Source organism: Poecilia mexicana, unplaced genomic scaffold, assembly GCF_051168715.1.
Source record: "Poecilia mexicana isolate PSO_F unplaced genomic scaffold, ASM5116871v1 scaffold_2, whole genome shotgun sequence".
NCBI classification, from domain to species: Eukaryota; Metazoa; Chordata; class Actinopteri; order Cyprinodontiformes; family Poeciliidae; genus Poecilia; species Poecilia mexicana.
In genome coordinates this window covers 23,046,255-23,334,612 of record NW_028263371.1, presented here as the reverse complement: position 1 = coordinate 23,334,612, position 288,358 = coordinate 23,046,255, and the positions used below count along the sequence as shown (strand labels likewise).

The following is a 288,358-nucleotide window of genomic DNA, read 5'->3' as shown; positions in this document are numbered from 1 at the left end:
TGGTGCAGCATGTGACCCGGCATGTGACAGATGTGAGTCTGTTTTTGAGTTCCAGCTGCTGGGAGTCGCAGCTCAGCGTCACCTGATGGAGATCCACAGAAAATACGACTTGTGTCGCAACAAGGAGATTGTGAAAGCTGAAACCTCATCAGCTTCTTTTAATCATCAGAAAACAATAAAAAGCATAAGATGCACCAAAATCTGAACAAATGGAGACACAAGTTTACCACAAAACAACATATTTTTTATGGCTGAAGCGATTAATCGGGATTAGTCGATTACTGAGATAATTGTTAATACATTTAGTTATTGATTAATAATTGACTTGAGTGCATAGATTCAACATAAAAGAACATTTGCTGAAAGAACAACACACCCAGAGCAGTAATTCACTCAAAACTTTACAAAAATATTCTTTGCATTTAAGATTGAGAAACGTAAATATGTTCTAACTGTGTTTTAGGCAATAAAATGCTTATTTTCTTATTTAAAAAAAGGAAAAATCTGATTTAATATATTAATATAAAAAGGCTGAAATAAAAAAAACTGTAAAATATGTCCATTTTTAATCCAATAAATTGCTTAATCGTCAGACATTAATCGTTAGTTGCAGCTCTACATTTTTTTAAAGTTAAGATGCGTTTCCTGCTTTCCCTTTAAGTTTTCTTTTGCACCAACAAACTTGCCAAGAAAATGAAGTTTTTCAACATTTGGGTGCAGCTTTCTGCAACAATGCACAAGATATAACGCATTCATCTTACATTTGAACGCAGGAAAATAAAAAAAAATGCACTTAAAACGGGCTGTAAAGCCTTCATAATTAGCCTGTCTTTGTTTCAAATTCCTCCCTTAACCTCAATGCTCTGTGAAAAAATATTCGCTTCTCTTCGATTGTTCCCGTTTTCTATTGTCTTCCTGCAGCCTTTCAACCCAGCCTCACAAACATGTCCTCTAAACCGATTGTCAGTAATAACAGTTCAGCAGATTCAACCATGAATATGCATAATAATTCCTGCAAGAGTCCAAAAGGAGAGAGAAAAAAAGAAAGTTTTCATCCAATTATACTTCAAAATCAGCAATAATTACAACCCTATACATCATCTGCATATTTCAATTAATATTCAAATCTAGTGTAAGGTTTTGCATGCAGATATATAATATATTCAGGATTAGGTACATTACTGCTAAATCTATCTCTACCTTGCTTCTCCCTAATAAGCTGTGTTCTCCAGTAATGTTCCTGAACTTATTATAATGCAATATGCTCAGGCGTTAGAATCACACGTCCCTAATATTATTTCTGGCAATTAACATAGAGCTGGAAATACGGAGGGCCCCCTTCGTTAATTTGCGCAGGCACTCACATATAATGCAAAACAGAGGGGGAATAAACAGGTCTCTGTCTGCGGGAGTCAGTCAAGTGTTGCAAATCTAATTTAAATATACAACTGTTGTGTCCGTTTGCCTCCGAACTCAGCTGGGCTGCTGCTGAATGGGAAATAATGCTGCTTAGTATTGCTGCCCATCAGTCAGAGGGGATGGCAAGGAAGGCACTCTAAGACATTTGTCAATATCTGCTGCGTCCAATTTATATCTTCTATAGTCCCGAAGCTCGTGGGACTTCAATTAGAGGAGTACCTGTGTTCGCTCTCCTGCTCTACGGCTCCCAGGAGCCCGGCGCGCTTTCATATTGAATCATGGAGAGACGGTTAATATTCCAGCGGAAGGAAGGATCTATAAAGTCGCCACCATAAACCAGACAGGAAGCTTTGCTGCATCTAAATAATAGCTGTAAATAAAGAGCTTACACCTGTACGGCGAGGGCCAGGAGCCTGAGTGGCCCGCAGACAGCAGTAAACGCTCTGTGTAAAGAACAGGGAGCTCTGTTAATGGATGGCTTTATTTTAAAGCATGCCATCTGCCATCACTCACCCAGAAGCATTGCATGGAGGGGAGACGAGTTAGCTTAAAGTCCCCGTCTCGCAGCACCTGATACCGATGGATCCTGGAACCAGGATTCCTGGGAGGATAAGGCATCAAAGCCACTGAGCAGCACCGCTAACAATAATAAAAACGCCCCGGCTTAAAGGTGACATTCCCAATTTACGATTATTTGTGTCTATAAAGCGTGTTGCTCGGCTCCTGGCTCGTTGGCGCTCCCTCCCTTACAGGAACAATGCATTAAGGAGCTGGGTGTCGCGGGCAAATGGAAATTCTATCCGTTTTATTAAACCGACAGGCCCCACTATACCTGAGACTTTCAATTTTGCCAGCGTGACCTCCAAGGAGACATTTCTGTCTACCTTCGGCTCATTCAATTCCCTGTTTGCTCTGGCCGGCCCTCGGAGCACCCGGGGGCCCGCAACGGCGTTATGGATGAGCTCCGAGGCAATTCAGGAATAGAGGAGCAGAGCGTAGATCTCCGCTCCGCTCCGAGATTTACTTCAGGGTGCAAGATGGATGAAATCAGCCTTTGTATCTCTGTTAGTGATTGTTTTTCCTCCCCTTCTCTGGGTCTTTTTTTCTTCTCGGCAAAAGGTGGATGTTGGAGAGGATGGGAAACGTGATGGATTAGGAGGCAGAGATCAGAATAAAACTAGAGGAGGCGGAGATGTGGTGGCTCTTCCCAACACAAAAGCCGCGTCGGACTGTCCGATTTATCTAGTCTGCCGTTGGTGAGGCAGAACAATGGCTGAGGAAGTGGATGGACATTGTTATTTCCTCCTCAACTTTCATTTGTATTTGAGGAAGGAAACAAATCAGAGAGTTTCTGCAGAATCAACAACAAACTGAACCTTTTGAGAAACCTGTTCCCCTCCTCGCCTGTGGGGGCGCTGCACCAAAACCACTGAAGAAAACGATACAAAAACCTGAGTGTAACTTCCTTCTTTATGAAATGTAGACGAAAATGGAGTGGTGTCAGATTTTAGCGGTTCTTTGTCTTTGGTTAAAAAAAAAAGACAACAAGCCATTTTTCCTCCTAGCTAGACTTTCACCTTTGCTTTGGTTGAATTTACCCAGAATGCTCTGCACTGTGAATGGACCTTGAAATTTCATAATGGTCTTAAAAAGCCTTAAATTTGAGCTGGTGAAACATGCAGAAACCCTGTTAAAGTAAATGCACAGCATTATGAAAAGTGACTAAATTATCCTTACAAATCCAAATGTCATCTGCATAATCTTTGATAATTAACTTCAGATGGTTTCAGGAACCACTACTTGTCATTTCAATTGGTAATAATCTGGACTATCAATTTAATGCTGACACTGTCCATCGTTGATTCAAACCTTAAAGGTGATCTGTTTGGCTTTTTTAAGCATAAGTCTAAGGACTATGAAACATATCGATTACATTTTTCCACACAAAATCAGTTTTATAATGGAACTTTTGTCTGATTTATGGCTTCTGTCACTTTACATCCAAATAAACTGCTGCTGGCCAGAACTTTGCTGGGGTTGCTAGGTAACGGTGTGGTGCCTGCTAATTCATAACGTTACATTCTAGTTTTGGAAAACCAAAAAATAATAACTTATTGCCAGAAAACATCTGGGTGGTTCTTTTTAAGCACTAGGGCTGTTCTTAGAAAAACAAATGGAAGAAGAAAAAAAGTATAAAAAGTGAATTCTGCATAATAGGTCCCTTTTAATGCATCAAAGTCAAATGTTCTGCCTTCTGGCAAAACTTCAACCGGACCGTCCAGGAAGATTAACCGTAGCTCACCGACGGCGAACCGAAGCTGTTGGCCTCCTGGACAGGAACCAGACTCTGCTTCTGCTCCAGCGTCCGTTGTACGGGAGGTGATGGGACATAAAATATTTCTGTGAAGGATGAAGGTGGAAAGGAAGCGGCCTGAGCTGCAGCCAAGTTTCTGTTGAGCTGTGGACTTGGAGAGAGCCTTCAAAGAGGCCGAACTCACACTGAACACGGATAATGTAAATGGAGCTGTTGACGCTCGTGTTTCCTCATTCATTTTCCTCCTCTCATGCTAAACGTCTTATTCCCTTTTTATTCCTCCCAGGCTTAAGCACACAGAGTATCCGATGTGTTTCCTGGGGAATATATGGGGGGAAAATGAAGCTCATTTAAGCTTCTGTTATGATTGGAGCTCCGGGATCATAAGAGCATCCCGGTGACAGGCGTGGCGTGATGTAGCAGATGAATTATCCAAGAAAGTCAAGTCATATCAGCAGGAACAGTTCGGCAGCTCGTGTCCAAACTTCACTGCGTCCTTTTTTTGGGGGGAAAAGGGATCAACAATGGCTGGAGATGAGACGCGATGCTGATTCGGACTCGCTTTAACCGTGGCTAATTGTTTGTCTGAGCCCTCTTCGGGATGAGCGGCGCGTCGGGAATAGGAGCAGCTCCGGGTTTTGACAGTGACGGTTCGAGAGATGACAAACAAACGCCACAGAGGATCGATGTGAAGAGGTCCGTCTTCAAAACACAAGAGAGACGCGAGACGGCAAAACTGATCTTCCATGACAAGCGCCCGTGTCTTATCAGGGAATTCAGCAGGGGGCTGTGGAAGTATAAGAAGCGAGGGGATCTAAAATAAATCAAACTTTCTTAGAAAAAAAGAAGCTTTGATTAACTTTTTACGACAAATTTTGACCCAGAAAATCCCTTTTCATGCATTTCTGAAATAAATACGGCACATGTAAAAGCAGCGCATAGTGGATTTGGTGTCACTTTGAGAACAAAAAAGAGCAAAGAAAAACAAAATCCAAAAGTGAAACTGTTACTAAAATCAAATTTAAAGTTGCATTTTTTTGAGATTGATAAGAGATTAGTGGTAAAAACCAGGAAATGGATGAACAAAAGAAAATAAACTTTGGTTAAAATGAAAAAGAGAAATGACAAATAAAAACATGCTGGGCTCTAGACGAGCATAAAAAACTGATTGGGTCCAATAATATCACTGGAAAGTTAAGTGGAAGAAAAAACTGTGGATTAAAAATTTACAAAATGAAGTTTTGTACCAGTTTTCAATCATTGTAAAAATATTTTTCAAAACCAAAAATGTTGTTAAATCCATGTTATGACCTACATAATCCCAAAGACAAACCCGTATGGAAATGGAGTCTGACATTTGACCTCTTAAAAGTTATATTTAAATATCCGGAAGAAATTATTTTATGGATTTTCAAGTTTATTCATCAAAATGAACAGAATTAAACACATATCTACATCAATACATAAATTTGTAACTTTTTAAAATAGATTTCAAATTTAACAATGTTATAATTTAATTTATATAGATAAATTTAGAGAAAATTAAATATAAACTGTTTAAAATTAGATTTTGGTTTTGATTAATTTTTTTATTAATTTTTTGACTGGATTTGAATACATCTTTATTTAATGTTTATGTTAAATATATTTTGCTGAGTTGGGTTAATAAATAAAATGTAACTATATTTACAAGAATTTCTTTGGAACAAATTAGACTAAAATTTAATTTTTGTTGAATTTTGTTAAATTTGAGCCTTCATAGCTATTATTAAATTATCTTGTTTCATTTTTCAATTTAAAGTGAGCCTTTCTTCATAATAAAGTAATTTAAAACAAAGTTGAATTTGTTTTATTTACTGGGTTATTCCTGTTGTTTGGCACCTCTGGGCCTCCGTAGTCCACAGCCACTTCAAACAGACCCAGAAAATCTCCACGACCGCGCCGGATCTCTTTGGAAGTCCAACAACAACGAAAACAGAAGTTGGAAAAACTTTAGACAGAGACTAATTATTGGAGAAATGAGCAGCACGTCCAATCACTGTAAAAAATAACCACTTTGTGCCGTCGACTGATTACATCAACGTGATTCTCCGCGCTTTTGGGCCATCATTACATCAGTTCAAACAGCAATTTTTCCTCATTTATATGGATTTCATAATGTAATATCCCCAGCAAAGTAAACATTTAGATATGTGCACAGAAGAAACAAATGTATGCATATGAAAGTAAAGAAAATATGAATTTTCTCACTGAACCAAATTGGCAATCACCGGCTCCCTTCCCCTCGGTCATAATGAAATTGCGCCAGCAGTGGTTGAAACAAATGACATAATTCTTTGTACACACAATTAAAGGAGAAACCCACAATTGAGTATTCAGCTCAGTTTCTCTGCGATAGCACAAAGCAAAAGCAAACCTATAAATAATGAATATGTCCATAATTATTCCGTCTCAGATTTGCATAATTATTGTGTTGCTTTTTTTATTTTTTCTTGGAAGCATCTGGTAACAGTCCAATGCACTTTTGGTTTCAAAGAGAAGAAACTGCACCTTGCAACACAAGTCTGCACATAAATTGGCTTTATAAGGAGATGCAGCTCATTTATAATTAATAAGTTGGTCACATTTATGAACTAATTTCACTGCAAATGCTCTAATGTTGCCCTAAATCAGACTTCCTGTTCCACGCATAACGTTTCTAACACTCTGGGATTATTTTGATGAAATGGCCTCACTCTTACCTCATAGTTTGGAGGTTATTTTACTTTATAAATAACGGTCAGTTGCTAATAACGTTCCCAAGATAAACTTTTTGCAGTATTGATCAGTTTTTTGCTGTAATTTCTCCTGTTTGTTTTTGTCCAGATTTAGGGCTCCTGGGGTAGAAGCACATGTAAATCCTGACAGACTGGAACAAGAACTCCTTGTTTTTGGCAGATCTCAGACTGACTGTGCGTTCACACCGACTCCGGTTCATTTGGGGAGGCGTGAATACGCAATCGAACTCTGGTCAGGATAGAACCGTAGCTCTCAGTTCGGTTGAAGTGAACTCTGGTGCGGTTTGAATGCGTATGTGAACGCCAAGCGGACAAGAGATGAAAGCAAAAGCATGGAGTGGACTACATCACAAGGCATTCTGGGTAAAAACAATCAAAGGATAGCATTAGCGAGAAAAATTGCTTGTGATCTTTTACCAAATACTAAAGAGAAATCCTACAACTGCTAAAATCTGACTCTTTAGATTTGGTGAAGAACGAAGCGTCTTCTTCAGAGGGTTTTGTGTTGTTTTCCTCAGTGGTTCTTGGTGCAGCGCCCCCATAGGTGAAAGGGGGAACAGCTTTTCAATTAGTTTGGATTGTTTGACTCAGTGCAGTGGGGAAGCTAACCGCACCAGATGAAAATGTAACAAATGTTGCAACTTTGCTCACAGTGGAACCAAACCTACCAGACTGCAAGGCGTGAACACAACCCAAGACCTGATTCCTACTGTTGATGCTGAAAGTAATGGCTAGCAGATGCTCGTTTCCCAAACACTGAGATCCTGACCATGAAGACAACAAACTGTGGACTCTGCATTTTATTTGATCAGACGACGACTGGGTGGTCTTTTGAAGCACCTCTGATAAATGCCTGGGGTGTTTAAAGATCTACTGTTTTAGACCTTTAGCATCATGTTAATTGCGTATTATGTCCATAATTACCCAAAGATTGAATTTTGAATGGTACAACCCCAAGAAGCAAACCACTTCAACTCTACTTGTCCCGTAATAGAACCGAGATCAGCCTCCTCATCAGTCTTCCCTACCTGGTGTTTGGCTCTGGCTCCTGGCCAGTGGCTGCTCTCCGCCGACCCTTGAGCTGCGTATAACCAAAGCAAACATTAACCAGGTGACTTATCATGGAAGTCTGCGGCTGACCTTTTTAATGTGCCTGTCATTGATTGCATAGTGTGGAACACTCTGTCCATCCCAAGGTGATAGATTATTCAATTAACTATTGACCTTTCCCGCAGGCTCATTTGTCGATGGAAATGCTTTTATGACAGCGGTGCATTTAGGAACCAGAGGATGCTGAGTTTTGATTTTAGGATTTACAGTGCTCGTTATGATTTCCCTCTCCCTCGCTGCGCATTTCATTCTCCTGTTTACTTTTTGATTTATGCTGAGATATTATCAAGTTTGGCTCGGGAATGCTTCTATTGAAGCAGGAGAGGAGTTTCATTGAAGGTAAATCCAAAGTAAACGGATTATTTAAGCAGACATGCTCTAGTTTTGTGTCTTCACTAATTGTGTTGCTCCTAATTTAGCATTTTTACCAACTAAATCACCAGAAACTATACGCTGCTGATCTATTTGTCCGTGGGTTGTGATGGTTTGGGGCCAGGAACTTTCTGGGCACGATTCCAGGCCAACACATGTTTCTGCTTCACGCCTAAAACGAGATACTTATCAAACACAACACACCGTCCACAGTAGATGAAACTATTCCAAAGTTTTATTTTTAGCCCCACATTTCCATCACTAAGGTGTCGTCGAATTCACATGTTTTCAAACTTTGTGTGACTTTAGCAGATGATTACAGAGCAACATGACAAACCAATGTTTTCTGTCAGCCTTAAATAGAAAAACTTAGACGACAAATGTACCAAGAAAGCATGAGGTCGCCATGGAAACAGGCATAGAGACATCTGCTGTGGATCCTAAATTATTGCCCTAAAGCTTGACCATGAGGTTACAAATACTTGATATTCGTGAGGAAATTAGAAGCTTTAATATAAATCACTTTTAATAAAATGTAAAAACTTTGTACTCTTTAACTTTATAGCCTTTAAGTTGGTCCTTTGTCTTGTTTTTGGTAACATTTCCCACATTTTTACTTGTGTCAGTAAACGAGAGAAACTTATTAAAAAGTTAGTTGCGCTAACCCTAAAGTACTAATCATAAACAATTACGCTAACGCTAAAGTGCTAAGCTAACATAGTATTTAGCAAAAGCTAAGGCTAAATCACTAACTTTAATTCAGATTGCAACCCTCAAGCACCAGTTTAATTTTGACATTAAATTACACATTCTGTTTAGATATTGTATTTGTGTTTCCATCTACATGTTTTTAAAAGTTATTGGGGGGGAAGAAAGAGGAGAGGGAACAGTCTTTACCCTTCAAAATAAGAGCATAAATAAAGATGTCTAACTAATTGAAGAATTGTTAAGTCGATAACCAAAACTTGAACACAGATCTCAAACTTTATTCAACTGACAGATAAACAGCCAATTAAATAAGTGCTTTAAGAATAAGTGTACAGCATGAATTTACTAATTTAATAAAATTACACATTTACACCACCATGTTTGCTTTTCATAGGACTTGTTGATGTAAGGGTCGGCCATGGAAACCCGTCCATTCAGCCTTCCCAAATCCTCTTTTTCACGCAGTAACTATCTTCATTTTGAAGTTTCCTGCTGCATTATTCAAACTGAGCCCAGTACATTTTGAGTTCAACTCTCTTTTCCTATCAGTAATGATCTCCAGCAGTTTGGCTGAGCTGAAACTGAAAGCTCAGGTTAAAACCAACTGGGTGAGTCGCTGCCTCCTTGCCTCAGGTTAAATACCCAACCGTGATTTGATGCTGCGTGACATGTCTAGCCAACCTCAGTTTAAGAACCCTCCTCCTCCTTTGCCCGTCCTCATTGTTGTTAAAGAGGATGTGACAAAGAGCGATATCGGTACAATGAATATTTAATACCCCTCCCTCCCCCCTGAGTTATTCATGTTCCCCTGTCGAATCCGCGCCGCACATTCCTGCTCTCTACCTGTCACAGTCCCTCTCTGTGAAGAAGCATCACGGTGGAGTAATAACTGTACTTTCAGCCAGAGAGGAAGTGGGGAGGCAGACATCTTGATCAAGCAGTCCACCGTCCGTAATGTGTGCTTGTAGAGAGGTGATGGATATCTGATACCCTGAACACCTCTTAAATATCATCCCCCTGTAACAGTTTTGACAGGAACTTCTTCCCTTCTTGTCAGAGCCAATTGGTTGACGGATCTAGGGACTGAACGTCTACGGGAGGACAGGAATACCGCAATTACGGCCGCAGTAGCGGAGCGGCGGGGGGGGTAACCGTTAGTGATGTTTGATGTGATTTATCCGACAGCGCCGGGAGTGCGTTTAAACGGGGGGCCCCGTGACGCGTGACATTGACGGAGTTGTGTAATCAATCGGACTCGTCCGAGCGCGAGCGGTTGGGAAAGCTGCTGTCAGGGTCTGAGTGACGGTTCATCATAACTACCTCGTTGGACTGTCTCTCCGTCGTCCTGTGATGAGGACGAGGTAGACCTGCAGAGGAAGATGTGCATAAATCATCTTTTGGTGAAGATTTATGCCTCTTCTCTGTGAGTTTCACTTTCTGCTAACACACAATACGTGATTCTCCCACAAAAACAAACATATTTCTTCACTTTAGAAGGCCGTTGTCAGGTATTTCTTAGCTATCAAGATAATCTCATGAATCCCGCATTTGCTCGAACAGAGAAGACATTGTCGCCATCCATCACTTTCTGTACAAATATGTAGATAATTGTGGATTTATTGAGTCATAATTTTTACATTTGTTTGAGGAAATTTGTCTTTTATGTGTTATTTCAGGGATTAGTTTCAAAATATTAGCCTCAGCTCAAACGCTCTTTGGTTTTGTTTGACTCCTGTGTTTCAGGTTTAAGTTTCTTTTCTTTTTATAGTGCAAGAAAATTGATAATGAAGTTCCACTTTTGAATACAGGCATTTATTTTTAGCATTTAATTTAGCATTTTATTGTGGGGTTTTTGCCTTAATTAGCATTTATTTACAACTATACAATAGAAGGGTGAGCAATTACTCTTCGGGTAAATCGCTCAAAGAAATCTACCTTTTTGACCTTTGACAAAACATTCTTTTAGGTCTATATTTTGTTTTCAAACCAATCACTCCTGTAGGAAGTGATTTAAGTTACACTGAAGTCATGCCTTGACTTGGACTCGGTATGAAAGACTCAGGATAAAAGTCTTAAATCAAGGAATCAAGATCCGTGACTTGAGTCTGATTTTGGACAAAACACTCAAAGCTTGTCGGCGATTGAAAAACTCTTGACCTGAACTGAGAAAAGAGACAAAAACTTGGACTAGACATGAAGATTTGACTCATAGACTTTGAGAAACCTTGGAGTTAAAGATTAATGAAGAGTTGTTACTTGGACTTTGACTTGGAGTTAAAACCTTTAGACTTGTGTTGAAATTAAGATAACGAACTAAAGATTTGGGACTTGGATTTATTTGGAGTCAAGCCAAGAGAAAAGAACTTAATGATTTGACAAAGTACTTGTAATTTGATAGAAGAGACAAATAATCCTGAGTTTTAAGGTGACTTACAATAAAGAACTGATTTTAGAGGAACTTTTCTTAAGGTGAACCTCTTAGCTGTTTCTTTTTGTGAGCTTGAACACAAAAAATAAGAAATTTCTTCAATATTTGGCGAACAAAATACGTAAAGGTACAACGGAAACTGCGTCAACTTTCCGCCCCCTCACCTCTCCTGAAACAGATGCGGTAATTCGTTGCGTTCGCTGTGAGGCAGCAGCGGCGCTCGTCAATAATTCACCAACGTGAGTTTTTATTTCAGCGCGAGTTTGGAAAACAGGGATATGTTGCACTTATCCCAACCTGGAGTCATGAGAAGGGCGATGGCGCCGTCAATGATGCATGAGCCGAGCATCCAACCTTCATGCATTTTTCAAGCAGAAATACTTTGCAGGACGCGGGGCGGCTCGCTGTGTTTTGTCTAAAAATAACCCCTCATGTGTGTCTTCACCTCTTAAAACTGACACCGATGTGGGTGAGCTGGGAGTCCCGGACTCTTTCCCCTCCGTGTTTCTGCTCCCTTCACCTCCCCAACATACATGATCAATCTACAGGCGCGTTAGTGTTTTTGTTTAGCTTTCTCTTTCGCAGCTCTGGATCTTATTGTAACGCTGCCAATGCGTGAGTCAACGCTTTTATGACTCTTTCTGAACACAGGCTCATTAACTGCAGGCTTAAAATTGTAATGAAACACAGGATTTCACCAGCATCTTCCAGAATATATGTATTTAGATGTTTGTTTATGCATACATTTTGCAGCAGATATGGGCTGCAGATGACTGTGCATTTTCATCTGATTATACGATGTCAGACGGTGTTTTCCAACCAACCCAAGGCTCGTCTGTTTTGAAATCCATAGCAGCAGCGATATTTTTATACTTTCTATCATTTTACATATCCAGTGAGCGAACGCTGAACCGGGTCTTTATGAAGCCGTCCAATGTCAACGTTGTGCTTGGCAGCAGAGGTGGCTGTATAACCTAATAAGCTAATAATTCTGGCACTTTAGCTGTAAGAAAATACTTGAAATATAATATAAAAGTGAGGTTCTGTGCTTGTGGGACTGTAATAAAGTGATGGGGGAAGAAAGTACACAGATTTTATAAATCAAGACATCATAAAAGTGATCAGTCTTTGATCAGTCGTTTTACTACTTCTGTCTTAAATGTCATGTTCTTGTGAAGTAATAGGGCCTCATCATGCAGAATTCACATTTTACATATTTTTGTTCTTCCATTTGATCCTTGTGCTTCTAAAAACAACCAAAGCTGGGGTTTTTTTTTGTTTTTTTTTGTTCTTTTTGGCAATAGATTCATGTTTTTATGGAAAATGAGTCATTTAAAAAATACCTCCCGGTTGTTAAGTCACATTCCACAGGCAGTGTGCCGTTACCTAGCAACCGCAGCCAAGCCCAGCCCCGTTACCTAGCAACCCCAGCAGAGTTCCAGCAACTTTGGTCATCTGTTTGTGCTGCTTTCAGCTCAAAATACTGAAAATTTTATGATCTAAGAACAATTTTGTAAAAAAAAAAAAAAAGTAATAAACATGTTTTGTGTAACCTATTGACCAATCCTAAGATGTTCAAGGAAGCATGATATTTGCATAAAAAGCAAAACTCAAGCTTTTCTAGAGTTTTTCACACTGATTATAATGACCAGCAACTGAATGCTGCTTATTTCTTAAATCCTGTGGAAGCAGAAAGTTAGTTTTCACGTACATATTCCATTTTAAAGCGTAAAACCTATAATTGAAAAAGGTTGTGCTTTCTTTTTCCCCGTGTAGCTGAAAATTAGGAATAAGAGGGCAACAACATTCTTGCTCCAGAACTTGATGAAGCTGTCCGCCTGGATTTGTTCCAAAACTAACCTCGGGTACATTAGTGGTAATACAAGCTCTACAAGATGTGAGATAAAACACTGGAACACGGCCGCTGTAACAAATAACTCACCAGGGATGCAGTGATGAGTTCCATCGCGCTCAGACTAATCATTTAAAAAGATGTATGCTACAGAAAAAACACAACACAAGCCCTTAATGTGCTTCTTCGTCAGTAATTTAGATTTATTAAACAATATCTCACCACTGTTTGACTCTGCGTCAACTCTGCGAGTTTTTCGGAGGAGCTCGGAAACTGTTACCGTTCCTGGTTTTAATCATTTTTGGCCGCTTTCCACTTCCTGCCCTGCAGAGTGAAACGGCTTCGGGAATGTCATTCTTTGAAAAGAAAACAGAGAAGATCCACAGAGGAAGTCCTCCCACAGTCCTCTACACACACACACACACACACACACACACACACACACACACACACACACACACACACACACACACACACACACACACACACACACACACACAAGTTCTCACACCCACACAACAAAACTCTCCCACACGGTCAAATGGGCAACACAACCAGACTCTCCACACACACTTCTCACTTCCAGACACACACTGATTCACGCTCTTACATGCACATCCACGCTGCAGCGGTGCTTGCTGGGAAACGTCAGACACCCAGGAGGAAGGACGACAGGCTTTTCCCACATTTAGACTCCGTGGATGCTTCAGATGTCGGGCTAAATATAGAGTCCATGTTAACCAAACCGGCTCTGACTCAGGCTCTCTGCTGAACCACACGACACCTCCGCCGCGTCACGTCGGAAATTTAATGTCATGAAAGGATTTGTTTAACATTTATTGACCAAAGTTATCATTTTTTGATACATATCAGAGTAAATATAATCGTTTATTCCTGTTTTAAAAGTCAGAAGTTTGAATAAAGTAAGAATGTTATGTGTTTGTCGCTCTACTTCCTGGTGTGACATCATCGAGGGGGCGGGTCCCGTGTTCCTGATTTGAACGACTTTGGCTGCAAAATGTGACAGTAAATACCAGATAAAAGCAAAACACATGAAAATGTTTTATGAAGTCAGAGACACATGAGCTGAGAGGAAGAATCCATCACTCTGAAAACAACAGATAAATACAGACATGTCCTAAAATATTCAGGAAAAAGAAACGCTTGGGAACCAGAGAAGAAATGTACGGGGGTGGCAGCATCATGCTGTGGGGCTGCTCATAAAACAGGAACAAGTTGAGGAACATTTCTCAAGATGTCACCATAAAATTCACAGCTGGATCATTTAATCTCTGGATTTTCCTGGTGAAATAAATGATCTCAGAATAATAATAATATTTCCTTCTATATATTCTACATCCTGTTTGTTGGACATAATTATGAGAAAACAAGTAAAAGTAGGAGCTACTTACTGTATTTTTGTATCTGAACACCGCTGTGTTACTGCTAAACGTTTCCATATTGGTATTTCTTATTGTACAGCCACCATCACTCTGCATGAAGAAGCTAAAAAGTCAGTGTTAAAGAAGATTCTGAAAGTTTAGTGGAAGAAAAAAGTGCAGCCTATCACAAGCTAACTTGTCTCTACAGAAGTGGAGCCTCATTATGAATAAATCACAGGTTTGTGTTCCCAGATATTGGTCCTGTAATGATCATTTATTTCAGATTGGAGAGCTGCTCTGTTTCTGTGTTTCTCGGCAGTGGAGTAATGTTACGTTCCTTCTATCGACAGGCTGATTGTTAGCAGTGACCTGCTAGCTTTTCCAGGCGTGCAAAGTTTCCCGCCGCCGGCTGCGTCGGCTCTGCAGTCAGCGATAGAGGAGTGTTTTGTCATTTCTCTCTCTTCCCTCTGCAGCCGCTGACCTTCCGCTCTGCCTCTGCGTCTTCCCGCCGCCGCTGCTGCTGCTGCCATTATGCAAAGCGATCCCGTTTCCGCGGCGCCCGGCGCTGCAGCCGCAGCACCGAGTGTCCGGGCGCGTCACCGTCTCCGCGTTGGAACCCGTCTGGCCTTTTTACATGTTCTCCGCGTTGCGTCGCGCCGGCCCCGGCTTGGCACCCAGTCATGTTTAATTTAGCTCAAGTCCCACGAGGGCGAGATCCTGTTCAAACACATGGAGAGCAGATATTCAGATAAGCTGAACACATGCAGCAAAGACGCTTAAAGAGATGCGCCGCATTTAAACTGTGAATCAATATTTGAGTTTAATGAGCAGAAAGACGTTTATTGACACCAACACTGCAACACATCATCAACAAATACACCCAAAACCTCTCGGTAATTAATAAAACCAGGCGGATTTTTAGAGTTAATATTCCATCATAACTTTATTTATTGTTTCCTGTCGTCCGATATTTTAAGGTTTTAAAGTGCTGAGCTGAGAAAAGTCGAGGGAAATCTTTGATCTGCACAAATTTACGATCGGTTCCTTTGAGCTGTTTTTAAAAGTCGTACATGTAATAATTACAAAACGCCGTTTGCCAAAGAAGCATTTTTGAAGTCGCCTCGCAGCACAAATACTTTTCGCTCTTTGATTTTTCTGTTTGATTCTCAAAATTATTAAGCTGGAAAATGGTTTTTATGTTTCCTCTCATCTTTTTGTTAAACATTTTGACATGGCGTTTCTGATGGCTTTCAAGTTTTCAAAGGTTGTAACAAAAAGAATAGAACAAATAAATAGATTTTTAAAAAGTTAAAGTTACGTTCTTCAGTTGTTAATGTGTAAAAAGTGGATAAATGTTCTGTTTCCGTGTCAAAGAATATTTCCAAAAACCTAAAAAAGAAACAACAGTTTTCAAACAATCGCTACATTTGTGAAAAGTAAGTTTGTAGAAAGTAAAAAATTAAATAAAAAATTAAAATTAAGGTAAAAGTTTGGGATGAATAATGCAAAATCACAAAAAGTAACCTCTGCCTTCTGGCTTCTTGATCTCTGGCTAATACTTTTTCATAAGAAAAGTGTTGCATAGTTTACCTTTCGGCTTTGCAAAATAACCTCTCATTTCTTTGAATGTAAACTCAACATTTTGAGAATTAAATTATCAACTTTCAGGAATGCAAATTTAAAGAAATTTAAGTTTAAACTGCAGATAAATTTCCAAAAAGTAAGTTTAAAACCTGTGAAAATATTTTTTAGTGTCTGAAAAATAACCTGTGTTTCAGTAAATAACGTATTAAATTAATACAGATAAAAAATAACTTCAAGTTACTTCACTTTTCAGCACAAGTTTGTTTTTAGTCAATAATTCCTTATTATTTTCATCAATATTAAGGTTTTATTTATGTAAAACAAGCTGCTGTGTTGCTAAAACATTACTTCTAAGTTACTTTGGTCTTATTTTAAATGTACTGAGATATTTGCATTTCACACCTTTTCAAGTTTTGGTTCAACTCATCGCTTTTCTACCAAAACATTTGATTACTTTTATTTAGATGTTGCATGCTTAGCTTATCGTTGAACATGTAAAATAAATTGACATGAATTTTTTTTATGATCAAAAGTTGGTAGTTAGTTTTTAGGATAAATAGCCATCATATTATTTTTGATTTTAAAGAAGTACAGATGTTTCTGTCTCATCTCCTCCTGACCTGATCCAAGCCTTCAAATCAAATTTATTTATCTGCTAGAAGCAAAGAGACGTCAGCAGCGTTAAAACCTCCCTTTAGATATAAACCTGATCATTAGACCTAAATGTTACAGAGAGAAGAAGAAGAAGAAGTGAAGTCTTCACCTGCAGCTCTCTGGTTTCAGCCGCCCATCTGGCTCTGATATCTGCCGCTCTGCGAGCGTTGGCTTGGCGGCGGCGGCGGGGCCCGCGGCTCGATGACGTGACTGAAACGCCTCCGATTATGTGCAGCTCCGTGTCGAGGCGTAACGCCTCACAGATGCTGCAGTAGCTGCTGCAGAGAGCAGAGAGAGAGCAGAGCGGCGTAATCTGCTGATGTGCGCTGACAGGTAGTCTCAAAGCAAAGCCTTTACATGCCGTCTACCTGCAGCGCTGCTCGGTTTGATGGCAGATCAGTGGGCTGTCGACTCCGCTAACAGCCTCGCTGAGCGGCAAATCCAGAGGAAGGCGAACGCAAACCTCACAGGAAGGCACATGAAAGACGGAGGAGTTCAGGGAAACGCGATGTGGGGTTCGCAAACATTAAAACCGCCTGACAAAAGGTTCAAAGAGCCGCAGAGCAGACCTCAACTCAACACAACCCAGTCCTTTAAAATCTCCACATTTGGTTACGTTTGAATCTGACAGCAACGTCAAGACGGGAAAACATCAGCAAGTATCTGAGTGGAAAACCTGCTGCAGATGTGAACAGACATGCAAAGAGGGGAAAGATATCAGCAATAACCTGGGAGGGCAATCAATCTGTGAAGGGTTGTGAGTTCAAATCCATTTATTTCTGTTCTACAGAGAGAAAGAGGATTTAAAACGCTGTCATGTCTCCAGTGGAAACCCTGAAACACCAATCGTAAGCATATGCTAACGCTAAGGTGCTAACATGGAATTTAGCAGAGGCTAATGCTAAAGTGCTAACATGGAATTTAGCAGAGGCTAATGCTAAAGTGCTAACATGGAATTTAGCAGAGGCTAATGCTAAAGTGCTAACATGGAATTTAGCAGAGGCTAATGCTAAAGTGCTAACTTCAGTTCAATAATACATCTGCCAATTTAAATTTAATTTAGTTTAATTTATTTCAAACATGTTTACATTCACAATTCAAATATATTCATAATATGTGATTAAAATTGTTTGAAAAAGAGATTAAAATGATTTGACCCCCTTTCTTTTGTTCGTCTTACTTTACACATTACTCTTTATTTAAAATGAATAATAAAAAACAGAACAATTTGTATTCATGTTTACATCTTGTTCTCTAGTATTTTAATTTGTTCTTTTATGCTTCTTGTTTGAGGAAAGGAAATAAAACTTCTGCGTCGCCTCTTCAAAATAAGAGCATGAATATAAACATTGATAACCAAAACTTTTAACTCAAAGTTTACAAAACAACCAAGAAAATTAATGCTTCAGAATTTTTCTGGAAAAATTAGAAGCTAAATTTGCTAAATATTTTCAAAGTTAGCAAAAAAAGATTTAGCTCCGCGGCACACCCAGACATTCAAACATCAAAATGTTTCAGACAAATTGGCAACATTTTAATTAGCCTGCCAAAGGTCAAAGGTCACAACAGAACAGGAAAACTGAACCTCAAACCTCTGAAGGAAGTGAAACTGATCAAACACGGTGGAGGCAGTGTGGTGATCTGGGAAGATGAAATGGCTGAAAAAGCAGAAAATAAACACACTAGTTGTTTCTGTTGTGTCTTTATGAGGTTTAAAAATCATGTTTTTGTTGACACAAACTAAAGTTTCCTTTAGCTGCAGATGTTTGGCCAGTTTGGAGGAATAATTGTCACTTTGTGTGCGATTCCTCAGATTTGAGCCCCGCTTAATGTCAGATTTCTGGAGGTTACTCTGCATCAGCAGTAGGTGTCATATCACCTCCATCAGCTGAGTCTGTTGTGACACTTTATGTTCCCAATTTGCAACAAGAAGCTCGCAACACCACCTTCTCCTTCTGCTAATAACTTTCCGCTTGGAAATGTCCAAATTAAATCAAGCCGGCGTCGAGGTGCGGTCTCCACCTTGCACCTCTCGCTCTCTGAGGACACGTTTTTCTTTCTTTTATCACCTTCTTCACCTTCCCTCTCCTTCCGGAGAAGCTGTTGACAGGCTTGACAGACTCGCTAAGAAAGCAGAGTTCATTATGGAAGCCATCGTCTGGTCCTCAGAAAGGTTAGCGGCGCTGGACGGCCGTGACAGGACGAGTCGGCGCGAAGAAACGCCGTCACCTCTCGGGTTTGAACCCCCCGCTGAGAGGAGCGTCTTTCTCTTTGAGCTCGCGATTTCGAAAACCTCCAAACACAGAGGGGGGAAACAGGGCGTCCGCTGTGTGGGAGAAGCTTCTCGACTTTCACATGAGAAAAGTGAGAGGACGCGAAACTTCCTGGTAATGAATGGACGCCTCAGATCCACTTTGGGGGAACATCCTTTTCTCATTATCTGGCAATAAATTTCTCTGGATGTGGCCTATATTTAGGCCCACAGATACGCGCCTCCTAACTCATGATTCCACCCTCGTCCTTCTGGCACCGCAGAGACGCAGGACGGAAAGACTCGGCTGCAAAAACACAAAACCTCACCGAGTTTCATCCGTCTAGTTTCTACTGCAAATGTCTTGGTGCGCTTAAAATAAGATATTAGTCACTTTTATGCAAGATGTAGGAGTCAGTAAGTCCTTAATATCAATTTAAAAAGTTCTAGTTAAACAACATGTTAAGAGAAATAATCTGCATGTGAAACTAGCTCTTTATTTCTAATTTTACTCTTTTTGTGTAAATCCATCAAAACGTTTGTTGAAAAGTGAAATAAATTTTGTGTATAAAGACTTTTTATCTAATGTGTTGATGGATTTATACAAAAAAGATTAAAATTAGAAATAAAATATCATATAATTCCTTAATATTGATGAAAAAGTTGCAGATTATTTCTATTATAAAATTAAAAAAAATGTTTTAAGTGAAATAATCTGCCAGTGGCTTTAGTACTTTTTCATCAATATTAAGGAATCTGAGAATTTATTTTTAATTTTATCCATCAAGTTGGTTGAAAAGTCTTCATACAATTAAAAAAAGTGAAATAAATTGTGTGTTTTTGAATTTTATAAAAACTTTTCATCTGACATGTTGATGGATTTATACAAATAAGAGTGAAATCATTTTGCTTTAAGTTACTTTTTTATGAACATTAAGGATTTATTTACCTAAAACAACCTTTTATTTACTGCAGAAAAGTTACTTGTGAGGTAGTTTTATCTCATTTCAAGATGTTTGCAGTAGAAACTAGACAAAAAAATATATTTTGTAAGATTTTGTGTTTTCCAAATGGCAGCATCAGATCGGATCGCGTTCAGGACCTCTGAGGGATTTTACTGCAGAAAAAAATAAAATAATTCCTGAAAGTGAGAGAAAGCTGCAGTGTTTACTCGGAGCGGTGCGTCTGAAATCACTCAGCCTCCCCCCGTCGTCTCAGGAAACCCATGACATCTCCGTCCTCCATGTAAGGTTGCCCCGACCCGAATCCAGCTCTGTTTGAAATGCACTGATGGACCGGAGCCTCAGCAGGACATTTTTCTCCTCATCAGCATCTTGATACGCCGTAAAAAAAGCTTCGTTTTTAAGGGATATTATAAAAAGGTGACAGAAATTATCGTTTCTGGCATCGAGTTCATAAAACTACACATTAAACTCATTTAATAAATATCTGCCTCTGCATTCATAATGCATTTTGACGGAGGCCATTTTTTAGTTTAGCATCAAAGTTGGCAAGATTAAGGAAACACTTCATTCTTTTGGCCCACGCGCCTCCAGTTTGACACTATTTATAAAAGATATGATGATAAATAAACCATAGCAAAAATAAGATGCAGGATAATAAAGATGTAACTTTAGTTTTGAATCATATAAATGGATTAGATGTTTCTATGTACTCAAAAATACAGAATGTGATGTAATACAGGCGTCAAACTAAGGTTGGTGGGCCAAATTTGGTCCACAGTGTCATCATATTTTGTCCAGTAGATAATTCCTGCTAAAGCTGCAGGACATGCGTCACTGATGCTACATATCCCAGAATGCTCTGCTGGCGTGTTTGCTTGTCAATCGGGATGAATATTTGATTTCACAAGTGTGGCGTCAGATTGTTACCATGGTTGTAGAACAAAATTAAGATTTTTTTTAAAATCTTTCTTTAAATGTTAAAATATTTTTAATTAATCACTGATTAATCACTCATTATTTATATGTAGTGTGTATTTAAATTCAACATTTTAATGAATCTATGCAAATTATATGTATCAGTGGTGCCAAAGCTGTGGGCTGGGGGCCATTTGTGGCCCATGGATTCATCGTGAGCGGCCGCTGGCAACGTGAAGTATTCGACTTTTCAAGAAAAATAAGATCAGACCTGATTACATTTTGTTCTTTAGTTGTTTTATTATTTGTTGAATTTCATGTTTAGCTTATTATTAAGTTGGTAAAATAAAACATTTTGCTTCTTTTATAGTCACAGTGGAAATAAAATACTTAAAAATACGGATTTGTTTGAGCAGAACAAGCAGAACAAAGACGTACTGCGACAGTTTCCAGTTTCTACCAACACTTGGGTGAACTCTGTGGATCTGACGGTGTTTACGTCTGATCGGGTCAGAACCCTTTTGACGGCACCACAGACGTAAACACGCGACCGAGTCCAAATAAACGGCAGGCGATGACGGAGCGCGTCGCTCAGAGCCGCCAATGGCTTTTTAACCGGGTTTGGACGCAGCGCCACGCCGATAACCGTCGGCGTTAAGCAGAAACAAATGTGAGAAAGTAAATTAAAACTGGTTTTGTTTGTTATTTGACCTAATTTGAAGCTCCGCGAGGAGCGCAGTCGCTCCGATTGCTGCTTAAATCGAGGCGTGGCCGCTCGACGGGTGACGTCAGCCGAACAGAACCGCTGCGGCGAATATTTGATTGTGATTGAGAAAGGGGTGTTGGCGTAAAGCGAGCGATGTCCCAAACAATCCTCCCAGATGTACCTCCTCAAAGGCCCAGCAAAACAATATTTGGTTCCCACAGCATTTATTCATCCTGTTATACATCAGAAAGTTGTCATCCGCGTTTCCCCGATATAAATCAGTGCCAGGATCACAGAGAAGAGGAGGAGGAGGGTTCCTAAATCTACCAGAATCTAACACTTGAATGGCGGTCGTTCTGGCAGCCTGGGGGCACGGCGGCGGGCTCCAGGCGTCAAGGCGCCACCTCAAATTCTCTGCTGTGGTCGGGTACCGTCTCTCCCCACATGGCACTCATTTCTGGCTGCCTGAGCTCCAGCGTGAGAGCCGCCTGCCTCCTCCAGCGGCAGAGGAGATGCCTGAACAATTACGACGGCAATTAGGGGGGCAGGGAGGGGGGGGGAGAGAGAGAGAGAGAGAGAGAGCGATCCGGTGACGTGGACGGACGGACGGACGGACGGACGGAGCCCCGTGCCGCGGATGGAATGAGTGATTTACAGCTGGCTGCTTCTGCACATCAAACAGCCTGGAAGGGAGGAGAAGAAAAGGAAAGCGTGGCGCCGAAGATCATCAAGAGCGCCGATAGAAGTGACACGACTCACTACCGCCCAAATTCTGGAGATTTGTTTTATTATTTGTTTCACTTTAACCCCTTAAAGCCTGAAACGCCGTGGCCATTGTTCTGTGTTTCAAACTGACAAAATCCTACCAAGAATTTTTATCTAGTTTCTTGTACAAATATCTTAATACACTTGAAATAAGACGACACTAACTTTTCAGAAAGATTTTGTTTCAACTGCTTATTACTTCACTTGTAGCAACACATTTTTCCCCGAGTTATAAGTGACATAATCTGCAAATTACTGGCCTAAATCAAGCCTCTATTTCTTACTCAAAAGTTAGTTTTAAGGTTTTTTTCGTCTTAATTCCAAAATATGAAAATATTTGCACTAAAAACTAGACCAAAAGTAGGATTTTGTGGTCAATTCTAGATAAAGGTCACAATTTCTTTAAAAATGATTAAATTAATTAAAAGAAGGTTTTGGGTTTAATAATGTGATATTTTCTTTTGTAAGATTTTAATTTTTAATAATAGAAAGTTTCCAACCACATCAAACAATTTAACATCATACTGGAACTGAAGTCAAGGGCCACTCATGATCAGTCCAGGGGCCACAAATGGCCCCCGAACCACACTTTGGACACCCAGGCTTATAGAATGCTTTCCATCAAACATATTTGTTCAATTATGCTGCTGTATTTTGGTATTTCATCTGTTTTAATTTAAAATAACATGAATTGATCGACCTCTCACAGGTCATCCCAATGCATCTTAATCAGATTTAAGTTCAGACTTTGACTAGGCCACTTCTAAGCCTTATTTTCTTATGTTTTTGTGCCGTTCAGATGTGCTGTTTTGCATATTGATATTCTATTAGTAAGCAGAAATCATGAGGTCACTGAATTATGTGCGACCCCAGAGCATCACACCGCCTCCACCGTGTCAGTTTATGGTGTAATACTGATTTTATTTGGCATAAAATCAAATGTTACAAATGTGATTTTACAAAAGCAAGCATCAAAAAATGCTGGACGTTTTTCATATATTTTTGTAGAAAACTATAATAAAGTGTAATATAAAATGTAAAACACACATTTTATTTATTTTATTTTAAACTGTAAGTCAACAAATAGAGATAAAACCTTTTTAATGTTACAGATTTTGTCTTTAAAGTTTTGTGGATCACCAGTAAATGTTCTGTAGAATCATGACCTCTGACCTTTAAGGCCTGTTGAGCGTTAGCTGCTCCTCCTGGATGAGTTTCTGATGATCTTTTAGAATCATTTTGGTACCGAAGGTTTCTGTTTTTCTCATCTGTTTAGGGTTTTTTTAACCTTCTTTATGTTCCTCTTGAAGGATTTTTTTTATTCTTTTAATTACTTGATGCTGAATTCAGAAGAAGTGATTGTCTTAAAGTGATGATGTTGGGAGGTTTTTGCAGCTGTGGCTGCAGCAGACAGAGCTCTTCTCTGATAAGCTCCTTCTGATGACGGACTGCCTCTTTATTGTTCGTCATTAGCTCATATTTTCCCTGCAGTTGCACGAAGAAGTAAAATCATAAACCTTCACCCAGACTGGCTGACGGCCTTACAGGCTGCAGAAAAAAAAAAAAAAAAAAAAAACAGAAGAGAGAGACTTCTTGGACGTCCTCCACTCTATCAAAACTTTCCTCGTGTTTATTTTTCCTCCTGCCACTTCCACTCACTTTTAATGTAATATTCCCTCATAAAACAAGAAGCAGGAGCTTTATCCTTCTGTCGAATTAAAGGCGAGGCTTGACGCGACCTGTCAGGCGAGCGCACACAAAAAACGCAACGCCTCTTTGGAGACGAGCAACTTTGATCTTGACCCATTTCCTGCTAACAGCTTCTCCGGCGGCGAGACGTGTCACCCGGCAGACACTTCCAGACGTTTCAAACGTCCGCCGGACAATGCAGCGCGCCGGAGAAGCCTCCAACTGCCCAATTACGTCGGATTTGTTTGTGGTTTCACCTAGAACAAACAAGACACCGACGTCCGCCTCGCTAATGCCTCCTTTTAAAAACATCTGACTGACAGAATAAGCTTCCAGCGCTCATCCAGTGACCTGCAGCGCGGCGCCCTTTGCAGGAAATCTGCTATTTTTCAGATTCGAGCTCAAGAAGAGGGAATTGTGGCCTATTTCTTTGGAGAATAACCTCTTTATTTGCAATTAATCCTCACTCCTCTGAGCTCTGCCTTCAATTTAGTGGAAGAAGACGTAGAAGGTTAGAGTTACTTAACCTCAGGCCTGTGGAAAAAAACCCCAACCCAACCTAGATTCTCTAAACTGACTGACGGAGAGCAATTTTCCAACTTTGATGTAATAAAATGGCACAATTAAGTCATTTATGCTTCCTACATTTTAATGTCTTTGCTAATAATTGTGTCACATATGGATATTTAATCAGCAACTGGGAGAATGTACATTTGATGGGAATCGGAGCGGTGCAGATGAGGTGTGACTCCGTCTACTTCACGCCGCAAAATATCACAGTTTGACACATTTTACTGCTTTTTGCACATGAATCCAGTCAAACTTCCTCTAAATTAGACCTGAAACACACTGAGTTTCATTTAAATGAGCAGGAAAATACTCAAAAGTAACATCATAAACAATTATCTCTGTCATCTGTTGTAATTATTATGTACTTTTAGGTCAGATTATTGTCCAGACGTTTCAATTTAACTGTTACATATAAAATTTTATTGCTTTACAATATTAATTTCCTTTAAATCAAATATTTTGATTTGAAAATGTTTCATTTTTAGGAAAGAAAAGCTGCCTACACATCGTAAAAAAAGAATAATTCAGGAGAAAAACTTTGTTTTAGCCTCAAAATAGGGATTAAAATGCAGTTTATTAACATTTTTAATGTGATTTTATTTAATTTTATTCACTTTCTTCTGCTGTGGGGTTTAGAGGAGTGGTTTCAAGCAGTCAATATGTAACTCTCTGTATGTTTTTTGCTTTTTGAAGTTTGTATCACATCGTAAATCTCAGTCTGCTAAAAAAAAAAAAGATTTTTACTCTAGTTATTTTATTGAGTGTGGTTTAGTAGAGTATGTATGAGTAGTCAGTATCTGTCTCTTTGTTGCTTGAACAGTGAGTCAAGTCTTCCTCTTATGAGGAAAACACAGTCTGTAAATCAGTATTTTTGTTATTCATTTAGTTTTATTTTAAATGGGGATGCAGTGGAGCAGTTTAGTGTAGTCAGTATCTACTGTAGCTCTCTGAATAGCTAAGTTTTAGCTTGAAGCTTTGTAAAAGTTTGGCGTTCTCCACATGTAGATGTTTTCCATCAGTTTTTATGACATCATGGGAATTAATTATCATCTAGTGGGGCTAAAATATTTAGTGAGAAAAACTCAGCAGAACCCCAATCCAAAAAAAAAAAAGAATTCTTTGTAGATTACACAACTGAAGGGAACTAAAAAACGTTTTCAAATGATGATTTTTCACTGTAAAAACTAACAGTGATGGTAACCGTAACAATAAATAATCAATTTTATCATTAATTGGATCATTTTCATGTTTCTTTCTAAAACAAAACCAACTTCTTATAGCTAGAACAGGCTGATATTTGTAAAACAGTGAATGAAAACGTGTTGTTGTGGATTTTTCCAGTGCATGAATGTTTGTGTTTGTTGGATGATGGCTTCTCCCTGGAGATATTAAAATTCCTGAGAGGCTGCAGCAGACTGATGGGTGGCGATGACAGTTTAAACAAGCCGGGCGCTCCTCCAAATTGATTAACATCAGTCCTGTGTGAGAGAGAGAGAGAGAGAGAGAAATGATGTAGGGCTCGCTTAAAAAGCAACTCAAGTAACAAACTATGAATCGTACTCCTATGCGGCGATAATTACAGTAAACTATAAGTTAAATTTAATTGAGTTTGGCTAAAAAAAACTCTTCTGATTGGACACAGGCTGACCAAGAGAGGCTTCAGGCGAAACAAACCTTTTATTTTTTTGCGCATAAACACACTGTTTTCATATAATCTGTGAGGGACCAGCGAGCCGCTTTTGGCAAATAATCACAAAAAGTGAAATGGCGCTCTCCTTCCAAGGCTGTAAAGATAAATGAGGCTGTTTTCCTCCTCGGTTTCTTGAAGGAAACCTCACAAGCGCGCCACATTTTCCTCAGAAAACTCCACTGAAATATTCAAGAGCATCCTCCAGCCGCCATATTTTCATTTTTATTGTCCGTGATATAAAGAGGAGCAATTATTTGATTTCAGAGTTATGAAAACATGTATGCTATGAGGAAACAAGCAAGTTGAGCTTTAATTGGTGCTATTTTTCACGCCGCTGGCAAGGTGCTTACCTCTTTGGCACCTTTTTTCCTCCTCATAAAATTACACATTCATATTCCTGAATGAAGATGGAAATTTCATTTTGCTTTATTCTGCCATAATTGGAATGCATGGTGTGTACCTGCAAACTGCTCCATAAACATCCGCAACTCGTTTATTCAACTCTACACTAATGCAACTATATTGCTTTCAGTAATATGGAAAAATACTTTCAATTAATACAGTAAATTTTGGATTTAATCCACTTTTTTCTGGGTTTCCCGACTTTGGAGGATGCATGGAGCTGCCAGGAAGAGGACATAAACAGAACTTAACGCTAAATATCGCATTACACGTAATCGCTTGGTGTTTTTAATCTTCATTTTTTGGCCCATCTTCACGTCTTTATCATTACTGAGGGAGAACGAGGCGAGTCTGAGACCAGATTCCAGCCAAACTGAGACCACGCTGAGACACAAACCCCACTCCAAATTAAATCATGTCCAACTTTGGCAATCCAGATGTATGTGTTTACCGCACAGCGGAGAATTAATGCCCAAATTAAGGCGAGAGCTCATTTGTCTGTGGTGTTGCAACAAGCGCTTTCCCAACACCGTATTGAACCGTCATGGCAACAATTTAAGGAAACCGATGTGGGATCCATGAATCAAGCTTTATTGATGCTTTGAAGGCTCTAATAACACACTGGAGTTGATTAGCCGTCCAATTTATTGACCCTGGAATTTAAATAAATACATTCTTTGAGAACCACAATGAAGGCATGTCACTGTCTTGAAGATATAGTATTTGAATTATTTTTTTAGTTTCACTTCAAATGAATCTGGGTGTTGGATTTCTAAGACCTGTTGTCATAACGGGCTGAAAGATTTACACAAGATGGAAATTAAAGTAGGATTTAATTACTAATTAATCCTATGTGTGGCAATGGAGGCTCCCTTGTTGTCAATTATAAGTCCTCTTTCAAATATAATGCATCAGAAATTCCTCCGTTTTAATCAGAAACATTTCCATTTTACATCAAGATTAATATTTCAGCTTAAGGTATTTATTGCAATAATTACACGAGGCAGTTTTAAACTTCTTTTATGTTCTTCTTTTGCTTATGAAAAGGCATAAATCATCATTTTTACAACTTTTGATGCAGAAAAGTTACCAAGAGTTGTTTGGAAGTGGTGATAGAAAAAAGTTTGCGACTCTAATTTGATTTTGACGGCTTGAAAAGTGGCAAGTCAGGAGAAAAGCTGGATGAAAGCAGAGACCTAGCAAACAGGCATCATACTCAGGGATTTAAAAGAACAGTCTGGTTAAATGTTTCTTAACTTACTCTAGTCATAGGTAAGCTTACAAGTGTAGGACCTCAACCGTAAAAGGAAGATTTGGCATGTGGCTTTTAGAGCTAAAAATAAATAAAATAGCCAGGTGGAAGCTTTAAATATGAACAATTTAGACCACAGCAGGTATGGAAAGCCTTAAGTGCCACAATTCAATCATTTAACTCTAAAAGTAAGGTTTGGCCCGTGTCTTTTAGAACTAAAAATAAATAAATTGATCAAAATAAATTAATCAAAATTGATATATATACATGTGAATTTTAAATAAAATGCTTGAATCAAATTCATTACTATTATTATTTAAATATTTAGTCATTATTTCATTTATTGTTTGAGTTCACATAAAGAGAACAAAATTAATTAATTTTAACTAGTCTAAGTCACTCAGTGGGACAAAAGACACAACAGAAATGTGATTGGTCCACATTATATACTTTAGTACAGGAAACAAAAATGATTTTATAAAATTAAAATTTATGACTGAATTTTAAATTTATATACCAACTAAATTAATATATTGAATCATAAAATAAGACATTTAGCTACTATATTACCTATTATTCTCCACCGTAATGAAAGACTGAATGTGACCAAATCTGTAAAACTGTAAAATTCTGCCTACATTCAGTGATTTTGCTCCAGTTCTGACCAGCATTATTACTATAATTCCTACATTGTGTCATTATATTACCAGTTAATGCAGTATTTTTTATTTACATCGCTATTCATCCAGTTAGGATGAGAACTTCTTGGAGAAATATTCTCTTAAGAGTGGTAGCTGGGATACCTAGCAAACCGGCACCCTACTCAGGGATTTAAAAGTTTTTTTTAGGTGAGCACAACATATTCCGTCTAGACCAACTTTCTGATTCTTGCTCCAGTTCTGACAAGCATTGCTAACCTGATCTGCACTGACATGTTTCACCACAATAACCAACTTTATTCTGGCATTTTATGCAGTGATTAGAACCAAAACCTCTTGGATACGTTGATAAAACCAGATTTAATTTTTAAGCTTCAATTTTGACCAAAACAACAAAGACTGTAGTCAAAACCACAGTGAGACATGGCGGTGGCTGCATCATGCTGAGGAGTAGCTTCTCTCTACATAGAACTGGGCTGTTTTATGAGATCCACACGCTCAAAAATGCTAGCGAGGCATTTTCTAACAGCTGAAATAGTGACTTAAAAAAGGACCCAAATGTTTTCAGTTTACACCAAATAAAAAATGAAAGGAACAGGACTTTCTCTTCCAGCGTTTTGGAGGATTATACGCTCTTAATAATAGTTGTTTACACAGGGAAACACATTTTTCCAACTATTCAGAAAGAAATCATAAAACCAGCTCCATTTTTCGTGGCAGCTGATGGAATAAAGTTTCTTTTGCTTTGTTTTACTTTCAAAGGAAAAAGTCATTCTGTTCTTTACTTCTGTAGATCCCTTAGTTTTATTGTTTTTGTCCTCAAACCCAGTGAGATACTGACTGCAGAGAAGCAGCACAGATATGCTTTTAGAGGAATAAGCATCGCTGCATGCGGATGATTTTCCACTGGGAGAAATCCCCGAGGAGGCGACTTCATTCCTGCGGGAACGCTGAGTGTTCCCCGGGGATTTGTTGGGTGAAACGCCGATGCTCTGTCCTGGCGTTCCCTCCGGATTCCTGCAAACCAGAAAGTCAGTTTGTGCACGGGGAGTCGTTGCTTGTTTGCATGATTTTAGGCGTGCAAGCAGTCAGCCGTGAACAAACTCATGCGTTCTGGGAGGGAAACACACAGGCTGCTGGATGTGGATGTTTTCAGGAGTTCAGAGAGTTTTCTGTGTCTGTTTTTCCAAAGAGTTGCATGTCGGTTCCCACAACTATCAGATAAAGTCCTGATATACGACGAGGCAGAAAGAAGATGGAGTACGGAGCTCCGTAGGTTTGGTGCGGATTGAGAAAAAACGGCTGGAGATAATGTCCAGAAGCCAAAATTCAGGGAATTTTACTGAGACTTTTTTACTAGATGTCGTTTCTTCAAGTATTTTCTTAGAATTTACTCGGTAGATTTGTTGGCTTCACATCAGTGATGCATGTCTCCATGGTGAGATGATTTGAGCTTTGAGACATGATGGATTACCAGGTGAGAAGTATCGGTCAGAACAATGTGGGTAGACTGGGTTTGATTAGGAACCAAAGCTGCAACATTTGTTACATTTTCAGCTGCTCTGTGTCAAACAAACCAACCATTTGAAAGATATGTTCCCCTCCTCGCCTGTGGGGGCGCTGCAACAACACAAAAACCTCTGAAGAAGAAACTGAGCACAACTTCCTTCTTTTTTACAACAAAAATGGAGTAACGTCAGATTTTAGCTCTTATTTGTCTTTAGTAAAAGACAACAAGCCATTTCTTCTGCTAGCTTTAGACTCTTTCATTTGTTTTGGTTAAATTTACCCAGAATGCTGTGCGTTGTATCATACTTGGTTTTCAATTCTTATTACAAAAAAACTAATTGTTGGAAATCCTAGTTAAAGTTTGCGGACAAGCCATGGTGCTCTGGTCAGACAAAACCAAGATTTAAATATTTGGTCAACTTGTCCACAGCAATCACCCAAAATACAGCAACTCCACAGTGAGACACGGTGGTGAAAGCATCATGCTGTGGGGATGCTTTTCATTAGCAGCTGCAGGAAAGCTGGTCAGAGCTTAGGCCTAGTTAAAGTTCAGATCTGGATCCTTTTGAGAATTTTTTGAGACTTTACAACCAAGAATGGATCAGAATTTTTTTTCACAGTGACCGTTGGTTTTACAGAATATTGTTCAAGTGCATGCCACACTTTTCAGATTTCTTGCTTGCTCCAAAGGGAAAGCACCGTGAGTCTGAGTCCAAACTTCACCAACAGGAGAAACAGGCAGATTATTAAAGACAATGCTCCGGTGCAGACTGTAAATCCGTCTCTGCCGAACAGGGAGACGTTTTTAGCGCTTTATCTCCTGCTTACTTTTTTTTTTTTAAAACATAAAGAAAACCAGAAAAGTCGCCGTTTGTTCTCCGAAACGTCTTCAACAAACACGAGGTGTGTGATGACTCCGAGTCACAACAGTTGAAAGCCCCTCCTGAGCAGCAGAGTAAACCATTTAGGGTAAAATATCTGCGTGCTCTCCGCTTTGATTAGCGACTCTTTGAAATGGTATAACGCTGTGATTATGTGAAAGGCTCAGCGTGCATGTGGTTGGAGCCGAATATTTGCTCTGAGACACTGGGGGAAATGAGGAAAAAGCGAGAGAGGGAGCGAGAGATAAAGTCAGGGAAGACGGAGAAGGAGGAGGACTATTACACGGAGAGAGCAAGCCCTCTCTGTACAGACATTGCGACGCCAGATGGCTTCTTCTAATAAATATTCAACCTTAACTCAGTTCCCATGTAACTTCTCTTTCTCTCTGCGTCTCGTTTTTGTAGCGCTGCCAGCACACCCACACGTTTCTGGGCCAGCAAAATGATTACAGTAAAGCAAACAAAAAGGGAAAAGAGGAGGGGTGTTTGACAGAGGAAACGGGCCGACAGGGTCCTGTATACAGAGAGATAGGGTGGTAGTGCGTGCTGAAAGCTGGCAGTTTTTTTTTTTTTGTCTTTTCTCGTCGGGGAGGGGGTCCGTGTAGCAGGAGAAGAGGCGAGCAGGGGGAAAAGAAGTCCTCTGTGGTCAGAGCTGGTGTGATTGTTGGAGACGGAGCAGAGAAGGAGTCTGTTCTCAGGGCTGATTGTTTACCTAGCTGAGGAGAAGCTTTTCCAACATCCTCTGAAGCGGCCCGCTTCGGAGGAGGAAAAAAAAACCCAAAATCCGGCTCCGCGCGATAAGAGAGCCGGTGACCTCCTGCGTCACTGACACTTTGGATTTTTAGGTTCATATTTTAGGCAGTAGGGATCTATTTTCAGCGACTTTAAAGTTCTCCAAAACGGGTCCTGGGAAAAGAAAACAGAACACAGAAACTTGTGTTAACACTTAGACGGAGACTGAGCTCAGAAAGAACACCATGAAACTGCTTTAATGACCACATCAAGCGGTCATGTTTTCAGAACTGATCTCATTTTTCTATTTCAAAAACATCTACAGTCCTGTGGGAAAGTTTCTTCTTTACTGTTCTAATTCAGTCACACCTCGCATGAACGACCCGTTGGTCACCCATAGCAACAAACAGCCCAGATCACCACACTGCCACCACCATTTATGACTTTCAGTATAATCATAGTTTTACTCCAGATTCAACAAAAAGACTTTCCCAAAAGTCTGGAAACTCATCAGAGGAGGCCACTTTTGCACAGTTTCTCTTTCCTAATGTTGACCTTTGACCTTAACTGAGCCATACGATGTCGCTCAGGCTTCTTTTGTGACCTCCTAAATGAGTTGTTGATGCTCTCTTGGAGCTACTAAGTTCTTCAAATCAATATGTTAATTTAAGCTTTAAAGTTAAAATGACCTATAATGCATATTTTAGCTAAAACTATAATGTTAGCTTGACTAATAATGTGGTAGCAGGCTAACGGCAGCTATAAGCTAAAATTGTTTGCAAATTTGGTAGCACTAGCATGTTCACTAACATTAACTCAATCCATTCAAAATGACAACTTTAGCTTTTAAGTCAAAATGAGCTAAAACTACCTAATTGGGTGACATTAACTCAATACTTTCTGTAATTAACTTTAGAAAGCTAGCGTTAGCTTAAATTCTATCATGTTCACCTTGACGTAGAGTCGCATGTTAGACATTTACCTAATCTATTCAGTAAGTTAACTTTAGCTTTTTTTAAATTTAGTTACAAAGCTAAGGTTAGCTCTACTGTTCGATGGTTTCTCCAGGTGTGCATAATGATCCTCACTGAGGTTTTCTAGACTCTCAAAACTCTGCAAATGGTTTTATATGCCTTTACAAACTGAAAAAAGTCTGTTACGTTGTGTTCAGAGTAACACACAGTAACTTGGGCACATAAATATTTCAGTTATTGACTTGGAGACGCTGAGAAACTTTGTCTAATCCCGATTGCAGGTTGACAATATGCTGTGGATTTTTTTATTTAGTTTCTTTTGAATCATTTTAGGGTGATTTATTGGCCGTTGAAAGCTGTGCTTTCCTAAACTCGGTTATCTCCCTTAGCTCAGTTTTTTTATGTAAAGAAAGAACTGCATTCAGACAGATGATGGCATTAGAAAGGCATCGTTCAGGATAATTACAAGCAGCATTTTTAGTTTCAGAGTGATGGACAACTTCTCCTTATCATGACTTTGTACTCAAGGATTATCTAATCTGAGCCACTGAGAATCTCGCTCCTCTTTTGAGATTGACCTTGAACATTACCTGAAACCCAACCAGAACCGGTGGGTACAGTGACAGGGCTCGGCGGTGGGAGTCTGGATTAACTCACTTCCACATGAACAAAGAGGAAGTCTAGGGGGAAAACACTGGTGGAGTGATAATGCCCACACTGAGCCCCATTAGGATCGAGGTATTATCCCCGGTTGACTTTGGCTATGAGAAAATGTGGACCCGTCCCCTCCGCCTCCCCTCTTCCTTGCTTTGCCATTTCCCACTCATAACAGACCTGTTGGCCGTCGAGGTTTATCAAGCTCACAAATCTAAACAGGACAGGGGCCCTGACCGGGAGAGAGCCCTGTACACAGGAAGGGCCCTAATTCTCTCTGGATTAGAGAGCAACTTGCAATTTGGACAGCTGGTTGCTTACAACGTCACTGTTTGACCGTAGGAAGGAGGAAGCATCGAGATCGGCTACGGTGCTCTGTACAAGGATTCAGACTCCTTCAGGTTACAACCTCTAACTTTTTTACCAGCTTTGACCTTCGACACACTGATCCTTTTTCCCATTCCTGTTTGCAAAGTAGCTCAAGCTCAGTCAGATGGGACGGAAAGCATCTGTGGACATTATCGTCCAGTCTTGCAGCAGATTATCAATCAAATTTAGGTCTGATGGGCCTAATGGCTTGATCCAAACCATAAGAGATGAGAGCGGCGCCGGCGTTGCTGTAGATACATTAATCCAGCTCTGCTAGCTTTTCTTGACTGGAGTGTTTCACTTTTGGAGAATTATTCCCACTGGTTTTGGATGCTATTTTACTTTTGTACAGCTGCTGTGATACTTAACGACGGCACCAATGTGATATTTTAGAAAATGTTTTGCTGATTAGCATCTCAAAAGCTCAAATAAAACTGTAACTGTGATCTTAAGTCCCAGAGGACAGAAGGAGAAAGATCAAACCATCTGTTACATCGATCATAATGGGCGATGGTTGTATCCCCTACTCCAGCATCTCCATACTTTCTCTTCTTTTTGAGAGAAAGTATTTTTGAATTGACTTGAAGAACCAGATTATCTGAAGTTTCCAAACCAGGCAGGTGAACCTTTTCCACAGCATGATGTTGCCACCACCTTGCTTCATCATTGGGATAACGTTTTGTGTGTTAGCAAAGAGTTTCAGTCGTTTGGGAGTTCAATACTGGCTTTCTTCAGCTAATCATTAGGATACACTTTCCAAAAATGTGGAAAAACATGTGGGAAGGTTTCCAATCCAAGCCCAGAAAGCTCTTTGAGAAAACCTGACGAGCACAGACACGGTGTGAGCCGGAAGGTCATGAGCCTGATGGCTCTGAGTGTCCTCCAGCTGAAGGGTCACTTCAACCAGACTCTGATCCACTGCAGCATCATTGTCCGTCTCTTCTGAGGAGAGACGCGCTCCTCTTAGAGTGAAACAGACACCGGATAACTAGAAAGAAAACCCTCGTCTGGCTGGAAAAGAAGCTGTCATTGTAATAATCACCACTTCTGATGGAAATGAGCAGCAGTTGTTTCAACCTGAAAGATTTACCTTCCCGACGCGTTGCAGAGGATTGCAGCAGTCACTTTGTAATTGGCAGGATCAAACAGAAAATGCAAATTCCTTATTTATCAGCGGCTCAGTGGGGAACCGCCACCTTCATCTAAAGGTAAGCAGGCTTTGATACCTGCATTAATTCCTAATCTGTTCATATTTGCGCTGCCAAAATGGACTGAGACGTGTTGTGGGTGGCAAAGGGAGGGAGAGGAGGGGGAGCTACTTCCTTTGACTTCCGAGAGATTTCCTCAAGGCATGCAAAGCACACTTTGGGCTTCTGTTGCTGATCCAAAGCAGCTCCTTTTCTTTCCTCTCAGCCAGGCCACTTTTTTCAATTGATTAATTCTGCCTGAAATTGGTCATAATGTGTGACTATCTCAGAAAACGCACTGGGTGGAGAGGAGTAAAGGGTGCCAGCCACCGCAGTGTGGGCAGGATTCAGCAGCCCTGGCTAGAATTATTTAAAACCGTTTCTTGTTGTGGTTGTTAACTAGTTTTTTGTTGCTTAAACATCAACAATAACAGCAGTTTTGCAATTTGAATTGTTGAAATCCTCCTGATATTGTTTGTTTGATGTACGTTTTCTGCATTTATGGTTTAGGCGAAAAAGGAACTACGAACCAAATCGCTAAACGTTAACAAAGACTTTCAGCGAATTTCCTCAATAATTTTTTACATTTCTCAGTCAAGACAACAAAGAACGTTTGTTACATTTTACGTTGGGTAAAACTGATTTCTGACCTGTAGAATTAGCCAATTGTTGTTTTTAGCCACTATGCTAACTAGCTTTAACAGCAAAAGACAATAACAATCCTTTTCTTTGCACTTAAAACTTTGTTTTTAATGTGATACAAACCATCAGAAGTGCAACTTTAACCAAAAACAGCTATTTAGGTTAGCATAAATATGCTAATAGTAAGATTAGCATGCTGATTTCTGCACTAGCATGCTTAGTTAGCGCAAGCAATGATTAATTTTTTGTGTTAAATTTTGACCTTTGTTGTCAAAGACTGATGAGATTTTTTCTGGGGCAGAATTTCACAAATATGTTGCTCCCTAGGCTAACATTTCTGTGGCTAACTTTGTGGCGCTTGCATGTTTTGGTCCTGCTAGCAGCCACTTCCACGTCCATAACTTTGCCTGTTTGCAATTAGCTACTAATTGGGTGAATACCGGATTGGATTTTATTTTGTGGTATTTTTGTTTGAATTACTGTAACAATGTGCTACTAATTGTTTAATAGTTTAGCTTAAATACTATCAGTGATGTCTGTGTCCCTCTACGAGGCGGAATAACCTTTAAAAGACCCATCATGCATTGCAGAGGTCATGGCTAATGCCACGTTGTTAGCGGTAGCTTGTTAGCAGCCTGATCCAGTTAGAGCTGCGACAAAGCTGCACACATTCTCACAAAGAAGAGGAATTACAACCATAATCGTTTTTGTCATTTGCACAGCAATTTTACTCCTGAATGCCTCGTTTTGGGGAGGAATTAATAATATAAAAATCACATGAGCTTCAGGTGCCGCTGAGTTCACCCTTTTCCCCACTCATCCTTGCCTGCAGCTTTTGCAATGCTCTCCAACTCCCCCATCCCTCCCCTCTCTCTTGGCTTCTTATTATCAGTTAATAATTCTTTCTCATTCAAGCAAATTAGAGAAACTTGACTGTGTTAGAGCGAGTCCAGCATGGGGCTGCAGGCAGAGAGAAGGCTAAATGGCAGAAATTCCCCCCAGAGCAAAGAACGCATGAAGCACAACATTGTGTCCACCACAAAAGCCGCTCTGTAGTTTTGATCCCCTCTAATTTAATTAGCCCAAGAGGTAGTGCATTAATTTGCCAGGAATTCTTCTGATGCAGAAAGCTGCCCCGGGTGCGTGGAGGGAGAAGCAGAAGAAACCTCCTTGCTGCTTCTGTGCAGCTGGAGAACGGGGAAATGTTCTTTTTATTCGGTGCTGGAGTGCAGCAGCTTTGATAGGATTGATCTCCATCAACATCCCCGAGACTCTCACTGCCATTAAAGGCCAAAACTCATAATAATTTAATGTTATTCCGTTTCTAATTCCACTTTCTCCACAAATAAGGACTCTGGTTTTCAGGACAAATTAGAGATGGTCTGTTCGTGTTAGAAGTCTTCAAAATGATCATCGTTTTTAAATCAGAAATTAAAGTAACTGTTCTGTAAATTACTTTTCAATCGTTAACCTATAATCCATCACATTCTTGTTGAACCAGCAGGAATTTTGGGACAAATTGTGCCTCAATTGACAACACATATCCCACAGCATCACCGTTCCTTTACCTTGCTTTTCCTTCTCTACATATTCATGCTAAATATTCAGGGTGTAACCATCAGCAGCATTTTTAATGGTTTAAGTGAAAAGTTTAGTTCTCTGCTGCTGTTCTTCTTGTCTTTTCCATTTTGAGGATTATCATATTATCCCTGGAAGACGGGACCGAACAGACTACTGATTGACTGTCTGAGCAACTTGAAAAGCAATGTTTACATTAAAATAAAGTTTTACTCACATTTATTTTGGAGGACGTATTTGTTTTTCCTCCAATGGTTCTTTACAGTTATGGTTCTGCAGTAGACGGTTAATCTGATTTGAAGACTTTAGACATTTTACTAGCGGGGCCTATAAATATAGAGGACTCTGATTGGACCAGTAATTGGACATTTGCAGACTTTAGCTCATCATTTATCTGCATTGTGGATGTAGAAATGAATAGACTTGAACAACATGGCTGCACCTTTGAAGCCTGATGGCTACTTAATGACTGCGTTGTTTTTCCAGTGACCGCCGGTTCACTGATCAGAGGGAGAAATCAAGCTAATGACTCAATAACGACTTGTGGAAAAAACACACATTGATTGTTTTTCATGAGAAAAAGGTGATGAGCTTAAGAGTAGAAGGACGTGGAACGCCATAAAAAAAGTGTTCGACGCAGAGCGGACTAATTCTGTTTTGACTTAAAGGTCTGAAAGATAAACCGAGAGTAAACAGACCCTCTGATGCTAACAGCTCAATATCCAGGCAGTACAAATATTATTTTACAATAAAATGTCCTGGACGACTCCATCAGGTTTTGGCAGCCACTGCTGATCCACCTCATTTGCTTTTTGCCGCCTTCCTGGTTAGAAAGGCAGGCAGAGGATGTTGGAGTAGGGGATAAGGCCTCTAACGACTAATGGCGGGTTTGAACGTCCTTCTTTACTCTCTGCCTCCATGAAACCTCATTTTAAATTTCTTTGGGATTTGGGGTCAACGTTCAGTTATTATCTGAGCTTTCGAGATGCTAATCAAATAAAGACACATTGTTGCCACGGTAATGCGTCGTTAATGGACTCAAATAGATTTAACAGCATGAAGTAGGTGAAATGATTTCAAAAAGCAGCACATCATGATATTGTTGTAAACAATTATTTTAGTAATCAGGTATTCAGTCAATTATTCTGATGATTAATTGAGTAATCAATTAAAATATTAGTAAATTCTACCATAAAAGCAGTATTAGTATCAGATATCAACATCGGCTCACATTTCCATATTTGTGCTTCCTTAAAATTACTCAAATCTCAAATCATTCGAGGAATCGTTAAAGCCGTAATCCAATCTAAAGAAATTTAAGAGCAGATGGGACTGGAATCGGTTTGAAAACATTCCTGCGGTTAGCTAGTTGATCACCTTGAGCGCCATTTTCTCTGGCTTGTTGGGTACGGATTGGACTCACCAAGATGGTGGTACCCAAATGTCTACTACAACACAGCCATTATGTGCTCATTTCTGTATTATTATTTATTGCAAATGACTGAACATTTTTCCAGCGCTGACTTTGAAGACCTTAAATGCATCGAGCGCGGTCAGAGCCGGAACCGTATCGAAACTTTGATCTTTTTATCACTTTTTATCGCTTCGTTCCACCATTCAGCCCCTTCTTATTACAAAGCAGACTCTATTTCCTGGTAAATCTGAGTCAACCGTCCTTTTATGACCATTTCACGCATCGCATTGATGACTCGTCACTCCTTTGTAGTTATTTTCATTGACGTTCGCAAAGCGGCGCCCACAAATCAATGGACATGGCTTTCATGTGAGGTTTAACGTTTTACTGAGACTGAGAAGCGATTATCGGATCAGAAATTTGAAATTTTACATAATGTACTTTGATTATTTGGTTTGTTTCGTTAGTTTTCCATGTGCGAACAGCTGCAGGTGCTCCAATACAAAGGCTATCTATTCCTCTAATCAACCTTTTCCAAACAGTTTTAAAGTTAAACTCATAAATCTGAGGTTTTCCCCTCCAGTTATCACAGGAGTGGATGTTTCAATTATCTCAATCAAAAAGGACAAAGTGTAAAACTTGCTTCTATTTTTTTGTATTAAATTATCAGGCGTTCGTCTTGATAAGTGAAGATTGATAATAATAATGGCACACAGCTCCTTTTATAATCTTTCATCTCGAGACACTCTCTTATGTGATTACATCAAATTGAAGAGGCCTACACCATAGTCATTAAAGAAGCACTTCTCTTTTTTTAATTAGAGCGAAACCAGAGGTCCAGTGAGAAACACCAGCAAGCTGAGATGTGTGGAAGGAAAATATACAAAGAGCCTGAAAAGGTGGGTTATTCTTTAATTACTAGAAATCTTCCAGAAATGATGCAAAAACACAAAATCTTACCAAGTATTTTTGTTCCGTTTATACTGCAAATATCTCAGTTCACTTGAAATAAGACAAAACTAACTTCCTGGTGACTTTTCAACAAGATGTAGGAGCTTGTTTTCAGTCGATAGCTCCTAAACATTGATTAAAAAGAAGTTATAAGTGAAATAATCTGCCACTTTTTCATCAGTATTAACTGACTTAAATCAAACTCCTGTTTCTTGATGAAAAGTTACTTGTTAGTTTGTTTTGTGTTCTTTAAATAGACAGAAATACTTGCTAAGTTTTGGTGTTTTTGCAGCGTATCAAAGCAAAACTTAATTTCTTTTACCTTAAAAATCTGCTGGTGGAAACTTTGTTTTTTATCAGTATTAAAAAACACACAGACATAAAATACTTTATTGATCACCAAAGGGGAAATTTCTTATTAATTGACAAGATAGTACACATATAACCATAAGCAATAATTTATTACAATGTATCTAAATTTTGTCTGAAAAATGACCAGTTTTTAAATCTCTGTCTGGATATTTTTGCTTATTTTAATTGTATGAAGTTCTTTAAATTTCCTGTGAATAAATATGTTTGCCCATTTCTCCACAACAACTGAAACTTTCAATATCTAGCAGTTATTTTGTAGATTTACAGTCTATTAAAAGTGTTTCATGAGATTGAACAAAAGAAAAACATGCTTCCTGCTACAGGAGTGAAATTACCGAAATGACCCGAGTTTTTCAGATGGTGCAAAGTGTCATGGAGTTACGGTTCCGAAATCCGGCTGGATCGTCGGCGACACGTTCAGTCTGGAAGGGTTGAAATTAGACAAAAAAAGTTAATTCTTCAGCAGGTTACACCGTTATAAATGTTTCTGTGTTGAAAACACACTCACCTGAAACTTTGCACTCGGCTGCATAGAAAGGTGAGCAGCTCCTTCACGCTGACAGAGCAACATGTAGCTCTTCCCCTGATCCTCTCTGAGAGTTTATCTATAATTCACACACAATCACAGCCCTCAGCTCAGAGCTCAGGTTAACCAGCAAGCGCTGCGCTTGTTCTGCCGCAGGCAAACTTGTTTTCTTTCCTCCGAGGCCAAAAAAAAAGAAAGAAAACAGAACCTCCTGCTCTGCCGCGTCGCCTATTCGTCTGCTAAGGTGCACTTCCACGGCGGAGAGGTAAAAGCATGGGTGAGATGTTTAATACTTGCAGTACAAGTGCACAGTGCAGGGGCTCGGCGGGATGAATAATTCAGCTGAGCGTGTTTGAACAGGTACGGAAATAATCCTCTGGCAAAGTGAGAGTGGATACGAACCCCTTCCTCTCCCCTCAGAACAGCTTGGAAGAGCAGAGAGGTCTCTAAACATATCGCCCAGCCTGGATGAAATATTAAAGGATGTTTGTTAGCGTGAGAGCATGCTCCTTGAGTGTCTCCTGTGCTGAGACAAGCAGGTAAACTTAGCTTACCTTGCAGCGCAGGCAGGTTGAGATATCCGACACTGGTAAATATTACATGGAGGAGAGCGCGAGCCGGCAGGCAGGTAGTAAAATCCTTTCAAATTTTATTTCATCAATGCAGACATCCGATGGGTTCATGTTCCTTTTCAGCTTTTCTTCACGTTTATTTAAAGAGACAGTAAATCTGACCTTTTAGAACAACTGAAAGCAAAGAACAAAATCAAACAAGTCATAAAGTGGCTTTTGAGCCGACATTTACCAGAGATCTTCATCTAATGGGGCAGCTTAGGAGCAGCTACAGTGGAGCGATTTAGAGAATAAAAAATGAGGTGAGCGCGACAAAACTTTAAGAAATTAATAAGGAGAGACGAAACAAAGCATAGAAATGGAAGGTTTTAAATTTGATACATGCTCTAAATTTCATATTCTTAAATGATGTTCTCATTTGAAATTATACATCCATAAAAATAGTAGTTAATTTTTAAAAAGTGAGCTTTACAAAAGCTGCTGGAATATCATGGAAAAAAAATAAAAACTCAACTGTAAATGAAAAAAAAAACATGCTAAAGACGCAAATTCAAAACTATATTATTCCAAAGTAAGATTTAAACAAAGATGCAAAACTGAACAAAATAATTTTCTGTTTAATTAAAAAAAAAAGAAATTGTGCAATTTTTGTAAAAAAAAAAAAAATTAAATCCTATTTTTCAACCTATAAACATGTTTTTTTTATTATCTGCTAATTTCCGCTCTTTAGCTGTGGCTGTTGTTGCTATTGTTAGCTTTAGCTGCTGTGGTATCTGTGGTTAGCCCAAGCTATTTCAGTGATGTAGCCATTGTAGCTTTAGCTTTATCTGATGGAGCCGAAGTTGCAGCTGCTGTAAATAAAGTTTAGGTTTATTGTAATTGTTAACTTTAACTGCTGCAGTGTTTACGGTTGTTTGTTAGCATTTTTGGCTAACAAACTAGCCAAAAATGCTAGTTTGTTAGCCAAACTAGCATTTTTGGCTAGTTTGGCTAACTAGCCAAACTAGCCAAAAGTTTGGCTAGTTAGCCAAGCTGTTAGCTATAAAGGAGCTAACAGCTATAAAGGAGCGTTAGCTCCTTTATAGCTGTTGTAGTTTCAGTTATTATAAGTGTAGCTACTACAGCATCTATAGTTTTAGCTATAGTAGCTTGTATAGCTACGATAGCTACTATAGCTAAATCTATAGTAGTACAATGTTACATTACTATAGTTCTAGCTATAGTAGCTTTATCTTTGTGCTAGCTATTGTAGCTTTAGCTGTCATGTTAGCTTTACACCTGGTTGTCCAAAGGTTTTTAGCTTTAGTATTAACTGTTGTGAGGCCTGTTGTAGCTTTAGCTTTTATTATGTTAGCTTTACATCAGCGTACAGCCTTAGCATTAGCTTTTATAGCTTTAGCTTATGTAGTTATTGTAGATTTGGCGTTAGCTTTGGCCTTTTTACTTGTACTTGCTATAGTTGCTTTAGCTGTTGAATATTCTCATTTGTTTAGTACACTTTGTCTACTAATTGTATGTTTTTGAGAATTAAAACCAAATGTTTCCACACTTGGGTTAATGCTAACCCAAGTGTGACGCTCCATGATGTTACAGATGCATGAAAGCATTTTCATTCTGTGCCAGTATAAAGTGCATAGACTCTTCATTGGACAAATTAACATGAGCCTTGAGATCATTTGTCGCTGTGATGAGTAACAGAAGATCCAGAGAAGAAGCTCATTCACCCACTTTAACCTCTTTGTTTTTCGCCCTGAGCTCTGCTACCGACCCCAGGAAAGTAAGGAAGGCAGGCGACGGGGGCAAAGGGGCGACGTGGGGGTTGTGGGCAGCCGCCTCACCGTGGCCTCAGGCTGGAGGGGTGAGGGACGGGTGAGGCTGGGGGAGACGGGATAATTAAGCAAGTACGGTGACAGCTGCAGCAGGTCCTGAGCAAAAAGGGCCCAGCTTCACTGAGCTGGATTAATGGCATCACTGGAGCCTGGCAGCAGCGCCGCCACCGCTGCTAAAATTTGATCATTAATTATTAGCCTCTCTGAGCTGAGCCTCGTGACCTCTCACCTGCCCGTGGGCGAGGCCTCACCTGTGCCCCAAACATCCCAGAAACACTGAACACAAACACCTTAGGATTAACTCAGATGTTCGCTCTGTTACCTGCGTGCTTCCTCTTCATGTCAAAACGTGAATGTTGCCACTTCCTGAACCGTTCCCATCCTGCCAGCTGCATGCTGGGATTTCACCACTCACATGCTGGTATAATTACACAAATGACATAATTGTCTCACATTTTCCCAAAGGGGATGCAAGGCAGACAATCATCGCTCAATAACACATACCTACAAAGGTGACACCGTGAAGAAAATGTCTTTTTTATTGAGTTAACTGAATTATTTTGGGCTGTTTTATCAAAAGGAGAGAGAAACATTAGATTTTTTTAGGCTTAATTGTTTTTTGTTAGACATACAGACTGTTTATTTTAACTTTAATGTGTTGCTAGCAGTCAAAAAACACCTTCTCTATCTCAGATTATTGTTGCTTCTTATTTTTGTGTTTAAGTTATTTTCACTTTGAATTAAAAAAGAGTTTATATTTCAGTCCACAAACCTGAGTGAAGTTGGACCCCTACCTCCTCCAAATCTAACAAAATTGGTCTCAAACGTTTGTGGATCAAAAATGTTCATTTGTGTAATTTTAAAGATGTTAAGAAATGTTTCCAGAGGTCATGAAAGGTCAACCAGCCCTTCTTCAGATCAGACCAGATCGGTGTCAGTCAACTCAATGATGTCTTGTTTGTGCTGCTCTGACTCTGATGATATAAAGCAACCAGCCCCCCCAAACTTTTAAGAAATCAAACACATTTGTTTGATTTTGTAAAAGTGGAGCAGTTCTGGAAACATTTCTCAATATCTTTAAAATTATAGCAGCACAAACAAAACATTTTGCTGCACAAACATCGTCGAGTTGACTGACAGCAATTTTGTCTGATTTGAAGAAGGGCAGGTTGACCTTCCATGACCTCTGGAAACATTTCTTAACGTCTTTAAAATGACACAAACGCAGATTTTTGATGCACAAACATTTGAGACCGATGTCGTAGGCTGTGAAGACGGTGGGGGGCCAACATCACTCAGGTTTGTGGACTGACTCTGTCCTAAAACTGCCTGGTACATAGAAACCAAGTGGTTTAAATCTGGAAAATTGTTGTTAATGTCACAAAAACCTGAGTTAATATTTTTATTACCGCTGATCACATTTTGGTGATGCAATTCCCAAGCAGAGTCTGTGAAACTTTTCATGTTTTTCTCTATTTTTATTGATTTACCAGAATCCAAACTCTCTATAACACCTGATGAGGTGATAAAGAAATATTAGCTGGAGCATTGATCGTTTAAGGTCTCGTTTCATTACTGACGTGTCACCAGGCGGGTTTTATCACTGCAATCAAAGCCATTACTGATGACCCGGGCCGGATAGAAGCGCTTAGTCTGCCTGGTTTACTTTCAGAAGAGACACTCACCCCTTCACTGCATGAGCGCTCGGTTTCATCATTCCCAGGAGACGCTCCTTTCCTCTCCCTGCTTCCTTCCTCCATACCTAGCGCAGATCTGAGCGAACACATGGCGGATGAGGTAACTCAGGGCAATCTCACCACGGAGCCGGTTCAGATCATCTGCCAGATCAAGATTTCTGCTTCGATAATTGACCCAAAAGATTAATTCAAACTTAGATAAAAAAAAAAAGTTCTGATGGAAAACGATGGAGCTTATTTTAACCGATATTATTTCATGGACTTCCTGTACTGTCTGGAAAAGATTTAACTTTATTCCTGTCTGTATTCATGTTGAGTCCGTCCATCAATTTCTTACTCAGAAAAGCCACCGATGTCTTTATCGTTTCATTTAGCACATTTCAAGATACTTTACAAAACATAAAACACAGCTATCAATGAAAACATTACATTTTGTCGTAACTATTTTTACTTATTTTAACTGTTTATTGTTCTTTAAATGTCCTGTGAGTAAATATATTTTTGCCCATTTCTCCACAACTGGAACTTTTAATATCTAGCAGTTATTTACGATCCACTGCCTCCTAAAAGACGGTTTCATCAGAGTAAACCGAAGAAAAACGTGAAATTACCGTAATAACCTGATATTGGCTGGAAAGCTCAACGTCTCCCCTGTCAGAAACCGCTGGGGTTTTTCAGATAAACCAAAGCGTCACAGAGTTACGGTCACTGACATGTTTGGTCTGGAGGGCCGTTTGTGGCGGGATGTGTCGGTAAAACTGCAAATTAAAAAACTGTTAAAATACAAATAAGTAGCTGCTCCTGCATTCGATGAGAACTTCTTGAAATTAAATAGTATTTAGCATATTTTCACCTTTAGTACAGATAAAACTGTCGATTGGATTGGTAAAATAATGTCACCTGGACATGCGGAGGCCCTCTTTCAGCCCCCGGCCCTCAGGTTGGGACCCTCCTCCGTGCTTAACGTGTTCATTTACCTCGACTTATATTTACCCTGATCACAAAGAAGAGTCTCTTAAGACTCCACTTCCACTCTGGCTTTTCACCAGCAGCCTATCTGTGCACAAAGCGAGCGGAGAGCATTGAGTGGAACAAATGGGAAGATGTGTGCGCTGTGTAATGGCTCGCGGGCTCTAATTGTGCCGATTGATTCGAGTTGCCCAGTTGGACCGTAGATTTTTTTTTTTTATTATTATTATCTGAGGAAGCCATCTGAAAGAAGAGGCCAATGATGACGTTTATTTTTCACAGTTAACATCTTTCCCCTCCCTCACCAAGTTTACATTAGAGATGGAGATCACAAGATGAAGTGAGTCCGAGCTGCGCGTGCGTGCCTACCTACTTTCAAAGCACTTTAGATGCTTTTCAGCTGATACGGTCATTAATGCATACAAGGAGGAACCATTTTGGCGTGACTCTTGATGTGTCTGCCATCTTTCTTTCTATAGAAAGCTTTCTCTCTCCCCCTCTGTTCCACAGCGTTAGTAATTATCATGAGGATGCCTGAAGAAAGGAAAAAACTCTGAGAACACAGACGTCAATTTGAGTCCGGCTCACCCTGTTAGCGCGGCGTTCTGAATTAAAAACATCCCTCACAGGTCGTCTCTTTGTCGCGGCACCAGCAGGTTCGAGGGGAACTTCAATTATTTTCCATTAACAGGGATGCAATTGATCTAAACATGCGGTGAGTGGAGCGGCGGCTCCACCTTTACGGAGGGGGAGCGAAGGGAGCGAAGTTTCAGAGGCTGAGCTCCCCTATGGATCGACCCTCTGGATCTATACAATCCACAGGCCCTCCTGCCTCCGCCTGATTGAATCCCACGCAGAGGGCCTGTGGAGAGGCTCTGATAACCGTATGCCATTGTCCAGATGCTCACCTACAGTCACAAAGTGGGGGTAAAGAGACTGCAGAAGGGGGTAGCAGAAGCTTTTGACTTACTGCCAGTTTACAGCTCCTGAGGGGGAGGGTTAGTTTGGCAAAAAAAAAAAAAAAACTGAGATATGCCTGTTAAAATAACCAAAAAATGAAGTTTGGAACATGATTTGTTTAACATTTATTGACATTTATGAAGTTAAAGAGCTGCTTTTTTTTGCAGAAAGACAGACATCTGTTCTTGAAACAGGATGTAAAAAGAGATTATTTTTTTATTGATCAGATTTCAATAACACATTCTGACCAACTGCTTGGAAACAAAACTGAAAGGTGATGTAGGTGACTTTGAACGTGGGATGCTTGGGATCAATAATAATTGAAACTAAACAGGACAAAAATACCCAACATGTTTGGTAAGGCAGAAAGAGTGGAAGCTGCAGTCAAATGACACAAAAAGCTCATTACTGGTGAGTAGAGCAAAGAAAACTAAACAGAAAGAAACTGAACTTGAGCTGAAACAAGGGATACGCAAGGTGGCAAGTAAGATTGATGAAAGAAAAAGACCAAACCAAAATAAAGGTTCTGCAGTGGAGTTCCCAACATCCTGACCTTCATTCATTAGAAAACTTGTGGACTTTGCATAAAAGAATGATTTGAAAATGGGAAATGAACCAATCTGAAATCAATTACTCCTAAAGTCTTAAATCAGCTTGCTTTAACACATGTATGTTGGTTAAAATGTACTTTTTATGCGCCTCCTTCAGTCTCAGAAGAGTCAAAATTACCCAAAGTGGTTTAGCTTCTTTCTCGCACATCACTCAATCATTTCAGGAAGGATGAAGCATCACCTTCATGAATTTTGATGAAAAACAGATGCAGATCCTCCTGAAACCCAAGCAAGGTGTCTGTGCTTACAGCGTGAAGTAGCGCAAATCAAGTCAAACATCGGCCCTCCAGCAGAAAAGAGAGGAAGCATTTCTTCTTGGTGTAAACATATTCATGAAACACCTGATCTTAGACTCTTTTCATGTCACCTATGTCTGAGAGCCGCAAAATACGAGAGGGGAAAGAATCAGACATCAAACGGGGATGAGAGGGGCAGCATCGAAAGTTGACTGTGACAATCCCTAATCGCGGGCGAGAGATGTTGCAGAGGAAACAGGTTTATACCCACACCTTGTCAGAGCCGTGTAATTCCTCACGCCGCCGGATTTCTGGACATCCTACCTTTAAAATGTAAACATGGACCAACGCCAATCGCATTAAGGCCACAAACGGAGCAGACGCCAGGAAAAAGGCTTTAACACACAAAGGCTCATTTTTCAGCCTGAAGCTGTTTGCCAATCTTGCTCTGAATACACCCTTCAGTGGCTCGAGCACCTTGAGGTGTGCTCGTCTCTAATCATCATTTGATGACAGAAATCTGCAGGCAAAAAAAAAAAAAAATCAGAACCAAGGAGGAACACAGTTCCTTAGCAACGGGCGCCGGTAGTCCAAACAATTTCATTAAAGCGTGGCACCTCTTAGCAGGTGGGTGAGTGTTAGAGGAGATAAACATTCATGAGCAGATTGGCTGTGGTATTTGCCAACATCACAATTGATGATATCAATTTGTTTGTGTAGCAGCTCAAATATTGTAAGTGGATTAAGCAAAGGTGTCAGGGATAGTGAAGGAGTGTATCAGGATGTCTTGTTTTATTTAACTGATGAGGGGAAAATTCAGCAGGCGTTTTATTTGTTTTAGAGGATCTGAATCGTTTCAATCTGAAGGATAATTTACATTATTTATGTGAAATACATTCAGAAGAGTTTCAGCAAAAAGGATATACTGTTTCATCTTTTTGTTTCATACAAAATATGCCAATTTTAACTAATCCATAAAATAGCATGTTAACATTAGCATGCTAATATTAGCATGCAAACATTCAACCCTAATTGCATTTAGGTCATTTATCCATTATTTATAACTTATGTGATATAAGCTAGTGAACAAATGTGCTATTTTTAACTGGGGTCTTGGTTTCTAATCTATAAATTAGCATTGTAATGTTAGCATGCTAATGTTAGCATGCAAATATTCACCCCTGATTCTGATTAGCTTATTTATCCAAAAATTAAATTTATGCAATATAAGTTGGTGAAGACAAACACAAACAAAATATGCCAATTAAACTGTGGTCTTGATTCCTAATTCATAAGCTAGCATTATGAAATTAGCATGCTAACATTAGCGTGCAAATATTCACCTGTAATTGTGACTATCTTATTTATCCATAATGTATAATTTGTGTGACATAAGCTGGTGAACAAAGGTTTTTCAAACAAGGAACAAAACAGGCCATACTGAACTTAAACCTTTAGCTGCTTGAGCCTAACATTAGCATGCCAATGTTAGCCTAGCATTAGCATGCTAATGTTAGCCTAGCATTAGCATGCTAATGTTAGTATGCTAACGTGTTAAACTGATTTTTGGGAAACACTTTATTTGAAGGGGGGTGAATAAGACTGTCATGACACCATCATAAACATGACATAACACCTGTCATGAACATGAATAAGCCTTCATGAATATTTATGACTGTTGTCATAAAGCGTCATTCGGTAAATTATGACACTTTTAATACAAAGTTGACATTATTCAAAATGTCTTTATGACAACTTGACATTAACCAAGAAATCATTACTGTTATAAATTTGTTATAAAAGTATTACTGATTGCACTTTAAAAATTAGGTAACTTTATATTATTAAAGATAAAGTTTAAGCAGTGATGATTTCTTGGTTAATGTCAAGTTGTCATAACAAAGACATTTTGAATAATGTCAACTTTGTAATAAAAGTGTCATAATTTACCGAATGACACTTTATGACAACAGTCATAAATATTCATGAAGGCTTATTGATGTTCATGTCAGGTGTTATGTCATGTTTATGATGGTGTCATGACAGTCTTATTCACCCCCCTTCAAATAAAGTGTTACTGATTTTTGTCTAAATATTGCATTCTTTACTCATAAGAAAAATGATTCAGATTAGTTCATGTGACAGGAAACCCAGCAGGATTTGCTAAATGTGAGTTTTACATTTGTTCAGAGTTAAACATTTAAGAGAAAATACATTATTATACATTCAATACAGATAAGGCAACGTATCTGTAAATATTAGAAAGCTGCCATTCTTCTTCCAGTTCAGGCACAAGATTATTGCAGGATTACCTGAGGAACATGTACGAGAATCAAAGTTTTAATTATAATTGTCAGGTTTAAAGATAATGTTTATCACAGTGTGAGCTAAGCTGAATTCAAACCACATAATCAGATTAATATTCTTAACACGTCATTAATCTCTGTCTTCTCTGCACACTCAGATTGGTTTCTATGGAAGCCATTTCTACCTGCTCCGTGTTACTTCAGTTTCTGCTTGGTTTCTGATTTTTTAAAGTTCTGGTCTTTCACCTTCATTTTTCGTTTTTCCATCCATCTAAAAATGACTAATCTACTGATGTTCTCCCTGAACTGTAAAAACAAGGTACAGTTTAACATCTTCACCTGGATTTTAACCCCTCAAAACACAGAACCTGCACTAATAGATAACTTCTTCCTTCCACCAAGGGCTCAGGTATGTTCCACCTGGCCCCACACGCCCAAAAAAAGGTAACTTATCTGTAACTTTGTCCCGGCCGCTAACAGGTAATGTGCAATAATTAACAGGATTTGTTTGGAGGGAAGTCAGGTGTCTCAACCTGTGATTTGCAACTTTTTGACCAAAAACGCGTGTCCTCGTTCTTTTATTTTTCTGCTTTTTCACTTGTCAGAAACAAAAAGCAAAGTGAAAACTGATCTGTTTGATTAGTTTTTGCAAGCTGCAGGTTTTAGTTGGAGTGTTAAAGCAAAACGAAGGTTTTGGCAAAAACTTTCTTTTCCCTTAGAGGTGAAATTCCTGGTTTCCAGCAGCTAAATGACATGAAACGATTCTGATCATTATGAGAAAATACAACAACAAATAGAGTTCATAATTAATACGTAGCTATAATTTAGGAGATATTAGGTCATAAATATGAGTTACAATTATCTAACTGTTGTGGAAAACTTGTTAAATGTGAGTCAAAATAGCGACTTTGTATTATACATGATACAAAGTACAATATATCATATATGATACAAAGTACCATATAAATGACACTTTGTATAGTAACTATACTAAGGATATAGTTACAGTAAGAACTTACAAATTAGGCGTTTTTATTAAAAACCTGACATTATTTCTCATTATGTGATGAGAAATGAGAAACTAATTACAATTTACTATTAGATTAAATGATAAAATATCAAATTTTTAAAGAAATAATTAGTCATAATTAGGTGCAATGGCATTGTTATTACATGCTAAGTCGTGGTTGATAGTGTATCACAAATACAACATGGCGTCTCATAATGACTGAGTACTTGTTTATTATTAATACATAATTGTATTATTTCATAGTTATGAGACACAGAGTCATATTATGAGACACAATGTGAGCTATGCTTGTGATTTTCTAACTTCCATCTCTTAATTGTACGATGCTGGGTAGAAATATCATCATAATTTAACATCCCATAATAATGAGGCTATTATGTGTTTTGTTCTTGACTGTAAGTCTATGTTTGTTGGTCACACGTCATATTTGTGCTACTTTAATTACGTAATACTCCTGCTGTAATAGCAACAGGGAGGGATTTTTTCATATCGTATCACATAATTAACACTTTATTACTCATAATGTTGAGATGCCAGGGGATGATTTTGAGTTAGTAACTCATTATTTTGAGATAAATTTGTATTATAATGACTTAAAGCATCATTTTTATGGCATTTGGAGGAAGTGTCTCCAAGCAAACCTATGAATTTATGAATGCTGTCTGGGTTTAAGACTGACATAAATGAACTGCCAGCCCCCCACCCCCCCTCACGCCGCCACTTTTCCCTTTGTCATCTTCTTGACACCTCCAAAAGATGACATGGAAATACATGTGTAGGCAAGCCTGACAATGAGGAGCCATAAAGCAATAAAGCCAGGAGAAAAAGGGGAGATGGGGACCTTGGAGTGTTTGTCACTGTCATGTTTATTGATTAATGACAGGGGAAACGATTGAGAGGTCCTCGACAGAGGGGCACGGGGAGACAGACAGACACTCTCTCATTTGTTGAGGCGAATATTCAGAAACAAGACGTGCACAGGCATTTTTAGCCTCCCATTTCTCTTATTGTATTACATTAATCAAAGGGCTTCCAGGACGTTTATCCGAACAGTGTGTCACCGTGACGCTCTGCACGTTAGGACAGAAAAACAGCAAAAAAATAAATAAAACGCGTCCTTTAGGGGTGTCTCTTTCCTGACAGCGGTATCAATTGTCTTGTCAGAAGGGATCACAGCCACTGCATTACTTGGAAATTAACACGTAGACTTTATGTGAGTGCCTGTCTCCTCACTTCCTGCCATGCCTGAGTCGCAGAAACAAATAATTGAATTGGTACAAGTACATAAAGCATTCCCAGCGGCTAATGTAACCGGCGTAACTCGGTTAACGAAGGCAAGGCCGCAGACAAGGAGTGGGGTTATAGGAAGAGAGGCCGTGCAGACACGACCCGTCTTTCTCCTTTCGTCCACCATCTGTTGGTGGGTTTCGTCTCTCATCACCTTCCTCCGTGTCACTCTCCATGCCTCCCTCCCTCTTTAATTGGAGGTCTCCGCCTCTGCCGTGCCTCACCTAAGATGCCGGGGAAACCTAAGCTGTCACAAAGTGTGCTTATTAAAATAGACGGGGGAAGATAAAAGCCTAAACTCCCCGATTTTCACAAAGCGGCGATGACTGTCTGAGTGCATCAGTCGTGGCTTAACGAGACACTCCGACCCTGAAGCAGTAAAAAACATGGAGGGAGGGCGGATTGTCTCCTGATAATCATACTCCAAATCACTTAATGCGCCACGTTGTAGAAATGTGAAGGAATTTGTCTTGGAGTCACGTTAAAGAAAACAAGCTGACAGCTTTTGAAGTGTGTTACTGTGTGATCAATGGAGGCTTCCAGTTTTATGACTGTCGGCATAATGAACATTGAACTTAGCCTTCAAAATAAAAGGAAGGATACAGTATTTCCTTTTGAGTAATATTGATTTGTTTAGTGGAGCAGCTGCAAAAACCCATTCACAAAGAGAGAAACCTACGTCTGATTACATAACCTGTAACTTCTGGTAAAGTAAGCAGATTGTGTTTTACGTTACTTTAAATGGGAAATATTAGAAATAAGCAATTATAACAAATGCTTCTGACAAATACAATTTTTAATTTTAGTTAACTTTCTGATGGAGGCCAACAAAATATTTAAAAATGTGCATACTCTATAAATCCAACAGAAGAAACTTACTGTAACTACATGGAAGTCCACTTTAAACTGTTGCTTTTGTCACAAAAGTGAATATAAATGAACATATTTTTTAATGTTTTTACAAGTTTATCTCATTACCAGGTTTGAGAAACATCAGCTGAGGCTGCATAACCTCTCAGCATCAAAGCGGATCGGCAGAGTTACATCAGATGTTTTGCTGTCGATAAGCATGAGAAACGATTTGAATTCATGTGCTGTCATGATGTTCCACCTCTCATCTTGTGTCTAATCAGGAATCAGTACTTCACGCCACCATTTCTCAATACAACAAGAAGCTAACCCTGGAGTTCCCCAAACGCAGCTTATCTTCCTCCAGCTCCGTTTGTTACGCACTTTATTTATTTTTTGCAGAAGCTTTAGCCTCTCATTAAATCAACTGAGCAAACTGCAGGCCTCTATAAACATCAAATCTATAAATTGCGCGGACGGCCTTTACGCTAGGTCTCAGACAGCCGCTACCCTTTGATGAAAACTTCTGGGACGAAAACAGAAAAAAAAATAAAATAACTAGAGATTTTCAGGCAGAGAAGAAGAGAAAAAGTCTTGTTTTGACACCGAGATTAATTTACAAGTTTTTCCCTCACTGGCATAAAAGAAGGGGCTGGGAGAAGGGGGGAGAAGGAGCAGAAAGATGAGAGAAGCTTTTGATATTTATTAGGCCTGGACCTCACCAAAGACCTCTCCCAGGACTGCCGATGTGACAATTAAGCCAGGTTGTGCTTTGACACTGTTTCCATAGGCAAGTGGCCAAAGTATATCTCCAGTCAAAATATCCATGCCAGCTAACAAGCTTGTTCCCTCTCCGTAGAGCCGAGAAGAAAGGGAGGCTGCAGCCTTGAGACATGAACAAAAAGAAAGAAAAAAGAGGCTGAGGGGCTCGGTGGTGATGTCGGGCGTCGGAGGGGAGGAAAGGGGGCATTTCTTCACCAACGAAGCCGCTGGAGTTTGCTGAAGAAAACGGTGTCAGCAGCTCGATGTGATCAAGGTGTTGTGCATTGTGTCCACTGCCAACAAGGGCTGACACAATGCGCAGCCGGATAGAAAGCAGGCCCCTGGGTACGCCAGCACTCGCTTTTGTTGCGCCTTAATGACCCTGCCTTGATTCCACCCATAACGCTCGCGGCCCTCGCTACACCTTTCCTATTTAGCCCTCAGTCATGTCAGCTCGCCTCTATCTTTGCTCAATCTTCTCCCTCATTTCACTCCTCTGTTTTTATTCTCTCTCTCTGTGTGTGTGTGTCTTTGCGCGTGGGTGTGTGTGTGTGTGTGTGTGTGTGTGTGCGCGCGCGTGTGTGTGTGTGTGTGTGTGGAAACGCTCTTGTCTTAGAGGAGCTCCCTGCTACACAATGGCCATCTAAACTCATTAAGAAAATTCAGTAAAGAGCCATTAACAAACGGGATCTCTTTGGCCAGAGATATCAGGTCTAATTAGGTGACCGTTCTTGACAGGGTTGCAAAAACAAAAGGCGCGCTCGCATTTGAAAAGGTTCAGGTCCCGCAAAGGGCCTCACGTTTTTTCTCTTCATCGCAGACTAATGACTGTGGGTTTAACAACAAAAAAAAGAGGGGGAAAAAAAGCACCTTTCTTTCCTGGGAAGGCGACGAGGAAAGGTTCCTCCCAAACAAAAGCCCTTCCACTTCGGGACCTTTCTTCCTCCCCTCGCCAGGTGATTTGCTGTCCTCATTTACCAGACAATGAAGCCCACAGACAGACGTATTGTCAACACTTTGCATGGGCTGCTAAATGGACTGCATGCCAAGCCGGGTATTCCAGCACCCGACCCCCCGCCCCCATCACCAACCTCTTCTCACAGTGTCAAGTACGCCGCTGATTGCTGCTGGTTTTGTTCTGCAGGAATGTGTTGTGGTGGTTGGTGTAGGTGAACTCTGCCAGGAAGGAAGAGTCTTTGGCTTACGAGCCTTTAGTTCATGTGGTTCTGGGCTGTTTGGAGACTAAACCCGATGGGAAATGAGCTGAAGGTTCTGTCACAGGGAAGGAATGTGGTCAGTTTGGTTCATCTACCTCCTTCCAGCCCTTACTTTGGGTCATGAGACTGGAACATCCTGGAAACAATCGATTGAACTGAGTATCCGATGTAGAGCGCCTCTACATCGGACGCGGTTAGAGGTATTATCCAACGACATCTAGAAGTCCAGCCATTGATCTTCCTGTCCAGATTGAAAGTTTTCCATGTTCCTTCCTCTCCCAGATTTACCATGAGCCTTCGTCTCTGGTTAACGCTCTCTTTGTTTGATTGGTCAATATTTGTATGTTTTTGCAGATTTTGTTCCCAGTTTTACTTATTTATTTACTTAACTATCTATTTAAATTAGTTAAATCTTCTGTTTGTCCATTTCTTTCCTTTTTCTTACGCAAATGTTACATAATTATATTTATTTATAAAGCTTTTTAAAAATTTATCTAGTTTTTATATAGAGAGAGTTGGTCATATTTTGTATTCATAAGTTATTTTATGTGATATTTTTTATTTACCTATTTAGATTTGGCACAATTCTTTCATTTATCTATTTATTTATTTATTTATCAGTTTTATGTCTTATTTCTTCTAAATCCTGGTAGGTTTTATTTATTTGTTTATTTGCTTATTTGTGCTCATTTAATTTTTAGATATTGTTGAATTTTTCCCAGTTTTGTTTCAGGTTATTTATTTGTTATTATTTTACAAAAATGCTCTTTTTTTACATGCAGATTTTTGTAGTTTAGATTATTTGTTGACGTTTCGGTTGCTGCTGCAGTTTTCTACAGATGTTGTCTGAACGTTTTGTGCGTTTTCCTCCGTCTTCCTGTCTGACCTGCACAGGCATCAGACGAGTGAATCTCTGTGTCTCTGGATGTGAAGAGTCTTTCCTCTGCCTTGCTTCCCATCACTGTCTCGTTTCATCTTTGAATAATGTCGGACTTCAACTTTGCTTCCTTTTTGTCGTCCACATCTGAATCTATTTATGGTCGGGACCTTTTGCAGAGCGAGCCATCCGTCCACGTTGGAATGAAAAGATCTTTCAGCGTAGTGCATTGTGAAGACAGATGACGCTGACCTTTGTTCAGCTTTATATCGCATGTGGCTGCGTGAAATATACCGCTTCTGTTTCCGGCGAGAAGCTCAGCATAAATAAGACAGAAAAACTTTGACGGGTCTTTATTTACTCAGACATTAATGGGCTTTTTTTCTGCTCTTTGCTATGATATGTTGCGTTCGCCATGGGAAATGGATCCAGCATTCGGATGCTTTTCCAGGAATTGATGCAAACGTTGTAAAGAGAGCTCCGCTAACAGAGGGTTTATCAAGTAAACCACTCTTGGAAATTGCATTTTCTCTGTTACGTTGAGTACTTGTGTAGATGTGTGTGCACTTATCACAGCTCCTCACTGGATTTAGCTCCATGCTGGTTGTGATCGGACACATTCTTGACCTTTTTCTGCAGGTTTCACACCAAACAACCTCAGATTACGATCTCCTGGTTGGCTTTTATTCCCAGACTAAAGAATTTTCCCATGTTTTACCCTCACCGATCCGGTTGCATTGAGGAAAAAAAAAAACCCACCAGCTACAGTAACACAATCAAGCAAATGGCCCGTGGAAAACTCTGATTATCCCCTCGATTTTCCTCTTATCTTAAATAAAGCTACAATCACACCTATAGTTTGTTTTCGTTGGTCCAAACCGGAGTGGAAAATTTGATTTTAGCGTCATACTGCCCAGTAACAGGGCAGCCGTGGCTTGTAAATAAAAGCTGGTGGAGATGTTTTCTCCCAGACTCTCCAAGCTGCCTCCCATTGGCTCCCAGTTGTTGATTTTTATTGTAATTTTTACAGAACGTGGCTCTTTAAGGTGCTAAAAAGGTCAGTTTGTTGGGTACATCCTGCAAACTTTACGACTAAAGCTGTTGAACTTCACTAACTGCGCTCCTGCCTGACAAACTGACCTCACTGTGCATCACCGGTGATATTTCCTAGCATCACCCACTATTTTATGGATTTTTTTTTTTTTTACACTGACAAATCGGCTTTAATCTTTCTCCACATCCCGAGGTGCACTTGATGCTGTCAGCCACCTTTGTTGTGCAAAACCCAATCCAAGTCATACATAAAACATGGGTTCAAGGGCACCACATGTAACAATGGCCTAAGTGTGGAGGAGTGCAGTCTGTATTGTAAATAAAGAGGGTGAAGAAATATTAGTAGTGATAAGGTGTCAGTGATGGCGCACTGCTTGGAATAATAGAAGGGAGCATCAGATGTGTGTCAGTGCTGACGGAGACCCTGAACATCTCCACCAGACAGAGAGGTGATGGAGACGGGAACGACTAATATTTAAAGTGTTCACACAAACAGCAGAGTTCCAACATAAGCATCGGAATAACTCTTTGGAAAAATATCTAGATTATATTTCTGTTCCTGTGACTTATGCTACGCTGTTCCTTCCTTTTAAATCCAGTAACGGGCAGCACTAAGTTAGTGGTGCTAACTGTAAAGCACTGATGATAAATATTAGCTCCACTGAGACTAAAGCACAACACCAAACAATATTTAGGAGAAGCTAATGCTAAAGCTAAACACCAGCATATGTAGCTTTAGCACATGCTAAGGATCTGCACTAACAGGTGTTTACTGGACTCTAACTACGAAGCGTGATATCAATATGGTGTAAGCTAATGCTAAATCGATACACCTGCATGATCTTTAGCCAAAGCTAACGCTAAAGTACTTCACCAACACGGTATTTAGCAGAAGCTAATGCCAAAATGCTAATGTACCAACCTCAACCATGTTGATAACCGATAGATGAATCTGTCCATGATGGATGGATGGATGGATGGATGGATGGATGGATGGATGGATGGATGGATGGATGGATGGATGGATGGATGGATGGATGGATGGATGGATGGATGGATGGATGGATGGATGGATGTGGTTCCAGTGCAATAGTCAGGAGAAAAGTCTCCATGTATCATAAAAGAGCAATAAAATCAGTTTTATTATATTTTCATTTTGAAACCTTCTGGTTCTGGAACTGGTTCGGATCCAGACTGGTGACACTTTTCTCTTTAGTTCTTCCTCTCTCTAACAGCCAGGTCATGAATATTCATCTTTATGCTCCTTTAGAGACCTAACAAGACACGAGCTCAGCCCGTCAGTCAGTTTCAGCTGAATCTGTGTGTGAGCCTGGAAATCCACCCGTCATCTCCTCACACATGAACTCCTGCATTCCTGAAACTCTGTTTGCAATTTGCGGCTGCAAATTAGAAGCACAAGTCATCTGTTTTCCATATTCCTGCTGTCAGACCAGGAGCGGGCCGATACCCCCCATGTACACACCCGGTGCTGCTCAGCACTTGATCTCTGAACTCTCTCCTGCTCCCAGTTAGCCGGGTTGTACTGGAGAAACTCATCGACTTTCAGGTGGAAGAGCAGAACATCTCAAGCACAACCTGCAGATTGCAAACACTTGTGAGTCTTAAAGGTGACCTTCACTCTATGGGCTTTACAAGACATCTTTATTATATTTTTTGGCCATGCTGCAGTGCATACGCTGCAAAAACACAAAATCTTACCAAGTATTTTTGGTCTAGTTTCTAGTGCATATATCTTATTACACTTGAAATAAGTGTAATAATAATAAACTAACTTAAAAGTAACACTTCAGCAAGATATATAGATATATAGAGGCTTATGTAAATAATTCCTTAATATTGCCGAAAAAGCTCATGTTCTATTGGCAGATAAATTAACTTAGTCTGGGAAAATGTCTTGTTATAATTTAAATAATCTGCCAATGGAACAAGTAATTTTTCCACAATATTAAGGAATTATTTTCTTAAACAAGCCTCTATAGGTCTTGCTAAAATAGTTACTTTTAAGTTATATTTGTCTTATTTCAAGTTTCCTAAGATACTTCAACTAGAACCTAGATCAAAGTACTTGGTAAGATATTGTGTTTTTGCAGTGTACAGCTGTAAAACCAGCTGGCCAAGCCTGCTGGGACTCAGCTTGGGTTGCTAGGTAACGGGCGGAACTCTGCCGGGGATACTCAGTGATGAGCATTGCCTGCTTGTTTGTGACGTTACATTCAAAAGGCTTTTGAAACTGCTCGTTTTCCAGACACCAAAAAACATTTTTTCCTCCAAAAAATGGCTGATCATTGTTTTTAAGCACTTGGGCTGTGTTTAGAAGCACTCGAGACCCAAATGGAAGCACAAAACCACGCAAAAAAGTTTGAATTCTGCATTTTACATACACTTTAACACTTACAAGGACTCTTAACCTGTCAGGCCTCCGGTTGTAACACACTGCAGACCTAATCTGTAGAGGTTGTCTGTCTGAATCTGCTTTATTTTCCCGCTTATGTGCATACCTTTCAGAGTGGCTCATTCACAGTGATAATGCAGCGGCTCTGTGAGAAACTCTGGCAGAGGTGACGTGTCCTACATGTTCTCTGACAGCTTTATGGGCTCTGCGGCTCGCGTGGGGAGCCAGATTATGGGAAAGGAAACGCGCACACACTCTTGGAGACACGCTCGCTCTGGCTGTGTTCCCACATGCAACAGTCAGGTGAGGTCCAGGGTTCACTGCTTGTATTATTAACAGGAACAAGCCGGCGGACCTGGAGTAGAAAGCTGAGGGTCAACACACTCTGAAGAGGACGAGTTCACGGTTGTAATTATCTGAGTGGACGTGTGTGTTTGCTCGACTCAGATCCAGTTTTCTGCTCTGTAGAAAAGCAGTTTCCCCATTTTCTGTGTAAAGCTAGTAAAAGTAGACAAAGTTTTGTACTATATGTAAAGCTGCAGTTAAAGCTGTTCAACATTTCTGTTAACAGTTGGAAAAATATTAATCTTGAACCTTTTATTACAGCTAATTTGTGCAATAATACTCTTTAATAAATTGTATTTAAGTTTTCCATATGTTCCATATATTTTCCAAAATATTTGACTTTTTGATCTTTTTTTTTTGTAGAGCTAATCTAAAGTATGGTCAGGAAAACACAGCTAGCTCAAATACTTGTGAGCAAAACTACTTTTGGTGTCATTATAGTGGAACCCCGGCAATTTACCAATTTATCAATTCTTCAAATTATTTGTTAGTTTGTGGATTTTTTCATTAAGCATATCTAAAATATTCTAAATAAAATTCAATTTGGGAACCTAAAATACATTGCAGCTATGCTACTGGACATGCTATTGACTGGCATTTGCAAAGCAGCCAATCCAGAAGCTCCATTCATTTTCCATTATGTGTACTTATGCATATTAAAGCACATTTGGTGTTGTAACTATTAAAATAGTCTCAAGATAGAATAATTTTACCTATTTATGGGCGTCCCAATAATAATAAACTGTCTTTTTTAACTTAGTTTTATTGATTTTTAACAATAAATAGTGACACTTTTACATAGTTCTTCTGTCTCTTACAGCTCTATACGTTTCACCTCATAAGCTGACAAAAGAAAACAAGATAGCAATAACATTGTCAAAAGTTATGACAGATTAACGAATACAATAATAAAGGTAGATAAAAATAAAATAAATTGAATAAAAAAATAAAAACAACAAATTCTAAACCAGTTGGCCAAGCGTGCTGGAACTCAGCTTGGGTTGCTAGGTAACAGGCGGAACTCAGCTTGGGTTGCTAGGTAACAGGTGGACCTCAGCTTGGGTTGCTAGGTAACAGGCGGAACTCAGCTTGGGTTGCTAGGTAACAGGTGGACCTCAGCTTGGGTTGCTAGGTAACAGGCGGAACTCAGCTTGGGTTGCTAGGTAACAGGTGGACCTCAGCTTGGTAAGATTTTGTGTTTTTGCAGTTTAGTTTTTAGCTACATAATTGATCAGAGTTTGAATTATCCAAATGCCAATGAACAGGACCTATAGAATCTCAGCTTCCCTCACTTTGTATGCACATAATTACAAAATTAAATTTCTCCTTCAGTTGCGTCTTTGTTTAATTTAAAGAAGATTACGTCCGGTTTCTTCAGATAAGCAGAAGTTCTGGGTGTTTATCTGTTCGATGCTTAGAAAAATGAATGACCTTGATTTAATGAGTCAAAAAATGAGGAAGGAATTGTCGACGGATGATGAGCAGATGTTTGGAAAAGTTGGAGCTGCCACATGCTTCCCATTTTCTGCTCAGGACTCGGGACACTCAGAGAGGAAGTTTGTCCACGTCCAAAACCTCCGACCAGGTGCTCCAACCGAATGGGAAGACTATTAAATGGACTTAATGTGGATCTTTGCTCCTTGGTGGGTAATTCGGAGACCTCTGGGACTCGGCTGCTCGTCCAACAACACAGCAAAGTAGAAGAACAGGTTTTCCTCGGATTTCTATTGTAATTTTCATGTGGAGTCCCAGATCTGTAGATGTAAATGTAAGCTGATCTGGGGGGATAAAAAGCAAAAAGCCCCACATTATCTGACTAACAACATCCTCACCATCAGCGCGGTAACTCCACACCGCGCCGTTCCATTACCGTAGGACTCGGACATCAGTGATATCTGTCACAGATTCAACATAATGGTTTCAGTCCCTGTCTGGAGGAAATCTACATCTCACCGCCGTTAAAGCCCATAAGAAACAAGAAGAGCATTTGACTGCAGCAGTTGGAACTCCTAATTAGGTTGAAGTAGGTCTCTTTGAAGCGACGGTGTTGGAGAAAAAGCAAAATGTGAAACATTTTGGGCCTCATTATAAGTTATCTAAAAGGCAAGAGGCTCGTGATAATGAGGGCCATGCAGTGGGACGCGACGCGGTGGGAAGAGAGCGCCTAATTGTGTCAAATGGCTGGAAGTATTTCACTTTGATTTACGGGAGAAAATAAAGCAAAGATGCGCAACCCGGGTACGGTGTGCAGCGTCAGGGAGTAAATGAGGAAGAACTTCATTTTCTGGAACAGATTATAGCGGCTGTGCCTCAATCAGAACGTAAGAACGAAAGGTAAAAAAAAAGTTTTCAGTTCGATTAAGTTTATTTAAATAACAATGTCGTCCATCACACATACATTCCAGTTTATCCTAGTTATTAAAACACCTCAATTAATTATTCAAAAAAAGTTTCTGTCACAATTTACAAAACTAGCAGATCGGGCTTTTTTATTTTTAGACTCTTGGATTTAAAATTTATCAGGAAAAAAAAGACGCTAAACTCGTTTTTATGAATTGTAAAATTAAGAAATGCAATCCAAAGCAAAAATAAGACATAAAAATATATCTCAACTTTATTGAAAGTAACAAAAACAAACACATATTAAAATGTGCAAAACAAATAAAAAGTAATAAAATAAAAGTAAAACATTGACATTTTCCTAAAATAACCAAATCAATTGTTTAAACAGCATAACATAAAAAAGCATAGAAAACAATATTAACAAATACTTAAACAAATTAAGGTTAATTATTGTCAATAAAGAAAAATGCTACCGTTCAGAATTGTTCATAGCTAGGACATGTAAAAATAAATAAAAAAGAATATTAAAGGACAAATAATATAATTACCATTGCCATTAAAGGTAACAATCATCTTTTTTGAACACATATTTTCTAAATGCATAATTTTTCCCATTCTCCCATTTAAAAAGTCGACATCTGAGCGCCGCATAAATCGATTTATGTTGAATAAAAACATCCTGAAAACACCTTCAGTTCTGTCCCATTCAGCTGATTGCTCCACAGTTTGTCCTCAGGTTGTATAGAAAACATGGTATGGATGCAATCGGCTGCATCAGTAAACTCTGAACTGTAACTCTAAGTCGAGATAAGAGGTTAAGAGGATGGAGGAGGATGTTTCGTCGCTGAAATAAAGAGAGGAGATGTGGCTTTGACAAAGCATGAATACCTTGTTTTCACTCGCTGACAGCCAGAATGGAGCAATCATCAGCGATCCGCCTCGGCGGCTGATGCCACATCACAATTTACCTCTTGAAAAAAAAAAGCTCATTTCAGCAGCAGGAGTTAAAGTGCTGCGTACAGGTGACACTCGACGGGCCGCGCCATCTGCATTTCAAAGCTTCCCCACCTCGTCAGCACAAGTGCAGACTCTCAGCTTTAGTTTGGAGGCGGCTGATTGTAATAAAGTCAAAAACAGACGGTGAGCGTCTTTTTTACCAACATTTTATTCTGTTTAAAACCTTAATCCAGACAAGAAACAATGCTGGATTACACCTAAAGTAATGTAGGATTACGCACAAGCCACTTGCAATTATCAGCTAAGTACATTTTAAAAAAACTTTCCAAAATTTCAAGTTTTGAAGGTCACCAACTTTGACCTTTTGATTGTGTTAATAGCAATCAAAACTTTTTTAAACTTTTCAGTTTCATTTTTGGCACTTATCATCTTTCATAAATACATTGTAAGTAAACATGTCGCCATAGTGTTTGCGTAAATGCTAAGAAATGCACCATCATCGTGTTTTCCTAATCAGCGGAAATTGTAAACTCTCCTGAATTTCTGACTAAAAAATTCAACATGTTTGAATAAGTAATAATTTCCTAAATTCATGTTCTGTCTTTAAATCCACCAGTTAGCATGTGAAGCCATGTTAGCTTAAAGCTTTATGTTATTGTAAAACTGTGAGCTAACAAGTTGAGTCAAAGTTGGATAAATTTGTTTGAGTGTTTATAATTAGTTTTTTGATAACAGAAACAGAAAAGTATTCAAATGTACCCTTTGTAACTTTGAGAGAAAAAGTAAGAACTTGGAAAATAGAGAAGCTAATGATAGCCTCTAAAAGCTAATGCTTTTAGAAACACAACCTAAAAGTACTGTGTGTGGTACTCAGCTTTGTTCTGGTAGGTTTAATAAATATCTGGGATGTTTTTTCTTGTGGCTACTGTCAAATAAGAGGCAGAAAATATGTTATAGCAGCCAGCTTTTGATTCTGGTTAGGTTTGTTATGCTAACCCGGCTGAATATTTTGTGAATTTGTCATTTGGCTGCAAACACAAACTTTCTATTTGCACTTTTGCTACTTTGTATCTTGTTAAACCCAAAACGGTGTCTAATTTCTGTCAAAGGAAATTTAGCAATTTTAGCAGTTGCTTGGATAGACTCATTGCTAACAGCAGTTAGCCTGATAGCTTTTCAACTCTTTGCAACTGTTTCATTTGGAAAGTGGACAGGAAGTAATTCCCAAATGCAATTTCTGATTTCTGGGACAAATTGAAATTAGAATAAAATTGCCAAAGCTTTAGAAAAAACAATTTATCATTATTTTGCATAAAATAATTGGCAGTAATGGTGGGAATAATGTGGTAAGGAAAAGATACTGACGACATTGTTGGGCATTGCGACCCAAACACTAAAGCAACAGATGATTATGCAAAACATTGTAGCTTTTCTGCAAAAGAAAGTCCGTTCAATGTCCTGAGACCCTTTTTTATGAAAGAATGCGTTAAACAATCAGTCACTTATTGGTATTGATCAAGCAGCCTGATACAAGCAGTAAAATCCTCCTCTAATCATGTCTGTGTTTACATATTTGGCAGCCGGCCCTGTGGTAATAATGCTCAGTGGGAGAACCTTTTTAAAGAAAGGATTTCTGATGGTGCAGATTTGTTCAGATGTGGCTCCACGTTGAGCTGAGTGACTGATCTCTGTCCCAGACCTGTATGTTCCTTTTAGTTTACCATCCATCCAGCTTTATGTAAATATTCATCCGATCCCCTCCTTTATTCTGAGACGTTTTGCTCATGGAACATTTTCTTTTTTTATTATTTGCTATCAGCCCTTAAAGCCTGTGTTAAATCTGAGGTGGCTTTCCGCGGCCAATCCAAACACATTCGCTAACGTCTTTGAAAAAACATGACTTCTCGCAGATATATAGTGTTCCACACCAGCTGGGAATATGGGTAAACATTAAACTGTGTGGCTCTAAGAAGGAGGCGTCTTTGCCAGCGATGCTTGTATGGAGTCATTCCTGGACCCGGCGGCCCGCTGAGGTTTCGGGATGTGAAGCGTGGTGATGCTTTAGATGCACCTAGCCGCAGCTAGATACTTTTTGTTCCAGTTGGTCATCATTTGGAGCTGGTTCCAGAGGACAAAGTGAGGAAAATTACATATTTCAGTGGAATGAGTTAGGAAGCTGACTATAAGTTTTATTATATTTGGAAGCTCATCATTTAATTACGCTGGAAATCCTCACTGCTTCTTTTTATTCTGAAGTGTTTCGCTTATTGAACAGAATAGGAATCTGTGAATCAGAGGCCAGCTTCACTGCCGTGTTTTCCACCTAAAAAAACCTTATATGAGTTTACCTGCTGAATACAAGGTTGAAAATAAGGGTGCATTCACACCAGCGCTAGTTCGTTAGCCTAGAACGTTTCTTAACGTTTGTGGCGAACTCTGATATGGACCAAAAAGCAAACTCTTTTTCCTCCTACAGAGCTAGGCCTCTGTTTGGTTGCAGTGAGTTCTGGCGTTGGACGACAGCGCAGGGCATTCTGGGTAAATACAACCAAAACAAACGCGAGAAGCTAGCGCTAGCGAGAGAAATGCCTCAACGTCTTTTACCAAAGACAGATAAGAAATCTGACCCTGTTCCATTTTTGTTTACATTTGTATAGAAATGTAATATGTCTTATTCATGGTGTTTCCTTCAGTGGTTTTTGGTGCAGCGCCCCCACAGGCGAGGAGGGTAACAGGTAGCTCAAAAGCTGAAAATGTAACAAATTTTTGATCCCCATTTGAACCGAGGTGTGAAAACACCCTAAGTTAATAAAAAAAACTCTCTTAAATATATATTTTTTTCTCCATATTAGGCTCATTTTATAGATAGTTTGCATCATTTTGTTGCCGTAAAAATCCAAAAGTCGTATCATTTTAACTTCCAAGTCATGTGGAGTCGATTAGAGTGAATAGGTGAAATAAATATACATGTCATGGTAAGTATAGGAGCATAATAACACACAGTTGGGTCCATAATAAGTGGTGGACTGAAGCAGGTAGCGGAGCTGGATGTGATGGAGCAGAAGTTGGACCTGTCAAATCCATCCATCCTGTTACTGTTGACATCAAGCAGGAAAGGCTGTGAAATACGACCTAATTTTGATGTCCACATTTTTCCGTCATATGGTTTTATAGCCTTATTTTATTCTAAGATTACACGTTTAAATGAAATAAATCGCTTGTCTCCATCAATAAAGCGAACGTAAATCAGACACGTATGAGGCATTACCTTCCCTTTAAAATCCCCTGGAAACACAAATCATCACATCTTGGAAAGCAGCGCCGGGCTGGGAGCTAACCAAGCGGAAAAGACGCCCAACAACCATGTTAACCTTCAGCAACACAGCGGTCCTGACAGCAGTGAAAACAGCCCGCTGCTCGCTGCGCGCTGGGATGACAGCAAACACATGCATGAAAATAGTCTCCTGGTCCGGGCTCCACCTGCAGCTCGCAGCGCGCTGACCTCATGGATTACCTCACCGTGAGAACACGTCCACCAGGGACGCGTCCTACATGCCGACGCTGGACGGCGTCGCCCTGGATCTGCGATGCATGCGGCCTGTCGCATCCCGGATCGCTGCCTTAAATCACACGGCTGGATTCGGCAACAGCCGCAGCCGGGGGAGCTTTTTACAAGCCCCCTCGTAAATGTAGCGACCCGATGTTTTCAATTAGAGGTGAGCTGATGCATAAGCAGACCTTAACAAGTTTTCAACGAGTCCTACCTCTTGAGCCGCTGCGGAGAAATATGTCCTGCCAGGTGAAAGGCACCGGGGTCGGCCACACAAGAGCAGCCCCAGCTGGGAGAGGAGTTGAAGGTTTGATGTCAGCTCTGGGAGGAAATACTCCTCCACATGTGCAAACAGGAGGCTCTCAGTCAAACACAAGAAGTCTCCTGCTTGTTTAGGGTCACCAGTGATAGGCTTTCTAGCCTTATCTGAAGGAAAAAATGCTAAAAATGTAAAACCAGACCTAGTTATTTAGTCTAAAGGTGGCCTAAATAGACCAGGATTGGTTTATGGGTGAATCAAAACATGTTTTTGCTCAGAATTATTCTTAGATAATGATATTTTAGTCTGAACTCCTTTCAGAATGAGTTGGTTTAGACGGACGGACTACCATACATCTTTGAAAAGCCGAAGTGGAGCCTCCTGCACGTGGTTTCTGAGTGGTACCCCAACACCAAAACTCTTGTCTTTTCCTTTCCAGCAGCCATTTTACAGACCTGAGTGAAGCTGGCCCCCACACCTTCTTCAAATCAGACAAATATGGTTTCAAACGTTTGTGCAGCAAAGATTTTGTGCCACTATCATTTTAGAGATATTAAGAAATGTTTCCAGAGGTCATGAAAGGTCAACCACTCTTCAAATCAGACAAAATTGGTGTCAGTCAACTCAACGACATTTGTGCAACAAACTTTTTTGTTTGTCCTGCTCAGGCTTTAAAGATATTAATTAAAGTTTAAAGGTCAAAAGGTCAACCAGCCCCCTCACTTTTATGAAATCAAGCAGATTTGCAGTCAAACGTTTGACTGCAGCACAAACAAAAATGTTGCTGCACAAACATAGTCGAGTTGGTTGACATCAATTTCGTCTGATTGGAAGAAGGCAGGGGTTCAACTACACTCAGGTATTTTACCGAGGTAAAGCCAGCTGCCCAAAAGTCCTGGAATTCTGCTCGGGTTGCTAGGTAACCGGGTGGAACTCTGCTGGGGTTGCTAGGTAACAACGCAGTGCCCGTGTAATGTGACTCAACAATCGGGAGGTTTTGACTCATTTTCCAGACACCAAAAAACATTCAATTATTGGCAAAAAAAAAACTGGGTGTTTTTTTTAAATACTTGCTTTGTTTTTAAAAGCAGCAGAAACCAAAATGGAAGAACAAAAACATGCAAAATGTGAGTTTTGCATAATAGTTTCCCTTTTAAGTTTTAGGATACGATGGCCAGATGAAGCTTCCTCTGCAGCTCGTCACAGATTCACATGACCTCAGAGTGACTCTCAGAGAGGGAGTGTCTGCTGACAGAACCCGTCTTTGCCTATGAAAAGTTAAAGTTGCTCTCAAATGTGGCGTATTAGACATTCAGGAGGCTATTTCTGTTGTTCTAGCTTGGAGAGTCGGGTTGTTCTGGTTACAGGACGGACAGAAAGGTTATGTGTTTGACAGATTGGTGGCTTAATACAATCACCTAAAGCTTTTGTATTGATAAAATGCTTGAAATAAAACATTTTTTTTAAATAAAAAAATAATTGATTTTTTCGTTAAAATTATTCTACTAGCAATGTTTGGTTAGTTTACATTGTTTACAACTATTAAAAGCTGTTAGTTGTTTTAAAATGGGAAAGACAAAAAAATCCTACAAAAAGTACTAGTTCCACCTCACTTTCATTTCACTTAAAACATGGGAAAGATGTTTGATTTTATAATACATAACCTGTTAGTTGAACTTGTACTATTACTAAAGATTCAGGAGGTTTTGCATCGTGTTACGTTTAGAGAAAACTTTGCAAAAACGCCAAATCTCAGCAAGTATTTCTGTCTAGTCTCTAGTGTAAACATCTTAACTTTTCAGCAAGACAAATCCTTAAATATTGATAAAAATACTCATTCTACAGGCAGATTGTTGTCTTTCTATAAGATGAATAATCTGCCAGTGGAACTAGAACTTTTTAAATAACTATAAAGTAATTACTAACTTAAAACAAGCTTCTATATCTTCTGATATTTGCACTAGAATCCAGACCAAAATCCTTGGTAAGGTTTTCTCCTTCGCTGGTTGTTGCAGCAAATGATCAAATGCTTCTCAGTGCGGTTAGAAAATCCTGTGTTGCAGGAAAACCTTTTAAAAAACCGTCTCTGATTTAACCTGAAAATGAAGAATCGTGCGCCACGAGCAACTTTTCCTGCCTCTGAGGAGCTGACATTTCCCCGATGCCCTGACAGCAAAGGGTGTGTTCACGTTTGATATCCAAACAGGCATCAACACACACAGTCCGTGTGTGTTTGACTGCATTCATCACCCTGAAAGCGTGTCTCCACCATCCTGCAGTCAGCTTTCACCTTTGCAGCCGGAGTCAGGATTGATGTTATTACCTTATCAGAGGTGGAGGTGTCTGCAGAGAGGCCGGGAGAGAGAGGGGCGGCTGGCAGCCGACGGGACAGCGGGCGCATTTATCCCTCGCCGCCGGCTTATCAGCAGGCCTGTAAATCTACCTGACAGGTCTTTACAGGTGCCGTTAATCCCACTGATTCAATTCATTTCGCTAACTGCTCGGATGCGGCCCCTCGCAGCGGGGGAGATCAAACCGCTCGCCGCATTCTCGTTGTGCCGCGTTAGTTTGTGTTGTCCTGGTGATGGAAAGCCAAATCCACTCTCTCTAACGTGGAGATGAAAGGTGTAATGGAGCCGCCGTGGCAGCCAGATTATTCCTGCAAACATGTTTGTGCTGCTTTATTTGCTGCACACAGGCTGAATGTTATTTACTGGGGAGAGATTTGCTCTTCAGGTATGCAGTTTTTCAGCGGCGCGCCGTTACACTCTTGCAATCATTTGTACCTCGGAGGTGTTAAACTCTAATCTTATGCTGCTCAGCTGTAGAGGTGCCGCCGCTTTGATGGATTGATTCGTCAAAACTCCTAAAAGATGTTCTTCTTTGATTTCTCCTGATGTTTTGAGCTAAACCTTTTAAAATTTCGGGAGAAAAAGGCCCAAAACTTCAGTATTCTAGTCTTTTTTTGCTGCTATTTTTGTGTTTAGTGGATAAAAGAACAGTTTGTATTTATCAAATCATATTTTATATCATTTTCAACCATCTGATATAAAAACTAACTCTGGTGTTGCTCCATCTTATGCTGTTCAGTTAGTTGGTTGTTATTATTTTGTCAGTAAATATCTCGCATTTAATCTTTTTTTTCTTTGACTAATTATCTTATATTTTATCAGTCATGGCCAGCACTGCAGTTCCTCTCCAAACCACTTGGGGCAGCAGTGAAATGTGCTTAGAAAGCATAAATCTATAAATATCACCATATATTTATTCACTTTAAGAAAAATTGTGTCTCTAAATGGAGGAAATGTTACTTGACACGCGTTTTCAAAGCAGCCAATCCAGGAGCAGCATTCAGTTTCTAGGTGCTGATTGGAAGATTATAGATGTTAGCTTCTGTGGTATGCGAATACAGTTTCCACTGTGTATTAGTGCAAATTAGTGAACTATTAAAATAGGAAGCAACAAGTGTATCTAAAGAGAATCTGAAATATTCAGAAATGTTGCATATTTGTAGGTGATGTACTCAAATATCGGTGATCCACTGTGTGCTTCTACCTTATTATTGTGCCATATTATATATCATATAGTACATTGAATTTAAATGTCATATTTTACTCTTTTATATCATGTTACTTTGCGTTGCATTCTGTTGCAGCATCTTAAGATTTAGGAGACACATCTTGACTTTCCCTATAAGTTCCTATAAGAACCAACCATGACTTGAGCTTTGGGAAACTCAGTGGGTTTTTTAGTGAAACTTTAAAACATTTCAAGCTGTGGAGAAGAGTGTTTTTCTGGGTCTGGTGAACGTTTCTTTGCAGATGATGTGATTCTGTCGGTTCCTCCCCGAAGAGGCCAAAGAACCTGAATTTATTTAGTTTCTCAAAGGTGAATTAATGGGTTTTTAATTGAGCCTCAAACGGTTTTCCTCCTATCAGTGGTCTGTCAGACGGTGCCCTGCAGATTCTCAGTCTGTGTTCACACTCTGAGCAATAACATCCACCGCTCAGCGATAATCAGGACAAAAAAAAAAAAAAAAAACACGCTGGGGAAAACAGAAAAAACCTTGACGGGGCCGGCTTTGAACTTTTCACCTTTGCCACCTGTCTGTGCTTCCTGATTCCACCAACAGGATCTCCGTCTGTCAAATAAACGTCCTATCTTCAGCCTTTATTTGTTCCCGTGTTCGACAGAGAATTCCCCGTCGTTTTATCCACTTTAAGTCGGGAAGGTTGACGTCCATGTCAGCAGAGCAGCAACCTTGTCTTTGTCAATGATGCCTCAGCAGAAAAGCGCCGCAGAAACATGTCACCTCTCTGTTTTTTAAGGTCTGCTGAGCTCAGGCGTTTTCAGGCAGAGCGTTTTTTTTTTCCTAGCTTTACCCAACAGCCGAATGATAATCACACTTCCTTCCTAAACCCCAGCCCCCCTGTGCTTCTCACCGGTGATTCTCCAAGGCTCTTTTTGTGATCTTAAGAGGACCACTTGTGAGTAAAAACAAGGCCAGATAAAATCTTGGCAGGTTTGCGTGTTTAAACGCGGCGGTCACCTCCGCCCGGTTTCCTGCTGCAGCCATCAAGCAGCGACCTTATCGCTTCCTCGCGGTGATTAGGCGGCTTCCTGGTGAATGCATCACAGGTTCAAGTTCATTTATGCCTCGCCGTGCTCTGGCCGGCCGGCGGACCTTTCGGTGAGTCATAAAGAGATTCCTACTTGGAGCAAAAAGATCAAAACGACGACTTTTAAAAGTAAACAAGACTTTAATTGGCTCTTTCCCTCCAACAGATTTGGATCTGTAGAAAAAGTATCTAAACCTGCAGACTGGAGATTTTAACTCACAGGGAACAAAACATGACAAAGTCTGTTGTAGAACAATCTGAAGCCTCTGGATGGACAATTAGGAGGTAATTATTTCTGACTTCAACACATCATGTGTGCCTTAAACAGAAAATAAGGAGTCAACAGAGAGAGAACCAAAACCTGAACATTAAACCTCACCAACTAACCTCCAAAAATACATTTTGCCAATTAAGGTCCAGTTTTGCGACAAGTCAGAAAGTTTTCTTGTCATCTCTGCTTTGACGGAGCAGGTACAGAAATCCCTGTTGGACATTAAAGAGGCTTTGCCTGTTTGGGAAAAGTTTACCATGCAAACTCAAAATCTTACCAGGTTTGTTTACTACACTTAAAATGAGACCAAACTAAATTACAATAAACTTTTAGCGAGACATAGAAGCAACAACTCCTTAATATTAATGAAAAAGTGCTCATTTCAGTGGCAGATTATTTGAGTTCTAGCATGGAAAAAATTAGATTTTGTGTTTTTGCAGTGGCGTCACAAATACGACATTTTGCCATCAAAGTTGTAGTTTTGCAACCCCGGGTATAGAAATACCTGTTGGAGATTGAAGATCATGAATTAATAGAAAACAAAACTCATTTCAGATTGAGCAGTGATTGATTAGAGAGCCTTCATCGTTGTGTCTTCCTCTGCTGTCCCTCCGTCTCTGATGGGACGTCCTCTCGCCGGCTCAAAGCGGCGCGGGGCGTTTATCTCTGACCCGCAGGTCCGGCCTCGCTGTCCAAGCTGCCAAAACAGTCCCATTCAGCATTGTGCTGAGTTCATCAATGCTCCTCTGATGCTCACACACACAGAGGGAAATGTGTACGCGCTGCAGAAACGGCCTGCTATAAAATCTAATCTGTATGACTTGTGTTGCGCTGCTTGTCAGTCAAATAAATTGGACCGGATTGTTGACTTCTTCAGTTTTGATAACTCTCAAAATGAATTATCAAAACAAGGGGTGATTATTTTCCTGTCAATCACCCGCTCTATTAGCAGAGAAATATTTAATCAGTTATTACACACCAGCATCGGTTTGGTGATGAGAAGAAACGACTGAGAGAAGCTGATTTTTTTCAGTTCCACACAAAGGAAAGAGCAGGTCAACCTCCGTCCCCTCAGGCTGGACGTCTGGGGGCGTCCGTGACAACCTCCATCGCCGGGCGCCCGTCAACTTCCGACAGGTCAGATCCTCCACCGGGGTCCCCCAGCCCGCGACCTCTCCCCTGTCACAACTGTCACTTGACTCCAGTAAGCAGAACGCGGTTTTATCAGAAAACCTGACAGAGGCGAGGAGCTGCCACCGTCTGACCCCGGTGTATATTTAGCAGCAGCTTGGCAGGCGCCCGTCCCGCCCGTCCTCCTCCCCCCGCTGCTTTGATTATGTTCATACAGGCTGTGCTAATTGGTCTGAACCTACATAGGAATGGAGATGTTGGTTATGAACTCATTCATGCACTCTGACCTCCAGGATGAAACCAGACTCTCCTCTCAGGTCCAGGTCAGACACCGAGCGTCTCCTGATGGTCCACGTCAGAAAACTGCTTCACTTGAGTATTTTTACTACACTGTACTCTCAGTAATTTTATTGTGAAGTATTTTTACTCTTATTTGAAAAAAAGTTCTGAATTTGTTTTAACCAAAAATTCACCAGACAGACACACACCTGCAGTTTCTGTTAAGATTTTATTGAAAGAAACTGATTTGGAAAAATGTTCTTTTGTCTCATTTTGTTATTCTGTATTAGTTAAATGAATTATTGTCTTTTATATGAGTAAAAGTATGTTAAAGTACAATTTTTGGGTACTTCGCCCACCATGACAGACATCAAAACAACTTATGCACACATTAAATTGGACCTATTATGCAAATTTGACATTTTGCTTGTTTTTGTGGAAAAAAAAAAACTCACCCAGCCATTTTCTGGAAACAAATTATCCTTTTTTTTTTTTTTTTTTTTTGATGTCTGGAAAATTTGTTGTTTCAAGAACCTTCCGAATGCAACATCAGAAATCAGCAGGCACAGCCCGTTACCTAACAACCCCAGCTGTTACCTAGCAACCCAAGCTGAGTTCCAGCACGTTTGGTCAGCTGGTTTTAGTGCTGGGAAATGGCAAGTGTTTTATTGTTGACCTACCATTCTGAAACCACTTGCTGCATTCTTGTTGGTTGTGCAGGAGGCTCCACTTCTACTTTTTCAAGTCGTACTGTTTTGTAATTGTAGCCATTTTCATTTGCTTCTCATGTTATCGTAAACCGTTTGATGAGGAAAGAAGACGGCGATGGATAGCAGCGGTCAGTCATCAGGACCGGTGGTCTCTGTGTTTTCACAGACTTGCAACAAACAGTTTTTATAAAGTAATTAGATTTACTTTCATGAACTTTATAAAACGTACAGGTTTAAGTGAGACAAACCATGGAGAAAATGCCACCATCATGTTGACTTTTTATTCCTCATTTTGCTCCAGGATAACAGGAAACACGTCTGTGTGAATTCAGACAGATATTATCAAATCAACAAACTCTTAAAAAGGGAGAAGGTATGGATCGGTTTCTAACTTTTGTAAATGAGCCCCAGCTCACTGTGCTGCTTCCACAGACATATTATGTCGACTTGGACAGTAGAAACAATCGCTGTCAGTTCTGGTGACGTTTCTACCTTGCTGTTAATTCAGGGATGGATTTAAAACATGTCAGACACTGGCCTAAAAGTCTCGATCTTTCTGGTGCTGAATTTGAATCTCTGGAAACTTTATAAACTATTTCCACGCCTTCATAAAAAAAAAAACCTGCATGCAAAATTGAAGAATTTTCACGTCTCACACAAAACTTCTTTACTAGTGATAGTTCCCTAAAAGCAGAGCCCATGTCGCCGCTTTTCACACCGCTAGTATCTGAACATTTCATCTTTTATAAGCCCTCCTCCACCCTGCAGTCTTCTGATGAAGTAGGCCAGAGCAGGAATTTAAATGAGACATTTCACCGTCTTTGCAAACTGAACTATGGACCCGGCCCACTCTGAGGCATCAAGAGGAGATGTGCAAAAACTCTGTCAGCACTTTTAGTCGTGGGAAAAAACTCTGCTTTCCACTTCTTCCTGTGTCTCGTCTCCATCGCTAGCGGTACCGGCGTCCTCGCTGCTTAGCAGGGATCTGAGATTGGACCTAATCAGTTCTCCAGTCACCGTGTTTAAACGGTCTTTTTGCCAGGTTAATGGGATTTCCGCTGAAAGGGTCCGCGCTCGACGGCTAAAGTGGTCCAGACAATCGCAATGAGCTCTGAGTCAAGTGTGATTAACCCGCCGACCCGCCTGCAGCCTTCGCACCTCTGCTCCCTGTCAGCTCCGCTGCGACTGCGCTCAAGTCGAGTCGGATTTGCTTATTAGGATGTAAACAAAGGTTCAGTGAAACGAGAAGAAGCTAAGATTTATATTTTGTCCTTAAAATAGCCTTGAAAGACGATTCATTTTCTTCCAATTAGCTTTTTTTGTTGTTTTATTTGTCCATTCAACAACCTATTTTTAGTTTCGATTAATGATTTTCATGGGAGTTCCCACTCTCTAATTGGAGCAGGCCCACAGCACCACTCGGCCTCCACCGTGCTTAACAGTTAGCATGAGTTGCTTTTCTACCGTCTCTGTTGCCAAAAACTTCACATTTAGACTCAAGTTAAAGTCCTGGTACAGTTAGGACAAACTCAACATCTTTGTGATGCTTTGGGTTCTTTGTAGAGTACACAGAAATTGTACTTAAGTAAGAGAAGTACTACTTCAACTTTTGTTGAAGTAGAAAGTCAAAACATCAGTCATTTAATATTTAAAAAATACTTAATCAGCTGGACCAAAATGAAAATATTCATATAAATAACATAATTACACAATAACAAAATCAGGCAAACAATAAAAAAAAAAAAATCAGTTTCTTTCCATCTGAAACTCATGAAACTTTAACAAAAACCGCAGGTTTGTGTTTAGTAAGTTTTTGGTTAAAGTTACTCAAAGTTGGTAAAGAATCCAGAAATTTTACTCAAGTAAAAGTAGCGATACTTCATAATGAAGTTACTCAAGTACTCACAAAGTGCAGCGTAGTGAATATTTTACCAAAAATATAAGTAAATGTAAGTAGTTACTACATAATTGTGGTTCTGCGTCGCCTCAGGGAGACAGGAAGTCATGAATTACAAATTAAAAGCCACTTCAGTTCTCCGTTTCCCTCCATTGTTGATGTTTTTACACATAAAACCACCAACATTTACGCTACTTAACAGCCTGACATCAGTAATGGAGCAGATCGTTCTGCTTGGAATCATCCGTTTGTTTGGGTCAGCGTCTGACCTCTGACCTCTCCGTAGCACAGAAACCTCGGTGTTGTCGCCAGTGAACCGTCTTCCGGCGCGTTAGCCAGGCAGAAATGAGCGGTGTTATCACCTCTGATGAGCGTTCGCTGGCTGGCTCCGTCCTGATCCAGGCCCGTCAGTGAAGCGTAGCAGGATTTTACCTTCATTCATTCAGTGATGACTCACTCGCTGTAACAAGCCTGACAGATTCCTCTGACATTTCAGCTCCACCTGGGCCTTTTGGAGTCACATCCATCTGATTTCTCAGTACAGTAGCGGCAGAAGAAATGGCTGTAATTCCAGTGTTTGTACATCTTATTCATATTTAGTGGACTCATGGTGAACGGGGAAAGAAACCAGGTTCTGCTGCGACTCCATGACGAATCTGTCACCTTCGTTCTTAAAATATGTCACTGCTGACGTGGCTTCCTTCCAGTTAAAATCTGTTTTTTCACCATTTCAACTGCTGAAAGTAGCAACATTAAACTTTTGGTCGTTTTCTGAGGTTAAGACATTGATTTCTACCAGAACTTCTTGAATTTTTCTGTTTCTTTGTCTTTGCTGTCATTAACTTGTTGTTCTTCTGTTGCTTTTTCCTCCCTATATAAAGTACTCCTGGTTCTTTGCTGCTGTGTTTGCTAAGGCTCACTATAATTTTCTAATTTCTGGGTTTAGTTGTCCCATTTCTGGATGAGCACTAGCTCAATATATTCTGACATATTATCCTGTTTCTTCCCATAGAAAGCATTTCTTTGTTTTTCTTTTTCTCTTCCCTGTCTGCACCATGTTTTAGAAAGTGCTACTTCGAGGCTTAATTCTTCCAGATAAACCTGCTTCCTTTAGGTATGTAAATGTTAAACGTTTCAAATCCGTTCTTCCTAAATGTTAACATAATAGCAGGAGGTTAAAATAATGCTCAACGTTTGCATTATTACTGAGCCGGCTTTGAATTTTAATTAACTAATAACCTGGTCTGCATCCATTCCCGCAGGAGTTTAAGATATATAAGGTAATATCTTTGAAGCTCAGAGCCTGTAAAGCGTTTTGTCAGCCACCGTGTAAAGACACACCTACTGTCCGTGGAAAATTGCCATCATTTGTTTTAATTGAGCACTTTTTGATGTCGCTTCAGTTGTCAGAAGATATCTCGTTTGGGAGGAAATCTTCACATGTTCACTTCAAACGCTCCAGGCAAAGGATTTCTCCTCCCTTTTTGTTAAAAGTAGCTTGCTCTGAGAAACGAGGGTTGATTCTGTGACAGCTACAGCACACGTGTGAGAACTAGGTCACTTGGTATTTAAAAAACACACTTATCAGGGCTTAAAGAGGTTACTCATGCCCACCTAGCATGTTTTTCAGAGTGTAGATCAGGATTTAAGTTACTCCACAAGATTTGTTCCAAATCAAGGGTATTATTTTACCTTGTTTGCACAAAAAGTGGCTGGAAATAAGATTTCTACCAAAAACCTTCCCGGGAGCCACAGGGAAAGTTGGAAACAAACCAATCCATCCACTGTCTTCAGCTTGAGGTCAACCTGATATGGCAACCGTCTAAAGCGGGTATTTGAGAGGTCCGTTTCCCCCCTGGAGGATTCTGAGGTGGTCCCAAGACAAATGAGACACATAATCCCTCTGGCGAGTTCACTGTTTACCCTGGGGGGCTCGTATCAGCGTGGCAAGCCCCAAAACCTCTAAACTCAAGAGCCCAAGAGGGTTCTTAATCAGATGAGTGAAAGAACATCAGTTCCTTCCTTTCTACACGGCTTAGCCAGGCCACCAAACCCAGGATCGCTCCCTGTTGTCCACTGCAGGTATTCATGCTATATTTAAAGGAGACCTACTATTCAAAATTCATCTTTTGCTTCTAAAAACATTCACTTTTTGGCAATAAGTTAATGTTTTTCTGGTGTCTTGAAAGCCTCCCAGGCACATAGTGTCGTTTTATATCACAATCAAGTAACTATGTTACCTTAAGTTGCGATAAAATGCTATGCTATGTTATTTAACATCTTGAAATTGGCCTTCAGGAAGTCATCACAACATGGCTCCTCTAGTAACCCTTTTTATTGAGAAGTAGCTCCTATAATGAGCTCAGCAATTCCACCAGGTGTTTGCTAATTGCTGCTGGCTAGTCTGAAGGAGCTGAGTGGGGGAGGAGCTGCGCCTCGAAGGCAGAGCTACATCCACCTAGGCGCTTTGCACAGGTGAATGGTTACCATGGAGATTAAAAGGTTTCTCAAACATGCATGAAAGAATCAAGGCAACACTCCAGGTTTGTTTTTGAAGATGGAATTGGTCAAAAAAGTTGATTTCACATAGTACTATCCCTTTAAGTCACATTTGACAGACACTGTTACCTAGCAACCCAAGCGGAGCTCCAGCATGTGTGGTCAGCTGGTTGTATCGCTATACAATGGCTGCTGGAAAAGACAAGAGTTTAATTGTTGGCCTAACATCCAGAAAACACTTGCTGCATTCTTGTTGATTGTGGAGGAGGCTCCACTTCTGCTTTTCAAAGATGTACGAATGTATAATTGGGCATTTCTTTGCAGCCATTTTCATGTGCGAGTGTAAATGTTGAGTTTTCCCAAAGGGAAACATCCACTTAGGTCAAGACATCAACGTGAAACAGAAACTCCCCAACGAAAGGCAGAAAGGAAAAACCATCATTGTGAAAGACTGGATGGAAATTCTTTTACTGACAAGTCCTGAAGTCTCGTTGGGGGAGAAGACGATGCTGAAAGGCTTTTCTTGGTGCCATGTCAATGAAACGATGAGTAGCCGAAGAAAAGACGCTTCAGATTTAGTGATGATGAAGTCGTTTCTATGGATGACGGTCCGTCTCTCGAGTAAAGAGCGTTCCAGGATTTCGTTAGGAAAGGCTGATCAACTCAGAGACATTCTGCAAAAATGATCAGTCTGAAAAGTAAAGGCAAAGCCATAGGAGGTTTCAACATTACCATTCCTCCAACAATGAGGATTTAAAAGCCTGTCTTGTTGCCTTATTTTGTATAAATTCCTTTCTGCGAACCAGGGTAAGTAATCTACCTAGTGACAGACTCAGATCAGATCAGGAGCCCTTCCTGTAACCCAGAACTTGCTTTTACTGTTTGGACTGTTTGGTTTACATGAACCCTCTAAGTGTTAGTATAAACTCAAAGCACTTGCAGATTGATTGTTGCATTCATTTGTTCCTGGGAACATTCACCATCCACGGCTCCCAAAGCTAAAGTTGCAGCTCCGCTGTGGTTTTGGACTAAACCTGAATAATTCTCTCTGCCGGGCTGCTCACCCGTTGAAGCACTCAAAGGGGGGTTTGAATAAAACTCCAGCGCCAAGCCTGTTGTATTCACTTACTGATGTTTGCGTTAACAGCCGTGGCTCACTGCGGGTGACATAATATTTGACATGAGATGCCAAGTGTGAGTCGGCCTGTGTGTTTTGTTCTCCTTGGGATGTGGAGGTATCGCGCCAGCTGGCCGTTCTGGTTGAGAGGCTGATGACGGACGGGCCAGAACAGATGCACAGGTATACGCACATGAAACTCCACACCAGCTCCAGCGTTCACTCGTTCCAAAGGTGGAGTTTCTCTTGTTTTCCCTCGTTTATTATTCTTTTTTCTTTGAGCTGGAATATCGTAAACCACAAAACCGAGAACGCGCTCAACCGTCCTGCAGACACGCACAATTCCCCCCAACAGGTGCAGAAGAAGATCAAGTTGCAGCACTTTTCTTCTTCCTCCCTCCTCCTCGTCTTGTCCTTCCCGCCTCTCTCAAATTAATGCCGAGGAGAGCGGCTTTAGAGGCGTTTCTGACGCAAATAAGGGGGGTATCGCTAATAGCCAGCCAAGGTACACTAATCTCCGTTAGCAACATTTGGTTTACCTTAAGCTGGAGGGACAGCTGTATTAAAAGCAGGAATAATCCTAATCAGTTCAAACTCCATCCTCCTCAATTCCTTCCTCACCTCTTTGCATATGAAACTTCCACATTAGGCTTAAGAGTACAGCGGCTTAGCTGCTGTTTGCCCTACATCTGTCTTCCCCCCGCAACGACCAATCAGGGACGAAGGGAGGGAGAAGACATGAGGGTAAATAGAGGAAGGTGTGGAGGGAGAAGACGACAATGGTGATGGAAGACTGACGATGAAATAAAAGACACAAAATACGGAGATTCAAACGAGCCCAGACAACAAAAATCACCAAAATGTTTTGCTTTTGTCCAGATGTTTAAATGTTGTTTTCAGATATGAAATGAAAACAAAATGTTCACTTGAAATAAATTATTAGCTCTTTATTTTCTACTCTTCAATATGTAAATGCTAACCAAAATGTTAGCCGTAGCATTGTTGAACATAAAAAAGTAACTAGCCGAAATTAGATAAAAAGTAAGATTTGTTTTAATATACAAATATAATCAAACATGTTGTGAGGGCATAAATGAAAAGCACAGCTGATTGCACATCTCAATTTAATTAACCTTTTTATGTATAAGTTAGCATTAGCCATTAGCATAGCTAGCTGATGGAGGAAATCAGAAAAGTAGCATTAAATCTCCACTTTTTCCAGATCTGTTTGATGAGAAAAGTAGCTTCAAATACTTTTTTATGCTAACAAGCAACTGACATTTTATAGTATTTCTTTATGTATAAGACAGTGTTAGCTTGTAGCCATTGCTAAATGACAGAAAGTAGCCATAGAGATGCTAATAAACTTATTATCTGTAGCACAGGGTAGAAAGGACAAATAAAAATAATAGTTTAATCTTCTTGTTTTTGTCCAAACTAGCAAGGAAATAGTAATTTTTATGTTTTTATGTGAATAATCTCCTCTTGTATTCAGTGTGTACTCAGGGAAACTCCTCTTTTTTTACCTCTTTAGATGCTTTTAATACCATTTAAAACCTTTCAGTCTGTCGGTTGTTTATGTATATCCTCCAGGTGAGTGGAGTACAGAGCGTTGAACGTAGAGGCCGTGTGTTACAGTTTTTCCTTACATGAGGTGTTTCAGACCTGCTCCACTGTGAACAGCTTCTGTCTCGGTGCGGTTTCCCTTTTTCTCCTCCTCTCCTGAGGCCCTCGGCACCATAAATCCGACTGATTACTCCGCACCCCTTTTGCTTGACTGCACCTTCACAATCAGCCGTGGCTGCCAACAATGAGGCCCTGATGAATCAAACATCCATGGCATTAGTTTCACCTTGCTGCCCCTTTCCCATGCGCCGCCGCCTCTTTGTCAGGCCCCGGTTTGATGAGAAGGACTACTGACACTGGCTGCACCTATTGATAGACAATTCTGTAACGACAATCCACAAACAACCACAAACGCTCCTCCTCTTGCACTTCAGTTTGCCCCAGTAATAGGTGGCAAAACTCGAGAGCCTTCATGTCTGCCAGGACGCGATGGCTAGAAAGCGTCTCCATAATCCAAACCAGATATTGTAGTTTATTTGGTCATATTTAGAGAGATTTTTCCATTAATGAATGAAATTATTTCAAAATTACATATTGTATTTATTTGGCTAGTTTTGATGAAAAAGAAAAGAAGAAGCTTTTCTTAATACGCTGAATTTGGTCTATAAATATCAATATTGGGTTGTTTTATTGAAGCTGCAAGATGTAACTTAGCGCTGTCAATCATGATTGTGTATGCGCGTTTGTCACCGGGTCATAATATTTTTAAAACTAGTTAATAAGGTAAATGTGCCTTTGATTTAACACCTTTTGCTTCTTCTGGTGCAGAATTTTGACGCAGATTTCACGTCCAAAAGTTGGATAAAATGTGACATCATTGCCGCTTTGCAAACTAATATTAGAGTGAAACTAATCAGATTTTCCTGCTGTGTGAAGGCAGGTTCAGAGAATTTTCCTGTCTAAGTTGGTGTTGTTTTTTTTTAATGATTTTCCAACTCTTACATTAAAGAAAAGCAGCAGCTCTATATTTTTCTAGATTATTATTATGATGTGATTTCCTGTTTTCCCAATATTAATGGCTTCTTTGGTTCTTTGTTGGGTTCAGAAGGATCTGCTCACTGTTCTTGAGTCTTACGGTAAAAATCAGGTCGAAAAATGTTGCATTTTCCTCAAGGTTACATAATTATTAAAGGTTTTATTGGCCTAAACAGATTCATTCTACCTCTGAATCACAAATGTTGCTCTCAAATGGAAAGACGATCATATTCTATATGTTGTTGTTCTAGACCTGGTTAATTGGTCTTTTAGCTGACCAGTGACAGGCGTAAATGTGGAAGCGGTTTCTGCTGGGAAACGCCACAGGAGGCTTTCAACCAGAGAGAAACTGGGATGTAAACCATCAAACACTCTGAGCAGCAAAAGCGCATCCGATGTGTTACCCACAATGTTTTATTCATCGAAATATATTTGATTATATTTGAATCTAATTGACATTTGGAGGTAACTGACGACTTTCCTTCCAAAATGGCACAACCAAAATTAACACCTCGTCTTAGAAATGGATGTTTTATATCAAAGTAAATAGAATCACATGGAGGCTTCTTGTTAGTTTTTGATATGGTTCAATCCATAAATAAACTGGGAGTTAGACATTGCTGCGTTAAAAAAGGGTCCAAAATGTAATAAAAAAGAGTTTTGAAAGAGTTTTGTTGACACATTGGTTGTGTTTTAGCTTCAGCTGGGACTGGACATCTGTTTGGACAATTAGTTTCTAATTAATTTGCATTTCAACTCCTTGTAATTTAAGAATCTCTGTAATAATTTGATAATTTTTTATTGCTTAACTCAACGGAGTCAGAAAATCATAATTTCTTACCTTCAGGCAGATATTTTCTCATTTTATCATCTCCCATATCGACTAAATGGACAAAAGTAGAGCGACCACAATATGCATCCAAAGTGAAAGAGTCCTGGATTCGATACAATCAGCGTTATTAGGCTGATTAATTAAGTAAAACTGTTGCTACAAGTCAAAGTTCAGACATAAATCTGATTGAGAATTAAAGTTTAGAGACATTTCCCTTCATTCTGACTGAACTTTAGCTGTTTTGGAGAAGAAAATTAGTCTGAATTAATGTGAATAACTAAGGGACTGAACATAAATGCATGCCACACGTTTCAGATTTTCATTGCTAGAATATTTTCTAAATTATTCCCCTTGCATTTCACAATCGTGTTGGTCTGTCAGAGCGTTCTGGGTTTCGGTTTTGATGCCACTAAATGTTGAAAATTCACTTTTAAATTCCCAAATATCGGATCCAAACGAAGGCGGAATGGACGGATGGAAAAGTGTTGCTGCTAAGTTCAGTTTAAAACCCCAAACGCCAGCGTCTAACCTAAAGGAACCACAAATGTTGTGTGTCGAGTTGTTTTTGTTGCACAGAAACATTTGGAGCGCATCCATGGAAAAAAACAAACCCGCTTTGTTCGGGATGAAGGCTTTGCTTCTGTCCCAACATGTGTCTGGTCCAGAGAGGTTTAAATCTGCCCACCTGTCCACACCATAATCCTCCCAGCTTTATTACAAAACTGTGCAATTAATTAAAGGCTCAATCGCTGGGATTAGTAACCGACGTCCAACCTGATTCTCCAAACGTACATTTATTTACGTTTCTCTGTGTTTTTCGTGACTCAAACGCAGGAAAACGTTGAGAGCTCGCCAGGAAACGCAGAGGTGAGCTTAGTGGAACAGCAGCGATGGTCTCGTTTACAGTGGCATTACGGAGATTAGGATTATCTGTGCTGTATGTTTACAGCATAATGAAACAGGCCTGATATAATGACCATCAAATCTGGATTAGGTCATTCACAGGAGAGGAAGGAATTTATCCCGCCGATTATTGTGTTGCACAAAAATCCCTGCGAACGCACCTTCACGCGGAAGTCAGGATCTCCGTGTTTTTCCAGACTTTTTCCCGTGAAACGAAGCGAGCCGGCCGGCTGGCGCTCCGTAAAAAGGTGTTTATGTGTTCGTTGTGTGCATCTGTGTGTGCAGGGCCGTTAGCAAAGCAGCACAGAAATGACACGGTGCAACAGATGATGGGCATTATCCCATCAACCTGCTGTTTCTGCACACACTCTGTACCCTGCATGTTCTACTGAAAGGACAGCAGGAGTGTGTGTGTGTGTGTGTGTGTGTGTGTGTGTGTGTGTGCATGAGAGGGATGGACGGAGGGAGGGAGGCCTTTCACACACACACACACACTCTGCACCTGTCACAAACAGCCTGTCAGAGCAGAAGAAAAGAAAGTTCAGCCATGAGGAAAAGCTGAGGGACGGAGCCTGAGCTGATGATGACTTGATTAAAGTTATTGTTTTATAATTAAATACGTTCAGAACTCCTGAAAATCTCAAATCTGCTTCGTGAGATTGTCTGAAATGTTTTCATTTCTCGTTTTGTAAGGTTTTCTACGTTACTTTGGCCGTTTTTCTAAAAACCACTGCTGTCAATCGTTCATAGAATAAAAGAATAATATTCATTTTACTTGTTGCTACTGAAAGTAACCTTTCAAATAAAATAACCAAGTAAACAAAGATGTAAACAGTGACGTGTATAAAATGGTGAGTAATTATGCTCAAATTTGCATAAATTTTAGCACATATTTCTCAGAAATCTAAGAATCTAATGTTTATTTCTATTAAATGCAAAATCAATTTATTGAAGTAAAAGAAAAAGTACAGAGCAGTAAAACAACTTAAGTACTTTTTTTTCCCAAAAAGTTACCCAAGTAAATGTAACCAATACTACCCACTTTGGAACATAGACAAATAAAACTAGTAGCCTGTTCTTGCTAACAAGCTTAACGTGACATATTGGATCACTTATCCAACATTACCGATTAGTTTGGGGGGAAAACTGTGCAAAGTTTTTTACTTTTTGCTGGTTTGTTGCCGTGATTCTAACACAAACCTGCAGCAGGATGTCTGTCTCTCTCTCCGCTGCACAAGGTGTAAAAACCGGCGTTAGCATGTTAGCGCTAATGTTGCATTTAAAGGCGGCTCGGAAAAAACACGTGCCGACACGTTAGCAACATGCTATATAGTTATAAAGGCTGAAAAAAGAACAGGAGGAAGAAGATACAGATACAGCAAGTGCAGGAGTTGGTCACTCTTTGGTAAAAATATAAAAACAGCTTCCAATCCGTAAAAAAGTTCAGCTTTTCCTGCTAACATTTAACAGACAATACCGTGTCTATATCACGTCGTTGCATCAACTGCAACCGAACACGACGCTCCTCCAGCGTTCGGCATTAGAACGATATCGGACCTAAACATCAGCAAACACGAGTGGATCTGCATACTTCAGGCGTGAGCCGTGTGTGTGTAATGTACCTCAGCAGAAGGTTAACTTCTCCGCCTGCAAATTGCCGCCACCCCCCACCAACACGGCTGGACAAAAGGCTCAGCAGTGGCCTGGTGATTGCCTCTTTTCAAATGGAAATGCCGGTTGCTTCTCTTCTGCCCGTTGCCTTAAGCAGTGTACAAATTACAGTTTACAAGGCATGGAGGAATAAAAAGGGGAGTAGATAGAGAGACGAGGAGGTGGGAGGGGAGGAGGGCAAGGCAGAATATCTTTTCTTGCTATTATTATTATTTTTAATTCGCCAAAGTGACATGTAAATTAGCCTTTAAGTGCTCCACTCAGGGACTGTGATCGTGCCCTAATTGTCACAGTCAATTGTGGCCAACAGTCTCTTCAATCCAGGCGGCTTTTGACAACAAGCACGCCAGGATCAAAAGACGAATCATTGACTCGGCTCCCAACACGTAAGCCAACACACGCACACACACACACACACACACACACTTTTATCTGCGGTTTAGCTAGCTGTGCAGGAAAGCGGTGAGAGTGAAAGCTTTACTCAGTTAGGATGTTATCCTGAACGTGTCAGAGTCATGAGGAAGTCCGGTTCATCTGGTGAATATCTGGGTTCAACATCAAATCTTACCACACTTGAAATAAGAAAAAAGTAACTTGAATGTAGATATAACTTATCTGTTCCACGTGCAGTTTACTTCACGACTAAAATATCTTTTTATAAGTGGCATAATCTACCACTGGACTAGTAATTTTTATTTATTTTAAGGAATTATTGACTTAAACAACCTCCTTTATCTTGCAGAAAAGTTTATTGTAAGTTAGTTTTGTCTAATTTCAGTGTACAAAGATATTTGCACTATAAACTAGACAAAATACTTGGTAACATTCTGTGTCTCTGCAGTGGGAAGTGGATTTCAATGCAAGGCATTCTGGGTAAATGCAACCAAAACAAACGTGTGAGCCTAGCATTAACGGGAGAAATGGTTTATTGTCTTTTACCAAAGACAAATAACTGCTAAAATTTAACGCAACTCCATTTTTGTTTACATTTCTGAGGTTTTTCTGTGGTTTTCTTCACTGGTTCTTGGTGCAGCGCCCCCTCAGGTCAGGAGGGGAACAGCTTTTTCAAAGTCTGGATAATTTAACACAGAGTGGCTGAAAATGTAACAAATGTTGCAACTGTAGTCCCCACGCTTTCTGTGCGACTAGTGGACTGTGAATCAGCAGAGAAAGTCGGAAACTTCATCAGAGGAGAAGTCTGCTGTGTTTGCTAGAAAGACGTAAACAAATAGAGCCACAAATGATGAAACTTATTCAGGAATTTGAGGGTTTGAAGCTGATTTCACCACAAAGTTCATCTGATTTTGGTCGTTTTCATGCCCAACATTTGTACCAAATCAAAGACGTTTAATTAGGTTTAGTTCTTTTTTGGTTGATTATTGACATGTCTGAACCACAGGATGACCTTTTCCTGAACCAGACTTAATGTCTCATCCATCTTACCCTGACTAATCATGCGACACGATTCACAAAGCTCCCTGGTCACAGTCACAAGTTCCCACTCACTGTCTCTCAGTGGACCGGACAATAACACCAAGACACTTTACTAGGTGACAATAAAGGAGGGAAACAACAATGTACTGTGGCTAAAAAAGTATTTTCCTCCTTCACATTTCCAGATCATTAAGCTAATTTTAATATAATCCCCAGCTGTTCTCATTGATTATGTAAAAAAGTTTTCCAAATCAAAATCTTACCAAGTATTTTTGTTTATTTTCTAGCATAAATATCTTAGTAAACTTGAAATAAGGTTAGTGGACAAGCAATTTTTCAGCAAAAGTTGCTTTTAACTTTTTGTTTAAAAGTTACAGTAAAATTTTCAGCAAAATATAGGAGCTTGTTGTAAGTCAATAATTCATTAATATTGATGAAAAAGGTCTAGTTCTACTAGTAACATGGTAACAATGTCATTTTATAAATGAAATATATACATAGTACTTGTTTTAATCAATATTAAGGAATTATTGATTTAAAACAAGCTCCTATATGTTGCTTGTCTTATTTCAAGTCTAATTAAGTAAATTATTCCTTAATGTTGATTAAAACATGTACTAGGTCTATTATTTCACTTATAAAATTAAATTTGTATCATGTTGCTAATGAAACTGGTCATTTTTCATCAACATTAAAGAATTATTGACTTAAATCAAGCTCCTATATCTTGCTGAAAAGCTACTTTTAAGTTAATTTTGTTTTATTTCAAGTATCCTAAGATATTTGCAGTAGGAAGAATAAAAAATATTTGGTAGGATTTTGTGTTTTTATAGTGTGGCTTTGGTTTCCATTAAAAGGTGAAACTGTTTTGTCATAATTGCTGTTTTGTGTTTTACTCCGATTACATAATGTTTAGAATTTCCTCTTTGTAGTCGAGGTTCCTGTGTGCTCAACATATCTTTGGTTAGGCTCGCCTTTTAAATCTCTGAGATGTCACGCTGATATTTTAAGAACAATTACTGAAAACAATACCAGTCCAACTTGAGCTGAGAATACCAGTAAACCACGATGGTTTTGGATGAGTTTGTGTTGCAGTGCCACCACCACGCCCAGCCACACACACACTGGGAATGTTTCTCCCTCGTATAGGAATGATGCTCACCATTAGGTGGACACAGTGTGAATTTATGGGTTTAACTGTGAAATGAACACATTTCAGGCTTCAGTTTTATGTGAGATATGTTTGTACACTGAATACAGAAGAGCTCATTATGTTTGAATCACTAGCTGGATATTATCATGTGATAAATCTTCCAAGTGGTCTAAATTTGAAGTTCTGCAGGCTTTGTGAAAGTATTCAGTGGAGTTTGCTTCAGATTTTCCAAACATTTCAGTCCAGTTCCAGCAAATAAATAATATCTAACAAGTACTGAGGTAAGCTAAACCTAACAGAACAAAGCTAAGCTAAGCTAACCTAGGCCAAACTAGATGGATAAACAAAGACTACATTTAATTTAAATAAGTGAGGGTAACATTAAGTTAGCACAAACTAAGAGAAAGTAAACTGAGCTAAGATAAGGAAAATAAAATAAGCTAGGTTAAGCTACACTAAGCTAAAGAAGGCTAACCACAGGAAAGCTAAGCTAAAGTAAAGCAATTAGGTTGAACTAAGATTATCTTGATTAATTCAAAGTCAGAGAAACATAGATAAGACAAATTAAGCAAAACTAGACTAAGCTATGCTAAGTTAGGCTAAACAAGTTAAGCTACTCTAAGCTAATGAAGGCTAACCACAGGAAAGCTAAACTAAGAAGTCAAAATAAACTAAGATTATCTAGATTAATTCACAGTAAGAGAAATTTAGGCAAGATAAATTAAGATAATCTAGATTAAGCTACGCTAAGTTATACTAAACTAAGTTAAGCTACACTAAGCTAGGTTAGGCTAAGCTGAGGCAAGGATGATACATTAAACTAAGCTAAAATAGGCTAAAATAAGGTAAATTAATCCAGGATGTGCAAAGGTATTTAAGGTGCACTATGCTAACGTAGCTAAACTGTAATAAATTAAGATAAACTAAGATAAGGTAAAATTAGATTAACTAAGTGAAATTTTACTTAGTTGTTCCTTGTGTCCAGGAAATTAGACGTAAGATATTCTCTAACTTAAGTTAATGAAAGATTGGCTAAGATAATTTGGCTAAAATGAGTGAAATTAGTGCAAAGCTATACTTTTGTGAAAAGGTTGACAAGGTTGCACATTTCAGCAATAAAGGAATTCTAAGTACTGAAAATATGAAATATTAAAGAAAAAACAACTTACATTACATTTGAAAAATAAATGAGTTTTTAGCCTTGATTTAAAGGAGATAAAAACTGAATGCTGCTTCTCCATGTTTGGTTCTGAATCTGGAGATGCTAGGCTAAAGCTAAGCTAAAGCTAGCTAAAATAATGTCTTCTGTCTCCTAAACGTTAGTGCAGTTGTGTATAGTTACTTTAATGATGTAAAAATTAATTTTCCAAGCATTTTTGGATCTAATTTGACTCATCGGTCTACCTTATTTGACGAAGTTTCAGCTTTAAAAGTTTTGGTTGTCTATTTTGGACTCAAGATACATAATTTAACTTCATATTCTGACTCTGTAACAGAGAACAGAGCTGTGTTTTCATCCACATTAGCAAGTGAAATAATTATCCTCCTGTAAGTTTACATATTCCTTTGAGTGTTTGGTTTCCAGGTTTTGCAGTATGATTGCAAATCTTGTTTTTCCAACCTTATCGATACCAGTTTGGTAAACAAATTTCTCTCCCTCTGTTAGCAGCGTATTATTTGAGCTGATCTGGTTCATGTGGACAGCTCTGGCTGAGTGGGTCAAGGTTTGTGCATATGAATGCTCAATCTTTTAATTCTATCTCCGTGTCCTGGGAGGATGTAACCTCATATACACAGGCAGATATTAAGAGCACGCAGATATGCAAATGTCTGTCGAGATTAGAGCTACAACAATTATTCAAATGTTTGATTAATTATTCATCGGAGACGCCGTCAATTATTCATTTCAGTGAGCGATAAGGCGCCTTTTTTCATCTTGGAGTAAAAAGTTTTCTTGAGGGATCTATCAGCATCCCAATCAGAACCATTTTATTTGTGGAGTACAGTAAATGTGCTGGATTTGTTTTGGTGACACTTATGCAGAGACTGTGACGGGATCAGACAGTTAGACGGCGCGCATTATGTATTCTGTATGTGCAAACGCCTCTTTGTGTCTGCTTCCAACATGACGGGATCTTTCCTGTGATTGTTTAGCCAAAGAACCAGCCACTTACTCTGATTCAAGCTCAGCCCGGCAGATGATGTTCAGTCTTATCAGTTATTGTTTTTATTGTTTTTAGATCACAGAGTAACGAAGCAGCAACCTCCAGTGCTCTGGTCATCTTCTGCAACAGGAAACTAAAACTTTAACTTCAGGTTTGTACAAGTAGACCTTTTTGTCCACTCCAGCTGATCTGAATGAACTCATGTTTTTTGGAAACTTAATCCACAAATAAGTTCTTTTGTAATATATTTATTGAGTTTTTGCATAGAGGATAAACGTTCAAACACCCCCAAAAACAATCAACACTCAGTATAAAGTAAAATAACATTCAGTTAAAAATAAAGAAAAAAACAATAAAATATCAAATCAGAAATCAAATTAAAAAGAGGGAAAAAAGATAAATACTTGTGTAAATATAAAAGTCACATCTTTTAGTAGTATTCAATTCTTAAATAGGTAAAAATATATTGCTACTACTACTACTACTACTACTACTAATAATAATAATAATGTTAAATGGACGCCCGTCTATTTGCAGATTCACCTGTTCTGGATTTTTTGTTTTATTTTGGAACATAAATCCAAATTATTTTTGGAAAATCTGCTTTTTCTCTGATTTTTTTATTTAAATTTTTTTTTAATGTAAAACATGTGAAAGAAAAAGCCGTTTGGGAAGCTGAAATAATTATTTAATCTTCCTGAACAAGATGAAATAATTATTTCCACTGTCGTATTAATGTATTTTAAAGTATATTTGGAGTTTGAACGATTTGAATAAGCAGTTATCATTTCTGGACAGGTTGTCAAATACTCATAAATTTTTGTTTTTTGCAGGCAGCTAATTTTTACTGCTAGTTTCTGTCTTCGCTGAATTTTTGGCGTATTTTTATTGTAATTTTGACAAATATTGATATTCATTATATTATCTTTTCCAGATTGTTTCATAACTAAAACATTCTTATCTTCTTATTAATTTGATAAAACTGCACATTTTTAATAGTTGTCATTGATCCAGCTCACTGTCGCTTCAGTCCTACTTGCTAGTGACTAAAATGACTTACAGACCAAATTACAAAAGGATTAAAGGGAACCAATTATGCAAAATTAATTCATTTTGCACTTTTTTGCTTTTCCCTCTGGGTTTTTACTGCTAATAAAAAGAACCCCAGGTGTTAAAAAATAAGTCAGTGTTTTTTGGGGGGGTTTTGGTGTCTGGAAAATGAGTCGTTTCCAAAATGTCCAGAAAGGATTGTCAAAAATCAGCTGACACAACCCATTACCTAGCAACCCCAGAAGAGTTCCGCCCGTTACCTAGCAACCCACGCTGGGCTCCAACACATTTGATTAACTGGTTTTACTGCTGTACAATGGCTGCTGGAAAAAGTGGAAAAGTGTTTCGTTGTTGACTTAGAATCCAGAAACCACTTGCTGCATACTTGTCGGTTGTGCAGGAGGCTCCACTTCTGCTTTTCACCTTTAAGTAATCGTGAAATAAAAGCCAGAGAATAATGAATGACAAAAATAACTCAGACATTTGGATCTGAGGTACTCACAATGAAAGAAGTAAAAAAAAAAAGTGAGTTTTATCCAGTCGAGTTTCCCACCCTGGTGCTTTTAGAAACCACAAACCATCTGACCTCTTTTTACAGGAAAGAAAAAACATCGTATGTTTGTCTGTTTTACAAGAGCCTCAGTTGGATAAGTGGTCATTTGTAGAAGCCTCAGCTCAGTTTTCAGCTAACAAGAACAACATGAAAATCAATACTTTTTTTGCAGTGATCATTTGTTTCTGCAGCGTTCTTGTTCTCCTGGCGAGCTTTCTTCCCCAACTGAGTGAGATCAAAACTGCTCAGAGAAGAGCGCCTCTTTCCACTGCCTCTCTCTCTCTCTCGCTCGCTCGTGGCGAATGTAAACCAGATTCATTTTGCATGTTTTCACAGAGTCCAGCCTTCGCCTCTCGCTCTTTAATTGTCCGTCATTCTCTGGTGTTTTTGTGGCGTGGCCATCACAGAGCCGAGCCCCGCCGAGAGACGCCGAGTTTTGATGTCGAGGAGTTGCAAACAAGAGCGAGGAGGAGATGCGATCCGTCTGAACAACAACCGTTACTTTAATTAAAAAAAAAAGAGGAGAAAAGTTGCTTTCAGGGCTGAAACACACAAACTGTTTGCTGAGGGTTTAACACTCGAGAGGCTGAGCTGCAGCCGCTTGACAGCTGCTTTGAATCGTAGGAGTAGATTTTCAAACTGTCCCTCCCTGCCGGTTTCATCTGCGGTCAGATCGGCTGCGTTTGGCTTCTACATCACAAAAAGTCGTGATAATTGGTATTTACTCCGTGAAAACTTTCAGTCCTTATAACTTCTCGTGTTCCCAGAACCAAATGATAAAGTGTAGAGACTGCAATGTCTGGCGTTCTGTGATCTTAAAAGTAAACGAATGCACGTGATTGAAATAGGCCGATGTTTAATTTCCCTTAAAGCTTTTTTAATTTAAATTTGATTTGCAAATTAAATCATAATTTGACTTTTTGCAAATGTCTTCAATTAACTGCTACTCAGGCTTGATTTGATTTTTGTTTTTAAATATTGTATATTCTTAATTACAGGCTTAGGCATTTATCGTTTATCATTTATCGTGATACGTTTCTTGTCATGATAGGAATTTTGATTAATCATTGTGATAAATTGAAATGATTGACTTTTAAACTATCTGTATTGTTAGGATTGTTAGTTTTACTGTCTTCTCCACAATTGGTTCCATGTTTTATATTGTTAATGATAGGGGTGATTATTTATCATTTATCGCGATAAAATTTTGCCATGATAGGAATTTTGATTTATCATCGTCACAATAAATTCAAATTAATGACGCTTAAACTATCCATATTGTCCAGATTGTTAGTTTTACTATTTTCTCCACTGTTGGTTCAATGTTTTATATTAATTATAAGACTGGTCATTTATCGTATCGTTTATCATGATAAATTCCTTGCCATTTGATGAATTCTAATTAATGATGTTTAAACTGTTCATATTGTCTGGATTATTAGTTTTGCTATTTTCTGCACAGTTTGTTTAATGAGAGTATCGATAAATATCAATAAAATAGAAAAAAATGATTAAAATAAGTTACTGTGTGCAGTTTAGATACATAAATCACATTTTTTATGTGACCTAAAGAATCATATTACAACTGGAAATGTTTCTATTTGTGCTTATTGGCAGACACATCCACACACTTACCTAAATAAATAAGTAATAAATTGTTTTTATGATCATTTTTATTGTTGTCACAATACTACTACAGAATATCATGATAAAACTTCAAGTTCATATCGCCCACCCCTAGTTAAATAATATATGTTTGTTTTTCTTTTAATAAGTTAAATAGTTTATGATTCATTTTGTTGCTGATTTATTGATCTCATACCTTTTAAAGTTCTTGATGTAGCAAGAAATGAGCTTTGACTTTATATTTGTCTTACTGAGATTCTGATTCATTTTGCTTAAAAACTAACATTTTTACTTTTAATATCAACTTGTAAAGAAATCTGAGCAGTGTTCAGGAGAACCGGAGTGTAAAAACAACAAATCAAACTAAATATTTAATTTCTTTCTCAGTTTAGTGCTAAATAAATTTAAACATGATGATATTGATTGGTTGATTGATTGACATTGACTTGTTTTGTTTTTGTTCATGGTGAATTCAACATCTTTTAATATTAGTTAAGAAAAGGGGGCTAATACGTCACAAATGATCCTTTAAATCGATTATTTTGTTGTTTAATCGCAGATGAAACAAGAACTGAACTGTAAAGTTACAGAGAAACTGAAGTTTCTCTGCAGTTTTCAGTTTTATTTTGAAACTCTGCAATCATTTCCTGTAATGTTTTATAAAATGTATCAATAATTACGCTTTATTCTGGCTTCTTGTTGTAGATTAGAACCACAAATTCACTCACCTTTAAGTGGTTTGCAGTAAATTATGCAACTTCCTGTATGAGTTGAGCGTAAAGCTGCAGGAATGTATTCTCAATTTTTACGTTTCCATTTTGGCTCCATAATGCAGATTAATGTAAAAGTCTGTAAAAGTTTAATGTACTTCATGTAAAGTGATAACTGTACGTACTGACTGTTTCTGACTTCATATTCTAGAATATAATCAGAACTTATTGACTGTAAAGTTGTTACAAGAATTAAAGAGAGGAATTTGCAGCATTCGGTTGAGACAATTTCCTGTAATATTCGGTTTTTATTGGTTTTATAGTTCACCGTTTGTTAGAATTTACTAACTTTATGGTGACATCAAGATGTTAAGAACTGGTTTGCAGCAAATGAAGGAAGTCAGAGTTGTTTCAACACATTATGTGGTAAATGACGAGTTTTACCGCCAGATTCTCCTCTATATTTACTTATAAAGTTGCTCAAAATGAGTTTGCATTTATCTGCAGAGTTACTGAAAATGTATAATCAATTCAATGGTTTTAATTATGCTTCATAAAAACTAAATCCAGGATTTACAAACTGTAACTTGAGGAAATAATTTGTTACTTCAGTTTTATTCTTTTGTGCAAATCAAAAATAATTCACTTGGTGTGGAATCGTTTATTTTAGGGTTTTGTTGTAAATACCTGTAAATTTACCTGAAATGTCTTCATATTGTTGACTGTACTCACTGTAAAGTCTCTTTAGGAAGAGAAAAAGGTGAATTAAGTGTCATTTTTAGTTGATGTCCTGACCCAAAAGGTCCTGACCTCAGCTGACCGTCTCATCAGATCCGATCTGGGCTGAAGCTCTGACTCGGTTCTGTGACTCTGGAGAAGCTGAATCATTGTTTTTGCTTGGAATCGGATCAGACTGGAGAGCGAAGCGTTGGCTCATGTTTGTTTAAACGACTCTGGAAGCCAGAAACGTTTTCCCGTCGAAATCCTCATCCAGGATTGAACGCTGACGCTCCGCCTCAGGTGAGCGCAAATATTTTACATTTCTGAGGAAATTTTTTTTAAATTCAAAAACCTCTCCTCCGTCTCGCAACAGGTTTGGGAGAAGCGTCTGATTCCTCCTGACAGGACGGAGCCTGAATTCATGGCTGGATGCTCTGCGTCGTCACGTGACTCTCAGATCTAAATTAGGCCAATAATCAGGGACGCCTGGCGGCTGAGCTGCTGGATGCACGGCGTGTAGAACCCAGCTCAGACGCCGAGGCTCTGCATGCATCGGCATCCTCTCTCTGGGTCCGAATCCAGAGCCGTTCCGACTCGAACCGCAGCAAGAAATGGGTGAAATGCGACGAATCCAGGCTGCTTGCAGCAGGTGCTGACCTCCGGCTCGTCGCTTAAATCCTGAAGCTGCGTCTTGTTCTGAGTTTCTGCTGCCGACTCGCTCCGTCACGGAGCAGCAGCTGCGTAACCCGAGCCCGCAGACAGAAGCTGCAACCCCACCGAAAAGACAGCGAAGCATCCCTGCTGCCTCTCTGCAGCGCCGCCTGGAAGGTTCAACGCTGCGGAGAAGAAAAAAAACAAAACGCAAGAGGCAGAAACACACAGAGGACATTTACAGGATCCAAGTAAAAAAAAAAAAAAAAGCCTTTTTTTTTAAGGTTTCAGGTTTTATTCAGAGGAATAAGACAAGAAATCATCAATTTTTTTTGCAGAATAAAACAAAATGTGAATGTTTTATTAAAAAAGAACAGAGTCAACAAATCCCCTGATTTAAAGCCATATATTCATTAAGAACAAGGTCCCCCTATAGGTCACACAGCCACTGTAATCCGTTTTCACGGTGAATATGTGGCCCCACAGAGGAGGCCACTCCAGCCTGTGTGTGTGTGTGTGTGTGTGTGTGTGTGTGTGTGTGCTTGGTTTACATGCGCGCTCCGTGGCAGTAAATTACGCATGACGATAATTCAGCCAGGACTGCATCCAGCACCAGGACAGACGCTCCTCCTCTTCATCCTCTTTGTTTTGGATGAAAACATTTAAAAAGAAAAAAGAAGAAAATAAATAAAATAAAATCCACACTTACCCAAAGGACGCAAATCCTTCTGAGTCTCCTGCTGCAGAGGAAACATTAAAATGATGCATTCAGGGTATTTTTTGTTTGGTGAAATTGAACCCCAGCAGGAAAAAAAAAATACATCCAAGTAAATAAATAAATGTTGCAGCTTGCTAATCGCTCTGAATGACAAAATAAAACATAAATTATAATTACTAATAAATAAATGTCACATCTCATCTTTGCTTTTTAAAAACATTTAAAAAGAAGTCAACTTCACTGACACCACTCCTCTAAAAGACAAAATAAAAACAAAAGTTGCAGAATTGATTTTCCTCTTTTAAATCCAAATATAATTTATTTCTGGTTGAGGGGCAGAAGGTGGCCACTGCTGCCCCGTCGCCCCCTCCCCTTATTTGAGCCTCTGCTCACACCTACAGACAAAGGGGGAAAAAGGCAGAAACGCATTAAAACTAATTCATCAATTCATTTAATCAATAAAATAATCTAAATGAAGCTTCTTTATCCCCCCTCCTTGTGGAGACACTTCCTCTTAAGTGTAAAATATTTTTAAAAAGTTAAATCAGAATAAATTCTCTCTCTTTTTTTTAGTTTCCAGGGTTGCGAGGCGTCGATCTGCTTGGTTCCCCCTTTTGATTGATGATTTAATTAGCCATACAGTGGCGAGCTGCAGGAGGACAGGACACAATAACGCTTTATTTACATAACCAATCAGGACGCCGCAAAGGTGGAGCCTGCGCCGCGCGCTGCGCCGCTCCGCTCTGCGCGTTATTCACTCACAGCAGCACCAACACGCTCCACTTCCACATTTCACCCACTTTTTTCCGCAGTTTCTTGAATTCCTCCGCATTAACTGCGTCAGGAAATCAATAAAGTTTGCACAGATTCTGGTTGAATTTCTGCATGCGGAAAAATACCTGGAGGCGCACCTGGACGCACCTGGCATCCAGGTGACGCAACGCAGGTGCGCTGGTACGCAAATAAACATTTTTAAATAAAATACACAGAATGCATATTTGTAATGGGGGGGAAAAAAAAGATCCTTACGCGAGTCCAGCCGCTTCCCGTCTGATTCTGCAAAAATAAAGAGCCGCATTTCTTCTGCCGAAGCCGAGAAAACAAGAAAGAACGGATAGGAGGAGAAAGAGAGAGAGAGAGAGAGAGTGAGAGAGAGAAGGAAAAAAAAACAACAACTTCAACCCAGAAGATGCTCACGTTTGACTCTCCTCAATTATCCCCTCCCGTGAAGATAGGTGGCGTGCGTTTCAGGGGGCTTCTCCTTCTTCCTCCTCTGTGTTCCGCACGGCAGAGAAAAGGAGGTGGAAGGAGAGGAGAGAGAAAAAAATGTCATTAGAAGAGGCGTAACACGTCAGTCCCTACCCAGGTTTGTTTCCTGGAGTGGGTGTAAGACATCAGTTGTAAACCTGCCCTAGCAGGAATAGCGGTCCCTCCCTCCTCCCAACTATTTCTGAGGCTTTTATTTCTAAGGCTTTATTATTATCACCGGTGGAAAAGGATCCGCTCGCCATCATCCCTCCTCGGCAGCTCCCATCTGAGAGTCGCGTCTTTAACGCCTCCATTTAATAAAAAAAAACCAAGCAGGTAGGTGCGACTTTCTTTCTTGTCTTTTTTTTTTTTTTTTTTTTTTTTTTTTTAGTTTTATTCCAGTTTTTTTCCCCCAGATTTTCTTTGGATTTGAACTTTGCGCGCGTCCGCGTAAAACTTGGAGCTGAACTTCGGCTTACCTGCGCAGGTGGAAGGAAGGGAAGGTGCGCTGCTGGTTCACCTTTCCTTATTTATTCCAACAAAGGAAGAGAATGAAGAGGAGGATGAAGAGGAGGCGTCCCGGCTCGGATCTGACAGTCCGGGGAAGCGAGCTCTCTCTCCGGACACGGAGCCGCTCTCGACCCCGTTTCTTCCAGCCTCGCGTTCTCATCGGAACCAGCATCATGTGTGAATATCCGGGCGAACCGAGCCGACAGAAATCCCACTCAGCTTTTATTTCTGTTTTATTGCTTTGATTGGAACAAACGTCGAAAATGTCCAAAGACGCCCAGCGCGAAATCCAGAAACCAGCGGCTCAGATTTGGTGTTAAAAAGAAAGTTTGGATCAGAACTAAAATTAGTTGGGTTTTTTCTTTTAGCTTTATTGTGTTCCGATCCGGGTTCGAGGTCGGGACATTTGGACCTGACATAGAGCAGCGTTTTTCCTCTCAGTTTGGTCTCATTTCTGCTGTTTTCGCGTTAATTGTGAGCGCGCCGAGGCTCAGGTCCGGTTTTTTAGCGTCTTTATTTCTGTATTTTTGTCTTGTCTGAACATTTATTCCCGGTGTTTTAATTACCAGCAGGAGTTTGAATTCACTTCATTTGTATTTTCCCAGGTTTGTGTTACTTTTTAAAATAAAATAAAATAAAAATCTAAGAATGAAGAGGACTGTAGGTTATTATTATTAATATTATTTGATTAAATTTCCTGCTTATAAAAAAAGTTAAGTTGGATGAAAGTGGAGATTTCCGTTTTTCAATTTTCCCCAGAAATGTCCCTTCTGACGCTCCGTGTCTCTGTTGTTTCCCTGCAGATATCACGCAGAAAAATCAAGGGATCGAGTCCATGCGAGCTGCCATCTGATCCCCCCTACCTCCTCCACCACTTTCCACACACACACACACACACACGCACACACACACACACACCTATCAATGAAGCAGGAGATCATGGCGGATGGCCCCAGGTGTAAGAGGCGAAAACAAGCCAATCCGAGGCGGAAAAACGGTAAGGAGATCCCGGGGAGAGCGTGTGTTGTCCGTGGGGTGTGGGGTGGAGGGGAGCCCGAGCTGTGGACGTTGTGGCCGGGGTTGGAGGCGTCCGCGGCGGCTCCGGGTGGAGCGGGAGTCCGCTGCGGGCTGCTGGAGGTTCCCATGAAGGGCTCCGTTATCCGGGCTGCTGTCCCGCTGCTGTCTGGAGCATGAAAAATAAAAAAGAATTAGAAAAGTGACATTTTATTACTTTTTCCTTTTTTTTTCGAAATTGTGTTAGAGTTTTAATAATCCATAAAGCGTTACTTTATTTTAATTAATATTATAGTTTTTATTTTCCACATTTTTAAGCGTTTTTCCGTTTGAAATGTGCAGGAATAAACGCTGACATTCCCAGTCCCGTTCCCCCTCATCGTCCCACAATTTATTATTAGTATTAGTATTATTATTTTATTTAATTGAATTCCTGCCCGCACTGGTTATTTATCCAGATCAGATTTCATCTATTGATTTCAAACAATCAATAGCAGAGAAGCATTTTGCTCCACAGCTGATTTATTGGATTTATTCATATATTTATGTGCTGGATTTAAATGCTTTATCACCTTTTTTCTTTCTCTCTTTCTTTCTCTCTTTCTTTCTTTCTTTCTTTCTTTCTTTCATTCTTTCTTTCTTTTTTGCTCATTATAATTATTATTGAAATGCAAATTTTAAAATTCCCAAACTGAAGAAGCTGTAGAGATGCGGCTCAGTGTGTCAGGAGTTTTTTTAATCCAAGGATTTCTTTTAAAAAAAAAAAAAAAGAAAGCAGTTTTGTCCTCCTCCTTCTTCCCCCCTTTTGGGAATGCAGCAGCTCACTGAGGCTTGGCCCCTCTCTCCTGTCCCCCCTCTCTTCCTGCCTGGATGGAGGGACGGCTGAGCCCCTCGCTGCTTCATTTCTAATCTGAAATCCACAAACCAAATCACCTAATTTCACCAAATCCCTCTCAGATCATTTGAGTCAAATAAACCGTCCAGTCCGGTGCTGAACATCCCAGATTATTTGATTTCTCCAAACCTCGCCACACGTTCAAACTCTTGTTTTGTTGCTCGAAAACAAAAAGACGAAAAAGAGGAAGAAGAAGAGGCTCTTCGCCTTTTCCTGGTGCGAAACTTGATCCGAGCAGCGTGAAGTTGTTTGAGAGTTTGGCCCCCGCCAGGTGTTGCCTGTCACATCCAGCTGTGAGCGGCCAACGGGAACACACACACACACACACACGCACACACACACACACAAACACCTGGGATTGTTGTTTTTTTTCTCGCTCGAGCAGCACGAGCATCAAACAGCAACATTTAAGGAGGAAAATGACAGAATATCTGCGTTGGTGTGTTTCTCCCGTGACTCCGGAGCGTTGGGAACGCTCACCGATTACATAACCCGAAGCAGCGGGAATCTGCAGGAATATTTAGAAACCCGTCGCTTTTTTAAAAAAGTTTGCACCTTTCCTTTAAACTCCTGCCTCCATCACGCAGGGAGGAAAAGAGGAGAAAATAGCAGGAGAAGGAGGAGGAGGGCTGCGTTTCGCAGGGCGCTCGCGGACAATTGATTGTCAGCGGTAATGTGTTTCATTTACATGTTTATGCCGTCGATGGTGGCGGGGGGTTGTCCGGGCTGCCATTCCCACACGGGGCTGCACCCCAGCAGGAAGCTGCTGGATTCCTGTGGAAGGAAATCTGGGATTATTTACTCTGAGGAAGACATGAGACTTGTTGTAGAGAAGTCACATTCAGGGAGGTTTTATCCTGTGACGGGTAAAAACGTGAGGGTTCAGGTTTCAGAATCGCTCTGTGTGTTTGTGCTGTTCAGAGCGGAGCGGACTGTGGGGCTGATTGTTGGCGGTTCGGACCTGGTTTCTCTCGTTTCTTGACACGTTTTTCTCGTTGCCATCGGTGCGTTGTGATGGCTGCCCGTCCTCCTGCCTGTGTGCAGATATTTGTGTGCCTGCCGGCCTCTGAACACACACTCGCAGGAGGCACCGGCGGCCCCGGACCCCCTGACACCGCGGCTCTCTTTGGAATGCCTTAGGTACGATTTCACTTTCGCTCACATCAATGCTGACCTGAATGCCTTTCATATCTGATCCGCCGTGTCTCTCCTGGTAAACATCCCCCCGGGGGGAGAACAAAGAAGAAGAGAGAAAAAAAAAGGAGCCTCCTCTTCTTCTTCTTCTTCTCCTTCTTCCTTCTTCTTCTTCTTCTTCTCCTTAATCACAATTCAGCCCCTCTCGCCGCCAGCAGCAGGGCTACACATTTGCATTCAGCATCAGAAAAGGGCCCGAGATGAAAAGAGGAGGGGGAGGAGGGAAGAAGAAGAAGAAGAGGAAGAGAAAAATGGAGGCAGAAAGTGGTGGGTGGGTGCTGGAGAGGAATAACCAGGGTGTTTGTGGTTGTTTGTTGCTCGTCCCCTGGTTACGAGCCTTTTATAGCCTCCGTACTCCAGCAGGGACCCCCGGCCCCTCCTGACACGCAGATAGTGTTACGAGATGGCATGCCCACACTATTCACGGACACTCAGGAAAAAGAGAAAAAAAAAAAAAAAAAGAAAAAATCAAAAGAAATCCTGGATTGAGCAGATAAGGAGAGCAGGTGTCTTGTCTGGACGGACATTGAGACGTCCCCAGCCGTCATGTGACTCCGTTTCTCACCCACAACTTTCTTTTTAGGGATTATTGGAACACCTTCCCTCCCCTCCTGGCAGGATTTAGGCAGATTTACTTCAGCAAACACCTTTGGACACTGTGGGGTGGAGGAAAAAAAAAAAAAGCAGGAGTCTGTTTGCAAAAGGGGCCTTTTGTTCGGAGCGGTTCGGGATAAAGCCTTACCAGGCAGCCGTGATGTTAACCCCTGCTTTGGTTGTGTGGAGGCAGAGCGACGCGGCGGCGGCGTTTTCCTCCTGAACTTGTGTGAGACTCCAGACTCTGCAGGATGAGTCGGAGAAAAGGCCCACATCTCGTCTCTCTTCATGCCTTCTCGCTTCTCTTGTGTTTTATCCCCAGAAAAACAAGCAAACACAGAAATTGAAACTTCACTGGTCTGGCAAATAACTGCATGCATTCAGAGGTTTTTTTTCCTCTCCACTCCCTACCCCTAAGCCAGCATGTTTTATGCATTGCGTAGGAGGAGGATGCATTTTTAAAATATATATATATATATATATATATATATATATATATATATTTCTAAAAAAATGCCTCATTTGAGTCGTTCTGGAGTGAAAATGTAAAGTCTTTATTTGGCCTCGTCCTGCTGTTTGCACTTATTCCGCCGCGTCTCGCCAGTTTTTTTTTTCTTCTTCTTCTTTTCCGACATTTTCCTCGACTTTCCTCGAGTCTGGGCGCGACAGGCGACAGGTTGCTGAGCAGGTGTAAACTAACGTTCAGATTTCATAATTAAATGTTGATGACGGTGAGAAACAACTTTACAAACACCTTCTTGTTCCCAACAATGCTACATGTGCGCTCGCTCGGATAGCAGCTGTTCCGCCAAAACCCAGCGCTTGTATTTGTGTTTCGTTTGGAGAACTGCTCCGATTCGTCTCCGAAGCATCGATCCCAACCTGTCAGGTCCAGCTTTTTAACAAGCCGGATTATGGAGCAACAAAAGCCTAAATGTAGATTAAATGAAAAGAACAAACACATCACAGCTGGTCCATGCTTGTGTGAACGCTTTTTGTGTGTAAAAGTGTGTGTGTGTGTGCGTGTGTGTGTGTGTGTGTGTGTGTGTGTGTGTGTGTGTGTGTGTGTGTGTGTGTGTGTGTGTGTCGTGTTGGCCATTAAAATAATTTTCCCATTTTTCTCCGTTTCTGTGCGGCAGCTGCTTTCGGAGATGACACCTTTGTGCAAACAAGTGTTGAAAGCAGCCTCCAGTTTTTCCTTGCTCTGATGTTCTCTCCCTCTCTCTCTCTCTCTCTCTCTCTCTCTCTCTCTCTCTCTCTTACACACACACACACATTTAGGGAAATTCACACACTCCTTGATGTACGCCGGATTGTCAGAAGAGCTCTCCTGGCAAGGTCAGGGCCGCGTGGAGGAATCAATGGCAGATCGGCAGATTAAGGCTGGGTGACATGTGGAAATCTGGGCCGACTCGCCCACCGTTCCCACCTTTAATTCCACATAATAGAACATGCTATTTGATCAGCGCTCACTTTCCAACTGCGCTTCATTATTCAGGAGGTTTCCTGCCTCCTGTACCACCTAAGTGACTCCTCTTTGCTCCTTTCTTCCCCGTCTTTAACGAGGACTCGTCTGGCTCTCCCCGGTGCTCCCAAATTCAGACGCGTTATCTCGATTTAATTGCAGCCGATCGCCAGGCGAGATTAGAACCCAAAATTAGGTCGTTTTGCGGTTGCACGGATTTCGCTCGCTTCCCGCTTTCATCTCGCCGCTGATCAAGCACCTTCGTAAGCAGAGGCTGCAGCCGAGCGAGGGGAGCGGTCAGCGCCCTGCTTGTTATTCCGACGTTCTGTTTAACCTTTTGGCAAGAGTGAGTCAAGGAGAGCTGAGACATCTTCCCCTTTAAATGTCATCCTGCTGCAGTCGGTGGACATGTGTAGCCCAAGTCGAGCCCCTGTTAATGGGTTCTGACTGCAGAGGGGACCCCCCCTCCTCTCCTGAACGCTTCATGTCCCGCCGCTTGTCAGACGGGAATGTCAAACAAACACCTCTTCAGGTAGCAGGGGATAATCACACCGACAGCGCTGTCCTCTGCCTTTCCGACACGCACAAGGTTGGAGTCTGACAGAGTTTGGGTTTGTGTGGCCGGCGGATAGCCAACGCCGCCGCCGCCGAGCTTGTTCTTCGCCGGGTATTTCCTGACCTAGAAAAGGTTTCAGGAAGCAGAAGACATGAGTTGAAGCTTGTGACTCAGCCCTGACACGCAGCTCTGTCTCCGGTTAGGTCATGGCTTTACGACTTTGTATCACTTTCCTCTCCTTTTTGCTCAAACTGCAGCGGCTGAAGCCTTTTCTGCTGCCGTCCTGCCAGCCAGGCCAGTCATCTAACAAGTCGGCCCAGCCTAATTACTTCTCCCCCACCCAGGGGAAGCTACTTCCTTATCGCTCGGCTGTCTTGCTCCAGCATTCCTGAGATAAATTCCCCTCCACTTTGTTATTCTTACTACTTAGGGGTATTGGAATTAGCATGGCCATCAAAGCAGACCTTGTACTCGGCCGTTTTTTTCTCACGGCCTTATCGGCGGTCATACATTACAGCGGGTGCGTGGGGACGCGCCCGCGGGCCGCAGAGGTGAGCCACGACATGAAAAGGCTGCGGCGTGACGGATTGGTCAGGTAGCATTCAGAAATCAGCCACTTCCTTCCTTCCTTCCTTCCTGAATGTTACCCAACACAGTTTCTACCTCAGCGCCAAGCTTATAAACTGGCAATCACGGTATCCCTAATGTTATTACGCTTCATAATTAGTTACAGCAACACTCATTCGGCGACTGGTGGAAAGGAGTATTCCTTAGTAATTAAGGTAATGAAATATTCATTTGTGCTACCTTTTCAGCAGTCTCACAAATGAGCCAGTCGTGCTTAATGTCCGCCCTGCCTCTGATTTTATTATGATGGCAGACTGGCACATCTGCAATTAGCAGGCGCGCTGACAGCCAGGCGGCGAGCTTTTCCTCCTCTTCGCCCCGTTTCTTGTTACCTTTATCTCACCGTCTCCTCCCCGACGGAGAGGTTACCTTTCCCCGGCGGCGCAGAATCGACCTGACATCGCCGATCGGCGCGCCGCCCTCCTGGTCGCTCGCATCAAGTCAGAGCTTCAGTCGAGAGGAGAGAGGAGGGCGGGGAAGGGAACCACAGACGCAAAAACAACAAACTCCTTAACAAGTATTTTAGTCTGGTTCCTCCTGCAACACCTGAAATAAGACAAAACTAACTTACAGGAAAGATGCAGGAGCCAATAATTCCTTAATGTTGATTAAAACAACTACTAGGCAGATTATTTCATCAAAATTAAGGATTTATTGACTCAAACCAAGCTCCTATATCTTACAATAAAAGTTACTTGTAAGCTAGTTTTCTTATTTAAAGAACACAAAGACATTTGCACCAGAAATTAGACCAAAAGTACGTGGAAATGTTCTCGATATTCACGCTGAAAGCCGTTGTTTCGATGTTATCTCCTCCAAATCAGGATGAAGTGACCTGGCAGCTGAGGTTTCCTGTTCATTCTTGTCACAATCTCGTAAAAACTAAGTTGTTTCCAAGTGCTGGTGGTTCAGATTGTTCCCTCCATCCCTCCGTCCGTCCAGGAAGCAAACTGCTGCCATAACGTTGAGCCAGCCTGAGCAGAAGCAGCTCCCTCCCAGCCCAGGATCATCTGAGGTCAGCCTTTTTGGGGTTAAGTGGTGATAAATCCCCTTTAATTAACTCAACATGTTGTTTTTTCACCAGGTAATTGAAACATGTAAGAGGACATAGTTTAGATTTTATCACCTCCCACCAAGCTTCCCTCAAGGACAAGAAACTCAACCTTTAAAAAAAAAAGAAAAAAAAGAAAATATTATTTATGAACTAGTTATTTTGTAAATCTCGATGCTCTGGGTTGTGGAGACTAATTGGTTAATATTCTGCAGGTCTTGTTGCCCTATTGAGATTTTCCTGAATGGTTGCTGCTGATTGGGTCCAGATTGGCGCTGAGGGGAACACATCGGCCCTTTCTGTGATGAAACTTTTAGTGGCTGCTCCAGTTCTGCTGTTTTACGTCATGAGCCCCTTCCTCACCGCCGCTGTGCGTTCTTATAAAAAAACACAAGTGTTTTTATGGTGCTTTCATCCATTCCTTGTCACTTTTACATCTCTTTTGTGTCTCAGCCTTCCTCCCTCCCCACCTTTGTGGTCTCTCCTGGTTTGTGGCGGCGCTGAGGTAAAAACGGTGCGACGGCGGCGTTTTCGTTAAGCCGAGAACAAAGGCTCGGAGACGCCGGGGCCAAACTCATTGTCCCGCGCCCGTTTTGGCCCCCGCCGCAGGATTTAATGCTCTGTTTACCTCCAGCTAATATCCAAACGAGGAGCTTCTTCCTCTCAGATGCACGTCAGGTTGAGGTAGAAGAACATGACTGAGGTGCAGAGCCGCACAAGTGAGTGTCCATGTGACGAAACGGAGCAAACAGGGAGTGTGTGGTTGTGTGTGTGAGTGTGGGCCGTTGGAGTCGTCCTGCATGGTCTCTGGGCAAACTGAAAGCAGCGCTCAGTGGGATTAGGGGCTGAGTGCTGCTGGGGGTGGTGGAGGGCGGAGGGACGTGAACACAAGGGGATTCTGGGAGCTGTTTTTGTGCCTTGCAGCAAGCTTCTTCGCAGTGGCGCTTTTACAACCTCAACTTTTTGCAGCAGAGTCGAAGGAAATCCCGCCTCCGTCGGCGAACGCCGCGACTCGCGTTTAAGTAAAAGCAAAGTTTGAGAGAGCGAGGAGCAATAAACGCCGTCGAAAGCGCCTTCATTGAACGCAATGATATTTTCACGAGCGCATAAAGATTATGAGTCCGTCCCGGTAGCACCCATCTGTGCTTTCACTCGCAACTATACGCTGTGTAGTTAAAATGGAGGCTGAGTAAAGACACTAGATGACTTTCATTTGGTTTATTAGTTTGTTAAGGTCAAACAATCGACGCCTCCATGCTTTTGTGTCAAAAACTGCGCCTGCGTCTTTGGCGATTAACTGGTTAACTAAATGAAACAATTTGTCAGAAAGCAAACTCTGTTAAAAAAAAAACCCTTTCTGCTGCTTTCTCTCTCTCTCTCTCTTTTTCTTTCGTGCAAAACAATTACAAAAAATTACAGTAGATAAAAAGTGAACGGCGCCAGTATTTATGCAATCAACATAACGAAGAAACAAAACAATTTAATGTGGAAAAATCATCATTCATCTGCATTATAATTGCTTCTCTTTCACATCTACGGGGACGGTTAATTAAAATTGTGATTAAATGCGCCTGCACTGCCTAAGATGTCTTCCCCCTAAACAGGTGCTACAGAATTTAAAAGTAAAGAGAGAAAGCTAATTAGCATTGGAAATTGAGAAATTGCCTGCAAGAATCGGTGTTAATTTCACTCACTGATGAGGTAATTTATAAAAGGAGGGGTTGGGGGGGGAGACGGTGCAATGCGAGAGATTGCAACCCCCCCGTCTCCACCTCCGCAGCTCTGCTTTGCCAGCATGCAGGTGAAGATGTTGGCGAAACATCGAGGCTGTTTTGTATTCTGCAGGAGTTAGCATCGCTTTGAGATGCTAAATAATGACACGAATTTACTCGTTTTAATCAAGAGGCGAAAACGGAGAGCGCGGCTTCAAACTTCACAGAAAAAGTTTGACGCTATGGTTGCAGTCTCGTTGTTCGTGTTTTACTCTCAACAGGGTGAAACTCCTCCCCAACAGTGAGTGGGTTTTTATTCAGGTGTGCCGACAGCAGCTGGATTTGTCTTGAATCATGTCTGAGGGACATATTGTCCGATTGGCGACCACCGTTGCAACATTTGTTCCATTTTCATCTGCTGTGGTAAAAACAGTTCCCCTCCTCCCCTGTGGGGGCGCTGCACCAAGAACCACTGGAGGAAATGACACAAAAAAATCTGAAGAACTTCCTCCTTCACAAAAATGAAAACAAAAATGTAGTAGCGTCAGATTTTAGTAAAACTATTTCTCCTGGTAACGTTAGACTCACGTGTTTGTTTTGGCTGTATTTACCCAGAATGCCCTGCTTTTTCTGAGCGGTTTCTGGTCTGTTCCTTTCAGCCAAACAGAGACTTTAGTGTGTAGGTGGACCAGAGTCCGATTGCTCGTTCACACCTCCCCAGATGAACCAGTTGTAGGCAAACGAACTGGAGTTTGATTAAACAGAACTGGTGTGAATCAGCCTTTGTTGGTGTCTGGGGACCAAACGTTTCCCCAGAAAGTGGGCCCAAGAGGAGGTGGGCCGGGCGTGGACAGGTGGGAGGGAGGGAGAGAGAGGGAGCCACCGGGCCGGAGATCATTAGGTTCTGCTGCAGTAGAGCTGAAGCATCAGTCGGCATGAAAAAGGCAGAAAGAAAAGCCAATTTGCTGAGACGTACTCTGTCGACCTTTCATCATAACTGGGGCCTTTTCCTCCCAGTTTAAGTCCAGTGAGCACAAACCTCCTCTTCACTTTTTAACAATCACCTCAAAGCTCAGGGACGTTTCCTCAGCCGCTGCGTGACACATGCTGCTCCTCTGAACCCCTTCAGGCAGATCCTCGCTGCAGACATTCATGGAAGGAAAAACCTGCATTTGATTATTTTATTTGGTTTTCAGTTGTTGTAGCTGAGCTGCTTGTTGCTCAGCGAAGTGTGAAGATCTCAGATTGATTCTTTGCTCCTTCAGCTCTTCATGTCTCCTTGTTGGTTTTACAATCCAGTGGAAATGAAAGAAAGACGTCCAGCCAGGAATCGTTCCCCAACATTCCTGTTTGACCCACTTAAAGATGCATCTGTTCTGATTCTTACGGAAGACAATTAGGGCCACTTTTTTCTCTCTCAGAATTTTGACATTAGTCTCGAAATTTGCACTTTTTTTCTTCAAATTTTGATTTTAATCACAGAATTTTGACTTTAATCTCATACATTTGAGCTTAATTTAAAAATTTTATTATAATTGCAGAATTTTGGCTTTTTCCTTGGAATTTTGTCTTCAGAATTTTCATTGTTTGTTTTTCTCAGAAGATTTAAATTTTTCTCAGAATTCAAACTTTAATCTCAGAGATTGGACTTTAATTGTAAAATTCTGACTTCAATTAGAATTTTCATACTTTTTCTCAGAATTTTTGCTTTAATCTCAGAATTATGAGTTTAATCTCATATGTTTGAGCTTAATCTCAAAATGTAGATTATAATTGCAGAATTTTGACTTTTTCCTTAGAATTTTTACTTCAGAAATTTCATCCTTTATCTCAGAATGTTTATATTTTTCATAGAATTTTGACTTTTATCGCAGAATTCTCTTTTTTTTCCAGAGAATCAGAATAGTGTCAATTGTTTATTTGGATTTTAATAGGCAGAATTTGAATTCTGAGATTAAAGAGAATTTATTCAGTGGCTCTAATCTTCTGCAGATTATTTAATTGACTTCAAATGGTCACCAGCTATGAAAGTTTGTTTAAATGTGAAACTATTTGCATTGACACAAACTCCCTGACGTTTCTGTCTCGAGGCTCAGAAGGTGTGTTTATCAGAAGAACAAAAATTCGTCCTCTTTTCTTGTTCCTCCTTGTGTGTTTTAAAGAAAGAGTTGATTTTTTCCCCCCTCCTGATGGAAATGAAATCTGTGTTTATCCGCCTTTCAGAGAGGGTTGTTTATGGTGATGTCAAGGTGGCAGGGGTAGCGGGGATTTCTACGACTTCAAAAACAAGAAACAAGAAGGGAAAAAAGCTTCCCTAAAGCCCTTCGGGAGAGACTCACACGACAACCCCGAGGGAGGGGGGAGAAAACAATTGCTAATATTAGGAAAAGGAGAGAGGGGGGTGGAGAACACACACACTCTGACACACACAAACAAACAAAAACCTTGAGTTTGTTTATGTGCTCATAATGCGAGTCTGTGCGCCCCGGTGAAGCGGCGCAAATGGGAGAAGTATGCGTGGGTTCCTCAGGTAACAGGATTACGTGGGCACATAATTGATCCATTTGGGGGAAAAATGACAGGGCTCTAAAGAGGCCCCGGCTTTGGAAATGGGAGTTTATGAAACAGGCATTCGTAAATTCAAAGGAATCAATATGTCAATTTTATTACATCTCCGGGGCCAGATGGGCATTAAAGGCACGGCTCATCCCTCTGCCTCCACCTCGCTCTCCCTGCTCTGTCATCCCGTCCTTCCTCTTTTTCTTCTTCTGCTGCTATTTCTCTTCCTCTGTCTGCAAATATGGAGCAAAGGTTTATTGCCCCTTTCTCTTCCTCTGTGTTTTATTGTCTCGCTTGTCGACGAGCGGCACAAACAACTCCTCTCTGGGTCAAACAGAACTTTATTTCCACCCAGAATCTTTTCAGCTTGGCTCCATATTGACTCTCAGCTGCATTTAGACACGCCAAGTTAAACCTACTTGTATCAGTCGGGATTTCATGAATATTTTGTGAGTTTTTTGCTACCTTAGAAATATTTGCAGCATTTTTTTCCTTCTAAAATCAAAGGAAGAGTTGTGAAAAAGAAATTGGAAACATTGGAACTAGAGCAGCTCCTTTTTATTACTCACCATATCAATCACGCAGTACAACTTGTCATCAGGTAAAACTGAGGCTGCAGTCGCTTAAACTCAACGTTTCAACATTTTTTCTGCAAAGAATTTGCGAAAATTTATGTGGAAATGTGTTGGTTTTGCGTCAATTTATTCCAGGGACTGACTAGTGCAAAAATAGTGAGTTTAAAAGTTTAAAACGTAAAAAGGAAACAAGCCAAACTTTTAAATATTCAAAGCAGAAGTCGGGTATGATTTGGAGCTAAGCTAACCGGTTAGCTTTTTTCAACCAGAAATGGAAACGTAAACCGGATAAAACCATAAAAACAACAAAATCAGTTCTGTAACCATTTCTGTTGGTCACATGTAAGAAATTATCATTCAGTTACGTTTTTTTAAAGATAATTGGAGTAAATGAATTTAGTTTTTGGGGTGGATTTGAAAAAAAAAACCAAACTAAATATTTTGAGTTTTGGAAGAGACAGATGAGGTATAGATGGTAAAACAACGCCTCTGAAGTAACTATTATTAATAATAACTATTAATAATATGAAAACTTAATATTTCATAATGAGTTAGTGCTGTAGTATTTCATTTGAGATGTAAAAACAAAGTAGTCACATTTTTACTTCTTTTATTTACCCAAAACTCAAAGAAAATGTGGATTTTGATTGTGGAAAACATTCATTATGAGTTATTCTGTTGGTATTTTCTGTGAGCTTTACAAACTAAATATTGGATTTTTTTACGTGCCTGTTTATAAACTAAACATTTTGGATAATAGCTTCTGCATAATTAATATTTTTTTAACTGAAACCTGCAAAAAATGTTTATTTTGAGGATTATTATGAGCAGATGAAGGTTAAAACTTAATCTTTTCATCATGAGTTTGAGATTCGGACACAGAATAGTCTCAGTTTTTTTTTTATTTTAACTTTTTTGGCGATGGCTTTTTCATAATTCCTACTCTTTTTAACCCAAACTGGCAGAAAATGTTGATTTTGATGATTGAAATCTCCGGATAATTGTGTTTTATCAGAAAACGTTCATTACGAGTCACTGTTTTAGTATTTCATTTCAGTTCTCTGTCGCTGTGGTTGTGTTTAGGAGCGTGTTTTATCAGCTTTCCTCCCTTCTTGCCTCAGTCTTACAATCCACCGGCTGAGAGTTTGTCATCAAGGTCTCCTCTGTCGGCCAGAGGTCCTTGGTGGCCATTTTGTTGGCGAGATTTTGTATCTGTTTGCGTCTCCACGTGGGTGTGTGCAGAAAAGGAAGCAGTGTGTGTGTGTGTGTGAGGTATCAAATATCCCTGCCCGGCGAAGGCATCAGCTGAAATACGTTCATCAATGCAGTTGTTGACTCAACAGTATTATTCTTTAAGAAAAAAGCCGTTCAGAAAGCGGCGGGCTCAATAAACAATCGGAAAAGCCCACAGACTCTAGCAGACAGGGGAACGGAGAGTGGGTGTGTTTGTGTGAATGTGGGGGGGCAGATTAGGCATTCTGCGTTCCCCCCCACCCCCCCTGCTAAAATATTCACTTTCCATTTAAATACAACAGCATCCCAGGCAAGATTTAATTACCACCCCGCACTATAATGCAAATGAATAATGCAGCACAGACTGATGCAAACGGATAGAAATATGAAAAAGCAGCTCGGTACGTTGAGAGGGAAAAGGTTAGAAAAAAAAATAAAAACGGCAGCTTGATGCTCAGTAGTTAGCTGGATTTAAGGGAGAAGAAGAAGAAAAAAGGAGGGAGGCACAATTACGAGGCCCAGCTTCCAGCCGCTCGCCAGGATTTTCCTTCTCCCATTCCACTAGTTCATTTCGGAGTAAGTAAATAATAAGAAGTTGGTGATGCTTGCATTTTTAATTCCACCCCCTCCTCCCTCTTTCTCTATTTTTCCTCCTTGTTCAGTTCACTGACTGACATCTGCTATCAATGCTAAGCAGGTGTTCCCGTGCAAACAGACGTGCCCCTGTTTGTGTTTCGCCGTCCCCGCCACCGTGCGCCCAAATGAGCAACGTGATTAAGAATCCTGTAAATTTTTGAAAGGAAACGGATGGCTGCCCGGCTAGAACGTAATTACACCGCCGCCGACATCCGCAGCTCACCGCTGCAGCAGCCAGAGCCAAAGCAACAGCAGAGAATTAATAATATATAATGGCATCTTCCCTTGTAATTCATAAATGAAATAAAACGAAGGAGCTGCTGATCAGCTTTTTTTTTTCCTTCCTCTAGACGATCAAACTCCACAAATCTGCAGCTTTTTCAGCTCATTTAGGAAACCTGTGTTTTTACTCATTATCTGATTTCACTCACATTTGCAATGGACTGTTAGCTCTCAAGTGGCTGCAAACTTCCTCCCTTTGAACTTCAAAGGCGCTTTAAGTTTTGGGTTTTATTTTATCTGGAGAGGTGGATCCTAGAGGTGCTCGCAGTTTTATTATTTTTAAGGGAAACGTGTGAACGCTGTGGAGGGCAGAGTGTGTGCAGACGGAAACCTCTGGGGATCTGAAATGAGGTGGAGGGAGCGCAGCGTGACACGGAGGCCAAACTAAAAACGCTCAGACGAGAACGACTCTGACAGGATCTTCTCCGTTATTTCCTCATGTGAGGGATCAGAGCAGCAGGTACGACATAATCTGGACCTGACAGAGCCGTCCGCACGCGGAAACGTTTTCAGACCTGAGCCACTTCTCACCCAATTTATACCCAGTCCAAGCACCTTGGCGCGGTTTCCCTCCCACAGCAGCTATTGATAGCGGCTGACAGACATTGTTTGGCCAGTGAAAGGTGCGCCTCCCCCTAAACGCTGGCTTGCAGAAGGGAGGCAACGCTCCTCTCCTGTCCCCTTTAATCAGAGCCAGAGTTGGTTGCATCCTCCCATTCGGGATACACGATAATTACCCTTCTCCGTGAACGCCGGGACTTCACTTTGAGCCGGGGGAGGGATGAACGCTGACAATTATATTAGGCATGTGTGTGTTTGCTTCCTCCTGCCTCGTAGCTACCTTTCCCCCCTTCCTCTCTCTCCTCCGTGGACTTTTGCAGCTCATGATGATGCGAAATAATAAGGTGCAGTTATGAGCGCGGCTCCCGGCTGCAGCAGGACAAACATTGGTTCTGTCTGTTTGCCGTTGCTGTGAAGAAGCGCTCGGGCCCGACATCAGTGGGCTGCTTTATTTTATTTATTTTTTCCCTGCGTGTGGCGCTCAGTGGGAAGAACAAGGCTCTGACACAGCCGGGGTGACGGAGTTCAGGTTTGTTTGGGAGAACAATGTGAACATTTTTACATAAATGCTCCGACCCTGACGGTACGCAGTTGTGTCAGACAGTCAAGCACAAGGTCATACATGAGCTTTTATCATCAAATCGTCTGGTCTACATGGCGCGAACGCAGTGCAGACAGAAAACTAACCTGAGTTTGATTGATTTTTGACACATTTCAGGTGATAATTGGCAAAAACAAAATCTTACCAAGTATTTTTGCTCTAATTTCTAGTGCAAATATCTTGAAATAAGACAAAACTAACTTTCAATTAACTTTTCAGTAAGATACAGTTTGATTTCTTTAATATTGATTTTAGGAAAAGTACAAGTTCCACCAACAGCTTTTTCACTGTTCTCTACCAGCTAACAGTGATTTTTTAAAATCAATATTCAATAATTATTGGCTTAAAACAAGCTACTATATCTTACTTCTACGTTGTTTTTGTCCTTAGGAAGTCTGGAAAACCTTTCATTGTTAAAAGGTTAACACATTCTGGCTCGTTGGATTAAAGTTTTTATGAAATTGTAGCTGGTCTGAAACTTTTGTACGTAAAGAATCAACAGTTTAAGTTTTACAATCACATTTGATGCTCAGTTGAGCCAAAATGTAACTGCAAACCTGTCAAAAGGGAAATCTGGACCTATTCTGCTAAAACTGAGCGGGAAACATGTTTGCCCTCCATCTGGTTAAAAATCTAAAACATATATTTAAAAATATAAAAAACATTTTGTTTATTTCTAAATGTACCAAAAACACAAGGCTGATCAGCAAGGCTTCACTCTTTACTAGGAAAATACGCCTGTTGTAAACGATTAGCAGAAGCTAATGCTAACACGCTAGCTTCGGTTCAGCTAATATCTATTTATATAAGTTGATCACCAATTTAATTTTGATATTATGATCTGCATGTTCCATAATTCCCTTAGATTATTGTAGGTAAATAAATTTACTGGGGAAGAAAAGAGAGAATGTGTGGACAGGAAACAGAACTGCTGTCTTCACACACTTCAAAATAAAAGCATATTTACAAAACTTCAACAGGGATGTCAAACTTTAAACAGCTAAGTAAATTAGAGATTTAGAATTGATCCATAAAAATTATTTTAGGAGAAGCTAAGTGCACTAAACGTTTTCAGAGTTAGCAATGGTGCTAAGTGGCTAAACAAAACATTAGCTCCAGTATTAATCAACAATATTTCAGTTAGGAAAAACGTCCTGAAAGTTGGCCGTCAAGTAAAATTTAAAGACTTGAATCTGGTCTAGAAATATAAACAGCAAACCAGAAAGACAAAAAATGGTCAAATTTTCCAAATAAAATGACAATAATTAAAACATTTTTCTGGAAAATGTCAACTTTTAAGCTAAATTTCTCATCTCCACTTATATTTTATTCTGAATTTCTGGTCCTCAAACGTTAATTTCTCAAGTATCAGACTTTTGAGAAAACCTGCACTGCAAAAACCCAAAACCTTACCAAGTATTTTATCGTAATACACTTGATTTAAGACAAAACTAACTTACAAGTAAGTTTTCAGCGGAGCTCGTTTTAAGTCATTAATTCCTTAATATTGATTTTAAAAAGTTCCAGTTCCACTGGCAGATATAAGACATGTTTCCCATGTTAAAGATGAAACAATCTGCCAATAGAACTAGAAGTTTTGTCTTATTTTGAAATGTCTTGGTAAGGTTTTTGAATCTGGGGTTACATTTTAAGCAGAAACCCTGAATAAAACAGCAGATTAAACTGCGTCTTGGTGGAGGTAAGAGACAGAACATTAAGGTTTTACGGCGTAGTTTGGTATCATGGATGTTTTGCTTTGTATCGTGTGATAAATGTGCCGTAGAATAGTGCCTGCTTCCTGCGGTGCACGTACTGTAGAAGCCATTAGTGCACTTTATGGCTGTGTTGTAGCCTGTAGTGCTCACGCTGTTGACTGTTGAGTCTGGTTAACGTGTGCGACAGCTGTGTTAATGAATGAATAGGACACGCTGCTGCCTCTCGCCGCGCCGGGACTCATACAGTAGCGCACAGAGAGCTGTTGTAGCCTATAGAAACGGCGGCATAATAGTCTGAGCTGTGCTCCAGGAGGAGGAAGACAGCGCAACTCTGTAGTGTTCGTCATCTCGCGCAGACGAGGCCGTCCTCCTCCAGCTGCTGCTGGGAGATGATTCGGGTCAGCGCGGGCCGCTCGGAGGGGAGGGTGGCGAATCAAGGGGGCGATTGTGTCTGGTGCCAGTCAGTCGTAATTAAGAGCAGGATCAGGACACGCACACACCAGGACTCACGAATAATAAAAAAAAAAAAAACACGTCACGTAAACACACACATTCACGTAGACATAAACAGGGACGACCACGCTTAAGCCTCCATAGAGAGCAGCTCACCTGAAAATAATGGCTGCGAGGGGCAGCAGGGGATGCAAATGAGGCCGGAGGTTAGCGTGGGAAAAATGGAGCGGGGTAGCCTGGGACTAGGTGATCCTGCGGGCAGGGGGCCGGCCTCAGGAGGGGCCTTTGTTTCCAGCCTCCGTTTAAAAATACCCAACCTACACCTCCTCCTCCTCCTCCTTCATCCCCCTCTCCTCTATCACCTCCCCTGCCCTCCCAGCCCAGGCCAAGCCGCAGAGAAAAGCAGAGATATATGGTTTGTTTAACAAAGAGAGAGGTGTGTGTGTTCGCTTTGTTTTGTTTTTTTTTGCCATCTGAAGAGACAAATCTGGTTTAAGAGAGCTTTATCTCAGTCTTTGCTAATTCTTAGCAGGTTTCAAATTGGCAAAAAATTAGAAAATTTAGCTTTGAATTTTGACAAAGTACAGATTGAGTTCAGTATGTCCATACTGGGAACTATTAAATGTTTCTTAAATTGAGTTTAATTTTACCAAACCTTTATGATCAGTGTCGGGGTCCAAGCACTCAGCCTTGAGGATCTCCTTGTGATCAAAAATGCAAAATGTTCTGTTTTACCTTTTTGGAGCTGAACCATTTTGAAAAACAAGGGGTTTTTTTTTGTCTCACATAGTTAACACCTAACCTGATATCCTCATATTGTATATTAAATGTGGTACTTTGTAATATAGATGATTAGAAAATGAGTGTTAATAATCTGTTGATAATGTGGATCTACAAGAAGGTCTAACATCTAAACAAATCAATAATATTCATAACAATCATTAGTGATAATCGTTTGTCCTTCTGGTTTCCAGTTCCACCAAGACAAAATTATCGACTGTACTTGTTGCCAAAGCTTTAACTGAAATATCTAGAGCTTCTTGAATGATTAGATTGGCTCGATTATTAAAATTCCTCGAGGCAAAATAAATTAAATTAAATTAAATGTTTTATTATTTTGTGCTCCGTGTTCCAGCAGGAAGATTATTTATGTTGCACAGCACTCCCACTTCCGGTTTCGAATGCTAACAGCTAGCCGCATATCGTCCAGTTTTGAAGTTCAAACCGGGGGCATTTTATTGATTACTGATCATGTTTGGGGTTTTATCGTTTTTCGGGGATCAGTAAACACATCGCGGCAGGCGGAGCGGATCGACCGGCTGCACCTGCTGCTTAGCCTAAGTGTAGCTTCACGGACGAACAGGAAAAATACATTTAATACCGGCGGTAACGTTTCTACGTCTCTACGTTACTGTGGAAACGATTACGAGTCTTACGTAATCAGAAGTAGCAGAATTTCACTGGATAATTCGTAGTTTTTTGCTCATCTAAATTTCTCTTTTCGGTTATAGAAGATGTTTTTGTGACGAAGAAACCAAAAACTATAGATGACGGGGAAAAGTTAAATTAGTTGACAGTAGATGAAAACACAAACTCAAAAGTGAAGTAAAGACATTTTTTTAGAAGTGTCTATGTTAGCCTACTACTTTATTATTAAATTGAATATATTTTCATATTTTTGTACAGTTTTTGTCCAGGTTGACTTAAAAATTGAGCTGTTAATGTTACGGCTACCATTTTTTAAATTTAATTACTAGTTGGAATAATCAATACGTTACTTGATTACTAAAGTAATAGTTTACCGTTTCCCTTCTTCTTTTCAGAAATTGCGTATTCCTGTAGCTAATTACTAAATATGTAGATAACGTTGTTATATTTTAATCGTCCAAACTTCTTCTACTAATCTGGTTTTACCAGGTGAAAAATCACAGCAATAAAAATGTGTTAATTTTAATGAATATTATTTTTCACTCCAATTCAAAGGTCTTAATACTTTTTCTCTTTTTGTTTTCATGAATTATGTTTTTATCCAAATTTGCTGATGCTGATGATATTTGTTGAAAGTGTGTCACTGAAACTCGTGTGGATAATCTGCTGGTCAGTCACTTCTCCGACCTGAATGTCTTAAATGAAGCTCTTCATGTTCTAATTGGGTTCTTTTCTTCTTTTTTCCCGGTTCCTCTCCTCCGCCTGCCTCTTCACTCCAAAGCAGGTAAGCACTTAACCTCCGCCTCCGCCTGCATGCTGCAGTGTGTAAACATCACCTGCGTTGCCTCCTTACATGCACAGCTCATCTTTTCGTGTAACGCGTGCAGCGGGGTGGCGCACATTCAAACCTGATGAAAGCCACAAACGTTGCTTTGTGAACAACACATTCTCATAAATATTCAGGGAGTTGGAGCTGTAAAAGTGCGTGTGAGGGGGAGAAACCCGCCGATCGAGATGTTGAGAGGCGGTGTAAGTGTTGCAACCTGTTTCTGATTCCCCACCGCTGCAGTACCTCTTTCTTAATTATTATTTATCAGCATTACCTCCAGTCTGCCTCGCCTCTTCAGATGAGGCGCTTTTCCTCAGCTTTCACTCATCAAAGTTTAATCCAAGCCCATGTTTTAGTTTTTTTCAAATAAAGCACACTTAAAAAATTTAGATGCAAATTATTTTGCATTATTCATGCCTCCTCCCAGTCCTTGTAGATTTAAACATTTCCGAGGCCACCTTGATTCGAGTAATTACCTAGGCTACAGCCAGCTCTGTCATGAATAAGGTATTTCCTACAAGCAGGAGTACGCGCCTGATGAGCTTTTAAAGTGGCTGTACACCGGACTTGTGTATTGCTTCTTACGCATGAGTGACTGGAACATGCACCGCAATCGCTCTCAGGTGGGGTGGAGCGGAGCGGAGGCAGAGGGAGTGACAGGCAGGCAGCACTCTCACTTCATGAACTGAAGGCCTGCAGGTCTCTGCTGTCTGTCTGCTCGGTCAGCTCCCCTCAGGCTGCAGCTTCAGGTCTGCAGGAGGAGCTAACTGGGTGGAAATAAGTAAATACTGACGTTTAGGTTACATTAAGCTTCTCCTTTTGGATTTGTTGCGTCGCCACAACTGGCTAGCCCAGAAAATTGATCAGATTGAAAATGTAAAACCCTTCATGACGTGTTTATCGGTGAAAACAGGAGCTTGTTGTTTTCTGTTTTGTTAGGGGCCGATCAGAATCATTTCAAGGGCCATGAATGGCCCCCGAGCCGCACTTTGGGCACCTCAGGCTTAAACTAATGAATGTTCTTGTAGAGAAAATACAGAAAAATTTATATAAAATACAGATGATTATTGCAGAAATTTGTTAAAATATTATCTTCTTATTTTTTTTTATACGTTTCATATAACAAATGTTATGCATCTTGGACATTTCTCTATATTTTACATTTATTTACTTACATTCATAGTGTTTTGTGTCGTAAATCTATATCTATTACCTAGTTTTAAAAAAGGAACTCCAAACATTTAAGTGGTTCAAAAATCAAAATATCTTGTATCAAACTGATCTAATTCAAGTCAAATCTTTTCAGTTTTTACGTGAATCTGTACTTCAGTGTGAATTCCTTTCTTAGGTGAAAATAGTCGCACTGATTTGCTGAACTACCTGAGTCTCACCTTCTTGTTTCTCCTCCTTCAGCGTTTTGAGTCTTTATCCTCTTCACTTCTCCAAAGCGTTTCAGATTTGAGCAGCTTAATGCTCACCTTTAAGCCGGCGGCTTTGAAATCTTTCTCTTTTCATCCGCACTTTACCTTGAAAATCCTTGTGAATCGCACCTGGCTTTGTTGGGCAAACAGCCGCTCTCCTTCGCTCCTCCTGTCGGCTCTGAGCGAGGAGCGTTTTCATTCAGCCGCGTTTCGCTAAGCGACGTCTGCATGGAGCAGGGAAATGAGCATCAGGTGATAATTAGATTCTCAAATTTATTCATAGCGTTTTAGGAGCGAAACTTCCTCCTGTCCACTCTGCTACCTTCGCAGAAAAAGCTCGTTTCTGCGTCTTGTTGTACCTCTTAAGTGCCGACTCACCTTCAGTCGGGACAAAGACGAGGAGCATCGATTCCCCAGATCAAAGCTGCCACATTTCACCCTCCACGTCCTTCCAGTTATACCACATGTTTTGTTTAAACATCAGAAATTATCTGGAGAGCGACCCTGAGTGCAAGGAGGGGAGTGTTTTTCTGCAGGAACGGGGAACAAAGCGAGGTTCAGATGAGAGCGAAATAATGCAGCTGTGGCCTACAAGCAGGGGGAGGAAAAACAAAGTAGTTGACTCGGCGACTCCATCATCTTTACTACCCAGCAGAAGAATTAATATTTAAACATTCTAATAATGTAGCTCGCCTTGCATGCACTTTTAAGCAAAGCAACAATATTTTTCACCTGGGGTAACACAATGATTTTTCTTCCTGCTGTGCACAATTTCCCTTTCTGATGATCTCCTCCAAGCCTCCCACCTCCACGCTGCAGCCCGGCGCCGTGCGTTCCCCCCCAAACCCGTTTTGTGATTTCCACCTTATTTTTCACCCCACAAGAAAAGAAAAGAAGAACAAAATATTCATGGAGATAAATATTGAAATGAATTATCCCTGTATATGAGCAGAGGCCACGGCTGTAGGAATGCACAATGTGTTCCCTCGAGGAGCAAGCAGTGATTCATAAAATCGAACCTGTTTGAAGGAGGTGTGAGGGGAGGAGAGGGAGGCAGCAGAGGACAAACTTCACGTTTTTTCAGATGCTTTGTTTATTTCACCGCATCTGCTGCGGAGACACTGCAACCTTTTCCCATTTTCATTCCATAAACTTGTTTTATTCTGTCACTACATGGTAATTTAGCGCAGAGAAGCGACTCCCGTCGTTTATTTTCCTTCCCCTGCCATACCTTTACGTTTCAGTTTAGGTGGAACAAAATATTTTTGACAGTTTATATTCTTACTAATCCTTCTGTCACAAAAGCGAATGCAATACATAGTTGATTTCATCAGTCAGGATGTAAATTATTAATAAAAATATTGTTTCTTTTACTCGTTCTGATGCGTTGCAGCACTTTTAAGCAGTTTTAGCTGTTTCACTTGACGTAGATATTCATCTCGATTTGCTTGAATCATCAAAATGAAACTCAAATGAATAAATCAAGCAGCATTTTTGTGTTAAAAACTTATCTTACACATTAAAATATCTGCTTAACAAAACAGGTTTGACTCAATTCTGTAAAATTTTACCCAATTAATAGAGTTTGTACAAACATAAAACGCTTTAGATAGTTGGAAGCTAACAGTTAGCTTAGCTTATTTTTGATTGCTGTGTTTTAGTCAAATAATCCAACTCAAGTTTTTACCTCAATTTGTTGTTTTAATTTTAGTTATGTAGAAATTAAAATATATTTTAACATACTTGATAATTTTAGCTTAGCTATTTGACTCACGTTAGCTTAGCATGCTAGCTACGTTAGCTTAGCTAGTTTTAGCTCGATTAGCTTGACTGACTTGAGTTAAATACTCAAAGTAAATCTCAGTACTATTAAAAAAAACTTTTTTTATTAAATAGTTTTATTATTTAGCTGAAATGTACTAGAATATTTTGTTGCTTTCTAAATGTAGAAAGTAGAAAATCAATATTTTAAAGTTGACTAAAATACTAAAAAACAGTTTAAATGATAAAATTGTATAAAATACTGTTCTGTTAAATCTGAGAAGAGTTTTTTAGATCAAATAATAAATTAAAATGGTCTAATTTAGCCAATAAGCTTTGTTAAAAGGTAATTTTATCTGTAATTTATGATCAAAAATGGTGAAAAATTTTTTTTTTGTTTGATTCATTAATGATCTCAGTGTAAAAAAAAAAACCCGCTCTTCTCTGCTCACATTACATTTTTCCATCCTGTTATTCATCTGCAGATGTGCGAGAAAACAACAATAAAAAGGAAAAAAAAAACAACAACTCTTGCTATTAGCCTCAAAGGTGTAGGTAACTGCTGGCTCCCAGGGGGAAAATCCCCACAAATACGCTTTGAAAAGCAGGAGAATTATCCAACCTGTTCTTCCAGGCGCTCGGGTTAGTTTACAGTGTGTGTGTTTGTTCAGCGAGCGTCTGTGAATTCACCCTGTCAAAGCAAATGCATTACAGATGCCTAAAGGTTTTGTAATTGATCATGAAAATGAATTGCCAAGTGAGCAGGGCTAAATTGAATGACATAAATAAGAGTTATGCATCAGGCCTCGCCGCCTGGTTTTGTTTATGTGTATCTGAGCGCTGAAGGCTGCAATACGGAGGTGAGGTGGATGCTCATCTTTTAGCAGATCACAATGCCACTCAGTTATAAACCTGCACACAAGAGCGGGCTTTCTTAAAAGATCATGTCGTAAGCTGATTTCGGCATCTTATGCAAGGTGCCTTGCTGGGGAAAGAATAGTTTGTCTGGTGCCTCGGGGCAAAGATTAAAGTCGACGCTAAGGTGTAGAGGCACCTTTGTGTGTGTTAAGACTCCTTTCCTTTGATACATGCTGTAACTGAGTGAAATCCAACAAGCTCACCGCTAAACGTTGCAGAACGAGGATAAAGCCCTTCCCAGCCGTTCTCACAGGTTTCAGGGTTTTGGTGGCGGATGATAGCGCGGTATCAGATCTGAGTTTTAATGAACAAGCGGACCGAACCAGAGGGTGAGAACAGCTAAAAGCAAAGTGAAACAAAGTTCATCAGGAATTAGAGGAGAAGTGAATAGGAGATTTGAATTATCTCCGGCTTCAGAATGAGTTTGTGTCGCCTCCTGGAGCCACTGTGTCCTTTAAAAAAAAGCCCAAATCAGCTCCAGACAGATGGAGAGATGAGTTTGGGAATGATTCTTTCAACAGGTTCTAAGAGTGAGTCAGCTGTAAAACAACCGTGTAAACTTTTAAATCAGGTAATTTGCCCTTATGCGGTTTCTCAGGACAATGGTGCCATTGAGGTGTGGGATTATATGAGTGTGGGTGTTTTTTACGTAAACCCCGTGGGACCACCCCTCGCTTCTTTTCCCCTCTCTCCCTGGAATAACGGCGGCCAGGAATCACCTTTTTAAACCGTAATTGATTTCCCCAAACAGAGGCCTGCGCTGCCATCCGGCATTAAAACCCCGGAGACGGGCCTGCTGTCGGATTGGCCTGCCGCTCTGAATTTGTCTCCCTTTTGCCGTCGTCCCAGGACATTAGCGCAGGACTGTCAAGAATTCAGTCTAGACTGGGGTCAGGGGATTTAGCATGGTGAAGGTTGGACCAGATGACTTTCACCAATTAGCTTAAATCCCCGGCTAATTTAAGGTACCGCTCTGGTCATATCAGCTCCTGCAGTGCTAAGTAATTTGTTATTTTGGTGCACATGCTCAGTAGAGACCCCAACCATTGATTGTTTTGGCATTCATGCCCCTCTTTCAGTATAATATTTACCTTTCAGCTTCATATAGCACTGATAAGTTCACATAAATAACTACTGAGCTGATTAAAAATGACTGGAAATATGTTTTCTCAATTAGTGGATTTGGGTTTTTGAAGCAAACTTTCAGGCTAATTCAGTTTTTGGGACATTGTTGAGTTAAAATTTGTGATTTTACTAGTAAATTTGGACAAAATATAGGGCAGCATTTAGTTTGTAAAAACTTATATCTTCTTGGGTTGATTGGTTCAGTTGTTTTTGGTAAAAATCAGGGGAAATCTCTCGTTTTAGCATTTGAATTTGCCAGCTGGAATAATGGGTTAATGTTGGTCTAAAATTTTTAATTCAGTTTTAAATTTGGACAAAATACAAGACTGCATTACTTTTTAAAAACTTACTGGGCTAAGACGAAATGTGTTGGTGAAAATCAGGGGAAATCTCTCGTCTTAGCGCTTCAGTTTGGCTAATGTTTTAGCTAATGACCCAAATTTAACCTAAAATTGGTGGATTTGCCAAAACATTTACATTCAGTAAGAGATTAGGTTTGTTTTGATAACTTTGTGAACTATTGGGCCAATCTTAACCAATACCTTTGCAAAAAAACAAAAAAAAAGAGTAAAAACAGCTTTAAATTGCTTAATTTGCTGTATTGCAAACATGAATGTTTTTAGCTAACTGGGCTCACTGATTAAACAAGTTTAAACAAAATAAGCATTATAGTTTGGTCAACCAAATGGAAAAATGAAGCTAGCATTATCTGGCCTTTGTGGTTTTGAACTCATGTATAATCTAATGTGCTAGAGCTGCAGTTGGCATACTGTGAGCATGTTTCATGGCATCGAGTTGCATTTTGATTCCTTTAAGTCAAAGTAGTTAAAGAGCGTGCACAATGTGTTCCCGAGGAATGCAGCGAGACGGCGCGCAGCTATTTCAGTCGCCGCGCTGCAAACGTGTCCGGACGCCCATCTGGTCCGAATCAATCAGATCCCGTCCCCATGCCAGAGGTCTCCACAGGTCCCCCAGCTGTAATAATACGTCCCAGCTTCATCAAGAGCTCACCTCGGACTTCGGGTCACTCCCGACATAGATGACCCGACACCTGGGGGAAAAGCGGACCCAGACGAGAACTTGAGTTAAAGGACGAATCCAGTCCTCTCCTAACCAGTTGAACAAGCAAACCCCGACAGTTCGGTCTCGCTCGGTTTGCCAGGAAGCTAAAAATAAAACCCGTTTGATGTTGAAACTAGATCAATGCATCAGCTGGCCTCAAGAAACTGCAATCTCCTCCTCAGTCTGGCTCCCCGTCTTGAGCCATGATAGTGAGGCTGTGGCTCTTTTTCTTAGAATAACACAAACCAGAATCTTCGGATTTATTTTGGCTCCGAAACCGGCCGCATTTTATGCACAAAAATATCGACCCAAACTACCACCTTTGCAGACTTGGCTTTGAAAGTCCAAATTCTGCATCCAGGGTTGTTTCGAATCTGGCTTCACCTCTTGTGACCAGAAGGTTGGCTTGCTCTTTTGGCCGTCAGCGGTCTCAACCACAGGGCAGCGACCCGGTTGCTCTTTTTTAGAGGTGTTGGAGGCGCAAGTGCAGGTTGTTGGGTCTTTTTTTTTTTTTTCCTCCTCTATGAGTGCAGAAGGAGACGAAGGAGGAGGAGGGAGGGAACATTCTGCATGACAATACCTACATCTGTCTGCCGTTTTGTTCTTTGTCATATCGGGGGCTGTCTTTGTGGCAGAGCGCTGTCGTGGTAACAGGAGGTTAGAGGTACGGGGTGGCAGAGGAGGGAGACTTGTGACTCAAACGCCCCTGTGACACGGCTTTTGTTGTGCTTCGATATTTGATCCTCTTAGCAGTTTGCCATGCCTCCGCCCCTTCACTGCCCTCCACCACCACTCTTACTACTATTAGCACACTTTCACTCACTGTTTGTCCACCTTTGGGCCTTCATCCTGCCAAGACCAGGAGACTCACTTCAACTTTCACCTTCAATGCCTTCAAACTGGGTAAGACGCAGGGAAAGTTTTGCCTTTTCCCTCATTCCTGCCCTCTTCTCACACTTTCAGGAGAAACAAAGTTGAGGCAGCCGGCCTCTGGAGAGACCATTACAGGCACTTTATTGTTTCAAAGCTGAGGTCATCCTTCTGCTCGGTGTAGTCGAAACAAAGGCCAAGGGTTTATTGCGGGCTCAACTGTGTGAAAGGAAACACACTTCAACATTGTTTGATTATACGGAGATAGTGGTACAGTCCACAGGACCGTTTACCATAAAATGTGGAAAAGTATAACATTTGATTCTGGATATTCCAAGGTTTTATTCTCAAACTTTATTGTCCCAAAGTTTCAACCATCCTTAAAAATTGCTCCAAAAAGATCTGAAAATAAGTAGGGGCCCTGTCATTTTTTTGCACAATGCCCGCCAGTGCCTCATCCGAGGTGTCGAGCGTGACAGTTTGCTCGTACAGGGATGTCATTCCCTGTTTTTCCCAACATGTTGATGGGCGTCGGAGGCAGCGAGGAGGAAAAAAGGAGGGTGAAGGGCAGCGGTTGTCAAAAAATCAGGCAGGAGTTCTCGTCAAGGTTTCAATCTCTGTTTATTTGTAGGTTCTGACGTGAAAACTCGTGACCTCCATCAAAACCTTTATCCGCTCCCACCACCGTAAAATGTAACGGTACCAGGATCGGTAATAAAGGCTCGTCAGACTCCATCACAGTGGTCACAATGTCAGCCCCTTTTGTTTTTGATGTGGTGACCTTGATAATTGTGACGGTAATTACAATAAGTGGCCATTATATTTCAAGGTGCAGCGACCTTCATTATCCAAATCAATTTGAGTCACTATCAATTTGATAATACTCTAAATGCGTGGCTGCATGGAAGATGCACACTCGGCACGGCTGTCGTCTGCCGTATAATGGAATGCTATTATTGAGATTGAGCCGCCCTCCTCCCTCAGCCGCGGCAGCAATCAATATTAACAGCTTGTAAAAAGTACGGCAAAAGATTGGCCCCCTCCCCTCGATAAATGGGAAGAGAGGCTTAAACAAAGTGCAGCCGGCAGGACGACAAGCTCCAGGTGGATATTTCAAGTTGTACTCTTTGCTTTGAGTTGTTTACGGTGGAAAATGGAGCATAGAGTCTAAAACGTTTAAATTGGCACTTGTTTTAGAACAACTAGACTAACGGCTTGTCCAAGAGCGGTGAAGGCCAAAGCAGGTTTGGACGCGGTGCGTCTAATAATCTTCCTGTGTGAAACTTTTCTACTTTCATTTCTATGCTAATGTTCGTCAGCCTCTTGAGAACGACGGCCCAAAGCTAAGAGGATGACGGCTAATGAGACGGCGTTCGCATAAACTGGTGCAATATTTTAGAGATCTGAAGTTGTTTGACGACGGGGGACGTTCAGTTTGGTGGTGACTGCAGAGGAATGTGGTTCTCGATTTGGTTCAAGTGAACTCTGGTGCCTTTGGCAACACCAAAAGCAGGAAGGGGACTGCAGCGCAGGGCATTCTGGGTACAAACAAACGCAAGAGTCTAGCGGTTAGTCATTGACTAACTACCCCATTTTCATCTACGTTTTCTGAAGAAGGAAGTTGCGCTTTTGCGTCGTTTCCTTCAGAGACTCTTTGGTCTCCAATCGTAAGAAGTCTAAACGGATTCCTGCTCCAACACAACTGAATCAAATGACTGGATTACATCTGAATGGCAAAAGTCACTGACATGAGACCTTGAGGACAAGCGTTGCAGATGCAGATGCTTCAGTCAGCAGTCGTCACTGAGTTGTTCAGATCCTTCAATCAGCTGCCAGACTTTGATATTGTGACGTTGCATCCTGCAGTGACCTGTATAAACACAAACCGTCAGTCAACTGAGAAACTACTGCTCTACTTTGTGAACACGTGTAGCTGCTTTTCCTACACTTGCACGTTTGTTCACCTTCTCCCAGACAAGAGGCGTCTCCCGGGAGTAAATGTTAGGGAGAAGTGAGTTGCTGAGATGGGAAATGCTCACTTCAGCTTCACTCTGGAGGTTTGCCAGGCCTTGCAGGGCTTGGGGAGATCTGTATTCATGGGTTTAACTCCGTCGGGGGAATAAAAGCAGCTGGGGGGAAGGAGGGGGACTTGGCTCGTGTTGGCGATCCACCTGGATTTTTGTGACCTCGGCTTGAAAAGGAGCAGGCGCCCTGGCGAAGGCGTATCTCCTGTCTGTGTAGAGCCAAGCCATGGCGCAGCCCTGACAGATTAGGGTGCTTTACAAGCCTCTTTATGCTGCAGGAAAACACACACCGAGTGAGGGGCTGTTAAATCGTGCACCTGTATTGCACTGCAGGAAAAAAAAAAAAAAGTGCAAACCCGGCACTTCTCCTGGCCTTGTCCGGCAGCAACGTTCGGAGCTTCTTAATAAAAACCAGACAATTGTTTGGCAGGTCTTTTGATGTATGTGCCTATTAATTGTGTATCCTCCCTGCTATCTGACAATACATGGGAGAGATTGTTTTCTTGAAACAGACCTCCCTGTTCCCTACATCTTCCAGCTGAAGGATGATTCTTGAGGCCTGATTTACCGTCCGGGTATCGAGTGAGCTGCAGATATAATTAATGACGACCCTGATTGTCCGTCTAAAGGATCTGGTTGCAAAGCAGGTTAGCGGGTGAAGCATTTCAGCATGCAGCCAGTTTGTTTTGGTGTGCATTATTTAGGATTACACGCAGCAGAGCAGCTCATAAAAAAAACAACAATTATTTCAGTGACCTCATTGTCATCCGCTGGAGAAAAAAAAAAGTGTAATTAGCGCATGTTTACAAGCCTGGCACACCTGCAGCTCATCTTTCGCTGTAATGTTTGCCTTCAAGAAGCCAGGCGGCTGCCAGCCACTGTCACCGGCTGCCACTGAGAGAAAACGGGAAAACAGAGCGAGGGGTGAAGTAGAAGAAGAACTGTGTGTGCCATTCTTCCAGAAATCTGACTGGCTTAATGTGCATGTGAAGAAATGGGCTTTTACATGGGTGTACAATAGAGACTACATTACTGACACAGTAGCCTCATTATATCCCCGACGCCTACCTTCTGCCCCGCACTGGTTTACTCACTCCTAGCTCTTATTGTTGGGGTATAATGGCGCTCGGGCATTTCTGAAATTCCCTCATTATTCAGCTTATTAAGGCTGCACCAACTCGATAATCGCGCCGCGTTACGTGTCAAAGGGGGCGGCGGGCGCAGGGGGGGCCAGCGAGGGTGCTGATTTGCCGCATTTTGTAAGGCAAAGACGAGGCTGCGAGCTCAATCCTGCACGCGTGCGGCGCAGGCGGGGAGGGAACCGTAAACACGGGCGAGACGGAGCACACCTGAGAGGACAGACACGCTGTGCAGGCGGCAGGAATGTTTGATTTTACCGTTTATGACCTGAAAACATGCAGAACGTTTCTCACTACACAAACCTCAGGTGGTCAGAGCTTGTTGCTCTACATTTCTTTTACAAATTGTACTGTGAAAACGACAAATTTCACCAAGGATTACTGGTCTGTTGCTTGCTTTAAATAAGTTTCACTGAGATATGTGAGCTTTTCTAAGCCAATAATTCCCTAATATTGAATAAAATAAACTGCTAGGCAGATTATTTCACTTATATCAACACATTTTTACTGTTCCCTTCAATATTAATTAATTATTGATTTACCAAAGCTCCTTTATCTTGCAGAAAACTTACTTGTAATTTAGTTTTGTCTTATTTTATGTGTGTTAATTTATTCGCACTAGAAATTAGACCAGAAATACTTGGTCAGATTTAAAGGTTTTCACCACTTTTTGTTTATCAGCAAACTTTATGCTCCAAAAAGCTGTGCTGAACGTATGGAGAGCTGCTAATCGCATAAAATATGTTTGTTTACATCTTAAAATCTAAAAACTGTGGGTGCACTGATTGCAGTTTTCTGATTTTGGTCAATTTTATGGTCTAAAAGTCCCTAAATGTTGCATCAAAGTCACTAAGTTTGCACCTGCAGACGCCTGTCAGTCAGTTTCTCCCTCACAGCTGATTTAAGATCAATTTCTCCTGAGTTTCAGCCGATCGCCCAAAATTAAAGGAATCAGAGCCGATTTATAGGAGCACAAAGAGCCACAGGTTACGCAGCAGTACAATCTGAACAGACGTCTTAAAGTTGTTGGTTTCTGCTGTGAATAGTTGCACCAGGCTCAGCGAATGTCTCTGTAGGATAGAATAGACACCCACCATCACTGTTTACCCAGAAGCTTTTCCAGCTTTTGAGGCCTCCGAATCAGAAAATGGGTCACAAAGAAACAATCGCAAGCCGTCACACAAAGAATATTTCCTCCCTCTCCTCCTCGCTCTCTCTTTCTGTCTTTAATTATTGCACATAAGCTCTCTCTCTTTTTATTTTTTTGAAGAATATTCAGGGATGCCAGGAAAACGTGGCCGCCCAGGGCTGGTCGAAGCTGCATTTTGCTCTGACATGTTGTCACATAGAGAAGGAGGGGGAGGGGTGCAGAGAAATCAATTGGCAATTAAATGATACACCTTGTGTGGATGACAAGAAGCATTTGGTTGCACAGGAAGAAGTGGGTAGCGAGGGGCTTTGTAATGAAGGCCTAATGACTATTCATAAGCGATTTTCAGTCCGCCGATCCACTCGACTGGGAAGCTTCTGCCCCGGAGAGTCGGCGCTGTCACTTTCCCTCACCTCACAACGGCGCCGCGATCGACGGTGTGGGATGCGAGCGAGAAATTACCCGGAAATGTGCCGCCGGCCCGTCTCGGGTCACATGCAGGCGGAGGATGATGGGTGTCGCGGATCGGGGCGACACGCATCTGGCGCAGTGGGGGAAAGAGACATCCAAAAAACTCACGTTTCCGTGTTTTTGTTCTTGGTTTGAATCCTGCAGATTTTGAGTGACACAAAGGCAAAGTTCAAATTGCTGTGAAGGCTGATGTGGAAAGAATAAGGATTAGCACACATAAATGTTTTCTAGATAAATTTGTATCTGTAAGTTTTTGTTTTTCAGTGGATACAAATTTATCTTTTTCTTCTTAGCAGTGAAAATCTGCCATCTTTTAATCTAAAAGAAAAATGAGGGAAATAAAAATTTAATCTGCCTGCAGCTAACTATATTTTAAATTAAAAACCATTTAAATGAAACAATAATAATTCTGGCATTGAAAGCTTTACAGTAACAACTTTTTGTCTCGATGCAGTGTTTCTCAAAGTGGGGGGCGCGGCCTACTGGGGGGCCACAAGAAAATCCTAAAAGGGCCTTGGAAAGAGAGAAAAAAAACAACTATTTTTTAAATCCCAATGTTTGAATTATGTGATTTAAAAAATAATGTATTGAAATTCTCATATTTCTGATTTATCAAGCTTTTCTACCTAGCTTAGCAAGCGCATAATTGAAAAGTTTTTGACAATAAACCAGCCAAAAAAACTAAAATAAGAAGTTGTGAGGCAGCATTTATGCTAAACAAATGTAGTAATTACTAAATATGGAATAAAAGTTTGGAGAAAGTTCTGAAAGGCCACCAAATGCGCCCACATTTGAGTCACGTAGCGTTAGCTAAAAGCGCTACATATAGAGAAATGAATAATAGACAGAGAAGAAATTGTGAGCAAAAGACATTAAAAATAAAAGAGTATTAAGTTTTAAAGTCTAAGTCCAGGTACTTCCAGACTTATGAACTCAATATGGGACAAATTTAAGGAGCTAGCTCACGACCTTTAGCTCAGTCACTTCCTGCTAACCAGGATCCTGATTTGTAGCTTCATCCGCTATGCAAACACGCTGCTGTCTGTCTCTTATCGCCTCTGACTCTCACCTTATCTAAGGTAAATACAATAATGTGCTTATTAGGCTCTGCTTCATGGCTACTTGGCAGCGTGTTTGCTCAGTAATGAGAGCTTGTCAGAGCAGAGAGGGGGAGCCTGTGTGCGAGGCGAAGACCCAGATACTCCTGCAGCTCTGCAGTGCAGTAATTGAATAAATCCTCGCTACCTGAGCAAGTCCGCGTGTCTCCCCTTCCTTCATCCGGCGTCTGCTGCACGTGGCGCGCCGCCAAGCAGCTATTACATAATTAATCTGCATTGATCATCTGAATGTGGCCGGAGCTGATTGATGCACGGCTTCGCCAGACAATGAGGTGGCTTTTCGAACTCGGGTTACGAGTTGAGCGCCTAAATCGGGGGAAGCTCAGAAGAATCGGCGCGGTCCCGGCTGGACTCCTCTGTAGGGAATTGTGAAAAGAAAAATGCAGCTTTTCTGCATCTATTTTCTTCTTATAAATTGTCTCAAGACCTAAAACTAGGCCAGGTTTCCTCTCTTTATTTCCAGCTTTCACCACGTGCAGTAAAAGCTCAAAAATGGCAACGTATATTGTCTCGTAACCTTTTATCGCTCTTTTATTAGAATAATTTACTGGTTCGGGGGAGTTGGACGTTTCCTCTCGGTGTCAACCTGGATGGCGTGTTACTGAGTGAATCACAGCTCAAATTCTGCTTGGCAAAGCAAATCCAGCGCGAGGCAAGGAGACTCCATCAGCAGAAACGAGTCTGAGCTGCGTTCACCGCTGCAAAGTTTAAGCAGCTACCTAAACGAGACATTGGTGGAAGAAACAAAAAAAAAATGAAGCAAAACTTCTAGATTTAAGATTTTAGGTGAATTGGACGTGTTATTTGTCCCAAACCTTCTTTTCTTTTATTGTTTTCAGAAGCAGTAAAGCACAATTTAACTTTTTTGACTTAACTAAAAGAAGATAGAACCGACTATTCTTTAAAAACGCATCGCTTTCTGCACACCAGCTCGCTTTAAAACCATTTAGAGAACCTTTTGTAAACTGAACCTATGACTTAAAATGAAGAAAAATCCGTCTAAATGTCATAATTCGGTCAATAATTGAAATGTGACACTTTTCATAGCTTAATTCTTAGCTTATTTTACTAGGATTGACTGAAATAGTTTTATTTTTTGTGCAAATCTATAATCTGGAGCACAATTGTGTCAAATTATCTTTTCAGCAGGTAGGGAAGCATCAGAATCGGGCCGTATTAGCTGATGATCCAAATTCCTGCTAGCAGGAAGTTGGAAACAGTTTCTTTTTAAAGCAACACAGACAGAAGGGACTGTTACAATTTGAGAAGTCGAGTAAAATGAGACTTCTCGCTGATCGGCGTGTAAAACTGGAAGAGGGAAAGCGGGACCCTAACAACGATCTAACGAGGCTGTTTTTGCATTTTAATGAGCTCCAAAGCGTTAAAACTCAGCTTGTTAAACAAGAAGGGGGATCTTTGGCGACCTGGACCCTCAACTTGACCCCTGACCTTCTGGAGGTTTTTTGAAAACATTATCCACTATTTTTACTCAAGAGGTTTCTGAAAATAAAGACGAATTTGGGTATTTTTGAAAATCTGCACATTTTGCACAAGTTTTTAGCCTAAACTCATCATTTACTAACTAAATGCAATGAATTACGGATGTTCAAAGTGGGGAGAGAGGGCCATTTGTGGACCCTAGTGTGATTTTCTGCGGCCCTGACCACAATTCAAGAATAAACGAGGGAAGAATCTATGTAAAAGTGTTGAATGCAGTAGGAAGTGATCGTCTTTTCCAAGCTTTCTAGTTCATTTATTCTGAATTATTTAAAATACACTTTGGTTAAAAATGAAAACTATAGTTTTCTTCAATTAAGTTTTTGATCTACAATCAAAAATCTGATAATTTGTTCAATTGAAATCATTTTTGTTTTGTTTATTGTCGAGTAGGTAAAAAATTATTATTATTTTGCCTGTTTTTCTCCTAAAACCTAAAATTGAATAAAAACAAAACACTTTTGGGTTACGGTTTTTAAAACAGCTGCGACTGAAACGAGCTTTTCAGCAGGTATAATAGCATTAGTATGCGGCTAAATTGGCCTCTTTATCCGGCTCTTCTTGCAGGACGTTGATATTCTCACTTGGTTTAACAAAATTAGCCCCAGCCTCAGTCCAAACTGACCTGATAAAAGGCGGATTTTCCTGCCGGAGAGGGAGTCGGCTTACCTCTCCACTCTCACGGGCTGAGCCGGGGTCAGCGCGTCGCCAGCCGCCGTCGTAGCTGAGTACTTTTAATTGAAGTAGCAGCGCCGTCATTAACATTGCTATCATTATTACAGAGCGAGTGCTTCGGATGATACTTTTGTCCCCAGCCGCCGCTGCCCCCACCCCCAGACACCCGCACATCATTATGCAGTGGCATCTATCAGATACAGGCTTAATTAGGGCCTGTACAGCACATTAAGCAAGGGGAGTAGCCAAGCTCAAATATTTATAAGGTTGAGTATATTTATGATCTGTGTCATAATCCCTTATTGGAAGATTTTTACAAAGCAGACCCATTTCTCGTCACTGAGCCCCTCCCTTCCCCTTCGTCTTTCATACAATTAACAGCTGAATGCATTTACGGCACGGTGAGAACCCCGTACACCAGAAAATAACTCAACTCCTTGAACCAAACTAAATAGTTACGTTTTTACAAAACAAAACTTTTCAGAGGATTTTATTTAAAATTTGTCCGCCTGGTTACACCTTTAAATAAATTTACCTGTTGGCTTTAAAAAAACGAGTTCAGAGGCTTTTATTTTCTTAATTTCTCCCCCTCCTGTGAGTCAGGAGGTTAACACTCGTACTATTTTTAGATCCAAGTGGCGGTGAATGGCGCTCCTCCTCATGATAACTCCTCTCGCCTCTTTTTGTTCAGGCAAAAGTATCGTCGCTGTCGTCAAGAGCCCTTCCCTTTTTACTCTCCCGCTCTCAGGCGTCGCTTCCCTTTTCTTAACTCTCGCCTTGGGAGAAACCACAAGGGTCATGTTTATTTCAAACACAAAAAACACACGCCTGTCCTTGTCCTCTCCCCCCTCGTGGAGGGAGGAGGGGAGGCAGGTAAGAGCGGGTTGCAATTAGAGGGTCTCTGCTCGACTTGTTTCCTCTCTTCAGTGGCTGCTGGTGGGGGGTGAAGATGGTTTAATGAGCTAAGATTTCACAGAAATGTGTTTTTCTTAATTAATCCTCAACAATCTAAATGCAGGATGTTCTTAAATCTGAGGGGGAAAAAATGGCTTCCACTCTTTTGTTTTGAAAGCTGAGATTCTTGAAATTTCAAAGATTTAAAAATAAATCTTACATCCACAATTCAACATAATCTGCTGCTGAAAATCTCAGAAAATTGTCACCGTTCTTTCTGCTATTTTCTGTAAAAACGTGAAGTCACTTTGTTTAAATGTAGGTTAAAAAAAAACACTCAACTTTGATTTTGGCAGAAACTGGAGATTCTGATTACTTTAAACCTCCAACATCTGGTTTGTTGCAACTGAACCAAAATGGCAACTTCAGTCCAAAACGTCCCACTTCCTGGTTGCTGCAACGTTCAGCTGCCTGAGTTTGTTGTAAGTCTCTTGGAGAAAGATGTTTGGATCAAAAGCTGTTGTTCTATTTCTGAAACGGCTCTTACATATAACTTCTCACGACAAACTTTTAAAGTACGTCTTGTGCATGGATTTTGGTCTAATTAAAGTTTGTAGCAGTGATATAACGGTGACGTATTCACCACCAAGCCTTCGAGTTTGTACATAGGACTCCTGCTTTTTAATGAGGGAAAGGAACCACAAAATTTCATTACTCCTTTCTGCTGCTCCAGTACTCTTAGTTCTTACTGCTCATTGAAATGAAGGGTCAAACGTTCGTACCTCTGTGTGCAGCGGAGTTCGGGTCATGTTGTGTGGGCTGCAGAGTCGTAGTTGGAGTACGTTAGGAGGGGGAGTTTTATGTTGTTTTGCCATATGTTTGCCAGAAAAATGTGTCAGAGTGAGAACGATGGAGGAAGGGAGGCGAGTGTTGAGTCATGTTTTGATTTCAGCTGATGTTGGGACCTTGAGAATGATGTCAGGCTGCAGAAGCTTCTGAAGGAGGAAACACTGACGAACCAAAAAGGGACCTCGGTAGAAAAGTTCACGTTTTGCACATTTTTGTGCTTCCATTTGGGTCTAAAAACAGCCCAGACATTTTTTTAAAATTTTGTCAATAAGTCAATGTTTCTTGAGCCCGTTACCTAGCAACCCCAGCAGAGCCCCGCCCGTCACCTAGCAACCCAAGCAGAATTCCAAAATGTTTGGTCAGCTGGTTTTACTGCTGTACAATGGCTGCTGGAAAAGACAATTGTTTTGTTGTCGACTTCCCATCCAGAAACCACTTGCTGCGTTCTTGTTGGTTGTGTAGGAGGCTCCACTTGTGCTATTCAAAGACATTCGGTTGAATAATTGCACGTATGTTTTTAGCTGTTTTCATGTGCAAGTGTAAAAATCGAGTGGAGAGCTTTTTTGAATTTAAAGTGACAGTGCACTCTGAAAGAAGCTCAAAAGAGGCAAGTTGATTATCTAAAATATGTTTTATTTATTTAGCCTATAGACCTAGCATAACCTGTTCAAGGAAGCATAATAGGATCCCTAAGTTTATTACTGTAGTGCTGCATGAAGAAATATTTGTCAGTAATCTAAAAAACAATGTTAAATGAAAACTTTAGACTCAAACTTTTATGCAAGCTGATCAAATGCGATAAAATCTATTTTTCAGAAATGTTTTCATGCAAAACATCCAAAAAAAAAGCAGTTTTAAATTATTTTGTGACTCAAACTTTGTCCGCTTTGGTCAAACACAGTTGATCTCAGAAACAATCTGATCTTTTCCAAACTAGAAACAGAATTTAAATGCCTTCCTGAATCCCAGGATGTGAAAATTGTTGCGAAATGTGGTCAAATCAAACTTTGAGCGCCTCAGTTCTCGCCGCAGGTCGGAGTAATGAAGTCCGATTATTTTCCGGACTCCACATTAAGGCGGACAGCCTACAGGCATCACTGTGGGAGAGGCCCAGCTGCTCCTCCGGCCTCCTCCTCCTCCTCCTTGTGAGCGTAGGAAGGAAAACAGCGCGGCGAGCCTTTGGCCAGGTGGTTGGTGGTGGGGTCCTGCCTTTTATTGATTTTTGTTACTTTTCTGACAAACATCCTCGTCTCTGTTTGGCCACCGAGCCGCGTGGGGTGTGTGGAGTTTCAAGGAAAGAAGCGTAGCCTGGCCTGGAAAACCTTTGCCTCCTCTCTGTTCTCGGTGCTCCCGCTGGAAAGCTAACACATTATTATGCGTTTTGCTTTATTTTACTGCATCGATCTGAGGTAATTTAAAGGTTCTGCAGGGACTTGTACCTGTTTTTCTCCCTCAGACAGCTCAGTCTGTGTCTGTGTGTTAAAACAGCAGGGCCTCTGCTACATTCAGGGTCTATTTATCCCAGAGGGAAATTTAAGTGTCAGCAAGAAGGAGGGACGCAATAAATACATGTTATGTTGCTGAAATGGAGAAGATCCGAGCTGTAAGTTTCCCCGTTAAGGCTCATTTGCTTCGGTATGAACTTTTTTTAAAACACGGTTTGTCAGGTAGCGGCGGCGGACGGGGTGGGGGCTGCAGGGATTTCTGCTCCCAGTGTCACATCCGCTCAGGAGCCGCCGCTTCAGGAAAAGCCACCAAGGTGTCCGATCGCTCACGGTTCCAGCCCTTCAACCTGTCAGACACACTTTTGTGACGCCAAATCCCTCTATTCAATTTTTCTCCTCTTCGCCACAAATATATTTTCCCCCGCCTTTTATCAAGGACGAACCTGAACACACACACATCCAGGAGTGAGAGGAATCTCCAGGGCCTGTCATTTTCCATTTACGTTTTTGCCATTTAGCTGCCGCTCTTATCCGGGGTGACTCGCAAAGAGCGGAGCGGCGGCGGCAGCGGCGGGCTGAACCCGAGGATGTAGGTGAGGAAATGTGAGGATATTTTCCTGCGTTTCAGCTTCCATAAAGGTGTCAGGAAGTACAACTCACCTCCTGTCCTCACACCTGTTTTAATCTTTCATGAGGCCGTTCGGATTAGCTTGCCAGAAAAAGGGAGACGAGCAGGGAGCAGACTAAGACTCTCCACCTGGCAGTTTGAATTATTCAGGCGTGCAGGAAGCGGATCGCAGGTTTAAAGGCCAGAACGGCTTCATCCGTTATTTTCCTCTACCTGACAGAGATTTGTTTTCAAAATGCCCAAGATTCCCCTCTTTGACCCTACAAAAAAATTCAATCTGGTGTGTTTTAGCAGGATTTTATGAGACGTACAACACAGATGAAGAATAATTGTGAAGAGAAAGACATTTTTCACGTTTTAATCCTTGAACCTACATATAAAACAGCGTGTGGAGAAATCACACCATGCTAAATGTGAAACATGGTATCAAGATGGACAAACAAGCTGGTCAGAGTTGATGGGAAGCTAGTTTGAGGTAAATCCAGAACAATTTTGCAGTAAAATCTGTTTGCACCATAAAAGTCAGATTTCTGCCTCTTCCATATGTGATGCTAAATTGGATTCAGTCGCCTTCAATCAGAACATTAATTGTGCTTCCATCAACTTTTTACAGGCATTTTGTTTTAGAAAATGCTGATGAAGAGGGCAAACTTTGAAATAACATCCCGAATCACACTCAGTTGAGGTATTTTTTGTTTTTCTAACAAGTCATTAACATTCCCAACCACTGGTCTGTGCCTTACCAGAGGCACAGCACCCAGAAAACCTCAGATTTTCTGAGATGTGTGGTTCATGCTCGTTTGCTACTTCTAGCAAACTTCTGGTTTATTACACCATGCGTAATGTCAACATCTGGCAAAATCACGCCTTGGTTGTTTCGCTCCAAACCAGTAGATGAAAAAACAGCTAATTTGCATTTTCAAAATTTGCTGAAATGTAGCTGTTGGCATGAGATATTCCAGAAAAATCCACGTAGTAAATCCTGACATACAAAGTACTTTGTCTTGCTTTGAGCTTGTGCTGATGCCATTCTCTCCTGTTGCTCAAAAACTTTAAAATCGATCCGGTGTGTCCAAGAAAACTTCCAAAAGTTGCAGGACACCAACCTCCAGGGCCTGAAATTTTAATCAGAGCATATTCTTGAGTTAAAACGACCCAGTCAAAGTCCTGAAAGCTGATGTTCACAGACAATCTGGATCACATAAAATACATTGAAGTTTCTGTGAAATCTAAAGTCTTTACCTGCAAAATCTTCAGTTTTATTGGAGCTCTAATTGTCTCCATCTTCTATTGACTGCTTTATTCATCTACTGTTCCACATAATGAGAGATAAGTCGCTCCACACCGTCGAGCACCTTCCTCGTTTGTCTTGTATGCTAACACACATGCACCCTCCTCCTCCTCCTCCTCGTTTTCCTGCAACACAAACAGCTTTGGGCCTTGGGCCTACTGTATGAGCACTCTTATCTGCAACGCGCAGACTTTGCATTATGCCTTCAACAAGCCGGTGTCTCCAAGACGCCGCCGCCACCGCGCCGCCGCTCTCAGGTTCCTAAACTGACGTTAATTTAGCATCGCTAATCAAATAGGATGGTGTCTTTTTCTAAATAAATCACCAAATTCGCTCGGTGTCAGAGGTCCTTTTCCACACTGGCAATATTGTCTGTGTTTTTTTTGCCTTTTAATTTGATTCTCATGTATACTATGAATATCCCCACACTGTGCATAATGTAATTAAGCATGACCAATGCTATGTGGGCAGCAGTCCCAGAACCAGTCAGTTAACTAACCCTACACATAAAACCTGAAGAAACGCCCCAACAAGCTTGGAAAATTCAACTGAAAAGGTAGCGCTGCGGCTTGGATTTCTGGCAAACATATTTATTCACATCTAACCTCAGTTTGTTCTTTCTCTGTTTAGCTAGAAAGGAACATAGAGTTCAAAGATTACAGGAGAAATGTCTCCTCTTGCTCAAGACAAGGAAAGGGAACAAAGCTAAAGTTCAGCCTAAGAGTAGCAGTGTGTGTTTCCGTCTGTCTGGGGGAAAAGTGAAGTCCTGACAACTGCTTCCTGTTGCAAACATGTGATGAGCAGAGATCCTCGATCCTCTGTCTGTGTGGTGTGGTAATATCTTGGAAGTCATGGCTGTAAGTTTAATTATGTGTTCAAGCTCCTGGAGAATTTAAATCTGCAGGGTTTGGTCTTTTTTCCAAATGGTTTTCTAACTGGGAGAACCATGAGAGTCACTGAGTAGCAACTCCAGGAATCCCAGAAGGAAACAGCTGCATGGACAGCCTGTTTGTGTGCATGTGTGTGTGTGTGTGTGTGTGTGTGTGTGTGTGTGTGTGTGTGTGTGTGCGTACATATTTCCAGCATGTGTTTTCCCAAAGCTTCTGTGTGATTATGTGTTCTTATGTTTCTGGGCCACATGTGCTTGGAAAAAAATAAAATATCCCAGGCATCTAAGTGTTTAAGACCCAGGTGTTTGGGCTCGTTTGGGATGGGAGTGCAGGAAATGCGGGCAGGTGTAGAGGTGGCGGGAATCCGGCAATACTTCATGTCGAAATTCCTTTCTTTTCCAAACTCAAATTCCCAGAGTTCTCAGTTCATTCTAGCCTATTATAAATTATACAAAAGTACTTATGCATGGATCAGTGGATGGATGTCAAAAAGGAATAAAGTCTGGAAATATAAATATATTTCCAAACTCTTCTTCTCTTTTTCTGTCCTGATCCAGACCTGGAAAACATTCCCTACTTTCCCAGACCTCTCAGCGTCGGGTCAGAACCCTGTGATGGGAACATGTGTCTAGCGTTAGGAGGACAATCTTCCTCTTCCTCCTCCTCACCCGCTCATCCTTGTCAGCTGTTGTTCTGTCATTCCAAACGGGAATCTCGGCAGAGTGTAATTTCTCGGCCGTTCTGACAGCAGCTCAGGATAAAGCGCCGCTCTCTTCCCGGGTGATTGGAGGGAATTGCTTCTCCGGGTGACAAATGATTAGCTGTTATCTGGGACGGGATTTGATTCCTGCGAGGAAGTCAGCCGGCCGCGCTCGGCTTGAGCTGACTCAGGTAGGGTGTGTTTGCAGGAAATGAAGTCGTTACGATACCTAATCCGCTCAGTCAGGCCCAGATTACGGCATTGTTTGGTTGGAGATGTCGCGCAGGGACAGGTGTCCGGAACCATCAAGGATATGGTTCCTAATAAAGAGAAGTGACTCAGGAGGATTTTGACACATTAACCGCTGGGTTGACTTCAAGCCCTTGTCCGTCTAATGGCTCCTTGGCATCCAGGGTTGCAGCTGGAGGCCAATTTGTGGCACTGACAGCAAGGTGGGTGAAGCAACTCGGGGAGAGAGGAGTAAAGGTGTTGAAGTCTGATTGGTTGGCCTCTGCGGTGCGACGGGCCGCTGATTGTCACACAGGGAACACATGTTTCCCAAATGGGAAAATGTGTAGACATTGGCCGTCCCTTTGGACCTCGTCATGCCCTGAACAGATAAGAGAATTTGAGAGTTAGAGTTGCATTAGAGGAGCGAGAAAAATGTCTGTCGTGGGGGTAAATAAGTTCTCCCCATGCCAACGGATCCCCACGGGATCAATTAGCTGCCCATTACCATAGATACAGAGAGTTTCTTACGCAACGGCTTTGCTTCGAAATTCGAGCAAAGGGAGGACGGAGACTACAGGAGGGAGAGAATGTTTAAGGATCTTGTCAAACTTCACCTCTGGCCTGAACGAGCGTTAGCTCGCAGGAGGCTCGGGCAAGTCGTCCAGGGTCAGGAAAACAACATGAAAACGTCTCTGTCAGCCACTCTGTTTTCATTACCTGAAACAACAAACAGCGCAGGGGAAAAGAAGGGGTGAGGAAGGAAAGAGAGAGTGCTCCCCTGGGGCGCCATTTATGTCCTGTGCAGATGAGAAGATCCTGAGGTTGGGTCGTCCCTTTCTCTCACACTTAGTCATCTCTGCTGTGACATTTCAGCAGTGCAAGGCGGCATCCTTAATCTCTTTACCTCGGCGCTAACGGTTGCTTTGAAGTGCTTGCTCTGGAGATCAACTCCACCAAGGTTAGAGGTTCAACTCCCCCTTCCAGAGCTCCTGTCAGGCTGGTCCAACTCCTGCTGAGTTCAGCCAAGCTAGAAATGTATGCAGTGAGAGGTCTTTGGATAAAAATGCCCACCAACTGGCTCATGCTATGTTAACTACACTTGAGGGAATTGTCCTGCAATAACATCCACCCACTGAGGTTCTGCTTGAGTCCCTCTTTCCTCCAACCACAAGGAAGAGGGCATTGTTCGTCAGCCCCGCCCTGCCCGGCCTGAGCCGCTGATATTTTAACTAAGGTGATGATAGCCTTGGTTGTTTTCCTCTGAAGGGGGCGTTCTCCTTTCCCACCCCCCACCCTGTCTTCTGCTACGTCTCAAGTCTGTGGGAGCTCGACTTTTTCAACTTCTTCCTCATGATTTACGACCTCTCCATCAGATACATCCCATGGGTCCCTCTCCGGCTCTGCCACAGCAACTCCTGACTAAAATGGATTAGGTGCAGTTATCCGCAAATGGATCCTTCACCACCTCTGCCCTAGTGAAGGTCTGATTGCAAAAGGTGGAGTGGGCCTAAGTGCCTCGCTCTGATCCGCCGCGTCTCTGTTTGCCAGCCGTAATTACCTGTTTTGAATAAGTTAATAGCCATAGGAAACCCGTTTGCCGGGGATAAAAGGGACAGTATCTGGTGTTCAAAGCGATCAGAGGGTTTTAACCACACCAGGGTGGGTGCATATGTGTGTGGGAGGGGGGTACTTTCCTTCATGCACTCTCAGAAGAGAAGGGAAAAAAAGTTTCCTTATCAGGTATGTACTTAAAAGAATCCCACCGCTGGAAGCGGACTGTCTTGAGGGGGGAAAGCGGAGAGAAAGATGAAAGGCTTTTGTTAAAAGTGACGCTTGGCCCAGGTTTCCTGTGCCTTTGCCTAGACTCCCCTGTCCCTCCCCGCCTGACCGCTCGGCTCTCTTCCTCCCACTTTTGCCTTCTCTGACTCGCAAAGCTGTCTTTGAGGGGGAAAAGTAAACCCTTCTTGCCGCCTGCCGGTGTTAGATTAAATACCGAGATGGCGACAGGAAAAAGGCAGGGAGGAAAAACAAAAAAAGAAAAAAGAAAGTGCCTGCCTGCTTAGTGGGCTGGCGGACTGACTGACCGACCGACTGGCTGGCTGGCTCACCGGTCTGGGATGAGGGATGTTGGAGCAGAGCTATCAGGTTGGCGACGGGAACTGCCAGTTAGTCAGCAAGACTCCCGAACATGCCGCCGCAGGTTTTCTGATGACACGTCAATCTGTCTCAGGGTTGATCTAAAGCAGAAAACTCATCTCTTTTCCTCCTTATCTGTGTTGTATTGAGTGCATTTCTCACGACTGTCTCTTCGTTACACTTTACAAGAAAAATACAAACGATAGGACTTCTGGGGACGGTGAGAATTGCAGACACAAGAGATCCATCCAACAGGATGGGGACGAAACTTTTTTTTTTCTTTTTGTCAGTCATAAACTCAAACATTAGTGTATTTTATTAGGAGGTTTGAATCATGCATTTCTGCTGATCACTCCTTCATAAAGCCAGTATTTGCTTTACCTCTATGCATTCATCCCCCTTTTCTCTGATATGTTCAGTAAAATTCAGTGATCACAGACCACCAGCGAGTGATTTAATCTCACCAAGACAAACGTTTCTTCTGCTAGTACTGACCCATTGGGTTGAATGGAAATCGGCAAACATTTGCACAGATCGCAGTTGATATGTTGTAAATTCCATGAAATAAACTTGGAAAAATCAGCGGGTCTCCATGTTTTTACGAGGCATTGTTTCAGGAAGCCACCCTGTAAAATGTCTTGGCTTTCCCTGGCCTATCTCTCTGTTTTCCTGCTCTGTCTCTGCCCTGCCAGCCTGACTAATCAGGACTGCAAGAAAAATGCTAATGGCTTTCAAGCAGTGACAGTGCCCTGGCAGGTTTGTAAGCGCTCCACGAGGGAGAGGGAAGAAAAAAAAAAAAAACAAGAAGCAGCCGCGGCTATGCATCCTAGAAATGAGACTCAATAAACACAATAATGTGTTTAACTTGTAAACTAGCGCGGGTGACAGATTACGGGCGGTCCAGCAGTGTGGCGAAGCGCCGACATCTCAGCCGTTCACCTTTTGCCTCTACATCTGTCCTGCTAATGGGCTCCACTTCTCTGCCAGCGCAATGGAAACCCAGCGCCGCACAAAAAAAAAAAAAAAAAAAATCCTCAGGCGAAGCTCTCATTCTATTTCCCAATTAGACGAGAGGGCATGATTAGTTTATTAGCAGTAGCAAAAGCTCCGGCGAACGTGTTTGTGGATTCTTAGCCGTTAATGAGCAAATTCAAACCCTATTGAACGGACGCCTGTGGGAGAGGGGGGAGGTTATTCGCGTGCGTACTCGGCTAATAATAGCATCCCAAAGACAAAAGATGGAGGAAATAGCATTATAGGAAGGGGGGGTCAGAACAATGAAAGCCTACCGGCACTCTTAATGGCATGCTCTTTCATTTTGAAAATTGTTTCCCTTTTGGAATTGCTTGGCATCCTCTCCTTAAGGGTTTGGCAGAGTGGATATATACACATACTCAATTTTCACAACCAGTCATAGTAACACCAGGGTGCAGACGCAGGTTCCACCTGTGGGAAGTGAACTCCAGTGCAACCCCGTCTTTGTTTTCCCTCTGCCTTGGCAGGCTTAACCACCTCCTTTACAAGCCAGGTAAATTGTTCATTAGGGCCGAGGTAAACTGGCAGTGGGAGTTGTTTTTTTCCTTCTCCTTCCTAGAAGAAGTGCGAAGAACAAACAAGTCAGAGCATTTGTTCAACGGTGTAATCTACACATCAATTATCCTGCTGAGCTAATTAGCACCTCTGCATACCCCAGGTACCTGAGCACTCACACATGCTCCACTCTTTCAAGCCACTGATCAAAAAAAGGAAGGGGAGAGGATTGACAGAAACACGGGGAGGCAGAACCCAAGGGTAGGTAGGGGGAAAGCCTTAGATCAAAATTTCCTTTTTACTTACAGTACGAGGCGGAGTGTGTGTGTCGGTGTGTGTGTTCGTGCTCATGTAGAGCTGAGCGGCTCAATTATGTAAGCCTGTGTATACAGTCTACTGCAAGAGCGTTTTGTTTAGATTTTACGTGATTTGTCAAAATCGTACACTTCATAGACCCAAATTACGCAACGACAGCTCCATGTCTGTTGGGTTTCCTCTCCAGTTCTTCTCTGCAACATAGCCTGATTGTCAAGCTTTGCCTCAGTTTAATTAGATTGAGTTATGGACTTCAACTAGGCCACTCTGTCTAAGGTCTTTGATTGTATCTTGCTATATTTTTAGAGTCAGAAAGAAAGGTTGAGAGGAATTTCTTCCAGGAATGCTCTGTACTTCAGCTTCCCTGTCCCTGCTCATGCAGCCGCCGCCATGTTTTACCATGACAACGGTTCTTTTGGGGGCTTGTTTTGGAATAGAGCGCCTTTTCCCACATGTTGATGTGTCTCCTACGGACGTCTTGCAAATTTCTGCCATTCCTCCACGAAGGCCATGATCACAGAGATCATTTTGCTTCCTGTTGTGGAAAGTATAATGTTATAGGGTGATTTTAAGTAGCAAAAGTGTTGTCAGTTAGGATGTTAAAGGCTAAACTACAATTTGAACCACTGAGGTTGCTCTGTTGGACTTTAAAGTGAAGGTCTTAGCGTGCTTATTAAGGTGTAGAGGGTGCGTAAAAAGCCCCAGGTATCCTCATCCTCCACCTCCACTCCTGCTCTGACTCTCAACTCCCTCCATGTAATTAAAAGTGTAGCATCTCCCACCTGCGGCGACACAAGAAAGACAGGTACGACGTGAAAGAAATAAAAAATAAAAAGCGAAAGGCAACGGGAACAAAAAGAGAATCGGAACGCCTCGGTCTGCTCCTGTTTACTCCCTCCCACGTCATGTATAAGTCATGGGCTCTGGGGCCTCCGACTGCAGAGCTGCCTGTTCCTGCCGTTTACCGAGATCGAGAAAGAGGTTAAGTTGTGTCATCTTGCTGCTGTCTTACACCTGGCGTACCTTGCCGCTGGCTGGGTCTAACGTGCACACACACACACACGCGCACACACACACACACACACACACACACACACACACACACACACACACACACACACACTGATGTTTTTGTAAATAAGAAGTTGTACACAAGCTCATTCAGCAACCAGCTGGACATAAGAACAGGGTGCATTCACACCAAACGGTTTAATCAAACTCTGGAGAGTTTGGTGTGAATGCATAACTGAACTATGATCTGGACCAGAAAAGCTGACCTGCAAACCGAGGGGTCAGTTCGGATGACGAAAAGGATTTGGTTTGTTTGAGTGCAGTGTGAAAGTGAACCAAACCAAATAAAAATGTAACAAATGTTGCAACTGTGGTCTCCAGCTGTGGTCTATCAGGAGTGAAACATGAAACGCTTTTATTTCTGTAGCTTCTTGTATTGTTAAAAGAACAACACAAGGACGCTTCATCAATCAGTATTCCCAAGTCTTGTTCTTAAATTGATCAATCTACCACTTGTGACTTCTTTAAGGACTAAGAGAGGATGTACAAACCTAACATGCAACCTTTGTTACTAAAAAGGAGAGTTGCCGTATCAGTGGGAGCGCTAAAGGGGGAATGCTACACAGTGCATATTGTTTCATAATTGGTGGTTTTGATGTAGCTTTGGCTCAGTGTTGAGCATGTTTGAAAAGGACAGCACCAGATACCACTTTGTGGTTTGGCCTTAACACCAAAAGTAAGAAGAGTCAGTGGCTGAATACCCACCCACTCAACCCTGGTTGTTTGGCACAAACAGACAAGGTATCACTTTGGGTTCAAGAGGGCTTTTGGTACTAAAAAGCAACCAAGGTGGATTTGTTAGATCATTCTCCAAGAGAGGGAAATTAAGGAGCTTCCAAAAGATGGTTTGAGGCACTTGGGGCGTTGCTGTGACAATAAGCTTTGCCCTCTCTGTCTTCCAGCCTCCAGACTCCCCCTCCTCTGGTTGGCTGGTGGCTAATTGGGAAGTTGGTAACAGTGTCAGGGAGAGTTGCCTCTCTCCAGAGGGCTCTCCCTCTTCATCTCCTGAGTGTGTGTCTTTGTGTGTGTGTGATTTGTAGACCGGGAAGGCCGGTTAGCTGGTTCCCTGCTGGTGATGAGCTACACAAAGACACACACACACACAATTCCCCATTTCCTGGTGCCTGTTTGGTACCTGGTGGGGATGCCATTCAGGTGACAAAGATCCGCTGTGTGTGTGTGTGTCTGCAGGGGTAACAGATGTGATTTTACAATCTCATTAACATGTGAATGAGGCCCCGGGCCCCCAGATTGGCTCAGACCACAGAAGAAGGATTCAGCTCTTCTCATCACCCTCCTGTGGCCCCTCACCTGGACCCCCCACCCTTCCTGTTCATCCTGTCTGATCTCTTTAGTCCATCTGAGGTCCTGGGCTGGCTCCCCCTCCTTAAAGCACACAGATCGACCTTTAAACAGCTGGTGACCGGCAGACTTTCTAACAGCACCAGGACCCATTCTCTGGTGCTTTTGTTGTCATTCAGTATTTCTCTTCACTCTTGGACTCTGCTGTTGAGGAGTTTTGAGTGTGAGAAGTGGTTGTTTTAGCTCTCAGGTGCTGTTTTGCTGAGACAAACGTGGCCATGGCCCCGTCACTGTGGACAAGAATGCAAAACAACCTTGGCCAGATCAAACCGGTTGTTTTCTCAGCTATCTGGCGTCCCACTCAATAGTTTGTGCCTCTTGGAACATAAAGAAAGGTTAAAGAGCTCGGGATGACTGCTTGTAACCTCCATGACGTGTTTTTACCAGCTGCAAACGGTGTTCAAAGTGTATTTTGTTGGATCTTTTTCTGCAGCCACTGAGGAGCTTTTTTGTTTCCCAAATAGATGCATTACGTCTTATTCTCTCCCCTCCCCGCCAAGGAAATCGGCATCAAAAGCTTCTGTTAGCTGGTAATTACAGCTCAGGTTCTGCTTAGCCGTTATTAGCAAAAAAAAGTACAGTAATCTGGCCTGGCAGTGCAATATGTTACCGTCGCTTTTTTAATTAATCTTACAGGCAGCGTAATAAATTTACAATATCAGATTGGGGGAATACTGTATATAGATTTATTAAAGCTTTTAATCAGTTCTGGCAAAATTAATTTTGCAATGATTGCTTACATTTGAATTTGCATATACTTAGTGCGAGTAATTTATTTTTATAGATTCCTTTTTTATTAAATCGAGGCACATGGGGGCCGTCAGAGATGAAAAATTGCTAGATTTTGCTTCTCTTTGCTGGAAGGGAGACAATTTTTCTTATCGGTACAAGCTAAGGTGTTTCACCACCTGGCTGCAAAGTTTGTTTCTGGTTCTGTGGTGTTTAGCCGGATTACAACTTCTGGGATTGGTTTGTGGTCGTTTTGACTGCCCAGTGCCACTTAGCAAATGATTACAACTTTGGGCTGGCTGTCCTAATTTAACATCAGTTCCTTTTCCTTTTTTTCCTGAAAGTCTCTGTACAATCCAATGCATTGTTCCCAGCACTGGATCGCCACTTTTCAGTATTAAGCTCTGAAACTTTTGATTCGCCTGTTTGATTAGAAAAAGAATAATTAAAAAGTCATAAAAATAACTTTAAATACAACTAGATCCAGTGCAAAAAGTAACATATTCTGTAACAGTTAGTTATGTAGCACAACCTTGAAGCTAATGTTAGCATGCTAGCAGTTATTTAACTTGCCTAAAGTTATTATAACGTGCTAACTGAAATATTATCACTCTGAGTTATTTGAGTGTTGTTTCCTAACAGTAATTTTAGTATATTAACATTTTTAAGATATGATTTTACCATTCTAATGTGTTTATTTTAGCACTTTAACATGCTCACACATTTTTTTTTTTACAAAGCCAATGGTGTTTTTTATCATGCTAATGCTGATTTGAACAGATCTTTACCATTTACACAGTGATTATAGTGTTTTAAAAATAATTCTTGGCATGCTAGCTAAATTTAGCACTTTGCAAAAAATGTTTTGATCATCTTGTTATGCTAACAGGAACTTGTTTTAATATATCAAGAATGATTCGTGCAGCAACAGCCTATTTGGGTTTATTAAGAGTAATTTTACATTCTATCTAAAATTATTAGACCTTTTACAGTAAGTTTGACATGCTAACTGTAACTTTAGCATGCTAACACGTTAACATTTTGACTCTTGAGACATTTCTTTAGACTCAAGGGGATCAGATTTTGAAAACAGTAAGAATGTGTTATGAAATGCAACAAAACATATTATAGAAATGTATTAGTTCTCCATGAATTATTCATTTGTGAAGATTAACATCGCTACAGATTAAATGGAAAAAATGTCATTAGCAAATTTGTATTCAGCTCATAAAATTTTATGCAGGTGCTAAAAACAAAGTATATTTATTAGAGTGTGTTTTAGCCCAAAACAACCCAGCACTTCCTATTACCTAATTAAAAGATGAAGTACTGCTTCGTGTTTGAAACGCAGAGAGCTAAGCCTGTCTAATACTATTGAATCGCGTGATTAAAGCGTAAAGAACGTAATAATTTCTGTACCTTTTACCGACGTACCAGCCTCGTTTCTAAAACCATCAGAGCTACAAGCTGATTTTATATCATTTTGGTTGTTATTAGCTCCCATCTTTTCCTGTGATCAAAGCAGATCTTCCCCTGCACCACCTTCCTTTTTATCTGTGTGCTCTCCTCCCTTGTAAACACACAGTTAGGTTAGGCACAACACATCACAGACAGAGACAGACATCCACTCCCACTCACACCGGATCGGTGTAGCACTTCCAAGGCAGATAGGAGTGATTCATAAACAGATGAACCCGAAGCAGATGTGTTATCGCGGTGGCTCTCAGGGCTCACAGGGCCGCCACACTCACACACACAAAGTGGGGTTTCTATAATAGTCCGAGCTGATAATACCCCACCTCAAAACCTGACTACAAGTCAGCAGATTCCACCACCTGAGTGTGTGCTCCTATTAATAAAAATCCTCCACATGCCATGTTATCATGTTGCTGCTGTCGGTGTGGGGCGTGGACGCCGTGGCATTGAGCCACCGTGTCCCTCTGAGACAGAGGAGGAGATGAGGAGAAGCGATTTAGATAACACACAAACACACACTGTTCCTTATTATTGGAGAGAGCCGACCACAGGAGAGCGCCGGGTCGTCCGCAGACAGGCCTGGATATTTTTCCCTCGTCTCCAGGGACGAATCCATGAACCAAGTCAGACATCTTGATGAAAATATTCAACGATACAAACATAAAACGGGTTGAATTTGTGACTTGAGGCTTGTATTTGGTCCTAAAATTAATTATGTAACGTTTTATTTTTAAAACCTTTCATCTTAATATATTTTGTATTTATAAGTAAGTAATTTGCTGCCATTTTAGCATGCTAAAACAGAATTTATTATTTCTATTTTTGCCTCTTAGTTCTTATTTCTAACATACCAACAGGACTTTTACATTGTTAAACTATCAAATTCTAATGTTTGAGCCTTAAAAGTATTTTTTTATTATTATTTAAAGATGCTAACAGTAATTTTTAGGATTTGAATTGATTAAATTAACATTAACTGTAAAATGGTAATATTTGTTTTATTATCCAGATTGTAATTTTTAATTTTTAGAGCCGTAACAGTAATTTTAGCACGTTGATTATAATTTTAAAATATTAGCAGTGATGTTAGCATGCTAATTGTAATTTTAGAGCAGTTTTCTGCTTTAATTTTAACAAGCTAGCTGTATATTTTAAGAAATTTTAACACACTTATTACATTTTACAGCCCTGACAGATACTTTTTCATTTTAAATTAAATTGTATTATTTAGCATTGTGACAGTAACATTAGCATGCTAACAGTCACCTCACTTGCTAATGCCAATTTTAGCTTATGCTGATTTTAACAGTATTTGTGAAGTCCAGCAGCAAATATTATACATTTTAGAAAGAAAAACATAAAAAATAAGCAGTAAGTTTTACACTAAATTAGCGGCACAGCTTTAGCTGACAGTACATACTAATGCTGCTTCTAGGATGATGTTTCATTTTAGTGTAAACAGTCATTTTATGTGTGCTAAAAACGGTCCACAGCTAAAGCTTGTTGAAAATATTCAAAGCCTAATCACTTCCCTGATTATAGCTCACCTGATCAGTTACTTAAGATGCTAATTACGACACTAAAAGCAGTCATGCAATGTTTTATTTTGAAAATCTTGCCTTTTAATGCTTTCATATTCAGCTTTAACACATAAACACGTGTCTTGACTGGAAATCGATTGCACACATCTGTTTTATTAGCCGTGTTTCTACACCATTAACCTGCAGGTGCCTCTTCTCCCCTTACAGTCTCCGTTTACACGCACATTGAGAAACAAAGTCCCGCAGATTTCACGTACTTTAAAGCACTTGCTGCTCTCATTCGCAGCAGGAAAAATGGGGCTTTTTTATAAAGGAGGGGAAATTAGTGATGGTCTCCCTTTTATGTGCACGTGAAGAAGCCCCCACTTCGCCTGGCGACGACTCCAAAACTGGAAGCGGTTCATCCAGCAAACGTTTCTTTTTAATTCTTTCCGTGTGTGTGTGTGTGTGTGTGTGTGTGTGTGTGTGTGTTTGGTTAGTTACAGTAATTACGGCCCAATAACTGACAGCCAAAACCAGGCAGGAGAAAGTAGAAGGGGGCTGTATTTTCCTCAGCCTCACTGCTGAACATCTGCTGAGAGATTTGCATATTAATTAACCCATATTAACTCTAATTATTCTGGGAAATTATCAAATAAATTAAATTTTCTAATTTTAACCAGTTTTTTTTCCTCCCCCTTCTTCCCGTTGCTTGACATGTGCAACATCCGGAAGCTCACCTGAGTCGGGATAAAAGATATAAGCTCTGTAAGCCTTTCTGTTCTCCTTCCTCCCACTCTCCTCTCCTGGCCTGGGAGTCCTGAGGGCAGCCAGGGGAAGCTTTTGTGTGTCTTTTTTATTCTTCTTCTTTGGCTTGTGTGACAGGGGCGGTGGGAGGAGGGTCTACTTGGAACATTTGTTGGAGGGAGGAACATGTGTGAACTGGGAGGAGGAGGCGGAGGGGACGGGGCACAGATGGTGAATCCGTGCAGGACCCGGCAAAGGTGGGACCTCTGAGCTTCCCCTCCCCTCCCCAGCCTGTTGCCTGGGCCTCCTCTGCAAATAAATGGCACATTAATTGAATTAGTCAGTGCTGCAGCGAAGGTCTCCTTATGGGCGAGAAGCAGGAGAAACTGGACAGGATGATGCAAAACAGGAAATGGATGTGGTTTTTATTTACAAAAAAACTCCTGCTGAGACACAGTTTTTCTTTTTAAATGACCCAAATGTCCCAAAACCGAAGCGTTTATGTAAGTTTGCAACCATAAGGATTTAAATGTAATGTATTATAACCTGGGAGAAAAATAAAATAAAATTAAGAGACTTTAAAAAATGAAGTTTCTCTCTACTGAAACCAAATAATGTAAAAAAAATTATATGAAAAGATAAAGACGTTAAACATGAAAAATATTACAAAATAAAAAAAAAAATACAATATGAAAATATATAAGAACAAATAAAATATGAGTCTGTAAATTAATGGAAAATTAAATAAAATATTACAGGAAAAATATTAGAAATATTAAGTTGTAGTAAAAAAAGAAAAACTATATGAGTAAAAAAATTTAATGAATATTAAAAGTAAATGAAAATGGACAGAAAACACTTCAAAAATAAGAAAAATATTCTTTAGAAAGTTATGAAAGTATAAAAAAAAAGCTTGGGTTTCCCTGAACATTTATATTTCTGAATTAAAAATATGTTTTCATTATTTTCCTCCAAGATTTCCAGAACGTAATTCAACTTTGTTTTTTGTGTTTTTCTCCTTCCAACAAGCTTTAAAATCCTTTATTCTCTAAATGAACGTTTTGGTGAATGAAAACTTTGTTTTTCCTGAAGGAAAGTGAAATCGTTTGCTTGTTCTGGGTGCAATAAAGGTTAAACACATCTGTTAAACACCCAAATTGTAAGAAACTTCTATCTGTCAAACAAACACTTACTCACTTCACTCCCCCGTCTCTGCAGACACACACTCACACACACACACTCACACACACACACGCACCCAGGTTGCGTTTACACTTCACTGAGTTTTCACCATTCATCGTCTCCCTCATGTCGCCCCCTCCCCGCCGCCTCCCCTCACTCTCGCTGTCTCTTTTCAGAGCTTTTGTTTGCCCTCTGCCACCGTCCTTTCACCGACTTGGCCCCGATTTGCCCCTTGTGCTCGATCACGCCATTATACTGAGACAAGATAGCACAAAATATCCAAACATGTCTGCTTTTCTTTTGTCTGGACTCGGCTCTCGTCACCGGGCAGCTTTTTTTTTTTTTCTTTTTTTTTCTTACATTATTCTTACCGGTTTGGCCAGCTTAGAAAAAAAAAAAACCCAGGATGAAGGTTGTCTGAAAGTGTAAAAATGTGGAGGAAAGCTGCTGCCCTCGGTCGGTGTGAGGTTTCTATCAGAGTTACCCGAGGAAGTGCCTAAACTGTTGCAGACGCGAACAATGGCAGACAAAAGGTCATCGTGAGAATCCGCTACCGCCGGCCGTAGCCACGAGGCAGCGACCCCGCTTCCACCTTAATGCCCTCCCACACACACACACACACACACTCGGCTCCGCATCCCCGTCTCTCCCTCGCAGCCATCCAGGTGATCCGCTTGGCTCACATTCATGAGACAGGGAGCGAGCGCGAGCAGTTATCGTCCAATAGGGAGAATGTCCCGGCTCATTATCGGCGTAGGAGGCCGAGCGTGTCACCTGGAGCTAAGCCTCGACACTTGACTTTAAAAAAGAGGGAAAAAAGTCAGCCGGGGTGAGCGCGAGAGCGCCAACGTGGGTGTTAGTCATTCTCCCTGCAGCGATCACCTCCACAGAGCTGCTTCTCTCTGGCTCTGACACTCGAGCAGGAAGGCCTTTTAACACAGCCTCCTGTGGGCTCTGGTTTAGCTACTTGGGGATTGTTAAATAAATGTGATTATACCTGTTAGTTTGCTGAAATGATTTTCCCCAGCACCTGCAGGTAAAACACAGCTGAGCTGAGGTTTTTAAGGCTGAAATCTGTTTTATTTCAAGTGTTGGCTGGTGCAACACGTCCATTCCTCCTGCTGCCGAAAGATTTAGGAGTAAAGCAGCAGCAAATCAAAAGCCTTGTAGTGACTAATCATCATCAAGTGGGCAAACGTATGGATACCAAGAGTTTGTGCTGCTCTACAGTTTAATGTAAATGTGAAAAAAGCTTTCTGGATCAGATATTAAGGACGTTTCAAAGCCAGTTGTAAACAACTTGATTGGACATTGCAGCTAAAACACCCCGATATCAAAATGCATGATGCTCAAAAACCACCATCCTGGACTCCATTGGCCTAAATTAGCAGGTTAAATATTACAGGACAATCAGAGAAAGATGTGGAAGGCTGTTCTTGAGGAAACCTCATCCCTACTGTGTTGCAACTACCGTGTTGTTTTGTAGTGATTCAGTTGACCATGAATACCTCTGGCCAAGGTATTGGTCAGGCAAATCTGAGTCCATCGTGTTGCATCAAGGTGTTGCAATGGCCTAATCAAAGTCCAGACCTCAGAGTGATTGAAATGCTGTTGGGGGACCTGAAGAGGTATTTGCATCAGTTGGAGTTACTCCTGCTAATGGTGGATTGTTGGGTGTCCAGTCCTGGATTGACAGTCGTAGAAACCTTGATGCCAAACCTTCAGATGGAAACGCGAGAAGTGCCAGAATTGGTCACTGTTTATTCCTTTGAATTACTTTTTCTCTGAATGCTTCCAACCATTTAGCCGCAGTTGATTATAACTCCACCATTGACAGCATGTTTTTTTGCTGTCAAGCCCTTCATAAACACAATTATTTTAGACCTGAGGTTTGTTACTTTAATTCCCCCTGCGTCTTTGTCATATCTGAACTGTCTGTGCCTTCTACCAAGTCGCTCCAGTCAGATTCCCTTCCAACCACCCTAATCGATACACAATATCAGCCCTGGCTCTGCTCCTTTTCTCCACTAAATGACAGAATAATACCACGTTATGTCAGATACTGTAAAAGCATGTGTCATTTTAATTATCTGCAAAGCTCAACTCGAAGGGAAGAAACAGGTAGCAGAAGAAAAAAACGAGCGTCATCCATAATTTGCTTTTGTCAAGGATGACACTTAAGGTAAGAAAAGGACAGAAGAGGCATTTTGAGGAGTAAACATTATCTCCTTTTTGTCTTCTTCTCTCCCAAAAGACACAAAAGCCTGATTAAGACCGATGTTCGGGGGAGATGAAAAAGCTGCCTGCGAAATATTAGTAGGTTAGAATTACTTTGTTGCGTGACACAATACCAATAGATGCTTGGCGCTCGCAGAGGGAGCGGCTCCTGTCAGCAGTGGCACCTCAACAATGGGCAGCTTTCTCCGTGTTAAGACTGCGCGTTTGACTTGACGAGCGCCCCGCTGTCATTTTGCCTTCTTGGAGGTGCGTGTTGACAGCTGACGTTCGGAGATGATTTTGCGTTCAGACAGTTCAGCGCCTCCCCCGTTTTGCTCGGAAGCAGCAGAAAACGCTCCAAACTTGGGACAAAAATAACCGAAAGTCCCGAGAAGTTAGCTGGATCGGCAAGGGCAGCGTTCCCCTCATTCCCTATGTGGGAAGTCAGGAACGGTGCGCTTTGCTGTGCCTGGATGTGTGCGGAAACAAAAAGAAGCTCCCTCACTCCTTTTATTGGGGAAGAATGGGCCCTTTAAAACCTGTCCAGCCTTAGATAATTTCATTCAGCCGGCCCCTGCTCCGCCGTCATTGAATCTGCATCCAGGGATCAGGTTCACAGGGATGGGTTGATAGCTTCCCAAGCCTCTCCGCCTTTTGTTCTAGCAGCAACCCCCCTCTTTCCTCTGGAAGCTGGGAGGGAGGGACACAGAGCTGATGGGACAGACATGGCTGAGAATGGTTTGGAAATGTGCAAGGATGCAAAACTTTAAAATAACAGGAGAAAACTTTTGATGAAAAATCCAAACAGGTACAGAGCTGTTTGGTGGATGTGGACCACCCAGGAACTCCCAGCATCTCCAGCCTGCGTTGCCTTTTTTGTCATCCGCAAGGAGCATTACTGAGTCTGAACTTGCCTAAACCCTTGTGATCACACCTCTTGAAAAGGTTTTGTTTCCTCCGCCGATTGGTATTCGAGGCAGGTCACCGCTCTCCCACCCTCCTGCTCCTCCTCCTCCCTCCTCGCTCCCCCGTCTGAAAGCCCCGTTTTCATTTTAATTTGCACCTGTTGTGCAGTTGTTCGCTGGAGGCAAGTGCAGACCGGTCAGTCGCAGGGAGACGTGTTAGGAGGAGCGGCGGGGAGGCTTATCTTTTCATATGCATGATGTTTTCAGAAATGTCATGCGTGGACATCGTTTGGTTGGCACTCTTGTTTCGAAACGGTCCAAGAGCTCCTACTTTTGCATAAAGACACTTTAATTAGGCTTGTTGTCCTAAAAGGGCCACAAAGTTCACTGTCCTGCCTCGTTATTCTGTAGTATTAACTCTATCTGAACGTATTGATTGCAGCAGAAGTTTGAAGCTCTGCCAATGAGGTGTGTCTCCACGCGATGCCATGCGCTCCTGGCTCGCCTCGTGCTGCATCTGCGCCGCCCCAATAAGCCCACCGACGTCCGTTTTCTGCAGTGGTTTACGCCGAGGCGTGTATGCGCTGAAGAACAGCCGTTGGCGGTGACAAATTTGCGCGAGAGCCACCTTTGATTGAGTTCACAGCCCTTATTTACAGGCTGTCTATTTTAAGAAAGCCAGGCATATGTCAGGGACCTGTGTGCTGAGGAAGCAGCCGTGTGTGTGTGTGTGTGTGTGCTGCGTTTATGATCAAAAAGCATTTAGATTTACAGTATCATATGAAATAATCGAAATGACTATAAGTTAAGCCTGTTGCGGTACCGTATCTGCTATGTGGAGCATCTAAAGCCCGGGTGGCATGTTTCAGAGCCGAGCCGTTCTGAAAGGTGCAGCTCAGCGGCATCTGAGGCATGTGAGCAGGACTGAAAATTAGCGGCTATTTTGGCCCGCATCTCCTGGACAGCTGTCTGCCCACCGCTGCGGTTCAGCTACAAATTCCAGTCGCAGATGCTGTAATTGGGTTGTAAACCCCCCAGCCGAAGTCCAAATAAGTTCCCAGTACTGACCGGCTTTTCTCTGTCCACTCTCTCTTTCTTGTTTGCAGCTCTTAACTATGAGAATGTGGTGGAGACGGGCTCAGAGACGGAGGAGGAGGACAAGCTGCCCGTGTCCGAGGAGGACCCCCTGATCAACGGCACGGGCAGCCCGGCGAGCCTCACCAACCCCGAGGCGTCGCCGCGCGCCGAGAGCCACGGCCTGCTGACCAAGGACGAAGAGGACGACGAGATGCGGGACAGCGGCGTGGAGCACATCTGGCCTGACAACGACATCCTGAGTGCCTCGGTCGACGGTACTGGTGAGTGTCCGAAGCCTCAACCCTGAAGTCTGCAACGCATTTTGCACATAGTTTCATCTATACCACATATGTTTGTGTGAAAACCAATTTTAAGAGCCTGGTTGATGGCAGATGGTAAAAAAGGTGGATTTGATGAAGGAAACCGGTGCAGAAGGGCTGGGAAGTTTCATCCTGAGTTACCTTGAATCCCTTCTTGGGGTGGAGGAAGGATTTGATTCAAGTTGACTTTACATAATCAATAAAATCAATCGTAAAGGACGGTGAGCTTCTATAGAGTCCGTTATGCGGTGCACAGTCCCTGACGAGACAGGTGGAGTGTCTACGATATTCCACTAAACTAATTCTTTCTTTTGCTTTTCTCAGTCTCACCAGATGTTTGAGGTTCAGGTGAGCTTCCAATCCCCAAAAACTACCCCTTAAGCTGAATCCCGGGCGCTTTGTGTGCACATCCTGCCACTTGTGGAACTTATCTTATGCCATAAACCCCACCCATCTGGTGCTGGTGTAGACTCAAGCAAACGGCACGGAGCGTTTTGCAAACAGCGATCAAAGCCAGGTCTGACGGCGATGCCCCCCCTCCATCTCGGCAGACAGACGTGATAAACAGTTTCTCCACGAGCGGCGGTGGACCATTTGGTTAGCGCTTAGAGAAAAGACCCGCTCTGAGCCAAACAGCGGAAAATATTTACAGTAATGTAGGAAAAAACAATGCAGGAAGGAGGCAAAGCTGCAGATTGTGCAGGAGATGCAAGACATTAAAGGATGGCAGGTGATACCTCCCCAAACCTGACTGAGTGATGGTCTTTTGTTGAGCAGCTCCCATTTCAGGGGGTGCCAGTCACGGATGCTTGAAAGATAAATACTTTTAATTAGGGGGCAGGGTATAATCATTAAAGGAAGGCAGACTGCTGCAAAAAAAGGTCATTAACAATCTTAAATGAAATTTTTATTTTTATGATAGCCATTTACATGTATAATAAGAGTCAATGATTCTTGGAAGCATGTGACAGGAACAGAGTATGGCGAGAAGTCATGTAAGACAGCCCATCTAAATGAGCCGGGCCTCGCTATTCATTTCTGCTAATGAACTGGCTGTGCACGGCGCCGAAAGAACGGGGGAACATTCAGCAGTCTTAAATTTTAATACGGAGGGTGTGGGAGGGGGTGGAGTTGCGCATTTATTAGGGACGGAAGAAAGAAAAAAACTTCTTCTAAATAACGCTTCGTGTTGGCTGCTTAAGGGGTGGAAGAAAGAGGAGACGGTTTGGTAAATAAATCAAGATAAAGGATAAACAAGCTGTCATTGCATACGGTAATTGTTTATTTGATAAAGACCTGCGGTGCCATAATGTCTGTAATTCAACTATGTTGCAATTTCCAGATAATCTGCTTCTTGTGTGATAAACTGGCTGACATATTTCGGAGAGCAAGTCAAGTTCATTAGAGCGTTTGGGAGTCTCTTTCCCAATCTTGCGGCTGCTGTGTTTCCCAGCCGGACTTTTTTCCTTTTTTTCTTCCTCCACGGTGCCTTAGTGTCTACAGTGATACCTCAGCACATAGCTCGGGCCTGAGATAAGTCGGCACCCTCCCTCCTTGCTTCACGATTCTGCTGTCACTCCCCTATCAGGAGTTGTTATACAGGTCTCCGAATGAGACAGAGTGTAGAGGACAGAGACGTTTGTTGGGTCTCTGGGGGTCTGCGTTCAGGTGAAACCTTCATGGGACGTATTCTTTGAGCTTCTGGTGAAAGAAGACGATAAAGACAGTAAAGTAAAGTTTATCAGGGATCTCTCTCTGATTCCAGGGTACAATCTTGCGCCTGGCGTTGTCCTTGACATTCCTCAATCCCACAGCGAAGCTGGACGCAATGTGCTGGAAAGCATGACATCATTATCACTGACAGACGTTCTCAAATAAATCACCTGCTCTTTTCTAGCTGTTCTCCAGAAGGTCGGGAAGATTTCTGCCTGTTTGGCTGGTTGTTTTCTGGAAGAGGGCATGTTCTGTTCCCCCAGAAGGTGCATCCCTTCCTGATTCAACAGAAATATTCCTGCTCCCAGCTTTTCTCCTCATTTTCTCCTGTTGCAACTCGCGGGGAAGCTGATTGAAACAGACGTACGATTCTGGAAGAAAGATGTGTTGAATGGCTCGGTTACTACATTTCGGTGTCTAAATGTGAAATACTGTCAGCTGTTTATATGCAAAAAAAACACCAATAGAAATAGAAACTGTGTCCTTTTCCCTTAAGTAATCATTACAGTTTGTGGTGGTCTGTAAAATTGTACAGAAATCTACCTAAATTTGAGTTGGCAACGTGACAAGACCTGGACAGTAAAGTGATATGGATTCCTTTGTAAGCCGTTCCACAATAGACGTACTGTTTCAGACGTCAATCCAGCCGGCCAAGACTTAGATTCCCTGTTATTTGCTTCTTAAAACACAGAATATAACCTGCAGTTCAACAACCGTTTACTCAGACCTGACAGATTCAGGATACCCAAGGCTAAAACGCACTAAAGTCGGGGGGGTAGACTTTAAAAGATCCTGCGACTGCGGTGACTGGCCGTAAAAATAGGAATGTTTTGAAAATAAACACCATCAGAGCGGCTATGAAAATAGGTGGAATTACAGTCGGGCCCCACTGAGGTAGTCTGGGCTCCTCCTGAGCCCCTTCAGACCCCAACATCACTCTTCAAGGAGGTGTCTGGAGTCGCCTGTGATTTACTGCTGACAAAATACCACCAAAAATGCTTCCCAGGGACACAACATGCGCATATATTTGGCATAGATGTGGAAATTCTGGCTTCTTTTTGCAGTTTCTGGTGATTCCGCCACAATGACACTGAATCTAGCCCACAGATCTGTGCCTGTGTGTGTGTGTGTGTGTGTGTGTGTGTGTGTGTGTGTGTGTGTGTGTGTGTGTGTGTGTGTGTGTGTGTGTGTACGCCACAGCCTGAGAGGTGTGCGCGGTGTTAGCCTACCTCCTACTGGAAGCAGCCGCTCTCAGACAACCGCAGATAACCAAAAGTTTTCCAAGGTAAACAGAGGGAGAGTGAAGGGCCAGTTAATCCCACCGGTCATCCCTCCACGTCAGCCCGAAAGCATGCAGGCAAATTTGATTACCCAAAGCAAACACGGTGCCTACGAGGACGCGGAAATGCGGGGGAGTTCTTGCCCCTGTTGGGAGGTTTTTGTACATGCAGATATCTGATACCTGTGGGGTTATTTTAATCTGTTTTGACTGCCTTTATTTATGTATTTAGTTTCCCATACATGTACAGGAAGGGAAGAAAGACAGCAAGACGTTACCCTACCCATCTGAAGAGTCTGTCATTATTCTGTAAACCCTTTGACCGGGATATTTATCATCCCACCGCCGAAGCCATGCCTCTAATTCCGAGCAAACCCTGGAATTGCGAGCTCCACAAACTGTCGAGCCCCATTGTTTTCGGCTGAAAATAAAAATTCCTGCTGCTTCTGGCCTTTGTGTGCAGTAATGTAAGCAGGACGACATTATTATCAACATGCACTCCCACAACCCTTTCCTGTATTATCCCCGTCAGGTTCCTCCGATCTCCAGAAACGGATGCATTAGTATGGATATGAAACTTGCCCTTGTGCACGAGCGGCACATGTTCTCGGAAGCACCTTGATTTGATTTGCACCAGCAGGGCGGGAAGGAGGGACCGGCGACTTCTTAGGCTGATTGTCCGCCCGGTGTCCTCGTGTGGAGGAAAAATTTGTCAAGAGAGGGTTTGTTTATGAGCCTCTCTCAATCCGCTGTTTATTTACAGCTGCCTCACCTGTGCCAGGACAATATGAGTCTGTCTGCACGGGCACGCTGCCATTACCCTGATTAGGCCTGCTCCGTGTGGCCTCACAGGCACAAAAACACAGATTTCTAGAGGTTTGCTCTTTAATTATGACCTAGCGATGGATCAAAAAGGTTGTCTGGATGTCTTTCTGTCTCTTTATGGTCAAAAACTCACGTCCTCCTTCAGTATCATGCATGTAAAAGTTAGAATTAAAGGCCTCGCCTGCCCATTTTGTTGCTTGAAAACACTGGCTCCTTCGCCCCGCCCACTTGAGGTCTACCCTGGACCGATGAGGTTATTTCTGCCGCCGAGAAATGTTCCTGCAGCTACAACTGCTCATTTGTGGTCGAGGGTTTGTATTCTTTTTAGTTCCAGGAGCGAGGCACCGACTCTCTGCCGGGGCTTTGCGGCGAATCACAAAAATGCGAGCGCTTTTCACAATGGCTCGGCTAGAGAGGCATCCACCACGTGACGTGCGATAAAGCAGGCGTGATCGCGCATGCAGAGGACTGCAGCGGCGTCACAGCCGGGGAGTAATAAGCTCAGCCTGCGTGTTGGCTGGAGCTCTGTGATTGCTCAGGTGGATGTGCTCCGTGTTGTATTTAATCGCCGTGTTTGGCGACTGAAGCTTCCTTCGCCTCCCCTGCCGCTTGTTGTCATGTTAAAGGTAAATAAGTCACTGTCTGGCCCCGATGATAGCATTCATTAGGCATGCTGAACAAAGCAGCGGCACGCTGCGATGCACAGCGGTGCTTTTATTGCTTTCTCCATACCTTCTTCTTCTTCCTAAAGGCCTCGTTGTCAGCATCGCTCACCCTCCCTACCTATTCTGTCTCTTCTGTGTTTGCAGATGAAATAAAAGATGATTTTGATGCCCTGGGGCCTGAAGCCACCTTGCAGGCAGTTGGAAACGGTACAGGTGAGTCAAGACCTCCCGTCTTTACCTTCTAATCTGCTCTCACTGATGTGTTGGATCAATCAGGACTAATCAAACATCAATACCATGAAAAACAATGAAGTTTTGCTGCACAAAAGTGTTTTTTTTTGTAGCAGAAAAATTCAGAAGAAATCTTTTCTGCTTAAATTGAAGCATGAAATGTTGAATTTCTACAATCTTTTGATACATTTTCTGAAATCAACATTCACACCGGTCCTGTTTAGTCCAGTTTGTTTGGCTAGAAAGTTGGGGAGGCAAGAACTCTGGTCCGCCTTCAAACCTCTGTCTTGGTTCAGTTGAAGTGAACTCTGTTGTGTTTTGAATGCATATGTGAACCGGAGACCGCTCCAAAAGCAGGAAGCATACTACAGTGCAGGGAATTCTGGGTAAATTCAACCAAAACAAACATGTTAGCCTAGCGCTAACAAGAGAAATGCCGGTTGTAGAAGTCGTTGAACCGCTACAATCTGACGCTACTCCATTTTTGTTTCCGTTTTATGAAGAAGGAAGTTGCGCTCAGTGTTTTGTGTTGTTTCCTTTGGTAGTTCTTGGTGCAGCGCCTCCACAGGCAAGGAGGGGAAGATGTTTTTCAACTAGTTTGCATCGTTTAACAGTGCAGTGTGAAAGTGAACCACACCATAGCAAATGTTGCAACTTTAGTAGACAGTTGAACTGAGTCTACTGGACTGTCAGGTGTGAACACACCCAAAGTCTGACGTTAGGTTAAATTTGGACAAGTCAAACAAAGAAAAGACAAGCAAAAGCAAGATTGTGTCAACCAATCAGAACTAAAAAGTACTTGGTAAACGATAGTCGCAGAGCTGTAGCGCAGCAGAGAGGGACGCAGCCAAACGTCACCGTCCTGTCAGACGTTGTGCCACCCGTAGGCGGGTCATGTCTCAACGCTGGCACCTGAAAAACAGAAAAAACAAACCACAAATTAAACAGTGTTTGTCCTGGTGAAGCTGAACCCGAGCTGCCATGTCGCGTTCCGAGGTGTGGGGCTGATTTGCCGCCACACGCCCCTCCGTTCCATGATTTCATCCGGGCCACCTCAACAGTTGGCCTGGGCCGCTGCTCTGGTGAACCGAATTCACCCCACAGAACGCCACGCAGGCCCGCCTCAAAGCCTTCACTTCAGCTTTGATTACTCTCCGCTCGTTGTGGTGTTTTCTCTTCTCTCTCCCGCTCCAAATGCTGCAACTGTTTTCCATTTCAACCGCTTAAAAGGAGTTTTTCTTTTCTGGAAACGATGCAGTCGGAGCTCTCCGCCACTGGATCACATGTGATTCTGTTTAAAGGCATGAGCAGTTCGATCACGTCGCAGTGCCAAAGCACACTCTGATCCAGGTGATTTCCTGCGCTGCTGGAATAAAGGTTTCTCCCCTTATGCTTTCCACCCAAACGCGATACGTGGCGTTTGCTCTGTAGATTGGATTGAATGACCAATCGTCAATGCAACAATCTCAATTAGCTCAGCAGAATGCTGTAAATTCTGCCGTCACCCGTCTCCAAAGTGATCCATTGGCACCGGTGACATTTCAGTGCCATTTTTGACATCCAAATATCTACTACCTTGACCTTTTGCAAATTGGCTGCCGAACAAACCGCTCTTTAAACCTCACCTTGGCTCGTGGTTTAAAAGCCTCATTAACAGGGGAGGACGCCTGATGAGACGCCAAAACCGGCAAAAAGAAAGTCTGCAGGTTGCAAACGTCGAATGTTTGTGTGTTTCTGAAAGTCAGCTCGACTAATGAAGGCTGCCGTTTCCCTTTCTGCTCAGGTTTTTGGGGGTTTTTGTTTGTTTGCAGCTATCTCCAGGCTGCAGCTTAAGAGTTTCCCTGAAGAGAGGGGACTGGGAAATAATTTCACATTGTGTGGCCTCAGCACTTTGGCTGGCTTAAGACACGTTGGGCTCAGCCATGGCAGAGCGTGTCTCTTTTCTTCTCCTTTCGTGCTCCGGCTTGTGGTTTGGCCTCGGTAATCTGTTCGACACAGAACCAACAAAAGCCACGGCCTCTTGATTGACCTTTTATGTGAAAGCTGATAGAAAGAAACGTGGCGCTGCTGCTGATTAAGCCGTGATTGTGTATATATGTGGGGTTGTACGTGAATGAGGGTGCTGTTTTTTTATTTTCCTGACATGAAAATCAGATTGTCTGTCTGAGGTAAATTAGGTCAGTGAAGTTTTCTCCTCAGCAGCTCATAGTGGCACATTTATCTCTGATTTTTGTCCGGATTAAGTTACAGTTCTTGTTTTAGCAGACATGGCATGACAAGCAAACCCGGTAATTTAGATGTATCCCCCCCAAAGCACTGCTGCAATGTTTCAGGGTGGTCATCTTCATCGCATTTCCTCCCCAATGTTCCCAATATTCTCCTGTAAGACATTTCTCTGGGGAGAAAAAAAAAAGTGAATTGAATTTATCTCACTGCCTCTCCTTCTTCTTCTTCTTCCTCCTCCTTCCTGTCTGCAGTCAAAAGCATGGATTGCACTTCAGAGCTGGAGGACTTCTTCGCCAAGCGAAAGCTGGACGACGGCGACAGCCACGTGGTGAGCATCGCCGAGTACCTGCAGCGCGGCGACACCGCCATCATTTACCCAGAAGCCCCGGAGGAGCTGAGCCGGCTGGGAACGCCGGAGGCAACAGGACCCGAGGAAAACGGTACGACTCCGGACAAACAGGGTTATTTCTGCATCACTTTGGACATTTAAACTCTAAAAATGTCATGGAAAAAATATTTCTGAACGTATTCATCCGTTTTATTTTTATATTTAAGTCGATAACTTTATAAAACTCTTTCAGAACAATTTGGAGTATTTTTACTAATGTTTATTACAAAAAATATTTAAAAAAATGTTTTTCTTTTGTAAAACACGTTTACATTCATGTGAATCATTTAATAATCTGAATTCATATCAAGTTGGAAGATTTACTGGATTGTTGAAGGTTTTAATTGAAAAAACTTATATTTTTGTCCAAAAACAGTAAATTTCTTCAAATTTGATATTTAAAAGTAGGTACATTTAACATGTTTTATACTTTAGCAGTTTGCAATGCTCGTCCTTAGATGTGTCTTTCATTAAAACTCCTATCTAGAGTTAAATGCAGTTATTCCAGGTGAAAATAACAATCTTTAAGCAGGTAATAAAAAATTAAGCTCATGTTTCTGTATTACAATGTGCTTTTTAATGGATCTAATGTAATATTGTAGTTTTAAAAGTAGAAAATTGACATATTTCACAGAAATAAAGGCTTTAAAACATGTAAATTATCTAACGTTTTAGTAATATAAGTGTAAATGTATAACACGTCTAAAATATAGTCAAGTCTTTCAAGCTTCAACATTTCCGTATTTACTCGATTTTGTTTTGAAAAGCTGCAGCTGCGAAACCCCCAAAACCAGCGTTTTACCATCTAAAACCTCCCGAAACGAAGCGTTTCGGTAATCCGTGAGAAAGCGTGAATCCCGCGGTAACAGCTTGTCCGGCTGGAATCTGTGGAAAAGTGAGCAGCGGCTCTTCCCGCTGACAGGAGCGGGCAGCTGTTGGTCCCACAGATTCGCTGGATGCCTGGGTGTTTACCTACAGCCTCACAGCAACAGCTGGGCAGCCTCTTGAAATCAGATAGCAGCACCTCCGAGGCGGGATTTGAACGGCTCGGTGATTCATGCGGCAGACATCTTGTGGCAGGAGGGGTGGATGGAGAATGTCAGTTTACAGGCGGGTTGGTCATAAAGGGGAGGAGGGTGAAGTCCAGCCGACGCAGGGCCGATCTGAGACTTTTTGGGGGCAGATTCTCATTTGTGGGCCCCCAAACCGACAGGTCAACGCCAAACGCCTCATCGTTCCTGTTCTGCTCAAAGTCTGTAACAAACCGTCATTTGTAACTAACTGACATCTTACTGGTGTTGGTATGAATGTTGGTTTTAACCTCTCAAATGTAGCAAACAAAAAAATTAGATTTTGAAATGTGCCTTATTAGGTTCAGTATTTGTTTTAGTTGTAATATATTTCTCCAACAGTGTAGCAATTATAAAAATGACTAACATTTATATTATTCAATGTTGCTTAAAAAAATTAAATTACGTCACGTTACATTGTTGACAAAAAAACCCTGCTTCCCAACGATGACTACCTTTGGTTGTAGCTGTCGCATTGTCAACATGATGCGCTAAACATTAAATGTACAAATGACATGTAAAAGAAAAAGCGACAGTGTTTTGGTATTATTTGTCAACATTAAGACAACTAGAAAACAAGATCCAAGGCATCACATGTTACAGTCAGTAAAGTTTTAATCAAAAACAAAAATATAGCGAGGGGAGGGATGTTGGTCAGGTATGCTAGCTTGACTTTGACAAACTCAACACGTGCCTGTGCTGCAGGATAATCTCAAAATAAATGTCAAGCCTGAAAACATAGCACTAAAAGGCTAAATGTTCTGTTCTTTGTGTGTTAATTTGAACATAATTTCTGCTCTGGCGGCTGGCGGAGCTGTTGTCAGTCAGTTGCTATGGCAACGGGTCTGTGTGTAGCATAAGAGAGCGAGAGAGAAAATGGTTTTGAGTCGTTCCTCACCGTTTTTTCTGTGTTTTTCTGCAAAGGTTTTGACTTTAAAACGAGACATGTTGTTTTTTGTGGCGTTTTGTTTCATTAAACCATGAAGTTTGATCAGGCAGCGACTTTTAATCACATTCAACTGATTCTAGACATTTCAAAAAAGTTTTATTAAGTAAAATGAGCATTTCTACAAGTTTTGAGCGTTTCTAACATCTAGTTTGATACAATTTTCCTAAAAACTCACCAAATGTTGTGAAACGAAGCCCAGGTTTTAACAACCCGTTCAAAAGAAACGCATTGCTTTTGTCTATAAGTCTAGATTTTTGCCCCCTGGTGGTGTGGGGGCGCCAAGCAGCCGCGTAGCTCGTATATTCCTTGGTCCAGCTCTGAGCGGATGCCGTCCTTGGACCAGATAGCACTCTGGGCACGCTGCCCGCTAGCTGCCATTGATCCTCTGACCTTTTGGCCTGCCTCACCCCCCCTGCTGTCTCTCGCACAGACCTGCCACCTGGAACGCCAGATGCCTTCGCCCAACTGTTGACCTGCCCCTACTGCGACCGGGGCTACAAGCGTTTGACTTCGCTCAAGGAGCACATCAAGTACCGCCATGAGAAGAACGAGGAGAACTTCGCCTGCCCCCTGTGCAACTACACGTTTGCCTACCGCACTCAGCTGGAGCGGCATATGGCTACACACAAGCCCGCCAGGGATCAGGTGAGGCGGAGCTTCCTCCATTTTCCCAGTTTCATTTCATCCCCATCGCGCCCCGATCATTTTTTTTCTGATTGGCAATCATTATTAATTTTTCATGGCATTTTGAAGATGCAGATCCTTTAATGGTAATAACTTTAATTGAGGCCCTAAATGGTTTTTTGATGGCCCTCTCTGATATGATTTTCCAGCCTCGTGTTCACGATCGAATGATTGTGTTAATTTCCAATTTGGAAATTTTTATCAGCTCCTTAACTTCGCTCCACTCCTGGCCTTTAATGCTGCTGTGCTGCGGGGCGGCGGGGTTTTGGGGGGGCTCTCCATCACTCAGCCCCCTCCCTCCACTTCTAATTTCATGCACCGCATAAACATCTGTGTATGCTCGGATCTTCTGCCGCGATTTATGTCGAGCGCGGCCGAGATGTGACGCGGATCTGCTGGAAGTTAGCATGAATCACCTTAAAGTCGAGCATCCGGCAGCCACGGATGTTTAACTCCACTTTCTGCACATTGGCAGTAATTATAAGTTTGGAAATTAGAGCCGTAAATCTGAGAGCAGATGAAGACTGGAGGAAAGAGAGAGAGAGAGGGAGAGAGAGAGAGAGGGAGGAAGAGGGTTATCAATCTATCAGTCCAACCAGTCATTTATCCATCCATCCATCCATCTATCCATCCACCCATCCATCTATCCATCCACCCATCCATCCATCCACCCACCCATCCATCCATCCATCCATCCATCCATCCATCCATCCATCCATCCACCTCAGAAATATTTTCTTCAGCTTCATTCCAATCATTTGTTTTTATAAATTGCATAAACTCCTGCCGTCTCTGTAAAAATGAGTGAAAGTTAAAAACATTTATAAACTCTGTCCACGCTCATCCCTCTCCAAACCAATCAGAGAGTCCGTCCTCTGGGCTGATTTTCCCCTGAGCGCGGTCTGCCAGGCAGGAAGCAGTGCTCTTGCTCTACCAGATCATATGGCGTACCGCGGTGCGCTGCGGTCGTCATGGCGCCCTCTGAAGCGAGTATGACGTGCTCAGGCTGTTTGATCCGAGCGCTTTCACCTGACCCGCCAGCTGGGTGTGAGCAGATGGGCCGGGCCGCGCTCCGGTCAGCGGCCTGAACAAAACCCAACCATTATTTATCTGCCAGACGATTTCACAATGATGTCTTCTTTAGGTCCTTTCTTCCTGCTGCTGCTCGTTCTCATTACCAGCTGATTAGTCAAGACACAAGCAACACACATGTGTATTAAATGTACATTTGGTAATTAACAGCAAAACTGAGGAGGAGTGATTCAGATTAACATAAAGAATTACGTCCTGATAGGTAAACACGCGCTGCGACGCGCCGTCTTCTGTGTTTACAAGCGCTAATACTCCTCCTTCTCTTAACCAATTAGCTAGAATATGACTAATTAGAGCTTATACATATGCAAACATCCAGTCTCCGCCCACCAGCAGCCTGACGGTGCAATTGTGTCCTATTAGCAGCAGACGAAACTTTAGCGGGCAGGGCTCCTCTGGGGGGGCCAAGCAGCTGTTGCTGTTTGTTTATGCGGCTCAGCAACGCGCGCCCCCACCCTGTTTTTCCCTCGGCTGGATCTCTGAAGGTTTGGACCCACCAGGTCCTCCCAGTGTCCTGCCATCTGTCTCCCCAGGAATGTGGGCAGAGTCAGCGCCGTCATCCCACTCGGAAATTAATCCTGTTTGATTCTGTAAAGCTTTACCTTTGAATCAAGTTCCCACTAGCCGACCCAATTACTGCGTGCGTACAGGTGATACTTTCTGAGCTGATTAGGCCAAAATTAATGAAAAACTAGATCAGATCGGCGCTCCTAATGAAGGCTCTAAAAAAGCCTCTTTTCATTTATTCTGTTTTCTGGGCTGCCAGATTGTAAAGGCAGTCCTCCTTTTGGCCGAGCGTCCAGGAAATTAAAAGGTATGCGATTCTCTCCACTATCGCCGAGGTGGGAACAGGAAGCCAAGACGCCTCGTTGGCCGGTTGTCATGCCGACCAATTGTGAATATTTGCTGAACTCTCACCCTCGCCATGTTTGTGCATCTTCTTTTCTTTAAATAAATAAAATATTGTGTTTAAAATCGTTCCTCTGTCTGTGTTTCCTCGCAGCACCAACTGCTCAACCAAGCAGCCGGAAACCGCAAGTTTAAATGCACCGAGTGCGGCAAGGCCTTCAAGTACAAACACCACCTGAAGGAGCACCTCCGGATTCACAGCGGTGAGTTTACACACTTTAGGTCCGATTGATTTGATCATCTTAAGAATTGGGACTAAATACCGAAAGAAAATCTGACAGAAAATGTCCATTTTATTGAAGATATTTAGGGAAAACAGCTTCTAGTAGCAGCAAGAATTTGTGTTACTGTGCAATTTTTGACAGGATATTAAGTATGTTCTCAAAAACCAAAATATCTCCAATTTTTATTGGAAAAAAACTGAAGCAAAACCATAAGGTGAGATTTTAAAGATGCATCAACTTCCAGCACGCAGCTCTGTTAAGATTTCTGCCATGAACAAAAATATAAAAGTCCAACAGGAAGTCATAATTATGAGCCTTCAAGACACAATTACAAGAATAAAAGTCAGAAGTAGGACTTTAGAATTTGTAAATAGGACTTTTATTCTAGCAATTATAACTAAAACTCATAATTAAAGCTCAAATTTATGACTTCCTGTTTTGTTTTTATTTTTTCTTTAATGGCAGAAATGGACTTCCATAGGTACTTAATTGAAACGGAGTGAAAAAGCTGCCACAGTCCAAATAAAATCTTTAAAAACCTACAGGTCACTTGTTAATTTTTAATTCATTGGTCAACTATTGGGATCAAATATCCAAAGAAAATCTAAATCACTCTCTTGGATATTTAGGCAAAAAAAACAAAGGACACCAATGCCTTTTTATTAAAAAAAGTATTGACCAAACTTTATTTGTTTAGCACTTTAGCATTTTTGCTAACTTTGAGAACATTTAGTCTTCCCTAGATTAAATTTTCCAGATAAAAAGCTGCCAAAATCTAAAGAAAACCTTAAGACGTGATCAAACGTCTGTTGTTCTGAAGGAAAAGTCTCCTCTAAATGTGCCTGTTTGTCGTTTCAGGTGAAAAGCCCTACGAGTGTCCCAACTGCAAGAAGCGCTTCTCTCACTCGGGCTCTTACAGCTCCCACATCAGCAGCAAGAAGTGCATCGGCCTGATCGCCGTCAACGGCCGCATGCGCACCAACCTGAAGCCGGGCTCCTCCCCCACCTCCGCCTCCGCCTCGCCCACCAACACTGCCATCACCCAGCTGCGCCAGAAGATCGAGAACGGCAAGTCGCTGGGCCTCGCCGATCACGGGAACCACATGAGCATCAAAACAGAGCCGCTCGACTTCAACGACTACAAGCTGATGATGGCTTCCCACGGGTTTGGCGCTCCCGTTCCGTTTATGAACGGAGGGATGGGAGGGACCAGTCCGCTGGGCGTCAACCACCACAACTCGACGGCGCAGAGCCCTCTGCAGCACCTGAGCATGGCCAGCCTGGAGTCGCAGTTCGGCGGCTACCCAGGTCCGTTGGCGAACAACCTTAGTGAGGTGCAGAAGGTCCTCCAGATCGTGGACAACACTGTGTGCAGGCAGAAAATGGACTGCAAGCCGGAGGAGCTCTCCAAGCTCAAGGCCTACATGAAGGAGCTGGGAAACCAGATGGAGGAGCAGAAGCAGGGCTTGACGTCGCCAGGGGGGCCTCAGGTTGGTCTTCCATTGGTCAATCACAACGGCGCCACCAAAAGCATCATCGACTACACGTTGGAGAAAGTGAACGAAGCCAAAGCCTGCCTCCAGAGCTTGACGACAGACTCAAAGAGACAGATTAGCAATATCAAACGAGAGAAATCCAACCACATGCTCGAAGGAGGTGTGGAGGAGAAGGTGCCCGAAAACATGTTTACACCGTACGCTTGTCAGTATTGCAAAGAAACCTTCCCAGGGCCAATACCTTTGCACCAACATGAACGCTACCTGTGCAAAATGAACGAGGAGATCAAAGCTGTGCTGCAGCCCAGTGAAAATCTGATGGCTAACAAACCAGGGATATTCATGGAGAAGAACTCCCACTCCTCCATTTTGTCTGAGAAGGGACTCACAGGCCCCCTCAACCCCTACAGGGACCACATGTCTGTGCTGAAAGCTTACTTTGCCATGAACATGGAGCCCAACTCGGAGGAGCTGCTCAAAATTTCCATAGCGGTCGGCCTTCCTCAGGAATTTGTCAAGGAATGGTTTGAGCAGCGAAAGATGTACGAGTATAGCACTACCAGGACCCCACCACTAGAGCACAGGAACAACACGGAAATGGTTGTCGGAACAAATAACCACCAAACTCCTCCAAAAGACTCTTTGGCAGCTAGGTCGCCCGTGTCTCTCATCAAGCCCTCCGACCGCATCACGTCCCCCTCCATCGCGGAGCTCCACAACAATGTCAACAACTGTGACAACGCGCTTAGACATTTGAAGAACCACCAGTTCGGCAGCAATGGCAAGTCCGCCGGCGAGAAGCTGGACCACTCCCGCAGCAACACCCCGTCGCCTCTGAACCTGTCGTCCACATCTTCCAAAAACTCCCACAGCAGCTCCTACACTCCAAACAGCCTGACGTCGGAGGACCTGCAGGCCGAGCCGCTCGACCTCTCTCTGCCCAGACTCATGAAGGAGCCCAAGCACGCACTGACCGTCAAGAGCAGGCCGAAGGTCAACAGCATCACCATCGACCACAGCAGCATCCCGTCTCCCCGAGAGCACTTCGAAGAGCCGCTGAACTTGGCCTATCTCAAGAAGGATTTCTCAGGCTCAACCAACAATGGGAACCTTGAAAAAAGCACTAGCCCCATCTTTGGCATTAACCCGTTTGCTGCCAAACCTTTGTACACGTCGCTTCCACCGCAGAGCGCTTTCCCCCCGGCCACTTTCATGCCCCCCATGCAGGCCAGCATACCGGGTCTCAGGCCGTACCCGGGCATGGATCAAATGGGCTTCCTACCGCACATGGCCTACACTTACGCAGCAGGGGCGGCTACCTTTGCCGAGATGCAGCAGAGGAGAAAGTACCAGCGAAAACCGGGTTTCCAGGTAAATGAGCCACCTGTGATTTTCGTGAAAAGCCCCAGGCTCTCTTAGACTCTCTGAAATGTGCTGAACTAATTTCTGTGCTAATTAAAAGAGTCAGGAGAGAGAAACGCTCACCTGAGGTAGGATGAACTGGCAGAGGCAACGGAGATAAACAGCTGGGACACCACCCTGAGGTGGGACAAAACCGAGATGTCATTAGCAGTGCAAAGGTTTATGATAATGACACGAGCAGGAGATTCTCTCTGAATCGTAGCGGTATTCTCCTTGCAGCCTGGAAAGAAAGGAGCATCAAATTTTACCGTCCAGAGCTGGGATATTTGTTATTAAATATGGGTGAAAGGCCTTTGTAAAAATGACAAAGGTGAAGCCCGGAGCAGTGCACTTCTCTAAAATTTCCTGCTGCGGGTTTCGCCTGCATTTTAAAGCGAGCCGACGCCAAAATGAGCTTCTTCACTACATGTGGATTAATAATGCACCGTCTCCGTGTTCATTACCAGCGAATGCTGAAGGCTGTTTAACATAGAGGGAACCATTTTGATGAAAAAAAAAGTATTAATAATGTTTCCTATTCTAAGTTATTAAATTAGATTTTAAAAATACAGCTACAGGCGTTTAGTTCAAATTGATTGCAGAGTGATAGTGGTCCGTTCTTAAAACACGGTCCTCACATTATCACACACATATTCATTAAAGCAGGCTTTGGTGACTCAATATTGGCCATTAAGGTGCACCTTCTGATTATAATCATTATATGAGCTTGCAATTTCAAGAATGGCTCACCGCGTCTCCTCTAATGTTGTAATATTGTTCTCCATTAATTTGAATTTAAGAGTAATCTTCATTATAAAAGGGGACGGTTTTAAAGGAATGTGCAGAATTAACACGAGTTCAAAATTAGCCCGGGCTAGCTGCGCTTCATAATGAGGAAGCTGTCAGTTATAAATGGGAGATATTATTCCAGAGCTGAAAGTTTTATAAGAAATAAACGCTGCTGGGTGCTGTAATCAAAATGCATGAACATGCTAATATTCTAACTGCTAACATTACACGAAAATGAAAAAATACCACTTTAGAGCTAAATTATTTTATTGCAAATTGATTGCAAATTTTAAATCTAAGGTTGGTAAGGTTAGGTAGGTTTTTTTTTTTTGGTTGTCTTTTCGGCAGCTTTAAGGGGATTGGGTCGTTTAGCCGTGTATTTGAGCTCCAGTGTCAAATCGACAAATTTAAAGCTGCCGAAAAAGACAACAAAAAAAAAAACTCCACTTACCTTAGATTTAAAATTTGAATCAATTTGCAATAAAATAATTTAGCTCCTAAAGTTGGTATTTATTTCATTTTCAGAATTGTAAGATAGTACATGTTTAGCAGTTAGCATATTAGCATGTTAGCATGTCTTTTTATTCAAATCAACAGGCTGCCCCTTTTTTGTTATGTATTTATTTCATTTTAGTATTTAGCAGCACATTTTATGACATTATCTGTATATATATGTATGCTGATGGATAATTTTTAGTGGATTCATAAATTAGCAATCGATAGTTAGCAGTTAGCATGTTAGCAAAGATGTGTTTCTGTTTAACTTCTCAAACAAGATATTGTGTAATTATGTAAATAATATTCAGTAGTATATTGCATTATTTATATATAGATAGTATAATATGTTAGCTATAATAATACTTTCTAAAAATAAAAAACTTTACAGTTTTGGTTGTTTTAACTTATTTTGGGAGTCGAGCATTGTCACAGATAACTTTAACTTAAATAAATTATAGTTCCTAAAATCCATAGTTTCTGCTTTTGAAATAGAACTACATTGTACATTAAAACTTAATGTATATTTTCTTTTTTTGTTTTTGTTAATAATACAAGTAAAGCAGCCAGAACTTTGTCAAATATGTGTTTATGTTAAACTGGTCAAATCTTCTGCTCCTAAAATGTAATAAAAACTCACATTTTTATTCCATTTAACATTCATTATATTCATTTTAAATCATGTCTTTGCAAAAGTCCAGTAAAACAATTTGTCTTTGTAAACATGAGGCATTCATCTGTACATTGTACTATATTAGCTTCCATTTTAGAAAATTAGTTGCAAGAATATATTTAACAGTTTAACTTCTCAAATTTGAAATAAAAATATATTTATTCCGAAAAATGTTCTGGCACCATAAGCATTTCTAGTCTTTAATATAAATGTTTTATTATTTTATAGGTTGTCAGATTAGCATAAAACAGCTAACTAAAACTTCCTGATAAAATAATTATTTCAACTGTTTATTTAAAAACAATTATAATCATGACGTTTTGGTGTTTATTTAAATTAGCAACAGCATTATGTTTAAAAATTATAATTTCTTCAGCTCTTTTCCAAGATATCTTTTAAGACTTTGCATTATTTAAAAAGATATTTTTTTTTTTTTTTTACCATTGATCAAATTAGTAGCTTTTGCAGTTAGTATCAATTAGCAAATATTGCTATTTACTTAGCACAAGAAATTCACAGTAACTAAACTAGATGGATAATTAGCTAAATTCAACATTGTTGCATTTAAAATTTACCAGTTCATGGTATCATAACATGTTCACTTCTAAAATTTGCTTTGGCATTCCCAGCTTTATGTTGTTGAACATTTGTGAATTTAGCAAATTAGCATTAGCATTTGTTCGAGCTTAGTTGAGTTCTAAAACTATGGGAAAACCACCTACATGTAACTTGTCTTTAACTTTCAGCATCATAAAAATGTTGATTTTTCTTTAACCTTGAACTTTTAAAAGCTTTTTTTTAAAGATGCTTTATCAGATTAGCAAAGCTAACAGTTAGCATATTAGTAAAATATTTCTTTTACTCTGAAAATCTATAGTCTATAAAATAATTGGAAAATTTGATTACATTCAACATTTTCATATTCATAATTTAGAAGCACAAAAATAAAATGTCTAATATATAAATCCTGATCATATTAGCATGATTAGCAGTTAGCTTTTTTCAGTTAAACATCAGCATCACATTTATTTTTAATACAATTACTTGCTTAGTTAAGATTGTTGGAGTGATTTTTGACTGGTGTTTTGTCACATTTAGCACTTAGCTCATTAGCACGTATGTTTTGTTGTTTGGTTTAGCTACATTGTATAATTTAAATTTTAGCACATTTACATTCCAGCTACACATTACAATTGAGTACATTTTGACAAAACAAACATTTAGCATGTAAACAGCTCAATTTTTGTAGCTACAGCTCCTGAAATAAACGAAAAGCAGACAGCTCCAGTTTTCTCACTTATAGTCTGAACCGTCTTTAAGCCTCTGCGGGTTTGTGCGGTGCCGCGTTGCTTATTATTTCTCGCCTCTTGTCTCTCTGTTCTTGTCTCTAAGGGGGACCTGCTTGACGGTACACCAGATTACTTGTCAGGGCTGGACGACATGACAGACCCCGACTCCTGTCTGTCGCGGAAGAAGATTAAGAAGACCGAAAGTGGTATGTACGCGTGTGACTTGTGCGACAAAACATTCCAGAAGAGCAGTTCCCTTCTAAGACACAAATATGAACACACAGGTATATACTGTTCTAGACCCTTATTTTAAACCCCATGCTTTTTTATTTTATGTTTTAAATGTTTGTGTTGCCAATTCCTACAAGTATATATTTATATATTTTTGTTTTATTTCCCTTTTTCCTCCCTTTTTTCCTTCTCTGTTCAATCCTTAAGTTGTATTTGTAACCCAACACCTAACTTGCTTCTTCATTGACAGGGATGTGATGCCTTTAAAACTTTGTGTGTTCCTTTCTTGCAATTAAATTAATGCAGGTAGCCAAAGAAGAGGGAGCTATGCTCTTTTATTTTCAAATCATATCATGTTGTGATCTTAAAAGACATTAATTTACCTAGATATATAATTATTTTTTGGTATTAAATCATATCAGCCAAACTACAGGAGCTTCCTGATGAGAAGTCCTTACACAGAGACCTCAAAGCTTTATGGAGCCGTCTAGTTATCGGCTCATGAAAAGGCAGGAATATTTGTGTCGCTTTTTAGGTTCCTGTTGAACCGGCAGCTAGAAATGCAGCAGCTAGTGGAAGCAAAGGGTTTAATTACATGTGGTGTTCCTCAAGGCTGTGATCTCGGGACTATTCTATTCAATTTATCTTGATGTTGAAATCATGGAACATCTCCTGTGTACATGTGGTGTTCCTCAAGGCCGTGTTCTTGGGACACTTTTATTGGATTTGTCTATATAACGTGAATAGTACAATATAAAAACAGAATAGAATAGAAATATCATATATTGTGGGAAAAATCATGCATAACAGCATCAGCTATGTATGTAGGTCCCAGAAAACAAAATCAAAAAGTGTTAAAAACATATATAGAAAAACAATAGTAATTAACAAAAATATAGCATACAAGATAAAGTAATATATATAATTTTTTTCTGGACTTTTAATTTAAAAAAAATAAAACTAAAAGGACTTTTCTTGTAATATCAGAAAACAGCTGTTAGTAACAGAAAAATAACTGTAATCTTGGTGTTTATTATTATTTATACTGTAACTTTATGACCTTGTACAGAGATTTTATATAGAATATATGGAACCTATTCATATATTCTTCCATAAAAGTGCAAAACAGCTGAAACACTGAGTTCCTCTAAACCAAGCCTGTTTAGATTTGCCTTTGTTTAATAATAAGTGGAACATTGACCAACATATTTGATGTGTGTTGCTGATTTTAACAATGTCACTTTACAAAATGTACAAATATTTGTTACAGGTTTTCACAGTTGTTGACTTTCTGATGTTTTTATGTTTTATGATGATGGAAAGCAGTTCAAGCTAAATGAAGCATCTGTTATTGATGAGCTAAGAGAATGAAAAAGACATTTACTATTAGGAAGGATCTCTTGTAATGCTTCTTTGTGCACCCAGGATGCTGCAGTTTGTTAGCTTAAATAAATTCGTTTTTTTTTGTTGTTTGTTTTTTGCTTTGTTGTGATTTGAGTTGTGTTTTTGTGATTCCGGCGCCTCACTCACGTCCCGTCCCGCTTTCTGTTTCTGTGTCTCTGCAGGCAAGCGGCCGCACCAGTGCCAGATCTGCAAGAAAGCCTTCAAACACAAACACCATCTCATCGAGCACTCGCGGCTGCACTCCGGAGAGAAGCCGTACCAGTGCGACAAATGCGGCAAGCGCTTCTCCCACTCGGGCTCCTACTCGCAGCACATGAACCACCGCTACTCCTACTGCAAGCGGGAGGCCGAGGAGCGGGAGGCGGCGGAGCGGGAGGCCCGGGAGAAGGGCCACCTGGAGCCCACCGAGCTGCTGATGAGCAGGGCGTACTTGCAGGGCATGACTCCTCAAGGCTACCCGGCGGAGCTGGCGGAGCGCGAGGCCATCCTGAGGCACGACGGCGTGAACGGAGGGATCAGGGCAGAGGGGCGGAAGGAGGTGGACGGAACGTACGCGAAGATAGGACGGAGGGACGAGTTCGAGGAGGAGGAAGAGGAAGAGAGCAAGAGCATGGACACGGACCCGGACACGTTGAGGGACGAGGAGGAGAACGGGGAGCACTCGATGGACGACAGCTCGCTGGACGGCAAAACGGAAACCAAATCGGATCACGAGGATGCCATGGAGGACGGCATGTAACGGACGGTTTTCAGGGAGCTTCCCATCTTACAGTTTTCAGTTTGTCTCTTTCGGTTCGGCATTCTCACCTGCTCGGTTTAAAACGCCGCCGCCGCGTTTTAAGCTGCACGTGCCTGAAGCTTCCGGGAAGCTCTCTTTGGGACGACGTCTGCCGAAGCGGGACGCGATGGACTCAGAAATCAGTGGCGGGTTTGTGAAATAAGCTGCATTATGCAAACCGAACAACGAATAAATGAATAAAAATGTACAGTACTAAGGCCTAAAACAACGTGTGGTGCTAACCTCCTGTGTTCCATAGTATTTATAGCACAACTAGTGACTTGTACAAATTGCACTCCGCTTCTATAATCATGAACAAAAATAATAAAAAGTATTGCCTATGTATATATTTATACAGTGTTGGAAAAGAGCAGTATTACCTGCACTGCAGTCCTTCAGTATTACCACCTACCTGCGTTTTTCGGTGTCGTCTTTATTTCTCCAAACATCTCCAGCCGCACTGTTTTAGGCCTCTTGAATCGAATCAAATGAAGGAATTTAAACTGTGTTTTGTTTTTGTTTTTTAAAGAAGTTTTAAAGAGACTTTCGTTTTAAGGGAAAATTACAGTTTATGGACGGGATAAAAAGAAGAAAACGATGAAGGACGAAGCCTTTGTAAGGTGTTTTTTGATAAGAAAAAAGAAGCCTTATATGCAAACCTTTTAACCTGTGTGTTTTTCTGCAAGTGCCACCCTCGTATTGTGTAAAAGGACGGTTCGGTTTCTTATGTTTTGTTTTGTTCTTCTTCACCAGCTTCAGTATTATGATGAGATGGTTCACCGTTGTTCTCCGAAGCACCGTGTCAGTATTACAGACGTATAGGCAGCCGTTTTCCTTTAGTTTACATTATGTTGTGCAATGTTTTCTCAGCTCTTTTCTTTTTAAACTCTCTCAGTATTACAACCAAACCGTTATTTTTTTTCTCTTATTTTGATTATTTATGTGGCCCATTTTATATTTCCTAATTTTATTTATTTCATACTGTTGTGTACAGTACTATAGTTCTTCAATATATAGATATATTTTAGTAAAAAGGAACATGTTGTCGATCATAGGGGCAAATTTTACGTAAAAAAAAAAGAGCATTTATTGTGTTTTGAAACATTGTGAAGTTTTAATCTTATTTTACTTTTTTTTCTTTTACTTTCCAGTTACTGGAAGAAAAAATCCAAAATTTGGGAACTTTTATACAATTGTGAAAACACTGTATTTTCGACTGAAAAAAAATTCCACTTTCTTCATCTTTGTTTTCTTTTTTTAAGCTGAAAAAACAATGAAGAGGGACTGTTAAATACTATGTATGATATGATGACTGAAGAAGAAATCTTTCCTGAAATGTCTTTGTAAAAGTATTATGGATTCTTAATTTGTAATTTTCTCTTGAAGATGACCCTGCTCGAATAAAAAGTAGCCAAATTACAGAGTACTGAACCCTTCAGCGCTTAATTTTTCCTCCCATGCAGCATCTTCCTGCTCTCACATCCACATTATTCCAGAGCTGCAGTGGATAAAGCGTCTGCTGCTCATTATTATGCTAATTAGATACAGTTTCGGTGCTCATTTTCAGGCGGATCAAAGCGAATTGACCTCGGCGCTGCGGCTTACGTCTCATTTAGATAAAGCTAAACATAGATTCCACATTTTTCCACCTGTTTATGCCTTAAACAATAATAATCAACAAGTTTTTAATAATTTATATGCTTCCCACTGTCAGTGGGACACTGCAGAGACGCAATGAACGCAAACGTCTTAATCCGCCACAGAAAATAGTGCCTCTTAAAATCTTCTGTTTCCAGAGCACTTTACGTTCCAGGTGTTTTGGTGGAAAAATGGGATTTATATTGCAAAATTAGTTTTTAGTTTGTGATTCATAATTTGCTTTAAACAATAAAAAGGGAGTAGCTTATTTTTTGTTTTTTCATATTTTAAAAATAACTATTACAAAATTTCTACTTAGTGAAAATGTTATTGTTGGTCCCAAGAATCTTTTAATCTGTTTTTTTATGTGGGGGTGGGTAGACAAACAACCATGCAAATGCACTCTCACACCTAGGGGCAATTTGGAGAGGCCAATTAACCTGACATGTTTTTGGACTGTGGGAGGAAACCGGAGTACCCGGAGAAAACCCACGCATGCACAGGGAGAACATGCAAACTCCATGCAGAAAGACTGGGGCTGGGAATCGAACCCAGAACCTTCTTGCTGCAAGGCAACAGCTCTACCAACTGCACCACTGTGCAGCCCTTCAGTACAATTAACTAATAATAATTAAATAATAATAATATAGAATATTTATCTATCCATCCGACGGACGGATAGATAAATATTATTTAATTATACTCATATATATATATATATATATATATATATATAGAGAGAGAGAGAGAGAGAGAGAGAGAGAGAGACATTGTCTCCCGCTGCTCTTCTGCCTCCCTGTGCTCTGTCCGAGGCTCCGCTTTCCAGTGTTAACCCCAGTGCTCACCCCAGCAAGAGACTGGGCCCAAAAGGCCCAGTCTCTTGCTGGGGGACTTTGCCCCCTGCACCGGCGCCGCCCGCCGGACCCGCCTCCACGGGTCCACCTCTGCCTACTGGATCATTTCAGTGGAGATTTCAAACTGTGGCAGGAAGCCGGAGTGCCCGGAGAGAAACCTGCAAACAGGAAACCTGTCAAATCTTTTTACCTTTTGCCCCTTAAATTTAAATCAGACATGTTTGGTCCCAGTCACATTTCTCCAGCCTCAAAATGGTTACTAATTAGGTCTTCTAGGATGTTTTTCTTCTTCCGATGTTAATATTTTTAGCTCCTGTTGAGAAAATAAATTTAAAATAAGCTAGTTTTAAAACCTAACATGTCTTGATTCAAATGGCCTAATTGTAGTTTTAAAATCAGTAACGTATTCTGGTTTTTTGACCTTTATTTTACCTGTAGTTACTGCAGATGGTTTGCTAGGATCGTTTGAACTGCCTTTTGTCTGTGTGGAAAACAATACAGGAGAAGTTGTAGCTTTTCATACTCATCTGTGAAAAGCCGTAAACACAGCAGGAGTTCCTGGCTTCAGACAAAGGGTCAGAGATAGCTCCTGGATTGGATGAGCAAAGATACGCCTTATTTGAATAAATTAAAGAAAAGAAGATAAAACTTTCCAATACAGAGTAACAGATCAGATTTGCTCTTGCAATTCTCCAAAGATGTCTTTGGACCTCTTTGCTTTTCTTTCTTTCTTTCTTTCTTTCTTTCTTTCTTTCTTTCTTTCTTTCTTTCTTTCTTTCTTTCTTTCTTTCTTTCTTTCTTTCTTTCTTTCTTTCTTTCTTTCTTTCTTTCTTTCTTTCTTTCTTTCTTTCTTTCTTTCTTTCTTTCTTCCTTTCTTTCTTCCTTTCTTTCCTTCTTCTTCTTTCCATTTCTGTCAGGTAAACGAATGTATGTCTCTGTTGTTCTGCAGTTTCTGTTGTAATTTTATGCGTTTTCTATTGGATTAAACTGCAATTCTGTGACGTCAACACGCATTGCTGTTTTCTTCTGAGTGACTACACGTGGCCGTCGCGAGAGGACCCGGGATCTAAGAGGAAGAGAGAGAGCCAAACTTTTTCCAAAATTAATTAATTCATAAAAATCTTCCTTAACACTCCTCTCCAAAGGGCCCTTCGCCATCTTCCAGAGGAGGGGCTGGAGAAACTAACCTCTGGTGTTCTCAGTTCTTTTCATAAATGTAAATGAAGCCGTTGTTGTACATGTCTTCACTGCAGTCACTGTCTGCAGTGAAGACATGCTCATTTTCTGCCTTCATGGTTCGTTCCCCCTTATTTAAGTAGCAATAGAACTCCGTCATCTTTGGATCCCCACAGATGACGGAGGACAGGTGGTACGTCTCCGTCCCACATTCTGCAGGGACCTCGATGGTCTGAGTGGCTCTTGTTTGGTACCTCCTGGTCACCCTGTGCAGAAAAAACACCAGGACCTTGTTATCGGTCAGACAGTGTTTTTTCTGCCAGGGTGACCCGCAGCCTGAACAACGGCGCTTGCATGCTAAGTCCAACCAGTACTCCAGCAGTATGGATATACTGGTTGAAAATAGTATAGGTGGAAGAGCAATCATGGCGCCGTTGTTCAGGAGCCTGAGGGAAGTGGCTCCACAGTTAGAGCAGAAGTCGTTGTCATACATCTGTCTATCTGTGTCGCCGCCAAACGAGTCCAACCAGACCAGAACAGACTCCAGCAAACTTTTGATGTCATAGTCCTTCCCCACATCTGACGGTAGCTTCCTCTCCGTCAGCTCCATCAGAACAGGGGAAAGGTCTTGTTGACAAAAATGTTTGCCGGGCTGACGGACAGCTGAGTGTATGAGACTCCCACAGCTGGGGATGGACGATGCCTCCAGAAAAATCCTTTCCTGAGCGAGACACCGCTTGGTGACGCTCAGGTTCAGGATGCTCTGGAAAGCAACGTTCACCCAGCTGTTCTGGAGCTCATTGGAGAACTTGAAAAAGTTCTCCTCAGCTTGTCCGGGTCCTGCAGATTCTGTCCTCCCTACAACTGGGAGATCCGAGCCAATGCCATCTACTGAAATAGGGGAACTTGAAACCTCGACACCAACGGAAATCTTTAAATTCAGACTTGTTTTTCTTGGCAAAGGAGCAGCTCTGTTGTCATCAACAATACAAAGTTCCCCATCCGGGGAACTTTGTATTTCAAGGGTCCCTGTGAACGTCCCCTTCAGAGGACTCTTCTTTAAGGATGGGACCAGGGAAACCAAAGCTTTGGCTGTCTCTTTACCCAGAGCTTTGGCTGCGAGATCAGCCGCAGACAAATCTTCCCCAGCCGGGTCAGATTTTTCTGCGACTGTTGTCTCACCTCCATGGTGTACCATCGTCTCTGGACAAACCTCCCCAGCCGGGTCGGTTTGTCCAGAGACAGTACAGTCATCCTCTGTACTGTCTTGTACAGAGGACGAGATGGAGTCCGCGGTCCCATCGTCCAAAGCCTTTTCAGAACAAACCTCCCCAGCCGGGTCGGTTTGTTTTGTTGACCTGGATGGAAATCCTGTCCAAAATAGATCTTCCTCTTCAGTCTGATTCTTTTCTTCTTTGCCATCCTTCCCAGGAAAGAAACGATCACATACCTTCTTCATCCCGGTGGTCACGGCATATCCAATGCCCCAACCAACCGGGAATATCAGGGGAACAATCGCCGTCGCAAAACCGAACATTGTTGCTGTAAACAAATCTGAAAGTCCAAGAAATGTCTGGATCCTGACTGATGCTTAGAGATTCCAGAATTCAAGCATTAGAACTTCTTTGATCTACTGTGATGTACGTCTATGACCTCATCAGTGAGCTCACTGGACTTCTGGAGCAACGTCTTGCTTCTGATTGTTGCTATGGAAATGATCAGCTCAGCTCTGCATGACTCAAGCTGACATAAATATTTAAATAAAACGTTATACTTTTTATTTATTTAACATGAAGAGATTAATACATTTGTATATGATTTAATTTTTGCTTTTGTGGTTTTCCATACCTGCTGTGGTATAAATGTTCTGAAGCCTTTTATCCACTATTATTTTAATTACTATTAATTCATTAGGATTATTCATGTATTAATCATTGCACAGTGCTAGAAACAGTCTGTGACTTATATTTATTTTTTATTAATTTTCGCAGACAATTTAATGCTGTGACTATTTTACCAAACATAAGAAACCCAGAACCCAGAAGTTCTTGTCTTGCTTCATTCAGGAGCCTTGGGGATTAAAGGGCTTCATGATTGTATTTCAAAGGCAGATTTCAAAAACAACTCGGACAAGAGTTTGGGTCAGGTGCTATTCCAGGATGTAGACGTGTGAAGGAATCTCCACGATGCCTTAGTAACTGTGTGTGTGTGTGTGTGTGTGTGTGTGCGCGCGCACAGGTGAAATGCTCGCTTCCTTTCTTCTGTATGTAATGTCTGCGTGTGTGTGTGTGGGTTTTTAAATTCTTGGGGTACTATAATTAATAAAAAACAATTTATATATATATATATATATTAATTATAGTACCCCAAGAATTTAAAACTACTTTTACCCCTGAGTATATATGTATGTACTTTGAGGCTAAAATTACCATTATGTCAAGGTGGAACCATCAAACGTTCTCAGGTACTTTAAAAGATTATTCCTCAATCTTTGTTTTTGGAATCATTTAAAACTCTTGTTATGTTTTTAAATTTAATTAGAAAGAACTTTTGTATTTGCTCCGCCTTTTCCACTTGCTTGGCGGCCGACCGGAAGTGGCTTCATGGCGAACCGGAAGTGATTGTATTCTGCCGTCAGCTGAAGCAAGAGAACTAAATTAGCTTTAGTACTACTTCTTGCTTGCTTGTGTGAGTATTTCCCAACGTCATGAGTTGACTTTGAATGTCATAAGCTATGAAAAGATTCGTTTGGTTAGTTCCACATCCAAATTAGCTTTTATCTTATAAAAATGCTTGTAGTTTTGTGGGTTAATTTGTACATTAGTAGGTAATTAGCACAATGCTAGCTCTTGTTTTTCGCACAGTGGTTGTTCATACTTTTGTTTCTTATACTGTAAAGTTGTCAAGGAGTAAGCTATTTGCTTTGTTGGTTAAATCAATCATAATTGGTGAGGACATCTTAGAGGTTTAAATATGTAAATACACTAAATATAGCAATTTAGTTTTTACTTTGTTTACAGTTATGCACCAGGCAATAACATAACAATAAAAAAAACAAACAACTAACTTATGTTCTTTTTAGAAGCAAAACCAGGTGAGTTTTTCCAGTTTGGTTGGCAAATATAAAGGTTTCCTTATCTTTGATTTTACATCAACCTAAACAGAACATCTGTTGTTAAATTTTTGTGTGAATCCAACAAAACAGGAGATTTTATGGATTATTTTTTAGCTTTTATTGTTTGTAATTGGTTCTAAACAGTCAGAGGTGATAATTCAGGTATCTGATTCTACAGAGGAGTGCCTCGTTTTGTGAATCTCCTCCTGAAACGCTCCCCTGCCGATGGCAGGTGGATTCCAGCTGAGAGGACCTCTCCGGTGGAGGAGATGCCCGTCTCCATCAGCCACTCAAGCCGCGCTCAGCGCAGCGAAAGCAACTTCAAAAGGCAGAGATGAAAGCGCCAAAGGTTGCGCGATGCCAAAAGACCAGAACACGCTCTGCATATTCTGATTTTCCTATCGATCGGCCTACCGTTGGATCATTTGTGATAAAAGACGGGAAGGGGGTGTCTTAAATGATTAGCTGATGAATTTGATGATGTGCTGTGAACAATTAGAAATGCAAAGAAAAAGAAGAGAGAGTGAGAGCTCGTGTAGAGATGGGCAAAGAGGGAATCCTCTGGAGTACATCGCTATCATTAGGGGAGAAATTTCAACCTTCCTCTGCTTTTACATTTTACATCTGTTAGATTCCGACTCTCCGACTTCACAGGCAACTAATAGGGAGGTCAAAGGTGGGAGATGGATGTGATGAAACATTCCTGCAACCCCAGAGTGGTGGAGAGGCTGAATTAGGAAACGGAGAGAGGAAATTTACATTCATTAGAGCGCCCTTCGTAGAGGGAGACGTGGAAAAAAAAGGTGTGGAAGAAAGAGACTTTTTCATGCAAAACATTTCTGAAGGTTCTCAGATGGAGAAAGGTGGAGCGGTCCCTCTGGGTTTGGAGGGGGGAAGGTGCCGTCTCAAGTGGACGGTTAAAGAATCCCAGCATCTTGGACTGGAGATGGAAAGACGAATAATGACTTGAACTGCAGTGATGGTGGTGATGCTTCACTCTGGGAAAGTTTTCATTACTGTCAATACAGACATGGAGAAGGAAACCATACGGATGGATGGAAAGATGGATGGTTTAATGGTTGGATGTGAGTTGAGTCCAGTCTTGTGTTTCTGTCTCAGACTGAGTCTTCAGAGGACATCTTGACGTCCTGCAAGGTGTCTCCGCTGCTCCATCAGCTGCTTGGCTCCGCCCTCTCTCCTCCCTGAGCTACTTGGCTCCGCCCCTTCTCCTCTCTCATCCTCCATCTAGCTCGGCCCTCTCTGATGCTGACTGGCCGTGATGTGTGGCGGCGCTGGGAGCTCGTAGAACATGTAAAAGGCAGGAAAAACAACAAGCAGGCGTGTAGTAGTAATTCATACCAGAGTCATGCCGCCATATGCCCCGTCCAGATTGGTGGTGTGTTTTGGACAGCTGAGCTCTGATGATTCACTGCCCGGCCGCGCTTAGACCAAAGCTAAGTGTACGTTTTGCCTCAGGCTACTCTGCTGCCTCCACTGATTATCTAAGCAGTGAAACCGACCCTCTTTAAAAACACTCATCTGTCATTTTCTTACTCATCTTCTCCAGCTTTGGTGTTTCACCTGCATCCCTTCGTCCTCGAAAGGAGAAAAATCCACATTTCTGCTAATTTGTTGGGAAAATGAGAAGTGTTGCAGAATGGAAAAATGGAGGAAGTTCAGCTACAGAATGAAAAAAGAAGGGAAAGTAAGAGTGATAGAGAATGACAGAACACGGCGGAGGCCAGCAGATGAAAATAGGTTTGAGGTTTTGTTGAAAAAAAAAGACACTTTTTTTCCATCTTAAACTCAGGCTGGGCTCTGCTGGAGAACAGATTAGTGCCTGAAATAAACCAACGGCTTTGAATCCGATGAAGAAAGAACCAGGCGGCACAGAAAAGAAAGGAAACCAGGTGCCTTCAACCAATAAAGCTCAAATTCCCTCCATAAGTTGTTCAGTTTTGGAGTAGCTTCTTTAGCTGGAAGCTCAAATAACACCTGACCTTTGACCCCAGGTCTCAGAGGAGTTGAAAAGGAGGAATGATGGATGCAGATCGGTACCAATCAGGAAATATAAACCACCTCTTCCATCAATCATAACAGGCAAAGATCTTATCCCCTACTCCAACATCTTTCTGCTACACAGAGTGGCAAAAGCAAATGAGGTGGATTTGATTAGCTTCTCAAAAGTTAAAATAACATCTGAACTTTGACCCCAAATCCAAGAGTAGTTAAAAGGAGAAATCAGGGAAGCAGAGAGAGGAGGAGAGAGTTTAAACCATCTCTTCCAGCAATCATAACGGGCAACGGATTATATCCCCTACTCCAACATCTTTCTGCCAGAGTGGCAAAAGCAAGTTAAATGGATTTGATTCACATCTCAAAAGTTCAAATAACATCTGAACTTTTACCCGGAATAGTTGGAAAAGGAGGAATCTTGGATGTAGAACAGGACCAGCCAGAAAGTTCAACCCATCTCTTCCATCAGTCATGATGGGTGAGGATAATGTACCCTACTCCAACATCTCTCTGCGAGACAAATATTTAAACAGCAGTAGCAAAAGCAAATGAGGTGGATTAGCAGTTTTCACCAACTACTGCCCAGATTTTGAGTGGGTAGCATGTCATACAGAATCATACAGCAATTATCTTCAGTCAGAAGCATCTTCAGCTTTGTTGCAAGACTGACTGCTACAGGAAAGTGTCACCATTCACTGAAGTTGTGACATTTTATTTCCCTTTTACAGCCATGTGGGTCAGTTAGTAGTTGAATAAAGAAGAAGGAATCCATGATGGACAAAAGAAGATCTTCATGAAAGCTGGTTCCTGATTAAAGCATTAAAGCTAAGAGCTTTTAGGTGCTAGCATCAGGTTTATGTGGGGTCTTTGTTTCTCCATCTGATGGGTGTGAACAAGGAGAAAGCAGAGGAGACTCTCACATTCGACCTCATTAAATTATTCACGTGTGCAGGCCGGTCCGTTGGCGGGGGGGCTGGTGAAGGACGAGGCTGGGTGAAGAGTGGAGGAGGCAGAGATCGCTCTTGTCTGACCTGGCACTGGCTGGGAGAAAGTTCAATGACACGCAAGGAGGAAGAAAGTGCAACTGACCAGCAGGGATTAGCCAATCAGAGCGTCAGAAGAGCAGCCAGCTGTTGGGTCTGGCTGGACTGGAAAGAGGCTCGGAGCAGGTGGTGCAGCCCGGTGCCAGCGGTGCTACGAGGGCAAGGAGAACACCATAAAATACACTTAATGTGGGTGTTTTACTGCTGCACTCAAGCATTGTTTCTCAATTTTTAGCGTATTTTATAGAGATTTGAGGTGCTTAATGGTGAAGAGGAACAAAAAGAGCCGGCGTCGTCGACCCTCAAGGTTCTGTAAAGGCCTCAGAGGATTGTTGAGAACGTTGGACAACATGGAGGTCAAGGAGCGATGCAGATGGGTCAGGGAGGAAGTTGTAGCTGCAGCGATCCCAGTGGTGGGCACCGCTAGCTAAAATGTTAACCTTGCTAACCCTTAAGCACCAGTCATAAACATTAGTTCTGCGAAAAGTAACACTCTAGACTAACGTGGTATGTAGAAGCTAAGGTTAAATCGCTACACCAACACAATAATTAGCAGTCATTAATGTTAAAGTGCTATATTAACATAGTATTTATCAGAAGATAATGCTAAATTGCTACACCAATGCAGTATTTAGCAAGAGGCATTACTAAAGTGCTACACCAACATGGTATTTAGCAGAAGCTAATGCTAAAGAACAATACCAACAAGGTATTTAGTGGGAGCTAATGCTAAAGTGCTATACCAAGAGCTTGAAACTTTAATCTGCAAAGATTTTTCTCAAAGCACTGAAAACCATGAATTATTTTCCTCCTTCCTCTCAGTTTTGTGCCACTTCTCTCACATGAAGTCCTAATTAAAACCTTGCAGTTTGTGTTTGTAACGTTTTACTGCGCGCCTTGCCAGGGAACATCTCTAAAGAAAGTACCTGCTGCTTCTCCAACATGGCTCAGGCCTCTTTCACAGATTGTTTCCTACATTTTCCCTGTAAGCAGGATTTCTGGAGGCGAGACGGTGTGAGAAACGTCTCCGTCTCCTCCCGGGAATACGGCAGCTGCACAGCACCACAAAGACAACAATGCGCTCCCTGTCGATGGGGGAACGAAGGCGGGGGCTTGCTACACCTTGGTGGTGTTGGACAGCTCTGTAAGCACCCCCGCGTGGATTTTTATTAATTTACATTTATGGTTTTATGAGCTTGCTGTCACTGAAACACCCCGTTTGGCAACAGCTAACCGGACTCCTGCTGGGATCTGGGACTCTGCTGCTGGAAATATCCTCCCAAAGGGAAGTTTAGCTGTTCACTGAGAAAAGTGACAAACAGGAAGCTAGAAAAAAGGTCAAAGAGAGGCTGGTTTTCCTTTAAAACAAGATGCTTTCCTAGAAAAAGGAAGAAGAAGAAGAAGCCACCTGCTAGCCTCTTTGTCAACACTAATCATCTCAAAAAAGGTTTCTTATTCATGTTGTGAACTTGGAGGCACCTCCATGTGGTTCAGTCCAGGGGAAACGAGTAAAAGGAACAGACTGAATATACCACTCCATACCAGTAGGTGGCGGTAATGGTTAACTATCTTCCCCCCTTTCTCCTTCAAGCTGAAGAAGATAAAGAGGAAGAAGGAGAGTGGATTTACTTTCCCGCGTTGAATTTTTGTGTTTCTGGTGAGAACATAAAGTTTGAAATCATAAAGTTTTGCTCTGAAGTGATCGTTAAACTGCCTTTAAATACCGAAAACCTCGGTACTTCACTAAAGCTAGCGAACAGCTAGCGGAATGTGTAAAGCACATGCTGTAAAGCGGCAGGCTTCAAAATGAGAGCTTTTTCGTTCTCCTCAAAATAACTCCGTCTGGCCCTGTAATCATCCATTCTGTAAGCAGTAAATTAATAATTAGTTATTTTGCAGTAGTTTATGAAGGTGGTTCAGTGTAACGTTCCTTCACAAGCACCGGTATATTGTTTTAATAAAGTAGCATGGCAGACTTCCGGTATGCTAAAATGGCATCTGCTCAGCAGTGAACTCAGCTGCTCGAACAAGATCCTCGTTTGACTCTTCAATTTTTTCTATACTTTGGAAGTCCTACCATGGATAAATACACTACTTTTGTGTGAGTAAAAGATTTTAGTTCCTATTATTTTACTCCTAAAACAGGAAGTGTTTGCCAACGTGGCCCACTTCGTAGTTTTCATCGGGTCGATCTTTGTAATTTTTGTTAAAATATTTCTAAAATTGTATTTATTTTTCTTTAATTGGTTTTTTTATTATTTACTCGTTATTTTTTTTATTTTTCAAATTTAATTAAAATATTGAAATAATTTTTGTAATTTTTTATTTTTTCTATAAAACAATTTCAGTTTTCAAAATTGTTTTTCTATTTTTATTCAATTTTTTAAAATTACCTTTCTAAATATTTAGTTTATTTGTTTTTTAATGTATCCTTGTCATATTTTTAAAAAGCAGAGATTCATTATAATTTTGTCCTTTCAGAGGTGAGACTAGCGGCCTGTTGTCTGTCTTCAGTGTCAAGAGATCCAGCTGAGTCGGGTAAGAAGAAATCTTCCACTGTTACTTCCAGCTCAGATCAGATGTTTAGATACCCTGAATTAATAATAATAATAATAATAATAATAATAATAGATTTTATTTATAATGCCCTTTGTATCTCGAGATCTCAAAGGGCTACAAAACCAAAATGATTAAATAAGAGGATATTTTAATACCTTTTTTAAATTAAAGGATATTAAACTCTTTTCATCCCAGAAGTTGAAATCAAATCTTTCCTAGTTTTTAGATCAGGTGGTGTTACTACAATTATTTCTACTTACTAAATACCAGAATAATAGTTCAGAAGTTTACATACACTGCCTCTGTATTTGGTTTAACTTTGGTCAAATGTTTCTACATGTTTCTTGGATCTGTTTCGTGAAGCGCACCAGTCCCTCCTGCAGCATGTGTGTAAATGTCACCCATGTCTATAAATATGAAAGTTTTTCTCTCTAGCTGCATTTGCAGACTGTTTATGCTGCTTTTGGAGGAACATCTTGTTCCTTTGATTGGCTATCGGATCAGAAGTTTCTGGAATTGTTCGATTAAAGCGGCAGCCGGCACGTCACGTGTCCCACAGCACTCAAAGGAAATGATCTGTCCGTCTGTCCGGCGCTCGTCTCCCCTTCAAGGGAAGAGTGATTATGTGTTTTGCCAACGCGTTTGTGGAAATCTTTTGATATGCACAAACACAGATCCTGATGCAGCGGCGGCAGCGGCTTTTTCCTGGCTGACGGCTGATTAGGATGCCGGATCATGGCTGGATATGCGAGGCCCCAGCTGGGTGCAGGGAACATCGCTCATTACACGTTTTCTAGAGAGAGTGGAGGGCTGACTCAGAGCTGCTCAGCATGCCGGTGAAGGTGTAATCATATCATTCTGAATCAGCGGTCAGTTAGCCGACTGGAGTCTGATTAAAGCCCGGCCAAAGACGGATCGACACGTCGAGAAAAGCAGCGCTAACCATCAAGGTGCGACGCTCAGAGACCCTCAGAAACCCTCAGAGAGCCGCAGCTCCTGCTAAATGAGCGCTTTCTTCTGCATGCATGTTTTATGAAGCTGGTGGATGGCTGCCTGGGCGTTCCCATTGCTGAGATCGCCACTGTCCTCTTGATTTAATTAGACGTTGGCCCCCACGATTTTCGACAAGGAAATATCTGCTCTAATTAAGCGGCGTACTTCACCAGAGGAAGAACAGGCTGGCTTTAATGTGCTCATAAAAAATCCATGATGTCTTGCCCTTTGCCCCTCTTCTCTGGGGCGTTTTTGCTGCTACAGTCAGAAACCAAAACCAGTTTTATTCTGCCTCAGTGAAGGAAAGTTTGAAGAAACATGGCCGCTGTTAGAAAGACTCCTGGTGAAGAGGTGGAGAAATCCAGCATTTACTCTGAGAATATTTATTTAGATGAGAAAAAATTCAACTTTATTCAATAAGAAAAACCGTAAACCCTAAATTACTCATTCAAAAGCAACAGAACTGAATATTTCTAGTCATTTTTAGGTAATTCGTTACTTTCTCTTTGGTTCAGGTAAAAATACTTGACACCTGAATCAACTTGTGCTATCTAACCTTTCCTGTCCTACCATCACAAACGTAACAGAACTCAGACTTTAATGCAACATTTCACTGAGCTGTTTGTTTCTGTCACAGCAAGAATCGTCACAAAATCAGAGCAAGATGAATAAATCATAGGGTGCTGAACACTGAGGTGTATGGAAGGCCAAAAGGGACAACATTAAATAAATGTCTTGAAATAAATAAATATCACATTAAATAGTATATCTTTTAATCATTTTTGTCAAAGAAAATAATTTAAAAATGCATAAAATTATTGGACTCTGTATTTAGTTTGAAATGTATGGAAGAATATTAGGGCCACTAAAGGAAAAGAAAAGAAATTCTGACTGTTTTCCTCAGAATCAGAAATGTTTAAATTGTTTGTGCACCATCAGGCAAATTTAGTGCTAAATTAAATTTGTGACAGGCTTTCAGAGGGAATGAAGTTAAGATTTACGAATCTTATAACAAGAAAGAAACGGTTATCTGATTATTTATATACGGTAACAAAAAAAATTGACATATCTAAGAATGTTTGACTATTAGGATTTTGACATAATTGATACAAAATTAGAACTCTGCAAAAAATGTTAGAATTTGCAGATTAGAGTCAAAATTTTGAGAAAAAACAGTTAAAATTCAGAGGAAAAACTTAGGAATTCTGAGATCATAATCAAAATTTTGAGTAAAAAAATGTTAGAATCCCACAAAAAAAAAGTAAGAATTTGGAGATTAGAATCAAAATTCTGAGATTATAGTTGAAATTCAGAGTAAAAAGTAAAAATTCAGAGAAAAGATAGTTTTTTTTCTTTCTTTTTGTTGTTGTCCTAATTTTCTTCCGTAGAAATCAGGAGGAGGAAATGATTATGTATTTTTTCCTCTGTTTTGTGGATCTCAGGCTGAAAAGTTTGTGAACCCCTGATGCAGCTCAGTGTCTCACCTACTTAAATACATCTGTGATGCTATGAGTCTATTTCGCTATATGATTTTAGCTTTTTCTTCCACTAAACCTTCCAGGAATAATGTTTAGCTACAATCTGATCTTCAAGATTCCTTACCAGTGATTTATTTCACCTGGATCGGTGTGTTCTGTTAGAACCGGGCCTTTCTGTGGTTTTCTGCAGAGCTAATAACGGCCCGTTTCCCCTGGAAACGGATAATTACTCCACCTCTGCAGTCCAACAGGAACTGAACGTATGTAATTTCTTAAAGGAAGCATTTCCCTCTGTAGCCTGCAGGGATTAGGCCCTAATGACACAAGTTAATTATATTAAGAGTAATTTTCAAAAACAGTTCATGAACTGCAAATTATACTTAAATTTGCTCCTTAATGCTCTTAACTGTAATTAAATTGCCTAATATCTTAAGAAAATGAACATGTGGGACAGGAGTAATGGTGGACGGGAACTTTTAGGGGTTTTGTGGGTAATGGCGGATAAAATTGGGAATATTCAGTTGCAGATAGATGTCGGGTTCGGACGTCTGGGTTGCAGAAACACTTCGCTGAGCGCCGCCTGTCTGCCGCCATTTTGTCTCAGAGTTTGTAGCGTTTTGCTCTGTAATCAGGCGAATTTATAACTTATTCACCGGCTTTCAGAGCGAAGGCCAGCAGGTTTTCACTGGAAGGTGGAGAAAATCTGCAGAGTTTAGGTTGGTGTTGTATTTCTGCAGATCAAAAAGTATTATTCAATCAGCGCCGCTATGTTGTTGGCCCACTTACAGCAGCTTTTTTTTTTTTTTTTTTTTACCTCTGAAAGACTTTTGGAGGCTTTCCGAGTCATGCCATTTGTGCAACTCTGCATATTAAATCTTGTTGGAATTTCACATTTCTGGGACTGTCGGCACAAGGAAAAAAAACACACACACTCACACACACATGGATGGTCTCTGCATCCTCCATCTCTGCCGTGAAGCCAGACCCCCCTCGGCTTTTCTCACTCGGAACCGAGTCCAAGTTTGCACAGGAAGGCAGGGGGAAGGGGAGCGCCGTGTCAACCCGTGTGGGTGTTTTTCTTCTCTTCCTCGTACAAAAAGCCGACTCCTGATTACCCAGATCCAAACCACCTTCTGACGCCGAGCTCTGATTGGCTTTGGGAACCAGGAAGACCGGCTGCCAAGTACCAATTTAAAGGATGCACAGAGTCTGAAGACTTCAGTGTGAACTACGGCAGCCCGGAAGGGGAAACTTCAAAATGAGAAGGAGTCAGAGTTTTAAAAAAAACTACATGACGGTGCAGAAAAAATGATCTGAAAACGGATTTAAAATAAACATCAACAATGACTGAGAAAACGGCAAGAAAAATCACAGTAAGGAAAAAATTACATTAGAGGCAAAAAATCGGTTTTTCACAAGGTGGGAAAATATTTTTGTTTCCAGATTTTAAATTTCTGAATTATATTTTTCTTTCTGTCCATGAATCCGTCCTTCCTTCCTTCCTTCTTTCTTCTTTGTGAACTCTACTGATGAAACTTGAATTTGGACCAAAACTTCAGAGAAAACTTAAATTTTGAAAATGGACGCATGTGGGACGCTGTGGACAGAAAAGATAACATCATGATGATAACATCATCAGGATAACGGGACCTGCGCCCGCAGTTTGAACCTCCCTCTTACTGAAGCAGCTTCTCAAGTTTGATGGGTGGAGATAAAACTTGATGTTAAACAATAATCAGTTAAAACCGATCGCTATGGCGTCTAATTAAATCCCAAATTAAGTGAGAAATGTCCAGATTTAATGATTAAACTGTTCACTGCAGTAAAATCTGCTGGTATTTCAGAAGACGTCTCATCTTCCTCATAAACCTCCTGGCCAGAATAAAACCACGCAGACAAACTCCTGCGTCTTCCTCTCTACCTCCACTCTTCAGTCACGTCCAGTTCCTGTGAGGACCGGCGTGTTCTTGGCGTCGTCCTGCACGTCTCATTCAGGCCCGCGTGTTGTTTGGGCAGCTTGGAGCAGTTTGCAGCTTGCTGGTGTAAATGCGTGTGTGTTGCAGCAGCCGCAGCAATCAGGGGGGCCCAGCCGGCCTGCGAGATGTGAGAGCGCGGCGTCCCCAGGGCGAAGCGAGGTGCCACCTTCCAGGAGAGAGGCCATGTTGGAGCGCAGCAGGCTGTAAAAAGTGTGGATACATCCAGAAAAAATTGTATTGTTTGTGTATTTACTATTGGATTTCCTACTTGAATATCAGGATTGCTGCCCGTTTTCAAGATGGCTGCCATTTTTGAGTATTTTAAGCAAATTTGTTTAATCCAACTTTAAAGTTATGTTGCAAAATCAGAAACTGAAGGACACAAAGAGAAGTCTCAGTCTGGCAGAGTTCTCTTTGTTCAGCGGTTTCAAAATTGCTTCTGCTTTTTTCTTTGTGCTCAATGTTAATATTATTTATCAGTTTAGTGTTAGCTTTTGCTAATTTTTGTTTAGGTTTTCTTAGTTTTTGTGCTTAGTGGTTTAGGATTAGCTTCTGCTAAGTTAAGCAGTTTAACATTATGCTTGTTTCGTATGTAGTGGTTAGTGGATCTAACTTGAGACACTCATCTTAATTGTTAGCATTAAATTCTGCTAATTTTTTACTGTGTTTAGTGTTATCTTCTGCTTATTTTAGGCGCTTAATATTAGTGTCTGCTAATATTTAAATGTGCTTTGTGGTTTAATGTCACCTTCCACTAATCCTTTTTTATGAGCCTTGCGGTTTAATGTTTTTAGCGCTAACATTCAGTTATTGAACCCAACTTTTTGGTTAGCTGTGGCTAATAATCATAGCCAATTTTACTGCAAATATATATTCTCCATTACAACCAAAGGAAACACAAGAGCAAATGATTTCTATGGTTGAAAATATTTATGATTTGACACCAAACTTGTTTAACTGGCAATTTTAGTGCAAAAATAATTTTCCATGACGATCATGGCGGCCATCTTGAAAATCTAAGATTATGGGTAAACATGGTCCCCATCGGTTCAGTTGTGTATGATTTGACACCAAAAGTAAATATTGACAGATGCAATGCGAAAATAATTCTTTCCCTGACGACCATCTTGAAAAATGGTCACCATTTTGAATTTTTCAGTGGCTAGCAGGTTTTTTCAAAAGAAGCCAGCTCCTGTGAACATTTAAATCTGCATATGAAAGATTTAGCGGAAATATTCTGTGATCTGTTGCGGTCCGGGGAAGTTTGTGGGAGAAGTTGCCTCGGCCTCATTTGCATGATGTCACCAAGCGTCAATCTGCTGTCGGTGGCGATGAGTGTAATGGCACGAAGGCTTTAATTAGACTTCAGCGTCAGGGTCTGGGGACGAGGTGGGTCACTCGCTGAAGTGGGTCAGGTCCGAAGCGAGTGATGCGACCCGATAGTGGACTCGTCCAGGACGGCGGTCGCCACGGGGCAAACATCACAGGAAGTCAGAGTGACGGCGGCTGAAGGAACTGAGCTGCTGCTTGTAGCTCCTGTTGAGTCAGAGGTAAGCTGGTTCCTCTGCAGTGTCCAAACATGGACGCAGACGGAGACATGTTGGACCAGAGCTGTTGGGTTTTTTTGGTTAAAATCTCTATTAAAAATGTTTCAGAGGGGTCCCAAAGCATTGCACATCTTCCACTGTGCTTAGCAACAGGGTCCTTGGCGTTTGAGGTGTTTCCTGGTTTGATGCTCCTGAACTGAATGAACCTCATGGCCTCCTGGACCTGAGACACATCAGAACCCTGCAGGACAGACAAACACACATCAGCCTCAGTACAACGCGATGTTTTCTTGTCTTTCCTGGTTTGAGGAGGCGTTTTTATTCTAATGCTAGATTAAGAAAAACAAACTTTGGTTGCTTTCTATGTTGTGGAGTCGGACAAATCCATCAAACCGTCCGTCTGTCGATCAATTCGTCCATCAATCTGTCCTTCTTTTTGCTTTTTATTTTCTAAAAATGTCCAGGGTGCCAGTCACTGTGGCATCTGTTTGTTTTTGGTGTATTCAGATGCAGCAATACGTGGAGGAGGGGTCATCTCTGCTGTAAGAGATCCAGGTTGTTTGTAGTTTCCTGAAAACCTTCTTCATCGCTTTTGGTGACGAGTTCAAGAGGACAAACTTTTTCTGCGAGTTGAGTCCAAACTGCAGCGCTGCAAGTTTAACTGCATGATGCAAGTCGCTGCTGCGTCTCCTCGGATTAAACGGGGCATGTGTCGCCACGGGGCAGCAGCCAATCAGAGGAGATCAGCGTGACGCACGGCTGAGATGAGGAAGTTTTCGCCTACACTTTGCTTCTCCTTTTGGAAAAACTTTCCTGAAGCTTAACAGAGTAAATAGAAGGTGTGTAAGAATAATCTTAAAAATAGGCGTCATGCTTCTCCTTCTTTTCATCCTTTTTATTGTGCTCCATCAGCGGAGTCGTCAGAAACACAAAGAGCAACCAACAACAGCAACTTGAAAAGCTTTTGGCTCATCCTGCCGTCTCTGAAGGCCGAAGCCAGAAAGAGTTTAGGATTCCAGTCAGAGTTGAGTGATGATTAAACTGCTGCGCCTGATTCTTCTATCATCCGTCTCCCGGCGCCTTTAATATGCAAATCGTAGGTATGCAAAGCTCTGATGCTTTTATTTAAAAGACATGTCCTCGGGCGATAGCAGTGGGCTTCCAGGGAGAGCCGTGTTTTGGTATGAAATAAATAGTTGTTAAGGAGATCACACAAGTTTGTATCTTGAAAGATGAAAAGCTAATTGACATGAATAATTTATTTGTATTGCAGTATCTTAAATATCGGGAATAACGCTTGATAAATATAAGTTGAGTTCAAACACGGGGCCCTTCCAACCGTTCAGAGGGAATAAAATCTCCGAAAAGCAGTCATCTCTTAAACTCATAATGGCGTTTGTCCTAAGGTCACTCCAGTGCAATTATCAGATATTAGCAGAATACTCAGAGGTATTAAGAATAATGATCCGAATGTGAATCATTATGTTGCTCCTGAGGTCGGCGATCAAGGGATTGGGGAGGAGAGCAAAGAGATGAAACTCTGACTTCGGATGTCGTCAGGTACAAAAACCAGAAAGGAAAACATCCAACGCTGAAAGGAACAATTTGTCAGGCTTTCCTGATTTAAGGATGCTAAACATCTCACCTAATGATACTGAGCTAAAGAAAAAGAATGGATAAACTCGTTAACCAATGATTGATCATGAATTTCTGGTCATGTTTTAATCAAATTTGGTTCTTCTGATATTATTATCACAAAATCAATTATTATTCAGCAAAATGTTATCAAATGTTCTTGATCGGCTAAAGATGAGCTAACGAGTGCTTCATCGTTGCCTAGTATTGGTTATGTTCCACAAATGTAATGTGTTCAGTGTTTGGGACAGGGTTTGAAATCAAAATAAATCAATCAAAATAGTTTTAAGTTTCTTATTAGCTGTGCTAAACGCAAAGTTAAAGTTAATTCACTACCCCTACACCAACACAATATTTAGCGAATGCTAAAGATGATGCTAAAGCTAAAGCGTTTACATGTTCCACAATGCTTTTAGATATTGCATTATCTAAAATAATTGTCCTATTCTCTTCTTTTAATTTGTTGTTGTATATTTTTTGTTTTAAATAGTTTAAGAGAACACAAGAGGAAGTGGAACTGCTGCATAAACAATTTTCCCCTTTTCAAAATTAAAGCATGACTAAATAGCGTCGATAAGCAAAACTTTACCACAGATGTTGTGTTTTATTCAACGGAAAGTTTACAAAACATCCAAGCAAAACTACATCTTTGTAATATATTTGGAAAATGTTTTTTTTTTTTTTTTTCCACAAAATCTTATCAAAAATTCTTAGTTAGCTAAATATGAGCTAAGGAGTGTTTCATCATTGTCTAATATTGGTTATATTGCACAAATGTGGGTAACAGTTTCAAATCAAAGTAGTGCTAAGTTTGTAATTAGCAGTGGTGACCGCTAACTACAAATTTAGTTGTGCTAGCAATAACACTAATGATAATCACCAGTTTTGCTAATGCTAAATTGCTAAGAATAAAGTGGGATTTAGCAGAAGCTAATTCTAAAGCGCTAACTTCACTTAAATTGATATCTTCCCTTGGAGGATTACAGCCCTCAAGCACCATCCTTCATAACCCCATTAGACATTGCATTTATGTCTCTGTATTGTTTTCAATTGTGTCTCTATGTTAATAAAAGTTATTGGGAAAAGGGAACCAATCTGCTTCTCCTTTTCAAAATAAAAGCATGAATAGAAACGTTGATAACCAAAACTTCAAAAGAAATTTATAACTTTGTTCAACTGAAAGTTTACAAAACAATCTAGCAAAATTAGCACTTTAGACTTTATCTGGAAAAGTTACTTTTAAGGGAGGCTAAGTGCGCTAAATGTTAGATACAGTCTTTGTGTTTTTTAGTCCATCCTTAACTAATAACACCTAATCGTAACTCAAAACCTAATCGTAACTCTCTATGTATAAAGTTTTATACAGCAGTAAGCCCTCCAGATTTAACATTTCTTGACATCAAAGTTACTTCTGTGTTTTCTAAAGGTGGGCAAAAGGCAACAAATTCCCAATTTAAATGCTCGTTTTGCATGTTTTTCATTTCTCAAGACAAAAAGGGCATATATCAAGTTGTACTGTGACTTTAAATGTAGCAGAAGAGTCATGGCATTTATTTTCCATCTCGGCTGAAACCGGAGAAGCCGTCTGATCCTGTTTTTATTTTTCCAGCTCTGCTGTGGTCAGCTTTTGTTTGCCTCTGTGGTTTTGTATATTTTAACTCATGTCTGAAAATGAATATGTTGATGGTTTCTTTGGTGTCAAAAGGAGCATCAGACACTTTAAATCATGCTCAGTGTGAAAGCACCTTTTCTTCGGCACTAACACTTCTAGGTTTTGGCTTCAGAGATGTTTTATGTTTTACAAACAAAGCAGCAGAATGTGTTGAGTCGATCCAATCACTCCCTTCTCTGTGACCGACTGACATTTTTCCCTAAACGACGAAGCCCGCCCACAGGGTCCTCCGCCCAGGCTGAAAGGGAGCGCTCAAAGGGTTTTAAAATTGCAGTTTGACCCCAGCATGCACACTCCGAGTTCAATCCTACTGCATATCTCAGCTGGCATAGTTAGCATTCACAAGTGCTCTGATTGGAGAGAACCCACAATGCCCTCTGTTGTTGTTGTGAACTTTTGACTGCGTGGGCCGGGCCTCCACGGCAGCGGGCCGCGCTGAGGAGTCGGCAGCGAGGTGGAATACTTGACATTTCTCCGTGATGACAGCCTCGTTACTACTCCTGATGCCGGAGCGCGCGCATCTTCCACCGCCCCGATCTCCTGTGGCAACGCAGAATCCGATTTGGATGACGAATCCTTTCCGGCGCCGTCTGTTTCCTGCAGACTCCACCCTGTGTTCTCAAATTAAAGCTGGAGATGAACCGTTTGACACAAGATGGGTGTGAATCTAAAGTTTTTCTTTTAAGTTTCTGCAAGTGGTGCATGAGTAGAACCCTTCATGTTCCTGATGTCATGATTAGTGACCTGGATTCCTTCCTCAGATGAACCCGGAGTCCAAAGCAGGCCAACAAAGCTCTTATTCAGAGTGCCTGACATTTAGCAGAAATCATCTGAAAGTAAAATTCAGCCGATGAGATTCCTGCTAATGTGTGGAAACAGCTGCACCTGCTAATAGCTGCTGTTTCTTTTAATAAAACAACTACGAAATATATCGGCTAATGCAAAAGTATTCAAACTCCTTTAATTTTTCACATTAAAGCCACAAAAATTATTAGACCAGTTTGCCTCAAACACACCTTTTCAGCTCTGCTCACATAAAGGACAGCACATTTAACAATAGTACATGTTAAAACCAGAGCAACCATTGTTTTGTTTTATAGCCACAGACTAATTTGCAAACTTAGTTCTTTGTTGGACCTTTTTGAAAAGACAGAGAAGTTAAATGAAGATTCCCCTCTTTTGAATTTATCTGACAATAAACAGAAAAACATGAAAATGCATATTGGAGAAAACTAATTCTCCACTTGATGGTGTAGAGTTTTGGTTAGCCATCGTTTCACATCTCTGCTTCATGACAAGCCATCAAAAACAAACCTCATTGTCCTGTGTCGGCCATTTTGTATCCAACAGTTGAGGTATGAAATGCTGCATTTCAGTTACATTGGAAGTGGGAACTCTGACCAAACATTCTAGAGCTCTGCTTCAGTTGCTAGGTAACGGGCGGAACTCCCCTGGGGTTGCTAGGTAACACCGCAGAGCCTGTCGAATGTGACTTAATATTTGGGAGGTTTTTGAAACTTTTTAGATACCAAAATATATGAATTAATTCATTAATTATTTTTTGTAAATGCTTGGACTGTTTTTAGAAGCAGTAGAGACTGAAATGGAAATATATAAATGTACAAAATGTTAATTTTGCATAATATTTCGCCTTTAAGCTTTACTTTCATAAGCAAAAATTTTTAATTTGTTCAGATTAGACGTGCTACACATAACATTTATTTTAGTTGCACTCTTACATGTGTATCCAGCACATCTTACTACTTTTGTTGCGGAGAGCGGCCATATTGAAACACAAAGTTGGTTTTACACTGCAAAAACACAAAATCTTAAGTCTTTAGCAAATATCTTGGTACATTTGAAAAAAGACAAAACTAACATACAAGTAACTTTTCAGAAACTTTTAGGAGTTTTTCAGTAAAAAATTCTTCGTACATTAAAAGTTCTATTTCACTGATAAGAATTTCCATCAATTTTAAAGAATTATTGACTCAAAACAAGCTTGTATATCTTACCAAAACATCACTTGTTAGTTTTGTCTTTTTCCAAGTGTTATTTGCACAGAAAATAGACCAAAATATTTGGTAGGATTTTGTGTTTTTGCAGTGTACAGTCATACATGGGAGAAGTGGGAGTTTCTCCCAGTTTCTCAGTGGCCATTCCAATTTATTTTTCTGATTTTCCAGTTCTGAGTTTAATTTATTGTCCATTTGTGCAAAACTTTTAACTTTCTGGTAGATTTCTTGGGATGCCATCAGTTTTGTTAAGTGCACCAGTCCCTCCTGAAGCAAAACCGTAAGGTCCGTTTATCAGTTCACCATCAAAATAATTGGATGCGACTTTCTTATCCAGGAAAACATCCCACTGCTGATCATAAAACCTGATGCTACAGAGGTGTCCCAGTTAAAGCCTCACATGTAATATGAAGCAGCATATGTAACCTCACATCTGCTCTGGACCAAGCAGCAAGTATTAAAGGAGACGAGGCTTTGAATAGAGAAATACATTCTTATTGTTGAACTGAAGCGCTGACAATGAGCCCCCTCGCTCCTCGTTGAGCCGCGCAGAGGCCGACTTGTTCATCCCTTGTTATGCCGCTAATGTGCATGATTTAAGGGGGAATTATGCACATCTCAATGTGCCTATAAATGACATTATTCATGCACAGGTGCTGCACTAAGCAGCTCCTGAATGATAATTAAGATAATCTTTCTTTCTTTCTTTCCGCTCGCTGGATCTCTTTTTCTCACGGATCCACTTTGTTGGAGCGGTATCTCCTGTGTCAATACCTCGCCAGACTGCAGCCCCCTTCTCCCCTCAGCCATTGTCTGATCCTTATTCAGCACTAAAACCCGCACTAACAAGTGAGACCACGTCTATGTTCCTCCCCGGAGCCTGACGGTATTTCTGAGAAATAACGTGCCAAGTTGAATTAAAGTGAGAGAATTAAAATAAAAAGAATTAAAAAAAAAGTTTAAGCGAGGCAGAAACTTGGCAGCGGCGTTCCCGAGGGAATTCACCGCGCAATGAATTTCTCAAACGAGGATATGAAGACATTGATGTTGAGCACTTTGCATATGATAAGCTCTTCCTCCATAAAGAGGAATGATTAGTTTAGTAAATGTTGCTGAGGAAAATGTGTCCTGGATAATAAAAAGTGGATGAATTTCGCCGTCGTTGGGAGGAAGTTGTGATTTCTCGTTGAAGAATCCAGCGAAGCCAAACTTTTCTTGTGTCTCCGCAGTAAGAGGACACATGATTCCCATTTCTCCTGATGTGTTTGGACAGTAGCAGGTCGCGGCGTGCCAAGTCGCAGTCTCTAAATGCATCAACACAGAGCCGGACTTAGTGAATCCAGCTTGGTTTGTGTTATTGAGGAACCTGAGGCTGTTTGGGGCCGGAGCCTCTCTCCTCTGCGGTAAACAGTGAGCGATGAATATCAAGAGGAGACCCAGCTGTATTGTTTTAGCACGGCCGCTTGTTTACACCAGCCCTTCTTTTTTTGTGTGCGAATGACTCGTTTTGTTTGTGTTTTCTGATTTTCGTGTTGTGTTACATGTCGGAGAACTCCCCCCAACCTTCGGCTCGCTCTGGCGGAGGAAGCCGCTCGGTGTCTCCGCGGCGGACAGCTGGGTTTCATTTACCCGACTCTTGCCACACCCTTTCACTTCAAATAAACACACTGAGGATGTAGGACAGCAAACACAGAGGAGGGAAAGCTGTAAATAATTTACGTCCCTCTTTCTGTCATCAAGGAGGCTTCTTGCTTTAAGTGGCCGCGAAAGTGATCAAAGGAAGAGTGGAAAAACATTTAAAATGCCTTGAAATAATATAATCAAATGAATAAAGTAGAAATACCTTTTTCCTAAAGTTTTTCTACAGGACTCTGGTTGTAGCAAGTTCTGCCACAATAACAGATTTTTCTGGATGATAAATCGTCCCAGAGGTTATTGTGATAAATTATAATATAGTTGTTTTAATGCAAAATTCAAGTAATATAATGGCATATTAATGAATGAATGAATGAATAAACTTTAAATTCATATAACACTGGAACTGGAAGACATCTTAAACAAACAAAATAAATAAACAAAACAACAAAAACCACAAGTAAAATGGATTATGAAGTCCAAAGCACGAAACTGAAGACTTTTATCATTCAGTTGTTTGTAGGAAAAGAGACAAATGGAAATTATTGAGCTGTTTTAATTTGTCATGCAGTTAATTGATTCATTGTTTATTGCAACAGATCTGGTTCACCTTTTCTGTACTGATTTGGTCTCACACAGATTCCTTCTGTTTTTGTTTAGTTTTTTTCACAGCTACGCTAACTTTGATCCTCAAACTTCAAATTCCTCTGTAGGTTAAAAATGCAGAATCAGGAAATTACTCAAACTGGAACCCAACTGACAACAGGAAGTAGACAAAAAGTTATCAATCACCAACTAATCTAAAGAAACTCAGCAGCAGATAAAAAACAAAGTTAGCTAAAACGTTAGTTGTGCGAACCGTAAACGTTGGAGCTACTCCAACATGGTATGTAGCTGAATATAAACATCTAACTTCTTCTTATTATTATTAACGGTCAATAACCAAAACTTCAACACAGAGCTTTATTCAGTTGAAACTGAAAACTATTCTGCAAAGTAGAGTGGGTCAAAATTTCTGCCACTTTTTTTTAAAATTTGGGTGGCAAATGTTTACAACTAATCAAAAAAGCGTCTAAAGAAACCCATTATATTTAGTTTGGACGTCTTTTAACCAGATTAACCTCACATATAAGCAATAATTTGAGGTGGAGACTATAATTTGATAATTCATCATTTTTGTGTTGCAGCGTTTAGTAAAGGAGGAAAGTTTCTCTCCTCCAACCACTAAAGAGAGGGAAAAAAATCACATTTTGAGAAGTGAAGTGAGAGACACTCCACCCCTTTGATTCTCTCAGAAGTTTAAATTATGAGGCTTTTGCAAGCGAGGCCCGGCCACAGATGGATGTTCGCCAGTTGTGTGCAAAAAACTCAGGACATAAATTAGAAAGACGCGCTTTGCTGTGGAGCCGACCATCACTGCGACAGTCGGCGTGTCCTCCCAGAATAAATGACAAAATAGGTTGCCTGACGCCTGTATTGGCAGGAGAACCGTATTTTTCACTACCTTCTCATGTGACAGTGTTGCTGGTTGTTTTCTTTAATTGCTCTGGAAGGTTTTTTATGCATAATAAGAAAATATTGCTGCGCTGCAGTCAGAAACAGCAGAATAAGCCTGCTGTAAAACCCAGATTTCCCCTGCAAATGACACTGAATCATATATATCAGAGCCGTGCCTCCTGGCTACGGCGCGTCCTCGAATGTCTTTAATAAGGATGAGGATGTAAAGGGAGGGTGCAGCTCCAGTTTTAAAGTAGAAATAACCCGCTTGACTCCCAGAAAAGGTTAGCTTTAAACACATCGCATTAATCTCTGCTGCACGTTTATGGAGCTGAGTGAGTTATGTGAGGCGTTATGAAGCAAAATATGAAAAAGCAATTAGAGAAATGGAGAAAAGTCCACCGATATAAAACAATCTTCACCCAGTGTTTTCATAGATTGATGACAATCAGCTTAATCTAAATGTGATAAAGGAATGACGTAAATCAGTAATAAACTGCTGATTTCACCCCGCTGTGCATGTATGATTACAGTGATGGCGGATGCAGAAATTGCAGCTTTTTACCGATGACAGGCAATCCGAAAGCGCCGGCGCTGAATAGTCACAGGTGCTACGTTGTTTGAATGGAGCAGAAATACCCAGAGTGGTTTTTATTTTTATTTTTTGATCCCCAGCGTGCAGAAGGAGAGCGAACTCAAGCCTCTGTTAGATTGAAACGCCGTTTTATGGGTCCATTAGCGGATTGGAGATTTAGTTACACCAACATTTTACGCAGGGAGATGCAATCTGATTGGCTGAGACGGAGGTGAAGATCTGTGCTGCGACTGTTGTTTGGGAACATCACTGGTGCTGTAGGCCAGTAAAACACAGGGCCATTTTAACAAAGGTTCTCACAAACGTAGCTTTCAAGTAATGTCATGTTGAACAAAGTGGAATTAAGGTTATAATAGGTGTGCAAAATATAAAAGAGGGGAGAAGCATTTACTGGTGATTTTATCTCCTAATCAGCACATTGTGAAAAGCAAGTCAGATCTACATTACTCAGTTCTGCAACACAAAGGACGATATGCTACCTTTTTGTGTGCTTTATACCGAAAAGTCTGTTGGAAAAATCTAAATTTATTTAGGAACATTGATAATAATGTAGAATCTGATGTAATCTTGGTTTAATTGCAACATTTAGATTGTTTTGAAAGCAGGATAATGTTTAGAAAATGTCATACAGAACAATAATTCCATCTAAATCATCTACTGCGATTATTATACTATAGAGGTACAGATTTGAAGTAAATACCAGGATAAAATGACCCAGATTTGTGACTTGACTTGAACTTTAACACCAGTGTCTTAGGAATTCAATCTGTTTTCTTGAAAGGACTTGATATTTTACCCCAAATCTCAAGTTTAAAAAGTGAACTCTTGCATTTTTGGCTGAATGTTTATGCCGAAAAATTATAGTTTAAGTTTTACCCTGTTGATATCCTAATAAGTATCCCAAAAGTAGTCTTATTGGTACCCTGAATTACTTCCATTGGTACTCTTCAATTACCCTGATAGTACCCCTTTAGTACCATGTGATTTTACTTAAAGGTATTTAAGTGCCAAGGTGTCACCTTGACACTTTACAAGGTGGCAAGTTTGTAAGTACTGAGACACCTTTGGTACTTAAAAACTAATATTTGGGTTATGGCGTCTAGTTCTGTCCAATTGTAGTGTTGCTCCAAGAATTGTACCGTCTTCTCTGGGTGTAATTTAATCAGCTGTACCATAAAGGCCTCAACATCCCCACAGCATGACACTTCCACTACCATGTTTGACCTTAAAGACGGTGTTGGTCGTTGCTTTGGTCTGGTCTGACCAATGCCCCATGGTTGTCCTTGTATGTTTTTGGTACTAAAACAGCTGAAATTAGATGTACAAACTCATTTAGAGGATTTTTCCTCTTGCTGTTTAGTTGCACACAGCTGCATCTCTGCCTTTTGTCTTTCACCATGTTGTAAAGCTTTGATGCCACATGGAGAGTCGAAGTGTCTCGTACCTGGCTCTACACCCAGAGAGGCGTATTCATCTGAGTATGTTCATATCACTTTCAATATCCCCCTCTCTAAGATCATACACAACAGGATCAGGCAAACACTGGAAGGGAAGACGTGTCTTGGGGGGGGTTGAACATCTTTCTTCCTTCTGCTCTTTGGAAAGTGTACAGGATGTGCCTGATGTTTCCTTGGCAAAGGAAAAGGTAAAAATAGAGAAGATTCATCTGGTTTGAGTTCAGCAGCACCACATTACTTTAGGGGTGGTTTCTTCCCTGATCTCTCTCTTTCCTTTTTTTTATTTTATGCTGAGCCATCCCGACTTCTTTTGTGATTTGATGCTCAAACGGACCAGGAAATGCAAATAATCCCGGTTCTGAAGGCGTCCAGTGACGTGATTGTTGGGACGGTGCGGGGGAGGCCGGCTGGCTCGCCACATTAAAGGCAGGAGTTTGAGCGAGAGATGAGTGGAGACTGGGTTAAGTTAAGTGAAAGGGTAGGACTTCAAAGGCCGTTAGGTTTTCCTGCCATATTAAGAGTGACGAGACGTGTCTTTTATTAATAGCATTCGCCAGAGTTTTTGCTCTCAGCCGGTTTCATTGTTCCACAATCACGGCAGTGTGCAGACGGGATGAGAGGAGTCTTCAAAGCTGCACAGCAAATTACACCTTGATTACAAGAGAAAGGAGTCCGCTGAAGGATTTACTGCCTGTGGTTGTTTGACATCTTTTGTTTTAATCTAATTTAAAGCTCTTTACCACCTTGATAAAAGCGTCATGCTCATATTTTCCACTACATCTGGCATTCTTAAAAAGAATAAAAAATCATTGGCTTAGAGAGGTCTGCATTTTAGCCCAAACTGTTTTTCTTTCTCAAAATTTAACTGGTGGTCTGGAAAGTACGGGATTTGATTAAAGTGTGTTCCAGGTCTGGATCAGGGTTGAAAAATGTTGTTTCCAGAATTAAACCTGTTCTGATGTTTTAATGGTCCGTCCTTCATCGGCCTGTCCATCCATTGATCGTACGTCTGTCCAACCAACTGTTCATCCAACCAATCGATCGTCCGTCTGTCCAACCAACTGTTCATCCAACATATTGATGATCTATTTGTTCAACCAACTGTTCATCCAACCAATCGATCGTCCGTCTGTCCAACCAACTGTTCATCCAACATATTGATGATCTATTTGTTCAACCAACTGTTCATCCAACCAATCGATCGTACGTCTGTCCAACCAACAGTTCATCCAATCAACAGTCTCTCTGTTCATCCATCCATCCTCAGTCTATCTTTAATCCTCCGCCCATTCAGATTTCCATCTCTCTACCCGTCCATCAATCCAGTCTGGTTTTCTTGTAAATCCTGACCTGAAATATCTTCCATTAGTTTGCAGTGGCTCTTCATGGGCAATGCTTATTTGATACATAGATACTGCATGATATAATAAAAACGAGTTTCTTTTATTCTTAGAAGTGAATGAATATACCACATCCATCTATCCTGGGTCTCCACCTTTGCGAAGAAGAAGAAGTTGTTTGGACTGGACATTTTGAAGTGACTTGGAGAAAAGCAAGTTCACCTCCGACTGTACTTTTACTCTGGAAAACCTAAAACATCAGTACCGTCTGCTCAACCCTCGGTTTATTCTAAATGATTTTCTATCAGTGTGGAGGGATCTTCTTGGCACAAGTTTGACTGCGCCTCCTGAAACTCAATTACCGCCGCGGTTTTCTGGCCTCATTCATATCGGCTGTGGTACAGAACTCCATCAGACACTATTTCTGATTTGCATATTACAATGCGAGCACTGCCCATCATCCCTTCTCCTCATTAAACGTCGGGCATCTCGTCGTCTTTTTGTCTGTTTTCATAAAAAAAATGAAAAAGAAATCTTGATTTAGCCGCTTTAATTCTCCTGCGCGGACTTGTTTACATGATTGGCTTTTTCTCCCCCTTCCCCATAAATCCTTGTCAATCTAAAGCCGCTCTCGCACGTTATCAAGCGAAGAGAAACAAAAAGACGCCACAGTAAACATTCTATAATTGACTGTTTATGAGCGCGATCATCAGTTAGGGTGGGATTTTAGGGCCGTAATCTGCTTTTTCCTCCTTCTTCTTTCTTTGCCATTCAACCAAAAATGGACACGAGAGTTAATGCATCCCTCCAACCTCTGAGCCATTTACACTCGCTGAATGTACTTGTAATGATTAAGTTTGAAAAGAGACATTTTTTATCATCGGCCAACACAAGAGTTGGCAATCTTAAGACCTTCAACTAGAAATAATTAGGATCTATTTGAATGCTGAGTGCGCCGAGACAAGAGTTAAGCTTGTTAACGAATGTGGTGGCAATTAAATGCGTCGTCCAGCCTCAATTCTGCTGTTTATTTTTCTCTTTTTTTATCACCTGAAAATTGATTATAATTCTGACCGTAAAGTTTGAAATTCCACGCCAGCGGATAATTGAAAATGCAAGCGACGGAGTATTGTGTTTGTAAGGGTTTTAGTTCCCACGTGAAACCGGAGCTGGTTAAAATTAGTCCATGTGGCTCCTCTGTTTTAATTTCTCCACAATTTAATGGTAAAAATCAGGTCAACCTTTAAGATTTATGAGCAGTGGAGGGGAAAAAATGAATTAATGGTATGCTATTTTTATTCAGTCAGCCGTCTGTTAATTTGATATGACCTTAGTCAAAGGCGGCGGAATAACAAACTCTACTTACTTCTTCTTAAGAGCAAACCCCTGGTCTCCCATGTTGCTTTGCTGAGGATCTGAGAAGCGAAGGCCCCGCTGCCAGCCGCCGTTTCTTTAACTCTTATCTGCAAAACTCAACAAACGGGCTTCTTTTAGGACATCAGTGGCGCCGGGAAACGAACACCCTTTCATCTAATTACACAGCGTATTGTTTCAATTAGGCGTTTTCTTTATTAATTCAACTTTGAAATGAGGAAAAATGAGTTGTTCAAGTGGCATTTAAGCGCGTTCAGAAAATAAATCCTGACAGCCGAACGCGGCGGCTCATCATCCGATGGAGGACATAAAGTTTGCGGCGTCGCCTCCGGGCGTCTTTGTCCTCGAGTCAAAGCAGAGGTGCGTCACCTCTCTTTTTTTCCCACCTTTCTTCCTCACTCATGAGATCTCAGTGTGACTCGCCTCATGACAGCGTCTAAAACTCCACTGCCATGAGGGGACGGGGACTCGCAGGCCCCCATTGAAGCATCCCTGCAGGGGTTTTCTTCACACAGGGGCTAAAGGGGAGGGGGTGAAGGTGAAAGTTTGGCACCGAGCGACGGATCCCCCAACAAGAGGAGGCCTTTGTTGCCAGGTTGCTCTTGCTCAGCAACGTGGAGGAGCCAGGTGGCCTCTGACCTGACCTCTACTCCGAGAGGACCGGTGGGCAGAGAGGCTGAAATAAAATAAAAAATGAAAGGAACAGGCAACTTTGGCTGGAGGGGGCGCGTGTGAAACAAAGTGCTCAGAAATAGGTCAACCAGTATCTCATTTTTCTTGTGAGGCCTGTAATCACCCGTGACGAGCTCACAGAGGAACAGGCTATTCAGTGAGGATTGAGGACTCATGACGCTGACTGACAGATCCCAGCCACCTGCCTCATGACGGGAGAGGCAAGATCTCAACTCTTTGTTGTTCGCTTTTATTTGCTTGACTTACCTGAGTTGGCGTGTTAGCTCACAAAGTTTTTGTTTCTGAATTATGTGAATGTTTTGCCTTGAGAGAAGACAAAAAGGTCGTTCACTGATCCAAACATCAACCACATGAAGACGGTACAAAGCAGAAATCCGGCTTCCCAAACAGACAGCTTTCAGTTTTTATGTTTTTAAATTTACTAAAAGGTCATCCTATATTGAGTAAAAAGATGTACCAAATATCACTGGAAGAAATAAGAACTGAAATGTCTTTCTGATGGGTTGCTAGTACCAGAGTGCCTAAAAAAACATTTAAAATGGACCTCAATGTGTATAGCAGGTAAATTTAAAAATAAAAATGGTGCAGATGCAAGTTAACCTAACGTTCCTGATCTTAGTTTAGCTAATGAAGGGCTAACTAACATTACCTACGCTATAACACAGTAGGGGCATGTAGGTTAGCATTAGCTAAACTAAGATATGCTAAGATAAGGCTAAGCTAAGGTTAGCTACATTACAAAAAATGCTTACTTAATCTAGGGTAAAGCGAAGAAATCTATAAATGTAGCTTTAGGAAACTAAATTAGCATTGCTTCTTCAAAATAGGCTTCAAGTATGCTAACCTAGCATAAATTCAGCTTGAAACTAAGGTATGTCATGTGTGCCAAGAACTCAAAAATTGACTGAGCCAAAAATATAAATAAAAATACAATAATAAAAGTAACAGTAATACACCCTCAGTTGTTTTTTGTTTCATTTATAGTTTAATATTTGACACTAATTCTGCACTGGAAGTATCCCGTTTGGATTTTCACAATAAGAGTTCAGTTTCCGGATCGTTACCAGAAGTGTTTACAATAATATTGTTGGTAAATTTTTACGTGAAAGAAATATGAAAGATTGTAATGTCCAATTAACAACCCTATTTATCTTTGTTTAAAACAAAACGGTAACAGATGGAGGTTGGAGTTCATGCAAAGATATTTAACTAACATCTTAGCTTAACGATGTTAAGATCTTTATGCTAAGATGTTTAATCAACATCTTACTCTGACTTTAACTATAAATCAATCAGCTTTGTTACAGACTAGGATTCAGCAGTGTTTAATCAGTGAAGGAAAATGTTCGGCAAGATATTCATAGATCTAATTTTGTGTGTATTTTTTTTTACCACAGAAGAAGAGTTGGAGTCAGGATTTGCCCTAATCCTCCATTTCCGTGTTAAAAAGGTGAGCAACACTGTTTAACGACATGCTAGTTAGCTTTAGCTCCCTTTCTGACTCTTTTTAACATTATACAGCAAAACTGAAATATTTATCACTGTCAGAAATTCAAACAAGCTTAATAATAATAATAATAATAATAATAATAAAAACATGTATTTTAATCTTTTAAGATGGACTAAACTGACCTTCTAGTAGCAGTTTTTGTTTTATATTTTTGTCACATTGTGGCACAGTTAGAGATCTGTCATCCTTTAGTTGATCATCTATTAAAAGTATTCAACCTTAATAAAAAAAATATTTTCTCCCAAACTGGAAACTTTTATTGGTTTCCAAAATGACAAAACTCATTTCCAATGGGAGAAGATTGGACTAAAAGTGTAGAAAATCTTTCACCTAAGTCTAAAAAGGTATGAAGGAAGTCTTGGCTACTTGGAAGAAAAGTAGACAGAAATAATCGCTGTTGTGCCGAGTTGTTCCTCCTGATTAAACTTTGTAAAATGTGCTCTGATCCTCATGGAGATCTCAAAACCCCAACGTTGCTGTGAAGAAACGATGATGAGTCTTCATCAGGAAGCCGCTCCAGATCTCGCTGCAGATTTAAACCTGATCTCGTTAAGCCACCAAAGAGTCTGAATCTCGCCCATCGGTGGCCAAAGCATCCCCTGCTGCTAATGAGGCGCGCACGGCCCCTTGGGTAACGGCGGCGTCACGACGAACATACACTACGACCTAGACCTCCGACAATGAACCGTGTGGACCATAAAACCCCGTTTGCATTGGTGGTTTTGATCCCTTCCACTCTAAATGCCCATTTTAATATGCATTTTAGCCATTATGTCACTGCTAATAAGAAGCCTCTTTGAGAATGTGCCCATTGTTGAGCGAGTCTGTTAATTATGACGGCTCAAAGTGCTGCTGTATTCCACTGACTCTTCCTCATAAGAAGCCTGATTATTCATCACCATGATAAGAATTAATTTGCAGGAAATATTGCGCCTTTTTTCCCCTCTCATGCTCCAAATTTAAATGCTCCAAATTACACATTCAATCCATCTTTGTTTGTGAGTTCAACGCCGTTAAACAAGGCAGCACTTGGTGACTTTTATTGGACTGGAGCGACAAGTCGGTGTTAAATAAACACTTAATGTATCGAGGGACGTAAACAAATGAGCCAGTAATTCATGCACCTTTTTTTATAAACAGTTTTTGTTTGATTTTTTTTTATAGGAACCATTTATACATTCATTATGTTATTAATACAGGAAATACAAGTTTGTATGGATTCCAATTAAACAAGAAAAGAAAAAACAGGTATAAGACAAACAAATAACATTATTTATGTATTTAATTTTCTTCACATGTAAGTTTTGCATCTTTAGCAAACATAAAATGAAGCTTTTGTTTGTTATTCTTTTAAGTTGCTAACATTTGCCACACTTGGATCATCCAAGATGAATGCAAGCGACACATATCTATCAAAATACCATTTAGACGTCTTGTGGTGGAAGTGGTCAGGTTGTGGTTCTGATGATCCAACAGGAAGCGGGTCAGGAGGAGAAGCATCACAATGAGGGAAGCTACAATGGCGAAGGGGCTCAGAAACCCCTGCTGCTTGTATCCAGAGCATTTAATCAAACTGGCATTAGTTTGGAAACTGTATGGCTTAAACTTTCAATCCTGTCCGCAAACTTAATATTGTTGACAGTAGCTCCAAATTCGACTATAGACTCAGCAAGTAAAAGGATAAGCTGAGCTTTACGGGCTTTTTATAACCTTTCTATTCAGCCCAGAAGACAGTGTGAGTCACGCACCTGGCTGAAAATCTGAGGAGCTTTCAGGGAAGCATTTCGAATGAATTACCTTGCAGGTTTATTCCCTGTTATTGGCTGCATTATGGCGTTTAAGTGTGCGCTGACGATGTGAATAACATGGGTGTCAGGTGATTGAAATAAAAACGCAGCAGGAAGGCTTTTGTCACTCAGACGCTACAGTTAAGAAACATTAAAGAATAAGATGAACCAGTATTTCTGTCCTACACTGTAAAACTCACTGGCTGACATCAGTAACGGCTTAAATTTTTAATTATTTTTTTTTTTTTTACAAAAATGGTTAGTTTCTCTGTTCTGCAAATCAGATGCAGATTTTTTGATAAAATGTCAAAATTTGACTTCAAATTTGGATAAAAAAGTAATTTATGTTCTGTTAATTTCTTAACATGATGGTGTTTTATTACTTTCATTATTTTTGGTAATTCATTTTTATACTAAGGTGATTTTATTTCTTGGTAAATATAAGAGGCCACCTCAAAATATCCTCACTCAGAAAAAAATTTGACAATTTTAATTTAGATTTCAGCTACTTAATCCCAGATTTCAACATCTTAACACGGATACAGAAATTAATTTAAAGAAAAAAGTAGATGATAACTTGAAGTATAATTTAATTTCACTAAATTCAGAAAATAAATGGTTGGAAACAAACATTGTTCTCTGATTTTCCTCAGTTCGTCTTAGCTTAGCTTAGCTTTGTTTAGTTTGACCAAAACTGCCCCACTTAAGTAATTTTGCTAAATTTAGCTTAACTTGCTGTAGTTTAGCGTATGTTAGCATACATTAACTCAGATTAGCTACACAAGCTTAGTTTAGCGTACTTGAGCTAAGATCAGCATAACTTGCTTTAGTTTAGCCAACATTAGGTAATCTCAGATTAGCATTTGCTCAGTTTAGCAAACTTTAGTTTAGCTTCTTTTAATTTAGCCTTGATTAGTTCATCTTATGTTAGCATAGCCTAGTTAAACATGCCTGAAACTAGTTTAGTTTGGCTTCTAAGTTAGCTTACATTAAATAAGTGTTTAGCCCTTTAGCTTTTAGTTTAGCCTGCACTAGCTCTTCTCAGATTAGCTTGCACTAGCTTAGTTTAGCATACTTGAGCTAAATTCAGCACAACTTGCTGTAGATTAATTTAGTTTAGCCATCATTAGGTAATATTAGGTTAGCATTAGCTCAGTTTAGAAATCTTTAGCTTGGCTTTGTTTAATTTATCCTTCATTAGCTCAACTTATGTTATCATAGCCTAGTTAAACATGCCTGAAACTAGTTTAGTTTAGCTTTAAAGTTAGCATACATTCAATAAGTTTAGCATACTTTAGCTTTTAGTTTAGCCTATATTAGCTCTTCTTGTATTAGCTTGCACTAGTTCAGTTTAGTTCAACCTACATAATCTTAATTTCTTACCTTAGCTTATTGCAGTTTAGCATACCTTAGCTTTTAGTTTAGCTTTCTTTAACATATCTTGGTTTACCTTATCTGATGCTAATTTATCCCTAAAATGGAAAATGTAGAATATATCATCAGAAATGAAAATGAAAAAACTCAAGTAGATTTAATAATTGTTTTTTTTACCCAACATTTAATTGAATTCTATGTTAAGTCAGGTTAAGCTAATTATAAACAACTTGTAAACTTAACTTTAGAATCAGTTTGGAAATGGGTTTCTAGAAATGTTTAATGTTTTGTTTCCCATTGTCTTAATTCTGTTCCATTATTAAAAACAGGCAAAGTAGAAAAATCTTGAATATTCACAAGGACTTAACTATTGATTAAAACCTCCTTTAAGTGATTAGAAGAAAATATCTGCTTGGAAGAAAAACAAGTGAAATATTGTCAGTCATCCAATTTATCAAACATTAGAAATTCTAAAAACTGATCAGTTTTTGTAAAGTTTCTTTTCTAAAGAGCGTCACGCTGTTTCATTTTAGTGTCTTTCTGTATTTTAATTTAAAGACAGTAGGTCAGTAGTCCAAGTAAATCATTATTGACGTAATTTCTATTTTTTATTCCTGCAGAAACATTGAAGATGTGGAACAAGAGGAAGGGCAAAGTTTGACAGAGAAGCAGTAAGGTATGAGCGTTTATTTCTGCTAGCTGCAGTGTTTCTGAAGCACGTTTGTTTGCATGTATGTGTGCGTTTGTGTGTGCGCGGTTGCGTTTCCGCGGTAATACAACTGAGAATCATGTTGCAAGCTTTTTGCCCAGAGTGTTTCTGAGCTCATTTTCAAATGGTAATTTGCCTTATCCGAAGCAAACTCACTGACTGTAAGTAAGTGATTATTTGCATGACTGACAATCATTCGGCTTGCCTACGGTCTTTTTCCAAACTGCTCCAGTTCGTCCAGTCTTTTGAAAGAAATAAAAAACTCAGGGTGGGCCGGTTCTCTTTGAAACATCGTTTCATTTACCTTATCATTAGACACAAATATGGCATGGCTTAATAGCGGCAAAAAAAAAAAAAAAGGAAACAGCAGTTTTGATGAGGGCTTTGCAGGCAATAAAAAGCCTTCTTTGTGATTGCTGGATAAAGAAGATGATTTTCAGCTGCTGCTTGGTCGTATTTTGGTTGAACTTCTCGGTTTTTGGGTCCGATCACCTCAGGTTTTGGGTTTTCATCAAAGCGCCAAGTTCCTGTGGTCCTGTTTAATTGGTAATTATCCAATTTGAGGCATCTCGACTGTTGGTAAAGTGCAGCAATGACACGGACCCACAGACAGCAGAACAATGTAGTGATTTAGTAGCCGCACTCCCCCTCAATCATGCTCAAATGTCAGCCACAGACTCATCAATGCCCCGAACCCTGAGCACCCCCCGGAGACGCACACTCAGCCCGCGTTGCTACACACCAGCGCCGTGTCAGAAGACGGAACAGGACCGTGGCGACTGGAGATGGGTTTTCCAGAACCACTTCACTCCGTTTCTGTCAAAATGAGGCAAAAATACAGACTTGATCCCACTCTGTTTGTATTAGTCAATGGAGTTGGAGTCATTTTTTTATTTTATCTTCACCTGAACTCTAATTTTAGCAACCAAAATAGATTCCCAGACATGAATTTGTTTTAAAAAGTGAGTCTTGGTTGAGTTTTTCTAGATCTTAGTATACAAGTTGTGTTTTATGCAGTTTTATGTCCTAGTTTATACTAAAAGAATAACATTTTTACCACATGTGCAACTATTCTGCTTTACAGTGATCCACAAAATGTGTGTGTATATAGCTAACATTGTAAAAGTTAAAATTAACACCCATCTATTCACCCAGACACCTAATTAAGTAACCAACCTTATACTAGAGCGTAGTTCAGCTTAAGTTAGCTCACCTAATCACATATTAGGTTTGTTTGTTTATTTTAGCCCACGTTACTTTCTTAGGTTAGCATACTACAGTTTAACTTTCTTAACTATCTGCATTTTCATCATAATGCAGCTAAACTTAGTTTGGCTCACTTTGACACTCCAAGGTTTCCTCCAGGAAACTTGCTAAGCCTGGTGGTTGGGGCGCTCAGCAGTCATGTCCCGTCGTGTTTTTGAGTTAAAAAATGTTTAAAATTGACAGGAAATTTGAAAATGTCATTTGATAGTTATGTGTCATTGTAATATTAGGAGATTAATATCTGAATACCAACTATAAAGTCTTTAAAAAATGCAAACATAAAAAAAAAAAACTTGAATAAATAAGCAACGCTAAGCCTGGTGGCCCGCCAGGCTTATAATACACCGAGGGAAACCTTAGCTTTGTTGATCTGAACTTGATTTAATTTACTGAAGTTTATCTTTTTTATCTGAACTTAGTTACATCTAATGTGTATTACATGAACATTAGCTTAGCTCACTTTACTGTATTAGCATAGTTTAGCGTACTTTTGCTTAGTTTAACATAACATTTTGGTTTAGTCTACAAAGTAACCTTAGCTTTTTGGTCTTGGTTTAATTTTAATTTACCATAGTTTGTTTTTGTTTATCTTAACTTAGTTAATCCTGTTTAGTGAACATTAGCTTAGCTTACTTTACTGTGTTGTGGCTTAGCATTTTTTTTCTTAGCTTAACATTTTGGTTTAACTTGTCTTAACTTAGCATGCTATGTTTAACCTTAGACTGGTTGATTTAATTTTAGTTTAAATTTGTTTAATTTACAATAGTTTCCTTGTTTACCTTTACTTATTACTTTACTTTTACCTTTACTTTAATGGATTGTAGCTTATTGTCTTTTTGCTTAGTTTAACTCAATAGTTTGGATTAGCCTACATTAGCATAGCATGCTAAATTTAACCTGCTTTAACATTTTATAGCTTAGCTTAGCTAGCTTAGGTTAGCTTACCTCAGCCTAGTTTGGTTAATTTGTAATAGTATCTTTATCTAGTTTAGCCCACATTAGCTTACTTTAGCATGATAGCTCAACTTATATTGGCTTAGTTTTGCTTAAATTAGCCTAATTTAGCTTAATTTAGCATACATTAGGCAACTTTATCTTAGCCTAATGCAACTTTTCGTTAATTAATACATTAGCTTGTCTTTGTCAAATGTAAAATTTTACATCAGTGATATTAAATTTATGAAAGTGACTGAAATCTTCTCTAAACCCAACTAATGTGCTTTTCTGTTACTTATACAGAAAATAGAAGAAATATATGCTTCCTGATTAAAAGAAATTAGCTTTTAATTGTTAATTTCATATCAATTCTTACAACAAATTACCTTTAAAACAACTAAACATTTGCCCTTCTTGAAGAAGCTAAAATGAAAGATTAATGAAAGATTATTTCAGGAGGAAAGCCAGCAGTGGCGGTTCAATACTCGTCAATAACAATCCGGTAAAGGTTTCGCTTCGCTCCGACAAAACTGGGAGGGAGAGGAACAAAAGTCATGGAAGTCCTTCATTTGCCATGATCATCCATCAATCAGTATTTAGGACATTGACAAGTGGTAATTTAATAAGCAGTGACCTGGGCAGGCAGGAAGCCGCTCTGACAGACAATACAAACTCATTTATCACGGTGGAGCGACGGCGCTGCTGCGCTGCGTTTGTCTCTGCGTTGGCTGAGGAGCAACACGCTAGCAGACAGCTTTGGGCTGAAACCAGGAGCCATTTTCAACCCGACCTTTCACCTTTTAATGCCTCCTGAAATTACAGAAACACTGTTTTTATTTCTTAATAATCTGCCCCAACAGTTCAAGATAAATTTGATCAGATGAGACACAGATTAAGCTTTTTCACCGCAATAATCACTTTCAAACACAGTGTTGGCAGCATCATGCTGCGGGGTTGTTTTGCTGTTAACGGGTATATTTGCTTTGGAAAGTTGAGTCTAGAAACTTAATGTTGGTCTCCGAACAAGAAGAAATGATCTGAGTCTTTGAAACCGAAGAACAAAATGCTTACTGTCAAAAACAGTGTTGGCAGCATCATGCTGCGGGGTTGTCTTATTGTCAGCAGTTCTGAGATTTTTTTTAATTTTGTTTTTCTTTTGCAAAGTCATCCCAGAAGCTTAATTATTCTGGTAATTAATGTCCTGCAAACAGGAAAACGCTATTGCTACTGAAAAGGACGATAGTGGCAGTATCATGCTGTAGGGCGTTTCAACCATCTAGCTGTTGATATGAGGTGAATTAATACATTTGGAGCGGCTCATCCTTTATTATTTCACCCACTTGGTGCCACTCACCAATAACAGAGGGTGTAGCAGCCCCACAGCATGATGCTGCCACCACCATTTGCTTACAGGAGCCATTTTCAACATTTAAACGTGACTCTCCTGCTTGGAGGTTAAATTTAAGCTTCTAAATACTTGAACCTTGATTGTTTGTGGACCATTTAGCACTCTTCATGCCTCTATGAACTAATTTAAAGCACAAATTTAGTGTAATCATGTTTATTTTTTAGAGTTTTCTAAATGTGAAGACCTTAAACCCAGCGCCGTCGACTGGTGGTTGCTCTGATGTCTCCATCTTTGTTGCAAGCTAATTCAGGAAGCACGCCTCGCCCCTCACGTTTTGGCTCGGTTTCATCAGCTTGAGCCGTGTTTGCCCACATGCGGTAACGTCATGTACCTCGCTGAGCCTCTCCTCGTCTCGCTGCCAAATTGCAATCAGTGGGCAGGCGTCCATTAGGCCGCGCCGCAGCGTGCCGGCGCTGACTCACCGCGGCATTCGGCTCCTGATGTGGATTTTAATGCGCGCTAATGATCTTTGTGTTTGTCTTCGTTGCTGCGCGTCGCTTTAAAGCGGCAGTGTCCACTTCCAGTAGCGTCACCTGTGGAAGTGAGCGCGCTAATGAGGGCAGCGATGCTGCACAGGGATGAAATCACCAACCTGGCAACCCGGTCCATCCACACCACCACAACAGAGATCAAGATACAGAGAAGTTAAAATCCCTTTAAATCTGTTCCTCGGCCTTTTCAGGTAGTTTAAGCAGTCTGTTTTCTAGTTTTTATGAGTTAAATATTGCTAGTTTTTATCAGTTTTTATAGTTTTAGTGTTTTCATAGTTTGGTTCATTTTCATCTGATGAATTAAAAAGAACTCAATTATTTCCATTTGGATTATTTATTGTTTTTCTTTTTTTTTTACCAAAAACTGGATGATTAAAGTCTCCAGTTTGGTGTTTTCATCTCAACTGGAGGACAATTTTGTTTACAAATACTTTATATAGGATTTTATTTGTTGTTTTGTTTATTTGTTTTGGATATTTAATAAAATGTCTTCCAGTTCCAGTATTAAATGTTCATCAGAATTTAAACTTCATTGATCTTTTGAGAAATTATTATTTTTTATTTATTTTAGTTAATAAAAATGTTTCCTTAGTGTCAATTTATTTAATTTTTCTGAAATATTAAAATGGTAAATACACCTGAAGAGTATTATTATATCAAATTTGTTCATTTATTTACTTTTTTTTTCTTTAAGTCAATTAATCGTGATTAATTGATTATTGAAAGAATTGTCAACTAAATTAGTAAGTGATTATTAAGTTATTTGGAGTATAAAAGATAGTTTGCTGAAAAAAAATAACATATTCAGAGCAGTAATTAAACCAAAAATGTTACAAAATAAATATAATTTTGTCTTTCAATATGTTTTATGCAAAACTTAGAAGTGGGATTTTTTAAAATAAATATTTACCTGCTTTTAATTTTTTAATTAAATTTAATTATTTCCATCTTTTAATGAATTGCTAATATTGTATAGAAAAAACCTGAGTAGTTTAAGACATTTTTTTGCAATGGTTGAAAAAAATGTAATACAATAAACAAAATACATTTAATCAAGTTCAATACACTTAAAAAAATAATTATTCAAATTCAAAAATACTTACAGTAATTTATTAAATTTAAGTTAAATTAATTAAATTAAAATTGTTTATGCTGAAATAAGTAAGACATCAATGTAACAAAATAAAATGTAACAGTTACATCTTTACTTCATGTAATATCATTGTTTTTAGAGGAATTTGCACTGTAAAACTTGACAGATGTGTCTCTATTTTACTGTTTTATTTTCAGAGTTGACATGTTTCCTACTAGGAAATATTAAACAGTTCAGATATTCATAAAAACGCAACAATCTCATAAATAAACCAGGCTTTGGAGATGCCGGCTCTTTTCTCGGTGACGTTTATCATAGTTTTAAAAAAAAAAGCGAAGCGGCCATTTTTATGAGCAGCTTTTTCATGATGAACAGTGAAGCTTGAGGCCACTTTATCGCCGCCCTGCAGTCCAGTGGAAATCAATGAGCGTCTGATTAGAGCAGGCCAAAGAGGGACTCACCATTATTACCAATAAAGGGAATTAGATAAATGATTTTCTTTTTTGTTAGGGGACTTCAAAACCTGCAGCTTGATCAAATTTAAGATGGAGTCATCAGTGAAATTGCTGTTGATTTATAAATAAGCTAATTGGTCCTTCCCTGCGCCGCCGCCTCGGTCTTCTGTCCTTCTGCGTTTTATTGCTTAGTCAAACCAACTGCTTCCATTTTTAAATTGCATATTGAGTGGGGATCTCAGCGGACCTGCCAGCGTCTCCTCCATGTACTTTCTGCTCTTTAATCTGTAAGGAACTCGCAGTAAAGCACCTGAATCTTTGTCTTTAGCTGCTGTTGATTCCTTACAATCAATGCAAATTAATTTGAGAAAATGAGGCATTATAATACCTAATCAGGTGGCTTTATTATTGGTGTGGAAAAACATCATCTGTGTCTAATTTAAAACAAAAAGTGTTGTCAGTTCTACATTTGATTTTAAAAAGTGGGAGAATACCTTTCAACACCTGTCAGTCAACGCAGCAGCCATTATGCAGTTTGTTATTCGTACCGTGGCGTTTTTCTCACCACAGCGCGTCTCCACGCAGGTGATAATTTCATCTCCTTCACTCTGCTTCTTGATGTCGGTGTTGAATGAAACAGCATTTAAGAATCGAGTCCTTTTGTTCTCAGAAAGTTTAATCTCTCTCCATAAACGCCTCAGTTGTTAAAAGAAGTGAGAAGAACCTGGTTTCTATTAGTCAGCTGCATGTTGTTTCTATTTTATACGAGCCAGGGTGGCGATAAACGTGAACCTTTTCATGAAAATACAAGAGCTGCACCCAGATCTGATGCTGGTCTGACCAAGAAGTCCCTTAAAGAAGAACCTGTCTGGCAACACGAAGTAGGCAAGTTGGAGAAAGAATGGAAGAGTTTGGCCCCAACAGGTCGTCATCCAATGGTCCACAGGCCTCGATTAAGGTCAGAGTTCATGATTCAACGGTAAAACAATGAGTAGGAATGGTAGATCTTTTCCACCAATGGCTGTTCTGGTTTCTAAACATGATTTTTGAACCATTGTTGTGCGTTTCCACCAGAAGAGTAAGGTTCCCAATCAACAAATCTGGTACTTTGGCACAAACCGCAGCGTCACCGATAGGCTGGACAAATTAACAACGAAGAAACAAGCAAGGGGCGTCCGCCATCTTGCTACAACGATCTGTGTTGCGTGATGCATGCTTGGTTCCCAAAACGGATGGAAGCAGGTGTAGTTTCTCAACAAAACACCAACGTTCAATAGCATGCGAATCTTGTTGAAGTAGATATTTTGGTTTCTTTATTACTTAGAAAATGTTTTTTCAGTTTTGTATAAATACTCTGAACTTTCACGGTCTGATTTTGAACAGAACTAACTGTGAGAATCATTAGTTTTCCTGTTAAATTTCTTTTCTAGGCACCATTTTTTTGTTAATGTTAGCAAAATATTCTTGAAGACTTCCATCTTTACAATCCTAAGAGTCATTTTTGACCCCAATCCAGCTGAATAAAATGTGTTTAGAGCCACAAATATTAGATGATGTCTTAGAAAAATTATAATTTCTATTTTTTTAAATAAATACCTTGAGTGGGGCAATAAATCAGTAACTATATATATATATATATATATATATGTATATATATATATATATATATATATATATATATATATATATATATAATACATCTGATAGAATATTCACTGAACTTCAATTCAGAACCGCACAGCATTCTGGGAGATGTAGGCAGAGGAAAGGCTTTAGCAGCTAAACCTCTTGCAGTTAGCTAAGCAAGGTGAGTGGAATCGACTAACTTGCTCATTCTATTGTTACCTAGCAACTCACTCATTCTGTGGTTACCTAGCAACAACCTGTTGAGTAACTTGCACAGCAGCAGTTTCATGTTTCGCCTCAAAACTGCTTAAAAACAAAACAAGTTCAGAGAAAACTTTGGGGTCACACCGCAAGTTTGGAAGTATTTTAGACATTTAAAACTAATCAATAATTATTGATATCAACAGATATGAAATGGTTTCACTTTATTTATAGTTCTAGGGTTTAATATAATGAAAAACAAAAATTTTATTTCCAGTTTCCAGCCTAATATGAAAACATAGATGATATAAAAATGATTGTTGTGGAAATTAAATGTAATTATTCCATGAAAAAAAAAACAAAACCTAAAATCTGCATTTTATTATAATTAATTTTAAAACTTTACTTTGACGGGCTAAAATCCTTAAATTGAGCCAGTTAAAGTTCATGATTACAGCAGCAGCAGCGTGTTTAATTGACATGAGGTAACTGTGTTCCAGTTTAGCAGCAGAAAAGCGACGTGACTGGACAGATTTCAGTGGCTGCTCAGTGAGCCGAGCCAATCAGGACGTCATCCAGGCCTGATGCACAACTTGGATTTAGTTCCTGAAACGCCTGGAAACAAAGCAAACGTTCAATTGACCTTTTCAAACACAATCAGATTTAACAAAGCTTCGATTAGGCCGCTGTTATTGAGCGTCTAAAGGGAAATGCGCTGCTGTTGGGGAGAATCTGAGCACGAAACCTGGTTCTACTGTTATTTTTATAGTAAAATTCAAACTACTTTATGTTTTAAGTTGTTAATCTGCGTTAAATAGGTTTGAAAATAGGTCTACTATTAAAAATAAATGCAATTTTACAGCATTTCCAAGCTAACAGCTAAATTATATTGTAATGTGAGAACTTTGTTATATAGAGTCACATTTAAATGAAAGATATTGTGAAAACGTGAAGTTGTTTTATTTTCTAGATTTTTCTGAGTTTTTTAAGGAAAATATTCTAAAGAAAATGCAGCTTAGGAAGCTGAAATAACTGTGATTTTAAAAAGTAAAGAATATGCCAACATTTATTTTATTTTTGTTTATACTAACATTATTCTATTGAACATTATTAAACCTTAGACATTTTCCAGTTTCAACAAACTTTAAAATAATTTTTGACAGTAAAAATGGGTAAAACATGAAACATAATTATATAAAACATCTTCTCAATGCTGCAGTTAAACTGTTAGAAAACTGTTGCTTTCTCCCTAAGTTTTTCCTTCCACTGAACCTTCCATTTCAAAGCTTGGATACAGCTTTCTGGATGAAAAATAATGTTTTTACTAGTTATCAAATAGTTTGAAAATAAAATAAGTGTTTTTATTTTATTGTCAGTCCTTTTAAAGCTGGACTCCTGTTTATTGTAGACTTTTTAAAAACAGTTTTTCCTTCCACTCAACTTACCATGAATTTGCAAAAGTTTAAAATCTTTTCACACTGAAAGCTGCAATAATTTAAATTACATTAAAGACTTGAAATGTATCACGATTTTTTCACCTGTTTTTCCTTCCACTCAACTTTCCGTGAATATGCAAAAGTTTAAAAATCTTTGTTTTAAGATGTGAGATCTATCACTCTATTACTGTAAATTAGCAAAGGTATGCTAATTTACTGAGCTTCGCATGCAGATTTAAGAGAAAATACAAATTTTATTTTGCCATTTTTTCAGATTTACAGGCATAAAAATTGCATTATTGAACTAAACTATGAATTCCTGAATAAAGCTGGCAGTGGGAAGAGTCGGCTGCCTCTTTACAGCTTTGTGAGGTGGAATAAATTGCCAGCAGGGCTGCTACCTGCTCCCTCTCGCTCGGTGTGTGTCTCTAGCAGCTGAGACCCCCTGCTGGTGTCGGTGTGTGTAAGTCACCTGGAAAGCCGTGTCGCGGCGGCAGCAGTGGGGCGCAGGCTGCAGGCGGAGGGGGAGCTGCAGACCCGCTCACATGGGATTACAGGTCGCTAACACCTGATGACACAAGCTGTTCCCACATCTCACACACCTGGTTTGCTGAAGACTCAACTTCACACACACACACACACATTTCCTCCTGGAGGCTTACATGCACCTAAACTATGACTGTAACGATAATTTGAGTAAAAAGCAACTAATTTAATAATTGATTAATAGTTAAATGAAGTAAACGCTGAATAAAGAAAATTTGCTGAAAAACACAAGACATTCAGAGCAAACATTATTCTACTGAATTTATTTTCTGTTTATTAAACATCGGAGGTTTTCCAGTTTTAACAGATGTTTTCTGACATCAAATGTCATTTGCATGAGTCAAACTGAAATAATGACTAAATACTTAAATAATAAGTAATATTTTTATTTATTTAACATGAAGAGATTAACAATAGATTTCTATATGATTTAATTTTTACATTTGTGGTTTTCCGTACCTGCTGTGGTATAAATGGTCTTAAGCCATTTATCCACTACTATTTTTAAACCCAGTGTTTGGTAAGCTAACTGTAGCGTCGCACTTTGAGCTCACATCACATTTTAAATATTTATATAGAATATATTCACATATATATTATATATTTACAGTATTTTGCAAGCAATATATCTACACTTCAATTACTCGTTTGCTCTTAGTTTGAAAATGAACCACAACAAAACTTCTCTGAAGCGGTTCAGAAAGTCTAATTGTACATATTTTACGACACAGATGTAAACAAACTATTTTGAATAAAGCAGACTAAATAAAAGCTAACTTTAAGGTCCTTGTTTAATCTGGAGTCCGTTTTGTTTTAGCTCAGATTTCCATTTGGCTGTAGAAACTCGTGGGAAAAAAATTTAACAATACAAATTCAAAAATGATAAGATTTCTGAAGGAAAATAAATTATAGGATTTAAAAACGCTAACGGCAGGAAGTGACCTTGACGTACAGGTGTCGGTTGCGGGATAAATTGATTTTCTCCTCTGTTTCTAAAGTTATTTAACATCCACTCGGACTCAGAGTGGTTATTACCTGCCAGCCCGGCCCCCTGCAGACACGGCGTTTGAAAGACCACCGTGTCTCCAAGGCCTAATTAGAACCGAGAGTCGTTTAGAATCGCCACCTCAAGCCCAAACCGGTTCAAACGCGCCCATAACGCTTAATGGTGTGAGATATTGTGCCGGGTATAACTTTGCATTGACCTTAGGTAAATGAACATTATTGCAGGGGAAGACCAGATTATGTGCGCTGAGTAAACTATTAAAAACGTGGGATTAGAGGATTTGTGTTATCTGCTCCGGTGTGCTTGTCGTGTTTCCCTAACTCAGCATGTGGCCTGTAAACATCTCCATCCATCAGACGGAGAGGCTTTTTGTCGGGAAGACGGTTTGTTTTCATGTTTAAGGAAGACATGAAACACTGTCCTTAACTTAATCACCACCTTGTTTCACTACATTTGCATATATTTACATATTAATTGGACCACCGATTAAAATTGGTTTTGTAATTTTAATTAAGTGTCCACAAAGGTATATGATTAGCACTGTTTAAAATACAGACTGACATAACTAGAAGCAAAAAAAGAAGGAGGATCTTGGCTGCAGATTTTTTTTCCTACCAAAGAGAAGAGGATTACTTTCAGGGAAAGGCTGATAGCCTTTAAAAAATAATAAAATCTGCCACATTAGGCCTCAGAAAAGGACTGATGGAAAGGATTCAGGATTATATTTTAATTTTCTTTCTGGAATACTTAGTTATAATTATTTTATCTTCATTTTATAATAAATCAACTAATTTTTACTCCTGTTTTTGTTCAGTTGGGATTACAAACATTTTCATTTGATAAATACAGGAATATTGAGATTTTCTGGCAGTTTCTACAACACATCTGTAAATACTAAGGATCTGAAAACTACAAAAGAGTCATAAACATTGAAACGGATATGAACTAAAGGGCCACTCTGCGACGAAGAAGCTATCAGTCCAAAAGCGACACAAAAAGTCAGATTATAGTTTGGAAATTTCACTTAGTTCAGTTTAATTAGCAGAGTTTGGTTTATTTCACCTGAAATTAGCTTCTTAGTTTTGTCTAAAGTGGTCCCACCTAGCATAGTTAGCTTAGATTTATTTAGCCTAAATAATTTTTAGATTCTCTATCCTAGCTTAGTTGGTTAGCTTGGTTTATCTTTCTGTATCTTAGCTCATCTTAACTTTTATTCAAGCCTACCTTAGTTTTGTTTTGTGATACTGTGCTCAGCTTGGTTTACATTAGCTTAATTTAGTTTTGTCAACCTTTAGCATGTGTTAGCTTAAAGTAATTTGTTTTACTAGTTTTAGTTTGTGTATCTTTCAGCTTTTTAAAGTTTTATTGTTTTATTGAACTATTATAGTTTATCTGTGGCTGACTACTTTAGCTTAGCTCGTTTTAGTTTATGCCATCTTGGTGGAACTGCCTGGTTTGAGTTAAGTTAGCTTAGCCTACCTTAGCTTATCGATAGATTTTACCACTGTTTACCACCAGCTTTTTAAAGGCTTAATTTATGTTGAATTATTATAGTTTAAATGTGTCTTGATTATTTTTAGCTTATCTTGTTTTAGCTTATACCATCTTGGAGAAACTGCTTGCTTTGACTGCGTTAAGCTAGCTTAGTCTACTTTAGCTTATCATTGGGTTTTACCTCCGTTAAATTGTTTCCTTGCACCAGCTTCACAATAACGGCTTATAGTGTGTGCTGAATAGAGCACGAATAATGGGATAAAAGGTGTGGAATTCAGTATTTACCTGTTACTCCTCCATCTTGATTTATTTATTTTCTTTTTTACATCCCACATGCAGAAAAGCATCCTAGAAACTAAAGCTGTTGAGCAAAACTGCAAAGATTCTCAGAAACTTCTTAAACTTTTCTTTTTTTTCTTTGCCCATTAAATATTAAGCCCCAACATGAAGCGGCTAATAAACTGTTAATCCTTTCGGAAAATTAATTTAGGAGCACACCACAGAGGATAGTTCGGCTCCTATTAAAACAACTCCAAGCTCACCTTGCCTGCATGTGTTTCCTGCATTCATGTGGCTTGATTTGACTGTGACTGCTCCTGCAGATGCCTGTGTGTGTGTCATTATGTAAAAAGTCCCACGTATGTGTGCGTTTTAAGTGTTTTTTTTTTTTTTTTTTGGGTTGTTGGAGGGGGATGGGGGGTGTGCTCGCACATAAAACACTGAGGTTGGAAACATTCTGATGTCAACAGCGAAGCAAGAAATAGAAAACACATTGAAATCTTTGGCACCCGTCAGGATAGCGCTCAGGAGCCAGCCGAAATCACCCCAGCATCGCGTGTGACAGGGTGCATTGTGGGATATCTCTTGATCCTCTGCATGAAAAAAAGCAATTCAGAGAGGTAAGATCCCGTCTTTGGACACCCATTCGGTGCAGGTTGTACCTATTAGGGCAGCTTAGTAACTCAAGAATCTGCAATATAGGAGAAGAAGAAGAAGAAGAGGGGGGAAAGTTACCCAAATTACTTTTTGTGACATTTGGCAACTTGATTTTACCTCTGGATTTAAAGCAAAAAGCAGAACGTTTGTACCAACCGAACGTCGAGAACAAAACCCAGGAAACTGTATCCTATCACTTAAATGGTTAAGTATTTTATGAGTAAAATGCTTCCAAATGCCTCCCAAAAACGCTGTCCAGACCACACCAAAGACGAAATGAGGTAATATTACGTTTCTGAAAAGTCCCCAGTATGATACCCCAACGCTGCAGCAGTAATTGCATCAGAAAAACGGTGCTGCCGTCTCTCTGTTACATGTCAGGCCGCTTGACTTGGCAAAAAGCGGCCCTCATTAAGAGAGTGGGAGAGAAAAGCTCTCAAATGTTTCCCAGCTGAAGCTTTGTGTACATGCAGGGGAGGAGAAAACATGGCGGCCGGGCCGGATCTTCAGAGACTATCTGGGTTCCTAGAGGTTCTGGAAACGGTGGAGAGTGGAAAAACAAGATGGAGGATTTCCAGCCGCTTTGTCCTAACTAATGTCCACAGTGATTACTTTATTCACGTGAGAAAACATCTTTAAAATAAGAGAGAGAAATTCTCAGTTTGGATGTAACACCTGAGTGGTTTTCACATCTAAAACTTTTCCTTCCACTAAACTTTCCGGTATTAATGTGGCGACAGCGTCCTGTGAACTCCTAGGTTCTATCATAGTGGGCTTTTGTGGTTTTTGTTTTTCTGAAAAGCAATCCACTGTTGCCAAAGTTATTCCAGTTGTTTTTGTTACCATAGTTTTTCCTTCCACTTAACTTTCTGGTATTAGTTTGGCTACAGCATCGTATGCTCTGCTGGTTTCTGTTGCTATGACTTTTTGTTGTGATGACATTTTGTGATTAATTTTGGTCTTATGTGAAATCATTTACTGTCGTCTCCTCAGTGGCTTTTGTTACCACATTTTCCTTCCACTAAACTTTCCTGCTTTAGTTTATACATTTACAAATGCTACAGTTTTTTCTTCCACCCAACTTTCTATTAACATGGTGAATTTTGAAATTTAATTTTGAGATTTCTTTGCTTGACAGTAAAATTTGTAAACTCTCTCTTTGTGCCACAGCTTTTCCTTCCACCCAACTTTCCATTAACATGCTGGATTTTGGAAAATGTTTTGGTTTTAACCATAATCTTCAAAATTAAATTTTTAATTTAATTCTTCAGTGTTTTAATTTGTGAACTAAATTACTCAAAATAAAATTTAAATGCAGATATTCAAAGTCAGATTTTATCTTTACTAATTACTTTTTCATGTAAATATTATTAAATCAACTTTGTAATTGTTAATTGCTCTTTAAATCATTCAGGAAAAGTTTCTAAACTTTGGAGAAAATGTAAATCTTATCGCTTCACACTGTAGGTTTAAAAATACAAAAAAAAAAAAGCAGGAAAACAAACTAATAAAACCAGAATCCCATCCTCCAGATTTGGCCGTCCCTCATCTTCATCCGTTCTTGTCCAGGCAGGAAATTCACGACGCCCTCGTCGTACAGGATGCCACCCGTTGCCGTGGAAGCAACGCACAAATCAGACATCGCCACGCGCCGTCTGGCCGCATCGGTGATGAACGCCGCCCTGTGAATCCGTTTTATCCGTTTTTATCGTAAATAAAACGGAGCGCAAACAGCAGCTTTTGCACATTAATGGAAGTTGTCAACATGAAGGAAGTGTTATGGAGCTGCTGCTGCTGCCGCCTCTCCCTCCTTTCTCGTTCTCTTTGCTGATGCCTCGCCAAATACTGATCCGCTCTCTGGTGAGCGTTTAGCGTTAACTCGCGGCAGCTCCTGGGAATCGCACGGGGCGTAATGAAATTACCTCGGCACAAACAAATAGGGTCAAACTCTCAAGGAGACAAGCATTTAGGGCCGCTTCCTGCTAATTGCAGTGGATCTCTAAAGTGCGCTCTCCTTTCCTTCCTGAGACGTTTCTAAAGTTTTCCCACCATTTTGTTTTTAGAAAGAAACAAGCTGGTTGCACGAGTTTAGACCACATGCATGTAACTTTAATAAAAATGTTTTTACATGTTTAATATGTGGAACAATTTAAATGCTCCACCTTATTGGCATCTGAAAAATGCACTGAGCAACCAATCAGAGCCAGGAGGAGGGGCTTAGCGCTGTCAATCAATCTCATGTACTCGCTGCTCAATGTGAGAAACAACATAACGGGATATTAAGCCGTGTTTTGGCTAAATATATATTATAGATTATAAATATAACTGAGTGAAGCTAAGGCTTTACTACTTGAGGAATTTTGGGTAAAATATATTTACAAATGTTTTTGTTTTTCATTTTAAATGTATATATGTATATGTATATATATAACTGTTTAAGCTTATTTTCCCACAATATTAGAAGTACATTCAAAAATACAAATAATAAAATTTTGAAAATAGGAAAATGAACATTTTATTTCCTAAAATGCGATAACGTAGCATTCCTTTCATAAATCTGAACCGTGTGAACCTGAACCGACGCAACCTGAAGAATTTTGGATAAGATTTACTAACAGATAAAGTTTATTTTTTAATATTAAATGCTAGATGTACATGTTTTACACAGTTTTGTCTTGATTACTGCTCTGATTATGTCTTTGAGCAAATGGTTGTTTTGATTTTGAGTCTATACTCCAGTTAACGATTAATCAGATTAAAAATGGCTCATTCTGGAGATTTTTTTATTAAGCCATTTAATTCTTTTTTAGACACTATTAGAAATATATTACCAGATACAAATAATTCAGATTTTTCAATAAGAAAAAATCATTTTATTTTCTAAAATGGAATAAAATTATTTTGGAAAATCTGACCTGTGTGAAGCTAAACCTAAAAAACTGGAAGAATTTATATTAAACATATTTACAGACGAGTTTTTTCACCTTAAATGCAAAATATATCTATTTTTTAGCAGTTTTGGATTAATTACTGCTCTGATTATGTTGTACTTTTTGAGTTTGTACTCCTGTTAATGATTAATCGATCACTAAATTAGTTTATTTGATTAATCGCTGTTAATACGATTAATCGTATCCTGTAGGATTTGTTTTATTAATATTAGCAGTTTTGCCTCCATATCTAGAGAAAGGAGCGAGTAAATCATCCCAAACAAGCAGAATCACAGTAAACAACCTTTAATATTGGGCTGATAATTAGAGCGATTTCACGCCGGTTTGACATGAAAGTTGGGCTGCATGGTTTTGTACCTGTAGAGAGCGAACAGACGAGTCAATAATCCCCCCAGGCTGCGGCGCCGGCCTTCATCATAATGACATTCCTTTACCATAACAATGCTATCAGATGCATTTTCTCCGATTCGTCTCACCTGTGTTATCGCTGCCAGCAGAGCAAGAGATGCCATTACCTGCACAGCGCTTTGTAATTACGGAGCGTGCTCCTGTGGTAATTACTCCAGTTTACTGAATTATGAAGGCTGGGATGGAGGACAGAAATATTCCTCTGAAGAGCTGAGGCTGTTCCTTGGCAGCGGTATTATCACATACGCTCATCTGCCAGAGATTGTTGACAGAAAATATGCCCTATCAGCAGAAATAACCACTTTTCCCCGCTGCAGCCTCCCCCTCCTCTCCGCTCCGACCGTCTGACGAAAGACAAAAGCTCCCCAGTGAGAAATATCAATAAATCAGGCGAACCAACAAGAGCGGAGACCACCTATCTCGCCTGGTGTTTTCCTGTTTCCTCCGGCGGAAACCAACGCGAGCTAATCTCCCTTTCAAGCAAACGGAGGCCGGATTACGGCTGCGAACGCGCTCATAAATTTGGGATTTAGTCGGAGGTAAATTGGGATTGACGGAGGACGGGCCCTCGTGTTTGGTAATCCCCTCTACACTGAAGAGGCTGCAGGAACGTCCAACAAGCCGGATCGAGGCGCTTATCTCCAGATTTTCGGCGCTGATTCACATCCCACTGCGTGTTCTTCAAATGAGATGCAAGGAATGCTGGTTGTTTTCTTCTTTTTTATGGGGAAGAATCCAAAATTTTACTTACATTTACATAACTGTGGTTTAGAAAGGAGGCGCTGAAAGCTGTTCAAGAAAGAGCAGTGATAGAAAACTGATTTTTGCGCAAATCTTACCAAGTATTTTGTCTAGTTTCTATTGCAAATATCTCATTACATTTGAAATGAGACAAAACTAACTTACAAGTAAGTTTACAGCTCAAGATAGTATCTTATTTTAAGTCGGTATTGACAAAGTACTTGTTCTGTTGGCGAATTATTGAATTTATAGCAAAAATGTCTTCTTAAAAGATAAATAATCAACTCATACTTTATCATCAAAACTAATTATGGTCATCTTATGAGATTCTACTTTTCTTTTTGCAAACGTCAACAAAAACTGCAGGTGTGTGTCTTTGTTTTTCATTCAGTAGGCAGAAATTTAACTCATTTAAGAGTAGAAATACTTCATAATAAAATTACTCAAGTAAAAGTACCCAACTCTGACCTTAACTACTAAAAAATAGACAATATTTAACAAATAATAACTGGTAAAAACTTGCAAACACACCATAAAAACTAGGTAAACTACGATAAAAGCCCGTTTTGGTTTCCTGCGTTTGGACAGTGGACAGATTTGAACCTCCCTGTCCTCCTCGTGTTATCCCCTCCTGAGCCCGGCTCTCAGGCCGACTTTATCCTCCAGATTGCAGGTTTTTCTCCAGGCTTTCGGCCTCCTGGATCACCATGAGCTCCGCTTCCTGTTGGAAACGTCTCCGGGTCTCAAACTGGCCACCGTCCAGGCAGCCAACTGTCCGGTTTCCCTCTGCTTGCTAACAGGTATCGACGCCGCCGATTGGGCAGATTAGGGCTGTTTGATTCCCTCCGCTGCCGTGGGGAATTTCCAGAAATAACCTCCGCCTAACAAAATAAAAACCCTCACCAAGCGACACGGAGAAGAAAAGAACATGGACTAACTGGCAGTGAAGGCAATTTGTCGCTGGAGCTTGCTCCCCCTTCACTTCAGCACCATCCAGATTTCCCATAAGGAATATGCTCCGGTGTAATTCATCACCGGGCCCATACGGCAAACCGCTCGTTGTGGCGGTGAAATATGAGTCAGTGAGGAGAGGCATTTTCACACGGTAGCTCCGCTGAATGGGGTATTATTTTGGCAAGCTCCCACTAGATACTCCAACACCTTTTTCTTTTTTTTTAATTTCCTTTCCTTCGCAACACGCTGTTCATCAAACGTCTCCAGACACAGGAGGCGCACAATAAACATCAACCGCCGAATTACAAGCTTTGATTTCCGGCGCATTACAGTGTCCCATAAAGAATAAAAATAAAAAAAAACAAATGCTGGGAGGAAAGCACAGCACTCCATCTTGTTATAATAACATGCCTGTTTATGAAGATGGAGGGTGACAAGAGCGTACCTGCCTGTGAGCGTGGGGCTGAGTGATAGGATTCATGCTCAGAAACGGGTTTAAACTCCTAATTAGCTGCGTCATCTGGAAAACTGCAAATATTTAAATTATTTCAGCTGAGCTCCTCAAAGGAGGCCTCGCTTACTTTAATTAAACCTTCTCTGATTATAGTTTTTCCTTGCAGTTTTGAAGGTAAATGATCAGTTCTTCAGGTATAAAATAGAGTTTAAATAGATCTACTTACAATTCACTTCAGAGATATTTAACTAATCCCAAAGGGGAATTGAATGCTGTACCTAATTTCAAAGTGTTGTTTTCCAAAAATAACGACCATAAACAGGAACAATGTGCTGTAGAGGTCAGTATTACAGCGGTTCTAAAGAAACATCTGATTGAAGATACGTTTTCTTTGTCATGAGTGAGATTTTTTGTTTTAAGTTTCTTAAAGGTGTAGCCTAAAAATCATTCAGGCTTAAAAAGACGCAAACTTCTCAACACAAAACCGGCATTAAAACAAAATTAAGTATGAAATTTAGGCGATTTGCTATTAGCATCCTGTCACAAAAACAATGTTTGTTCCTGTGTCTTTAGCTGAATCAGTGAAACCGAAGATTAAACTATTTGACGGCTTGGTATTCTAGTTTAGTTTAATTTAACTTGATTTACAATTTAGCATTGCAATTCCACTGTAGATTTCTTTAATATAGCTTAATTTATCTTAGTTTAGCAAAGCTTAGTTTAAATAGTTTAGTCTTTCTTAGCTTAGCATAATGTGGTTTTGTTATGGTTGTCTAAGCTAAGTTTATCTTAGCATGCTTAAGCTAGGTTCTTTCCTCTTTAACTTACCATGACTCAGCTTTACGTAATTTTAGATTCACTTCCTTAGTTTAGTTTTCAAACTCAGTTTAGACTTTTTGTGTTTTTCTAGCTCAGTGTAGCTTTGTTCAGCTAACTTTAGGTTTTTAGTTTAGTCTTCTTTAGCCTTTCATGGCTTTTTATACTTTAACTGCAGCTTATTTTGACTGAGTTTAGTCGTGTTATGTTTTGTCCTCTGTTTAGTCCACCTCAGGTGAGCCGCAGCTTTAGCCTGTCTTGGTTTGGCTTTTGTTTTAATTTATTTTAGTCTAGCTCAGTTTGACCTAAGCTCAGTTTGGTTAGCCTTTTCTTGATGTAGCTTAGCAAGCCTTGCTTGAGATTGGTTTAATATATTTTCTGTCGACTAGCTTAGCTTGGTTTGTCCCAGTTATGTTAGAGTAACTTAGTTTAGGCTACATTAGCTTAGCGCAGCTCGGTTTAGCTGACCTAAAGCTTGGACTGGTTTGGCTTGGTTTTGGCCATTTTAGTTTAAAATGCCTGAGTTTACTTCAGTTTAGTTTACCCACTGACATATTTTCTTTTGATATGTGTTGTTTTTCATTGAGTCAATAAATAATTGAAAGTTTAACCAAGAATGAACGAAATATTTTGAATCTATATTCTTTATTTGGATATAAACTGAAAGCCTGGTTTGTTTTGTCATTGTTGTAACCTCAGGAGAATCCAGGTTGGAAACCGTAGTTGGAATCTCAGCGCCAGAATAATGCAGCATTGCTATTTTGCACCAATAAAACCAAAAATATACGACTCACTTACTACTTACTTGGGAGCAGGTGTCCATTTCTCCACGCCTGCCCTCTCGACTTCATCAGAGGGAATTAAAATCAAACACCTCCCTGTGATGAGAAGGCTCTCCTCTTCCTCCGCTGAGCCATTTTTCTCTTAACGCTGCGAAGTTTAGGGGGTGGCGGTGGCCAAAGGGGGGGGCGTTTAATGCACAGTAAACAACTAAAGCACTTCAAGCCTTTAAATCCCGACAGGAGAAGTGAAAGTCGGATAGAGTGAGCTGCAGAGCCAAGGGAGACTCTCTTCTCCCAGTGGGAGATGACAAATGCCATATGTCCTGAGCACAGCGCTTGTGTTAATCCTCTGCAGGTCCCGGCAGGCCCACATCCGACTCCGCGACCTCTGCACCCCTCCTTCACTCTCTCTGCTTGCACCACCGATCAGTAGGAAACAAACTCGGCCTTCAGATAAAACCAGAAAATGAATTGATGTTTGGTTAAATGAATGAGTAATTAACCGTTTTCTGGAAACACCATTATTTATATTGTCTTTATAAGAAAGATATTTCTATTTACGTTGTGTAAATCCGTCTTCCTTTAAACGTCCTTTGAAGTTTTCATCAGACCTATTTCCAAAGAGCTTCACTTCTTTGGTTTTTAGAGATACTTTGGTGTTTAATTGGTTCTTCTTAAGAGTTGCAAGTAAATTGGACGATTTCTAATGTACCTCGGATGTTTTTGCTTAACTTATGATTGGAAAACGGTGAATTTGGCCTCCAGATAAAGAAAAGTACATGACTTGACATTATAACGTACAGCAATGTGCTGCCATAGCGTTGCTTGTGTCAGATGGTTTCAGTTGTTTCTGTGGGATTTGGGGAGAAAAGTTCTCAGATTGAAGTGGAGTGGGAGGGAAGAAATGAGACTTGACTTGTATTTGGGGGTAAAGACTTGAGTCTTGACTTGAACCTGCCCCTCAAACACTTGAGTCTTGCCTCACAAACTGCTTGTTCCTTCAGAAACTAATGAATGATTCTGGTGTTCATGGTTTAGCCTCTGCAGATGTGGTGATACGTTGCTCAAACAATGGCTTCCTGGAAGGTGGGAGATCCGTCTTCACGATGTAAACGTTGGAACGGGATCAGTGGTGTTGTTGAGTTTACGCGACCTGACGAGGTCGTTGAGCGTGAAATCCAAACGTCATTTCTTTGTTTCTCCCTGTGCGGTTTACTGTCATCACCTTCCAGGGAGCTACAACAGTTTGCTTCTCCGTCACCTGAAGAGGTTTTAAATGGGCCCACCGCTTAGTTAGGATAAACTCCAGATCCGCAGGGTTGGACCTGACGGACAGATTGATGGCTCCGGCGTGTTTGCTCGTCCTGTTGCAGTGATTATGACCCCGTTCTGCTCCCTCTCTGAAACCTGGAGGCCGTTGAGCCGTAATGATGCGGTTAAGGAATGAGTTTTCCTCAGTCGCCAGCTGAATCAGCGCCTTGCCTCCATCAGCGGACCGACTCTGCTTGCCGCAGCTCGTGATCACGTTGGATAAACTGAATTAGTGACTTCATTTCGCTGCTTTTCCATCTGCGATTTTACAGTTTGTTACTGGGCTAAATTAACAAACCTAATGGATATTTACTCCACATCAGGTGAGACAGCTGAAAAAAGAGGGTCGTATTTTACTTTCCCAGGCGTGTCGCCGTCTCCTTTGTGAAACCTGAATGGTAGAAATACAAAATGAGGTGAAAAATTTGTAATTAATCCGCTCTGGGTGACATCGGCGAGGCATTACCCAGCTCCGTTTGTCTGGCCAACATTAAGGGGCTAATTTTGAAAATCTAGCATGCAGTCAATTTCCCAGGATGCCTGGAGGTGTGAGGGAGGGGGGTGAAAGGTAGGGGATGACAGGCGCAGGAGGGGCTAATTTCCCCCACCTTATTTACCCCTATGCATCATCCGGCTGCTCTCTCGCCTGACGCCAGTGACGGTGGGATTGAAATTAGAGCGACTGCGGCTGGCGTTGGGGGAATTTATGGTATTTGTGTGCAAGAATGCAGGGAAAACCTGGGGAAATACATCTTTTTAATAACAGTCAGTGAGGTTAATGCAGCTTACCTTGGAGTGCCGACAGGGAGGGTTATTTGACAGACGATGCAAAGCGGAGTTTACCTTCGCAGGAGCTCAGAAGAGGAGGGGAAAAAGGAAAGAGAGTGCTAATGCTATTGTACGCCTATAACCATCTGTCACAGCTAGCCTGGAGATGAGACCGAGATTAGGAGGAATAAACGTCGGGGCCTATAGAGCATCGGTGAAGCCTTCAGGGCAACAAGAGCAAAAACATGCCAAAAAAAAAAAAAGGTGGATAAACGATCCGACAACTAAAACTCACAGGGGACGTTCTGATTCTGAGGCGATTACAAGTCGTCACCCGACACGGGCGAAAAATGACGGGTAATATCCCCGCAACACTTGGAGGGGTCGCCATGATGATGATGATGATAGCATCAGCGATGATGACGGCCTTCGCTTGGCTTCTTCCAACAGAAATGGAAAGGAAATGCTGTCTTCTTCTTCTTCTTCCTCCCCCTCTAAATGCTGAAGGCTTAAGGAAAGGCTCCTGAGGCGTCCACGGATCTGCCCTCCTCAAATTTACCGTGAAGGTTCTTACAGTCCCCGTTCAGGCAGGATATTCTCCTTTATTGCTTTTAGAAGACAAACCTCACTAAAGTACAGTGGCGTTGCTTCTGGAAGGACACTGAAAAGGCCACACCGAAAACCGCGTTGAGTTTAGGTGTTACAAACACAAATTTAAGACATTTTAAGACCATTATGAATGTAATTTAAGACCTTATCTCCCAACAGCAATGTACAAAAGAAAACCACAAATAAATAAATCGTCGGGGTTAGAAACAGAAGTAAGAATATGATGGTAAATCTACACTTACCCATAAATGAGGTGAAAAGCTAGCTAGCTTCACCCAAGCAAAGATATATTAGCAGCTAGATACTGATAGCCGCAAAACTCACATTTAATTCAACACTTTAAGGCTTCTGCAGGTTTTTAAAGACTTTTTAAGACCATTATGAATGGATTTTAAGCCACAAAAATGTGCAAAATAAAATCGCAAATAAATAAATAATAAATGAATTTACTTTATTAAACCCAGAGGGAAATTCAAGTATTTCTTCTAATTCATTATTAGTTTTTTTGGACAATCAGAACTGTGTAGGGTTTTAAAGTGTATAAAAGTAGAATTGGGTGACAAAATAAATATTTGTTTTGATCGACACCAAACAAGACTGGTGTCGATTCTGATTTAAAGTAGGTGGGGGTGCTGGTTGACCTTTCATGACCTTTGGAAACATTTATTAATATATTTAAACAAACGTTTGACACAAAAAGTGGGCGGAAACTTCACTCAGGTTGAATTAATTGGTGAAAAAACGAAATCCAGATTTTTCCCCCCCAAAATTTGACGAATTGATTTATTGCCAGGCTGTATTTTTATGTAAAACTTGACTTTCTGAACGTCTTTGCTCTCTGTCTGAAGACATTCGGCCGACCAACCTGACTCTGACCCTCCACCAGATGACGCATCCAGTCCTTTGGCTTCCACTGAGTCAGATTTGCGTCGGCCGCCTGCAGGCTGGAGAAGTAAAAAACTTTAACACGCAGCAAAGTGCATCAGCAGACAGCCAGGTGTTTGACATACATCACTTCCTGCGCGCTATTCTTCATTTTCAGGTCGATCTTTGGAGATTTCCTGCTGCTCTAAGACTGAATCTTTGCGAACCTTTTAGTATCAACCTTTGTGCGTACGACAGCACTGCCCTTCCTGTTGCCCTTGTCATACTGGTCCCAGTGCTGCAGGGCTGGATGCTGGTTGGACAGCTCGGGTCAAGGTCTCCCCTCCCCATCATCTGACCAACGGCGCTGTCACGGCAACAACCGGACCGCCGGCCGAGTCTGCGGGCTCCTCGTTTGAATTAAACACACACGCGCACACATGCACACACACATGCATACACACACGCACACGCACACACACACACACGCACACACACGCGGTGGGGTCTCCACCCTGCTGCAGATTGACAGTAAGGTTTATTGCTGCTAATACTCCCAGCTGTAAAGGCAGAGCAGCGGCAGCATCCTAATGGGAAATGGACTCATTTCCTGACATGATGAGGGTGCGGCACACGCCCATATTTGGTCAACGGGGGCGGATAATCTGACCAGCTTCCTCCCTGTTGAACCAGGCGATACAGTTCTCCAGCTTAAGCATTTTATGTGGTTTTCCTTCCAGTTTTGTAGCTTTTTATTATCCAAACAGGCTGTTAACATTTTATTTAACTAGGAATTGAGTTGATAAATTGGCTTGAAGTTGATTTTTTTTCAACTTTTTTTTTTATGTTTGGTTTCAGTGTTTTACAATAAAACGGTAAGAATCACAACTTGTTACAGTTTCAGCTGGAAACCCTCAGTCTGATTGGATGGAGAGCATCTGTGGACATCAAGTTTAAGTTTTGCAACTTGATTTAAAACTGGACTTTGACTAGGCCGTTGTGCAGCAATGCACTTTAATGGGCTGTCATTGTCTGGATAATGAGATTCACTGAGACAAGGTCAGAGATGATGCTCACATTTTTAAAATATTTGTTTAGTTACTTCTGCAACAAGTTGAAAATATTTGCACCAGGTGGTCAGATGTGAGTTTTAATCTGTCAGAATAACAAATATTGTTCTGAGTTTTCCATCACCTTTTAATAAAAAACTAAACGGTAAAAGACAGAAAGTATTTCATGGCGTCACTGTGTTGCGCTGAAACAATTAATCAGATCAGTAGTGATTTATCAATTAATAAAATAATCATCAACTAATATAGTAAATGATTCATTGTTAACTGGAGTATTCAGACTCTAAAAATGCATTTGCTGAAAAAAACATTCAGAACAAATTTTGCTGGACGATAAATTGTTCCAGTAGTTATTGTGATAAATGATAGTATTGCTGTTTTAAGATAATTTTCAGCTAATATAACGGTAATAAAGCAATAACACATTCTCAATAAACTTTAAATTTTAATGAACATTTGACACTGGAACTGGAAGACATTTTAAATAAAACAAAAACAACAAATAAATGAGTTATAAAGTCTTAAATGCTGAACTTCGCACATGTTTCATGTATTTTTTAGCTGCAGATGCATCGAATGTGAGAAATGATCAAGTTCTCACAAAAGAAAGGCTGCTGTGGTATTTTAGTCAATAAAATGTTTTTTATTACTGAAATAATTTATGTATCAAAGAGGCTTGGATGAAAAATATGCAAACTTTTTTATCCGATTAATCATCAGAATAATTGATTAATCGCTGAGTTGCAGCAGTTTTATTTCCAGTCAACTCTTGAGTTATGTCTCTCTGCAGCTCCTCCAGAGCCTCTTCTATTCGATCAGAACTGAGACTACTCATGGTTCCTGTATTGGATTTTATTTAGAGGCATCAAAGTAAAAGTAAATGCTCCACTCTGAGTTGATTTATCACATCAAATCCCAATAAAAGCGATTTAAAATCTCCTTTTGTGTTGACAGAAAGTTGTGTAAATTTCATTCAGAGGTCTCAGATTCCCTTTCTTTCATCTCTGTGTATTCAGTCGCGTGAGATTCGCTGCTTCTGAGCGAATCTCCTGCTATTTTGGACTTTTTCTTCATTAAAGCCATTAGCTTTTCATGAGGCAGCCGCGCGGCGTCCTCGTGCTAATTAGGTGTCTATATTTCTATATCTCGTTATTGGATTTATTTTATATTGTGCTTAATAGTAAATAGTGTTTGAATTTTAAAACCCACCTCTTGGGGAGCGACATAAAGGGGAATTTTTAATCAGGGTTTCTGTAAATGAAAGGACTCAGTTTTTTTTTTTTTTGCGAATGTGTCCTAATGAGTTTGCAGGTTTCTTAAGCAGATACACACTCTGATTATATTTTGATATATTTTTGTGCACGCTGCGTCTCCTCCTCACTCCGGTCGCAGCAGGAGACGGGTGAAGGGGGTTTACCATCATCATCATCATCATGATTGTGTAGGGGGAAAGAAAACCAAGTTTTATTTTTTCTTTATTTTTTAAAATAATTTCTTCCCGAGGCCCCGGTGATGAGGCGTGTTAATGTCTACCTGCTGACGGGCGAGGGACTCCTGCGTCTCCTGCGTTTCAGCCTGGCTTGACAATTAAGACCTGGGCGACTGTAGCCAGGGGTTAATACCGCTCATTAAAAGAACTAGGTCATTAGCGAAGAATCAAGGCTCTTAGGGCGGCGGGGGATGCGGGGGGGATTGATGGAGAGGAGGAGGCAGCGGCGGCGGCGTGCTAAACTCTGCATCTCGGTGAACATGCAGCCCCTTACATTAATTAACCTCCCTTTTCCTTGTTGGGGAGGTGGGAGAAAAAAAATCCGCTGTTATCATATATGCACACGGCTGTACACCAATTAACTGCAAAGAAGAAGAAAGCTGGTCCGCTCCTGTGTGAGCAGAGTTACATTATTTTGGGGGGTGTCTAATGTCTGCGTGATGAGTAAAAAAGGAATTAAAATCATGGCAGAAATCAGCCGGTGCTTCACCACAAGGGAGACGAAGCAAATAAAACCTGTGGAAATTAAAATAAATAAGCTTTGCTAATGCCTCACCTTAAGGAATGTGTTTGTTATGAATCAGTTTGACCTTCAGGAACAGATTACAGGAGTTAGATCAGTTTCAGAAATGTCGGGTGTAAACGCAGGAAGTGATGTAATAATGCAGGAATCGCCCCTGTATTTATGTAAAAGTCATTTTTATCGACTAAATTATGGAAAATTACAGCCAGGATTTTAGTAAAATGTTAGTAAAAGTGAAAGAAATTACTTTGTACGTGCATTTTCTTATTGTTTGAGGAACTGAAGTGTCCAGAGCAGTGGCGCCCCCAAAAGGGGGGAAAAAGGGGCCCATGACCCAACAGACATAAATGTAAAACACAATAAAGAAATACATGAAAATAATGTGCATATGTATATCTGCTCATATATATGAATATATGTAAAATATTTTAAATATAAAAGAATACATCCAAGACCAGAAATTAAATTGATTATGATGTCTCTGTAAACAGAATTGTCCTTTAGAAAATAATAATCAGAATAGAAATAATGGAGCTAATTTTAATTTATCACAAGTAATTAATTGCTTATTGAAACATTATTGATTTGGACAACCAAAATAAAAGTGTTGGAGTGGCCTAGTCAAAGTCTGGACTAGACATACAGTGTTATGACCTTTTAGCAAAGCTGCTAATGTTTGAAAGCTCTTCACTGTAGTGCAAATAAAGCAATTCTGCAAAGAAAAGTGGTTCCAACGTTCTCCACAGTGACTTAAGACTGTCAGCCGTCGCTTCCAAACAAGATACAACCAATTATGACACATAGCGGCCAATTATTTTTACTTTTTATAAGAAACCACATCAATGAGTCGATGCTAAATAGGACCTCAGGTTGTCAAAGTGAGCTAGCTTTAGCTCAGTCTTAGAGTTAGCCAAAAATTGTCCTCAAGTAAAAGTAAAACGTAGTCATCCAAGAAATTACTCAAGAAAGTAGTAAAATGTACTCAAGTACTGAATAACTGATTAAATTATAATTTAATATTCAAAAATTACATCATCAGATGGACCAAAATCGAAAGTTAAGTGGAAATTTTAGTATTTCATGAATGAAAATGACAAAAAAAAAAAAAGATTTTTTTCAATAAAAAAACTTCTGAAAATGTAACAAAAATGCAGCAGTGTGTTTGTGCCTGGCAAAGTTTTCGTTAAAACATGTTTGTTTTTCATTCAGTGGGCAGAAAATCCAGAAATTTTACTCAAGTAAGAGTAGAAATTACTCAAAGTACACAGCAGTAAAAATACTCCTAAAAGTAACTAAAAAAGTAACTCAAGTAAATGTAACTAGTTACTACCAAACTCTGAGTCTTATGAACTTTGACTGCTTTCCTTGTCGGTTTGGATTTGGGGGAAACAAATAATCTCAAACTGCACCAAAGTATTGGTGTAACTTTGATCACTTTTTTGTCATTTCTGTTGAAAATAAATACTTCAAATGCAAAAATAGTTGCTTCTTAAAGAAAAAAAATGCACAGAATCCCACCTAGCGCTCCACACCGATGGCCTCCTGCTCTGCCTCTTCTTGTTTTCCCTGATCTGAAGAGGCCAACTTCATCTCTTTGCTCCCGTTGGGGGGGAAATGTCAAACATTATCTGGGTTCTGGATGAAACCGGCGAGTTCGTGTCCGGTGATGAGGGAAAGCCAGGAGACCTGCTGCGTGGCGTCTTTTGAAGACGAGACACAAAGGTCTTCAGACTGAACAGCCTCTGAAATATTCTCCTCAGGGTCTTTGCTTTGAAGTTTAATTTGGGAGAAGAAGGTGGGGTGATTTTTCAAAAGGTGGACAGCTCAATTTTGTACAACTCTAATATCAGGCAGCTTTGATAGGTAGCTCTTCTTCATTTTCTACAATAAAGTGTGAAAGAGGAATTCAAGGGGGGTTAAATTAGCCTTAATATCAGGCCCGTGTGGCAGTGTTTTTATCTGCTAATTTCTCAAGCATCGTAATGAGACGGTGCCGAGCGATGGAGCGATTTGAATTTAAATGATATAATACTTGAGATAGCCCTAATTCACCCATACATATTTAATCTGACGTATTATCTCGCTCCTGCAACGACCAGATCTGATATGACGGCTCGGCCGCAGGAAGGAGCGAGGCGCGCCGCCGTACGACGGGAAGAAAAGGTGGTGGAGAATCGGCTCGGTGCAATCAGAGCCACTTTAGAGCGCCGAGTGGGCCCGTCGTCTGGCGGAGGAGGGGAAAAAAACCTGCAGTGATCCAGTGGAGGGAACACGTGACGGGAGCTGGAACAGCTCGCAGCGAAAAAGTGACTACCTCCATCAGATGTGTCACACACGTTCACATCTGGGTCCTCCTCGACGTGTCAGACTGCCCTTTGTGTCCTTGCTTACTCGCGTCTGAGATGCTCATTTCCACCACGTTGTCTCACACGTATGTGGCATTCAGAACTGGGAAAAAGTTTGTGCTCCCTTACAGATTTCTAAGTAAAAATTATTTATTCATTTAATAATGAAGGGAAAAATCAACCCAGGACAACCTGACCTTTATCTGCAGTGGACTGACGGCTGGTTTAGTCATAATTCTTAACTTAGCACTTTGGCTAACTTTGAAAATGTTTAGCTTTCCCTTAGTTCATTTTTCTGGATAAATACTTAAGTGCTAATTTACTTGGCTTCCTTGTAAAGTTTCAGTTAGATGAAGTTCAACATCCGAGTTGAAATTTTGGTTGTTGCTTGTTAAGAATTTTTGAAGTAGTCAGACATTTATATCCATGCTCTTATTTTGAAATGCATGAAGTCTGTTCTGTTTCCTCTCGTCAAATTCTATGTTTTTTAAATTGTACTCCAGGTTGTAGTCTTTCAAGATTAGATGTAATTTGAATTGAAGCTAGTGTTTTAGCATTAGCTTCTGCTAAATACCATGCTAGCATAGTGCTTTTTCATTAGCTTCCAGTAAATACCACATTGGTGTAGCACTTCAGCATTGGCTTCTTCTAAATGTCATATTACTACAGCACTTTAGCATGAACTTCCACTAAATATCATGTTGGTGAGGTGCTTTAGCATTAGCTTCTGCTAAATATCATGTTGGTGAGGTGCTTTAGCATTAGCTTCTGCTAAATATCATGTTGGTGAGGTGCTTTAGCATTAGCTTCCACTAAATATCATGTTGGTGAGGTGCTTTAGCATTAGCTTCCACTAAATATCATGTTGGTGAGGTGCTTTAGCATTAGCTTCCACTAAATATCATGTTGGTGAGGTGCTTTAGCATTAGCTTCTGCTAAATATCATGTTGGTGAGGTGCTTTAGCATTAGCTTCCACTAAATATCATGTTGGTGAGGTGCTTTAGCATTAGCTTCCACTAAATATCATGTTGGTGAGGTGCTTTAGCATTAGCTTCCACTAAATATCATGTTGGTGAGGTGCTTTAGCATTAGCTTCTGCTAAATATCATGTTGGTGAGGTGCTTTAGCATTATCCTCTGCTAAAAAACGAAACTGGGCACAGCACCCAAGCTGTTTGCGGTCCAGAGTGAAGTTTCGCTTCCCTCTGCTAACAACCTTTTTGCAGATGCTAATTTGTACCAAAGATGCCAATCAGTGACCGTGGTTTCCCCATTAGCTGATCCCCTCCATTCCATGCTGCATTGATTAATTTATGCAAAAGTATTACAAAACATGCAGATACCGTACAGTACAAAGACATCTGTATCCTTAAAATTTTCTTTGGTTTTTATCCAGTATTCTGAGCAACTGAATTATGGGTTTTTTATTTGGGATAAGACTCTAAAGAAACCACTAAACAAAACACTTTCATGCCTCTGATGAGCAATAACTTTTCTGCAGATGTGACTTTACTCCATTTTCCTCCATGTGTTGAGCTGCCAAAGTGGCTCCTGGAGTATTAATGATCCTCACGGACAGGAAGTTAGTTTTGTCTAGTTAGGGGATTTTCTGTTTGTACAGAGAGAATAATAATCCCAGAAGTTCAGCATCTCTCACCTAGAACATCATAAGCACCCAGCTGTTTCTGTGCGAGGGCAAAGCTGCAGCTATAGGAGGGTTAGAAATGAGAGATTTGCTCAATTAAGCAATATAGCCCAGCTGAGGACGGCACCTGTGCACATTGGAGTCCTGCTTTCTTTCTGCAGATAACATGGCCGATTACCCTCTGAAGCGTTCAGCCACTGAAAGCTGGTGCATCTCCTACCTGGTGCAGCTTCTCACGCAGCCACATTGTGCTTAATTGCTCTCAGGGTGTTAATGTGCACTTGTGTTTGGAGTGTTTAATTTTCGCCCGCCTGGTGTAACGACGAGCGGCTCGCACTCTGCCGGTTTCTAACAGTTGGACGAAATCACAGACGCGGTGGAAAACTGCGAGCGCAGGGAAGCGGCTCCTGCTGTTTGCGGTACGAGACGGCGGGTTAAATTACCTGTTTACATGCAGCAGTGTGTTAACCAGCAGGCCTGAAACTGCTGGGAATACTCCGGATTTGTCTTCTGTTGTTTGTAGAGGAGGTTTGGACCAGTTTCATGAATCCCTCTTGAAGCGAATGATGCATTTAACTGCAGCAGCATTAGAATCCAGAGGCCAACAGGAATGTCTGGACTGAATCTTTAGGGTAGAAGCTACAAAATCTCCCAAGTAGTAGAAGAAGTCCTTGTTTCTACTCTGAAAGGTTGTTTTCAGAAGGTGTTTGGGGCTGTTATGCCTCATGTCCGCTGAGGGTTTTATGGTCCAGCCTACTCCACCGACAGCTGGACTCTCATTGGTCAAACACCCTAACGTTGTGTTATACTGGTACAGCAAATATGACTTACTAGTTTGTCTCATGAGACTTTTTGTTTAGCAATGAATCAAGGTTGAGTGATGCCATAAGCTACACACATATGAGTGTATTTCACCATGAGTTGGACTCTCACTGGGCAGATAGGGTTAAACCCAAATGCATATTGTTGTGTCTTACCAGCATGATGACAAATGTGATGTATTAGTATGTCTTGGTTTTTTTTCTGTTGCCCAACCAATGGACAGTGTTGTGTAAAGCCATCAGCTTGCCATACCATTGTCCATTTGGTGGACCTGGCGCAGGAATGGTGCCGTTTGGGTTGGTCTGGTACCCGACTTTATGGTTCAGCATTTACGCTAACTGTTGGTCAGTCGCTGGGCAGAAAGGCTTAAAATCAAACGCCTGGTACTAGTGTGAAGACAAATGTGACATACTGATATGGCTTGGGACATTTTTATGTCTTTCCCCCAATCCAACACAACAGTATCCAATCAGTGGACTGTGTTGTGTGACGCCTTTAACTACACCCTCACTGCGCCGTTGTTCATATCGACCTACAACTGAAGGTCGGCCCTGGAATGGTGCATCAAGCACCTACACCAACTCTAACTTTGTGTCACACTAGTGCCATGACATTGAACTGATGTCCCCAGCTTTTCTTTTGAGCCTTTTTTCCTCTACTGGGGTTGTTGAGTCTGGAACTAGTTTGGAAAAGTGTTCATATTTTCTCCAGTTTTCCCCAGTTCAATTAGTAAAAGTCTTTCCTTAGCATGTCCAGCCACCAGTTCCTCTATCCAGCTTCCCATCAGTATGTTATCAATCAATCCATCTGTCCATTTATCTGTCCGTCTATCAATCTATATCAATCTATGTCCATCAATGTGTCTGACTGTCTGTCAGTCCATCTGTCATCCTGTAATGTCTACTGATCACTTGGTCCATCTGTCTGGTTGTTCCTAGATGGACAGAGCAACTAATGAATGGACATGCTGTCTGTCCATTTGTTTTGTCCAGCTACCAGTCTCTCTCTGTCCATCACTAAGTCCAGTTGTCCGTTTTTCCATCAGTATATCAAATTGTCAATCTACCAACCCTTCTATCAGTATGTCCATTCAGCTCATTGAACTTTGTATGAATCTGTAGTTTATGATTGGACAGAAATCAGATTCCTGTAGTTTTAAAACAAATTATCAAACACATCATGAAATATTTCATTCCACTGTTTAGGTCCATCTACATTCAGTTTCTGCTAATTTGACATAAGATTTATTTGTGGCTATGATCAAAAGGTTGAGGATGACATTTTGGAGAAACAGAAGTTCATTCTGTCCCAAACGTTGCTTTTTAAGACGCATTATAATTAAAAATCCATTGTTTCAAATGAAAAACGTGAAACATAAAGGCCTACTTCTTCTGCACGTTCATCTGTCGTTTCTACAGTATGTTTTCGGCTCAGATGGTGGAAAGCACTGATCTTTCTCTGCAGCATGGTTGGGATCTACTCCCCAACAAATAAAAACAGACAATTTCAACTGGCAACATTGCCCTAAGACGGAGGGAGAAAAGTTGCTGAGCAGATGTCGGTTGTTGTGTTCCTCTCTGCGGTTTTCCTTTGCCCATGCGTGGATCTTCTATCAAAGAGGGCTTATCCGAATAAAGTGCTTAAAAGCTTTTCTGACGCCTGGTGATGTGAACGCTCCTTGGCTTGATCTGCAGACTAAACAAACCGTAATGATGCAAGCTTGTGGAAAGATGCACGCAGCAGTCGAACAACAAATGCCCTCGCTTGATGTTTTTATTAATGTTTTCTCTTCGTCTTTTCATCACGCTTTTTCATCTCTCCTCTCCGCTGCACTGGATTCGACTTTGTGTTTGTTCCTGCGGAGGTGCAGAGGAACACCACGGTTTTTAAATTCATGCAGGAAAACGGAGAAGAACGTGTCATCCGCCGCCTTGCCCCGCAAATTTCCCTCGGGACGGCGGAGACATAATCAAAAATATTCAAATACTCTCCAGTCAGTGTGAGGAGAAACAACAATCCTGCCGGAAAAGGTGTATTTTCCAGCTTAATAATAAGCCGAGGCGGCAGCAGCATTAAGTTTTTAACACTCTCTGTTTTGTAACAAGGTTGAATTTGGGGAGAAAGTTCGGCGCCGTACTCCTAAGACCTGCCGGTCTCATTTCAATGCCGAGAAGAAGGAGCGTCTGAAGTCGCGACTTCTGGCTCGCGAGGAAGACGTGGAGAGATCCGCTCGCTGAAGCCAATCAAAAGACCTGAATTCTATTTGTTTTGTTTCAAGGGAAGACGACAAAGGGGGCCTCAAGGTCTTCTTCAAGATGGCTCTGAAGCCTGAGACGGGCGGTAGTGGTGGGGGGGGAGACGGCGGGAGGACCAAAGCTTTCAAGTGTCCGTCCTTGGTGGGACCTTTGCCGTGGTGCCAGGTACACAGCTTTTAGGACGAGGGATTGCGGAGGCGGCGGCTGGTGTTTCATGTCGGTGCGTGGTTGGGAGTTATTAATATTCTCAAAGACGGGAGTTTTCTCCCCCGGATTGAAATAATGGATCATACTTAAAAGGGGAAGAACTCATTTCAGGTTTTAATACGGTAAGCCTGTTGGAACCAATTATTGGAGGTGCTTTGCCATTGTCATCTTGCATTTCTCCTTGAGGAGATTAACTGGCAGCGCTGAAAAGGCCCCACAGTATCCGGGATTTCTCTCATTCCCAGAATCTGCCTGAACAGAAATCATTTTTTTGATTTCTTCATGAGAGCGAGCGGCTGTGTGTGTGTGTGTGTGTGTGTGTCAACTTCCAACATGTTTCACGTATTTTGGCTTCATGTTCTACCTAATTATTGCAACTTGATCCTAAAGCAGGAGTGTCCTAATCCTCTGCTGTACAGCAGAAAGCCTGCTTCAGAAAGTTTTGGTGGGGAATTTGGCCTGTTTTTAATAGACCGGGAGAGGAACTGTGTGACGGCAGAAGGACGGGCCTCTCTGGGAGCCTCCTCTTTGTTTCTTCATATGCTAATTCTTGCGCTGAGACGGCGGAGGAAACTCAGAGAAAGTTGGAGGAAGTTGTGTGATGAGAAGGAAAGCAGAGGAGTCTTGTTTCCTGACTGGTCCCTGAACGAGTAGAAAAGAGGAACTGGAGCTCCAACTGTACAGTTTTTACTCCAGAAACATAACTTTAACACACCAATTAAACTCAGAAATGTGAAATTTGGTCATTATGTTTTGGTTGATGCCCTAAAAAGATACAACATTTTAGGGCATTTTTCACATTAGTTATGTCCATCTATCCATCTGTAACAGATCCAGAAGGGAAACCCTGACATTCCCCTGGATGAACACAGTCTCCAACTCATGCTGAGGGTTCCCAAGGTGTGAATAGTTCCTCCAGGAGGTTCTGGGGTCTCCTACATAAGGGCTGTACCCAGAAAACATCACAAGGAACTCATTCAGGGTGCGTCCTGTTCATCCATCCACCTCCTGCTTCATCCAACCATCACTCCTGAACAAGACACCAAGATATTTGAACGCCTCGAGGAAGAAATCTACTTCAGTCTGGTGACGAACCGTGGAAACAACAACCCTTACTAACCAAAGACCTTCCTCTCAACGACGACGCATGGAGATCATGACCAAATGAGATTGTTACTGAGTGGCTGGTGGAGTTCAACCCAAACTGGGAACATTTAGCTTTGGACACACAATGACCAAATTGTCCTTAACAGCAACCCAAGTGTCCCAACTGTAAGAAACACAGTCACAAGTCTTCTCTAGTGCCACACAACACATTTGGACCAAAGCTATCAACTCCTTTTGACCAATTGTTCCTACATTTTTTTAAAATTTAGTTTTAGAAATAATGGTTAAAATAATGAAATAATGGTTAAAATCAGTCATATTTGCCCCAGTCTGTTTGATATGGATCAAATTAAAACCAATATGATCTTGTGTTGACGTCTTTGGTTGGATATCAATAAAGTTTTTGTGAGTGAAACTGATTTAAACTCTTTTTAACCACATTTAGAGATTGAATGACGTCTTCCTATAATCAGGAAGTAAACATCTTTTCCACATGTTGAATCGGCTCTTACTTCCTGTTTAGAAATCTTTATTAGAGTAATATTCATATTTGTATTGACTTGGTGGAGTTGTGGTGTTCCACAGGGATGAGTTCTCGGTCCCTTTCTTTTTTACGTTTAGATATTCTCCTATTCAAAACCAAAACATATTTCACTGTTTCTTGACAAATTGATCAATTGACTCTTTATCTACGCAACTTTAAAAAGTCATTTGAACTTTAAAACAATGTATATAATCTAAGCAATTTTCTATAAAAGTCTTCCTTTTTTATGCTTTTGTAATGCACTCAGTAGGTTAAAAAGTGCTCTGCTGACAATATTTCATGTTTATTAACTCAGCTGACATGTTATTCCCTTGGACAGAACAGCCTGAACCTCCCTGCAGAACCTGCCTCTTTTGTTATCTCCCGATTCCTTACCTCCCTCCCTCCACCCCACCAGTACCAGGAGTGAGCAGCATTCTCGGATCATTACTCCTCAAAGAAATTTAAGCGAGGGACGCCATTTAATTTTTTTCTCCTGCCCAAATGCAGTCAGTCATTAGAAATCCTAGCTGTCATGGCGGTGCCATTTTTGGTGCGGGGTGTGTTTGTTGCCTCATTTCTTTTAATTTTATCTCCATTAGCTTAATTCTTTTTTAATATTTCCATCTAACGAACTTTACAGTCCATTTTGTCTCAGTGTCTTGCTAAGCGAGTTTTATGAAGCAGGCAGTTGGCTTTTCCATTTGAGAGCGGCTGAGGAGGAGGGGGAGAGGAGGGGAAGGGGTGCCCCGGTGCCTTTGTCAGCTTATTTTTGGCACCTTAGCAAGCAGTTCTGCTTCTTCGCCTTGATTATACAAGCAAACAACTGCATGAAGTTCATTAACAATAAAGCACAGGCTAATTAAGCCGAGCCCCTTAGACAAACCAGAGCTGTCATCCCGCATGTGTTCGGAGCCGATTGAGCTGTTAAAGATTTACCTTCACTTGTCTTTTACTCCTCCGTTTCCTCACAAAGGCCCTCGCTGATTCGTCTCGGAGGGCTTTTAACCTCAGCTGCTGCTATTTGGGAGTGGTTTACGTCAAGTTACAGCAGCCTGACAAGGATAAAGCAACATTTACTTTCTCTTCGTTCACTTTGTGCAGCGTATATCTGTCCTCTTAACACCGTTAAAACACAATGATCTTGTTGAACCACAGGCCACGACGTGGCGCCATAAATTACATGTGAATCAGTCCGCCCAGAGGTTGTGAGCTGTGCCATTAGCAAAATGGCCCTCCAACCCTTTGTTAATGTAATTTGCTTAATTGCTCCCTATCGGTACACAGATGAAACGGTTGTCTGCAGAGAGCGTTCAGGACATATTAGGTTTAATATTAGTTTTTTTTCTAAGGGTTTTATTTTATTAGAACCCAAACAAAACGTTCTGAAACGTCTCTGTAAGCTGACTTTGGTGAAAACTGAAGAGTTCTTGATAAAGTGGAAAAGCTCAGTGTGCTGTAACCTTCAGGCTTCCCCTTAGCTGCAGTTTCCTCCTCCTCTTCATCTCTGAAGGCGCCGTTCTACCCCCTCCGGGGTTACGAAAAGCCGCGGTTCCCCACTGCGACGGCTCCTCTTCGGTGTTTAATTACAGGGGAGGTGGAGTGTGCTGTGTCTCCGCCGAGAGGCAGTGAAGAGGTGACCTTAACCTCTGGGATGCATGAGATCAGCGCCTACAGACTGGCTCCGTCTTTGGATGACTCTACCTGCATCACCAGGTGGATTTATCATGGTCCCACGCAGACAGTATGAAAAAATACTTGTATTTACAAACTTTATTCACTGTTTTATGATCTGGTGTATTTTAAGAGTGGATAAAACATTGGGAAAAGCAGCCAAAGTCCAAAGAAACACTTGAAAAGACCTTCAAAATGTGTAAATTACCAATCAAGACTTTGAATATTCAGAATGGAGAATTGAGGGATGACTGAGAACTTGCTTAACTTAAAAGGAACATTTAGTATTTTGTCAGAGTTTAAAAAAACGGTTCAATCTGGACATTTTAATCAGGAAACTGTCATTTAGAAAACATGGTGATTTTACAGTATCAATTACCTTTCACATCTCTTTCCACTCTTCATCGTCTGGCAAATCAACTTTAAAATCATTACTTCCACCGTTGTTTTTTTGGATAAACATTGACTAAAACTCAAAATTCCCAAATCTGGGGATAGTTTGTAGATTCGTTGAAGCTTTCAGAGGATTTAATGTTATTATATTTTTGGCTCTTTAAATCCTGGGTGATGAATTCAAAGAATCATGGAGCAATTTATTATTGACTACCAATTGGTACCTTCTTTCGTGATGATTAGCGCTCCCTGGGAGTCTATTTGTACCTCCATGTGGAATATATTGCACCCCAGACTTTTGGACCAACCATGAGTTTGGGGTTTCCAGCCATACATGAGCTCCTGCCTTCCTTTGGGATAGTTTGTATCAACCATACATCCAGCTGTACCAGGCTTTGCGATGGTTTGCACCAAACATGAACCATATGTGTAATGGATGTCTTTACTAATAATGTAAAAAAAGCCAGTTGGTCTTTTTTAACATCGTTGGGGTCACATCATACCAGCCACATGTCATCCGTTTGTGTTTCTGGCGTATTTTATAGTAACCGTCCGTCAAGACGTTCTGGCTTTGGGAAAGTTTTATACTGAAAATGCTTCAGGTCATATTTGCCTTCAGGAAGTTTTATACTAACAACTTCTCAGTTTGTAATTACCTTGGGGTGTTTCCAACGGACTGGCACACAATTTGTACCCGTCTAGAGAATAGTTCGTATCGGCCAGGAGGGTTTTGTACCAATGGGTTTGTATCTATCGTTGGGGTATTCCCAACCAACCGGGGTGGCTTGTGTCAGCAATTCTCAAGTTCCTATATTTGGTGCATTCTGTACCAACCAGGCATCAGTACTGCCAGGAATACATTTTTATTTACTTTGGGATGTTTTATATTAACAACTTCTCAGTTTGTACCTACCTTTGGGCTTTTTTAACCAAATGGGCCAAAGGTCTAAGGGAAACTTCATATCGACCAAGAGGGTTTTGTATCGACCATGCGTCAGTAAAGGTAAGAGTACATTTTTATTTACTTTAGGAACTACTTTGGGGCATTTTGTACCAATAACATCTCAATTTATACCTACCTTTTACGTCTTTCCTTCCATTAAGTTGTACCTGTCTGGTTGATGTTTCCTATCAACCTTTGATATGACATTAGTGAACTGGACCAAATGGGGATTAGAACCAAAAACTTATGAAAATAATATTAAACTGAATCAACCAGATATTTGTGCATTAAGATGGACTGTTGTATCATTAATCTATCAAGTAAACAACCAAGGACTATTCAGATGAATCTTACAAACACTTGACACTCATTGGCCAAATGTTTGAGGCAGCAACTGGACAACCTGGTAGATTCATTCTTTGTTTAAAAAGAAATGGGTGCACTTTCTTAAAATGTAAAGAGAGCTCAAACCTTGAGGGTCCAATCTACTCTGGAGTGGTTTTATTTATGTCAAACGTACCACAGGAAGCTGAGCTGATCAAACCCAGAAGTCTCTTTCCAACAAGTGATCCAACCTGAACGGATGCGCCGCTCGCCGGGGGCACGACGTACGAGCCGTCAAACGGAGCGATATGAATCTGCGCCGTAATTCACAGAAAAAGAGATTAGAAGAAGATAATAGTGTCATATCTCAAAAGTTAACAGTGAGGCCCGTGTGAACTGTGAATAATCTTATAATTACTGATCTAATGCCATTAAGGCCTGACAGAAATAGAGAAAGCAACGCTTGGATGAGACGCAGTTAATCAACTGTGCGCTCGTCGTTGGATCATCAGCCGGGGCCGCGACTGATGATAGGTATAAGTTTAAATGACAGCTTAAAGGAACATTACGCCGCTCTCGTATTTGGTTAACTTTCCCTTCCAAATGGTGGAAAAACGTGACATCCTTTTAATGTGCCTCTTCTTTATCGCCCCCTCCATTTGTGAGGATTGTCTCTCCTCCCCTTTTCGGCCCGGGGCGATTCTTCTTCAGGGGATATCCCGCGTCTCCTCACCTTGCACGCTCCTCGTTTGATCGCCTTCCTCCTGCGATCCAGGTTGTTCCTGCAAAACGAGAGTCAGACGAGACAAAACCGCGGCGCTGGAGGCTCCCGTCTCTGATTCACGTTGTCGTCTTTCATTGCTCTTTGTGTGGGAGAGAGCGCTGCGACAGAGTGCACACCCAGAGTTTGACAGTTTCAAAGAAAAGATCCACCCTCGGCTTGTCAGCCGCTGTTTGATCTCATCAGTCGCTGATGTTCGGTTTGATGGGGAAGTGTTCTGGTGGAGCCAAGTTTTGTTTTCTTGTTATTCTAGCAGTGATTGTTGGAAGTGTTGTCTATATTTAACCAGTCATGTAGGAAGAGAGGCAGCTAGAAAAGAAATGCAACAGCTGTTTGTGTGTCTTCATCCTGCTTTTCCATTTAGATGAAACTTACATTTAACGTACTAAGAACTCAGTTTACAGGGTTCTAATGTAAATGTTTTTGTTGAAAATGTGTGTTGTGGTCAGTTTTGTCAAATTATAGCTTTCAAGTAATAATGAAAACAAACATTTCATTCTTAAAAGTTGTGTTAAGTTTAGATTTGCCAAATTAAATCTCACTTTTTCCAACTAACGTTAGTTAACTCTATAGGAATCATTAATACTTTCTACATTTCACTTCTGGTATCTTACCTGAAATATCCTTGTTTTTTACACTGTTTAAATATGACATTTAATGTCATGGGACAAGATAAAAACTTCTGCTAATGCGCTAATAGCAGAGCTAAGTTTTAATTTAGCGCTTTAGCTAACATTAAAAATGTTTAGAGCACATAGCTTCCCCTAAATTAATCTTTCCAGGTGAATCTGAAGGGCTAATTTGCAAGATCTGTGAAGTTTTAAGATTTTTTCAATTAGTCACATGTTTATATTCATGCTTTTATTTTGAAGTTGGTGAAGAAGAAACAAGAAACATAAAGAAAGAATTTACAACTTACTATTTTATTAAATTTTAGCCCTTTAGTGGTTAGCGCTAGCTTGTGTTAAATGCTAAATGTTGGTGTAGTACTGTTAAACATTTTCAGAACTAATGTTTTGATTAGTTGTTTAATTAAAGCGTAGCACAAGTGATGCTAAAGCTACTCCTTTAGCCACTCTGTTAGCTTTAGCCTCTGAACCAGTTGGATCCCAGAGCAAATCAGACTTTTTCTTTTCCTCATAGAAACATTGTGTGATGATTTACTGCCAGATTCAAAAACATACTTTTTCTTAGTGATATTTTTTAAAACAAATTAAAGTAAAAATAATTTTAGACACATTAAAAATGGGATAATTAAGCAACTATTCATCTTTTCTTAACTAAATTTTTTCTTTCAATTTAATTTGACTCGGCACCACATACACCAGAATTAGAATTGGGTGCACCCGTTTTTTTAAAGTAGAATAAAACTAAAAAGATTTAAATATTGTGAATTTTAGTTGTTTTTGCAATAGAAATTGTGATTGGACACCACGTTCCAGGTGTTTATTTGCAAGAAATGTTGTTTCTCTCACTCTCTAGTGGAAGCTTGTATCTAAACAGAGGTAAGTATCTTTCCTTGAATTATTTTCTTTCTGGTTGAAAGAGACTCTTGAGTTGCAACTTCCTCTCACCCAGAAACTGACAGCCTTCTGTGAGCGACACGTTTGATGGTAAAACCCTGCGACGTGTTTGCGTGTCGCCGTTTGCATTCGGGCCGCCGTAGTCGCACGCTAACAACTTTGCAGGCTGGTTGGTGTCGTCGAAGGTGTGTGTGAGTGTGGAAACGTGACGGCAGAGAGCGATCCCACGAGGGCCTCCATGTCATGTCGAAAATACCATAACATGTGCATTACACTTAAGTGATTCTTCTTCCATCTGCTAAGTATGACAGCATTAGCATACACGTTTAATTAAATCGTTCCCCGCTTGTTTTAATCACCTCGTTTCAGGAGAGCTCCAAAAAAGCATCTTTTTCCTCTGTTTTGCTTGGAAACATCATAAAAAAGTCGAATTTGCTGCATTTAAAAAGATAATCCACCTCTTCATGGTGGCAGAGGTACGGAGGGAGGGAGACTGAAAAATTGCGCGCCTCTCTGAATGGGCCACATTTACATTAATGAACCCGATTTGAATGGGGGTTCATATCAAGCCTCATAGATTCTGCGCCGTGATTTTATTAATTGCAACAGAGGCGTCATTGTTTGTCGTTTTGACGCCAATTCAATTAAAATCCCATTTAGGGGGTAATAGATTAGACAGTGTAAAGTTTATGTGGAGGACGCCTCATGACTAATATGTGACTAACAAGCTGCCGTGTGCTTTCATGCACACGCGTTCACACGCTCTACACGTGTACCGCGCTCATGTCGGTCTGTGTTTTGGCGTTTATGTCGTCGGGTTAAACTCTAACTGAACGGATCCAGTCGATGATTCATAACTCCGGAGTAGATTTAATCTCTGGACTTCCAGTTTAAATGGCTTAAAAAGAAAATCTGATACGATTTCCAGTTTTGTCTGCTTTCTTTCTTTTATAATAACATAAATTTGCAAATCACAAAAGTAGTTTTATTTCACTCATCCTTTCTCTGAGTTTAGTGACAGGCTATGAGAGTTTTTGTTTAATTACAAGAAAATTGTGATGATATTATCAGGATAAAATCACAATTTTACAATTTTTAAAAAACATCTTCAATTTCTCAATCATTTTCAACCAAAAAATGTGATATTTTCCCAATCATTTCAAAGTCTTGCTACAGATCTTAATATAACAATAAATTCTTAAAATTCCTACTTCAGTCTCCTAATATTAAGACTTTTATTTTTTTAAATCAAGAGAGTAAAGTCTTCCATCATAGAGTTGACCTGAGTTAAAAGTCTACAGAAATGGAGGTTGTGTTCTAGTTGTACAAGATGGCCGCCTTGTGCATTGGTGAAAAAAGATCTAGATTTTCATAAGTTAAATTGTCAAAAACCAAAAATGGAATCAATAAAATTAATTGATCGCCCTGAACCAGCTTTTACCCAGTGTGTGTTTTCGTGAATATGCAGACTTTGTAGATGTTGTTCAGTGTTCAATCATTTTATTTCCTAAAAAAAGAAATCATAAATCACAGAAAGCATTTTCAAAAAGTGTCTCATTTCAGTCTATTAGAATTATTTCTTTAAATTGAGAATATTAGTAGAAAAAAAACGTCTTATTGCGCAGAGTCTTTACTTTTTCTCAAGACAGACCAGATTGCTTACATTCATCATTTAGACAATGCTTTTTGTATTTTCTCACATTGTTTTTGCCTGTTATTAAAAAACTTGATGGTTTAAAGCATTAAAATGCTGTAAAAATGAAATTTTTACAGCCTTTGTTGCATATTTTCATTTTCCCAATCACCTCTCTGCTGTAATAATCCGTCCTCTGTCATTTCCTCTTCCGTGTTCGACTGTCTGCGCCTTTCGCCTCCAACAAATGTGATTTTCTGTAATTACGGCGCTCCTGTCTGAGGCACCTGCGCAGGAACGGCTGCCAATACAAACTCACCGTTGTTCTCCTCATGTCTGCTAATTCACCCGGAGGAGCCGAGCGATTCGCTCGCAGCCACTCCAAGGGAGTGTTTCGCATTAAAAATCCTTTTGAGCCGATGTAAGTTTGAGAACAAGAAGAGAAAAAAAAAATCTGTCTTTAATAATGCACAACGTGAGACGGCACAGCGCAATATACATTTTTAATTACTAAAGTGACTAATATCTAGGTTCTGCTTTGAGGTTTTTGTTCCATGAAATATGCATCTGTATTTAGCTCCCTGCAGCGGCGCTGGAGACGCACCTGAGGTGAGGAAGTTCAGGAACACGATGCGTTCAGGTACTACATGCAAATAAGTGCATGTGAATTTCATGAAGGCGGCTGGAAAAGGAAGCCGTGCATGAATAAGTAACCATCAAATAACCTCAATAACGGCGCGTTTCATGAGCCAATCGAACCTGACATCTGGAGATGTGGCTTTAAAAAAAGATATTTGATGACCTGAATGTTATTTTTGAAGTGGCGTCTGGATGGGAGAACATGTGGCCACAAGGAGGTGAGGTGGTATTTCCTGTTCGGATGATGATAGGGACTTCAAGCGGCTTCACGTTTTTGGTTTTCAACCTTTAAATAGTTCCTGAAAAGTGCCAAAACCGTGGATTGAGCCATCATTTTCTGCTTTTACTGCCTGTTTTTCACACTTTGAGGCTTTTCTCTTTGGAGGCACTGCATTATTTATGACGCTCATCCAGCCTGAGATGTTTCCTCTGAGCGATCCGATCCGGCTTTACCTTAAAGAATTAAAGTTAAATGAACAAAAAGAAGCTGCGGTCTTTAAGCGAGATGCAGCGTCTGTGTGTGTTGGGGGGTTATTAATCAGTCATGCGCCTCGCCACTCCACCCACACTTCGTTTTTAAAAACCAATGTCCAAGGGAGAGACGAGTTTTCTCATCTTTTATTCCATTAATGCCGTTTAGATTCTGTCTCTTTCACACTCAAAACACAAATTCAGAACCTGCAGCGACGGTGGAGGTCCGCGGTTCGTTTTTCAGAGTTCAGCTCGACACAATGTGATGTCAATTAAAGGTGACAAAAAGTTTAATGCTTCCATATGCGGCGGCGGCACTTGAAAACCACACAGCTATTAAGAAGGGTGCCAAGGAGCATGCCAAGTGTCCATATGCTTCAGAAGGTGCTCTTTTTCTGATTCAGTTTGAGATTTGTCCTCGGTAACCCCAGACTTTCTTTATTAAGACAAAGGAAGATATCTTCTTTTTGTTGTTTTCTTGCTTTTTGTTTGGCAGATTCTGGTCTAAAACCTCCCTTCTGTTTCATTATCTCCTCTTCCCATCCTTTCCAGGGAACGTTTGCAGAGTTCCCTTCCAAAAAAAGCAGAAAAAAACACAAAGTAGGAGAGCCATCATTGTGTAAAAAAACCCTCGTCGCTCCAGGGGTTATTATTTCTTGTTGTAGCTCTATAAAGGAGCAGAGATTTAAAAAAAGACTGAAACTGTTTGGCTCACGAAATCTTTTCAACAGAAACCAAAATGACTTCCTGACGGGTTTTGTGAAGTTTGTCATCAGCAGCAGAAGTTTGGATGCGAAATTAGCTGAAATCCAGCGCGTATTAAGATGCTTAATATGAGCTGATGGGACAGCTTGCGCTGAAAATGTGGAATACCAAAACAAACAAACAGTTAAAGTACCCTGATGCTTTATGCTTCCTGTTTGTGGAGCGCTTCAGAACTTGATGAGCAAGTTGCAAAGCCAAAAGTTTGAGCTTTTACGCCCAAAATACAGTTTATGAACTTTGAAGAAATGCTTTGTCTGTAATCCAGAGGTAAACCATTTCCTGAATATTTATAAATAAAAACATTCAGGCATGATGATTGTCAGATCTGTAAATTAAAAAAACAGCTCAAGAAGTAGGACTAAGGGCTAAAATTGATTGTTGTTTTCAAAATCAACGGCATCCACGTGATAAAACATTTTCATCCGCACAGAAACAGCTCAAATTGTTGCATTAACCAGAAACAATTGTTTCTGGATTCCAGAGTGGATGAATTTCAAAATGGCCGCCTTATGTTTCCACATTTATATGCAAGGCAAGTTTTTTTTTCTTAATTTTTTCTTTTCTTTTTAAAACCTTAATCTCTCAAACATGGCATTGTTCGGTGATGTACGGTTTTGGGTTTTTTTGTTGTTTTTTTGCATTTGGTGTCATTGTTATGTCGCCACCTTTTGGCTTGGCATACTTACTACACCAATTTATCACATTTGTTTAAAACTGGTTCCATGTGAAAGCGGGCACAAACAATTTGAAACTTTGACGTTTTTTAATGCTTTGAGACGACAGACAACCACAGTGAGAACCATGATTCTTAGAAATCTAACAAAATTACTCCAAAAGTTCATCAGTGATTCATCCAGGAGTAGCGGCATCCCAAACAAAAAATGTTCCTGAGGTGAAAGTCAGTGAAAACATTTAAGGTGGCAAACTAAAACTTTGGTAATTCTTCTTTTATTCTTCAAATTTCAAAAATAAAATCTAAATTTCAAACTGTTTCTCCAACATAAAGCAAAAAAGTTTAGACTTAATCTCAAGATTACATTGGTTACACAGCTGGACAATTATCCAAAACGCACATTTACTGCTGAATAGTTGTGAAATGGCCTTGTCAAAGTTTGGACTTGAATCCAGTTGAGACTTTTTATACTAAAATCTTTCAATATTGACAAATTAAAATAATTCTGCAAAGCAGAATGGGTCAGATTTTCTCCAAAGTTAAGGTAAAACCCTTCACATTGGGTCAGGTTGGCTTTGATTGTTCAGATTCTCCCTCCATAAGCTGAACTTTCTCTGACATCAAATGTGTTTTATGAACTGAAACAATTTAATCTTACAAAAAAAAAACAACTGGACCATCCAGAAATCCCTCTCACACTCCGACCTTTGACCTCCTTCACATCTTAACGTTTGAGGAATAAAGTCCTCCATCCTTCACTGCAACATTTGATCTTTTTCTGAACAAAAGCATCAGCTGGAGCTGAGATGTGGAAATAAAAAAGCGGGTCTATATTGGGATGATTCATGGTTGTTGATCTGCCAGCGCTTTGTTGATCTAGTCCAACAGGAAATAGCTGAGAAAGGAACTGAAGTAGGCATTTCCTTCTCACTGCTGTTAACCCTCCATGTGCAAGGCATTGAAGTGAACTCAGATTTTAACTTGAAAATGCAATAAACTTGCTTTTTTTCTATGAAAGGAAGTAAAAACAGTTTCTTAACAAGCTTTTTGGAATCATAATCCTAAAAAAACCCCATTAATTGCTGTTGAAGAGTAGTTTGAAAGATTTCTGGCAGCCAAACTGCAAATAAAACCTTTAAGTCATTAAGTTAACTTTTAAGTTTGGTAATGAGAAAATGTTTTATTTAGCACTCAAGCTTTTTTGCTAACTTGACAAAGAATTTTGCACACTTAGCCTTCCAGATTAATTTTTAAGCGCTAGTTTACTTTCAGTTGAACAAAGTTCAACATCTGTGTTGACGTTTTGGTTCTCGACTTAAGAAATCAAGTAATAAGCTATTTATTTTCTTGTTCTTATGAAAGGCGCCAAGTAGAATTTGCTTCCACTAAGCAACATTTTTAGTGCTTTAGCATTAGCGTCCTCTAAATACCATGTTTGTGTAGCATGTTAGCATTAGCTTCAGCTTTGTTGGTGTTGCACTTTGGCATTATCTGCTACTAAATATCCTGTTAGCATAGATCTTTGGCATTAGCTAAAGCATGTTAGCATTAGCTACAGCTTTGTTGGTGTTGCACTTTAGTATTATCTGCCACTAAATATCCTGTTAGCATAGTGCTTTGGCATTAGCTAAAGCATGTTAGCATTAGTTTCAGCTTTGTTGGTGTTGCTCTTTAGCATTATCTTCTGCTAAATATCCTGTTAGCATAGTGCTTTGGCATTAGCTAAAGCATGTTAGCATTAGCTACAGCTTTGTTGGTGTTGCACTTTAGTATTATCTGCCACTAAATATCCTGTTAGCATAGTGCTTTGGCATTAGCTAAAGCATGTTAGCATTAGTTTCAGCTTTGTTGGTGTTGCTCTTTAGCATTATCTTCTGCTAAATATCCTGTTAGCATAGTGCTTTGGCATTAGCTAAAGCATGTTAGCATTAGCTTCAGCTTTGTTGATGTTGCTCTTTAGCATTATCTTCTGCTAAATAGCATGTTGGTGTAGCACTTTAGCATCAACTGTCGCTCTTGGGTTAGCACAGCTAACTTTTTAGTTAGCATCCTCCACTGGAAACAAAATATATAGATTAAAAATCATTAGATGCAGGAAATGCAAGAGTATTTTTTCAGTATTTTTGTTTGATTTAGAGTTAAACTATTTATCAAGGAGCAGAAATCAAGCAAAACGCAGTCTGATTGGAGCTGGAGAGGAGAAAAACCGGAAATTCAATGTGGCATCGCATATGGGACGCATAAGCTGTGTCTTTTATAGCTCATCTCTGTGTGTGTGTTTCAAAGCGAAGGCCCCAGTGTGTTTAAAGGTATGCAAAGCTGGCGACACGTGTATCCGTCATAAGGTCTATCTGTGTTTCATTTTCATCCGAGGGGAGGTACGCCGTTTTTAGAGGTTGGTGTGTGTGCGTGTGTGTGTGTGAGGACGCCACAGGTTTGAGGCAGATGGGCTCTGTGTCAGCCATGACAGGCGGCCAGGCTGCTTTAGCTTCCTCTGCAAATTTTAAAGCCCACCACACACACACACACCCACACACACACACACACACACACACGCCCATCCACATCTCTCTGATCAGGTAAATCTGGGCGCCCTGTGGAAAGTTCGGGGGATGAATTTCGCCTGAGGGCTGTGAGTTTTTGCGACTCGGCCCCATCTGTCACAGATCTTCACCGGCTTCAGCTGCCAGGAGGGACCACACCTCCTCCTCCTCTTCCTCCTCCTCCTCCTCTTCCTCCCCCAGAAAGAGTTGGTAAAAAAAAAAAGCTGGATGCACAAAGGGACATGCTTTGTGTGCACAGAGATTAATTATGTTGAAACTGTTAGCTGGGTTTTATTTACCTGAGCAGCAGACGAACATGAATCAGATCAGACTGCAGCGGGTCGGCTCTCAGAAGCTCTCTGAGGTAAAATAACGTTTGATTTTCAGCCGCCAAAGAGCCTGAGGCATCAAACAGGAGTCTGTAAAAGCAAAATCAGCCCCATGTCTCCACCAGAGGCGGAACAATCAAAGTATTTTAGGAGGATGAAGACAAAGCGTAATGGTTAATGTCGAACAATCAGAGGGAAAAATAAACTGATGCTGCTGTTTTTTGGGGAGGAACTGTTTTAGGCGTCAGGAATTTGTAGCTTTTTGTGCAGCGTTGAAAAAGAGAAGCAGCAAATCTGATGAGAACAAGTGAGAAAGCAAAGAATGGGAACCATTTTCTACTTTAAATGAGCAGAAATTAGGTTTTTCTAAAAGAATGAGGAGCTTTCTGTTATTTTTGATACTTCTCTGCTTACCTGCCTTGTATCTTTTGTCGTCTAAATAAAAGTGCTGCAAGTTTGATCAGTTAAAACAAACTCAAATTTATTTATTATTTTTCTCTTTCTACCAAAAACTGTATAACAAACGTCTTCAGTTTGGTGTTTTTGTCTCAACTAGCCTTTTTTTGAAGGACAGTTTTGTTTCCAGAGACTTTAAAATTAACTTTGTCGTTTATTTTGTATATTTAAATGTCTTCCAGTTCCAATGTTAAAAGTTTGTTTGAATTTAAAGTTTTTTGAATGCGTTTTTGCATTTTTTTCACTTGAAAGTGGTCTCAAAACAACAATGTCGATTATCGCAATAACTTCTGGAACGATTTATCATCCAGCAACATTTGCTACCAAGTGTCAAATGTTAAGTAATTTAGATTTCGTGTATTTAAAGTCTCTAACTCTGGTTTTGGATCTGACTTTGGTGTTGATAAAGTCCATAACTGTAGCAACTAACAATGTTTTTGCTTAATTTCTGCTCTGAATGTGTTATTTTTTAGTCTTTATACTTAGCGATTAATCAATTACTAAATTAGTTGAAAATTATTGATTAATCGCGATTAATCGTTTCAGCCACATTGCAGGTATTCATTTATTTGGATTTTTACGCATTTATTTTATTTTTATGGGTGTTTTAATTTAATCAGATGGTAGTTTTTATCTGGGGAAGTGAAACTTGAGTCCTTCAGGTGTAAATCTTCCTGGTTTACCCGGCGACTGATGACAGTTGTAGCAGTGGGAGCCTCTAATTGGGGAACAAAGGTGTGTTGTTGTGGCTGATTCTGCGGGTGTGTGAGGTGGCGGTGTCTGCGTGGGGAGGGTGTCAAATCTCTCCGTCCACCTTTTTAGCTCCCGCTTCGCTCGGTAATTAACACCTGCCTCCTCGCTGTGGCGGCGGCGCCGGTCCGACACCAAGAACGCCCCGAGCTGAGTGTGTGCGCCGTTTAGCGCTTAGGATGCAGGAGACGGATCGACGCTCCAAACGTTCATCGCTCAGGCAGATAAAAACTGTTTACCTGCAGCTTGTGGCGTTTTTCTCTGCTGGATCCTTTAACAGAATAAAACCTGAACAAAGAAACACAAGCATGACCTCTGTGACCCCAAATCATGTCTGTGTTCACAGCATCTGTGCTACTGATGGACTTTATCTAGAAAGTTAATATTTTAATTGATTTTAGCACCACTATGATAAAAAATATACATGAACTTCCATTTTATTTAAAAAATATTATTTGAATTTATTTACTCAAATTAAAATTTCTTTTAACCTTTTACACCTTGTTTGATCCTATATAAACTCTCCTGTAATATAGTCATGTTATTTTCAGACATTGACTCGAAGCATCTAACTACGATGGCTTAAGATCATTTTAGATAAAAAAAAAAGAATTAAAAAATAAAATTCTGCCAAAAAAGATCAGAATTTTCTAGAAAAGTTGTATAAATTTCTGAATTTGAAAATAGAAAAAAAAACTCTGGACTTTTAAGGTTGATTTAAAAAAATCTAGAAAAAAACTTGGAAATTTTGGAGTTTGGAAAGTTGCATATATGCAATAAAAATTCTGAAATTTCCAAGAAAAAAAATTGAAATTTTTCAGTTTCAAAGGTTTAAAATTTTGAAACAGAAAAGTTTTTTTTCCTAGAAAATATCTGAGATTACTTTGAAAATATCTGGGGTTTTTTACAGCAAATTTTCAAGTTCAGAATTTTATTTTAAGAAATCTTCTGAGATTAATCTCAAAGCTTGAGTTTTTTTATTTTCTCCAGTTTACCATTTTTAAGTAAAACATTGATGATAATTCAAGTTTAGTCTTTTATCTATCTATGAACTTTAATTTTGAAAGACATTTTAGCAGTAGAACTGGAATATATTTAAATAGCCACAATAAAAACAGCCAAAAACAATACATTAAACAAAAATGAAAATAAAAACACACACATTACGATTTCAGTGTAAATATTTAAGTTTTTCATGCGATTAATTGCTCATAGCGACAGGCTAATTTGATGTTATTTTGCATCTTTTAGCTGATATTTCTGCAGTTTTGCAGGGATAAGTTGCACAACTTCCTCCATCCTGAGAAACCTTCTGTAATTTTCCCCTCCTGATGATATTAACTCCTCCTCCAGACACACACATTCATTTTTTTCCCTCTTGGTTGTGTGTGTGTGTGTGTCTGTGACGGAGAAGGAGCACATGTGACGAACATGATGCTAAAAACTGCAACCCGTCCCTGCATGTGTTGGTGCGTAGCAGCATCTGTTTTCTTGGATCGGAGTCTCCGTGTTCAGTTTGTCTGGTTAAAGCTCGGGAGACGGTGGGCGGCGGGGGGGTTTATGGGTGTGTATTCAGACGTGTGTGTTTGTGCAAAGCAAGATGGTGCAGTCGCCGTATTTTAACAACGCATCGCCATCATCCCAGCAACATAAATCTGTCTGCATGTGTCATTCTTCCCTCATGAATGCAGCTTAAAACTGCCGTCTGCACAATCATCACAATATTTAGGTGACATTTCCTCGAAAAGAAAATCACTTTATTACTGATTGCCATAGAAAAAGATCCTAAAATAGTCCTAAAAAGTTCACTTCTGCAGGTTGAAGTCTAATTATATATGTTTACTTTCAGAATAAGCTATTTTATTTTACATTTATTTTGTTTTTATTTGGTAGGATTTTTATTTAAACCTTCGACTGGAACTTTTTAAATTGCTCTTCCTATGTTCCTCAGACAAAATAAATAAACTTATACGTTTCTGAAATAGAAGTATGCAAGCAACTGAAGTCCTCAAGTCGAAATAATCACAATTTTTTTGAAATTTGAATCTCTAATAACAGCAATTGTTTCTTACGAGTTTATTTTTACAAACAGCAACATTTTTTATCTGTTTTTTTTTCTGAAGTCTTTCAATTTAAAGAAAAAATATTCTAGAGGGTAAAAAAACCCTAAATTTTAATTTCAAAATTTAATAATTATTTAAAATATTTTTTAAAATGTCTGAATTTTTTTTTTAAATGTAGGAATGTCATATAATAAATGTATATCAAAAATGTATAATTTGCATGTTTTCTGAAATTAAAATCCTTAACTACAGCTTAATTTGATAAAAATTTCTCTCTCCCTTATATTTGCAAAGTACCATTTTTAATTTTATTTATGGGGATTTTATTTTCATATGTAAATATATCAAATTGAAAGAGATGTATTTCAAAAATAATTTTTTTGGAGGTTGATATTACTATGGGGACAAATTGGGTGAAACATTGATTGGGATTTCTCTTTCTCTTAAAGTTTATTATTTATCCCTTTCAGATTTACAACATAAATGTATATAAAATACAAAATAGTACCAGTATCATTAAACAGTTGTGGCATGAAGTTCTTTTAAAGTAAATAATAACAATTCATCACTAAAGTTTAAGGATCAAATCTTTCCAGGTTGAGTTTTTTCTTCTTTAACAGAAGAAAAGGTTGTGAAAAATTAATGAAAATTGCAGCTGAAACACAATCAATAAAGCTGCAGAAAGTGTGAATAAATGATAATGTATTAAATATGCAGAAAGCTGCGTCCCAGCAGATCGTCAACATGCAGCTCTTTGTGTCTTATGACTAAAATCATTCGTTTTCATGTTGCTCTCCATCAGCGTTTGTCTCTGCTGGACGCGTTCTGGTTCTGAGTTCAGGTTACGGCTTCCCCAGTGGGGCGTGGGGCGGCCATGTTGCCCCAGGCTACCTTACGCATCGCCACCTAATGCATTACGGGTATTCGCATGAGTGTCGGACTGTAAGACTTGCTTTGAAAATATTTTTATTTCCAAACTAAAAGTTAAATCTGTCCATTCACAAACTTGTCCAGCCATTCATTTGTCCATTCATTAATTCATTCATCAGTCTGTTTGTTCATCCTTCTGTCAGATTTCCTTGTGTTCATTTGTCTATTGGTTCATTTGGGCGAATGCCGTCAATTCGTCTGTTCATTCATCCATCCATTTGTCGCTTAATTTGTCCATCAGTTCATCCGTCCATTGGTTCATTCCTTCATCCATCCGTCCATGTGTTTGTCGATTTATTGGTCTTATCAGTTAATTTGTCCATAGTTTTATTCATCCATTTTTCTTGGTCTATTCATCAGTTCATCCATTTGTTGATTTATTGGTCTCAGATCATTCATCCACCGATTCAATTGTCCGTTGGTTTCGTTCATCCAACCTTGCGTTTGTTGGTTTATTCATCAGTTTGTCTATTCATCCATCTATTTGTTGGTTTATTTGTCTGATTCATTTGTCTAACAGGTTTTTCGCCTATTTGTCTTTTGCTGTATTCATTCATTGTTTCATTTGTTTCTTGTTTTATTCATCCGACAGTTTATTATTATAAAAATATTTCATCCTTCACTTCAGATTTAAGTCGTTTCCTGAACATCTTGTTTTTCATTTTCAGTTTATTTACAACAGATGACAGAACCAAAATATTCCACTTTTATCTACATTGACATTTTTAAACGCTTTTAGAATCTGAAGTAAACAAACTCTTTGACGTTCTCTCCAAACATTTTTACCTTCTCTCCTCCTGAAATTTGAACAAAAAGACGTGGAAGAGGAAGTGATTGACGCTTTCTTGTTGTGAAGACTTCACCTGTCTCCAGGACATGAAAAGCCTTCAAAAACGTCCCGAGTTGCTGCTTTGTTTCACGCAACACCCACTTATAACACACAGACAATCTGCCTTTTATTCTCTTCAGACAGAAGATCTAATCTGTCACTCTCTTTACCTGCCGTCACGTTGAGAAAGGCGCTAATCACAGCCCAATCTCCTCTGAAATCTAAAAGATTCTCTTCTTTTGTGCAGTTTTGTGGGTGAAAATGTCACATCTCGGGTCTGATTTTGCACATTTTCTGCCAAACTAGTAAAAAAAAAAACGAGGAATAAAATGCCTTGTGGATAATTGGAAAGTGGCCAACTTCATCAGGAATGAAGAAACACAATAAATGGAAATACAAGAAGCCAAGTATTCCTCACTAAATCCTTAAAAGTTTCAGTTTTTCTCTAAATCCGGAAGCTGAAAATGATCGACAAATTTAAAAACACCAGTTTGCAGAAAAAGGTCGAGCAGAGACAAGGAAAAGGGGAGAGGGGAGAAAGTATGTGGCGGACATGTTGGCGGTCACGCTCTGCTGTCACCTTCTTTTTGACCGGAATTCATCCTCCCCTGGCGAGGTTCTCCCATCTGTTCCTCCGCCGAGAAAAATAAAAACTCTGCAGCTCCCACTGCTGCACACCGTCCCGCTGTCCTCCAAAAACCAGACACATTACCTCCAAACTAGAACGTCTATGTTCAGACAATGAGAATACGGGAAAAAATAATTTAAGTATTTAGGAGCCTTTGTTGTTAGTCCATGTGGCTGGTGTTGCCAATTAATACTTTAAGAACTTTATAAAAAACTGTTTCGGTGAGCAATAAATGTTCTTATTTTGATCATTTACTCACCAAACAAGTTGTGGAACCAAAAGAAATTGAGAAAACATTTAAAAATGTTACACATTTCAGTCAAAAATATCTAATGTTACCTTCAAATTTACATAGATGGAGTCTTTTTAAACAATATTGACCTTAAAACACCTTGAAGTAAACAACAGTGCATCCACATAGTTTTAGAAAATTAACGGTGGAAAAACGGTGGATTTAAACTACAATAACAAGAGTTCTAAAACAGAACCCTGAGGAACACCAGGAACAATTGAACATCTTTAAAAGACTTATTAAAAGTCTAATTGACTGAAATCTTTGTTAGAATTTAAGATGTTGATTTAAATTGGTTTATTTATGGGGATAAACAAAGGCTTTAAGCCAGATCTTAATGCTAGCTTACTTATTTCTAGATGTCATATAACTACATCTCTAGGACATTTATTATACTGTTTTAGAACAATAGTAGATTGTCTTTTAATTTACTTATTGACCATTTCAATGTGATATTGGCAGCTCTGGCCTTCCATAACCAGCCTAACTTCTAAGTTAAAGTCATACCTACTGGATCCCCAGTTGGGGGACAATAAAGGGACTGAATTGAATTTATTTTAAGAAATGCATAATATATGTATATGAATATATTTATTTAATTTATTTAACAAAAATGGGATAGACATCTCACATTATAATACCAAATAGAACTGAATACAAATCTGATAAATGAAGTCATTGTGACATACATTTTGTAATTTTGTCCAATATTTGACCCTTTATCATTTTCCTTACACATTTTTGCTTGTAAGTCACCAAAAATGTGCAAAATGTTTAAATAGAAACTGAAAAGTGTATTAGTAAAGAATTATTGACTTTTTAAATTAGCAGTTTGACCAAAATGTTTTACAGAAAGTCGTGAATTGTGAATCACATATCACACTTTTTAATTTCTCCCATTTTATATTTTTGTCAGCTCTGGTCTTCCATACTAGCTTGATAAAACTGCATATATTTGCTATTTTAACCCACTCGGTTTATGTATGTTATGTCTTGCTAACTCTAAACATCCTGCTCGTCTCTCTGCTGAAGAAATTCTCCTTTAATTTTGCTGCTTAAAGGAAAGCGGCTGCTTTAAACATCACTGCAGGGACAAAAAGAAAGTCATTCTTGTATTTTTTCTTCTTCTTCTTCTATCTGCTGAAGACATCTTACTGAAGGAGCGTCTTTGTATTAACTTTTAAAATTCCAATTACAAAGGAGGTTTAAGATCTCTCGGCGGAGTTTGACTTAGAGTCTGTGTTTGATCTGCGGCGCTCCGCAGGGACCCCCCCTCGCCTCCCTCCGCCTCTCCTGCCTCTTCACCTTCTCCCTCCTCTTATTATTCCTCCATCACTTTTTCTCCCCTCCCTTATTTGTCCTCCGCTTCCCCTTTGTGTCACATTTCTACCTTTCTTCATGTTTATTATTGTAACTCTTATTTTCGACTCTTCCATCTTTTTCTATTCGTTATTTGTCTCCTTCGCTTATTGGATCTTTTTAACCCATTTTCACATTTTTTTTACTTCCTTTCTTTCTTGTTCTTCTCTTTTTCTCCCACCTGCTTTTTTCATAGCGTTTACTTCCATTTTCTCCTTTCCTGTTTTATGATTGTGGTTTCCATTCCTGGTTTTCTTTTTCCTCTCTGAGTTTTTATTTATTTGTAATTATTTGTCTGTCCTGTTTTTGTCTTTTATTTTTTGTCTTTCATCCTGTCATCTTCACCTCTTCACCTTCCATCCATCCATCCATCCATCCATCCATCCATCCATCCATCCATCCATCCATCCATCCATCCATCCATCCATCCATCCAAACATCCATCCATCCATCCATCCATCCATCCATCCATCATCTAACATCCATCCAAACATCCATCCATCCTGATGGATCAATCAATTAGCGGATCAATTGATTGGTGGATGGAGTCGCCTCTCCATCTTTAATAAATACTGGTTTAGTTTCACATTAAGACAATAACAACAAAGCATTTTATCTCCCAGTATAAAGATTTAAAGCAGTTTGTATCGTAGCTGCCAGGACTTCCACCTTAACCTCCCTCCAACCTGGTTTGTGTGTATGTGTGTGTATGTGTGTGTGCATGGGTGTGTGTGTGTGTGTGTGTGTGTGTGTGTGTGTGTGTGTGCGTGTGTGTGTGTGTGTGTGTGGCCTCCTGTGGCTGTTTAACGCCTCCTCTGCGGCTGCCGACAGCTTACACCTTTCTGAATGCCTCCACTAACGGCGTGTTGACAGTCTCTGCGAGCAAATCTGGCGCCACCTCTCCACCTATTCCACTTCATAAAGGAGCGTCTCGGTTCCCATTACCCCCACAGCCATGCAGAACAAATTACATTTAATGGGGTTTCTTTTGCCCCCTCGGTCGTTTTCACCGTTCGCTTTAAAAATTTCAATTTGGTGCCTAACGCTAAGGTTTCCTTCAAAGTATTACGGAGCAATATTATACCAATTACGGCGTCTGCGAACATTAAATTAAATGCATTAGCGCAATATTGGAGAGAAAAGAGGCAGCCGCTTGAAACGAGTTCAGCTCCAAAGCGATGCTGGCTGTGGAAGCACAATTAGGTCTGTTGTCGTACAGTTTCATCATTTATCTGTCCTCCATATGGATCATGTTAGGCTAACAGTGTCTTCATTTAATCTGGTACAAATTGCTCTTTGAGTCCCAGTAACGTAGAGCTTTACCTTTGGTTTTAAACGTAAACATAAACCAGGGGAACTGGTCACAGAGAGGCGACTGAAGGATTCGTTTCACCCCCAGGGTGGCACAGAGGAAAGTATTTCTAATAATTTTTATTATGTAGGCTACAGTTTGTAAAAGAAATAACGGAGAAAATCACAAAACTGGAATTTCAGAGAACAGGAGAGAGAAAGGATGGTAAGGATTCATCAGCTTTAGATCCCTGGATTGTTTAATCTCTTGTTTGTTTAATGATTGGATCTATAGATCAATGGCTGGAATGAGAGAATTATGAGAGGATGTAGGCATTTGTTGATTTATATCTTATGTATATCTAGATAGAGATGTGGATCAGTATCTAGAGGGACTCTGGGATCTTTCAGTGTCTTGACACAGAGATAAATCATCTAGATAGACATTGAAATGGATGAGAAAATGATATCTTGATAGATGTAGGGCTCAATCGACATTTGATTTACATTGGGATTCATTGATATCTAAATGGACGAGGAATCTGTCTAGATGACTGTCAAGATAGACGTAGCGATTGGTTGATGGACATTGGGTTTGGTAGATGGACATTGGGTTTGGTTAATGGACATTGGGTTTGGTAGATGGACATTGGGTTTGGTTGATGGACATTGGGTTTGGTTGATGGACATTGGGTTTGGTTGATGGACATTGGGTTTGGTTGATGGACATTGGGATTGGTTGATGGACATTGGGTTTGGTTGATGGACATTGGGTTTGGTTGATGAACATTGGGTTTGGTTGATGGACATTGGGTTTGGTAGATGGACATTGGGTTTGGTTGATGGACATTGGGTTTGGTTGATGGACATTGGGTTTGGTTGATGGACATTGGGTTTGGTTGATGGACATTGGGATTGGTTGATGGACATTGGGTTTGGTTGATGGACATTGGGTTTGGTTGATGAACATTGGGTTTGGTTGATGGACATTGGGATTGGTTGATGGACATTGGGATTGGTTGATGGACATTGGGTTTGGTTGATGGACATTGGGATTGGTTGTCGTCAAAATTAATGTTGGGATCCGTTAACATCTAGATGGACCTAGAGATCCAACTAGATGACTCTGTAGGTCCATCTATGTCTAGATGGACGTAGGGATGTTTCTATGAATTGGCACAGGGATTGATTGTTTAGATAGATTAATTGTTCAGTTAGTTGATCGATCAGTCTTTAGGTGTAAGCCTCTCGTTCTCTGAGATTTCAGGATCTTTCTAACATTAAGTGGATATTTCTACAGATGTCTTCATGGATGGATTTTTGAATGAACTTGTTTATTATTCTAAATGATAAATGATAGATAATTTTCCACATAATTTCCAGTCAGCCAATAGATCCTAAATGCTATTTTACCAACCTGTTGACATTAGTTAATTCTCTGTAGATGTCAGATTTAAAATCGAGACTGTTTGGCTAAAATAAAGTTTCATTTTAGCCAAGTTTGAGATACAGAAACTAACTTTTATTTAAAAAAAAAAAAGTTATGAAACTTGAGAAGATTCAGTCACTGAAAGCTGTTTTCTTGCTGAGTTTGGTGACATCTTGTGAATTAGTCCTCATAGTTTGCTTGGCAACAGAAGCTGTCATCTCATGCAAAAACATGAGGCTGTACTGTACGTACGTAAGACGGCTGATGTATGGCGTTGTCATGGATACCTGCTGCTTCGTCATTGAGCGGAAGTTCATGTGTGACCTCTGAACTTACAGTGGGAGGAAATGTAGAAACTAAAGAGGAGGAAGAGAGAAAAAAAAACCAGATGGCTGGACGAAGACCAGAGAGTGGTCACAGGACGGGCAGCGAGCCACCGAACTTCCTGCTCGCTTTCTTCCCCCTCTCCGTCGCAGCAGTTGGTGTCACTACTTGCACCGTCTGCGTGAATTCGAGGCGACGGCTGAACAGATTGGCCAGTCGGCGAGGATCACTCGCAGAAAAACTCTGCTAATCTTCCACCTGCTGCCTCGACCACACTCACACAGGCTTCCTCCTCCTTTCTTCCTCCTCCTCCTCTGGAAAATGTGCTGCGAAGGGAGTGAAGGACGGGAAAAACGTCAGAGATTTCAGATGGATGTCAACATAACCTCTCCAATTTAATACACAGGATCTGAGAAAAAGATTGTTTAAATAAAGGATCGATTACTTCCTATTCACTCGCAAAAATGGAAGAAATCTGTAATAAAATTCTCTCATATTGGACCTTTTTAAGAAAAAAACAAAAATATATGTTTTAGAAGCTATTCAAGCTCTTACCCAACAATAAATATGAGCAAACAGACATAATGTGGGGTTTCTCAAGGCTCCCCATTTGGGTCACTTTTATTCAATATCTGCTTTGAAAAATGTAGAGATTTGAGCTGTTTTTACTTCTGTCAAACTTTTAAAGATTTACTTTGATTACAGGTAAAAGTAGTAGTTGGAAAAAATATTAAAGAAAATGAATTTATGAAAATAATCGTATTATGAAAAAAAAAAGTACAACAAAAATTCAGGCTGTTAATATTAAATATAAGCCAAATAAAAATAATGAAGTCCAAATAATACAAGAATAAAGATATTGTCAAAATGTGAGAATAAAATTGAAATATTAAGAGAATAATATCATAGTAGTTAATAAAGTCATACAACAGTCATAATATGACTCAAAAAATAGAGTAATGTTCAGCATCTTTTGAAATTATACTTTATCAGTTTATCATCTTCTCAAATCAACATCAAATTATTATCAAGAGCAGGAAACATCAGATCCTTTATTGCATAATTTGATGACTTTTCTGGCCACATTTGTAATTAAAAAATGACAAATGTTTGTATTTTTCTGGCCCTACACAAACTGGGTGTTTGAAAATATAAAATCCTCGTTAAGTAAAAACATCTAAAACACCGCACATGGCTTAGTTAAGGTCAGAGGTCACAATTCAACACTATAAGGAAAAAACTCCAAGGAGAAATTTATATGCATCTAGTCTTATTTATAATTATATTTAACAGGAAGTGGGATTTTAATTTGCTTTTCTACTTCCTGAGTCAAACCTTCTGCCGCCTGCATGATGATATCGATGGTCATGATTTGATTCCAGGAGCTTTAAACCGTATTTACACCAAAAATACCGCATCACAGTGCTGAACATGATCAGGAAATGTGTTCTGCGAAAGGTGAATCCAGTCTCCGTTCTGAGAAAGAAAAAAGAGATGAAAGGAAGAAAACCACAGTCATAAAGTCGTGTGACGCCAACAACTAACGAGTCCATAAACTCAGCATCTCAAACAGCTTCTCTCCTATATTTTTAATAAGAGTTGCAGTAAAAAGAGAAGCGTAGCTCAGACTTGACTGCGTAAGAGCTTTGGCTGTTTATGAGGAGTGTTTTTGTGCTTAAATAGGGCCACTGTGTCAGCCTGATGCTAATGCCTTACAAAGGTGTCCTGTTTGGATGACGTCTGTAAAATCTGCTGAAACACTGAGATGCTTTTACTGGCAGCTTTATGCCTCAAAATGTCCACAAGACTTAAAAAATAACATTTATTTCTCCACATTGTTTCAAAGTGAACTTTAAAATTGTGAAATTTATCCACTATTAAAATGTGCATTTTAAAATTGGACGAATTAAAGTATTTAGGTCAGAGAACAAAACAAGCGAAGGATTCTCAAAGACCATCGCTGTTTGTGACACAATTTGTGTGAAGTATTTCTGGGTGCCTTAAAACTGGTTGTAATTTTGATTTAGGTAAAGAAACTGAGAGAAAAATTACAAAAAGAGGAAAAATTATGCAATTGAAGCTACAATTAGCTTCTTTTTTTTAAGGAACAAAGTGAAAATAATTGATGTAATTCAATTTAGTCCTTTTTATATTCATAATTTCAAGCATAAGGTTGTAGATCTTTTCACTAGATGTTGGTTTAGTTACAAAGGTTAACTAAATGCAACTAATTTACACAGCTTAAATAAATCATCCCCTAAAAACAAATACCTTATCCCTTAGCTGTGCTGTAATGCTAATGTTAGCTTGTATGTCATTTTCAGCAACACTTAATCTGAAGAATTGAAGTTTAAGACCAAACTTTTGTGACTTGTATTCGTCTAATATCTTTCAGTTTTAATTTGGTATTAGCATCCCAAGGGGCTGCTGTTGAAGAAAGTTTAATTGTAGCAGCTAGCCATGCTACAGTGCTAAAGCTAACTTGATGATTGCAGGAATAAAACTGTTGTTTTCTATCCAAAGAAAGAAACTAAGAGCCTTCAACATATTTGTTAGCGTCTTAACTATCCCATGAGTTTCAAATAAGTGGAAGTTTAAGAAGTTACTTTTCTAATTTCCTGCAGCAAACTGTGCTACACCACTAACTTTAACTTGAATGTAAAACAATGTTTTAGTTGTTTATTTTGTACTATTATTAAAAACTTTTACAGCTTCCAAAATGTTTTGTAAGCGGTTGATTAAGTTGAGCCAAATCCAAGTAATTTTTCAGATTTGATTTGTTCAAAAAGTTACTTTTCTAATTTCTGGCTGCAACTATCTGTGCTACCCTACTAACATTAGCTTGAATGTAAAAAGATGAATCAAAAATTATGTTTCAGGTAAATATTTTGTACTTCTATTAAACACTGCTGCAGCTTTCAACATGTTTGTTAGACTGAGACTAAAGTAATTTGAGTTAATTTGTTATTTTTTAAATGGATTAGTTACGTTTTCACAGATTTCCTGGTAGCTTTAATGAACCTCTTTCCTCAATAAATAATATAATTGATCAGCGTGATTAAAACTTTAGTGGAAATGTTTGGGTTTCTTTGCGTTAATGTCTGGAGAACAGCAGCAGATTTAAAGTTTTGTGTAGCTTAAACTTTCTAAAAGCGAAATAACGTGATTTAATGATGAACACATTTTGGTTTAGCTCCACTCTGACAATGATTCACTTGCTCCTGGGCGTTTTAGGCCAGTCAGAAGCGAAATGATCATGTTATCTAATGATTTCATGTGGCTCTTCTATCCAAAACCTTGTATTTCTGTCTCCGCTCGTGAGCTTTTAACTCTGTCACCGAGATTAGGCCGGCTCCTGCCCTCCGCCTGCAGAGAAATAAATGTGTACAAGTGAAACTCCGCTGAGCGACAAAGCCACAGTGGATTTATTAAAAATCCACTCCAAAACGTTCTTGTGCTTTATCCGGCTGAACAGCAGAGCGGCGTTTATACCTCTTGGCTGCGGCGGCGGGAGCAGCACCCGGCGCACTTTAAATGTGTGAAATGCGGCGAGGAGGACCACCAGGTGCTGCCTCTCCACCTCGGAGCCGTCCGAGGAGCGCTTCTGCTCTCCAATAACCCAAAGGGCTGAGACGCTGCAGCCGAGCCAAAAGACATTTGGAGTGCGCACTTCAAAGGAGCCTTGGATTATGTTTGCGCACAGTCTATCCTGAGGGGATCCTTTGAAGGGAAACTTAGTGCAGAGCCACTGGTGGCCGCTCGGAGACTCTCTGTGTGCGTTTGTTTGTCTAAACCCATTTTTCTCACTGTTCCTGGAACCGTCCTGTGGCGTTCTGAGTTTCTGCTGGAGAAGTTTCACCATAAAGACCATTTAAGCATCTTTTATGTTCAGAGGATTTACATGAAACAATGCTTTAATACCTGGTTTATGATGGTTTTTAGGAGACTTGCATGTACTTTACTTTTTGAGATTTTTGTGGTTTATTTAGTCAAAAGGGAACCGATTGCAGTTTTTTGGACGATCCTTGATTACCAAGCTAGAATTTAATCATTTTTTTTGTCTGAAATGTTGCTGAATATAGCAATAGTCACCCCCAAAGACAACCATCAGTCAAACCTCTCTAAGATTAAATATACCGTCAATATTGTATTATCTTCTTCTGAACTTTAGTGGGTCAAAAGGAGGCAGATGCAAAATGTTACTTTGTACCATATAATTGGTTATATGAAGGGGCACCGATCCAATACAGAAAAACTGTTCTGAATTGCGATGTTTCACATAAAAGCCCAAACTTTGCTCTTTCCATCGGTACCAGTATCACTGCTCTACATGCAAAACTCACTGAATCAGCAGCTAAAAGCTGAAATTTGGTCTTTTTTTTTTTTCTTTTTTTTTACCATAATCCATAAATATTTTCACCTGGCTCCTGTTATTATTTCTTTCTGCGTCACACTGAAATGATTCCTGACTTTTTCTCACATTGTGATTGGTGGAAAATGTTAGCTACACGATTTTTGTAACTGCCTCCTGATCCTATTGGCTCTGACAGTTTGATGGATCCAAATCGACCAATGGGCTCCTGAGAAACCGCTCTGCATTGTTTACAATGTCTGACTAGAGCACAAAGGGTCAAGATGCTTATTTATTTGAGGTATTTTGTCATAAAACCAATTATTTGCTGGAATTATCATCTTAGATATAGATGGGAAAAAGAAGAAAACCTAAGGATTTTTTCCATACACCTGGTGCCAAAATGGCTCTTTTAATGGTTCGCCTGGATATTTATCAACTAATATCTCTCTGAAGCTTCTATGCTTCACTTTTGGTTCAGTAAATGTTACAATCCTGTTCTGTAGTTTGATAAATGTTCTGGATCCTTGGTGTAAATAAGGGATATTTATGCCATAACATTTATTTTTTCACTGTGTACCATCTTCATTTACCATCATTTACTAGCATCAGCGACTATTTTTAGATATGTACAGTAAAGAGGCCAAAAAGAGTCAGCAATCTCAAATAAACAGAGAACTCCTTTCGGTTTGTCCTTTTCCAAAGCGGTGAGATTCATCCCGGCATTCGTTAGGCTTTCCAGTGATCTGCTGTAGCACCGACTCTCAGTTCAGGTCAACATTTCCCAGCGAGTCGTTGCAGAAATCCAAAGGTGACAGCTGACTAGCAGCTAACAAATTGCACATCTCCGAGGGGAGGCAACCGAACATCTGTAGGACACCTGCACCGGTTGATGCCAGGATGTGAAACGCCACGGAAAAACAGGAGGGAGGGGAGGGGTCTGGAAAAAACGGAACAACAGCAACTCTGGCAGGCGATTATGATAATTAAAGCTGCATCAATTAAAGGGGTCAATCACCACACGGCTGCCACCTTCCTCTCTGCAGATGGCGGAGTTTGTTTAGGGTTGCCTCCTATTTCCTGACGCCACACGGGGACGGAGGCGAAGCTGCACTTTAGCAGCACACAGATGTTAGAGCTTCACTTTACGAGGCGTTAGCATCACAGCTCTGAGCAGCAGAGGAGGAACCTTGGTTTTCTGTCAAACCAAACCTGTGTAGGTTTAATTCTGCCAATGTTTCTTTGATGAAAACCAGAATACATAGAAGCCAGACGGTTCTACAAATAAGGACTGAAGAATCTCCAGAAAAGGTGGAAATCACAACAGCAACCAGTGGTTCTGGGATTTCTCCATTTATTTTCTCTTGTGCATCGACCAAGCAAGTGGTAACTTCCTGGTAAGGTTAAGAAAATAAAAGTTATGAGCCAAGCACCATTTGGCAACCAAGGAGGAAGGAGTCGACTTGATTTGGACTTAAGACTTGATTTAGAGTAAAACACAAAAAAACGTGATGTTTGGTTTGGATCCATACATTTAAAAATCAAGATTTAATCAAATAAGTCATTCTGAATGGTATTCAGAATCTAAAGACTTTTGCTACAAAGACTCGAAGGTTGACTTGGCGTGATGCGCAATTCAGATTTTTTTTTTTGTATGGCTGTTCAGTATGACCACAATCAGACTTGTGTCAATGATTTACGACCTCAAAAGCAACCCATAGGTGCAGAAGAATAACAGACGTCACTTAGCAGCACACTTTTTACGGAAGAAATAATGGCCGCCGCTGTCTGAGGTCGGATCTTAAGGTTCTTGAGCAACAGGAGCCGACAGTATCGTCACAAGATCAAGACAAAGGAAGCTAGCTTTAGCCAATTGTGTTGCTTATGTGCAGAATTTTGACAAATGTCTTGCATCAAAAGTCAGATTCGATTCGTATCCGATTTAGTTCCACGTATGGAAGTGGCTCAATTTGGATTTTTGGGGATTGAGAAAATTGGGATTGGGCCGTTAAAGTCAGATTTGGGTCGTATTTAGCTGCTGTGAACGTAGCCTGAGACTCAAGACTGGATCCCAGAAATCATCCAGTTGCCACCATTACAACAAAGAGGCAACTTTTTTGTCCTAGAAACGCAACAGTAGATGACAATTCTGCAGGAAGTAAAGAAAGAACATCAGAAGATCTTTGCAAAGTTATTTATTTCATCCTCTGATTGGTGTTGTTTGGGATATCTGGAGAAGAAAAGCTACCAACAGAGAAAGAGTCGATGTCTGGCGCTGCTTCATATCGACTGGGATCAAAACTCAAATCTTCAGTTTGGAGGTGATCTGAGTTTCCCAGTAGGACAAGTTTCCAACTTCCACAGATCTTTAACTGGTTGCTTCTCAAGAAAATATGGAGAAACCGAAGCTAACCAGCCATGAAGATGCAAAAGAATCATCATAAACTCCTAAAAGACGCAGCCGTCGTTGCTGGTATCCATTAGAGTCCAGTGTTGTCCTCTTCCTCCTGGATTGTGTCTCATGTTGGACACATTAGCTAAGCTAAGAGGTAAACACGCAGCTCTCCAGGGCTTTTGATTTATTAGCTTTGAGGTAATTTAGCCGGTAAACAAATGAGGCGCCGCAGCCGACCCTGGAGGGGCGGCACGGCGGACCAGGGCCCCGGCAGGAGACCGGCCCACGCCCGAGATGAGGACTGACACCGGGGTTCAGGGGTTAATTTGTGTAACAGGCGAATTTGCATACAAATGAAAAATGACAGAATTTTTCTGTTCTCCACAACTTTCAATGTCATTGGCATCAAACCGGCTCTATCTGCCGCCCCGCCGCCCCTCCGCGCCGTTTGAAGAATATTCATTACTTGTGAAGCTGGGGCACCTTGTTTGCTATTAATCTCCACCTCAGGTCAATGACTTAATTTGCTCAACTTTATCAGTGGTGCCATTCACTTTTTCTTTCTTCCTCCGCCCGTCCGCTGCCTTTGTAGCTCTTTCTAAAGTGCTTCCCTTCACAGAGACCAGCTAAGCTTTTTAAAGCACAACAAAGGCACAGTAACTCTGGTCTCTGAAAGAGTTTTGAAGACATAAATGAATTACTTGAGAGGGAAATCTACGCCGGCCCTTCTTCTCTTCTCCTGCAACACCCAACAACTTCAGGAGAGATTTTTCCTCCCAAATCTCCTTCTTTTTGCCTCTCCTTCCTGATTGGATTGATGGCTTTTTTTTCTAATCCAGGAGAAATTAGTTGTGAAAAAGGCGACGCGTTATATTGCTGATAACAGCAAAGGGAATTAATGTGGCTAATGAACAGCATGGAGGTCTAGAAAGAAAGTACACCCTCTTTAACTTCAACTTTGGAGACATTAAAGTGGAAATACTTGACAGAGTTGGTAAGAAATGGAGGTCAGTTTGAAACGAGCGCTATTCAAATAATTTTAAGCACCTTAACTCTAACCCTGAATCACATAGATGCAAAAAACACAAGAACCAAAATACAGAAAATAATTACATAATGCAAAAGAAATATTAAAAAAATCTGATAAAAATAACAAAAATAGTAATAATAATACACCAGTTAAAATACAATAATATTAAAAATTACAGAAAAATGTAATCAATAAGTCCAAGTTCAACAAAAGGTAAAATAGAGTAAATTATAATAAAATAAAAAAATATAGAAAATAGCTAAATATTATTAAAAATACAAATTGTAATGGAACATTTATTTAAGATATAAAAATAAAAAATAAAAATTCCAACAAAAAGTAAAAATAAAGGAAATTTATAACAAAATAAAACTTATGAAAAATTCTAAAACATTGTCTAAATTAAAATAGTCATTTAATAAAAAATAAATACAATAATAAATAACTATACATAAATAATACAAATAAAGATGCAATAAAAAAGTAAAAGTTTTGAAAATTGAAATTTAATTAGTAAAAACAGTTAAGATTATTTAAAAGAGTAACAAAGATGAAAATATGTATTTTAAATTTTGATTATTATTACTGTCAGCTCTGTTTCTGACCTCTGAGGTTTGGTAGACAACAATCTGCATCATGAAACCCAGCAGAGAGGAAGATCTGGGGAAGTTTAAAGCTGAGTAACTCTGGAGGAGCTGCAGCTCAGGTGGAAGAATCTGTCAGCAACTTTTAACCTTTCAGGCTCAAACCTTAATGACCTCTTGACCTCATCAAAACCCTGCAAAGACCATCACTACTACCGGGTTCTTCATCCGTCACGTATCTGTTCTCTGTTTCCGTTCATTATTCCAGCATGAAGTATTCAACAAACAAGGGGAGGATTATATCAATATTCTGCAGCATTAAAAGACTATCAAACAATATTTACACAAATGTAAGTAAAGTTTGGCAGCCTGACGCTGAATCCTCGTTTATAGCTTCCATATGCTACCAACAGGCAAACAGAAAATTGTTGCCACTTTGCATGAATTAATATTAGAGAGATTCCTCCTCCTTTCCTCCTGGAAAGTTGAAGCAAAGACATTAAAAAGTCCATAGTAGAGAGAGAGTTTAAAGCCGAGACAAGAAAGTAAGAGGAAAAAATGTCTTGTGAACCATTGTTTGGATCTTTATGCAAAAACCTCCTTTGTGTTTGAAACTCTTGATCCCCATAGGCAAAGGAAGGGAGCGTATTGATCTGCAGTGAAAGGAGACAGGCCTTTCATCACGCTCCGTTCTCACCTTAGACTGCTGGGAGGAGGGGGGGGATCCGTCAGGACGGCAGCACCCTCGTCTGGCTACCGGCCAGAGATTAGCACGCCGCTAACCTACCCAGCCCTAACAGCCCTAATAGGTAGCTAACGAAAGCAGCCGCTGTCTAATTAGTGCTGATCAAAGCCCACGACTTTATCCCCAAAACAAACCTGCACATTTGAATGTAGTTGAGAGGCTGGATGAGGTGGAGGTGGAATCAGGACAGGAGGAGCTGAAGGTTGTGAACCTCTGGGAGAAGAGCTTCCTCTGATTTGGATAATGATGATCTTTGCTAAACTCCTCCGTTCGACTTAAGCTGCCAAAGCAAATGGCTGCCATAAAGGCATGGAGGTTACGAAACTCGTCCACTTTGATGACACAACGGCAAACTTTCCCAACTCAGATTTCTGGATTTAGCTTTTCATTGCAGTTTTGAAGCAAAAACACAAAAACGTTCACAAGGCATTGGGAATTGAATCTGGAACCTGGAGAAACCAGAGGATGGATGGACAGAAACACTGACGGATGGACAGAAACACTGATGATGGACAGAAACACTGATGGATGGACAGAAACACTGATGATGGACAGAAACACTGATGGATGGACAGAAACACTGATGATGGACAGAAACACTGATGATGGACAGAAACACTGATGATGGACAGAAACACTGATGGATGGACAGAAACACTGATGATGGACAGAAACACTGATGGATGGACAGAAACACTGATGATGGACAGAAACACTGATGATGGACAGAAACACTGATGATGGACAGAAACGCTGACGGATGGACAGAAACACTGATGATGGACAGAAACGCTGACGGATGGACAGAAACACTGATGATGGACAGAAACACTGATGGATGGACAAATGGATGGATGAATGGATGGACAGAAAAACTGGTTAGTAGATGGACTGTCAAATTGACTAATGGATGGACGGAGAGAGACATGGATGGATGGACAAACAAATGGATAAACTGACTGGTAGATAAACCAGCTGATGGATGGATAGATGGATAAATGAACAGACGGATGGAAAAATCAGTGAATCAAATCAAACAAATGAATAAGTGGACAGATGAATAAATAAATAGATCGATGAATGGATGGACAGACAAATGGATGGATGGACAAAGAGAGACATGGATGGAGAAATTGATGGATAGACGAACGGATGGATGGATGGACAGATGGACGAACAGATAAAACAATTGGTAGACAAACCACCGGATGGATGGACAAATGAACAGATGAATGGAAGGAGGGGAACATGGATGGATGGATGGACAAACGGATGGTTGGACAAATGGACAGACAAGTCTGAGAGATGGTTGGAGAAATGATGGATAAATTAAAAAGTGGACAGATGAATGGATGGAAAAACTCACAGCAGAGGGATGAAGAACAAGTTAAGAGATGGATGGATTGAATTTTCTCCTTATTCACTCTTAGAAACTATTTTTCTTCTGCTTTAGAGTTGAACGCTGCTCTAGTGTGACCCCTAGTGGACATTTTGATCTTTAAAGCTCCAGTCAGAACGTCAGTGGAAAGTTGTACCTTCATCCACCTCACCAGTTTCCTTTGAAGCCAACATCTGTCCTGAAATCAAAGTCTTTCTAATGGTTTCTGCCCTGACCACAATGAAGTCATAACCATCGCCGCTTCAAAAAGCCAAACCTGACTGAAACACCAGATAACAATCTCCCTGAAAGCAGAAAAACAAGACGTATGTGAAAGCAATTAGTGTGATTGCAAAGAGGAAGGAGAAAAGTGCAAGTGTGTCACCACTGGAGACATCATAAGTCTCCACTTGGAGGTATGAATGCTGGGAAAATTCATCCGACCTCTTTGATTGGGTCACATTCGTCTTTGAACGAACTCTCGGCTCCACCTGGATTTGTTTGTCCGCCCCCTCATCACGTCGTCTTGTTGGAAATGTGCTGAACCTCATCCTGTTTACCACCAGACATCCAGCAGACGCTGGATGCAAATGTACAAATTGCCACGACTGGGGAAGTGTTTGAAATTTGATCGCATTTCATACCCGCAGCCTCTGCCCTCAGAACTCCAGCAACCATGACCAACAGAAACACAAAAGCTTGAGTTTTCTCCTAATGAATTCTTGGGAAAAGAAAGTTTATCTCTCCGTATTGATTCCCTTCACTTTCTGTAATAAATTCAAACATTTCCAGCCAGTCGGAGCGATGTGCCAGGGCCTAATCTAAATGTTGACGGTTTTGCATACATTTCCTAACATTAGGAGCAGACATATTGGGAAGGAGACGGTTCAGGGTCTCACATTACTCTGAATTCACTCTACCTGGGATCCCATCGAGACCTGAGCCTCAGGACAGATCAGAGGATGGAGGGATTAAGAAATGGAAAGATAAAAGAACGGTTCTTAAAAGTACAGACAGATGGATAAGAAGATGAGCAGATAAATGGAGAAATTATTTTAATATCCATGGATGGTTGGACATTGTAGGACAGATGGACTGACGGTAATGTATGTATGGATGGAAGGACAAATGAATGGATGGACAGACAGACGGACGGACAGATGAACGCCAACGAATGGATGGATGGATGGATGGATGGATGGATGGATGGATGGATGGATGGATGGATGGTCAAACGGACGGATGGATTGTCAAATAAATGGACGGATAAATGGACAGATGGATGGACACACGGATAAATTGATGGATGGACGAACAGATGATTGGACAATCGGATGGCTGTACAGACAGACAGATGGATGAACAAATGGACAGATAAATAGACAAGTGGATGGACACAGACAGATGGAAGGACAAACTGCTGAATGGACAAATGGACAGATAAATGGATAGACAGTTGGATGGACAAACGAATACATATTGGTAAAATGGACATGTGGATGACTGGATAAACAAAGGGACAGATGGATTGACAGATGATAGACAAATGGACAACACAAAGTTCTCCATACATGTCCCAACGTCTCAGACCTGGACAGGTAGAGCTGCAGGTCCAGGTGCGTCCTCTGTGCTCTTTTGTCCTCCCCACCCGTCTCTCTACCTGTGATCGTCGCCATGTGTTCGTCCTCCACCCTCCAGCGCCGCCATATGCTCCCAACATATGCTCCTCGCAACATATGGTCCACCGTTAGCTTCCGTTTATGTAGCCATCCAGGAAATATCCAGCACCTTAATGGGAAATTTAAATAAAACAACCCCAAATTGGGATTATAGTAAAAAAAAACAAGCGGTTTCACACCCCGGAAGGCTAAATAGCTTTGAGTTTAGGTGTGTGTGTGGGAAGGAGGATTATTACCCATCGCCTCTCCTCATCCAGAGCCAAAGGCCTGACCCAAATATGGCTGAAAGACAACATGTGACCTGCTTAGCGTTTCACCCGCTTTGCTTCTGGCTCCAGGCTGTGGTGGCGGCGGTCCGGTGCGACTCTACATGAAAGGTGGTGGCAGTGGTGGGGGTTCAGTCTGTTTAGTGGGAGACAGAACAGATGCCAGCAGATGGCTTACATATTGTCCAGATCTGACCCGGGTAGAGGCTAATTGCTGGGAACTTCTCAGGTTCACCTTTGGGCTGCTGCGGACAGAGACGAGAAATTAGAAATTGGTTGGAAAAGTTCAGAATATTCCCCCAAACGTTTATCTCCAGGTTGAATTTTCCATTGAATTGTGAACGTCGTCAACACTTGGTTGGTTTCTATGATTTTACTAATTTCATGCTGCCGAAGATGCAGCGGTCTGTTCTGGAGCCGCTCGAGTCGAATAACGAGTAAAAACAAGAAGCTTTTCTTATCGTGCTCCTGTGTAATTAGACTGGGAAATTATTCCAGTTTTAAGCTGGTTAAACTTGAACTTACTGCGCTGCTTCTTTTTGTTGAAGGAAGTGGAGTTTTATTGCGAGGAAGAAACCAGAAGTGTGACTGGAATTATTTCACCAAAATACAGAAGCAAATGTGTTTCAATTGCATTTTTACTTCCAAGGTATTTTTAGTTTAACGCTGTTTCTGTTTCAACTAATTGGAAACAATTGTTTATTTATTTCTGTTTGTTGAAAAAATAATGTCAGATAGTATTGGAGATGATAGCTACATTTATTACAAATCAAATTTTAATTTGGAGATGTAAGACATAAATTTATTAAGCAATTCACTTTAGTAAATACGACCTTAAACATTTAGAAATTTATTTTTCTCACTCTTTTCTGACAAAAATATTAGCACTGACAAAAACGAAGCTTTCATAACCAAAAATAGCAAATAATCACTTTTTTTCTGTCTACTCTAAATAATGTATGATCTGAAACTGAATTTACTCTTTTTATGGCTACCAATAGTACAGTACAGCTAGCTTCAACAGGAAATGAGAAAAGAATAAAAACAGATGTTGACAAACATTTAGGTACAGCACTCGCATAGAGGGATTGAAAAAATATCTTTTTTTTGTTGTTTTATTTTGCTAGTGCTATCATATAGTAAGGCTAACTACTATTGGAAATTCAAAAATTAGCATCAGGAATTCCTTTCCGAGTTTAAATGCTAACTAAATATTTCTATATGTCGCCCTCTTGTGGTGAAGGACCACCATTAATTAACTAACTAAAAAAAAATAAAAAATTACAACTTTTGAACCTGTTCGTGTAGAAGCTAACATTAGCATTACTGTATAACTAGCCACTACAAGAAAAGTAGCAGCACAGAATCTCATTAGCTTAGATGCTAACAGAAAAGTTAGCATCTCTGTAAATTTTGATAATAGTAACATTATTTTTAAGTGCATTACTTTTGGAATAAGACAAATACAATTTCACCAGCTGAAGCTGAGTTTCTACTTTTTGTACAAGCTAACAAGCTAGCATTAGCACTTTAACATGACTAGCTCCTACAGGAAGTAAAAAAACCTGTTGTATCTGATTTTGAATTTTAACTTTAGTGTACATGTTAAACATATTAGTTGCAGTCCTATAAATTAAAAATATAAATGCTAAAAAGTAATCTTGTTTTGTCCTTGTTTGTTTTCTAGCTAGCATTAGCAATGGAATATAGCTAGTTTCTGCACTTTATAAATGTTTCTAAACTTTTAATTTTTTAGTTAATTTTGAAAATGTGTTTTACTCACTTTGAAATTAATGCTTGGAATTATTTTCCAAGTTTGGCCCTGATTCCAGTACATTTTAGACAAAAATAATATGAAGAGGATTTATAAAAATAAAAGAAAAGTGGTCATAGTTACATATATTTCCTCTAACAGATCAATAACTCTAAATAAATCCCTGATTTTCCTTCCTCAGACAATAATTTGTGCAGAAGATATGTAGATTTTCTTAAAAACTGTTGAAAATGTTTCCAGTTTTACTTTAGTTCTTATCTTTTAATAAGACGTTTTTAAAGGAATAGGCCACAATGGGGAACAAACATGCACCATGAAGGCTTTAATATTAAAACACTGGCTCTGCTTTTGATATACTCATGAAGTGTAAATTAAATCTGCAACAAAACAACCCGGTTGACCAAATCACAGCAACTTTAAAGCTCTATGTGATCCCAGTTATGTCTTTCTGAACATATAGGGCTGTTATGAGAATCTTTTTTTATCCTTTCCTTCGATTGTGCAGCTGCTCGTGGCACAGAAACGTAATTAACTCAAGAATAATTCAAGCATGCTTGTGCTATATTCACACATGTCACAATTTATACTTTTGCGTTTTACTTTCAGCCTTTCATTTCTCAAAGTGAGCTGTTTATGAGACTAACACATTTACACACACACACACACACACACACATACATATATATATATATATATATATATATATATATATATATATATATATATATATATGCAGGGATGCAAATGTGTCTGTTGGCTATGAACAAGCTGTCTGTACTCATTTGTAGTCTCCAGCCTGGGGATAAATCAGATCATGGGGGTGGAGGCTTCTCCCCCGCCTCGGCTCCCCATCATCTCTGGATCGTGGCTGCCGGCCTCGCCGAGGTTCAGGTAGCGCCGGTGGGTTTG

At 40.4% G+C, this 288,358-nt stretch overlaps 1 protein-coding gene, 1 long non-coding RNA gene and 1 pseudogene across 4 annotated transcripts; 2 read left to right on the top strand and 1 right to left on the bottom strand.

Moving 5' to 3' along the window:
- Positions 1-94,242: 94,242 nt before the first annotated feature.
- On the bottom strand, positions 94,243-97,080 carry LOC148160619 (uncharacterized; annotated as a pseudogene). The gene is made up of 5 exons (XR_015764067.1): positions 97,048-97,080; positions 96,883-96,958; positions 96,715-96,768; positions 95,610-95,707; positions 94,243-95,148 (listed from the first exon to the last, which is right to left on the bottom strand). The product of XR_015764067.1 is annotated as an uncharacterized LOC148160619 (transcript).
- Positions 96,899-178,411, top strand: zeb2b (zinc finger E-box binding homeobox 2b). Of its 2 annotated transcripts, none has more exons than XM_088012844.1 (10): positions 96,899-97,269; positions 98,247-98,440; positions 155,879-156,130; positions 160,796-160,864; positions 163,360-163,548; positions 165,946-166,160; positions 168,295-168,403; positions 169,283-171,291; positions 174,671-174,851; positions 176,364-178,411. In XM_088012844.1, the coding sequence occupies exons 2-10, from the start codon at positions 98,368-98,370 to the stop codon at positions 176,939-176,941; spliced, it is 3,675 nt and encodes a 1,224-aa protein (XP_087868970.1). In that variant the 5' UTR covers positions 96,899-97,269; positions 98,247-98,367; the 3' UTR covers positions 176,942-178,411. The 2 variants fall into 2 exon arrangements, with proteins under 2 accessions (XP_087868970.1, XP_087868971.1); XM_088012845.1 differs by having other exon boundaries at positions 96,900-97,269; positions 174,671-174,773.
- A 10,062-nt stretch (positions 178,412-188,473) lies between these two features.
- On the top strand, positions 188,474-215,032 carry LOC106915707 (uncharacterized). The gene is made up of 3 exons (XR_015762383.1): positions 188,474-189,360; positions 210,686-210,738; positions 214,580-215,032. It is a non-coding gene; the product is annotated as an uncharacterized LOC106915707 (long non-coding RNA).
- Positions 215,033-288,358: the final 73,326 nt, after the last annotated feature.

What these genes read in the sequence shown, in the direction of transcription:
- zeb2b (XM_088012844.1), top strand. Translation starts at nt 98,368, where the DNA reads ATGAAGCAGGAGATCATGGCGGATGGCCCCAGGTGTAAGAGGCGAAAA. An exon ending in AACAGGACCCGAGGAAAACG is followed by an intron (nt 163,549 to 165,945) that starts GTACGACTCCGG and finishes TCTCTCGCACAG; the next exon opens with ACCTGCCACCTGGAACGCCA. An exon ending in GCACCTCCGGATTCACAGCG is followed by an intron (nt 168,404 to 169,282) that starts GTGAGTTTACAC and finishes TTGTCGTTTCAG; the next exon opens with GTGAAAAGCCCTACGAGTGT.